Consider the following 236839-nt stretch of genomic DNA (forward strand, 5'->3'; position numbering starts at 1 on the left):
AATTTAAAAAAAAAAAAGAAGCAACACACACACACACACAAAAGGTACGGTTGGTTCTTTCTATAACTGATTGCCCAGTGGGATGGTGTGGAATACCAGTAACATGCTTTATATAGTAATATGCAAAGAATTGCTTCATCTTGTTGGATACATATTCAGAAACATTATCAGTTTTAATTCATGCAGGTATCCCCATAATTGCCATTATTTCCAATAAGCGTGTCATAGCACAGTCAGCTTCTTCAGAACTTAAAGCAGTTGCCCATTGGTTGCACTGTACTATGGTCCTCTGTGCAGGCCTGAATAAAAAGGAAAAACTGAGCCCAGGGTGCGAGATACCCACCTCGCTCTACTTCCTTACTGCTGATGCATGTGACCAGCTGCCGAACCTCCTCCTGCCATGGCTCCACCCACTGTGATGTACTGTACCCTGGAACTTCGGGCTAAAATCAGCCCATCCTTCCTTAAGTAGCTCCTTATCAGATATCTGGTGGCAACAATGAGAAAAGTAACTCATTGTCACCATTTCTGACAAAGAAAAAATAAACAATACATATTACATATGATTATATAAATTTAGAAAGTCTTCTAAATAAGTTGATTAGTGACACAGACTTCCACTTGCATAGGACGTCTTTATTCTATTATTATTGGGCTTGACACACACAAGGCTTTGCAGACACTGCAATAATTCAGTATCCTGATGACTGGTCCATCACCATGAAGGAACCTCAGTCTTAGAGCAGAAACACTTTGCCACAGTTTGGGTTATTGTCACTGCAGTGAGACACCATGTCCAGTGCAGCTCTGGGAGGAAAGGGTTTGTTTTGCTCACAGTTTCATATCAAAAGCAGTGAGGGCAGGAACTCACCAAGGCTGGAACCTGGAGCAGGAGCTGACGCAGAGGCTATGGAGGGGGTGCTGTTGCTTACTGGCTTGCTCCTGCCTTGCTCTGCCTGCCTTTTTATAGAGCACAGACCACCAGCCCAGGGCTGCCACCATCCACAATGGGCTGGGCCCTCCCCCATCAATCACTAATTAAGAAAATACCCTCCAGCTGGATTCTATAGAAATCTTTCCTCTCCACTAAGGCTCCCTCCTTTTAGATGACTCTAGCTTGTGTCAAGTTGACATTAAACTAGCTAGGGCACAAACAGAAAAAAAAAAAAAAAAAAAAAAGAAAGAAAGCAGAAAAGGGTCCTTGGCACATCTTTAACCTGTTTTGGGTGATTTAAGCAAAATGGGATTAAATGTTTTCCCCTCTGGTTGAAGCCTATGGTCCCAGCCATTTGGAAGATAGAAGCAAGAGGATTACTGGGGCTCAGGGGTTTAAGACCAAGCTGACCAATATAAGCAGCCTCCATCTAAAACTAATAATAAATATTTTAATTAAAAGAAAAAAATCTTTTCCCAGAACTTCTGAGTTCATGAAGTCGGTCTTGTCTGCACTTTGCTTCCTCTCTGTGTCCTTGGGAATCCCACACATGTTCCAGTTTTTCAGATCTCTATAACATATCACCAAATACTTACTGGATGATAGCGATCTTGCTCATAACCTCAATGGTATCTATACCTCAAATTAACTGCACTCATTGGATTGTCTTTGTGATAGTTTGATGATTTCCAGATGCAGATATGAATAGAAAGGGGGTGGAGACGCAGCACACTCATTCAAAATGGAACCAGAACCTCAGCTACCACATGTGTTTTAAATATATTATCCATACAATTAAGAATACAGTATTATAAACCAGCTCTACAGATCTTAGGATAAAACCAATGACAGCAAGTCTTCTAAGCCACAAAGAGGGTCTTAATAATAGAGATTCCATGGTGACACACTCTGAATATTCCTGAATATTACAAACCTTCCTTAAAAAAACAAACATGTTCCTTTCTGACATTTTTCCTTCATTCATATTCATATATATACATATATATATCCTTCCATGTATATATGAAAAAATATATATGTTCATTTTATTTTGGGAAATTTTAGAGAAATTTTTAAAAAGGTGACTTTTTGGGTCTTTTTTTTTTTTTTTTTTTTTAATTTGGTTTTTCGAGACAGGGTTTCGCTGTAGCCCTGGCTGTCCTGGAACTCACTCTGTAGACCAGGCTGGCCTCGAACTCAAAAATCCACCTGCTTCTGCCTCCCAAGTGCTAGGATTAAAGGCGTGTGCCTCCACTGCCTGGCCAAAAGGTGACTTTTAAAATACAAAATAAAGTCTAGATGTAATGACACACACCTTTATTTCCAGCACTCCATGGATAAACATCTTGACTTCCTCAAGTTCAAGGTCAGCCTGGTCCTCATAGCAAGTTCTAGGATAGCCACAACTATATACATATCATTTATATTCACTCTCTAACTCACCCAAAACCCCAAAATTAGATTATTTTAGTAACAGATAGCACAGGATTTCAGTGCAAATATTTTACTGTTTAAGAAATGAGAACTATATTTTAAATATAATCACAAACTTACCAATATTTAAATCAGCAACAATAATTCCTTAATGCTCTCTAAAGTATAATCAGTATTCCCTAAATGTATTTTTAAAAATATCAGATGTGCCTTCTCTTCCCTTTTTCTTCCTAAAAGTAGGTATAGGCTATATGTTGTGGTTGTGTGTATGAGTGGGTGTTGTGCACATGAATAAACAGGCATGTGTGCATACATGCGCATACGGAGACCAGCAGTTAATACTGGCTCTCCCCTTTAGTCTCTCTCCACTAGTTACACTCTGAGACAGGATCCCTCACTAACCATCTGGACAATAAGCTTCAGGAATACACCTTTCTCCACACCTCCCCTCAGCGTTGGAGTTACAGATTCAGACCTACTACACTCAATTTTATTTGTTTTGATTTTGAGGCAGGGTCTTACTGTGTAGCCCTATCTGGCCTTGAACTCATAGAGATCTGTCTGTCTCTGCGCCCCGAGTATTGCCTGGCCTGAACCCGTGTGCTGGTTGTCCAAACTCATGGCAAGCACTTCACTAACTGAGCCATCTCCCATACTTCATTCTCTTCCCCCTCTTTTGAGACAACTCATTTTGTAGTTCAGGCTATCCTGTAACTCAATGTATAATAAATTAGGCTAGCCTGGAACTTGTAGCTCCCCTCTTGCCTCTGCCTCCTGAGTGCCAGGATTACAGACATGTATCACCTTGTTCAACTTCTATCCTAAACATTGTTGTTGTTTTGCTTGTGAGTTGGTTGTGTTTTTCTTTTCTTTTTTAGAATTTATTAATCACATTGACAGATGAACAAACTAAAATTCAGTTTCTTTTTATTTTTAAAGATTTATTTATTACTGTATCTAAGTACATTTTAGTGGTCTTCAGATGCACCAGAAGGAGTCAGATCTCATTACAGATGGTTGTGAGCCACTATGTGATTGCTGGGATTTGAACTCAGGACCTATGGAAGTGCAGTCAGTGCTCTTAACTGCTGAGCCATCTCTCCAGCCCTTGTTTTGTTTTTCAAGACAGGGTTTCTTTGTGTAGCTCTGACTGTCCTGGAACTAGCTATGTAGAGCAGGCTGGCCTCAAACTCAGAGGATCCTCCTGCCTCTGCATCTATCTCTACCTCTGGAGTGCTGGGATTAAAGGTGTGCACCAACACCGCTGAGCTGAGCTCTCCCTTCAACTTTTACGGACAGTAGCTGGGTTTCTTGTGGTGGTGGTGGATTTTGTTTTGTTTTATATTTATTTTATTACTTTACGGGTATCAGTATTTTTGTCTGCATGGATATATGGGCACTATGTGCCCATGGGGGCCAGAAATAGGCATCAGATTCTCTGGAACTACAGTTCATACATACAGTTGCAAGGTGCCATGTGTCTGTTTTAAGGAACTCACAGAGCTGAAATCCCCTTGCAGTTCCTCTTAGGAACATTTCCTTAAATAAATGTTTAGTCATGGAATACTTTATCACAAATTCAACAATCCCCGCCTGCCGTCACTGAGATAGACCCACACTCTACACAGCAGTAGCAACAAGACTGCAGAGGGTCGTTCCTCAGGGCCTATTACCAAGGCAGCCCCTGAGAACAGAGAGCATGGTCAGGAGATCTTGATGCTAATCTCAAATAACCACTATTTAACTTTACATCCTAACTGAGCAAATTCTCCCCTGTATGCCAATGCAAAGGCTGCAAAGTGAATGAATAGGGTAGTCCAAACAACCTTGAAATTTCCTTCTGCCTTTTTGTTTTGTTTATTTGTTTGTTTTGTGAGACAGGGTTTCTCTGTGTAGCCTTGTCTGTCTTGGAACTTACTCTGTAGACCAGGATGGGCTTGAACTCACAGAGATCCACCTGCCTCTGCTTCCCAAGTGCTGGGATTAAAGGCATGCACCCCACTGCCCACTTCCTTTTTAAGATTCAATGTGTTTGATATTATATTTAACTTTGTTTTAAAAGTCTACCTTCTATATCTTCTATATCTTGTGCTCCCTGTCAACAAATTCAACCACCTGAGGGGGGGATCCCCAAATTAACAGAGCTGTACTTAATATGCAGAGACTGTTTTGCTAGTCCTTGTTTTCTAAACAATACTATGTAACAGCTTTTTAAATAGCATTTACATTGTTACAAGACACCTAGCCCAGACTGAAAGTACATAACAAAGGGCTGGGGGGGGAGCCCTGCTGGCAAAGTGCTTGCCCTGGGTTTGATCTCTAGCTCTGAAGGAAAAAAAAAGGGGGGGGGGAGTTTCCACTCCAGATCCCTGGAAGTGAAAACCAGGAGTCAAATTTCAACATCACCCTGCCCTGCATAGTTTAAAGATAGCCTGGCCTACAAGACTTGGACCAATCCTCTTTTGGTACTGACTGATGGATGCAGAGACAACTGGCTGGTTATACTGTATGTCATGGTGTTATTTGCAAAGATTAAAAACATATCTATTGCAGGAGACATTGTATCATTTGCAATCAAATAACCAAACCCTGTCCATGATGGTGCATGCCTTTGATCCCAGCACTGAGGAGGGAGCGGCCATCAGATCTGTGAGTTCAAAGCTAGCCTGGTCTACAGACTGAGGTCCAGAACAGCTAGGGTTACACACACACACACACACACACACACACACACACACACACTCAAACCTGCCTTGATAAATAAATAAGCAAATAAATAAGCAAACAAAACCAGCCCAATAGCACCCTTAAGTTGCTCATTGGCCTTTCTAAGCTTCACTATCTTAACTGAACTGCAATTCTTTGTTTTGGACAAGATCTTTCCTACAAGACAAACCTTTAAAGAGTCCTCTCTGTGATAAAATTCAGTGTCACCTCTGGAGACTGGTAGGTCCTCAAGCTATGCCTGTTACATAAATAAATGGTGGGGTCCGTAATCTGGGGCTTCATATCATTGTCCCATCTACCTTACAGAGGACCCTGCCCAGCAAAATGAGCCAATGCATGTAAACACACAATTTCTATTTCATAATTAAAATATAAAATATTACTTGCATGTGAAAACATTGCAAGTAGACAGAACCTTGCTGCTAATGTTTGGCAAGGAACGAGTGGTGGGCATTTTTCTTTTCTACTTGTAATTTCATCTCTCTTTGTAAGGTGTGTATCTCTCCATCCCTGTTTACTTTCTCTCCTCTCTCCAGTACCAGGGATCAGACCTAGCACCTAGCTCATGCTAGGAAAGTACTCTACCACTGAGCTATCTACACCAGCCCTCTTTTTACTTTTTTTTTTTTGGATACAAGATCTGAGTTTGAGATCCTCCTACCTCAGCATCCTGAATAGCTGAAGTTAAAGACCTTAAAGACTGGTGCCACAGGGTCTACTTGCTCTTAGGTTCTCTCTCTCTCTCTCTCTCTCTCTCTCTCTCTCTCTCTCTCTCTCTCTCTTTCTCCTCTCCTCTCCTATTCATTCACTACCATTTTTACACTTGTCTCTAACACTCTTTGGGGAAAATTTTGGACTCACAATATTTTTACTTACATTTTTTTTTTTTTTTACAGTGGTTTAATGGAGCAGTTGACATTCAGTAGAAGCTGTCCTTTGGGGACTGGTGGGATTCATAGGTGAAGGTGACTGGCACTCAAGCCTGGTGACCTGAGTTCAATCTCCAGAATCCATATACAGGTGAAAGGCAAGGGCAACATGGTCCTCAGACCTGTGGCCTACACACACACACACACACACACACACACACACACACACACACACACAAATGTAAGATAGGCCTGGTGTTAAGTGACTTGGCCCAATCCTAGTCTAAGGCTTGTGATACTAGGTAGGGTTGGTGTGCAAAGGGCATCTTTGAGGGACTGAAAAGATCTCACGGAACAAAGATGCCTGCTATCAAGTCTGAATGCCTGAGTGTAAGCTGGTCCTCGGATCTCCTCCCCGTTTTATTTGTTAAGATTTATTAATTGTATTATTTACATGTGTGAATGTTTTACCTGCATGTTTGTATATATGTATGGCCATCATATGCATGCCAGGTGTCCGCAGAGGTCAGAAGAGTGTGTCAGATCCCCTAAGACTAGAGGTACAGAGGGTTGTGAACCCAGGCCTCCTCAAGAGCAACAAGTGCTCCTGATTTCTAAGACAACTCTCCAGCCCTCTCCCATTAAAAAAAAAAAATGTAATAAAATTGATAAAGCATCTTTGAGGCCTGGGCAGCACTTGTCTAGCGTGTCCATATAAACTGCTTTTTAAGACTGGGTATGGTGGCATATGCTTTTAATCCCAGCACTTGGGAGGCAGAGGTAGGTGGATTTCTGTGAGTTCCATGACAGCCTGTTCTACAAACTAAGTCCAGTACATTTAGGGATATTACACAGAGAAACCCAGTCTCAAAAAAAAAAAAAAAAAAAAAAAAAAAAAAAAAAACCACCCAAACAACAAAAACAAAACAACTGCCTTTTTTTTTTTTCTTACTTAAGACTTTCAATTGGGCCGGGCGTGGTGGTGCACGCCTTTAATCCCAGCACTCGGGAGGCAGAGGCAGGCGGATTTCTGAGTTCGAGGCCAGCCTGGTCTACAATGTGAGTTCCAGGACAGCCAGGGCTATACAGAGAAACCCTGTCTCGAAAAAAAAAAGACTTTCAATTGACAATAGATTTTTTTGGCAACTAAGTCACTGCCATCTGTAAATAGCTTAGTGCCAATCTTTTTTTATTGGATTTGGGGAATCAATTCAGGCTAGATGTTTGCTAGACAGGCATTCTACCACCAACCCAAACTCTCAGTTCAATAAGCCAGTCAAATTTAAATAAAGCCATTTTCTCACCTTCTCTAAGTTAAAATCAGGCAAGAGGCAGGGTGGCATTGATTATAGGTTTGAGATACATGGAATTCCTGACCTACCGTCAACACTCACAGCTCCTAACAGACAACCCTGATGGGAACTGAATGGGAACAGTTGTTTGAATAGTTCTTTAAAAACTCATTTCCTTCCTACTTCTCTTTTACTATGACACTAAAATGATTTTTCATAATTCCTGATGGCACATAAGCATTCCTCTTCACTATGTTCAAATCTTGTAGGGGCTTAGAAGTGACAGTTCCTAAATGAATTATTAGCCCTAAACAATAACACACACACATGTGCACGCACACACACACACTTATACATGCACACACTCATACACATGTGTGCATTTATGTGTGCATACTCATAGACACACACACTTATAACCATACACATGCATACTCAAATGTGTGCACACCCATGAACACATACACATGCATGCACATGTGCACACAAGTTCCAATGCACACACACAAACAAATGAAGGCCTTTTTTTTTTTTTTACATCATAAAAAGTGCACATTCTAATTTCTACTGGGTGACTTGCAGGTCCCTTCCAGCATTGAAGATGGACAGGTCTTGTGATAAAGCTACTGTACTTTATAACAAATAAACTGGATTTAAACTGCCTAACTCAGCATTTATCAAACTTCCTCATTTTATGGACCAGTGGGAGGGAAAGCCAGTGAAATGAAAACTTAATGTCAGGATGTCAGCAAGCAGAAGCCATGGGAGATGTGCAGTTAAACCTAAGATGTTAAAACTAGTGCATTTGGAATGGATAAGATGTGGTATAATGACCTCTGACACGACCCACTCACCCACCCACCCTGTGAGTATCACTTATGGCATACTGAGGATCTTTGGGACAACTCTGGAAAGCCACACTCTGGTCCCAGGCTTTCAAAATTATTTCCAGGGGAAAAGTATAGAGGTATTTCCCAGTAGGAAATGAATTGACTGAGTTAAAGAGTAATTTCCAGGTATACATCAGAAGGAACTGTCCAGCTGGCCTCGGTGATCATGCACATCTCTTTAAATTAAGATGGCATGTAATTAAACCATTCAGCTTATTGACAAACCTCTCCATGAAGCAGTTTACTTTCACTTGAAATGACCCTTTTGCTTCCGAAGATTCCCCACACCCAGAGTGACTCAACTTCATAACACCACCATTAAATCTCTAGCTTTACAGGCAAGCGGCTGAGGCGTAGAGCGCCAGTTACTCTGCAGTGAGTCAGATCAAGTATGAGTGGCGGGTAGGAGACTTAGAAGCCAGCTTGGCTTCCAAGGCCTGGGTGTGGTTGATAACTTGGGCTCTTCCGGTGCCTTTGCTCAAGTGAGTGAATATGGTCCAGGCCTCCAGTTTACACCCTTCTTCCTCCTGGCTGGACCACCCCACCCCGACCTGGGGCGACCTCCCCTGGGGGCCTGACTTTAAGAACTTTAGGTATCATCCCAAACTGGCCCAGGATCTCTACACATCAGTGTAGCCCCCTCAGACATTTCTGATTTCATCTTCCTTGAAGCACCCCCCGTGGCTGATGGGACTAGAGGGTGCCTCATGCTGTCCTCTGAGCCCTTAACAAGCATCAGGTGACCAATGATCTCTTCACCTACACAGTAGCATCCGCCCCACAGACCGGATCACACCGCTGCCTCCTTCTTCACCTTGGTCTGTCTTTAGAAGAGGTGGGCGTGGAGGGTGGCGGTGATGGGGTCGGGTGGAGAACAATTTAACAATTTATGCGAGCTGGACCGCGGTTACCGAAGCACTGCCTCGGACTGCAAGATGCTCGCTGCTGGGGACCGCCTCGCGCGGTCCTCTCCCTAGTTATCCACCCTACACAGTTTCACAGGCTTTGCCGCCATCCTTCCTCCCTCTTCCTCCCTAGGAGCCTAGCAGTAACCGCCTGGCGGGCCGATGAGAGTACCGCGCGTTCTCCTCAAGGCCTCGGTGCGCGTAGGTGCTCCCTGTAATGTAACTACGATGAAGTTGTGTCATTTCCCATATCCCTTCCCCAATCGCCCGCATCCCTCGACCCTGGCAACGCGCAGCCCCCGCCAGGGCCTGGTGACGCGGGGGAGGGGCGCGCGGCGCAGGCAAAGTTGCTGAGTTGCGGGGCAGGCTCAGAAGTTGCAGCTGCGAAGGCTGCTTCCCTCCCCCTTCCTGGACTCGGCGGCTTGGATCGCACACCCAGTGGTCATCGCCCGCTACCTGCCCTCGCCAGAACCAGGCTGCATCCCCTCCCCGCGCCCACGAGAAACCCAGGTTTCCAGAGCAGTCCGGCTGGGGGGCGGGCGCACTCCATCTCTGCGTTCCGCCTGGGGGAGAGGGGGTGGGGGCGGGGTCCCCTTCACCCATGGGTCCCTGAGCCCTACGTAGGGAGGGAAGCGGGTATGCAAACGGGAGTCAATGGGCGTCCCCACACCCTCTCGTTAAGGGGCTTTACCCGGGGCGAGAGGGGGGCAAGGAGGGGGGATGGGGAGACGAGCGAAGAGGCTCGGCCTGGGACTGAAGTTGCCAACAGGTGCTCATGAGCTCATGTGACCGGGAGGAAGCACACGCAGGAGTAGAGGGTGAAGGGGGTGGGGAGCGGGCTTTCTCAGGGTCCCCCGCAGTGACAGCCACCCAGTGCACCCTCCAGCCGTGGTCCAGGGAGTGTTCGCGGGTGGCTCCTCCAAGCGCGGGCGCTCTCGCGGCCTGCCTGGGAGTAGGAGAAAGAGGAGGGGGAGGGAAGGGATGCGAAAGTGGGTCAGGAATGTGACTGGATGCACACCCCTCCCGTGGCCGCCCGAGGCAGCCAGCTTCCAGCCTTGGAAAGCGAGTCATTTGCTGTTGTGGCTCCCCAGTATTATAAGTGGACGGTTACCAGGGGATCCCGAGGGATGTGTTTCTCTGTGAGCCATTGGGAAGAAAAACTTAGTTGCCTCAGTAACCGGGTTTGGCTTGGATGAAATGATGCAGTGAACGTTGTAGGTGAGCCTGGCCGTGGAGAAGACTACAGTTGAGCTTAGGAGGCCAGAATGGAAAGCTGAGGAGGAGGTGGGGCTCTGCTGTGTTCCGTGTTTGCTTTTTCACTGCCTCAGAGGACATCAGTTTACCACAGTTCTTAGCAGTAGCTAAGTAGAGCAAAGGTTTGAAGTTGATACCCTCGAGTTGAAAGGAACAAGGGACAGTCACACTTTTGCTTTTGGGGAAAGCCTGAGAAACAAACATTAAAGGGCCTTTATTAAAGGGGGAAGACGGGGGCGGGGTGGTGTCCAGTCCTCTCAAAGCAGAAGCTGTTGAGTTCCCTCCTGGGCCCTGGAGCGGCTCACACCCCAAGCACGTGATGAGGAAGGGAGAACGGAGGTTTGAAAGTGATGGGCTTTGGGGTTGAAGGCAGAGGAGACAAGAAAAGAAAAAGGAAAGGAGGTGGGTTGCGGGGGGGGGGGCGGGGAGGAGGAGGAGAAGAAAGGCACGCTGTACCTGCAGAAGGGAGACTTATTGTTAGCTGAGTTTGTTAACTCAGACTTGTCTTGAATACTTCCTGGTTTCTGCCCCATTTTCCTTCCATCTGGCTTTGCCCAGTGGACCAGAGTCACAGGAGGAGGGACAGGAGTGAGGAACCCAAGTGCTGAGAAATCCATAGTAGCACCACCCTCAGAGTTAGGTCACCCAGGAACTTGGGAATTCGTGTCAAGTTCCATTTATTGCCAAAGAAGCCCACGTGGGTCAGGATGGAGCTTGCTTTGGAAGAGTATGCCTGGGAAGTTGAGCTGAATATGATAGCACATGCCTGGGAGGTGAACAAGGATCAGGAGTTCAAGGCCACCTCGTCTCAAGAAGCAAAAACAAACCGGGGGGAAAAATCGTTATAAATTGCATCATATTCTAAACATGTAAAAGGAGGTTGATTATTTTGTTGTGAAGACTTTTGTAGAGATTTTATTCACACACACACACCAAAATAGGGTTTAATTTTTACTGGCTGGAGAGTATAAGAAAGGGTTGAAGTAACCCTGGTTGGCCTGAAACTTTCAAAGTAGACCAGGCTAGCTTGTCACTTGTAGCAATCTTCTTAGCTCTGTTTTCCAAGCTCTGAGATTACAGATATGCCACCATGACATCCAGCTCTATTATTCACTTCTATTAATGCTGGAGATTAAATCCAGGGTCTTGCAGATCTCAGCACAGTCTGTCATTTAGCCATACTGCCAGCCCAGATTATTATTATTTTGCCTAGGTGACCTTGGCTGTATTGTCTCATGAGTAGAATGGCAATCTTGGTAGTCATTGGAATAGCCAGCCTCTATTCAAGTAAAAGGATTTTCTAAATTTAATTTTATGCATACGAGTGTGTTTGTCTACATGCATGTATGTGTACCACGTGTGTTCCTGAGACCCGAAGGAGTCTGAAGAGGGTGTCAGATGCTCTGGAACTGGAATAGTGGATGAGTGTAAGCAGACATGCAGGTCCACATGAATTAAACTTGGGTCCTCTCAAAAGTGTGGCAAGTGCTCTTAACCACTGAGCCATCTCTCCAGCCCCAAGACTGGGTGTTGAAATCTTCATTTCAGCATGCACACAGCATGTTTGCATGCTATATATGCACACAGCATGTTTGCATAAGCTATAGAAGGGCTTTATTTAAAGTTACATATGGCAGACCTTCTTATAGTCTGTAGGAAAATTATAGTTATTATTTTTAAGGGTTTCTGGAAACTTGAAAAAAAGCACTTAGAATTATTTCTACACAAGAGATAGTTTTCCTTTGAAAGCTTGGTTCATAGCAGAAGACTTTCCATAAAAACCGATAGGAACTTCAAGTAAAAGAAAGAGTTAGCAGTGGGACTCAAAACATATTTTTCTCTCATTTATTTGTGCTCGTGTACCTGTGTGGGTATGTGTGCTATGGTGTCTATGGGGTTCCCTCCTTCTCCCATGGGGATTCTAGAGGTCAAACTCAGGTTATTAGCCTTAGTGGCAGGCACTTTCCTTCACTGAGTCATCTCAGTGGCTCCAGCAGGTCTCATACCTGTACTTAGGGGATTCGTCCTAAAGAAACCACTTATGCAGTTGGATGTGGTAGCACTTTGATGCCAGCACTTGGGAGGCAGAGGCAGGTGGATCTCTGAGTTTGAGGCTAGACTGGTCTATAGAATGAGTTCTGAGAAAGAAAGAAAAAAGAAAGAAAGGAAGGAAGGAAGGAAGGAAGGAAGGAAGGAAGAAAGAAAGAAAGAGAGAGAGAGAAAGAGAGAGAGAGAAAGAAAGAGAGAGAAAAGACAGAAAGGGAAAGAAACAAAGAAAGAGAATGAAGAGGAGGAAGAAGAAATAATAATAACAATAATGATGATGATTTATGCAAATTTCGGATATGGCTCAGTGACAGAGTGCTCTATTGGTATTGGTGAGGCCCTGGGTTTGTTCTCCAGTAGTGGAAAAGATTTTTTTTTTAAGTTGTCACCAGGTCCCGTGGCACATGTCTCTACTCCTAGCTCTCAGGAGACAGAGGCAAGCAGATCTCTGAGTTTGAGACTGGCTTGATCTTCATAGCAAGTTCCCAGCCTGTCAGAACTATACAGTATACACAGTAAGCCAGCTACCCTTGGGGGGAGGGAAGGGTAAAAGTTTCCTATTCATTATATTAGATTTTCACATATGTTGGATAATGTGCTAGGAGCAATCTACTCACTGATACCTGTGTATGTATATAAAAGATATCGTACAATATATATGTGCATATATATTATATGTGTGTATATCCTACTCACACACTATATATATATGTGTGTGTGTGTGTGTGTGTGTGTGTTTGTGTATATATATATATATATATATATATATATATATATATATATATATATATACATATACATACCACCAGCTGGTGAATAGCTACCAGTGAGGGTGCTGGACAAAAATTACCACTGGAAATTCCAGAAGGGGTAGAGAGCACAGCATACTAGGTTGGGTAGGGGTGGGGCACTGTGACGTGCCAAGTGCCAAGCTCACCTTCTCAGAGGCGGCTGCTGAAGGTACCCGGAAGGGGATGGAGAAAGCCCACACCCTTGCTCGGGCTTGGTTGCTTTAGGGTGCTGGGAATGTTCTTGTGTGGTGGCTGACAGGTGGCACCTGTCAGGAAGTAGTTCTGAGGATGGTCTTATGACTGAAACTTGGGCTTTAAAGGATAGACATGACTTTTATAGCTAGAAAGGAAAAAGCATTCCTCGTGCTCTAAGCCTGGGAGTCAAGAGCCGGAAAGTTGCAGAGCGCACCCCAGGAATCTGAATTGAGCAGCTTTGCTGGAAGAGATAGATCGGATATGAAATTTGTCATTTCAGTGAAAAGATTAGGCCAGACCAACCAGGGACAAGGAATGGTTGGGTCCTGGGACTTTGTCTGCAGATAACAGAGGATTACGAGAGAGTTTAAAGCAGGGCAAATACAGGCATACCTCATTCTATGCTTGGTAGATACTGTTTTATGGAGGGTTTGTCCAACTCTGAATCAAACAAGTCCATTTTTCAACAGCTCAGATAACTGTTAGCAAGTTTTAGCCATAAAATAGATGTATGGCCTGGTAGTGGTGCATGCCCTTAGAGCCCCCCAAACAGGAAGGACTACGCAGAGAAACTCTCTCTCTCTCTCTCTCTCTCTCTCTCTCTCTCTGTGTGTGTGTGTGTGTGTGTGTGTATGTGTGTGTGTGTGTGACATGATGTTGCATACTTAATAGACTCCAGCACATTAAACATAGCCGAATGTGCAGAGGGAAACCCAAGGAATTCTGTGTGGCTCACTTTTTTATTCTGCTCATGTTATTGCAGTGGTCTGGAGTGGGCCCTGGTAGGCTATAGGAGATCAAAGTTAGATTTGGAGGAGATCAGCCTTGGGTGGCAGTAGGAGTTGAAGGACCATGAGTGGTGATGGCAGGGACCCAAGGGGACAATACTTTTGTTAAAGGAAACAGGAGTGGGGATGTAACTCACTGGGGTACTTGCTTAGAGTATGCAAGACCCTCACAAAATGATTTTTATAAAGATAAAAGAGGGGCTGGAGAAATGGCTCCTTGGCTAAGAGTGCTTCCTGCTCTCAGAGGACCTGGGTATGGGTCCCAGCATCCATACTGGGTAGCATACAACTGTGCATAATTTCAGCCCCAGGGGATCTGATACTCTCTTCTGGCCTCCACAGGCAACCCCCCCCCCACACACACACACATGCACACACATAAATAATATTAAAACAGAAAATGACTGTCTTTTATGGAAGGTTATGGGCAGGACTCAAAAGTCACGGTACCTGATGCTGTATCTCCAGATGCTTTGAGTGGTAGGATGATCCACAGGAAGCCTGCGTTCGAGGCAAACTGACAAATGTTCTTTTGAGAAAGTTGTGTCCGAGGTCATGTTAGAACCTGGGTGTAAGCGATTTAGGGGAATGGGTGACTCACGGGCCTGTGCATCACTCACTGGAAGTAATGGCACGTCCCAGGTGTAACCAAGCACCTGAGTTCGAACCAGTTGGCAGAAGACCAGTGTTAGGGGAGCGTTCTCAGTTAAAATGTGCCTCAGTACAATCTGGAAAATCTCCCTCCTCATAGACCACAAATTAGTCATTTCTGGGGCTTTTTCGCAGAGCCCAAATGATGGCTCAGCACTGTTCTAACCAAAGTGCTTGAGCTCAGTGGCTTCTAACCTGCCTCATCAGATTAAGGAGCCCCACCCCTTGGTGCAGCATCAAATCATCCCAAGATCAGCAGTCCATGCTTTCAGATGCCCTTTTAGGACATCCTGGTGTGGGTCCCTTGGAATAACTTCCATCTTTGCCAGTTTACGGTACAGCTGGAGATATCCCCAAGGGTCTTGTGACTCTCCTAAGGAGACCAAGAAAGTTCTAGCTTTCCATGCGTACATCTCAAACGTGTCCTCCGTTTGGGCATTGAATGGACAGCCCGTGACAGACAGCGCTCAGAGTTGTTTTTATCCCAGTGACCTGCCGCCTTCCAAATTTAGCAGTGGTCTGGAAGAGAGGATGGGATGTGTGCCTCAAGACCTCTGTCCGGCTGAGTTGGAAGGAGGTGGCGTTTCTGAGTCCGGTGTGGTAGGGAGTGACTCAAACTGTGTACATGGAAGCCGGTGGGAATGATGCAATAGCCCAGCTTGGGCAGACCACTTCCTGTACCCTTGGATTCACAGACCTAGGGTGTGGCAATTGGCAGTATCCTCGGGAGTAGACTGTTTGGCTGATGTCTCAAGGCAGCTCTGTCTGTCTAAGGTGAGGTGAGGCAAGCCACAGGCTGTAAGCACCAGCTTAAAGGCAGAGATACATTGCCAGAAGTTTGGAGAAAGATTCTAAAAGGCGATGGCCGTGGGTGTGAGAAATAACCTCCTACAGACAAGTCTATTTCTTATTGTCACAAAAGAAATGTGTGCTCTGCTGAACACCAGTCAGACATTTTGTCACAGCTAACTTTCAATCAGGCCAGTAGCCATTATCCAACTACAAACTGATCGCTGGCTCTTCTTTTGTTTATACAGTATAAAGAGAACAGCTCTGGTGTCTACAGTGTGGCATGCCTGGTGAGGGAGCAGACGAAAGCTCCTGTTTAAAACAGACAGTGAGGGTTGTAAGTGGCAGAATTGTCACCTCACACTCCACCCTGCTCTGTGTATGTAGGGCTTTGCTGTGTGCACATGAGTCTGGGTACCCGTGGAGGCTAGAGATATCAGGTCCCCTGGAGCTAGAGTTACAGGTAGTTATGAGCCGAATGGATCTCTGCTTCTCTGGGAGACCAGTAAGCACTCTTAACCACTAATCGATCTCTCCAGCCCAATAGCACATTTTTAAATGCCAGACTATTTTCATAATTACTTACTGTTTTCCCATAGCCGCAATCCATGATGCCCACAAAACAGATTCGAAGGCCATCCTTCCAACAGGTCAGCTTCAGGTCTAAAGAAGTTTTTGGTTTGTATTTCTCCAAAGGAGAAATGCCCTCCCACAGCTGTGGTAGCTGGCGGCGTGTATAGTTTATTCCATGCCTGTCCACCTCAATGTACTGCTGGACTTACGAAACTCATGGAATTGGCTGATTTTACTCAAAACTGCCTTTTGTTTATCAGCCTTAAAAAGATGTGTTAAAACCAGTTTGGCAGCTTTTTAAACCTAGCATGTTAGAAGGCCCAGAGAAGAGAATTTTTGAACAATATCAGTGTTGGAACTAAAACAGAACACTTCAAATAATATCTGCCGTATTCACGTCTCTAAATTCAGAGGACTCCACTTTACAAAGCCAGGATTTCCTGATGAGTTTGGATTAGCAATAGATTTTCTCTCTTTCTTTCTTCTTTTCTTTTTTCTTTTCTTTCTCTCTTTCTCTCTCTCTCTCTCTCTCTCTCTCTCTCTTTCTCTCTTTCTCTCTTTCTTTCTTTCTTTCTTTCTTTCTTTCTTTCTTTCTTTCTTTCTTTCTTTCTTTCTTTCTTTCTTTCTTTCTGATAGCATCCAAATCAGGCATAGATAATATACAGTGTCACCAAGAGCTTGGGACCAAGAGCTTTGGTGGGGATGTGTACCTGCATCCTCACAATCCTGGTTCCTTTCTACCCAAGTTTGACTTAGTAGAACCAGTTTAGAAACAGATGTAGCATCTCTTTCTAAATCCTCTATACTATAATAGTGTAGAAACATAGGACTTCAGATGGGTTTCATTCCTCCCAGCCATCTCTCAACTTGAAATTATCTCATTTATATGGTTACCTTGAACATTGGCTCCTCCTACCTCTGCCTCCTGAGTGCTAGGGTCAGAAGTGTGTACCAAAATATTGGGGAGCTGCAGAGCTGGGCATTGTTTGAAAGACATATGATATGATAGACATGTGATAGACAAGCACTCTGCCAACTGAGCTATATGTAAGGACAGAAGGCATAAACAGCTTTTTAAAGGACTAACTTGGGAGTCTCTGTTATTATGTGTAGTGTGTATGTGTGTGTCTCACACACACACACATATATGTATACATTTATATGTATATGCATATACATTTGTGTAAGTGTGTCCATGTATGTATACCTATACATTTAGTGGTGCTAGGTGTGAAACCAGGGATTTCACAGATACTAGACAATCCCACCATGTACCTGATGGGGTGTGTTGACCATTTCATACTGCATTTATATAATGTTTGCCTTTCTCGGTGCATGATAGTTATGGGTTTCAACAGGACTGCCAGAGTAAAGGGAAAAGCAGTTGCTCTGGTCACATTGCAGACCTCTAAAACGGGAGAGCTGAGACGGGCTTGGGAGCAGAGCGTTGTCTTAATGTTAGTTTTCCTTTTAGATCTGAGGGTGGATGGTTGGTTGGTTTCTGAATTAAAGAAGTCCTCCAGCTTTTAACCCCCAAACTGCAGCACTCCACACAGGCCTGTTTGCACAGTGAAACGGTGTGACTGAAAAGAAACCTTAGGAAATGTGAATGGAGAGCTTATGCTACTTTGCCCGGGTCCCAGAGCTGTGCCCCCTTGCTTTGCCAGTCGTGTCTTCAACAGGACTGCTGCAGACTCCTGAAATGTCAGCTTAGCCCTCAGACTCTGTGTGTCTTATTTCTGATTGCCTTGGTCCTTAGCCAGCCTCATATTTGACACTCTGGGCATGGGCAGTGTTGGTGCCACTTGGTCTTGAGCTGTTAATCGTTTTATTATTTCCTGTCATTTTATCTTGTGATGGATGCTCTTGAGCCTGGGGCAGAGGGGGTGATGAAAATGACTTTGAAAATAGCTTTGGAAAGGAGGAAGTTAAATTGGGACTTGAGTCTTGCTTGAGGACAACCACCAGAGCACACAGAATGTTTTAGGAGGCTACTGTGCCCTAGCATGGAAGAAGCAAATGCGTGCCTGAATTCCTTGCTGAAGTGAAGAGGACTTTTCTGGTGTTTTTTTTTTTTTTTTTTTTTTATCATACTTGCATAATTCAGATCTCCAATTCTGTGCTGCAAGGGACAAGACCACCTCCTTGGGGGTCTCTATCTGGCTCTGTAGAACGTTTACTGAAAAGGGTCCTCTTCTCCTTACATTAAAAATAAAATTTGTGGGTTGGGGATTTAGCTCAGTGATAGAGCGCTTGCCTAGCAAGCGCAAGGCCCTGGGTTCAGTCCTCAGCTCTGGGAAAAAAAAAAAATCCAACTTTTCTGCGATTTCCCAGGACTAACTCTCGGTATAAGAACCTAGTTAATTCTCCTCGGATCTTCAGTCTAGGCACAGTAAAAATAAAATTCGCTTTTAGCTGTAGTCCTAAATATCTTCCTGATATCCCCCCCTACCACACAGTCCACTCACGAGGAAGGCCAGGTTTTGCTTGGAAGCTGCCCACCCTGCAGCTTGCAGGAAGACCCACTGGGATGCCGGAAGAAAACAGAACATCAACTTGTGTATTTTTACCTTTCCTTCTGTAGTGTCGGCTTTTCAAGATAAACCATTTTATTGTGGTCAACTCTTGGTAGCATAAAATTTGCTGCTGTGGCTAATTCAAGTGCATAAGACTGTGGCATCTGTCACATCCAGAGTGTTTGTGAGTAGCTCTCCCTTCTACATCAACAGTTTTTAAAAGTCACACAAACACGAGTTCTGTGTCCATTAAGTAAGTATTAACCCCCTGTCACATCTTGCCCAAGATCACCGTAACTTCTAACGGACCTTCTATTCCCTGTGCACAGCCTGGATATTTCATACCAGTGGAATCATAGCTATATTCATCCTTCTGAGTCTTGCTGGTTTATCCAGCATATGTTTTTTTTTTTTTTTTTTTTCAAAATTCATCTCTGCCATAGCACGGCTCAATGCTCCATTCTTTTTTACGGCTGAATAATATCCCGCCCTCTGTGTATAGCACACTTTGTTTAGTCTTCACTTTTCCTAAGGTCTCCTTTTAAACGCTCGATTTCACTGTGTAAACAGGTGCACGTGTTGTTTGTGGCCCTTAGCTGATTTGAACGATGCTGCTAGGACTGGCTTTCAGGCATCAATGGAATTGTTGGGTCAGTTCCTTAACTTTGGGGAGAGCTACCAAGCTCTTTTCTGATCTGGGTACTCCATTTTACATTCTGTCCAGCGATGCACAGGCACGGATTTCTTCGTATCTTTGCTAGTCTTTCTTATTTTCTATTTTTTCAAAATTCTCTACCTCTGGGCTGTGCTGGGTGCTACACACTTTTAATCTAAGCATTAAAGAGGCAGAAGCAGGCAGAGAGTTCAAGGGATAGTAAGTGCCAGGCCAGGCAGGGCCATATGGCAAGACCCTGCCTGTCTCAAAGAACACACTCTCACCGTCCTATCAAAATTAAAGTGGTATCTCATTGGGATTTTTATTTCTCTGATGACATTGAGTTTGTTTCTGGGTTTGGTGTGGTTTGGTCTGGTTTGGCTTGGTTTGGTTTGGTTTGGTTTGGTTTCTCCCAATACTAGAGATTGAGCCCAGGGTCTTGCGCATGCTAACCATATATTCCACTAACTGAGCCACATACCCATTCCATTTTTTTTTACTCTTATTTTTTGATGATGGTGAGGAGGAGGAGGAAGAGGAATATGTGTGTGAGTGTGTGTGTGTGTGTGTGTGTGTGTGTGTGTGGTATGTGTGTGTGCAGGCATGAAGCAGGTGTGAATGTGCAAACCAGGGGACAGTTTTTGTAGCCACCTCATCAACTTTGTTATTTCTTATTGGTCATTGGTAGAACTTATTTCAAATAATGTCTCCTATGTCCTGTGTGTTGACCAATTTTGCATATTTTATAACATGTCTTAGCACATTATAAGTAAAAACATGGAAGACTTGGCTATATGCATTTTTTTAATATAGGAGAATATGCTTCATTGGGAAAGTCTTATTATGACCAATAATGATCTATTTTATTCCCTTAAAGCCTGATATTGTCAGGAGACTGATTGCTTGTTTGTTTGTTTGTTTGTTTGTTTGTTTGAGATCTCATTTGTTTGGGTCTCATCCAGTCCAGGCTGGCCTCAAATTCATTCTGTGACAGAGGCTGCCTTTGAGTTCCAGATCTTCCAGCCTCCACCACCAGAGTGCTGGAATTACTGCCATGCCTGGAAAAAGGAAACATTGATGAAATCCTTAAACCATAGGGGAATTTTATTTGGTCAAATATGATGTCTAAGACTAGAGCCTTCATATGAAATTAATCTCTGGGTACCATGGCTATCTTTTATGATGTTTCCTTTTGTTTCTTTAATTAAGTCCTAGATAGAGAATAATCCCAGCACTCAGAAGGCTGAGACTGGAGAATTGCCATAAGAGGCTGACCTGGGCTACATATCGAGTACCTGACTGACCATCCAGGGCTACATAGTGAGACTCTGCCTTAGAAAAAGAGAAAGGGAGAACGGGGTGGGAATTTACTTAAATGGGATTTAAGTTAAACGTGCCTTGAGCTTGGTACAACAGCCTGGTGAATCAGGGCATTTCAGGGTGCTTATGAATCCTACTAAGAGATGCCTTTGGGGGCTGGAGAGATGGCTCGGAGGGTAGAATGCTCCATGTACAAGCTTTGTATCCCCAGCATCTACATTAAAAAAATAAACAAATCTGGACATGGCAACCTGTAACCCCCTCCCCTCCCGGACCCTTCCCCCTCCCCCACCCCAAACCTGAACTAGGCAGTACAGGCAGGCAGGTGCTGAGGGCTTGCCTGGCCAGCAAGGCCTGAAAATGGGAACCTCATGTTCAGTAAGAGACTCTGTCTCAAAAACTACAGTAGAGAGTGACAGGGAAGACACCCAATGTTGTCTTTCCACACACATGCACTATACAACACACGTCCTGTCATATATGACAACCAGAGCTCACAACTCTAAAGCAACAGACCCAGTATAATGAGGTTATTTTTGAAAACTGTAAGGGGTTCTCTTGGGAAGGAAGCTGGTCTCGTTCGGGACACAGCCACAGCATTTTTGGTGTGGGATTGAGCTGTCAAGCATGTGACTTTCTTCTGTCTTATGAGAGCAAACCTGGTGCCAATTGCCCTAAGATGCCAGCCTCTCTCTATCAAGGGGTGATATTACCTTCCTGGTAATCCTGGTGTGTTTCTTGGAAAGCGACCACAGGAGCAGAGGTTTTCCAAATAAAACATTTATTTCAGTAAACAGGTATTTTACCCAGCCACTCAAGTGCAGAATTTTAAAACCAGTGTTTGCTTGGCCGGCAAACATTTTGTCTCAATCTTCGCAGCTTAACAAGTGGGGAAGATTTAAGTGGCTCCTAGGAAAGAAACGGATGCCAGGGCTGCCAGCAGGAACCCCTGGTTAAGCGCTCATCATTTGTTCTCTGAGAGTGACTTTAATCACACATCTGGAGAACCAGCTGGTGCTTTCTGGATAGCTCTGTGCTTGGTTTCCATCCAAATGGAGGGTCTCAGGTGTGTGCATGCCTTTGGTACCAGCACTGAAGAAGCAGAAGCAGGGAGAAGCTAGCCTGGTCTGCAGAGTGAGCTCCAGGCCAGTTAAGGCTACATTCATAATGAAACTCTGCTTCCCTAACTCCTGAACCCCCCTCCAAAAAAAAAAAGAAGGTTTTAGGTTTGGGAAGGTCTTTTAATTTTTACATTAGAAGATGAATAGAAAAGAATTGCTAAATTGGACATTGCTTTTGGGCTAGGGCTTTCGGCTCAGTGATCGAGTAGCTTTCCTGACATGTATGAGACCCTAGGTTCTATCCCTAGTTCTGAAAAAGAGAACTACTGCCTGTTCAATGACAGCCATGTCACCCTTCGTGTTGCTATGAACTGTCACAGCTTTCTGATGACTCCTGCCACCCAGGATGGTATAGGATGTCTCAGTGTCCTTGGCTTGCTGCCTTTCTCCATAAATGTTGAAAACATCTTTACTCCCCTAGCCGAAGTTTTTAGAATCTTTAGTGGGAGGATCCGGAATCTGTAGAGGAACTGGGGTAGAAATGATGTGTTTACAGTAGTCAGGCACATCAGAGGACAATGTGCAGAAACGTCAGTGTCCGACCTGGTTACCAACCATGCACTGAGTCTCAGTGACCTGAAGGATTTGTTTCACCTTGGCAAGTTTATGTGTTTGAACGCTAATTCTGTTTGTCACAGGGAGCCTCTTCAACGTCTAAGACAGTTTGATATGTTTTTCCTTGTTAAGCTACATCTAGGGTCTGGAAGAGCAGACATCTCAATAGTTAGGAGAACTTGCTGTTCTTCTAGAGCAATGGTTCTCAACCTTCTTACTACTGCGACCAGTTACTACAGTTCCTCGTGTTGTCGTGACCCCCCAACCATAAAATTATTTTCTGTTGCTACTTCATAACCATAATTTTGCTACTGTTATCATGTAAATTACAGTTTTTCCCATGGTCTCAGGTGATTCCTGTGAAAGGGTTGTTCAAACTACAAAGGGTCACAACCCACCAAAACTGTTGAGCATGTACACAGAAAGACATATAAACATATAAACATTTTAGTAAAGAAATAAAACTATCTATAATACATATTTCATTTTCCTATCCCAACATGTGTAGGAACACTAGCCCATGTATGTGGTATATATTACTTGGTATTAATATATAAATTTTTTTTTTGGTTTTTCGAGACATGGTTTCTCTGTGTAGCCCTGGCTGTCCTGGAACTCACTCTGTAGACCAGGCTGTCCTTGAACTTGGAAATCCACCTGCCTCTGCCTCCCAAGTGCTGGGATAAAAGGCATGTGCCACCACTGACCAGCTATATAATCTATTCTTACTTACTCATTATATACTATAAAACAAAATACATACACATACACACACATGTATGTTTATATCTATATTGATAGATATAGATATTTTAATGCATCAAATGGCACATCAAGCATCTCTGTGTCTATGATGTCCTTGTAACTATTTAGACTATTTTATGAGCTGAGTGTGATCATATTTGGATGGCACTAGTCAAATGTCGTGTTCCATGAGGCATTGCTTAGAACAACAACTATGGACAGCGTGACAACGCATCACAACCACTGCTCTGTCCTGAGAGGGCTGAACCTTTCTTCTATTTTACCTGATCTGACATTTTTACCCAATTCAAACCATTGTAGACTTCTGATTTCTGTTGTTGATGTTCATCTAAACATTTGGCAGCCTGCTTTATTTTTCTCTGCTACCTCAGGCTGCTTCCAATCTGTAATTTCTTTCTTACTAGCAGGATTATTTATTGTCAGACCACTGAGAGAGCACTGGAAATCTTCTTAGGGTATATTTCTAATACCCTGTGTTTTCCCGAATTTTGTATCAAAGGTACCATATCCTTTGAGATGATAGTCACTTTATATACTGACTAGCTTCCAGCATTTGGGTCCCCTTAGATAAAAGAGCAAATGTCATTCTTTTTTACTTGTTACTATCACAAAGGTATCTATGGAGCTATAAATTTTTTAAATGTCTGCTCATACAAAAAAAAAATTACATTGTTCACCAAGCAGTCCAAATAGCTATTAATTGGTGAAAGGATTTCACAGTAAACTGGGAGTCGAAATACTGATAGATGCTTCAACATGGAGGAACCTTGCAAGCATCTTGCTAAGCCAGACAAGACTCCACGTGATAACTCTAGGCTAGTACATTAGAACGGCAAAGTCACGTGGAAGATGTAGAATAATGGAAAGGAACAAATGGAAAGGAAAACATAGCATCGCTCCCCTCACCCAGGTCCCCTCTGGTTTTGGTTCTTCAGCACGGCTGCGTCATGTGGCTCTGATTCACATGGGAGGCTCAGACTAAAGCTGCCAGGCATTGTGTGATTTCACTTTGTTGGAAGACACAGAGACTCAAACTGAAACCAGCAAAGAAACCAATGTGTTCTTAATGGTTTTTACCCAAACCATAAAGCCCTCCCTTGGAGAGACCGGGGAAGCACCCAAACGTTGGCCCAGTTCCTTCAATATGCTATAAAACAGTATCTGTTGTGGTTTTTTTTTTTTTTCTTAGTTAATATTTGTCAATTCACTTAGGACCTGTGTTCGCCTCACTCGGGGAATTCACCTAAAACACAAATTCCTGGGCCCATTCTAGACCAAGGGAATTACTTAGACAGCATGGAAGGCAGAGACATTCCAGCCTATTGAAAGGTTCCTGGGCATAGTGTCCATCAATCAGGACTTGCTACTAATTATGAAGGTGGTGTGGGCTGGGGTTCCATTGATCACTACTTATCACTCAATGGAAAATGTCATCAGATGGAAAGTTAGGTGGCTGACACTCATTTAGCAGTGTGTGAGGTGAGCACCTTGGGTTTTCATAGAATGCAGTCTCTCGTTCGGGAACCATTGTACCGAAGGGCAGGCAGAGGCTCAGCAATGTTTGATTACATGCATAGCATCTAACCTTTAATGCATAGTTCTCACGTTCTTTATGAACCTCTTGGTTAATTGCAAAAGAAGATGGTTTAGCCAAAAGGGGACCAAGAGAGTCTACTTTGTTTTTTGTTTGTTTGAGACAGTGGTTCTTTGTGTAGCCTTGGCTGTCCTAGAATTAGCTCTGTAGACCAGGCTGGCCTCGAACTCACAGAGATCTGCCTACCTCTGTCTCTTGAGTGCTGGGATCAAACGTGGACACCACCACTGCCCAGAAAGAATCAACTTCTTTTTGCTTGGATTTTTCATGTTGCTGAGGATTGATTGATCCTAGCCCCTCCTGCATGCTAGGTTCTGCCAATGAGCTACATCTCTAAAGGGGCTGCATGGATCATGGTTGTAGCTTAAGAGTTCTGCTAAATGCTTTATGAATTATTCATTGTTTTAGAAAATCCTTACCAAGTGTTTAGAGTCCCTGTGGCTTAGAATAGGTATCTCACAAAAGAGAAGCATGCACCAAGGCTTGTGGCATATCAGACACACTGGAGACGTCTTTACCCGTGTCCATACATAGATTAGAGAGTTGGAGAACTCCGAGTCTCTATTGTTATGAGGCATTTGCCTTATCCTGTGCTATGTGCTGAGCATTTAAAGTAGCTCTTCATCTGTTTCTCGCCAAACTCTATTGATAATGTGTTTCACACTGTGATATGAAAATGGCACTCACTCAGGGCATGCCACTTGCTTACGTGTAGCCTGGGGAAAAAGATGGAAAATCAGACTGGCAAGATGGCTCAGCAGATCAAGGAGCTTGCTGCACAGGCCCAACAGTGTGAGTTAGACTTGTGGAACCCACAATGTGGAAAGAGAGAACTGCCTCTGTCCTCTGAATGCCAGATGTGTGCTGTGGTATGTTCAAACACCCCCCCCCCACACACACACACACACTCACATAAATGGAAAACCTTAAAACTTAAAAGAGAAAGTATGGGAGCTGGAGAGATGGCTCAGCAGTTAAGAGAACTTGTTGCTCTTGCAGAAGACCTAGGTTCAGTTTGCAACAACCATATGGGAGTCCACCATCATCCATGACCGCAATTCCAGGGCACCTGACACTTCTGACATCTGTAGACACCAGGGAGGCATGTGGTGTACAAGCTGAACACCCATATACCTAAAATAAAATAATGTTTTTTAAAAAGATGATTTCTAAAAGAGACGGGGAGAAAACGTACTCAAAAGATTAAAGAAGAAGAGGTATATATTGACATCATCATGATGATAATGTTGATGATGATGGTGGTAGTGATGGTGATGAAAGTGGTGGCAGTTATTTGTGACAGGATCTTGCTAGGTAGCCCTAGCTCACCTGGCACTCACTGTATCACTCAGGCAATGACAATCCTCTTGCCTTAACCTCCCAAGTACAGGGATTACAGGCCTGATCCACCTATATTATATGATAATTATTTTTAGATCTACTCTTACCAAGGCCTCAGATACATAAGCGTGGGTTCTAACCCATGCTATCTCTCTCTCTCTGACCCATGTTTTAGAAAATGGATATTAAATGGAAGAGATATAATAAATAACCCAGTATTTAAATTTACTAATTTATTTAAAATAAGCCTAAGTATATCATAAGTGTAGTGTTCTCCAAGTTTTCACAGAATGAACATACCCCATTTGAGCTTTTAAGCAACATAGGCCTGATTTCAAATCCTGGCTGTCACACTTCCCATCTATTAAATAACCTTAGAGAAATTATTTAACCTTGGAGCAGGGAGAGGCTCTGTTCTCTCACCTGCCCAACGGAGAAGAAATAATTGTCTTTCACAGGTATTTGTAGACACGAAAAGTGATACATTCATTTCCCTGGCATTCTTGTCTCTAATCCCAGGGGACCTTCTGCATGCAGACACCAGTGCGATGCCTTAGATGTGTAGCGAAATGTTTCTATTGTTAAGTAACCATCTAGAGAGATGATTAACATCCCACAGACTCCAGAAAACAAATAAGCTCGATGTGGAGGCTCACACCTGCAATCCCCACACTCTGGAGGCTGAGTCAGGAGTAGTGCTGTGGATTGGAAGGTCTACACAGTGAGATCTTCGGGTAAGAGGGAAACAGAGAAGCTGTCGGTACTCACTTCCTACATTCATTCATGTTTATACCATTCACTTCTGACATTCCTCTGAAACTTGGTTTGACTGAAGGAGATTAGCTGGCATCTAAGGCAGCAGGATCCTGACTATATACTGAGACCTTGTCTTTAAAACAAGGGGAGTGGGGGGCTGAGGAGAAGGCTCCATGGTTTAGAGCATTGGTTGCTTTTGCAGAGGACCTAGGTTCGATTCCTAGCACCCAGCATTCTGCTTGGTCCTAACACCGTCCCGCTGTGGGTCTTCATAAAAACAATTTGATAGGAATCAGTAAACTACCCTTCAGGAAAGAAAACCACCTGATTTGTTGCGACGGGCCCTGTGGTACTAACCAATAACACCTCACTAACGCTTTACTTTGTAAAAATAGTTTGGAAAATAATCATAACATCTCTTATGCTTTCTTTTCCAATATTGCTCCAATCTGAGGAGAGTGAGTGCAGACTGCTTATACCAACCCAGGCTTGTCATCTGTGAGGTCCTGCCAAGTCCTGGCCTGGGAAACGGGGCTTCTGGGTTTAGGCCACATAGAGAACGAACAACTTAACCCTGTCCTCCACAGATGGCCTTAGGGGGGGTGGGGATGGTTTTTGGTTTTCAGCAAGTTTTGACAAAGAGTCAGCTCACTCTGTATAACCCAGTTTGAAAGAAGATGCAGAATAGGCCATAAGAGACTGCTGGACTTAATTCTGAGGAGCTAAAAATTACGTTAAAAATAATAATAAAACATCCCAGTATTCCCACCAATGGAGAGCAAGTTTGAAGATGGAGCAGGGAGGTCAGTTTGAGATTGTCTGGGAAAGTGCACACACACGTGAACACATGGACTACATACCCTTGATAGCAGCTTAGCCGCTATATCTGGCTGGCCTTGAATTCATTATGTAGACCAGACTGGCCTTGAACTCACAGAGCTCTGCCTGCAACGACCTCCAGAGTGCTGGGATCAAAGGTATTTGCCACTACCCCTGGCAAAAGATGACATCATACGCTCATTTTTGATGACACAGCTGTTCTGGAACACTGGTTTGGCATTCCTTGGGAATTTCTGACATTTTTCAGGAGTTTTCATCATGACATTAAGATATTATTTGTATTATCCCTTTGCGTTCCCAGGCTTTTCCAGATGTGTGATGTGTGCTATTGCAACAGACTGAGCACAGCCAGCTAGCAATTCAGAGATTTTCAGAAAAAGTTAAATAAAGTCGGGCCATTCCTCTCATTAACTTTTTGTGGGAAAATAGTTATTTTTGTAAAAATAGATATTTATATTAACACACGATGAGTTACTATTTTTAGTTGAGTGAATAATTACTTATATTTCTAAGCTTTGCCTTTTAATACATTACCCATTTGTATAACATACAGGAGCTATTTGGAGTCCTGTTCAATAATCATAAATGTTCAAGAGTCTTGAGACCAACACATCTGATAATCCTGTGTCGGTCATGTGCTCACCATATACTATGTTGATCTGGGATATTAATTACAATATACAAAACAAAAGCTGGGTATATAGCCTAGTGGTAATGTACTGACTTAGCATGCCCGAGGGCAGGTTCGGTCCTGATTCAGCATTGCAGAATAGCAAAACTCAAAGCAAAATAGTCCACAATGCACAAAATGGCTGTGGTTCCTGAAAAGTGTGTGATACTGTGACCACCAACCAGCCCAAATCTGCAGGATTGCTTTCAACAGCTTGACATCTCTGCTTTGCCTATTGATATACCCATCTGATGGGCATTCATGTAACACAGTTACAGCATTTAACAAATGAGAGAAGGCGGCTCTGCCTTTATGGAACTTACAGCCTGTCGGTTTTATCAGGATCAGCACATACAGCTGGTATCTGTGTCTGTGGAACTGGTAGGTTGAGACTCTTCCCCATGGGCCACGCGCTGGGAGGAGTGTCCTCTGCAGTTTAACTTACTCAGCATGCCGACCCTATAGTAGGAGTAAGTGGTCATATGTCTGCTGGGTGAAGACATGGAAATAAGTAGGGACAGCTAATCGGGGATAGAGTACTTGCCTAGGTTGTGTGGGGCCCTGCCTTTCATCCTCAACACAGTGATGAGGAAATGGGAGGCAGAATCTGTGCATTTTTACAGCGCATTTGTTTTAGGTAGTCTGTTGGAGTTCCCATTTACCAGTTCCCACATCCTTTTTAGAGAAAGCATCACCCAGGTGGTAATGTTTGCGTCTCACAACATGGTATATTTCAACCATGTTCTGGCACGGATCAGAGAGAGCAAAGGAGGAGAAACCTCTGCCACAGCCAGGCTGGGAACCTTGCTCGGCAAAAGCGGCAGGTGCACCAGGGTAGCATTATCCAAAAGGACCAAATGCAGGAAAAGATGCAGGCAACCAAGAGTACCGCCCAAAGGGGCACTGCCCGAGGAGGCACGGCCCCATGTGATGCTAGGCTCCAGGAAACCCTCACAGCAAGGCCTGCATCTTAGGCCATCTTTACCTGCCTCGGCCAGGTCAGGTGTCAAATCACTTTGTCCTTTGTCAAGGCAATTGTTTAAAAGTGTCTGTTAGAGGTAACCTTCCTGGAGCTGTAACTGACTTTATTGATTTTCTTGAAATAGTGTCTAGCTCTAAACTCAAACTGGTCTGGAACTGGCTAGGTAGCCTGGGCTGGCCCCACACTCCCAGCCATCCTCCTACCTTAGCCTCCCAAGTGTAAAGATTATGGTAGAGAGGCCCACAAGCTGGGCCTGTAAGTGATTTTTATTTGTAAGGTTTATTTGTACGCAAGACCAGTAAGCTTTGCTCACTCGGACTTTTCCTAGTACTGTCCCATCGGTTTTTGTTTGTTTGTTTGTTTGTTTCTATTTGTTTCTTTCCGGTCCCACAGGAGCCTCCTCTGACCTGTTTCTCTACCATCTTCCTTCCTTCTACTTTCTCCCTGCTAGAGAACATTCTCCATCAGTGAAGGAAAGGCACAGTGACTTATGATCATGCCCAGTGTGGTGACTACTTTGTGTATTAACCCCAAATACAGTTGATATTTGCAACCGAAACCTATGTGACCTACACTCTTTCGGTGCCTTCCAGAAGTCTAAGGAACCAGGATAAGTCCTCAGTGGAAAGCTCACAGGTGCACACGTATTTGCAACAAGGCTCACTGGGGGGGTTGGAATCAGGGCATGCGCTTGCCTGAGTTAGTCAGAAACACCCTCTTCAGCTGGTATCTTTCTTTCATTTGAAACACTGGCAGCAGGTGCCGAAGGATGTAGCCAAGACCGTAACTGGCGGTAGTAGAACCATCCGATAAGAACCATTCCTCAGACCTCTAAGCTCCGAGAATACAGTTTCCTCTGGATGCTCACCTGGGCTGGTAGCTCCCTGGTAGAACATGGATGTTAGGCTGTGGAAATTCATCTCTGTACCCTCTCACCTCCCCCAAAAGACCAATTCCTGAACCGGGACTGGTGTACAAGCTACTCGGGAGACTGAGGCAGCACAAATTGCACATTGAAAGCCAGCTTGAGCTACTATAATGTGAGTTCCTGGCTAACTTGGGCAATATAATTAAGGCTGGGTCTCAAAAATGATACATAGTAACTAAAATGGGTTAGGGCTATAGTTGAGTGGTAGAACACTACTAGCATGCTCCAGGCAGACTCTGTTCAGAGCCCTATATCCTTATGTTTAAGGATAGAGAGACGAGGACACTCCTCAGACTGACGTAGTTCACCAACTAAGCCCCCCATGTACCCTCTCTCCAGTGGCTCCTCTTCTGAAAGTTCAGTGACTCTGGCAGCCGGGCACTCTCTGCCTCTCAGCGGCAGATCTGATGCCCAGCTTATCAGCTCTTCCCTAACCTTTGTCCTGCTGGCGTGGTAAAGTTTGGGTGCATTGAAGAGGCAGAAAAACAGTACACCCCTGTTCAAGCAGTCCTCCCTTGCCTTCCGCAGCCCTCTCCCGTTCTCTCCATCCCAGTTTAAATAAGAATCTGACCCCACGATTCCTGCATCTCATGTCCTGGAGAATACTTGTCAGGAGGAAGAACGGGAACACAGCCATGTGTGTTTGTAACTGGCAAGAGGTTGTGGCGACTTGACCCTCCCCCATCTCCCGTCCCCCCACCCCACCCCGCCCTGTCCCCGTTTCTACCACCTCAGCAAATTGATGTGAGCTTTTCCCTTACAGTTCGAATGTTGGCGGCAGCCTGCTCTCTTGCATTCTTCAGGGTCAGGTACTCACACAGAGAGAATGGTATTCAGCTGGCTTTTGTAGTTCAAGGTCATCTGAACAGAATAAGTTATACTTAGTATACTGACTTAGCGACGACCCCTTGTGAAAGGTTCAACATCACTATTTCAGATAGGGACTGTGTAGAGAGGTGGGCTATGGGGGGGGGGTGATTTCTGAACGGAATACTGTGTTGGTTCACACTTTAGAACAAGGTGATAAGAGCAGGGACTTTAGAATGTCACAGCCTCACTCTGTGACCTTGGTGACTTAATCTCTCTAAAACCTCTCTTCCATAAGTGGGGCATCCTGTGTACCTCAAAGGGTGATCTCAAGGGTTAAATGAGATCATGTAGGCTAATCACTTGGCTCAAATTTAAGCCAGGGTTTTTAGTACGCACGTGCACATTTATTCTTAATCAACTTCCTGATCCAAATCTGTGGATGGTGGTGCCCACGTGCATATGGCGAGGGCATGGAGGGATCTCACTATTTAGCCTGGGGTACACATGGCCACATTCCTAGCATGTGGCAGCGCAAAGCAGGAGGATCATAGGTTGCAGGCCATCCTAGGTTACAAAGCCAGATTTGCAGGAAGGGGGATCCTGGGGTCTGGGGCTCAGTAAAGCACTTGTCTAGCTGGCGGAAGAGCCTAGTTTCAAGGTTCAACATTATCAGTATCTTTGGATGCTTAGAAAATGGATGGGAAGCCGGGCAGTGGTGGCGCACGCCTTTAATCCCAGCACTTGGGAGGCAGAGGCAGGAGGATTTCTGAGTTTGAGGCCAGCCTGGTCTACAGAGTGAGTTCCAGGACAGCCAGGGATACACAAAGAAACCTTGTCTCAAAAAAAAAAAAAAAAAAAAAATCAACCCCCTCCAAAAAAATACATTAAAAAAAGAGAGAGAAAGAGAGAGAGAGAGAGAGAGAGAGAGAGAGAGAGAGAGAGAGAAAAGAAGGAAGGAAGGAAGGAAGGAAGGAAGGAAGGAAGGAAGGAAGGAAGGAAATGGATGGGAAACAGCCAGGGAAATAGAAGCAAAGCCTTAAGGAATGTGGTACCTCTGGAAAACTGCTGACACAGGCCGCCAGACAGGCCCTTCTAGGCACCTTGGTGGACGGTTTACACTTTCCTGCAACCCCAGAGCAGGCATCACCTCCTTTCCCCCCCTAACCTTTTAAACACTGTGTAGGATGCAACCAAAACCCACAGTACTTGGCAGAGCTCAGGGACTCTGTCCCATTGCTGTACCTCCTATGACCGAGAAGGCGAATCATTGCCAGCACAGAGCCACGAAGCCTTATCAGTCACTTACTGCCCCTATGTCATTGGATGCTTTCAGATTCAACACAGCGAGAAGACCTCTCAACCTCTGCAGTCAGGGCTTCCGTGTCTAAGTCTCTGTCTTGCCATTTGAAGGAGCTTCAGCAAGTGAGACCAGGTCTCAGAACGTGGAGTGCTCTGTTAGATGACTAAGGCTCATCACACACTGCAAGCTCTTTCTGTGTTTGAGAACATCTTTCTGAGTTTTTTTTTTTTTTTTTTTTTTTTTTTTTTAAAGTAGTGCTGAAGATGGAACACAGCCCCACCAACATTCTGGGCACAGGCCCTCTGCCACTGAGCGACACACCCAGCCCTCAATCCTTCTCCATCCAGATGGCAGCACCTCTGTCAGGCTGAATACCTAGGACACTGCCCTAAATTTACCATAATTCCCAGACTCAGGATTTTGTTGTTGGTGTTGTTGGTGTTGTTTTGGCTCTTCCTGCATGGAGCCACACCTATGTATTGTTCAGAAATGCAGCTTACTTTCCAGGATCCTTTACAGCCTGTCTGTGACACAGCTGCCCCTCAGCTCTGGTGGCTGCACCTGCTTGGCTCCCCTGCAATGTCAGAGACTGAGAACCCAGCATCAAGCCTCCTTTCGCTTCCGGTGTGCCTCTTCCTGAATGAGTCGGATCTTCTTCTTTAGTTCCCTCTCTCATCTCAAGGGCCACATCTAACAGAATGCTTTCTCTATGAATCAAAATGACTTTGGTTTAATTAAATGCCTTCCACAGAACTCAGGGCGGGGGGGGGGGGGTGTTGTTTTTGCCTTTTTTTTTTTTTTAACAAATTTGGAGCCTTCATTAGAAAGTGAAAGTAGATGTTAATCCTTTTAAAATATGAACCAGCAAGTCATTATCATTACACACACACACACACACAAGAGAAACTTAGTTCAAATGAGCAAAGATGCTTGAATCCTGTCACCTTTTCATCTTTGCCCAGGATAACGTTGTTATAGTGCCTTTACTTTACACTACATAACTCCTGCTAAACTCCTTAGGTAGGAGATATAATTGGCTTTTCCTTGAGAGAAGGGGAGTCACGAAGTGTGTCTGAGCAAGTCTCTGGCAAATCCCCTGGGTACTGAATAATGAAGCCTGTCTAGCTCCCAGAGTCCAGCTCTTCTCACTTTCCTTTGAACAAGGCCAGCCCATTGCTCTTTTTCAGCCCAGCTCTGGTGTTGGGGGTGGGGGTGGGAGTGGGAATCCAGTGGCCAGAGACTAAAGGGAGCTTCAAAGAGCCACGGAATCTGGTCTTCAAAAGAAAGCGTGCTCAAAGAGTTGAATGGTCCCCAGCTTGAGGACTGGTGAGTTCCTTAGGTGTGCCACAAGTGGAAGTGTGCATCTGTGGCTAATTGAAGTTCTCAGAATAATCCCTGCCCCAGGACACACACCCCACCCCCTGTGACTGGAGGGAGTGCTCAGATAAGAGCCCCCAGGCCTACATTTTACCCTTTGACTGGGATGGGCTATCATCCTTCACAGCTCACACACACAGCAAAGCCCCCTGTGCTCCCTGGCACAGGAAAGAAGTCTTTCCACATCACAGGAGCCAAACCCCAGGAGTTCTGAGGGCTGAGAACTTTGCCCTTGTAAACTGCTTTGGTAAAGAACTCAAAGGCAGGAGAGTGCGATAAGGAAACTGCTCCACATTGTTTTATAGTCTTAGCATTCACCCGGTTCCTGTAGTGTTCTGTATTCTTCTACTTGAACCATAGAAGCCAAGCGTATCCCTCCTCCCACCAGGCTGGAACATCCCATTTACCCAGTCTTGGGCTCTGTTGTGTGCCCGCAACATTCTGAAGTACAGTCTACATCTTTGAGTAAAATATCTGCTGAATCTGTCATTGGCTTCAACATTCACATTGGCAGGGGTTTTCTTTGAGGTTTTTTTTTTTTTTGGTTTTTGTTTTTTAATTGGGTGGAGGTGTGCGTTAGTACAACTTTTACCAGCTTAACTAGTTTTAAGTGTAGAGGTCACCATATGGAGAACACTCACACCTATTGTGAAACCATCACCAATATCCAGCCCCACAATCCTTTTCGTCTTCCCAATCTGAAACTGTCCTGAAATAATACTAACTTCCAATTTCTCCAACTGTAACCTCCCAGCAACCTCCGTTCTGCTTCCTCTTTCTAGGAGTCTGACTGCTCGAAGAACCTTCTGTAGGTAGAACCATACTGTATCTATTGTTAGCAGAATGTCCTCGGGGCTGATCGATTCAGAGTGTGTGTCAGAGTCAACCTCCCCAACCCTGTTTCTTTTGTGCTTTTGTGGTTTTGTGGTTGTGTGTGTGTGTTGCTAGTATCAAACACAAAACCTTGTGCTTACTAGACAACGTATTCCTTCAGTGAGCTACAACCCCAGCAACCTCCTTACTACCTAAAACCAAGCAGTCTCCCATGGAAGGAGAGGGTTTAGCAGTTAATAACACTTGCTGCTCTTCCTGAAGACATAGGTTCAATTCTCAGTGCCCACATGGCAGTCACAACCACCTGTAACTCCAGTTCCAACAGATCTGACACTCTATTCTGCCCTCCATTTGGCGTCAGGCGCACATGTGGTGTGCAAACATACACGCAAGGCGAAACACCCACACACATAAAATAGAAATAAATCTTTAGTGGTGCATACCTTTAATCCTAAAACTCAGGAGGGAGAGGCAGTGAGATCCTGTCTCAAAAAAGCAAGACAAATGAAAAAGTATTCTATAATTTGCATTTTTCAGTCTATTCATTCACCCATCAACAGAATTTTGGCTACTGTGCCCAATGCTGCTATCAGCATAACCGTACAGACAATTTTTCAACACCCTGTTTTCAGTTCTTCAGGGGATATACACAGAAGTGTCATTGCTAAATCATATGCCAGTTCTATTTTTAATCTTTCAAGGAACTACCAACCTTTTTCCATTCTGACCGGCACAGACGAGCAGTTTTTCCACGCCCTCGACACACTACCTCCTGATTGTTTGGACAGTAGGGCATCTGAAAGGTGTCAACTCCAGTATCATTTGTTTTTTTCTTGCCCAGTTCTTATTGTTTTAACTATAGATTTGTAGTCATTTTTACTAAAATTTTGATGCATTTGTTTATTGTAGTGTATGTGGGGGTGGTGGTGATGGGGGGGCCGTCAAAAGGACAACTTTCAGGAATCAGTTTTCAACTTTTAGCGTGATTCATATAGATCATGTTCCTTAGATCAAAATCAAGATGTCAAGCTTGGCAGCAAACACCTTGACCCGCTAAGCAATCTTGCCAGCAGGCTTCATAATGTCTTAATATCTAGTATCTCTTCTGTCTATATAGTTCTTTAGTAAAATTGTTTTTATTTACTTTTGTTGTTCTGTTGTTATTGTTTTTAACAGCATCTCTCTGTCTAGCCTTAAAACTTTTTATTTATTTATGCTTATGTATGTGTGGATGGGTGGGGGTCAAAAGACTGTGAGCTCATTCTTATCCTATGGGATCTGACGAACAAACTCAAGTCCTTAGATTTGATGGTGAGCACGTTTACCCACTGAGCTATCTCACTAGCTCCACCCAGCTGGCCTCAGAATCCCAGCTCTCCTGCCTCAGTCTTCCAAGGAGTATACTACCATGCCCCTCACCATGCCTAGCCCCTCATCAAAATATTATTTGCTATATCCTCATTTATTTGTTTCAGATGCACCCAAGAATTGTTTTTTACATCTCTATATTTTATAGGAATTTTGTCTATATACTTTTGAAGTTTTGGTTGGGATTACCTTTATCGTAACAATTTAGAATGCACATTTTAAAAAAATAAATTCTTTTTTTTTTATTTTTAGTTTTGTATATGGGTGTGGGTGTAGGTATATAGAGACCAGGTGTGGGTGTAGGCATATAGAGACCAGAGGCCAACGCTTGGCAGTTACTTTTCTCTGACCATGTGAGTCTTAGAGATCAAATGAAGGCCGTCATACACGGCTGGAAGTGCTTTGACCTGCTGAAGCATCTCTCCAGCCCTACGATGTACTTTCTTATTTTTTTTTAAAGACTTATTTTATTTATATAAGTACACTGTAGCTGTCTTCAGACACACCAGAAGAGGGCATTGAGTCCCATTATAGATGGTTGTGAGCCACCATGTGGTTGCTAAGAATTGAACTCAGGACCTCTGGAAGAGCAGTCAGTGCTCTTAACCACTGAGCCATCTCTCTAGCCCTATGATGTACAAAAAAAAAAAAAAAAAAAAAAAAGATAGGGTCTTACTCTGTAATCCTAGCAGGTCTGAATGAATATTTTAAAAACGCAATTCTAATTTTCCCCTCTCAATCTTCTGTTAACTCTCTGGACACATACATTTATGTTTCTTTTTTTTTTTATTTTCCTGGTTACACACAAACAATGCTAAAACTTTGTTGCTTTGTGCATGGGCTTTAAAAAATTGTGTATTTTATTTATTTATTTATTTGTTTGTTTGTTCGTTTGTTTGTTTGTTTGTTTGTTTAATGCATATGAGTATACTGTAGCTGTCTTCAGACACACCAGAAGAGGGCATCAGATCCCATTACAGATGGTTGTGAGCCACCATGTGGTTGCTGGGAATTGAACTCAGGACCTTTGCAAGAGCAGTCAGTGCTCTTAACCACTGAGCCATCTCTCCAGCCCAAAATTGTGTATTTTTTGACAGTCAGTGTTTTTAAGATGAAAACTCTATGTGGTGTGTATAAGAGAATGTTATAATTGTCCTCTCCTTTCTTTCTTCTGTCTGTCTGTCTGTCTGTCTGTCTGTCTTCCTTTTGTTTTTCCATCTGTATGCTTGTTGCGATAGAGTCTCTCTGCATAGGCTGGCTGTCCTGTAATCCAATATTTAGACCAGGCTGGCCTCAAACCCACAGAGATCCTCCTACTTCTGTCTCCCAAATACTAGAATTACGGATGGCTAATTGTCCACTTTGTAAAGCAAAACAATGCTATATTGAAAGGAAGATGATTTTTTGCAGGCAAGAAGACTCTGTGTGTGTGTGTGTGTGTGTGTGTGTGTGTGTGTGTTGATAATGATCTTGTCTTGCTCTGTAGCCAAGACTAATTTGGGCTTGTAATAAAAGTATTTTTTTCTTTTTTTTCTTTTCTTTTATTAGGTATTTTCCTCATTTACATTTTCAATGCTATCCCAAAAGTCCCCCATACCCACCTCCCCAATCCCATACCCACCCACTCCCCCTTTTTGGCCCTGGCGTTCCCTGTACTGGGGCATATAAAGTTTGCAAGTCCAATGGGCCTCTCTTTGCAGTGATGGTCGACTAGGCCATCTTTTGATACATATGCAGCTAGAGACAAGAGCTCCGGGGTACTGGTTAGTTCATATTGTTGTTCCACCTATAGGGTTGCAGTTCCCTTTAGCTCCTAAAAGTATTTTTCCAAGTACTTACATTACAGGTGTGTACTCCCAGGTCCAGTGAGAACTGGGTTTAAATCTCAGGTCTGCTACTCACCAGATGCATGACCTGAAGAAGACATGAGTCCATTGCTTGGTATGCTAGCCTCCAATAAATTGTGGCTACTACTGTTAGAGTTCTCTTTATTTCCATTATTTTGTTTTGTTTTGTAGTCACACAATGATATGACCAAGAATTAATGGTAACATTAACTTTTTCTTCCCAATATTTCTATCTCTTAATTCTGATTCATGTCTTCTTGAGTTAACCAGAAAAGCCAGCAGTGCGATGCTGTGGAGTTATGCTGACTTGGTCTTGTGAGGTATTCTATTTTGGAAAGAAATGCAGTAACTGTTCACTGTAAAGTATAAATAACATTGGTTGTACTGTGGATACTGTATGTTAGATAAGTAAGTATTTCAGTTCTTATGTTTTAAAATTTGAAATCAGTTACTTGGGAAGATATACCCAAGCTAGAAAATATTATTTGACAAGTTACGATGTTAATGTTATCCAAAAGAAAGGACAAAAATAAAAAATCATCTTGTCTTTTCCCTTCCTTCCATCCTTCCTTTTTCTTCCTTCCTCCCTTTTCCTTCTTCCCTTTTCCTTCCTTCCTTCCTTCCTTCCTTCCTTCCTCCCTTCCTCCCTCCCTTTTCCTTCCTTCTTTCCCCTTTTCCTTTCTTTTTTCTAGAGTCTCTTTATGTGGTCCTGTCTGCATTGGAACTTACTATGTAGCCCTGGATGGTTTTGAACTCACAAAGATCTGCCTGCCTCTGCCTCCCAAGTGCTAGGATTAAAGGCACGACATGCCATCCCAGGACCCATCCTATCTTGAAACAGAGGTTAGTATTTCATCCACAAATGGATCTCTGTGTGGAGTATTCATGAGCCTTCCTACAGATTTGAATACAGGAATGCTGTCAACTCCCTTAGAAGAAACATTTTCCTTCCTTTGGCCCTGTGACTGGCTTCTTTATGTGATAGAAATCTGTACCTTAAACCGGGCATGGTGGCGCACACCTTTGATCCCAGGCAGACGGATTTCTGTGTTCGAGGACAGCCTGGTCTACAGAGTGAGTTCCAGGACAGCCAGGGCTACACAGAGAAACCCTGTCTCGAAAAAAAAAAAAAAAAGAAAAGAAAAGAAAAGAAATCTGTACCTTAGTTTACATCTGATTCAAGTTCCACAACACATTTTTATCTTTTATTCCAATTATATTCTGAAGCTTGGAACATTTAACCACAAATCACGGGGAGTTAAATTCCATGTTCTTTTCTCAATACTTTGTGTGTGTTTGCGCGTGTGCGCGCGGGCACACACACATACCATGGCATGGTGTTGTGTAGAGGTTGGAGGGCCTCTTGCTGGCCTCAGTTCTCACTTTCTATCATGTGGATTTTATGGGTCAAACTTGGGTTTGTCAGGTTTGGTAGAAATCACCCTTATCTACAGAGCCATCTCACAGGGCATAAATTCTATATTCTTAAACTAGATGGTGTTATTCTGATTTAAGATTGCTTTTTTTTAAAAAATGACAATTGTTTTCTTGATGTGGATGAAATTTTCTCTTGTTTTGAATTTTTTTTTTTGTTATTTACTTTTGTTGTTTATTTTCCTCGAGGCAGGGTCTTACTTAGTGGTCTAGGCTAGCCTGGAACTCATTTTTGTTACTCAGGTTGGTCTTGAACTTGTGGCAGTCCTGTGTCGGCCTCTCTATGGGTCCTGAAAAGAGAGAGAAATTAAATCAGCTTCCACAGGTTATCCTCTGATCTCAATATATACAAACATGACAAATTCTTATGCTCAGAAATACATATGCACACTATATAAATATGTAAGTATAGTTTAGAAAAAAATTTAAGAGATATAATCTTTAAATTTCCAAGCTTCTACTCACAGTAATTGAAAATAGATAATTTCCACAACAGTGTATATGTATATCCTCTTTTCTGAGCTTTACTAAAACTAGACGTTTAATTTTTCAAGTAGGTTTTACTTGTTTGATGGGGAAAGAAATCTTACTGTGTGTTTTATTACTGTTGATGCAGAATATTATAGATTGTTCACCAAGTATTCATGTCTTCTTTTAATTGCTTCTTTTTGTCCTTTGTGTACTTTGAAGTCTGAAGTGTCCATTTCATTGATTAAGAGCATCACAATTAAGAGAAAAGCTTGGGGGCAGGGGTAGGTGGATCTCTGTGAGTTCAAGGTCGGCCTGGTGTACATTGAGAAGGCCAGGCCCACCACCACTCTGGAGTGAGACCTTGGAATTGATAACTGGTGAGGTGTTCTATTCCTCTAATCCTAGGAGAAGCAGAGACAGGAGGAACTCACTGATGCACAGAGCTACTTTGTGACCCTGACTCAAAACAAACAAACAAACAAACAAACAAAAACAAAGAAAAAGTGGAATTCAGATCAAGTCGCCTTCAGACTCTGTTCTGCTAGCTATACCCTGAGTCCATCCCTTCTTAACTGCTTAGTATGTCTGTTTGAAAGTGGAGCTAAATTTCTGGGAAAAAAGGCTAAGAGGTTAAGAGTGAGATCTGCTCTCACAGAAGACAGAACTTTCTCCCCCAAAATACCAACAACAAATTCAACCATCAAAACACTAAAAATCTGTCCAAAGAATTAAAATGTTTTGTCTTCTGCAGGACAGAATTTAGGCATCAGGTCAGAGAACTTGGATCCCAGTTCAGCCTTCACCATTCAGCAGCCTAAAGCTCTCTTTTAAAATAATAGTGTGTGTGGTGGTGGTGGGGGGTGGTGGTGAAAATCAACATGATGGCTCAGTGGGTAATGGTGCCGTACAAGCCTGACAGCCTGAGTTCAGTTCCCAGAACGGAGAGAACCAACAACTGAAAATTGTCCTCTGTTCTCCTCATGAATGCTGTGGCACATATGTGGAAGCATTCACATGCACATATCACACACACACATTTAAAAAATTAAATCAAAACTTACTCCAGATTCTCCCGAAATAATGAAGCCGGAATTGACCAATCATAGGATCTTCAGTTTTATATGCTTGTATATAAAATCATTTCAATGGCTCCAAAAATTTTATGACTTGGGGCTAGAGAAATGGCTCAGTGGCCAAGAGCAAATGCTACCGTTCCAGATGACCCAGCTTGAGTTGTTAGCACCTACATCAGACAGCTTGAAAGCGCCTAGAACTCTGGCTCCAGAAAATCAGACACTCACTGTCTTCAGGCCTTCATGGGCCTATACTCACAAGGGGGTGTTCTCTCTCTCTCTCTCTCTCTCTCTCTCTCTCTTACACACACACACACACACACACTTTTAAAAATAAGACAGATTTAAAAATTACATTTACAAAAATGTTATAACTCCTTTTGGTGATAACTTTTCTCATCTTAGCTGATATTAGTATATATACCTTTAATAATATCACTACAGATTATGAGAAATTTACCTATTTGTTTGTTTATTTTAAGACGGGGTCTTATTCTGTAGACCAGGCTGGCCTCAAACCCAAGAAATCCATTTGCTTCTGCTTCTGTAGCTCTAGGACTGAAGAGATGCCTGACCTGACCTGACCTGACCTGACCTGAGAACCTTATTTTATAAGAACCTTATAAACAGATATGCACCCACATATAAAGCCAGTGATCTACGTTTACTCCTAAGGGATGCTTAGTAGGCGGCAGTTTAGAAATGGTGATGTGCGTGCAACACTATTCTGTCTTTTAAGAAGAGATTGTCAAGGGAATTTGATTGTATCGAGTTAAGTATGTATGGTTGTGAAATGTAGCTATTAAGAGAATAATTTTAAGGGCTGCAAATATAACTTCTTAGGTAGAGTGCTATCTTAGTATGCACAGAGCCCTAGGTTTAATCCCAGCACCACCTAAAACTTGACAGCATAGTAGGAATTTATAAATTCTAGCACTTGGAACATGGGAGGATCAAGACTTTAAAACTATCCTTAAATACATAGTGACGTTGAACCCAGTCTGGACTACATGAGAGTGTCTCAGAAAATGAAAGGACACCACCAACAAAATCTAACTAAGTTTACTACAGTTTACTAAGCACCTGCCATAGGCCAGGAGCCTTACTCAAATGCTTTCTGCACATCATCTTCTTTAACCTTTATAGCAAGGCTGTGAGCAGTGCCTACAACTCTTCAGGGGGAAAGAACTGACTTCGCTATCCACAACAGAGCCTGTCAGTATCAGAGCCAGGGCTGCTCCATCCACGCTCTCTCCACTGCAGCCTCCCCTTCTAGTCTTCATTTTGTCTGATAAAATGCAATGCCTAAGAAATTGAAGAAGGGGGCTGGAGAGATGGCTCAGCGGTTAAGAGCACTGACTGCTCTTGCAGAGGTCCTGAGTTCAATTCCCAGCAACCACATGGTGACTCACAACCATCTGTAATGGGATCCAATGTCTTCTTCTGATGTGTCTGAAGACAGCTACAGTGTACTCACATACATAAAACAAATAAATCTTAAAAAAAAAAAAAAAGAAATTGAAGAAGGAAGACCTTTAGCTGGATCTAAAATTTGAATTTCAGTGTAGGTAGAAAGTACCATCTGTGATGAACTGATAGAAACCATATTATTTGGTTTTGGTTTTATCTGTTTATTGGTTTGTCTTAATTTTCTGAGATAAGGTTTCTCTGTGCAGCTCTGGCTGTCTTGGAACTCACTCTGTAGATTAACTACATTGGTCTCCAGTGCACAGAGATCAGCCTGCCTCTGCCTCCCGCATGCTGGGATTAAAGGCGTGCACCACACCCACCTAGTTTAGAAATCCTAAATTATGGAAGGGGTTCATAGTGAAGAGGGCCACTCACAGAGATCCACTTGACTCTCAGTGCTGCCGTCAAAGGCATGTGCCACCACATCTGGGTTTCACATTTATATATGAATATAGTTTTTCTGCTTATTATGTAAACAGAAATGAGTATGTATTTACAGCCAGGGTTTTGTTTGTTTGTTTGTTACTTAAAAACATCTCATGAAGGGACTGGAAAGAAGGCTCAGAGGTTAAGAACACTTGCTGCTCTTTCAGTGAACCAGAGTTCAGTTTCTATCACCCACATTAGGTAGCTAACAACTCCCTCTCATTACAGTTTTAAGGCACCTGACACCACACCACTTTGGGCTTCTCTGTAGACAACGCACACTTGAGGTACAAATACATTTACATACACACATGCACACACACACGCACTATCATCATCAACAACAACATCATCATCAACAACAACATAAACTAAGTGTATGTATTTCCATTGTTCTGGAGGTAGAAACATCAAGGTCAAAAGTTTAAGAACAAGGTGATCTTTGGGCTACATAGTGACAGCCTAAAATACATGAGACCCCACCTTCTATATATATAGTTACATTATATATAACAAAATAGATAACAATATATAATATAACAATATAGATAGTGTGTGTGTGTGTGTGTGTGTGTGTGTGTGTGTGTGTGTGTGTTTGCCATGGCAAGCATGCATACTGAGGTCAGAGGAGAACTTGTAGGCGTAGGTTGGGTCCTAGGAATCTGATGAGATTAGTTGTGTTCAGGATAATATGGTGGGTCTTAGGAATCAAACTCAGACCCTGAGCCATCTCAACAGTCCAGACTATGAACTTTGAAAGGGTAATGAGTATCTTCTCCAGGATCATTTCAGTGGAAGCAGAGTGTTTTGCTCAGAGCTCTAAGTAAGATCTTAAGAATCTTACTTAGGATTCTGATAAAAAACGGTTCCAGATTGCAGAATATCTCCCACACCATGAAACTTTGTTAGGTATGTTCATAAGTTAGGGCTGAAATGTCCAAGTACCATGGCCTGGTTTGCTTAAATAACAGAAACGTAATCTCTGCATAGTACCCCGGGTGCTAGAAGGTTAAGGGAATGAAGAAACGGCTCATGAGCTAGGAACACTTGTTACCCTTGCAGAGGACCAGGTTTGATTCCCAGCATCTCCATGGTGGCTCACAACCATCTATAATTCCAGTTCCAGGGGCTCTAATGACCTCTTCTGACCTCTTCAGACACCAGACAAACCCAAGCTACTCAGACATACATGTAGACAAAACACCCACATGAAATAAATAAATAAAATTACCTATAAAAGTAAATCTAAAACACACATCTGTAACTGTATATAGTTATGCGTACATGTATATATTAAAACGGTTATTTTCTTGAGGTCCTTCTGCTTGGTTTCTAGATGGGTTTCTCCCTGTGTCGTTACATTTTCTTCTTCTGTGCTTTTCCTATCTTAATCTCTTCCTTAGTCTTTTCAAAAGCTGGGATGGTACCCAGGACCTTGCACATGCTAAGTTAGGACTCTACAATGGTCCCTATCCCCAGCCCTCATTCCTTTCTACAAAGATACTCAGTGCGTTAAATTAGGGCCCACTGATGTGTCCTCAGTTTTCCTTAAAAACCTCTTCAAAGGGCGTGTCTCCAAATATGTCATATTTGATATTGGGGGTTAGTACTTGAGAATTTGAGCAGGGGATCCATCCTTAACAGTCATAGACTGGACTTCTCTGAAGATTTTAAATGTTTTCCTGGACTTGGTGACATTGGGCTTATAATACAGATGTTTTAGAGACCCAGGCAGGAAGATGACAAGTGTGGGGTCTGCTTAGACTGCTGAGTTCAAGGCTAGCTTGGGTAACTGAGTAGATTTAAGTGGATGGTAAAACATTTATTTCTCTAGTATGCATGAGGCTCTGGTTCAGTCTCCAGTTATGGGGAGAGGAAAAACTTTTACTGTACTTCTTTATTGCTTTGCTAAACGAGGGTTCCAATCGAAGACTTCTCACATGCTGGGCAAGTCTAGCACTGAGCTGTGTCTCCCCATTGCAGTAGTTTTCTTGGTTTGTTTTATTTTCGTGCTGAGGATAGAACCTAGGACCTCACATACTAGACAGATGCTCTGCTACTGATTTCTGCCCCAGTCTACTGACTTTATTTTAAGAGGTCTTGCTGAGGAAACATGGTCTTTAAAGGCTTTTGTTTGTTGGTTGTTTTATTTATTTATTTTGGTTGTTGTTGTTTGGTTTTTATTTTGTTTGTTTGTTTATGTTTTAGTCTTTTAAAATGGCATTTGTTGTCTTAAACATACTCCATCTTAAGCTCTCAGGAGCCACTGAATTACCCCCACTTAGCTTTCTGTCACAGAGAGCATGGCGCCACAACATACCCATCGGACGCTTCATCAATGCACGAAAAAAATGCATGTCAAGTTTCTTCGGGTTTGCAAAGACTTTATCTGTCCTCCATACTTTAAAATACCTTGCTGGGATGAGATATTTAACTTAGTTGGTAGAGTGCTTGCCAAACACGCACAGAGCCCTAGGCTCAATCTCCTGCAGTTTTATAAAGTGGGAGTGGTGACTCATGTCTGTAACCACAGTCCTTAGGAAGCCCAGACAGGTTCCAGGATAGCCTGGGCTACAGGGAAAACTTTTTCCCAAACAAACAAACCAAAACGACAGCACTGCCCCAAAGTGGGCACATAATAAAGTCATGGAGAACTAAGGCCACCACACCACCTATCCAAGTCAGACTCATTAGGATTCCATGTGTTCCAGTGTGAAATGACAACACCCAAGCTCTAGAACATGTCTCTGTTTGTTTCCTAAGAGGGGAAAGAGTCTTTGACCCAGGAAGACTCATATGTGGCTCTTTTCAGTGTTGATGGATGGACAGGGTTTTTTACAGCCATCTTGTAGGGTGATTTATTCTAACTTCTTCATCACTTTTTACAACTGAAAACCCTTGGTCTGATCCTTTGACGGATGAACACAAGAACCCAGTCTGTGAGTGGGATGAGTGATGGCCAGGCAGTGTGGGCAGAACCATCACAATAGTTGAGGGCTATCCATCTGTAGTAGTAAAGTGGCCTGCCGCTTACCAGCATCATTTGAAGCTGAAGCTAAAGAAGTTTTGTTTGGGCTCTGACCATCATTCAGTTAGACTTGTAAAGACACATACTCATGACAGGGAATGTAGCTCTGTGGTAAAGTCCTTGCTTGGCAAATGCAAGGCCCATGGTCAACCCATTGCACTGGGGAAAAAGCAAAAGAAAAAAAATGTGTGCACAATTTACTGAGAAAGTATGTGTTGTGTGTGGGGGAGGGGGCGGGGGGGTTGTTTGTTTGTTGGTTGGTTTGTTTAATCTGTACCTTGCCTAGTGAATGAAGAGCTTTGCCCTAGAGAGAAACATGGAATTTTAAGGGCAAGTCTTCTGGGCCAAGAAAGCTTTCCCTCTGAGAAGGAGGGCAGAGCTTAAAAACTTCTAGGAAGCGGTGAACTCCGAATTATGGAGGGAGGATGGGCTCAGAAGAGCCACGCAGTGAGCAGCTTGGCTCAGGACAGCCAAAGGAGTCCATCCTCCAGCTTACTTTTGACACATTTCTAACAACCCTGGTTATCCAGTTTCCTAACCGCTGCAGATTAGAGCAGATCAATTCAAGGGGAAGAGCAGGTTGCTGTTGGCAGGCACACGGAGTTCAGAAAGAAGTGACAAGGGTCAGCCAGATACTGGGAAGGAAAGACAACAAAGAGCAGACAAACACACTCCAGCTACAACCGACGAAGAAGACAACGACAGTGGAGTCTTAGGGAGTGCTGGCAAGCAGCTATTGGATGTCTAAAGATGCACAGTCTCTTCGGGATGTGACCATCTGCAGCCTGTGCTAAAATGCTTATAAACCGTTGGCATGGGCCTGGGAGCCCAGGCCACATGTGTGCCGTGTGCCTAGTATGCACAAGGCTTGGGTTTAGCCCTTGATACCAAATAACAAAAGCTACTGAGTGATAGCTGTTAGTAGAGATATTTATGATCTTATCATTCTGTTCATATGTTAGTGTTCAGGTGGTTTTGAAAATGAAGCAAGGGACAGGGGGTTGCGGGGGGGGGGGGGGAAGTAACTTCTACTTCAAATGGTAATAACCCTTCAGCCACTAGAAACAATGCACTGGTCTAGTCATCTTGGTAGCTAGAGGGACAGTGGAATGTGGATAACCAAAGTTGGATTCAGGTGCTTTTGGTATCCAACTCCTTCTGTCTTCTTTTTCCCTCCTCCTCCTCCTCCTCCTCCTCCTCCTCCTCCTCCTCCTCCTCCTCCTCCTCCTTTTTTGAGACAGAGTCTCACTGTGTAGATCTGGCTGGTCTGAGACTCAGAGATCCACTTGCCTCTACCTGTTGAGTTCTGAGGTTAAAGGTGTGCTTCACCTCTGCCAACTACTTTCTGCTACTTGTCTGAAACCCATTAAGGTAGTAGCATTGCTCGGGGAAAATTTGAAACTACAAATGACATCTCTCCGCTTGTCCTGTCTTCTGCTACCCTTGTTATTCCTAGGCAAACTATTCTTCCGACCACTTCCTCAGTGCCTTTACCCCTTTCTGACTCATTACCACCCTCCTCCAGGTTGGTCCCAGCTCTGTACACTTTGCCACATATATCTGCTTAGCGTACGTAAATCCCTGCTTCCAGGAAAGGCTTCATCCACCAATGCCATGGAACCCTTCGCTCAGAAATCAGTTCCTAGCCTTCCCCTCTCTTCATTACCCTGTTAAAAGAAATTTGGCTTGTCTTTAGAGATAGTATTTCCTCCAAAACCTTCCCTCATGACCGGCTCTCCCAGGTCACAGAGTGTGTGTGTTTCCCTTCTGTCCCTTGCACATAGAGACTCACCAGTCTCTTTGAGTCTCCTCTTCCTTGCCCTTCCCACTGCTGCTAACACAGCGCTATGTCCTCACATTTCTTCAGGTTACAAGTCTGAGATCAGGATGTTGGCAGGGTTGATGATGTTTCACACGGTCTCTGTCTTTGCTTTCTGTTTCTGTAGCTGAGTACCATAACCGAGGTCATTATTGCCTCTCTTCCTCCTCCTTCTCCTCCTCCTCTTCCTCCTTCGTCTTCATTTTCCTCTTCCTTGTCCTCCTCCTCCTTTGAGATAGAGTTTATTGTAACCCAGGCTAGCTTTGAACCCAACATAGAGCTGAGAATAACATTGGTTTCTTACCCTCCTGCCTCCATCTCCAAAATGTTGGGATTACACTTGTGCCACCTTCCCTGGGTCTCAAATTGGACAATTAATAAAGAATCGTTTATCTAGCTCATGGTTCTAGAAATCCAAGAACATAGTACAGGCATTGGCTCAGCATTTGGTGAGGCCCCTCTTGCAGCATCATAACACACTGAGCAGATGGGGTAGGCAGTCTCCCAAAGGACAGAGGCAACAGACTGGCTGATTCACTCCCTCAAACTCACGGATAGACAGGACGACCTGGAACTTCTGACTCTCCTGCTTCTAAATCCTGAGTGCAGGGATTACAGGTTACACCGACCCCACGCTTCCTGCATCCTAGGCAAGCATTCTACCAATGGAGCTACATCCCATGGCCCCTTTTCCTCTCTCCTCCCACTTTTTAAAAATTTTTAAGGAAAGGCATAATCCAGCCAGGCGTAGGGTGCTCCTCTGTTATTCCAGCACAAAAGAATCTGAGACAGGAGCATTGCAAGTCAGAGGCCAGCCTGGGCTGCATAGCTGAGACTCAATTGCAGAAAAACAAAACAAAACAAAACAAACAAATACCCACTAATTCCATCCCGGCCTTCATGACTTCTTTTAGTCCTATTTATCCCCAAAGACCCCATTTCCAAAATCTACCAATATTTGACTTTGGAGGTTAAGATTTAGCATAAATTTGGGAGGGGACAAATGACTAGATCATAGTGTCCTTTCTCCATGGCTTGAAGGAGTCTGCTATCTTATCTTCTTCCTGTATCATTAATATCTGCCCCCCCTCGCAAAATGACATCAGACAGATTGAATCAGGACCCACCCCTAATCTCTTAAAAGATCTGATGCAGTGACATTCTGAGGCCTTTGGATTTAAGGCTTACAAGTGTATTTTGGGAGAGACACAGTTGAGGCCACCATACTTCCTATGAGATTTATATATTTTTCTTCTCATCTCTGAGTGCTAAAACACAGTGTCCCATAACAGCCTAAGCAACTATTTTGCATGGTTCCTCTCAACCCCACCCCTTCCACACTTTCTGTGGTAGTTCCATCCCCACAATTGACCTACATTTGATTCTTTTATTTTTTTTATTTTATGTTTGTTTTATTTTATGTGTAGGGATATTTTGCCTACATGTATGTATGTACACATTTGTGCCTCATACTATCAGAGGTCAGAACTTGCCATCAAGTCCCTTAGAAGTTACAGATTGTCGTGAGTTATCATGTTGATGCTAGGACTCAACCTGGGTCCTCTGAAAGAACATTATATATAACACAGTGCTTTTTTTGTTGTTGTTGTTGTTTTTGTTTGTTTGCTTTTTGTTTGTTTGTTTGTTTGTTTTGTTTTTTCGAGATAGGGTGTCTCAATTCACTCTGTAGACCAAACTGGCCTCGAACTCAGAAATCCACCTGCCTCTGCCTCCGGAGTGCTGGTACTAAAGGCGTGTACCACCAATGCCCTGCTAGCACAGTGCTCTTAACCGCTGAGTTATCTCTGGTCCCCATCTCTCTGATGTTGCCCAGTTCCTCAACCCAGACTTCTCCATCTCACCAGTATCCTTGAATTCTCCTCCCCAGGGAGCCCCATGCCTTTCTCCCACCATCAGCTCCCGCCTGACCCCATCCTGCCTGCTTTCCTGAGTCACCCAGCTCTCACCACCTCAGCCTCACCCCTACCCTGCTAGTCACCTTTCCCTGTTGGTCTGGCCACGCCCACACCAGCATTTCATCCCCTGTAGAGATACGGAGGTCTTCAGACTCGATCAATCACACTTGGTCTGCCTTGCTCATTTACAGTCCCAGCTCTGCTTCCTCTGCTTCTACTCCCTTGGCTGATCTGTTTTAGAGCAAAGAGAGAGGCCCTCTTGTCGCTCTGCCCCCTTGGGGCATGAAGGCACAAGAGGGACACTCAAGAAGTGTTATGACCATGACCCGATATGGTCAGCCCGCGCCTCTTTCTTGCTGGTCTAGTAGGTACTGCTGTTTTACACACTCAGGGCCATCAGTTACTAACACTGCTTGCCCTTTTCCTGCCCCACCCCCATCAGTATTTTCTCTATGTCCCTACAATTCTTCCTTCCTTTCCTTTGTTAGAGAAAGGGTTATTGTGGGGCTAGAGAGATAGCTCAGCGGTTAAGAGCACTTGTTGCTCTTGTGGAGGACCCACATTTAAGTCCCAGAACCCACATGGTAGATCCCAAACATCTGTAACTGCAGGTTCAGTGGATCTGATGTTCTCTTCTGTAGGCACCGGGCACAAAGTCATTACTTCTCAGCCTCAGGGCCGGATCCCAAGGCTGATCTCTCCACTATGTGGAGACTCAGGTATTTGCTCCCTCCCTCCCTCCCTCCCTCCCTCCCTCCCTCCCTCCCTCCCTCCCTCTCTCCCTCCCTCCCTCTCTCCCTCCCTCCCTCCTTCCCTCCCTCCCTGCCTCCCCCCTCTCTTTCCCTCTATCTCTCTTCCTCTCTCTCTCTCCTCTCTCTCCTCTATCTCCTCTCTCTCTCTCTCTCTCTCTCTCTCTCTCTCTCTCCCTCCCTCTCTTCCTTCCTTCCTTTCTGTTGCTCCTTCCTTCCAAAGCTGCTGCTTTCTGCTTCAGATATCTGTATTTCCTTCCTCCCTGGGTCTAAATTTCTTTCCTTTTTGACCTCAGTTGTCCGAGTGGTTTATGCACGCCATAGCTCTTTCACACTGATCCTCTCGGAGATAATTTTGTGAGTGTCTCTGATCTGAACTCCGCCACCATGGCGCCATCAACACCTGGGGCCACAGAATTCTTCCCTGCGGAGCTTGTTCTGTGCAAGGTGATGTATTATGCAGCATCCCTGACCTGTATTTATCAGGGGCCTGGAGTACCTTTCCTCCAACTTGTGACAAGCCAGAATGTGGAGACTTTGGTAAATATCCCTGTAGAAGAGAACTGCCTGGTTAAAAACCGCTTGGGGTAGATGTTTAGGAATGTAGGTTCTGTGCTGGTGTTGGCAGATGCCTTTAATCTCAGCACTTGGGGGCAGAGGCAGGTGGATCTCTTAGTTTGAAGCCAGCCTGGTCTACAGAATGAGTTTCAGGTCAGCCAGGGCTATGCAGAGAAACCCTGTCTCAAAAACAAAACAAAATTAAAACGAAAGATAAAAGGAATGTGGGTTCTGTCAAGTGGTTGTTGCTAGTCTCTGTGCAGGGGTATTGAAGTCCACAGTTGTCCAACTAAGACTTCATTCAGCATTGCTGTGAGCATACAGAATACAATAGTTACAGAACAGAAAACGCTCTGTACCTTATGATTATATAAGGAAAGAACAATTATAAACAAAAATTCCCAAGACTACAAAACGTGCAGTCGCTTATCTTTCTGATTAAATTCTTTTTTAAAAAGAGGGTCTCATTGTGTAGCTCTGGCTGTCCTGAAACTCGCTATATAGACCAGGCTACCCTCTAATTCACAGAGATCTGCCTGCCTCTGCCTTAAGTGCTGGAATTAAAAATGTCTGCACCTTGTCTGCCTTCCCCAACCCCAATAAAATTCTTGTTTAAACAACTGCACACAAGTTAACAACCCTTATGCAAAACTCCAGTCAACAGTATTTTATTGAGATTATACAAGACGATCAGATGGCTTTTTAAAAAAAAATAGTAATCTATGTAGCTCTCAGTTGGCTAACAAAAGCAATCGTAATGAATATAGGGTCCCTTGGGTCTGATGTCTGGTTTGCATCTCAGTTCTCCCATCAGTTATATGCGATTGAGCAGTGGAACAATGCCACTGCTTAACCTGTAAAATAGGCACAGTGATAGTACCTATCTGACCAGGGCGCAGAGGGGATGAAGCAAGATCTTAGCTAGAAGCTCACCCTTGGACCAGCGTCTGGCACAGACTGAGTGTCCAGTAAGAGGTAGCTGCTGTCTTGAGGGTTGCCCTTTTCCTTTCTCTTCCTTCTCAGCAGAGCTTCGGGCCTTCACTTCCGTCTCTTCCTTAACCCCTTACTCCCTAGTCCTTGCTAAGATGATGCCCTAGTCAGTCTTGTTTTTCAGCGCTTGCCCTTTCCCAGTTACTAGCCTCAATGGCTCTCTGGTTTAGGGCTGACCACTGCTTCCCTTAGAGGAAAGGGGGAGGGCCTTCTTGTGGGCCCCACTCCCTTCTCCTGATTTCAGGCATATGGCCCCCTACTCCCTTCAGTCTGTTGGCCTTCTACTGTCTCTCTAGACCCGTGTGCTGAACCCAGCCCCCCATCCTTTCCCATGCATACCTTGCCCAAAATTCATGGCCCTAGTGAGCTGACTCCGAGTCTCCATTAGTCACAATCAAGGGACCAAAGCTACCAGATTCTGCCTGCTCCCCTCCTGTCTTTGTATTGTTTCTGCATAGACACAGGTGACCTTAACATGGCTGAAGTGACCTCCCTTCTTTAACATCACACTTCTTGGTCACTGCTTTACAATTTCTTTCACCTTCTTCTCTCCCATATTCAACTGGCCGGGTTCTCTTCATTCTATGGCCTATTTTTTTTCTTTTTTCTTGAGAGAGGGTCTCACTATATATCCCTCCCTTGTACTCAACAACCCTCATGCTGTGACCTCAGAGGGTTCCAAGAATGTACCAGTCAGTCACCATGCCCAGCTAGTGGCCTAATGTCTTGGATCAGTTTTCTCCCCTCTACCTCAGCAACAGTGGCTGAGTTTTTTACTCTCTTGCAGTTGAACTCTTCGACTAGCTCTTAATGAGTGTTCCTGTCTCATCTTGTCATCTTCCAGACCATTCTCCACAGTACCATGAGGGAAGCTGGCTGCCCTCCTCAGTATGCTCTTTCTTGGATGAAGTCCAAGTTTGCTTAGTGGTTTGCAGGGCCCCCTGGCTGCTGCTCCTGCCCTATCTCTTTCAGCCTCCCCCTCCCGCCTCCCCCCTCCCAAGCTGCTGTCACTGAGGGAGGTATTTGAAGTTCAGGAGACTAACCTTGTGTTGTGGCTCCATGCCCTTGTGCTGGCTGCTCCCAGACTTCTCTGTCTGGTGTGCCGGGCTCCTCCTCTCTGCCTGGGAGACACCTACAGGGCTCTTAAGAGTCCGGAGATCATTGACACCTCATCCAGGCAGCCTTCCCAATGCCACATCCTTTCCTTCATTATCCAACTCAGAAGGAAGGAAATATCCCATTCATTTCCACCTCAGGTCTCAGGGTCGCCTACTCTGTTACCTTCTGTCTCAAATAGGTTCCCACCTCTCCTCATTTTTTCTCTCTTATTTACCTCAGGCACATGCCTGGTCCTGATTTCTCTATCTCCATTTTCTCCATTTCCCCAAGTCTATCAGATCTTTTTCTGACAGTTTTTTTTTTTCTCTCTAAGAGATTCCCTTTGCTCCTCAACTTGGGTACTGATACTGAAAAATTCTATGTTGTAATCTCACTTAACTATGCCCCATCACCTTCAATTCCTGTCCCATGTTTTAATCCATTCATCCTAGAACCTTTACTATTTTATATATATATATATATATATATATATATATATATATATATATATATGTATATATCAACCAGTTGCTTTTTTTGTTGGTTTTTGATGTGTATGTGTGTCTATATGTATGTTTTATGCTGGTACCTCAGAAGCCACAAGAGGACATCAGAGCTCCTGGTGCCTGGTGCTAGAGTTATAAACAGTTGTGTGTGAGCTACCTGATGTGGGTGCTGGGAACTGAAATCTGGTCCTCTGGAAGAACAGCTGATGCTCTTAAACACTAAGCCATCTCTCAGTCCTTCTATTTTTGCTTGTTTGCTTTTGTTTTGAGATAGGCCTATATAGATAGTTCTAGCTGTCTTTGAACTTGTAATAATTCTGCCTCTGCTTTTGAGCACTGGGATTAAAAGGGTGTTCCATCATGGCTGGCTAAGTTCCACTTGTTTTGTGTGTGTGTGTATTCACATATGTGCGGGCATGGCTGCATGTACTTTGGTGCCCAGGTAGAGGCCAGAGGATAATTTTGTGTAGTGCTTTCTCTCCCTCCACTGTGGGGGTTTGGATCCATCTCAACAACCTTCATATTCTTATTTACCGTTTAAACTATGATGACTAATGCCAAAATAGATATTTGTGTACAAATTTGGCTGAACATATATTTTCATATTTTACTATATGACTTAGTAAAACTGCTGGGTCCTATGGTCACCACATATTGAAGAACTGCCACAATAGTTTTCAACATGGCTGTACCCTTTCCCATTCTTCAATTTCCTTGCCAACATTTATTCATTGGCTGACTTTTTGGCTAGTGCCATTTTAGTGGCTGTGCAATAGCATCTCTCCATGGTTTGATAACCTCATTCTTCCTTGTTTTTAATTAGGTATCTGGTAAATATTTGCTGTATAAAAGATATCAACATTTGAACAAACCTTTGAACAGGAGCTTTGACTTTCAAGTTTATTAATTAGCTAGGTATGAACAATCAATAGAATCTAATATTTTTTTTAGTAGCTTATTGTGTTTTATTGTGGTTTGGGATAGGTTTTTACACAATAGCCCAGGATGTCCTGGAACTCACTGGGATTGCAGGCATGAGCTACTAAGCCCCATTAGAATAAAATAAAATAAAATAAAATAAACCCTAAAGGTGACTTTTTTTGTTGCCAGAATTATCTACCGTATAAAAATGGTGATGATTTGCCGGGCAGTGGTGGCACATGCCTTTAATCCCAGCACTTGGGAGGCAGAGACAGGCAGATTTCTGAGTTCTAGGCCAGCCTGGTCTACATAGTTAGTTCCAGGACAGCCAAGGCTACACAGAGAAACCCTGTCGGGGGGGGGGGGGGGGAATGGTGGTGATTTACCGTGAGAATCCATGGAACTTTGGACATTTGAAAGTATTTTACAGAACAAACTAAACTGCAAGTAAAACTCCAACTTGGATATAGATGCTGCTTGTGGTCTAGCTTGGAAACCCAAGTTTATAATCTGAGCACTTGGGAACTGAAGACAGAAGGATGGGGAATAAGAGGCTAGCCTGGTCTACAAGAGAGAGTGTCAAGCAAAGTACCATGAAACAAACACCAAGAGACAAGTAAACAGGTAGTGGTTTTTGGAGTGCCCATCCCGACCCTCCTCGTTCAGACAGCTTATAAATTGGAAGCCCAAGAGTAAGAATTTCTGTGATGACCTTGTAAACTTTTGTTTTAAACTAGTCCATCACCTTCTCAGCAGACAAGTCCTCAAAACAATGTTTGATAGCACTTGGGAGACAGGATGGATGTGGCAGGAGGCATAGACAGTGAGTGGTGCACACACCTTTAATCCCAACACTTGGGAGGCAGAAGTAGGTAGATCTCTGTGTATTCTAGGCCAGCCTGGTCTACATAGTGAGTTCTAGGACAGCCAGAGCTACAGTGTGAGACCCTGTCTCAAAAAAACAAAACCAAAAAGAAAAGAAAAAAAAAAAAAGAAAAAGAAAAAGAAAGAAAGGTGGAGTTGCTAAGGCTATTAGTGCCTAGCACGAAGCCCATGCTAGCATGTCACAAATGGGGCACAATGATACTAGGGTCATAAGTTCAAGGTCATCCTCAGCTAATAAGTTCAAGGCCAGCCTGGGGACTTTGTGGGGAGAAAGGAAAAAAAAAATGTCACTGCTAAAAGTTTCACCAGATAGAGTTTTGCTCAGTAAACAGTAGACCCTGGGAAATGTAACAGGTTCTGAAAACTTATTTTTGATGACTGGAAGTCAAACAGTTCCCTCGCAGTCTGTGGTTTAGCCTACTTATCTCAAGTCAGGGGTAATGGTCCAACTGTTTTTCTTTAGTTCTAGAGAATTCTATCTTGGCCAGGCTTCATTTGTTCATTCTATCCTCAGATAGATACTTCTGTTGTCAGTTGCCACCTCTCCCCCACCCCTCAAACTTGAGTTCATTCGAAGGAAGACTTCAAATTAAAGCCCATAATAAGCTTTACAACTGTAGGGTGTTCAGGCATTCCAAGAGGAGCCCATGGGGTGGAGCTAGGGCAAAGGTCATAGCAAAGAGCATGTAGCAAGCTTTCTGCATGTATAACATCAACCAAGTAGTCCCAAGTGCATAACTCTATAGCCCTATTTTCTGTGCTTTTATCTTCAGAATTGGTGTGAGTGTGTGTGAAGGTAACTATTCTGAAGATGTATCCAAAACCGAGAACACGTCCCTTTTGGAACCTAAGTAGAAACTGGTTGGAGGTTGGAAACATGTCAGCTGCTTTATGGAGGAAGCACAGCTGAGGCCTGGTTTCCCTGGGCTCTGTGATAACTTGGGCCAAGGCAGTGTGGTGGCTTCAGGAGCCCCGGGGATGGAGAGAAATTCGCAGGAGGACCCATGCTTTTCACAGTTGAAACAGGAGCCCTCTGAGAGAAAGAGATATTTCAACGTGGCTTCCCTGACGCCTTGAAGGGAGCTGTGGATGACACAGCACCAGTCATTCCGTCGCGGGGTGGGGACAAGGTGGCGGTAGACGCCATCCTTAGGCCCCTCGCAGGCAGGCAGCCTCCGCTGAAGCATCGTGTATAGAGAGGGAGAGAAGGCAAAATGATAAAAATCCAGGGCCCTTGCGTTTGTTAGAGAAGAGAAGCACTCTCCTAAGTAGCTGCGCTGGTGGGAAGGACCAACCTGGGAGAGAAACTGCAAGAGGTTGGGGGCGGGGTGAAGCGCCTGCTCTTTAATCTCCGGCCCCATCCTCTAACTCGCCCCACCTGGATGCAGGGCGAGGACCGCGTACAGAAGGAACTGTGCGGCTGGGACATCACTTTCAGATTCAGGGGGAGCAGCGCTGGATCTGGGGTCCACCGTCACCACACTACCCTCTCTCGGGCCTCCTAGGCGTCCCCCCAAGCTCCTCTCTGCATCTCTACCTCTGTTAAAATAGTGAAACAAACCCTGTTGTAAAGTGATGGAAAGCCTCGGGCTGAGAGCCACTGGCAGTGAGGGGTTGGAGGGGAGGGGGCACGGTGGCTGGAGCTAGTGGCCACCAGTGAGCGCTGGGTGGGTCGGAATTGCGCTCAGCTGTAGCGGCCGAGACCCTTCCCCTCCGGCTGCCGGGCCCGCCCCTGGCCCCGGGCGCCTAGGGAGGGCGTGGGGCAAACTTGGGGCTGCTGTAGGGGGTGAGGTGGGAACTCCACCTCCACTCATCCCGGGATAGTGGCAACTGCGGTTGCCTAGCTAAAACTGGGGCGGGGGTGACGACAGGGACAGCCGGGTACCGCGGTCCTCCCGACTCCCCCAGCTCGTTCAGCCGCGGCTGCTGCGGCAGCTCTGTAACACGTCCCCAGGAGACTCGCAGGAGCAACACGTGATGTGTCTACTTATCAGGGTGAGAGGGGGAGAGCGAGTCTCCGAGTGTGCGGGTGAGGAAGCGGGGCGGGGGGCCGAGGCGGGGGCCGGGAAGACGGCTAGGGCAACGGGGTCGCCAGCTCCTCGCCCACCTCCCTCCCTATGGGAGAAGAGGAGGAGGGGAAGTGACTGCGGAGTTGATGAACTTTGCACATCCAGAAACGCCATTTTGATTCCTTTTCCGGAACAAGTTTGCATCTCTCCTCGTTCTCTCCCCGAAGCCCACCGGTCCTCACCGCATCATGCCTGGGAGCCCAGCACCCTGCCGGGCCGTAAGTACGCGTCCCGGGTCCCCCGCTTGCGGCACTCCGGTGGTTGCGAGATGCCCGGGGCATTGCCGGAGCGACCTTTTAAAGAACTTTTTGGGGATGGGGAGGGTGAAGTGTGCAGAGCGCGGTGTACTTCTGAAACTCGGCGTTTGGCAGAAAGGACCCGCGCACCCTGGCAGCATGCGCTCGGTTGGGGCTGTGGGGTAGGGGAGCCGGGATGAGCTGGGCAGCCCTCTCCCCTCGGGCTGCGCGCCCGGCCGCTCCTCCTCCTCCTCCTCCCCTTCCTCCGCTCCTTTCCCCTTCCCGAGCTGCCGGCTCTGCCAACCAGCTCCCAGCGCGAGCCGCCGCAGCGCCCCGCCAGCAGGACCTGATGCGCATCCATATTAGCCGTCCGAGCGCAGGAATCCGGCCCGACCCGCGCCGCCGAGTTTATTTTTAACCAGCCCTGCCGGGACTCGGATGGTGCGCGCACCGCGGGCCAGAAACATCTTCCCAGCGCTGCTCTCCATCTTCCGCCCTCTCTCCCCCGACATCCTCCCCCCCATGTGGGAGGGGAAACTTTTCTCCTACATACTTTCTAGTCCCTCTCGGGTCGGGAAGCACGGAGATGACGGAGCCAGCCCGCCGCCGCAAGGTATCCGGGGGTGCCCACCCGGGGTGCAGGCGCGGGGGCCGTGCGTTCGGGGCTGCTCGGTGGGAGCATCCGCCGCGCCCTGCTCTGCGGACTTTGATCCTCCCGGGCGGACGGCGCCGACCGGGAGGGGCGGCAGGCAGCCCCGAGCCCTCTGCGAGTTCCCGGCTGGCGGCGGGGCTGTGAGCGACCACCGTCGCTGGGAAGGAGGGGAGGCGGCGACCCGGGCCGCGCCGACGCGTATTGTTGGTGACTCCGAGGCTGGCTGGGTACGAGCTTTGGGGGAGCCCCCGACGTGGGGCGAGCCTGCATCGCGGAGGGGGGGCTCGCGCCCGGCGCCGTCACGAGCACAGGAAGGAGGCCGGGAGCATCCGAGGCGGGGCCGGCGCCCGCCCCACCGCCCAGCTGTGGAGCGCGCTCGGAAACTTTTGTCCGCCACCCGCTGGACCAATTTTTCTGGAGTTCTGAGGCTTCGCTTTTTCCTCACACCCCGGCCTGCCCAGCCGAAAGAGGGGGTTGGGGGAAGCCGGTGTCCCCCGGGGAGGGGGCACCGACGACTTCGAGAGGCACGGGCCCCCCCATCAGGCCCAGCTCCCCGCGCCCCCTCCCCGTTCGCGGTCTCTTAGGAAACTGCGACCTTAATGGTTGCTAAGGAGCAGGGGAGGTCCTTCCCGTCGCCGGCCCCCTCCCTGGGAGGCGGTGTGTTTTCTGTACAGGGCTAGGGTCGCATCGAGGATGTGACCCGCTCTCTGGCCCGGGGTGAGTGCGGGGCGCGGCTACGGTGCCTGCGGGCAGCCGGCCGAGGTCTAGGGGCGTGGGGACCCCACTGGGCTCGGGCTCGACCGCTTGACAGGCGCCGCGTGTTGCTAGCTGCCCTCGTCCGCGGTGCATCCGTGATGGGTTATAAAAGAGGAGGAAAGTTATTTTTCCTTGCTCAGCAGATTTGCCCTCCCTCGTTCCTTACTGGTTAAGAGATAGAACGTGAGCCCAGATCCGGACGAGCAGTTCACATTCCATTACGAAATTCTACACGGCTTCAGAGCCAGCAGCAGCACTCATTCGGGGCATTTCGGAGGAGATTTTCTTCTTTGGGGGATGCTGGTAGTGGTGGTGGTGGCGGAGACCGATACAGGGTGAATAAAAAGCAACTTTTGTCGGGGTGTCGAAAACCTTACCCTCAGGTTTCCATTGTTAGACTGCTCAACACTGGGTCTCGTTTTCGAGTTAGAGCTAAGCATATCCTTGTGAAAGCCTATGGGAAGAAAGTTGGTTAAATAAAGATGTTGGGAGTTGGCAAAGTATTCTTGCAAATGATTCTGCAAAGGCTCACTTGTTGCTTGTGCATCCCTTGGTTGTGAGATTCCTTTTTCAGATAATATGGTGGTCTGTGTCTGCGTGCGAGTTGTTGTGCAATAGATAATTGGAGTGGAAGGTGGAGAAATGAGAACAGCCATGAAAAGAATGTGTTGATGGCTTTTAACATCCTCTAGGTTTGATGCTTTCATGAGCAGGCAGGTATAGTTTGTAATTTAACCCGGAAGTCTGAGTTGGAGGCTAAGGTCTTGGTTAAAACTCTTAAGAAAATTCTGTACGTAAGCCCTAAAAGAATCCATAGTTTCTTCGGAAAGAGTTCAGTATACTCTTAAAACACGTGCAAGGGTGGACTCGTTTTAGAGGTTTAGAGTTGCTGTTTGTTTGTTTTTACCTCTGCCCATTGGGGTACCTACTGATGGGTCTTCCTTTGATGTATTTGGTTACAGTGAATTAAACATTTGAATGGCTCTAATCAAGTTTTAAATGTGTGAAAAAAAAACCCTCCCCAATTTTTACAAAAGAAAGGGAGAGAGGGGTACTTTGATTTAATTATTTTCCCGTTCTCCATTTATTTTTGGGTTAAGTTGCACTGTCTCCATCTTACAACATACTTTTACGGTAAGATGGCTGGCTGTCTTTTCAGCATGTTTTGTTTTTTAAGAAATGCTTTACTCACTTAAGAAATGCTGTTGATGCTCAGTGGTACATGGAATATTATTCTCGGCCGTTTCCCTGGATACCGCATTATTCCTCATCAGAAACTCAGACAGCATAACCCTTGCCGTGGACGTGATGGGGAACGTTTGCCTGACTCAGCTGGTTACAGGTGGTGCATTCATTCCTAACCATTTACATCATCAAGCAAGTGACCTTTTGATGGAAGGGGCCTTTATTTTAGATTTCTTCAGACAGAACCATCTGAGAGAGATTATTTGCATCCAGTACAGGTAGGAAGGGGAGGGGAATGCAGTGTGTTAGTCCTCATCTGATCAACAGCTGTTTATTGCTTTTCTGCCCCTAAGTCAGGCACTAGGTAGCAGCTGTTAGCAAACAGCTTCTGGGTTGCTTTTTGTTTGTTTGTTTGTTTGTTTGTTTCACTTTTCTGTTTTAACCTGCTGCTGTATTGGTTCACTTCCTAGGTCAGTTTGGAAGTCTGTCTTTCTATTGTGTGCCCACTCTAACATCTCTTAACAGCTTCAGCTAAGTAAATTTCCTGGTTAATGAAGTTGAAAAAAAAATTCTATCCTCTTAGGGTTTTGCGTGACATAGTTAATATAAACTTTTACAGAAATTGGTTAAACAGGCTCTCTAGAAGCAGCTAGAAGTGGGTTCTTTTGATGTTTTTATTCATTATCCTTCTGAAAAGTAGGTGGTGCTTAGAAGGTCATAGGATAAGGGTTGCTAAGCAGCTAAACAGAAGGATGCTAAAATTAACTGAAGCTTTTTTGAAAGGGAGTCCTTCCCTGTTTTACATTACCTACTAGGTTTAATTAATTTCTGAATCTTCCATGTTCTTTGATCTAGGAAGGTAGTATGTTAAAGTTGGTCTTTGTTTTTGTTATTATATTCAAATAATCTTCCTTTTGTAAGTGTCTTTAATTGAAGTTCAGTATTCTCTCAGTATTCTCTTGACTCCTTGCTGTGGTGTCAAATGGCAGCTTGTCTGGGGTGACTTTCTTGTCTGTGAAGAGGTAGAACTTCCCTTTTGTTATTCACGTATAACTTCACCTGCTTTTGCATTAATAAAGGATTTTTATGTTTATTTTGGAAATTCTACATAATCCACAAAGTGATGTTTTGCCATTGTATTTTTATTAAACGTTTGCATTCAAAAGATAGAAGTGCAATATAGTATCAATAGTAACTACAATATAGTCCCTCCTGATGAGAGGACAATGGCTTTCTTTCCTCCTAGATTAGATTGTGGATGTGGCTGTTCCTGGTCCATGTTACCCTACTTCCCTGGCTCTGTCTGTTCAACCCAGCTCATAGATAATCTTTTTTTTAAGTACTCTAGGTTTAGAATATATTTGGAAGGACTGAACAGATGTTAGAAGGCAAAAGTATTATGACTTGTGTATTGTCTTAGTGTTTCAAGGTTTTTGAAGTTTTTCATGATGAAAGATGCAAGCTGGTGGCTGGAAACCCTCCCTTCTGTTGGGTGGCAGGCCCGCTGCAAAGCCAGCAGCTTCCCTGCCTCAAGGTTATGCGTGTTTTCCTGACCTATCAAGCAGGCCTCCTTGAGTCATATTTTTATATTCAAGTGTAATTAAAAGATTGATAGGTTTTCTCTCTCTTCCCCCCACCCCCTCAATTTTTTTAGATTTAGATTGTGCTTCTAGGGTGGGAGCAATCAAGTACCTCTTTGAAATGCATGCAGGGGTCAGAGAGTGGTTTCCATGCCCAGGGGTGAGGGGTAGGGGGTGGGGGTAGATCCGAGGTAAAAGGTGTACCGTCTGAACCCGGAGGGAAGTATAAGATGTGCTTTCTGAAATGCATCATTTACTTTTAACTTCCCCCACTCCCACATGGCAAGCGGACCAAGGAAGGGAAACCTGGCTGCTGGTGTTTTCTTTACTGCAGAGGTAGAAGAATGAGGAAGATGGGGAGGAGCCTTCCCTAGTTAGCAGTTAGTCTCCTTGGGCTGTGTCATCAGCCCAGCTTTTCTCAAGGTCTCTCTTGTCACGTCCCTTGGGTGCCCAACAAGGTCTGAAGGGCAGCTGAGCATGCCTGGAGATTTCACCCTGCTTGTTGGCAGCTGAAGAAGAGGGGGAGGGAGGAGGGGAGGGAGGAGGGTCCAGGGAGCTGTGAGCTAGCATCCCTGGTTCGAGGAGCCTGCAGGCTGCAGGCTACCCAGTCTGTCTGCCCATCAGTAAAGGTGACTGCTTGTGAATAGGTGCCTCAGACAAAGCAGTGGGAGGGCGGAGACTGTTTGTTCTGTGTGAATCAGGCCACTAGTGCTGAGAGCATTTGAAAACCTCTGTGAAGGCCAGGGCCTAGGGACTGGCTGCTTCTGTGGCGAGTCACCTGCAGGCTCCTTGAGGAGAGGGACTCACCAGCTCACCTGGAGAGGGAGAATGAAATCCCCCACTGGTTTTGTCAGACAGCCAGACTGAAAGAGAAAAAGTCTCCGTGGGGGTAATTAGATAAAGCTTTTAAATGCTCTATTTGTTTTTCCCCTGAGCTTGCTTGGTATTTCATCCTTTTACCCCCCGCCCCCTTTTTCAAGACTGGGGAAGGATTGTTACAAAAGCAGTTGATAGGTAGTTGAGTTGCTTTTACACCCTCTCCCCCCCCCCACCCCCTTAGCTTTTTAGGCTAAGTGTCAGCCTCTGATTGTGAAGACTGTTAGCAAAACTTCTAAAGTTTACATTCAGAACAACAGGGATTTACAGCGAGGTCCATCCTGACCCCTGATTCCTAACTTCAGGCCAGCACTGAAAGCTGATGCTGGTTGGAGGAAGTTTGGCTTTGAGGACTTAGCATTTAATATTTACCGTGGGTGTCTCTTTCTGTGGTGGTGCTTTAAAATAAGGTCAGGCCCTTTTGGAAGTAATTCTCCGCTTGAATTTGGAGGCAGGAGGGAAGTAAACAAGCACAAAGCCCATTGGCTGCGCTGCTGCCGCTGCTGCTACCGATGGGGATTCGGTTATCCACGCACGCCTCTCCTACCTCCCATTGTAGGGAAGCATTGTAGGGAAGGATAAAATGAATGTTCCAGAAAGTCAAAAACCTATAAATGGAAGAGAGTGGTATATTTTGAGTTCAGGAAGCCTTGCGGGTATCCACTCCAGATTTCCTTTCCAGAACTTGGTTCCTTTACCTTTAGCTGAATTTACCTACAAGTTTCTCTCTCAGTGGGGGTGGGGTGGGGACTGCACCTTTTGCTTCCAGTGTGGGGAGCAGACAGGCAGGACAAGCAGATCCCTCTTAATGGGGTTCACTTGGGGATGGGCTTGAGGAGGAAGACAGGAGCCAAGCTCAGGGTTTACTTTTCAAAGGGATGGTCGTTATAGCCTTTAAGCAAGAGGGACAAGAGATGCCATTACACTTCCTATAGTGGTCAGGGCAGCCTCCTCCACCCCCATGCAATGGAGACTTGATTATCCATTCAGTCTCAGAAATCCAGGAGCCAAGGTAGAAAAAAAAATCTACTTTTCAATAGTAGGATTTAGGACCCAGCTCTGCCCTGAGTATGTCCAGAGCCCTCAAACAGATCACGAGTACCACCAAGAGGGGATGGGGTAGGGGGTTACACTCCATATCGCATGTATTCTGTGTGGAGAAATTCCATACAGCAGCAGGTAAGCTCTTTATTACATGCCCGTAAGGGAGCTCTGTTGGCAGGTTCAAAGTATCACAGACAGTTTGAGGGTGGAGCAATGGTTGCCTGCCGGACTGTTAAGTAGATTTGAAAAACCCTGTTACTAAGACAGTCCCAGGAGTCGTCTGCTTCTAAAACAACCTTGGTTCACTGACAGGAAGCTGCCCCTGTAGATGGCTCAACTCTGCCATCATGTTTTCAGCCACCCTTCTGTCAGGTTCCCTCATTTTGTAAGTTATGTGGAGTACATAACTTTTTTTTTTAAGTGTTTGAACTAGCCCCTACTTGCTTGATGCTTTTGGGCACTCACAGTCTTTCTCCGTTTTGTTTCTCAGATTTTTGTACAATTCTTACATAATCATCTATCTTTTATTCAAGGGCAGCTTTCCTGAGCCTTTGGCTCAGATGCCTCTAGAGAGAAAGGTGGGTTATCCCATGGCAAGACAGGATGGGGAGGGAACGAGGAGGGGGCCCAGGGATGGAGGGGAGAGAGGAAGTGCTTGTTTGTATGGGACCCCAGCTGGAAATGTCTAGAAGTGTCGGGGGACACAAGTACCACTTGCTTCCAGCCTTACCCTGGTTTTTCTCTTCCACTGCTCAGTGTGTCTCGCTCAGACCGGAGACAAGGCCCCGAGTCCTGGGGGGAGAGTAAGGGAGCCAGTGTTCCAGAACAGGGAGGACTGTGATGCTCTGAGCTTCCAGTTGTTGTGTTGTGTGCCTCTGGACCTTTTATCTCTCACACCAGTGGACCAGCTGTGCTAAGGGGACTCAGTGCCACGGCCGAGCAGACACCTTGCTCGGGGATGGGTCCTGTTGCATCCAGCACTTGGGTGTTTTCCTGCCCTCATCCTATGAACTGGCAACTCCCAGCTTTCTACTTTTACAACTTTTGCCAGTGCTGGGCCCTTCAGGCACCTCGCCCTGCAGGTACTTGTAAAAAATGAAAGCCAATCTAGAAAGGGGCCAGAAAGATCTGGTGTCCTCAGGCAGCCAGGCCAGGCACCCCACTGTCTTCCGTGGCTGGCCCCACATTGGGCAGAACCCCTTAAGGGTGTTGCAAATGCCTCTTTAGTTAATTTCCTGTGCCCAGTTCCTCCTTTCTGCTGTTCGCCCTGCCCTGTTGTCCACAGAGTGGCGTGCATTGTCTTGCGTGCCTCAAAACAGTCCTTGGCTCCTTGTGTCTACAGGAAGAGATCCAAGTGTCTCCACATGGCCCACAAGGGCCTTCCTCCATCAGCTGCTTCTACGTCTACGTATGTTCTGTAGCCTCTCCCCGCTTTAAACCACTGCCCTTCTGAGTAATGTCTCTCTTTCACCTGGGTTGTTCTTCCTGCTGTGTCTCCAGCTAAAATCCTTTCTTAATTTTTTTTTTCTCAAAACCTTGTCTTTTGGGGACTGTTAGGTCCTCCTTACAGCCTCCCCTCTCCCCCTAGTGTTTTCCCACCTCAGGAACATCACCCCCCCCCCCCCCCCCCACACACACCCCTGTCCCTAGCACCTACCCTGATTGTTGGTGCTTAGTTGGTGCTCATGCCTTAGCGTGTGCTGAGTTATGATACAAACCCCAAGTTTTTGGAGAAGAGCCATATGTAATTTGGAACTGAGGCCTAAACAGAGATGCAGATTCAGTGAAGGAAACAGACAGGCGTTTTGTTTCTTTTTCTGCACGCCCCTCATACCACAGTTCGGTTCTAGGTGCACATTGGTGGGGGGAAGACTTGGATGTTCAAAAATCCTAAAATAAAAGTTGTCTCAGTAGAGAGAGAGAGAGAGAGACTTTGAATGCTTGGTTGCTCTAAAAAACGGTCACACCAGGGGCTTTACTAATTATAGTACTTTTCATGGCTCTTGGTTTAAAGTTTACATTAAATAGGAGAGATGAGCATGCAGATCAAAGACCACATCATTTCAGAGCTCCAAGGAGTGGGCCCATTTTCTCTGCTTAGTTAGAGTTTTGCTTCATTAGTGGTATGAGTTAATAGTGTTGGTCTGTGTATAACTCAACTTCTCCCCACCCCCCCCCCCACTACTTCTTGGACCTAAAACAAAACACCAAACCAGAAACCCAGAGGATATGGCTGGCCCTTCATTCCTTCTTTATTTGCTTGTGTATGCATACACATGCTCCGTAGCTATTAGTTCTAGGCCATAGTAATGACCCGTCATGGTTTCAGGGGACTGTCCTTGATGCTGAAGGGAACTGCTACGAAACAAGATGCGTTTGAATATGAAAATCATCTCAAAATTGTCTTTAAAAGATGAGTACTCGGGCTGGTGAGATGGCTCAGCAGGTAAGAGCACCCGACTGCTCTTCCGAAGGTCCGGAGTTCAAATCCCAGCAACCACATGGTGGCTCACAACCATCCGCAACAAGATCTGACTCCCTCTTCTGGAGTGTCTGAAGACAGCTACAGTGTACTTACATATAATAAATAATAAATCTTTAAAAAAAAAAAAAGATGAGTACTCTCCAGGTATGGTGGCACACGCCTTTAATCCCAGCACTCGGGAGGCAGAGGCAGGTGGATTTCTGAGTTCAAGTCCAGCCTGGTCTACAGAGTGAGTTCCAAGACAGCCAGGGCTACACAGAGAAATCCTGTCTTGAAAAAAAAACAGAAAGAAAGAAAGAAAGAAAGAAAGAGAGAGAGAGAGAGAGAGAGAGAGAGAAGGAAAGAAAGAAAGAAAGAAAGAAAGAAAGAAAGAAAGAAAGGAAGAAAGAAAGAGGGGCACTCTGTTTAGCAATGGATGTTCTGGAATTAGGGGGGGGGGTATCAAAACCAGCATGAGGGATCAGTTTGTAGAGCATTTGCTTAGCTTCCATCCAGAAGCCCTGAATGGCATACTCAGAACTCAGAAACTGGAGCCGGGAGGATCAAAAGTTCAAGGTCACCCTCAGCTCCATAGCTAGTTTGTGGCAAGCTTGGAGTGTGAGAGCCTGTTTCAAAAAAACAAAACAAAACCCAAACCACAATACACAGAGAAAGAGAGAGAGAGAGAGAGAGAGAGAGAGAGAGAGAAAAAACACATCACCAAAAAGCCAAACATTTACAGCATCCTTTATGAGGATGAAGTCTGAAGTCTTGATTGCCTCAGGCATGGTAGCTTACTTATCTCAGTCATCCTAGATTTTGGGAGATAGAAGAAGGATCAGGAATTCAAGGTTATCCTCTGTAGGACGTTCAGGGTCAGCCTGGGTTACATGAGACTTGTAAACTCAGCATCCTTTCTTTTTTTCTTTCTTTCTTTTTTTTTTTTTTTTTTTGGTTTTTCGAGACAGGGTTTCTCTGTGCAGTCCTGGCTGTCCTGGAACTCACGTTGTAGACCAGGCTGGCCTCCAACTCAGAAATCCGCCTGCCTCTGCCTCCGGAGTGCGGGGGGGATTAAAGGCGTGTGACACCACGCCCATCGTGCATCCTTTCTTTAAATCCTACTTGGAATTCAGGTGTGGTACTCCATATCTGAGATCCCAGCACTTAGAATTAAGCAGGAGAAGCTCCCAGCCAGGACTATACATTAAAATCCTGAAGAAACAACCAAAAATTATTGTCATACTGCCAAATGTGTGCGAGGACATGGCTCTGTCCTCCTGTCATGTACATAAGTCATGAAGCCGTAGTTCAAACAGATCTGCTAGATGCAGTCAGAAAGTAAACGTTTTGTTTTTTGGGACAGGGTTTCCCTTCTGCAGCTCGGACTGTTCTGGACTGTTCTGGACTTACCTGTTTTTTTAAAAAATTATTAATTCTTATTTAGTATACATTGGTGTTTTTGTCTGCATGAGGGTGTCAGATCCCCTGGAACTGGAGCTACAGGCAGTTGCGAGCCACCATGTGGGTGCTAGGAGTTGAACCTGGATCCTCTGGAAGAGCAGCCAGGGCTCTACCTGCCAAGCCGTCTCTCCAGTAATGAGAGTAAAATTTTTGAAGAGCCATTTTCTCTTTTATAAGACATTTAGTTGTTTGGAGAATGGTTTTTATAGAAGTGTTTGGTGAACATCTCCAAATGGGCCCCATAGAGTGGTTAATTAAATCTGTGTATTTGGCTAAGCACTTGAAGTTTGAAATCTAGTATAACTTACCTTTGTAGTGCTGGGTAATGAATTTCAGGCGCTGCACATGCCAGGGAAGTACCCTCTGCCTCTGAGTTACAGCCTTACCCTGAAACGTGAGTGCATGCATGCATTCCATACTTATATGCATGTTACTATGTAATTCTATTTTTTGAGGCACAAAGCAGGATTTTACTGTATAGTCCTGGCTGGGAGCTTCTCCTGCTTAATTCTGAGTGCTAGAATCTCAGATATGGAGTACCACCCCTGAATTCCAAGTAGGATTTAAAGAAAGGATGCTAAGTTTACACTTGGGAGGGAGAAACAGGAGGATCTCTGAGTATGAGGCCAGCCTGGTGTACACAGAGATCTGTCTTAAGGACAACAAAACCAAATACTGTATCAGGGGTACAGTATCCATTCAGTCAGGTCACTCTTCATCAACTTATTACAAATCCCATGGTATTTGTTTACCATGTTACAAGACAGGGCTTAGTCCTCCAGGCTTTATTGTGGGGGAGAAAGACACCTACTCTAGCTTATAGCCTTGAAGCGGCTATACAGCATACTGCATACAGGCAGGCATGTCTGGCAACACACCATTGATAGCTGTGGTAGAAGTTAATATGACAAGAGGACTGTGGGTCAGTGGAGGATTCTGGGTGACAGGTCAGGATTAAAATCCTATGAAAAGGTGCCATTTGTGCAAGTACCTGATAAGACCATAGAAAGAGTGTACTTTGGGGAACAACTTTCTCAAAGGCCCTGGGGTTGGAAGAGGGAATGTCTCTAAGGAAGGAAAAAACAAAACAAAACAAGAATTCAAAGACTGCATGATAAAAGAGCTGCAGGCAGGGAAGGCTGCAGCATCAGCCTGAGGTACCTAAGAGCAAGTTGTAAAAGCCAGGCCAGGGAGTGGCATTTTGAAATTAGCATTTTGAAGGCCACGCCTACCTACCAAAGAGGAGATCATCACACAGATGGGTTTCACCTTGTGCCTGCAGAGCAGTTAGAGAGCTAGTTCCTGACAACTCTTCCTGTGGATGCAGAAATGGGCACATCCGTGGACTCAAGTGTGACAAAAGGTAGGAATGTCCCAGAGACCTCGAGACTTGGGTGGCTTCTGTCACCAGCTTTTCTAATTCTCTGAGACTGGAATGTGGGGCTAAGTAAAACTTAGGAAGGAAATTTTCTTTTAAAAATCAATTCTCTTTTTTTTTTTTCTTTAAAAAAAAATTTTTTTTGTTTACCTGTAATGTTTATTGGGTTAAGAAGTATGTGCCTGGCATAGATGAAGCATGGGAGGTCTCATGAGCGGGACTTGTTAAGTAGGATCTTTTCTTCTCTCTTCTCTTCTATCTCCTCTCTAATTTCCTCATCTTAAAGGGAGCAGGAACAATTTGTTGTCTGAGCTTCTGAGCAGTATTCAGAGGAGTTAAGTTGCATTTATTTTTGAGTGTGGCCTTCATGCTATAGCACATGTGTGAAGATCAGAGGACAGCATGGGAATCATTAGTTCTCTCTTAACGATGTGGGTCCCTAGGATGGAACCCAGGTTGTTTGGCTTGCTGGCAAGTACCATTACCCACTGAGCCATCTTACCAGCCCTTTACGCACAAGGCTGAAGAGCTGGTGGGTTTCCACTCATTTTAGTGATACTTGTTTCATTTATGAGCAAAGGGCTCAAGGGATGAAGATCCGAGCTGGGACCCTCTGGATTGCTCAAATCAGGGTTCCTTTCATGACCTGATTTTCCAACTTAGTACATCATTAGAACCACCCGAAGGCCCTTGGTCACGTGATGCTCTTGGTCACATGATACCTCCACCATCTTAGATGGTTGCATCAATATTTTCCCTGTCATTAAACTTGTGTGTCTTCTGTGTGTATCCTAGGCTTTCCCTTAGATCTTCAGATAGATACCAAAGACAAAGATTTAACAGAATTCCACAAGGGAGCAGGAGCTTGTTCCGGTGTAGTGGCTGTCTGTCTGGTATACACTCTGATGGCGGACGGGCCACCCATCAACCAGGCAGTCTTCGGGTTTTACACTGTTAACCTCTCTCCCTAGCTGACAGCAATCTTTTTGGAAGCAGACAGAGTGTTTTCCGCTGAGTTGGTACACACTGGAGGCTGGCACGCAGGCGTGTCCCCTGTGCTCTTGCCATGAAGGGAAGCGCTGCAATCTGACTCCCAGAAAGTTCCATGGGGTTCCAGGGCTGAGCAGCAAGTCGTCATCCTCGGGAGGACTCTTACTTCCTGGGGGAGGGAGTATCTGCCTCACTCGGCTGCATAGCCACCCCTGGTGCCTGAGTTGGGCCCACTCATCAGATGGCCTCTCGGAGATGGCTTACTAGCGCTCCAGATTTGGTTAGTGCTTGTCTCTGAGGCCACTCACCCCAGGTCAGCCCACAAAGCCCCAAGGATGTTGATGGCTTATTCACCATTACCAGCCTTGATTCTCCTGGACAGAGTTTATCTGTGTAGTCCTAGCTGTCCTTGGAATTAGCTTTATAGACACCCGGCTGGCCCTGAATTCCAAGATCTTTGCCTGCCTCTGCCTCCTGAGTGCTGGGATTAAAGACGTGCACCGCCACCGCCCAGATATTCTCAGTCTTGATTGGTGAAACCTGAACATTCCATGGGACACCCCCGACACGCCCAAGGCAGCTCTGGTCCCACATTGTGGGGAGTACACAGTTTTCCATCACTTGCTTGGGATCCTGTAAGTTTTTACATCATCGGTCCATAAATCCCATCACAGCTAAAACCACTTTTCCTCAAGCCTATATTTGATAAAGAACTGAACAGAGGATGTGGAGACCTTTTCTAGCCAAAGCCTATAATCCTATCTCACACTTTAAAGAGATGGAGGCAAGGAAAATCAAGAGTTCTGCTACATAATGGCAAGGTCAGCCTGGGCTTCACACACCCCCTTTTCTCAGAATAAACAGTAGCTTAGCAGATGCTCAGCAGGAATGAAAAAAAAATAATAAAATTTGAAATTTAAAACTGGGAAATTTAGATACTTTGTGAACAATGTTTGAGGGGCCTAGGAGAGGCCCACACCCCAGTATGACCTAGCCTCTGTGTGGATTTGGCATCTGAGCTGGTTGTAAGTGTTGTTCACTAGATAGTTGCCCTGTGATGGCTATCTGCGATTGTCAATAGTTCCTTCAGGAGCCAAGTTTTGGTGACAAACTCATGAAGCCACCACTTTTGGACAGTCTATGCATAAGCCCCTATTTTGATGTCCTTTAACAGACTCGGGGGCACGAGCACATCTGAGGTACATCTCCTCACCCTACCTGTTGCCTAGCAGTAAAGTGGAAGCTTTCTGTGGAAAAGCTCTTGAGACTGATAGAATATTGGGAGGGAGGGGAATGCTTTGGAATCCCAACAAGCTTTGCTCATAAGTTCCTCATGATACACATCCTGAGGCTATCTCTGTCCTTCTGTGAGCCCAGAGCCACCTTTATCTTGACTGACTGTGATCTTGGAGTATTTGCTAGCCTGGTAGGCATGGTGGTACGCATCTTTAAGGCAAGAAAGGCATGCTGATTCTAAGTTCAAGGACATCCTGGTCCATTAATTATTGGCTAGCCTGGGCTACATAGTGAGACCTTGCCTTTAAAAAAATTATATACAACAAAAAGACTTCTACTTTTTCCTCAGAAAAGTGTTTTGTACAGTACGGTGTTTGTTGTGTCCGGCAGTTAGAAGGGAAGACGGGGCTGGGTACTCTCTTGCTTCTTGGTTTTGGAATGCTGAGGAATGGAGCGGTTCACACCAGGCAAGTCCTCTGCTACCAAGCCACATCTCTAGCCCATGTGTCCTTAATGTCCAGTGAGTCAAAAGCAGATTTATTTTAGAATATATCCACAAAGCTCATTTGAAATACACATGGTCCTATGTATGGTTCAGTACGATAGGCCCAGCTTCAATGTTAATTCAGCTTTGATTTAACAAAACATACCTTAGTATATGCTTCATGGTTGGTTTCAAACATTGGAAATGACATGTAGTTTTTCTCTGATGGCTTTGCATACTTTTTTTCTTTTTTTGAGATAGTCTCACTATGGCCTTGAACTCAGATTTTCTTGCCTCTGCCTCCAGAACAGTAATTATTAAAGGTGTGTGCCATCACACCCGGCAGAAATTTCAAATCTTATTTTATCCTCTAAAGACAAGACATTTCTTTACCATTTCCAATGAAAAGTTGGCCAAAAGGTATTTTCGGAGTTTCAGAATAAGTTGTAACCAAGTTCATTATATAAGACTGTGAGTTTTGGTCTGCTTCCCATTTAGCTTTTAGTTTAAGGGATTTTCTTTGCAGTCATAAAGCAAAGCATCGAAAAGGATTAGTAAATAACTCGAATAGACAACTGGTACACACTTTTTTTCTTTTTTGAAGTGACGCTTGGTGCAGCTGTAGGTAAGGGTGGCATGTGCACGGTGACTGTCATCATGCTCTGCAGTGGAGGGGAGATGGTTTGTGATCACATGACCATAGCATCTTATACCCAAGAAGAGGAGGGAATGTTATATGTATGCCGGGGAGGCAGAGATTAGTACTGGTTGTGTTATGATTTTCAAGAGCAGTGGGGAGAAAGATGGCAGGATGGCTCAGTGGTTAAAGGTGTGGGCTGAGAAACGTGACAGCCTGGGTTTGAGCAATAGGCTGGCAGGAGTGGACTGATCTGGCCTTCACATATAACCTGTGGTCTGTGCATACCCAGACATCTACACATCCCGCCCCCCAGCCCTGCATACATACAATACATAAGTAAAATATAATTTGGAACAGCTAAGATTCACTTGGTCCTTGTTCTGGAAGGGCTGTTTGTGTAGGTTTGTCTCAGGAAGTCAGAGACAGTCAGCTCAGCTGCAGTGTTTCTGGTTTCTCGGCAGAAGATTGAAGACAGGAAAACCGGTCTTTTTTTTTTTTTTTGAGGGTTGAGGTGGGTGGGGAGTTCTCTAAGATAGCCTAGGATGGTCTGTTTCTCCTGGTCCTCCTCTGTGTCTACTTAAGAGTTCTAGGATAATACCTGTACCTCCACCACTGCAGCCAACTAGAAATCTGTTCTTAAACAGGAGAAACTACCACATGGTTCTTCTTACCATAAACGAGTCTGTCTAGATGACATTTGGAGAAGTACGGCAAATCGAGTTTGAGTTCTGGGTCACCTTTAGCGGAGAACATCACCCGCCGGCAAGGTGCGCTTGCCTGCATGTCCTTTGAAACAGACACAGCATAAATGAAGAAAGCCCCCTTTTCTCCTGTTCCTACCCTACTAAACCCATGGAACCCTACTCTACCACCACAGCCTAAAGTGATTACACTTTGCTTTCACCCACCCTTTTGGTGGTGGTAGTCTGTTGTGTGAAAACAACTCTCCGCACGATGGTAGGAGCAGCAGTCATAGCTATTGAGAACATACTAATTACCACCGTCCCACGTTCTTCACATGTGCCATTTCGTTCATGCTTTACAGTTCTGACACAGTGAGGTAGGTACAATTATTATCCCCATGATTCAGATGAAGAATTTGAGACCCAGAGAGGTAGCACACAGTCGATTCAGTGATGTGGGCTCCAGAGCCTTGGCTACTGCTGTGCCCAACCTGATACCTGAGGTATCGTTGACTCAAGATTTGCCAAATAACTCCTTGAAATTTTTCTTCATACAGATATGATGGTATGATGGTCAGTAAGGTGGTTGACAAACAAGAACAAGTAGGTTGTGACAGGGATTCTAGCTTCTGGAAACTTCTCACGCCATGAAACAGCTCATTCTGCTAGGAGTAGGGAGTTAGACCTACTACCTGCTTGATTTAGTGAATTAGACCTTCAGGAGGGAGGGGTGACTGGAGACTCTCAGAGTGCACAACTTGCCCAGACAGCAAAGCAGCTGTCTTCTAGGATGCTCCTAGAAAGGGGGTATAGGGAGACAGTAAAACAAAACATAGGGGCCCATGACTGTGGGAAAGACCTGGGGGGACTGGGAGGGGTGGTTGGGGGGGGGGGCTGGGCAGGCCTAAGGAAAACCTATGGACAAAGGGAATTTTCACCAGGTCATCACTCTGGAGAAGGTAACCTCAAAGGATAGGTGGTAGGAGGGAGGAAGTTGGTCTTCTGTCTGCCAGCTGGTAGGATGCTCTCCTGAATCACTCCCAAGACACCCATGCCAAGACACCCATGCCAATGTCATTGGCAGCTCCTGAGCTCTGCTTTAACTTTTGAGCACTTTTGAGCAGAGTAGAGACTGCATGCGCTCCACATGAGTTTGTTTGTATGTATGTATGTATGTATGTATGTATGTATTTATTTATTGCTTTGGGTTTCTGAAGGGGAAAAAAACCAGCCCATTGTTTTTGTTGTAAACTTGGTTTGTTTATTTGTTTTGGGTTTTTGAGACAGGGATTTTCTGTAGTTAATGGCTTACCTGGAACTATGTAGATGAATTCAAGGTGGGTCTTGAATTCAGAGATCCGTCTGCCTCTTCCTGGGGTCTAGGATTAAAGGCTAGGACCAAAGTCATGGGCCACCAAGCCCAGCTCCATAACCACTTGTTTATTTCCTTTAACATACGGAAAGAGTTTGCTCTCAGCTGCTGTTGTGGCGCGACCCTCAGCTCAGTGATCTGTAGTGTCAAGTATGACAACTGAATTCATCTCACACTTGTGTCTTCATATTTGCCTAGATCAGCTAAGAGAGCTTCCGTTTCTTTGTTGATTTTCTTGCTCTTTCATTTTGAACTCTCGTCCAAAGGTTGACCTGGGATTCTTGGTCCTCCAGCCTTAGCCTCCAAGTGCTGGGATCAGAGGCATGAAGTACCCTGTGGAGCTGTTTCATTTCATAAACAGGAGACAGCGTGGACTGGAGGATAGTCAGAGAGCATCCTACCTCCCTCCTTGTTTTGGGGGTGGGGCTCATCATAATGCTTTGCTCTCTTCAGGGGCCCTGGACGAGTTGTAGAGCTGGACCTGAATTGCTGTGAGCTTTGCCTTTTGCATCTGGAGGGTCTTTGAAAGGGGATTGCTTGGAAACTAGAAACAGAATCTAAGTTTTGCATGCTTACGGGCTCAGGTTATCACTGGCCCACAGGGTCTGTTATTATTTATAATCGGTGATTTTGCTCGAATGAGAAGCAAATCAGGTTAGGAGAGATCTGTGCTCTTTATTTCTCAACTATGGATTGCATGCCTGTGTCGGTCACTCTGCCTTGACACCTAGTCCAGGTACCAAGTGCCGGGGAGGCAAGGATAGGCATATGGTTCCTGGTGTAAGTCTCCACAGCAACTGGCAAATCGGCGAGGCCATACTGCAGAGATGCCAGTGTGCTGCAGCCGGGAAAGAGGAAGTGTGGTCCCAGCCAGCCGTGGAGGGCCTACCACGTGGAGGAGGAGGTGGGGAAGGAAAAGCAAGATGCACTTCTCAGCTAAAACAGCCATGCGCCCAATGAGGCAGGAAAATGGGAAGCTGATTTGGGGATAGAATAAGACAGTTGTGAAGGTCGGGTTTGTGGGTATTCTCTAGAGTGGAGATGTGGGAAGTGTTGCCTGGTTTTACAAGCCGCCATAGGCTTTGCTTTCAAGTAGAGTCATCCAGCCAGCGCTTGGGAGGAATGCAAGAGAGATGGCATCAAGTGTGTAGCACACACTCGAAATACCGTGTCTTCTTTTATGTAACTGGGCTGGCCTGCAGCTCACTGTATCGAGCTAGATTGGACCTTGTAGTAAGGCTCCCGCCTCTGCCTCCCGAATACTAAGGACTCAGGTATAGAAAGCCATGCTTAGCTTGGTATCCTCCTGAATAGAATAGTTTCTTTCTTTTGTGGAAGAATTTCCATTTCAGGGCTGTGGGTTATTTTTCCAAGCACTGTTAAGTAATAACTAAGGAGTGTGGGTAGAATGATCGTAGCACTACAAAGGTGCATGGTTTCTGTTGTTGTTGTTGTTGTTTTAGTTTGTTTGTTTTTTGTTTTGTTTTTGTTTTTGTTTTTTGAGACAGGGTTTCTCTGTATAGCCCTGGCTGTCCTGGAACTCACTTTGTACACCAGGCTGGCCTCGAACTCAGGAATCCGCCTGCCTCTGCCTCCCGAGTGCTGGGATTAAAGGCGTGTGCCACCATGCCTGGCTTTGTTGTTGTTTTATTTTGCTTTGCTTTAAAGAAGAAAAGGTCATTGAAAGGTGGGAGAATTTGTTTGCAACAAATAGAATTTAATCAGACACTGTTTAAACTTCCTTTATTGTATCCTGCTAATTGGCACTTTAAGTTCATTAGAGAGCTGAAGTCTTTAGTGGGCTAGAGACTCATCTTTCCTCCACTCAAGTGTTGCAAGGATTGGGCCTGGGCCGGGCACGGGGCTCAATATTAAGGTATTTGTCTGCACAAGGTTCTGGAGTTGATTCCCAGCAAAGGAGGTGAATGCCAGGAGTCTAGCAAGGACCATTTTATTTACTGTGACTCTTGCTTTGTCTGTCCTCATGGATCCAGTGCGCTCCAGGGCTGAGTGGACAGAGGGCTAGCAATTTCACAGTCTCGATAACAGGGGTAGACATCTTCAGGGGCTTAGCAGCTTCTGGTGGAAACAATCTGTTCATAAAACAGAATGCTGTCTCTACAGAGGTGTCAGCTCGGCTCCTCTATGTAACAGTTGCCCTCCCCCTAAGGGCTCCACCCCTTAGGTGCTCCAGGCCCTGCTCCTCCTTGCCTGTATGTAGATGGGATAGCCAGGGAAGGGGGCCATGCCCAGGGCTTTAAAGTATTTTGGTGGGTGTGAAAGCAGCCAGATGGGAGGCTCCACAGACAATTAGTGGTTTAATAATTATTGTAGACACAGTGTTCCCTTGGACTCTGAAGTTTTCTGAGTTCTCTGTCCTCTGGGGAGGAAATATTAAAATATTTTTTATTGGCCTGCCTTTACATTTCAAAGCCTATACTCACAGACTAAAGGAGCCGGCTGAGAAGGTTGGGGGAAATGTACGTAGGCCCCTGTAAAATTGGTGGGCCAAACAGCACAGAGACCTTCTAGTCACTCACTTAAAACCGATCGGTGAGACTTCCTGGTTTTTTTCCACATTGCTTAGTTTTGTCTTTAACGTTGGAGCTACAAGTGTGCAAGAGGAAGTGGGGTCCTCCTAAGCTGAATCAGGATTTTTTGGGGAACCAGGATATTGGGAGGCCTCTGAAAGTGCAGCTCAAGGCTTCCTTTGGTGTATGTGACCAGCGGGAGGGAGGCGCCTGTTGTGATCTGTGTGTAATGTCCATCACCGTCTGGTAGGATGTAGCTGTTTTTCTCTTCCTTTAACAAAAATATTGCTCTTAGGTTGATTTTATGTGGATGACTGCTTTGCCTCCATGTGTGTTTCTATTGTATGTGCATGTACACATGAAGGTATTGGATATTCTGGAGACGACTGTAGGCTGCCACATGGGTGACTAAGACTGTTCAGCTCTTAACTGCTGAGCTCCTGCCCCCCTGTCTTTCTTGTAAAGGAAGGAAACAGAGGCTTGGAGACGTTTGTTTAGCTAGCATCTTACAGCTAATGGTAGTTTTCCAGGAAGCTCAATGGCTCATTTTCCATAGCATTAGGGATAATCTTTTGTTGTTGTTGTTTGTTTTATTTTTCCTCTTACCTTTTCTTTTCTTTTTTTTTTTTTTTTTTTTTTTTTTTTTGTTATTTTGATTCTGGGTATGGAACTCGGAGTCTCACAGATGCTAATCGTGCGATCTTTTGATGAACTACACCCCCGCCCCGCGCATTTGGTCATTTTTGCTGTGGATGATCTTCACACCTGGGTACCTGAAGCTTTCTATTCCTTAAACTCCATTCTTGTGCCTTGACAAGTACCTCGTGAGAGTGTTGCATGCGATTTGATTGCCTCCACCTTCAGTCGGTAAATGGCCTTAATTGAGCAGCTGTAGTGTTGAGGGAATTGGGTTTAGGTTTTGGCAGGTGAAGCACGGTGGCTTTTGCCTCGGGGGAGTTTATGTTGTGAAAGGAACCCACAATGCCTAATGGTCCCCCAAGCCAAGTTCCCATGGGAAGGCCAGGGTTCAGAGAGGCTCACCGCACTGGGTCTGCACTTCCAGGAAAAAGTACAAGCAGGGGCCGAGGTCCCAGCAGGAGAGGACAGGCCGGTTTGGAAGTCCAGGGTATAATTTGCTGTTGAAGACGATGTACCAGGAGATAACAGGATTGACGGGTTACTTAGAGCCCGGGTCAGGTGGGGCAGAAGTTGACCTTTCCATCTTCTGGACATAGGGACCCTAAGATTTGAGCAGAGTAGTGACAGTCTGTCCTCCCAGGGTCTTGGCAGCATCCTTACAAGGGAGAAGGAGGTTTGAGCATTGGTGCTTTGGTGACCACCATGATCCAAAGCAGAGAACACATCCCAGGGCACCTGGTACAGGATGCACTAAGCTAAGTACTTAGGATGCTAATTGCCCCGAGCCACTGCACTGATGCACACACAAGGAAGTCTCGGTGAAAAGCTGAGTCACAATCTCTGGCTCCATAGCTGCCGATTCAGGCGAGCCACCTTTGAGAGGTGTAAGGAAGGTGCGGCCAGGTAGCAGGCGACTGAATTCTCGCTAGGCCTCTACTTGGAAGGCTTGGGTTCATTTCCCTTTGGTCTGGGAAGCTCTTTTAGGGTGCTTTGTGTTTCTAACGTTGGCAGCTGAGCCTGTGTATCTGTAAGGAAGACTTCTGCACATGTAGTGTGGAGACAGCTGCCAGTTGGGTCAGGACACCAGGTACTGTGGCTCTGCCCGGGGTCTCAGTGTTGTTTCCTGAGGCCTATCTCTTCTTGATTTCCTTTCTCCATCCTGGTTTTGGGGCTGCTGGCTTCTGCCTCTATCCACAAGGAGAAAAAGGTCTTCCTTACCTGGTGCTCAGCAGGGCAAGGCAAGTCTGAATTTATGACTGATAATAACCCCCAAATAATCATTTTGATCCTCTACAGCCAACTGGCCTTCCTCTAGAAACCTGCAAAGCAGTAGTAAATCCCTCTGTTACTGCACTGCTTTGCGCTCCTCAGCCCTCTGGTAAAGCTGGAAGTGCCTGAAAGAGAGGCAGCCAGAGCCAGGGCCAGGGCCCACATAATCCACACGCTCTGGACGTCACCCCGGGTGACTCAGATTCGGTTGCGCTTGCCGTTTCACAACCACCTGCATCTGATCTCCCTCCGGGCAAACTCTCTGCCTGGCGCCCTGGACTAGGAGCATCGTGCTCTTCCAGGGATGGCTTCTCCCAGTTTGTTTTTTTTAAAGGAGCAGGTATCGTGAGAGCTGAACAAGTCCTGCGCGCATTTTAACTGCTGCCTTCCTAACAATGCTGGCAAGTGTGTATACTTACTGTTTCAGACATTCGGGAGATCTGATCGCCATCCCTGTGACAGTCACCTCTGCATCCATCTTACGAGCAAAGAAGCTGCAGCTTAGAGAGGTGTGCCTTATTTAGGGATACTACAGCTAGTGGGGCAAAATTCAAACCCAGGCCAGGGTCCCACAGTGCTCTTAATTCTAGCCCTTCTGAGGTTGTTTTTTTTTTTTTTTTTTTTTTTTTTTTTTTTTTTTTTTTTTTTTAAAGATTTATTTATTTATTATGTGTAAGTACACTGTAGCTGTCTTCAGAAACACCAGAAGAGGGCATCAGATCTCATTACGGGTGGTTGTGAGCCACCATGTGGTTGCTGGGATTTGAACTTTGGACCTTCGGAAGAGCAGTCGGGTGCTCTTACCCGCTGAGCCATCTCACCAGCCCCTGAGGTTGTTTATTAAGTAAAATTATCTCCTTTGTGGCTGACATAGCCTCTGTTACTTTCATTGGGTTCTTTTTTTAATTTTTTTTTGTTTGTTTGCACCCCATCCCTCCAATTGTTAAAAGGCAGAAAGTGAGCTAATGCATATCAAGTGTCCAATAAATATCAGGCACTATTTTGTTTTGCCCCTAAAAAGAAGTGAAATCAGGTTTCTTCATACTGGAGTGTAAGCTCATAAGGCCTTTTGTCCTTTTATCTTTTTTTTTTTTTTTTTTTTTTTTTATGTATACTGGCTCATCCCTAGGTGCTCAGCCAATGGCCGCTGTAGACGGGTGAGATGGATAAGGCAGGGTTACTTTACCAGTTTGGCAGGTGTAGACAGAGAACCGGGGGCTTCGGATTCGGGTGTGCAGCTTCCGGCCCCATCTGAAACAGCCTTTGCTTTTGCTTCACACCGCAGGGTTCTGCTTTGTTTTGTTTTTGTTTATAAGAAGCAGATCCTTTTTACACATGTAAGCTGAGAGTGATCAGCTATGCCGTGGGATTACAGAGCATGATATAAAACACTATAAATACCCAATATCCAGCACGGTATAAACAGCGGATAAACTGAGCTGCGTTTGTCGTTGCTGCGCATGCGTCTTGTGTTTTGGGCAGGATTACCCCCACAAATTAGTGCAGCTGGAAGCGTGGTCGTCAGTGGAACTCTTGGAAGTATGTTCAAGTCTAACGTTCAGGCCTCTGCTTTTCAGGGGAGCGAACTTAGTGAAATCAGCTCAGCTGCACTGGGGCGGCGGGCAAGTAGTTAGAAATACCAGCCTTTGGTTAATCTCTTTTCTGATCTTCGTTTACAACCGTTGTGCTTAAAAACAATACCGTGGTTTACTTATTCTCCTTACACCTTAACTAGTGAGGAAAGATGAGGTCCTCCGAGGTGTCCAGGTGCGGACCATTGATCTTGCATGTTTGATTTCCGTAGACATCAGTATGTCCCTGCCTACCCAGGAGATCCAACAATGTGGTGGGTGGGGCCCCAGTTGCTCACATTATCCTGTTAGCAAGCAGTTTATATCAATAATCTGCTACCAGCTAGTAAATCAAAATCACACCATGGGGCTGGAGAGATGGCTCAGTGGTGAAGAGCACTGACTGCTTGCTTTGCCAGAGGTCCTGAGTTCAGTTCCTAGCAACCCACATGGTGGCTCACAACCATCTGTAATGGAATCCGATGCAATCTTCTAGGGTGTGTCTGAAGACAGCTGCAGTGTACTCATATAAATAGAAATAAATAAATAAATCTTTTAAAAAATCACACCATGACTGTAAAAATGTTTGTATTCATGGTAGATAATGAGCCATTTGAAGAAAAAGTGACTTGTCTTCCCTTTAAGAGTAACGAGGAGCCTGGCACCAGGTGTGGTGGTGCAGGGAGCCTTAATTCCAGCACTCCAGAGGCAGCAGGAGCAGGTGAATCTCCGAGTTTGAGGCCAGCATGGTCTACAGAGCTAGTTCCAGCCAGGACAGTCAGGGCTACACAGAGAAAACCTGACTCAAAACCAAACCAAACCAACAAAAAAGTGAGAAAGGAAATAGCCCTAAGGAGTTAATTTTTTTTCTATGAGATTTAAATATAACCTTTAAAGATTTATTTTATGTATGTGAGTGTTTTGCTCACTTAGATCTGCACCATATGCATGCCTCGTGCACAAAGTGGTCATAAGAAGCCATTGGATTCGCTGTAATTAGACTTCTGGACTGTGGGTCCTGGGAATCGAACCTAGGTCCTCTGCAAGAACAAGTCTTAACCGCCGAACCATCTCTCTAATCCCATTAGATTCTAAAATTATTTTCCTGCAATATGATTTCACCAAGGAAAATGAATTAAAAGAATAACGCCAGTGGGAAATAAAGTAGTTTTCCTGCAAACCTGCATGCAGCATGCAGGTGGGTCTGTGCTGTCCTGAAGCCAGTGCATGCCAGGCAAGCACTCTAACCACTGAGCCACACCTCCAGCTGAACACAATATAAAAGCAGGATTCATTTGTGGGTAAGAAACTCACTTATATACATTCCCCTTTAGGTTATACTGTATCTTTTTCAATTTAAGAATGTATGACCAGTCTTTTCTGGTCTAGTCAACCTTATATTGGCATAAAAATCACATTATTTTGATGTGGCATAATCTGGGTTCTCATTACGGGGAGGAGGAATGTTTCCTCATTTAAAAGAAGCCAGTCGGGCTGGAGAAGTGGCTCAGTGTTGGGAGCACTGGCTGCTCTTCCAAAGGTCCTGAGTTCAAATCCCAGCAACCACATGGTGGCTCACAACCATCCATAATGAGATCTAATGCCCTCCTTCTGGGGTGCCTGAAGACAGCTTCAGTGTACTTACATATAAAATAAATAAAAATTAAAAAAACAAAAAAGAAGAAGAAGCCAGTCTGGGATTTAAAAACAAAACAAAACAAAACAAAAAAAAACAATCCACAATCAGAAGTCGGTTAAACTTTATGTAAGAAAATACTAATGACAAAAGTGTTTGTTTTTGTTTAGAAAGTGACCTGTTAGTCTCAGTATCCCAAACAAGCTGGAGTCAACAATGAAAAACAAATCGAGCCATTCGAGGAGGCCCTCAAAGGGGCCAGACTCTAAGCTGGAGTTGTAGCAAGGTCCTGGGCTTGAGCTTTCAAAGGGAAAACAACAACAAAAAGTTTAACTTAGAATGAAGAGTTGAGTTAGGGAAGTAAGAAGAGGGGGCTGGGCTCTTTGTTTAGTGTCTTTAAAATGGGGGGGTGTCACATGTAGGAGCAAAAGTTCTTTTTTGTTTTTATTCTCAACATAGTACTGGATATGACATGCCATTTCCCAGAGGCTATGCCTCTGTAGGATATTTCATTTTAATCTGTCATATTTGGGTACTCTTTCATAATCTTCAATATAGGCTTTCTTATTGCTATTATTAAAACACACATACATGTACGTGTACACACACACACACACACACACACACGTACTTATTTGTAGGGCTATAGGCTTAAACCTAGGGCTATATAGGGATAGATCCTCAAACAACAAAGCAAGCTGGGAGTCGTGCCTTTAGTCCTAGCATTTCATGAAGCAGTGCCTTGCCTGCATAGAAAGTTCTAGGCTAGAAGGTTACATAGTGAGTCTTAAATCTTCAAGACCAAGTACGCTTTTATTCTTTTAGACTATATTGGAAGCTGTAATGACAAAGAAGCCATTAATAGCATTTTAGTGGCATTTATTTATTGTCATTAGTTGTAGGAGAGTCTTTATATACATGCAGACCAATAGTACTTACATGTGAATATACTTAGCTGGTAGATAACTTACTGAAGAGATAATTAAGTGGCCCCCTTGAAACAGTTCCCCAGAGGCTCCTGCCCAGAGACAGTTCCTGTGTATGAATCACGCTAAGGACTAACGTCAGGAGAAATAGCCATGAGGTCAGCTCTGAACTGTAAATGGGATCCCTCAACTCAGCCTAGGAATGGCCTCGGAGTGGTGCGCAGCTGAGGGCCATTCTCTGAGAAGTTAGGGGGATGGGTTCTGTTCACACAGGTGGGTCAGGAGAGTGACATTCCCTGAGCAATGTCCAGGACAGCCCTTAGATCACAGTCCTTCAGAACAAAGAATTGAGTCAGGGGAGTGAATTCAATCTGCCAGGTTGTCCAAGCATCCTTGCCTACCTTCATTCCTCCAAAAGGCCCTTTTAATTATCCACCATGGTCTGTTAACATGAACCCTGGGCTTGTGAGTTAGGAGCCCTTAACCCAAATTCATCTGCCTTAATTATGTTTAGCTTTAGTTTTTCTCATCCCTGAAGTGGACAGACTATATATCTTGAACCATATTGTTAGGCAACAAAACGATGCCCCTCACCACTCCTCCCCCGCCCCCACCTCACCCCCTGTCTAACAGTGCATATTAATCTGTGGGAGGAGAGAAATCATTATCTTTTCACATAAAGGAAAAGTGCCAGTTGCTTTAAGGTAGAGGAACAGAAGGAAGGAGCCCGTCCTTAGGAACCTCATCTCCACTCTCCTCTGGTTGTATTTTCCTCTTTTTACAATGGGATGCCTTCTGTCCTCACCATTGAGGGCCAAGTTACTGCGCTGATGAACTCGCCAAGGCGCAGGTAGAGGTGACGGCCATCTCAGGGAAATGTCCTTTGCTATCTGTAGGAAGACTATATTACATGGGCCCTATTCCACCATGTCCTATTTTCTAAGAGTCTGGGCCGGAAGCAGGTATGCTGTTTACATTTTAGGCGGGTCTGTATGTGCTCCAAAACATTTAATGTGTCTCTATTTCAAGCCTTTATAATCTTTCCATGTTGTTCTCGGAACTTTAGGTGGCAGCTTAGCAAAGTAAAATTGACAGTAAGAACTTATCAGATGAGCCTGAGAAAGTACCGGGTCCAGAAATGGTCAAATCCAGGCAGGGATAATTGGGGGAAGTGGATCTTGTAAAGGAGGTAGGTAGCAGGTGACCTGAGGGTCTGCCAGACCTCAGTTGAAGAACTTGTGACCGCCTACACAGTGCACCTGTGCTGGTAAACTCAGCTGTGAGGAAGGCTCCTCTGCCCAACTAGAGGCCTAGTCACTAGGGTGCACAGTGACCTCATGAAGGTCTCATGGGGAAACCCTCCAAACTTAGTTTAGAAATTCCAGAGCAAGTTTGGTTCTGGCTGAGGTTCAAGTGGGAGGGTATCTCCACAGCAGGACCTCCATCGCCTTTGTAGGTATAATTACAGTTGTTTTTTTTTTAAGATAGAAATGGGTTGTGATTGATATCTTAGGGTTTTAGTTTGTTTTGAAGTCTTAAACACCTAGGAATTCCTCTCCCCACCCCCTCCAGTAGCTTACTTTGGGTCTCAGTGATTAGAAATAGGCACATTGTTTGTAAGAGAGAAGTTATTGGAGAAAGGGGTTATGGAAACACACACACACACACACACACACACACACACACAAGCTTGAACAGGCCTACTTTCTTGAGAAGAAAGTGGTTTTTTTTTTTTAGGTGTAACAGATCATAAAATAAATAACATTCTCTAAAGACACGAATCTATAAACAAAGCATAAATATCTTTATTTAAAATGGATTAAGTTCTGAAGCCTAATGGCTTTGTTGTAGTACCATGTGGCTTGTTCAGGTCTGTCACTAAACGTGTGTTGCCCTCAGAATTACATTAGAAAGCAGGCATGCACTGGCTCACAGATTCTTAAGTGCAGTGCGGTGGTAGTGAAACAGAAACTAGATACAGATACTGAGGAGGCTAAAAAGATGAGGTCGCCACACACCTGGTCCTTTCCCTTCCCTTCTTCCCTTCCCTTCTTCCCTTCCCTTTCCTTCCCTTCCTCCCTTCCCTCCCCTTCCCTCCCCTCCCCTTCCCTCCCCTTCCCTCCCCTCCCCTCCCCTCCCCTCCCCTCCCCTCCCCCCTCTCCCCTCCCCCTTCCCCTCCCCTCCCTTCCCCTCCCCTCCCCTCCCCTCCAAGTCTGCTCTTTTGAGATGTTCTTGCAGAAGATGGAGGAAGCTCTGCCCTTAGGGTCATCTTTCCTGGATCTGGAGATGGGAGTGGCTGGGTACTGAGACTCCTTCCCCAACTGTGCTCAGCTGACCCTTTGCTTTATAGGCTGTCTGGAGGTGGGCAGTCCTGCCTGTCCCCAGGCTTTCCCAGAAGGGCTGGGAGGAGCCGGAGGAACAAGGAGAATGTTCTGCTCGCCTAGACACTTCCTCCCCACCCCCCGGGGTGCCGGGAGGACCTGGGTAGGGAGTTGGAATCCAAGGAGCCGGGCTGAAGGGTCTGAAGGCTGTAACTGCCGCTGTCTGTGCGGTCCAGAAGTTGCTTGGCTCTTGGTTCTGCACGGTAACTCGAGTAGGGTGCGCGTGCACGTGTGTTTAGATGCCCCAATGCATAGGCAAGTAAAACTTACGAAGCCAAATGCCGAGGGTTTGGTTGGTTTTTTTCTAAGGAATTGAAACTGGCTTTTCTGGCCCAACAATGGAGTCAGCTGCTCAAATTACTTCAGGTAGTCCTCGTCGTGGTAAAAATGACTGTGGGAAGATGCAGTTGTAAAGTGTGGTTCTGAAGCCCCCCCCCCTCTTGTGCCTTTTTTTTTTTTTTCTTTTTCTTTTTCTTTGCAGTGCTGGAAGAAGAGGATTGGAGAAGTCACTTGGCCCTGGCCTGACTCCTCCTCTTCCTCTCTCTGCCCAGAGCTGAAGCCACTGTGCTCAGGGTGACTGCCTGGTGCTCAGTGCTGTGGCCTATTTTAAAGTATCTTTAAGTTGTCGGCATGTCAGTCATTACATCCAGGGTTCCTTTTCGTTTTCGAGGGCACCCTGTCTAACCGTTTAGCCAACCCACCCCACCCCTTTTCCTTGTGCCTCCAGTCGGGGAGGGTGGTCATGTTAACTGATCGACTGGCTTCAGAAAAAGCGTTCATTAATTAGCGTTTTACATCCCAGTCAGTCAGAAGGCATTCGCACATTTGTATGAAAGGATGTCGAAGATCCAAATCTTTGAGGAGAAATACATGGGAAGGAAAAAAAAAACTGCATACACACAAAACCTGGCACTCTTTCCAGTTTAAGCTTCGTGCTGGTCCCTGTTGAGTGGGTATTTGTCCCTTAGTCTGGAGGTGATAGAAAATGCCAGTTACTGTGGTATTTAACTGACACCAAACTGCTGTCCAAATACTTCAGTTAGACCGAGGCTTCTTTCTTAATTGGTGGGAAGGAAAACCCACCCAGGAAAAGGAGGAACCTGCACTTTCATTGGACATTTAAAACATTTCAGGCTGGAGAGTCTGAAGAGCACACGACAGTGTTTCATTTTAATTCACAGCTCATTTGTGATTTAAAAAAAAAAAAGTAGTCAAATCTCTCCTAAAACTTGAGCCAGTCAAATGGTTCATTTATGTAAGGGTTCAGCAACTGAAAGCTCTGTACTCTCCCAAGGTCAAAAAAGTAATTATTGCTATCGAAAATTTTTCTGGAACTGGGGTATTTTAGGTCACTATAGGAAGGTTTACTAATACTAGAAATTACATAAGCCAGTTAAGGCACATTTGAAAAACGATTATGTTGGCATATTGAAGACTAATAAGATGCCTTGGTAGGAATAATTAGATGAAACATGGTTTTTTTTTTTTTTTTCCTCCCCTTAAGCAACTTCCTTGTTTTCTGGAGGGTGAGCCTCAGTAACAAGATGTGCTTTATATTTCTTACAGGTATCTAAAACAATTCTAAAGATAATGAAAAGTTTTTATTTTTGTCTCTTGTTTTTTTTTAAACTTTAAATCTCAGTTTCTGTATGGTGTCTAATCAAAGGCTCACATGATAGTGAGCACTTGAATTTTAGTAATGAACTACTTTTTGGTGCATTGAATGAATTTAATATGTTAATACTCCTGTAAGGCCCAGAACTGCCTGGCTGCCCCTTGCCCTGCCTGCCTGGTACTGGCTGAAAAGGTACCATTGTTTGTTCTACAAACACTGGGTGATGTTGGTTTCCAAGGTGACTGATTCTATTGCTGCTCTTTAAGCAAGGGGGATGGGGAAGAGAGAAAGTAACACCTGAGAGCATCCTATTTGTGACAGTCCATGTGTGTTAGATGTGTGTATATTGACATTTTATATTAACTGAGGTTATTTGAGAAAAGGGATTATGTAGAAATACAGTGTCAATTAACAGCAAGTTCAGATTTAATATGATATATAGTAAATATGATGGATGTTAAGGGATGCTAGAATAAAATCTACTTAGGCTGAAATAAACTGTTAACCTTGGACGATTAAAGAGCTAAGTGAGAGATATTTTAGACCATAACTTGAAATATTTTTCTTAACCTTTTCAGTTATAATAACCCAATTTACAAAAACTGTTCAGATAAATACTTAGCAGTATCATTAAAATTGGTTATTGATAAAGTATACAAGTCTTCAGAAAAATGAGAGTCCATGAAACATACATTTCTGGTTTGAGTTTTGTTATTTTTTTTTTTTTTTTCTGACAACCCTGTAAGATCGTGGAGGTGCATTTCTACCAGAAAACTTCCAGAGGCAACAAAATGGACCCAGAGCATTTATTCATGGCTGATAGATAATTGACATAATTCATCAGTTTGGACGTTTGTACTTTCTCACTGAGAAATTTCAGGTTCAAAACTTACAGAAGAATTTTCTTCCAGCCACCACCCCCCCGCACCCCCACCCAGTGCATGGATGCAGTTAACAGAACTTTGCCTTTTTACTCCCTATCTGGTTTAGTACAGTTCATGCTCAGGTTTCAATAAACATTAACCACTTTTATCAGAGCTTGCAGTGTGCTGAATGGTTAGTAAAGAGAGTGTACTGCAGGAGACAGATGAAAATGAGAGTCCAAGGTCAGAAGGCTGGTGGATTTTTTTTTTTTTTTTTTTGATTATTGAGAATTTAGGGAAAAAGCAAAGTCATTATGAGGCCTACTGGGAAACTAGCTCTTCTGCCCAGCATTTTATGTATCGAGACGAACACGATGGATTTGTTCAGATGCAGTGCGAGGCAAGGGTGTTCTTTCATGAGAAAGCATCCTTGAAGGATGCAATGTTCTCAAGGTCTCCGCAAAGAAATGAAGTGTGGCATTCATTAGGTACTTTTGAAGGTTGCAGGGATTTCTTTTATTCCTTTCAAAAAGATGTCTCGTGTCTGCTCCCTGATAGCCATTTGTATCAGTTAGTACAGTCCTACCGGTAAACCAAAGCGCTAGAATTCAATATCGCCAAATACAGCATAAAACATGGGAGCTCCACATATCATGTAATATTCTAGTAGAGCTCTGGCTGTCAGCTCTGAAAGTAAGAACCTGGTTCTCCCATAATTTTTTTTTTTAAGCAAAAATAAAATTTCAAACGCGGATAACTAAGCTGCCCTCTTCCTGCCCCTGCGACCCAGGGGTTTTAAAGCGGCGACGGCAGACCGGGTCGCCCACTCGCCTTGCTGTTTGCCCAGCGGTCGGTCGCTCCTGGGTCTGCTCCGACCACAGGGGCAGTAACCTTGAGGTTAAGGTTGCCGAAGAAACCCGAAGCCCTCAGTGTACGCTTTAAACGAGCCTGGGCGTCCTCAGGCCCGGGTCTGTCCTTGTCAGGACGCGCCGGGTGACCCCAGAGCTTCCAGGCCTGTGACCCCGCGGGGCATCTCTCCCGGGTTGGGTTCGGCTTCCCAGAGAAGGGCTTGAGGGAGACTGGAGGTGAGCAGCCATTATAGAGGCACGCGTAGGCGGGGACAGGAGGCGCCCGAGCCGCTAAGCCAGGCCCTCTAGGACCGGGGTCGGTGACCTCCTCCGGCCGAGGGGACTTGCGGTGCTTGGCCAGGCGCCGCGGGACCTGCTCGACGCTCCTCACCTCCGCTCCAGTGCTGGGCACTCCGCGAGCGGGCCGTGGAGCTGTCAGTCACGGCAGCGCCGCCGCCGATTGGCTGAGGCGGCAGCGGGGGGTGGGGCAGAGCGCTGGCATCCCCCGATGGGACCTTGAAGCTCTGCTCTCTCCCTTTCAGGATCTCTGGCTGGAGCAGCGGCTTTAAGTGGCAACTAGAGGTTTCCCCCCAGAGCCCGTCGAGGCATGAAGCCTTAGAAAGAATTCTCTCAGAGACGGCTTTAGAAAATGTGGGTGCTCTGAGCAGGACCCCCATCTTCCTCTTTACGCCTTCCTCCTCCTGGCTAGCTCGAGGGCTTTTCTTCAGCTCGTGACCACGTTTCCAGTTTTCGGAAGTTTTCAGAGGCCTGTGCTGGCGGGCTTGCTCGCATTCTGTAGTTTTCCCCTCAGAACCAAGTCCCTGTTCGGATCTTGGGTTTCCCTCGATGGGTGGCGGCGGGGGCTCACTGGAGGGTGGTGCTGGGCTGGCCCGCTGCAGAGCTGGAATCCCCGCAGGAGGCCCCGGGGAGCAGGAAGTCAGGGACTTCCATGTGGGGACAGCAGCGGAGTGGCAGCAGCCAGGTGGCCGAGCAAGGGAGCGAGCGAGCATTTTAGCACACACAGCTCAGCCTTGCCTTTCTGAATCCCCTGGTCAGAAGGGGCAACGGGTCTCTCTAAAGTGACTCTCCCCTGGAGAACAGAGGCAGGCCTGCAACTTTGCATCCTTCATGGGAAGCCCACACGTTGCAGTCACTGTGATGAAAGTGGGGCGCCCTTGTCTCATCTGAGGGCTGTTTCAAATTTCTCTTCTCAGAACCAGTTGTTAGAAAAAAAAGGGCCTGTTTAGCTATGGTGTGGTTTCCTTGCGTTCCGAACCCGGACATCACACTAGCAAGGAGAGTGTTGTCGCTGCTACTGATGGCCAAAGGTCTCTTGCCACAGAGCCGGCCTGTTAGGTGTGCTCAGTCTTATGCTAGGACAGTCCACAGGGTCAGCTTTGAAGCTCCCTGGCCAGTTCTCTAGAAACCTTTCAGAAATGTAACTCAGACAGGACTGGAGCCAGCGACCGGGATGCAGCCTCAGAGAAGTGACCCTCCCACATAGTACGTGACAGTCGCCTGGATCATTTCTTTGTCTTACAGTGTGATGCCTGGCCGACTGCACTTTGGGATTTGCCTCCTTTTTTGCTTTACTGTTTGGTGACCAGCTTTCTCAAAACGGATCCATCCGTCACCAGGGTGAGAACTCTTCCATGCTACAAAAACCCACCCCCAGAAGATTCTGATTGAACTAGTTGAGGTGAGGTCAAGGGTAGAAACAGGTCATTTAGAGCATCTGTGTCAAAAAATTTTTTTTGATGAGGTGGGCGTGGTGACATTCATCTTCCTCCTAAGCATCTCTCTGAGTTTAAGCCAGTCAGAGCTACATAGATCCAACACACACACACACACACAAACACACACACACACACCCCTGATGAGACAAATAGATGTGTGTGTGTGTAGCTTTCAAGAGCCAGTTCTTGGTGGATTTTGGGAAGAGCTACATAGATCCAACACACACACACACACACACACACACACACACCCTGATGAGACAAATAGATGTGTGTGTGTGTAGCTTTCAAGAGCCAGTTCTTGGTGGATTTTGGGAATGGAACTAAGGTCCCTAGACTTGTAGCAGGTGCCTTTACCCTCTGAGTCATTTTCACAAGCCCAGCAACTAGGGAAAAAAAATTTTTTTTAAACATGGATGTAAGGTAAGCCCCACATTCTCCTAGCTGATATTTGCTTGCTATAAAGCTCAGTTTGCTGTTAGATAGCGCACTGTGGCACTTGTGCTAGGACCATCAGGGCCTTCAGCACCGACAGGTGCAAATGCCACTAATTAATTTTTTAAGAACTCAGAGCTCCGAGAGTTATGCTGAGTAGCAGGCATCAGGTGCTTCTTTTGTTAAAGTCGTGGAGAAGCAGTGTTTCAGGGGATCAGGCTATGTTTAATCGCCTACTCTGACGTTATGGAGCTTGTTGTATTGAGTATTTTCTTTAAGGAGGAAGAAGAGGTGGTACGTTCTGGTTTCTAGTGTGCCTTTCCCTTCACAGTATTATCTTGGAGGGGTTGCCTCGATTATCATTAGGCCCAGGTCCTGTTAGAAGAGGGTTAAATGGTACTCGGGCCTCTTTATCTGAGCTGTTTTGCCACAGCCGAAGTTGACAGCCTGTGCCTCTAACTGAATTCAGTCCTTTTTCACTGGGAACAACAGTAAAGTCAGGGGCTCCTCATGCCGAGAAGACTTTACAGCCCCTGAACAGCCTTTGGCTTCCCAGTTCATGAATGCACCATTTGTTGTTTTGAGCACAACTGTTAGATACAACTGGTCTTGCGGCCCACTCTGCCCGTGGCCAGTGAGCATCAGTGTGTTTGGATTCCTCCCCCAACACTTGCCTTTATTTATTTATTTATTTATTTATTTAATTTTCTGGCATGGACCAAGATTTTATTCACACTAGAATTTCTTTGACCCAATTTATATTTTTTAAAAGTGCAAATTTCAGAAAATCAGGTTTTTGGTGTGCTAAAGCTGGCCTGAGAAATTTGAATAAGTAATTTTAGTTGATTAAAGAAAAATTTGGTGGGCGGTATGTGGTTTACTTTTATACACATATGCTGACTTTAAAATTGAATTTTAAATTGAAGTTACAAAGTTATTGTTACATCATCTCTTAATCAAATATTGCCTTCAATTCAGAATTTAAGATCCTAGATGCTTTCATAGCAAAAATAAGCATATGAGGTAGTGGGTTAATTTTGTTTAATTTAACCATTTTACAATGTATACGTCTATCAAAATGTTGTGTATATACTATAAGTAAATACAGCCCCCTATCCCTACCTGCTGCTCAGACTCAACCCAGAGTCTTTGCTGTGCTAGGCAGTGACTACTACTGAGATACATATCCAGTCTGACATGTTTTGTCAACCACACCGTAATAAAACTTATTAATTAAAAAAATAATTTAAGGGAGCTGTCAGTTAAAGTTTAACACGGTGTTCTCAAGCATTTCTAGAATATTCTGGATAACTTGGAGCAGGGCTGTACGCATGATAGTGCTTGTGCTAGCTTTTTCACTTCTGTTTTCTTTTCCTCTCACATGCTGGTTTGGGGCCCTGATTGGTTGCAGCAGGTGTTTACATTGAAGTTATTCCTTCTTTATAGTTTAAGGTATTCTAGCTAGAGAGTATTAGTTTCCCTTTCTGCTCTGGTTTGCATGTCCATACTGACCTTTCCAGCTATTGTTGGTCTTGGATGGGCCAAGGACACAAATTTCTGATTACTATGTTTTAAACATCCTGTAACAATGGATCCTACATGCATTGATATCCTCGGGCCTCTAATAACGGCACTGTTGGGCTGCTGGAAATGAAGAAGTTCTGCTTGTTGAATCTTTGATCTGGTTTGGTTTGGTTTGGTTTGTTCATTTTATTTTTCAGACCAAGGTCTCACTTTGGCTGGCCTGGAGCTTGCTTTGAACTCACACAGATCCACCTGCCTCTGCCCAAAGGCATGAAACACCACATCCCTAGCTATGTAGTTAAATCTTAAGTAAATTCTCTCCCTCTGTCTGTCTGTCTGCCTGTCTGCCTGTGTGTTTGGAGATAGTCTTGCTCTGTAGCCCAGGCTGGCCTCCTTCAGGCTCCTTTGTTCTGGGATGTTTATCTGTCTTTCAGAGAAGTTATGGAGACCCTGCATTATGTTTGTGTTTTTGTTAAAAATTGGCGTATTGAAACACGTACAGGAAGAAGGTACAGTCTGGTGTGGGATCTTTCTCCCTTCACTGTTCTTCTGTGAAGATGTCTCCTGAGTGGTAGGGAGGGGGAGGGAGGGGAAAGCAAGTTCATGTTTAAAGGTCCTGGGCAGCAGCTTTCTCAGCCCTGTCCTCAACTTTATGCTTGGTTTTGATATGTGCCTTTAAAATGCATAAAGTTGCATATGGCTCGCCTTCTACCACAGTTTGTGTGTGTTTAATTATGTGTGCCATTTGAAAAGGCAGCTAAAGCACCAGCAGGAATTATCAGCAGGTAGAAACTGCCTTTCCTATGTCAGAGCAGCCAGTGTGGCTTAGTTGATGCTTCTGTTGCTCTAAGCAGGTAGGTTTCTGGTCTGGAGGCTACCCATTAACCCTATAAGTGCCTAACTGCAGACTGGAAAGATAAAGAAAAACAACCCAGTGTTTTGTCCGACTGCAAGACAAGTGAAACAGGGCAGTTTAAGCTTGATATGCTCATGTAGAGGCCAAGGAGGAGACCTGGGAGGTGATGGGATGAAGGCTCCCATAGCTGATAGTGAAGGTCTCAGCAATATGATCAGAATTCCCGTGAGGAATGGGGTTAGCTCTTCTCTGTGGTATTTTCTCTGTAAGCCTGCCTTTAACTGCCCACATAGCTGTGAGGAGAGGAAGAAGGAAGAAAGGGGTTGCTGTTTGCATCCATTTGCCAGAAAGGAGTTAACAGAACATACCACAAAACAGGTTGGGCAAGACTGTTAAAGTCAGTGATGAAGCCTGCCTCCTCCCCTTCTCTTCTTCTTCCTCCCTCCTCCTCCTCCTCCTCTTCCCTCTCCTTCCCTTAACCATTTTCAGGACTTGAAAACGTCTTTGGACTATCGCCTACATCCCCCTCTCTCCCCCTGCACCCCCAACTCACTGCCTGGCTTCCCCTCTCCTAGTCAGAACACTTGATGTGAATAAAATACTTTGTGCGGATGAGGAGCTTGTCTGCGACAGGCAGGCAGCCTGGCCAGCTGTTTCTCAAGCAGTCGATGGTGCCCTCTGTCATGTAACATAGGCCCTATTCAGCAGCAGCATTCTTGAGTATGCATTTATGCCTCTGTGGGACTGTGGAGTGGACAGCTTGGGAGGGAGGGAGGGAGGGAGGGAGGGAGGGAGAATGTGGAGGCTGGAATGAAGAAGGAGTGTGTGCATTCACACAGACTCGGAGAGCAATGAGCTACCCAAATGCCACTAAGTCAGAAGACATTGTTTGAAGCATCTTTAGTGAGCTCTGACTTCTGGGGTGTCCTGGGGCCTAGGATGCAGGAGACCTGGTTTCATCGCAGGCCAGTTTGTGTTTGATATAAGTTGTCCATGGTGTTTGCATTCATTCATCCCATAAACATACCATATATAGTCACGCTTGAGCTCCCTATAACATCACAAGGGAAGCACTCCTAATGCACAGTTCCTTTCTTGCTCAGAGAAGCAGACTCACACGGGCTATTTCTGGTGTCTTGTGGCCTGCTGTCTTTGGGGAGGGGGAGAAAAAAAAAAGAGGCTCTTGCTTTTCATAGTTACACTGTTTGCAATGTTTCTGATTCTTGTTTGCCTGGCACTCTGAAAGTTAAAAGAATTTTACTGTCATGGGAGGAAAAACAGAATCCTCTGAGTGCATCTGTTTTAGAATAAAAGTCTGTTTTTGTTAGTGTCTTTAGTGTCACATACGTTTTGTTTTATGGGTCCTGATCTCCCACTGTTCAGAGAGCATCCTTTTATGTCGTTAGGGTGACATACCCTGGAACATGTAGCCGTTCTCGGTGGCTACAGAGAGGTTTTCCTTCTGTTTCCTCTCAGCCTTGCTGAGCTGTCCAGATTATTTACCACGTATCATATTAGATGGTCAAGGCAGGACATGTAGCTTCTGTGGGACTGATGGCAGCCTTCAGAACCTGACAGAGCAGGGTTGGCCGAGTCGAGGTGACAGTGAGAAACAAGTGCAGTCCCTTTGTCCCACACCTCGAATACTGTATATGAGCTTGGAGTGCCCATCAGAGCGTTTGTGGCTCAGATAAGAGATCCGTGCCCCCTGCCCCACCCCGCTTACACTCCTACTCCCCGGAGTGTTTTTTCCCTCAGGACTCATGTAAATAACTTGAGGGAAAAGATGGTTGCCAAGTTGGGACTTCTGTTTTGCTTTCTTTCATTGGCCTCATCAGAGCGGATCTGTATCTGACTGTGTGACAGTTAATTGTCCCATCCTCTCCTTTCCAAGGCTGATAAGACACTGCTTCTATCAAACCTCACTGAGGAGTTCTTAATGCAGTAGAACAAAGCTATCTTTTTCTTTCTTTCTTTCTTTCTTTCTTTCTTTCTTTCTTTCTTTCTTTCTTTCTTTCTTTCTTTTGTAATCTCATCCTTTTAACTTACATAATGGTGTTTCTCCAAGTAGTGCAAGCTAATAAGTTAAAAGTTTCTTCAAAAGCATCAGTAAGTTCATATTTAAAAAGTGGTTAACATTCTGGAGTCAGATGGGGCTCTGTGAGTTCAAAGCCAGACTGATGTACTTAGGGAGACCCTGTCTCAAAAATAAACAAAGTCCAAACAGATGTCTGAGGAGATGACTCAGCAGTCAAGAACACTGGCTACTCTGCCGAGGACTCAGATTCTGTTCCCAGCACCTACATGGCAGCTCAGAACTGGCTGCACCTCCAGCCCCAGGAGATCTGACGCCCTCTCCTGGCTTCCTTTTGCAAGCACGTGGTGCACTCTACATTTGTTTCTAGGTAATTGCTAATTATTAGTAGTAATTCATCAGTATTAGATGCTGCTTAGAAAATCCAGATGACCTGATGCCACTATGGAGACCACAGCAGCCTGGTTAACATGGGGTTGACTCACTTTTGGGGAGATAACTCACTTGGCACTCTCCAGTACAGACTGAGTGAGAGCTAGTGTGGTGAATAGTATATATGGTGGTGATTTATAGTTTTCAAAAGCCACGCAAGTGTTAAGAAATCCCGGCAGTAACTCCCTAACCTTGATTTGTGTAGTATGCTAGCAATATTTTTACTGTTTGTTTGTTGGAGACAGGGTTTCTCTGTGTAGCTCTCAAACAGGCCTTTAATCCCAGCACTCAGAATGCAGAGGCAGGTGGAGCTCTGAATTTGAGGCCAACTTGATCTACAAATCCAGACAGCCAGGGCCACCTCCACATACCCAAGTGACACAGTGCATGTGAGTCAGCTGACACTAACACCTGGCTTTGTTTATAGTCTTAATTATAGTTGTGTTTTTTTTTTTAAGGCTAAGAGGAGCTGATATCTCTCTCTCTCTCCCCCCCCTCTCTCCCTCCCTCTCTCCTTCCCTCCCTTCCTCCCTCCCTCTCCTTCCTTTCCTTCTTTATTTATTCTATGTATATGAGTACACTGTCACAGATGCACTTGAAGAGGGCATCGGATCCCATTACAGACAGTTGTGAGCCACCATGTAGTTGCTGGGAATTGAACTCAGGACCTCTGGAAGAGCAGTCAGTGCTCTTAACCACTGAGCCATCTCTCCATCCCAGTCTTAATTATGGTCTTAATGTGAATTGTCTTTTGTGTTCATAGCTAGAATGGTATGTTAGAAAAGATTTATTTTATGTGTATGAGTGTGTTGCTTGAAAGTTCGTCTATGCATCACATGTGGATGTCAGAAGAGGGCATCAGACCTTGTGAGCTGTTATATATGTGACCGCACATATATGAGAACCTGGGTCCTCTGTAAGAACACACACATGCTCTTAACTGTTGAGACATCAACCCAGCTCCAGGATGCCATTGAGGTTTTTTAAAATTATATATATTTTTAAAACTGTCTCTGGTATAAAGAAAAAAGATATCTCTATACCAGAGAGGTCATAGGTACCTGGAAGATACTCTTTATAGAAAAATAATTTTGGACTTGTGCTGTGAGTGTGTAAGGTTTATTTTATTATTCCGTAGATGTGTGTATATATGCACGTAAGTGCAGGTGCCTGAGAGAGTGTCAGATACCCCCGAGCTGAAGCTACAGTAGTTGTCAGCCACCCAGCATGGATGCTGGCAACCAAACTCAAGTCCTATGCAAGAGCAACCAGCCCTCTTAACTGAGCTAGCCCTAACCTCACTGGGTGTGCATGTTTCTTTTGTTTTAAAGAGACAGTACCCTACTTTGTAGCCCGGACATGCTTTAAAACTAATTCCTGTCCTTTTGCTTCAGCCTTCCATGTGCCAGGATGGAATTGTAGGCTCAGAAGGACCATGTTCTAATAATCTCATAGGTACATTTGAATACTCAATACTTCAATATATTAGCTTTCTTCTGTGCATTTAGGTTTGCTGTAGCACATTTCTAACACTGAGGAAAAGCATAAACTTTTATGTTCCTTTCCAAACAAGCCCTTGGTGTTTTTCATAAGTGAAACTGTTCATTTGAATATTTAACAAGAGTTAAAGTTGGGTCTTGCAGTATCCAGGGAAACTCTGACTGCAGATTGCCACACTAAAGGTTGAAAGTATTATCTTACATGGTAGTCACTGTTGACACTGTCCAGCAAAGGAAAATGCATTTGAACTACATATAAGAAATAGGAATTAGTTGTCTGCATGCTAGATGTTCAGAACAGCTGGAAAAGTAATTAAAAGCCCAGACTTCCCAAGAAGCAAGTAGCAGGTTTGAGAGCTGACTCTTTGAAGTGGGGTTAACACAGGGTACATGTGCAGAAGGGGTGTTGCTGAGGGGTTGCGATAGTTTGTCTTTGAAATCCGTTGCAACTGGCAGAAGTGACCTCTAGCAGGTTGTGATGGCTACTCTTGTTTTTAGATGGATCTTGTCATATCCGCTGGTGGGTGGAGCCTCAGGGACAACTGTTAGAGTGGAGTGGCAGAACTGGAGGTGCAGGTAGGGAAGTGTCCAGGCATGGAATAGAATAGCCTCTGGGTGCCAGGAGAACAGCCCTTGTGAATCATAGGCATCGAGAGCTTGCTCCCGTTGGAGCTAATGGGTAGAGAACAGGAAAGTGAGTGCAGTTACTATTCTGTCCCTGCAGAGCTCTGAATCTGAAGATACCACAGACATTGCTGGGCTGTTAGTGGATCCTCAGTCTGCCATAGCCACTACTTAAAAGCTCTTTCCTCTTTATAAAAGCCTTTAAAAAAAAAATTAAGCTAGATGCCACCAATCACCTTTAAAGCTAACGTTGCTCTTACAGATACCAAGTCGCTTATTAAGGGGGAAGAGGAGACTCAGATAGAAAAATTTGATCAATTGATTTAAGGTTGTTGGAGGATTAAAATGTTACTTGATTGCTGGCCTTATCTTGGATTTGGGAATTTCAAGGAAAAGGGGACAATGCTGGCTTTTGTCCAAGGATTTCAGCAGTCACATGATCTGTGTACCCAATCCCAGGGGCAGAGAGTGCTGGCAACTTGTGTGCCTCGCCTCATCCATTGAGAGGAGGAACTGCTGAGTGGGAAGGGTGTTCTGGCTTGGGAATCGTTTAGCTGAGAACTGACTTTGGTCCTGACCTTAATTTTATACAAAATCTGGCACATCCCAAAGTTATGACATGAATGGGCTATGCTATTTGGCTATAAGTTGGAGTTTAAGGGAGGCAATAGCAAGGAAACCAGTCGAGGCAGTCACTTCCAGTCCCCTGCTGCACGGGGAGAAGCAAGCCCAGCCAGGTTGGGGCAGAGCACAGGGATCATCGTGATAAACTATCTTGAATAATTTAGAGATATGGACAATTTATTCAAAGTCTGAAGCTGCAGATCTCTGAGCATAAGTAAATGGGGATCTGGGTTATATAAAGATAGCATTTATAAACCCCCAGGAATTTACTTACAGCTAGATTCCCTTGTGATGGGCATGTGTGTAGAGGTGAAGTGATCACGTTAGAGCAGGAGAGCCATGCGGGATTGCTTTATATGGCTTTGTTTTCTCAGGGTTGGATCCCCATATCTCTTCCTTTCACACAGAAGCATGCAAAGGACTGTGGTTTGATGAAACAGTACCAGTGTTATGAAGCCACTTGGCTGAATAATAAATCATTTAGGAACCTCGTGGGAAAGTCACTAGCAAGACATGATGCTGTTTCATATAATTTAATAAGATTCTTTTCTAACAGCACACAATTCCTGTTACTATTTTTTAATGGTCTGTAAGAGAATATTCAATGCTATTTCCTTAGGAAGAGTGAAGAAATTATCCCCCTTCAGGATTCAAATGAAGATTTATTGATCTTCATAACACAAATAGAATGACATTGTTTTTATGTATGGGAGTAATTTAAAACTAGGTTTTCAGGGCTGGGAATATAGCTTAGTGGTAGGGGGCTTGCCTAACAAGTGTGAAACAAGTTTGTTTTCTAGCATGGAATGGTGGTGGGGTGGGCACCTGGATAGGGCATTTTGCTGTGTCACTCAAACTTAGTGACTCAAGCAGTCCTCCCGCTTCAGCCTTCAGAGTAGCAAAGCTACAGGCATTTACCCCTGCACCCAACCTAGGTTTTCTCCTTTTCTTTTCTATTCTCTTCTTTCTCTCCTTTGGTTTGCTTGTTTTTATTTTTCGAGTCAGGGTTTCTCCATGTAGCCCTGGCTGTCTTCAAACTCACAGAAATCCACCTATCTCTTCCTCCCAAGTGTTGGGATTAAAGGCGTGGGCTATCACAATCACCTGGCAGTGAAAAGGCATGTGTGGTGGTGGGGTAGGGAAAGAATAGAGGCCTTTTGTTCTATATAGAAAGATGATGTGTTCCAGTAGAAAACTCTGCCTCCTTTGAAATGAGTTGTAGACTAGAGTCTCCAATGATAGCCTTCCAGGATGTGCAGTTCTGGCTCAATAGAGTGAAAGACTGTGTTTGATTCTGTTAAATATATTACTTTATTGTTTCTTTCCAATTCTTTCGATTTTATGTGTTTTGTTTTCTAGTTTAAATCTGGCATTTTGGTGCATGGCTAATCTTAGCACTTGGGGAAAATGAGGTCAGCCTGCCTGGGCAACTTCGCGAGATCTTGTCTTCCCTGCCCTTCAAAAGGAGTGAGATCCCCTCCCCCCTCTCTATAGGCAAAATAAGTTATCAGTCCACATACAATCAAATGGAACCTTTGTGCTTTTGGTCTGTCCCAAAGAAGCAGAATGAAAATCCTAAGGATTCCAGTGAGGAGAGAGAAAAGCAGTCACCCTTCTCATCTGCAGGCAATAGCTCCCAAGATCCCTTGCCACAGGATGCTAAACTTTAGTAATCTCTAGATTATTTTTAATATCTAACACAGTTCTTACGTGACTTCCCTTTGATTCAGTATAGCACTCCAGGTACAGCAGATCTATTTTCCTTTAGAAACTTCCAGACTTGGGCGGGGAGGTGTGCGGCTGGGTGGGAGTGAGGGGTAAGGTTATAGAAGCCATGGTACAGCAGGCTTCTGTGGATTCTTCATCTCATCCAGCTCATGTTCCAAGTCCTCCAGCGTATTTACGTTTCACCCTGGAAATACTTGTGAGCATACATAGTTTTCTCAGTGAGAGTTGCTTCATGAGCATACTGCAACGAGGGCTTTTTATAATTGGGCCAAAACAGACCTCAAATAAAAGAACATGAAAATTTGCTGATAAAACTTAATGAGGATAGGGTAGACATCCTGGCTGATTACACATTCACCCTTAGACACACATGAGTTTATTAGAAGCAGTTTGAGCACCTTTGTCATAAAGATGATAGGCATTGTTTTTGTTTGTTTTGTTTGTTTGTTTGATTGATTGATTGGCCGATTTGTTTGGTTTGGTTTGGTTTGGTTGGTTGAGACAGAGAGAAGATCTCATGGTTGTAGCCCTGGAACTCAATGTTGGTATGGAGCTCACTGCGATTCACCCGCATGAGCTACCATATCTGGTACAGATAGACATTGGTTAATTTAAGATATACTGAATGAAGTATCAAATAAGCCTTGAAACCTAAGACATTTAACTCATGCCTCATGGCTGACATAAAGTCTTCGGAAGAGTTATAACTTGTTGGTCTAGCTCCCTCCCAGGCTGCAGTGATGTACATGGCCCTAACCAGCAAGTGACCTGCCTGAATGTGAAGTTATTCTCTGACCAGTCAGTTATTGTCTAACTAGTGAGCTGCCTGCCTTGTCTTCCTTTATCATTTTATCTCCTGAAGGTTTACTTTGAACATAAATAAATGAAGACTTAGACCCAAAGCCTAAAACATGAACTGTTCACTTAACAGTAATTCTCAAAGTGTGATTCCCCAAGTAAGTCACACAAGCATCACTTGGTAATGAAGACTCTCTTATACTAGATACTAGAGGGCTGGCGGGTCCATGGTAGATTGTGTGTTTGTGTAAGGCCCTAGGTTCTTGGATTGATAATTAGCACCATAAGCAAAAGAAGAAACTGCAGTGGGCTTCTGCAAAACAGCTATAGTCAGTTATTGAGGTATCGGAAAGGTCAAGAGTGACTTAAGTTTTAGCACCAGTCGGATTCATGGTTGAAGAATTAAGCCTAAAGTTTTGATAAGCATTTACTACTGTGAATGTCTGGGAAACATACCTGGGATCACACATGAAACAGTAAGTGTTAGAGGGTTTGTACTGTGTGTCCCAGTCTACCCTCCTATCAAATGTCTTCATCTGCTGCCCACAGCAACCATACGATGTAGCTGTTTTTATTGACTTTGTCTTTTAGCTGAGAAAAACGAGACAGGGTGGTGTCACAGGGTCAGGATGCAAATGATAAATGTAAGAACTGAACCCAGGCACAAAGAGTGGCTCAGAAATCCACCCCCTACCCCCACCACAGACAGGGTGCTTGCGTGCGCTTGCTCATCTTTAGCTTGACAGTTTACTGGGCCCTATCGTTTTTTGTTTTGTTTTTTTAACATTTTTTTGAATGGAGACAATGTGAGAAATAGCAGGAAGTGTGGTGCGATGGCGACAGTTCATATTTTAAGTTAAGTCCCCTCACCACGAGCTCCATTCGTTGGTGGTTTACATGTGTGGTAGGCTACTGGCAGTATTGGCCAATCATGGAGGTGCATGGCTAGGTTGTAGTTGCTCAGCCATTTAAAACCGAACAATAAACAGAATGAGGCTGTTAGGGGTAGAACCAGGGAGTTAGTGGGAAGTGGTTTCTCAGAGTGAGGTGTAGCTCAGTCAACATTACAGTCTTCAGTTAACATATGTGCAATCTCTGGGCTTACTAGGGAGGCCCTGTTCTCATCGCCTTCCCTTTTGAGTCTCCTCCGACTTTTCATCTCTCTGCCCTTTCAGAGGTGTCTGTCTGTGTGAAGCTGGATTCCATCAGACACTTTAAAAGTTTCTGTTGAGTCTTCAGTGTAATAGAGAAAATGTGTTTTTCTTTCCAAGAGATGGGATAGAACAGTTGAGCCACTTGAGAAGGCTCTTGGAAGGAGTTAATGGAGGGGATCTAATCGTTAGCATTTGGAGCCAATGAAAATGCTTCCAAATGACATTAAGAATTGCTGATCCCCTTACATTCTTTTAACTTTAGTGACGGGCTGGAGAGATGGTTCAATGCTTAAGAGCAACAATGGCTGCTCTTCCAGAGGACCCAGGGTCGGTTCCCAGAACTCACATGGTAGCTTACGACCTTGTGAAACTCCAATTTGAGGAGATGCAATGCCTTCTTCTGGCCTTCTTAGGCACCAGACATGTATATAGTATACATACATGTGGGCATATATTTTATGTATGTATTATACATAATACACAAACATTGTGCACATATATGTGAACATCATATCATACACATTATAAAAATAAATACATCTTTTTAAAAAATAAAATGTGACGATCAAGTACATTTTCCAGACAGGTCTGAAATCTGTTGCTGTTCGTGGTCCTCTGCTGGCCCAGCAGGCTGCAGTTGAGATGGCTCCCTGGCAGCTCTGCAGGGGACAGTGTCTTGGCTGACTCTAGGTGGAGGATAAAGATAGAGCATCGTCCCTTTCACGCTTCGTATTGTCTGGAAACAACTGCTATGCTTTGTATGGCTCGAGCATATTTCATTTCCAAAGTGCTGACATTTTTAGTTTTCTGCAAGCAAAAGCTTAACCGAGGCTTTGACATTCCAACTTTAGCATAGGATTTTCCCTTGAAAAACAGTTGTTCACCTAGCAGTTGAATAGAGATGGGAAAGAGCAGAGGTAGGTAGGAGGAGAAATTGTTTTCAAGCTCCATCCATCTCTTTTCTTCTTGTCGGTGTAAGTGGTTTTATTTGCTTAATAATTTGATTTGGCCCAAATGATGGTATATATATATATATATATATATATATATATATATATATATATATATATATATATGTATGCATATGTATGTATGTATGTATGTAGTTTTATATATATATAAAACTAAAGAAAATCTTGAGTCAAATCTGAAGTGAAAGAAAGAACTAACCTGGAAAAGAATCCCTGGATTCACATTGATTGACTTTCAGAGTGGGCCACTGGGATTAACCTCTGAGAACTGAATCACAATGCTCTTGATGGGCCTTGTGCTTGTTTTTGCTGGGTTTGGTAGCCTGTGTATTTGATTCTAGCACTCTGAGGTCTAGGCAGGCAGATCTCTGAGTTTCAGGCCAGCCAGGACTACATAGTGAAACCCTGTCTTCTGTGACTTTCCAGCCTGCATTTTACACTGAGCCATATCTGAGTTAGAGCTACAAAGTTCAGCCCAGAAAGAAAAAGGTGGAAGTATTTTGGGATGAATGTTTGGAAGGTGTTTTTTTCTTCTCTGAAAGACCTGGTGCCCTTGGTATTTGTATGTGGAACCCTCTAGTTTATATTTAACTAGAGAATAGCTACATGACTGCATTGGATATCAGTTGGAAGAAAAGTAACAGGCTTGCCTTTAACTACTGGGGTATAAGATGTGCAGTGTTCAAAAGAATACATTTTTCTTTTCCTTTGCCAGCAATCAAGAGTAGGAACATGGTGCATGCCATAGACTCCTTGAGTAGGAGTGGGGCTTTCCAGAAGTACCACTTAACTGTCCCTGGAACCATTTAGTTATGTGGGTGCATGCGTGCATATATGTTTTGCACACCTGTCCGTGTATGGGTGTGTGTGTGCCTAGTGTGTGTTTTTTTGTTTTTTGTTTTTGTTTTTGTTTGTTTGTTTGTTTGTTTTTTAAAAGACAGTCCTATTGTAGTTCTGGCTGCCCTGGATTTACAATGAAGTCACGATGACCTTGAATTAGTCTTGTCTCGTCTCGGGCTCTTGAATGCTGCCAGGATTACAATTATAGATACATTTGGAGTGTATTTTGAGGTAGACTTCTGTAGCCTAGGCTGGCCTTGTATCCCTACTTGGTTGAGCATCCTTGAACTTTCTCCATCCTTTTGTTTCAACCTTGAAGTACTGGGGCTGTAGACATGAGGACTGAGAGAGCGCCTTGAGGTCATTTACCTGTAGAGACTTAAGAACCAACTGCTCCCCCTGTTCAGCTTCATTCTCTGAGGCTACTGGGCTGGTGGTAGGGGTTGGGGGTGGGGGTATCTTTTTATCTCTGGCAGCCACTGGGCTGTCTCCCTGCCTGCTCTTTGGGTTCCTTTGTTCACTACACCATCACTTGCCCCATTCTCTTCTTGGGACTTACAGCTAGGACCAACTGCCTGTTTTCTGGAGATTACCAGTCAGCCAAATATTTGAGTTCCTACTGTGTGCTACAGATTAAGACTCTCCAGCAAAGGGGCCTCCTTGAACCCTCTGGGATTCCACTCTACCATATTCAGATGAAAGGGCTCTGTCCACTGGCCTGTATGCCTGAGGGGGTGGGGTGTCACTTCTGTTCCCTATTTCAAGTTTCCTCCCTTACCACTTCTACACTGCCATCACCTTCTGGGCCTCTTTCCATTTGCTTCATACTCAGAGTCTTTAGAACAGAATTTAGCTCAGCTAATTCCATCAACCATGTGCAGCTTTTTGTTGGCCACTAGACTGTGGCTGTTCTTGTCCCTCCTGGCCTGCCCGCCTTTCTTTGAAAGTTGTTCTGTTTTACCTTCTCTATTTCCTTTGTTCCCCTTTCTAGTCACCCGCCCCTCCACCCCCAGTCACCATGTTCAAACACGTTTTCTGAACTCTTACATCATCTTCTCAGACTACCGTGCGCCTGTGCCCCTCACTACCCCAAACCCAGCTTTCCCAGTTCCCCATAATTTGCCCTGCACACCCTCTGTAATCATCCTCTGCCCTTCAGCAGCACCTGGCGCTTTCTGACGATCAGCTCCCCCGGCAGACTTCCCATCCCTTCCCCGTGCACACACCTGTCTGCTTCTGATGCACTTGAGCACCTAGTTAATTCCCTGCTGCTTCTGCTTCTTGCTTGTCCCTAGGTGACAAGCTCTTGAGGAGTCCCCTATCCCTTGGACCTGGTAATGGATCTTTTGGGGGGGTGTTTGTGGGTGGGAGGGTGGTTTTATCATAAATATTTGCCAGGTATAGTGGTATATTCCTTTAGTCCCAGCACTAGAGGAGCAGAGACAGGTGGATCACTATGAGTTCCAAGTTAACCAGGACTGACTATACAGTGGGACCCTATTTCAAAATGCATATATACATATACATGCATGTGTGTATATATGTATATGTATATGTATATATGTATATATATATAGTATATATGTGTGTGTATATGTATATGTGTATATATATATATATTTGATGCCTTGGGAGTATTTCCTCCCCATATCTTTGAAAGTGAGAGTGCAAGTCTTGTTGTTCTTAAGGAACTTTTTTTTGGGGGGGGGTGCTGTGTGAAACAGTCTCACTGTGTATCCCTGCCAGGACCTTGCCCAGTCTGGAACTTGCAAACCAGGCTGGCCTCAAACTCACACAGACCCACCTGCCTCTGCCTCCAAATGTTGGAATTAAAGGTGTATGCCACCATGCCAACTCAGGTTTCTTTTAAAAACTCCTTGACAGCCTGAAAGTAAGAGGAGAAAACATTAGTTTTATCTTCAAAGGATATGAGCAATAAGAAGGACCAGGCTAGCTCAGCACTAAGTACCTACTAAAGCACAGTCACACTCCCAGTTCCTCATGAGTCTGTTTTATTCGTCCATGTATTCCCCTGAGTAGGCTGTTTATGGATTGCAGTTTGGTGGGGGCACACACAACTTTAAGGGCATCTCAGCTTTTTATTGATGGTTTCCATTTAAAAGGCTCACTAAGACATCTGTAACCTTTTGTTACTTACAAAACATTTTCCCTAAGTCCACCTCCTAGTATGGTGACCTGAAATCCCCAGGAGTTGATAGTATGGGGTGTAGTTATACAACCCTAAGGCTCTCTTGCAGCCCCTTTAGAGAATGCCACGATCTACAGGCTGAATGTTTTCTTCTAGCGATCAGCAAACACTCTGGGATCTTAGAATACACGGGACGTGAACAAACCTGAGTAAAGGCAGTGACAGGGCTGAGGCTCACCAGTTCCTCTTCCTTTCTGGGAAAATGAGCCATCCTTGGGAATTCTCATGCTTGTATCATGCCTCAGGGGATTTTCAGAAGCTGATTTGGTTAATATGCATTGAGTTATTGTCATGTGTTCCTATGGAAGTTAGTTGTATGCTTTAACTCTTCACAAGAAAAAGGGAAGGGTAGAAGTTTAGGTGTTACACTATTCATTGTTAGCTATATCTGGGTGCTGGCCTGCCACTGGTGCTAAATGTGATGAAGAGCTGTAGGTGATGGTAGATGGAATCCAGTACCAGGTAGATGGAATCTATCCCTTGCACCGGGGAAAAAAACAAAACAAAAAGGTCTTGCTGTATAACATACATACCCCAGGCTAACAAGGAAATTACTGTGTATCCTAGGCTGGCTTTGAACTTGGGTTCCCAATGTCTCAGTACATGCCACCATGCCCCCCTGTATGTATAGTTTTAAAAATTCATTATATTCATTTAATTTTTAATTTTCATATTTCTGTACTTATGTTTATGGGCATGTGTGTGTCACACTGTGTGTGCAAATGGAACAACTTTTTAAACAATTTTTAGTTTTGTGGGTATGAATGTTTTACTTGTATGTGCACCTCATGTGTGCCTGTTATCCTTGGAGACCAGAAAAAGATGTTGGGTCCCTAGAACTGGAGTTAGGAATGGTTGCAAGGCACCATATGGACGGATGCTAGGGACCAAACCTGAGTCCTCTGCAAGAGAATCCAACACTCCTCTAACAGCTGAACTTCTCTACAGTCCCTAGATAGGACAACTTTTAGAAGCTGGATCTCTCCTCCTTGTGGGTCCTAGGAATCAAACTTGGGTCTTCAGGCTTGATGGCAAGCACCTTTGTTCACTGAGCCTCACTTCACTAGCCCTGGAAGTAATTCTAAATGCTACACAGTTAGCACGGTGTTATGCTCATTTTAGAGCAGCTTCGTCAATGCTCAAATGTGCTAGCTTGCTATTTTATGGTTGATTTGCTTTTGCAGACCTGAAGCTTAAGCCCAGGGCCTCAGGCAGGCTTGGCAAGCAGTCTTTAGCACCAGGCTACACCTCTGCTCCCATACTGCACTTGAAAGTGACCTAAATGTATAAGTTTCCCAGTGTTACATGGACTTTTGTGTTGGAGGCAGGACCCAGTTTGAGCAGGATCTGAGCAGATGGGTAGGGTGGAAATGATTGCCTGCTTAGGGGATGACCCTGTCCTGTTGGTTTCATGGGCTGTTTCCTCCATACTCTGAAACTCATACTTCTGAACTACCTCCCATCCCATGGCCACAGGGAAGGCCATACTGGACTTTTTTTATCCCTGCCTTGGGGTGTAAAAACAAAGGCCTACAATCTAGTAACCCAAGATTACCAGAGAAACAGCACTGGAGACCTACCCCGTCCAGATCGCAAGCCTCTGGTCATGACTAACCATTTAAAGTAGACTCATGTAAGAGAGCCTCTTGCCAAGCCTGAGACCTGGGACTTTCTTAATTTTGCTGTTCCATAATCAGTCATGATCCACTATATGGCCCATGCTCCTTCCTCCACGAGGAATTTCCTCCATCTTCTAACCACTTTATCATCCACTGTGTTACCAGATGCAGGCAGTCCAGGGTCATTCTGAACAATGCCCCGGCTGCAAGAGTTCTCCGTTTGTGATGCTCCACCTCCACCCCCACCCACCCCGCAGTCCCTCTTCATATCTGGCCTTCAAACTATCATAGTTGCCTCCTAACTGGGTTATGTGCCTCTAGTAATTTATTTTTTAAATTGCTGCCAAAAGATTTTTAAATATGGATATAATTAGTTCATTCCAGGCCAAAAAAATAAAAATAAAAAATAAAAAGCCCCATCAGTGGGTTTCCACAGTGGCAGGCTAAAGTTCACCCCTTTCCCGATGGAACCTTGACCTCCGAGTCACTCTGCCAGCCTCATCTTTGCCATTTCCCCTACTCCACTCTCCCTCCTTTCTCACAAAGTGCAGTATGCTCTGAGCACTCCCAGGGGAACGTTTTTCATGGGTCAGAAACAAAGCAAAAGGTTTGTAGTTAGATGTGGGGGGGAGGGGGGCGAGAGGGGGCTTGTTTCTTTTGCCAAGTAAGGAAGGGCATAAGAAAATAATCTCAGTCATTTTAAGGAGTGCTTTTTAACCTTAAAGCCCAAGCAATTTAAATGATTGAATGAATGAATGAATGAATGAATGAATACAAACCAATTAATTGTGGGTGTCAGCATTTCACCAGAGAAGGGTAAAATGGTAGGATTTGGGACCTCTTGCTTTCTCCACATGGTGTTCTTGTTGCCAACATCTGGTTTGCCTTTGCCCCACTGCCCTCGTGTTCCACACTTCTTACCTCTGGTGAGCCCCACAGCCTTTTGCGTTTGGCTCATGGTCCACTTTCCCTTGGGTTGGAATTTCACTCTTTGTATTTGCTCTGTCTTCCCATGAGGGGATCCATTCTCTTTCCCTACTGTTTAGTGCTGAGGATCCTTGGCGGCACCTTGCCTGCTGCCCTGGCTTTGGTTTTCTGAAAGTGCCAGAATTATACACATGCATGGTCCATTATACCAGCTATAGTTTTTGTTTTCTTTATTAAAAAAAAAATTGAATTCCCATTGTGATCGTGCCGGGATATCACCAGCTTCTAATATACTTGTGGAAGTGTGCGTACAACTGTGACTCAAAGCAACTGCTGTTCACTTGAATTGTATTTTGACTTACAAGTAAGCATGTGTGTGCCTGAGTTTAGTGGACTGTGTTTGTTTGTTTGTTTGTTTGTTTTCCCCCTTCTGGAATTGTAATGAAGCATCTTTCTTTAATAGCTTTTAAGTTTGTTGAATAAGCACTGTAAATACCATTGTTTTGCACATTTTCTATTATCTTTGTATAGGTTTTTTCTGACTTCATGGCCTGGGGGGAGTTGAGGGTATTGAAGGGTGCCTGCTGTTGAGCCGAACCAGTCCTTCTGGCTCCTAGTCCTTCACTGTCTCTGACTGGCCAGGTCCTGTGTCTGTGGGTCACAGGCCACGTGGATGGAGGTTCTATCTAGCCTGTGGATAGCATAGCATAGCATAGCTCCTTTGTATGTGCATACAAGCACTTGCTCTCAGTTCCAATACAAAGAATAGTAGCACATAGGAGTTACTTTAAGAATACTAATGTATGGACCAGGCGTGGTGGCGCATGCCTTTAATCCCAGCACTCAGGCAGAGGCAGGTGGATTTCTGAGTTCGAGGCCAGCCTGGTCTACAGAGTGAGTTCCAGGACAGCCAGGGCTACACAGAGAAACCCTGTCTCGAAAAACAAAACAAGACAAAACAAAGCAAACAAAGAATACTAACGTATGTAGATGGAATAATGACTTACATCTCTAATCCAGTATCCAAGAGGTTGAGACAAGAGGATCATGGGTTCAAGGACAACTTGGTCTTCATCGCAAGATCCTTTCATTTAAGAAAAAATGTATATATGTAAATGGTGCTTTATTCTAGTTAGTTTATCCAACTTAAAGACAGATATTGTGTTTTCTGAAGACACAGCAAATTCATAAGTGACCCCAGAAAGTATGTTAGGCATGTCAGGTCTCTCCCACACCAAGACTGCAGACGGTGAGATGATGGTTCAGTGGGTAAAGGCACGTGCCACCAAGCCTAATGGCCTGGGTTTTATCCCTCAGGACCCACACAGTGAAAGGAGAAAATCAACTCATATAAGATGTCCTCTGACCTCCACACATGTGCCCCGGGTACACTTACAGCACATGTGCACAGAAAATAAATGCAAAAACAGTTTTAAGTGGGCTACTTTATTGGACCGCAAGGTTGTTGACTTTGGAGCTAAAATGGGTGTTGGGTAGGTGTTGCTCAGACACTGTGACTGGCAGGAGAGGCAAGTATTTGGAACAAGTCAAACAGCCCCTCCAGGATAGCTACAGGAAGTCCAGCTCTTGGCTTTGAGTGGTCAGTGGGAGATAAGGTGTGGACTGTTAGAGACTTGGCCCCTCCTATCACTGGATGGCAAACTGTGAAAGGAAGATAAAGAGAGTGGGGGTGTTTTGAACAACAGGAGAGTGCCTTTATCACACGCTTGGTTTATGATTATATTTTTGGAGAACTCTGCTTGAGATGCAGGTCTGCGTTCCACAGACATGTGAAAGCAATTCCATGTCTTTTTGATTGAGAGTGTGCAAATCACTTCTTACCTATGTAAATAGGCATCAGCTTGGTCATCCAAATCTGTGTGCCAGGTATTATGCTAAAGTATCTGTCTCTCGGAATTGTCTAGCCATCCAGCCATGTCCAGATATCTAGGACCCTCCTTGGGTCTCTGAGTGGCACTGGGGCCAGGGCATCCCTTTCCTTTTAGCTGTGGGTCCAGTGTTAGCTAAGTGAATATTTATAGATGAGAGGGAGTTCAAGGAAGGGACCTGTCTCTCTAGGGTTATATTTCTTGCCCTGTCATTTTTTTTCTTTGTGTACTTTGTAACTCTTGGTGGGAATTCAGTTCTTTGTAAAAGAGGTATCTGTTTTGGGTGGGGCCTGTAAGATGTGAACTGCCGTTTAGAAGCCTGGGCATGTTCGGCACCTGGTAGGGTAGGAGATCAACCTAAAGCAAATGAGCCTGTGTACTTTGGCGACATAGGCTTCTTTCAGTGGAGCACAGCCCTTCTCAGCAGCAAGACCAAACCTAATCCTGCAAGCCCCACCCCTGGGAGTACAGTTGCCATGAACTAATCATCCTTCCAACGGTCAAGGCCAGGGCAGGACCAGAGCCTCAGACTTCCTTCAGTACTGCATTAAAAATAAATCTCCCCAAACCTGGACTTCGGCTGGGCCACAGTAGCCTCTTGGTACTCAGTATACGCCACGATTTCCTGACATGCAGTGTCTTGGGAGGGGGCAAGTCTTGCTCCATTGTTACATTTGCTTGCAAGTCATCTTTGGTTTGTTAGTGTATATAATCAATACTAACCAACCACTTGTATATCAGAGTATTTGTTTGCCTTCACACATATGGTGGTGAGTTCTTTTTCAGAGGGAAAATTGGGGAGATGGGGGGAGGAAAGACCATCTGTTCTGTGCACAGAGGGTAGCCCATCAGGTCCTTGGGAGCTCAGACACGTCACTTCCCCTGGCACAGTCATTCTCAGCTGACAGTTGGTAATGTCTGATTACCCACTGTAAAATCTTGACCACAGCTGACCACTTTTCCAATGGGCAATTGAAAGATGTGACTCTTTCTGTTCCAATGCCTTCTAGAAGAGGCCAGGGAAGGAGCAATCCAAACAGTGGTTTTTAATCTTTCCCCAAATCATTTTCTTTTTCCAAGGAGTGTTGCCCTGCAACTGCCCTGAATTCTGGGAATGTGCAGCCCCTTCTGATCTGAGGTTAACCATCTGCCCTGGAGTTACTTAGCTTGCACTCCTGCAGGGAAGACTGGAGAATCCTGATTCGTGTGCACCCTTTCCCCAGTATATCAGAAAGGCCTGAGTGAGACCTCAGGGCTCATGAAAGAGTTGCAGGATATTGCCCAAAACTCTACAAACTGCTACTGAACTTTACCCCAGCTTTTCTCCCAAGCTGTAAATGTAACAGGATACTTAGTTCTATTTCAGAGAAGTACCCAGAACAGCCAGATCACTGCAGTCCAGTTGCAGACCAGGCACGTAGCTGGGTGTCAGCTGCTGTTCAGGTGCTGCAGTTGAAAGAGAAAGGCTGAGTTGGGGGATACGAGGGAGAACCAGCTATGCCCTATGCTGCCCTTGTGGTGTGAGTTCTTTCGTGGTTTAGCAAGTGTGGAGCTGAGCGGGATTTGTTTCATCGGCAGTGCACAAAGCCGGATGGGTTTTATTTCCTGTTTGCTGTGCAGCGCCTGGAGAATCAACAGCTGTTCTGCTCCTTGCTATCAGTGGAACTGCATTTGTGATAAGCCAACTTACGTATTTTTAACTGTCTCACTGGTGGGATAAGGTGGGATTTTTTTTTTTTTTTTAAACAGCGATCATCACACTGGGCTGCTGTCAGAGCTTTGCCAATATAATAAGAGAAGCTGGTAGGCAAGTAGAGGTAGACTGACTCACACCAGAAGGAAAGGGGCAGGGGTAACCAGAATGAATGTTGGGCAAAGAAATTTAATATAGTTAGCTCAGACTGGGGGTGCCACACTGTTTCCCATATGCTTTGATGACTCCATGTCACTCTCAGATAGGAGAACTGAGGCTCAGAAGTATGTAATTCATCAGCCAGAAGAATCATAATCTGATCAGACTTTTAAAAATTATTTTTTTAATATTTATGTGCCTATTTTGGTTATTCCCTCTATTTGAATATACCCAGGTGAAGCGAGCTTATGACTGACCTCATGGGCCTTATTCCATTCAAAGGCTGTTGTCTTTCAAAGCCTTGGTTTAAGGCTGGCGAGATGGCTCAACAAAGGTGCTTGCCTCTAAGCATGAAAGCCTGAGTCTGGTTGACAGAGAGCCAGCTGCCTTCTGACCTCCATACACAATAAATACATGATTGTTTGGTTTTTGTAAATCCCAAACCAGAGCTAGCCAGTAACCAGCATCTGTGCACTGCTCAGCTCTCCTCCCTGCTTTCGGGTTCCTGCCCTACTATCCCTCAGTGATGAACTGTTACCCAAACTATAAGATGAAGTGCCCTCTACCTAGCAAACAAGCAGAAAGCCCTGGCCTTCCTCCATTCGTCATGTTTGTCCTAGTGGGCCTGTGGGATGAACACATGGGCCTTCCAGTCCTGCCGCGTTTGCAGCCAGCTCTGTGTGTTTCAGGAAGTACTCTTCATTCTCAACCTCTCTAGCTTCAGGCTCTTCTTGTTTTTCTACTGACTTGGTTTCCCAGGCCTTTAGCTTTCTCATGTCCTCTACCTGAAAGGGGTTTCAGTGGTCTTTCTGGTGACTTGATAGGCACAAGAGCGTTGAAGCCACAGAATTCAGATGGAGACCTGTTGCCATCCCACAAGAGCAGTGGAACATTCAGCAGATAACAGTCATTACTATATAGGATTTACAGGAGGATTAAACACATATAAACTGCTTACTGCATTTCTGACATAGAACTTTTGCCTCAGGATATGTCCCCAGCTGTTCTCTGGAAAGATCATACATGAATACAAGCAGGCTTCTGGTATACTCTTAAGTTGAATTCTGTTTTCTGTAGTCGTAGTCTTGTCTTTTCCAGTTTTAAATTCTAGAACAGGTATACTGTAGAGCACCCGCCTCCCCTTGCTCTGGAGGTAGGGTAGAGTGGGAGTTAAGGTCAGTTCCCACCCTAAACCAGGTGACCACCATGCACTACAGGTAGACAAGGGCATTTGCTTCTCTCTTGCTCTCTGTCCACACAGGCACCTTGACCACTTACGCCGGCTTTCCCTAGGCTGTTTGGTATAGAGTGATACAGGCTTCTGCTAAGCTAGGCAAGAAAGTGATGGAATACAGGACCTGGTAGCCAAGCAGAAAAACAATGTTTAGGAAAAGTCTGGCCTGCCTGGGGAAAAGGCCAGGGACTCGCTCTTCTCACAGCCCAGTGCCAAGGGCCACCCGTGTTCCCCTCCCAGGGGAGGAGGGTGCTGGGTGACAAATGGCTGCCAGGTGGCAGCTGCATCTTGGCCTTGTGAATTTGGCAGTTGTTAGATACTGTCTGTAATATGTGCTTCCTGGAGAAGAGCCGCAAGGAGCGGACTCAGCTTCCTCCGTGCAGTGTGCTTATAGGAGAGCCTGTGATGCGGGAAGGTGCTGCCTGCCTCCTTCCCGTGAAGAAGCAAGGAGGCATTAGAGGAAGAGTCATGACTGTGAAGTGGTTCAGTCCGGTGGGCACCTACCAGAAAACTCTCTTCCCAGCAGTTCCCATTTTGTTTTGTTTTCATCTTTATGGTGCTAGGGATAGAACCCAGGGCCTGGAAGATGCTGACCAGGGACTGAGCTGTGGAAGGAGTGTTCTCCACTCGCTCTTCCTCCCCCTCCCTCCTTCTCTGAGTCCAAGAGGAGGCGTGCCTCAGTAGATCCTGAGCTAACACTAAAGCTGTAGGAAGCAGTAGCCATGCTCCCTAACTCTTCTCCCCCCCTCTGCCCTTTGTCACACATTCCTTATTGCCCAGGAGTGGCAGAGAGGAAGGCACAGGGAGGTTGCCCAGGTCCACAGAAATCCTGGCCAAAGGGCTCCACTCTCAATGTGAATTTCCAAGGAGTAGCATGGGCTTGGAGAACAGCATTTGCTGGAGACGAGGCATGTAGGGTCCAGGACTACGTGGTCTACCCATGTGTTGCAGTCCAGCCCTACCCGGTCTGGTGCTTATATCCAAAATGTTTCTCCAAAGGGACCCAGGAAACAGGCCTTGTGTAGATGGCTTCCTTTTTCTCTTCTCATATTTAGTTGTAGTAAGTAAACACAAAGCTAGAACTAGATTCTGAGTCTCTACTTCAGTGCCTCCGTGTTTGTTCAGAGCTTTGCTAGGCCAGTGGCTCTCAGAAAGGTTGGTGGTGGAAATCCTGGGGTGTTTGACCTTGTTGACCTTCACGAGCTGGTTCTCAGGGCTGACTAAATACACTCTCCCAGAGAACTGTGAGGAAGGGCTACCAGGTCTTCCCACAGAGGCGTCCGTTTGAAGTTGAAGCCATGAGTTTTCATTTCTGGTGATAGGCTAGGCTATATAGGTAATTGCCAACTTAAAGCTTTCAACTTGTACAGTTTGAAAAATAGCTTATGATGAAGTTATTACACATTTGGTAGAATGCATTCTTGGGATTTTGGGTTTGGATCTTCTCTCCCATTAGCAGTGGTCTGATCCTTTCTCTTGATGCTGACCAGATCGCCACAGTTTTATTGCAGTCTACAGTTGGGTCTGGAGACAACTGATGCTCTGTGATGCACTATGTATGTTACTAAGCTTGGGGGGTAAGGTGGACTTAGATTGAGGAGCACCTGTGCACTTTGAGGTAGGTAACAGTGTTCACACGTCAGCTTCAGTTAAGCTTCTCACTGTCTAGATAAAATCATTAGTAAGAGTTCCTTTAAATTATATTTGTCTAGTTAATCTATACTACCTAACTACTGCCCTTTGTCTCCTACTTTTTTAAAGAGACATTTGTTTTATGAGCAAGTGTGTGAATGTATTATATATACTGCCATGCAGATGCCCTTAGAGCCCACAAAAGGGTATTGAACCCCTCTGAACTGGAGTTCCAGGTAGTTGTAAGCCCTGCTATGTGGGCACGGGGAACTGAACCAGGATCCTCTGCAAAGAGCAGTGAGTGCTGTTAGCCATTGGGCTATCTCTCCGGCCCATCCCCTACTTCTGATATACATACCTGGTTGGTTTGTTAATTTGTCACGACTGTCTGCCCTATAACCCAGGAGTGTGGACTCCTCTTATCCAAGCCCACGTACAGTTTGTGTGGAAGTAGACATAACCTGGAAAACATGGGTTCTCCTGTTGATGGATACGTTGGAATCAGCCATTCCACAGGACCGGGCCATTAAACAATTGAAGTTGACCTGTGGGACTTCCTTTTAGCCTCCCTGAACTTCATTTGAAGGCCAGGGTCCCATTGCACAGCCAGAGAGTTGTGTCTCCTTTGAGCCAGACCTGCCTTGTTCCTTTGACCAAGGAAGAGATGAGGAGGAAGGGGAGCACTCCTTTTTTTTTCCTTGCCCAGATACAGATGAGAAATGAAAGACCAGGCCTTGGGTAATTGAAAGACCTCGTGCTAAGATTGTTGAGCAATCAGGAGAGCACCTACACTCCCAAACGCTACACCAGAGAGTCACACATTTTGTCCAAAAGAAACTTAACAGAGTTCAGAAACTTTACATCAATTTGTTCTCCCAGATAAATCACCCAGTATTCCAGGGGCAAATGATGTCACTCCTCTAAGTAATGGCTTCATCTGCATAGCAAGGTTAATCCTCAGAGATATCACTTGATGGTGATGCTGCTTTAAAAAAATTATCATTAAATATGATAGCAGAGTTAGATATGTCTTCTTGCTTGGAATGAAAAGGCCTGAGTCCATGAGAGTTAAAGAGGTGTCATGCACACTTATGGGCAAGAAACAGTAGAGTGGTAGCCATGGGTACTGGTGAGTGCTGTGAGTGCACTAGACCAGAGAACAAACTTGGGCTGAAGCCTGGGGGGCTGTTGAGTGATGGGTTAAAGACTTCTCATTTCCTGTAGTTTATTGAAAGAAGTAGAGAAGACAACTAGAGAGGAAGATCATGCATCTTTCTTCCATCCCTGGATGCCCCTCTCACCCATTACCATCATGCTTGTCTCTCAAATACACTTGAACTGTGCAAAACTAGGCAAAAATACACGCCCAATCTCTTAGCAACCCATCTTTACTCAAAAGGAAGCAATACAGAGTTGACTATAGCACCCCACAGTGCTCAGTTAAGTGGGGGTTGCTGCTGCTGCATGATGCTTGGGCTTCCTTCATTATACCAACGCCTGTGCCATTGGGGTGGGGCTTGGTGACTTTCATGGGTTATCACCCTATCCAAGGCATAGCCTAGCCCCTAAGCCAAGAAACACATCAACTTCCTGGAACTCAGAGAGAGAGCTACCATCTCTGCTCTCTCTGCCTTCAGAGTGCACACAAGGCCATCCTGGTTAGCAGACACAGGTTTGCCTTAGACTTGGGGGTTGGCAGTCTTGGATTTGGTGGAACATCTGGTCAGGTTAGGTTCTGTCTCCAGCCTAGACCATCCTTTAGATGTTTTTTGTGGCTTGTCAAGTGCTACAGCCATTCTCATATCTGAGCTTCTACTCTTTTTAGCTTGCATCTTGTTCTGGATTGGCCTGATCTGGTTAGGTCAGCGCTCTCCTCACACATCCCTGACAAACCATCCCTTGTATTTGTGCATATTATAGGGGCTTGCGCTGTAGCCTTTTCAGTCAAGTATTATAAAAGGCCAAGGCATCTCAACTTACTCCGTATTTCATGGGAGCCCGAGGACAGATTTTTTAGATTTCCTCTTCAGAAGCTGGGGTACCACCCTTTACTTCTAGACCATCCTTGCTTTTACCTTTCAGCTCTGTGGCTATCTCCGTAGACCTGGAGACAGGCTCCTTAATCTTCTCTTTCTGGCTTTACATAGCATTGTCCCTTATCTAGGGGGGTCGGAGGTGGGGCTGGCCTCCCCCTGCCCTTCCTCCTCCCGCAGAGACCTCTGCCTTCTGTAAGATATCTCGCCTCTGACTTTGCACAAGACTTCTGGGAAGGAACATCCAGTATTCAGCATCTCAGACCCACCCCCAAATGCTATAGAAAGTCTTTGTCACATTTTTCTCTTATAGGACATAACTAGAAATAACCCCACCATCCCTCCATTCTTCTGAGGTAGTGGTGATGGAGGTAAGAAAGAGGTATCTTGAAGTTCCTTTTGAAAGACCGCCTTGTATATTTCTATCCTGTAAGCTTTGTGGCTCCGATAGACCTAGTGGAACTCACCTAGGGAGGTGGCTCTTGTGATCCAGCTCACCCAAGTCACTCCCATCCAGCGCTAGAGATGCAGCTTTCAGAGCCACTCTCAGCCTGACCCTGTGCTGGGAGCGCGTCCTTCCCCCTCAGTCCTTTCTGCTTATGGGGAAGCTACCTGGGCCTGCTTGCGTCCTTGAGTGTCTAATGGAAAGAGAAGGAACTGGGTCTAAAATAATTTTAATGCGATTTTTAGGTTCTGGAAATTTTTAATTCCGATACTTGTCTCCCACTCAAGCATACTTATAGTTGACTCCATGTATTTGGAGATCTTGACAGTTCAAAAAAAAAAAAAAGAAGCTGCTCCTTTCTAAGACTATGCTACTAAACTTATTATATTTTAAAAATTGCTTGCACTCTTACTGTCATTATTTTTTTCTTCAGTGGTAAGCATTGAACCCAGGGCCTCAACTTTATAAACAAATACCCTACCATGGGAGTTAAACCCACAACCTCCAATTATTTTAAAAATGAATGCAATCAAGGGAAGTTTGTCCTTACCCCCACCTCCCACACACACACACAGTGATATAAGTGGAAGGGATGAATCTAAGACCTCAAGAATACTAGGCCGATGCTTTGCCACTGAGCTATGTACTTTTTTTTAAATGTTTAATTTCTTTATAAGTATTAATAAGTTGAGATAGGTAGGGATGATCTACAGGGGTATTTTGTTTGTACAATTCTGAAAACTGGATAGGCATTCTAAGTTGATATTATGTATGTATTTGAGACAGGGTCTTACTGTACAGCCTATCTGATCCGCCCACCTCTGTGTACGCTACTATGTCCAGCCCCTGATTCATATTTTAAAGGATGCTGGGCAAATAGTTAACCATGGAGCTTTTCTTTAACGTGTGTCATATAGCAGTGAAGCAATGATCCTGACCCAGTGGTCCCTGGGTAGGCGTCTCCCATCACTTGTTTTAACAGTGAACAAAAATGTTGAGTATATGACTTTCTGTGGCAGCATTTATGCTTTTCTTACCTGGAGAATAACTGGGTTGTGTCAGGGGCCTCCAGATATGAGGGTCTCCCTGGCTCATTCAGAGCCTTCCCTGTAAGTTGCTCCTGTACTCTAAAGTCCAAAGAACTTTTTAAAGAGAATAACATAAAGGAATAGAGAATGGAGTCACTGAAGTATGAAAACAGAAAAACTTCTGGAAGAATCTTGGTGTCACTACCCACCCAGGAACTGCTTGTGAGAGTAAAGGGTGGTGGAGCGTTCTCTTCCACACAGATCAGTCCTGCCCCACGTGCTTGGGAGCTGTTTGTGGAGGACTCCCCGTGAGATGCTCAAGGATAGCTATGTGGTACACTTACGCACCTTGTTTGTTTCCAGATGCTCTGAGAAAGGAAGAAGTGAGAAACTGCAGGACAGCTGCACCTCAGCATCCTTGCTTATGTGGGACCTTTCTTTCTCCTCTTTCTGTGGTGCCGTTGGGGAACCTGGAGCTCACTTCTGTGCGTGCCAGGCAGATGCTGGCTCTCCGAGCTATGTGCCAGCCCTTCAGCTTCTTAAGTCCTGTCCCTGTATTGCAACCTTCGTTGCTGTGTTGTGGCTCCAGAACATGCTGCATGCCCCCTTCTTCTGGGCTTTCAGGGTCCGTGGACCCCCAGAGCAGACATTCTCAGACTCCCGAGGGACATGCGCGAAGATGTTTTCTGTATCTTCTACAGAAAGAACAGGGCATGCATTTGGTCCTAGTTGTTCAGCGATGTCCCCGTATTTGTAGGAATCTCTACCTCAAGGCATTGTTAGTTGTACATTTCTTACTCTCTTCAGCTCTTTTTCCTCTCCTCTGTTTCTGCTTGCACCAAGTGCTGTTTCTCTTTTCCTCCTTTATGCTGGAGAATCAGCTGGGTCTGTTCAGCCATTTTTGTCTCTCTTTGGTGTTTATGGTGCCGAAGTTGAAACCTGGGGCCTCACATGCTAGGCAGGTGCTTTGCCACTGAGTGGTCCGTGCATTCCAGTACTATTACCACGCCACTGGGATGCTCAAAGCTCCACCTAGAGCTAGCATTCTGAGCATTCTCCTGTGTCGTTAACAAGCCCTCAGCATCTCGGGAATGGAGGGTGTACTTGGGCAGAGGTAATGGGGGTCCTAGCTGTTGAAGGCACACTTGTATGTTCTGGTGGAATCAGCTAACAGCTTGCTTACAGGTGCAGATGCAGGGTGGGAACTGTCCTCACCATGGACACTGAGTAGAGGAAACTAGACAGAAGCAGAATTTTTCCTTCTTTTAAACATCTTTTAATGTTATCTTCTTTTAATTTTTCAGGTTGTTGCAATCCTGTGCTCCAGAAGTGGTGGCTTTGAGGTGTGACCCTGCCCACATTTGGGCCCAGTCCTCACCAGCTCCTCGGCAGAACGAAGAAAACAGGTCAGTTACCCTGCGTAGGCTTCCTTGAGTCCAAGCAGTCTCACGTGAGTGAGTCTTCAGGCACTCCCTTGCCTGGACTTGAATTGTCTGCTGCTTTCACAGGCCCTCTGTCCTGTCTGTCCCTTTGTATCTTCCTCCTCATACCTCATCCATTCTTTCTCCCCAAGGCATAGAGCGAAATCCTGTTAAAATCATAACTGCATCTTGCTGGTTCTTGAGCTATTGAGTCTCTGGTGTGTGGGATGAGGCGTCTCAGAAGAGGATGCGCAGGGCACCTCACAGGAAGCAAAACCTCAGGCAACCCTCCTTCTCCTTCCTCTTTTCTTCTTTCTTCCCAACTCCCAGTTCCAAAGTGCAGGTTCAAAACTAGAGCAACTAAAACGGAAGCAATCAGTGGTATCAATCGTTCACATCTGTGACTTGAGAGCTTCATTTGGGGTCCTTGTCTGATTCCAGCTGGACATGTTTAGTAAAACAGGGCCAGTGTTTTTTATTTGAAAGATTTTAGTGTGGTGGGTGTGTGTGTGTGAGAGAAACCTATCGGGTCTCTCTCCTTTTGACATGTGGATCTTAGGGACTGAATTCAGGTTGTCAAGCTTGGCACCAAGCGCTATTACCACAGAGCAAGTTTATCATTTTTATTTTTGTTTTAAAAATGAGCTTAGTTGCAGTACCTAGGACAATACGGGGAAGAAGCAATTGCGTGGAAGAGAGAATGAGGCATTTCTAGGTTTGTGAATATTAGGTTAAACAAACACACACTACACAAGAACCTTAAACTATTAAAACTATATTAGCCTAGTAGGTAGGAGTCCTAACAGCTTAACCCCACAAGGTAGGGGATTTCAGCCCCTCTGGTACAAGCACAGAATTCTCTCTGAGACTTGGAACATATGTTAAAGAGTGAGTATTAGTATCCTCTTTAAAGCATGCACAGGAAATGGCATTGTATCAAAGGGAAAAATTGTCTTTCCTAACACAGATTGAGTATCAGCAGGCTTAAATGTTTTCATTTGGATGGTTGTTTCATTTCATTATTGCTGGATAGTTACAGAGGATCAACTAGAACTAGCCAGCTTGTTTCTGGTTAAATAAATTATCCTTTACCTCAGCATTAATGTAAAGATAAATGTTGTTTTTAATGTTTTTCTAAAGCTGAACAGTTAACAGTGTTGAGTTTGCACTAGGCTTTTCCTTCTGCCCTGTTCCATGACCCCAAAGGAAAATTCCCAAGCCAGACTCAGCCAAGACTTAGCAGACTGGCGTGAAGCTGTAGCCCAGCTCTGAGGACAGCGTGTTGGTGCTTCTGAAACATCCTCTCAGCATGTGTTCAGGCCCCTCTCCTTTTGTTAACTGCATTCTCATCAGAAATCATAGTTCCCCTTTAAAACCTTGCTGCTGTTTACTTAACATTTCAAATATGGAAAGGAAGTAAACAAACGGGTTCCTAGTGCCACACTTTACACTTTATCCCCTAGAAGGAAATAGATGTAGCCAGCGTCTTCCTGTCCAGACAGCAGGGAACATGATTGCAAGGCTTCTCTCCTTTTCAGGTAGGAAAAAATGCTAGGTAGTTAGCACACATTTATATAGCTAGCTATATGTGCTCTTGCTGGATTGACATGTGGGGCAGGGATTATTGGTAATTTGCCTCTATGGAGGGAATATATGTTTTGTCACTTCCTATTGAGCTGGACATGATGGAACATAACCCTAATATGTGGCTGGGCATGGTGGTGCACACATTTAATCCCAGCTCGCGCGCGCACGCACACACACACACACACACACACACACGATTTCACTTCCTAACTACTGCTTACAATTACTGCTTACTGTTCACTTCAGCCTCAGGTGGCAGTGGGAGACATCTTCATAGAAGAGTAGAGACAGAAAGAGTCATGCCAGGCTGTATTCCTGTATGTGTCTATTTGCCAGTTTTCAACAGAAATATCAAAGTAATCGAGAGTCTACATAATTTCTTTGAAAAGGCTATAAATATTCCAGTATGAGGATATCTGAAGGAGGCCAGCCTGGGTTACAATAGAAAGACTGTCTCTTAAAATAAACAAACAAACAAAGACAATAGATAAATATGTTTACTTTTTAGATTCATCTATATAAGCGTGGTTGTACATGTCTTTAATCCTAGCACTCCTGAGATGGGAACATTGGGAATTTCTGTGTGTTAGAGGCTGGCCTGGTCTACATAGAGGATTGCAGGGAAGCCAGGACTAGATAGATAGACCCTGTCTACAACAAAGAAAAAGAGAACTGTATAGATAAACCCTGTCTCAAAGTGGGGAAAATGGTAATGGTACGACCAAAGACCAGCATCTAAACTTGATATAAATTGGTAGAAAGATATGTTTTCTCTTTACCAACATAATAGAATTATAGTGACCATTTCTAGTCACCTATCTTAAACTTTTCTGTACATTAAAAATACATAGAAGAGCGTTTAAAAGAGGTGAGTTCATTTAGGAATAAAATGGGTATGTATACATGCTGGTTGGTTCCAGCAGGAACTGATGGCGTGCTTGTTATCAATGTATTAAAAAAGAAGTAAGTGTGTGCTCTCTTCTGGGTGTGCACTCCTGCCTTTATGGTTTTTTCCAAAGAAAGGAGAGAAACCAAGCATGCAGACACCTTACTAATTTGAAATGGTCTGCTGGCCAGTGGGGAGACTTCAAGCAGCATTCAGGCTTGAGTTTTGTTTCTTTCCTTGGAGAGGCAGGTTAAGTCTGCTGGCTCCTCCTCCTGCTGCTGCTCCCCTCGTTGGATCTCACTAACCTTCTAAAAGACCCCACCCCCAAAGACACTCATCAGCCTATGAACTTGAGAATTAAGTTTCTAATGCCAAGTTTCGAGGGAACGCATCAGATTGTAACAGCATGAGGCATGTTTTGCGCAGGGAGGTGCTGGGGATCAAAGTTCCGTATGTGCCGAACAAACTCCCTGCTCCCATATATATTTTATCTTTTGGTTTAGGAATAAGGTCAATTTTGATGTGGCTTGAGTTATGAATTTCCTTTTGGCTGTTTGTTTCCTATCACCCAGTGTCTTCTAGATGTGGCTTAATATTTATTGTTAGGCTCTGAGCTCTTAGGAAATGAGAAATGGAGTGAGTCAAGTGGAGATCTGTGAAAAAATGGGGTGCAGTATAAGCGAAAATTTGTGTGAAATGGTAGCTGAGAAAGAGTAAAATACTGTAAGAATTCCTCAGCTGTTGAGTGTCTGTGAGACAGCAGGAGACGATAGGTTGAAAACCCACATACAGTTTTATAAGAAAAAGGTGACTTACTTTGTCCTCCTTGTATTTCATGAGCATGATCTGAGATTACAGCAAGTTAATGGTTCCACAGTTTCCTTCTAAGCAAAGAGACTGAATCTGTTTCTTTTCCTTTTTTGAGATACAAGTTTCTAAGCGTAGCCCAGCTTAGCATTGAACTCAGATTCTCTCACTTCTGTGTCTCGGCTCAGAGGGTCAAAGGCGTGTGCCCTTCACTCCCCACCAACAGTACTGAGTCGCCTTCCTTGATGAATCAACTAATGCAGTGTCTCCTGTTTGTCTTCCAGCATAAAGGAGTGATATCCAGAGAATAAAAGGGCTCCCCAGAGTCATTTCCTACTCCATGTGGATGACAGCAGGAGCAAGGGACTATCATTTGGGGCAGAAAATGGAGGTAATTTGCAATGGAGACAGTTCTTTTATGAGGTATAGGTAACTTTTTTTTTGGAAACATGCTTTTTAGTGTTGGTTTTAAATTTGGTTGTAATTACAGCAGTGTTGGTATCTATAGAATCAGCACACACATCCTCTTAAAACTGCATCCAGTTAGAGGAAACCTGAAGTTTCCTATCAGCTAGTTCTTAAGTCTAGAACTTTTAATTAGAAGAAAGCAAGTACAGGGTACGTGGGAGGTGCTGGCCAAACGGGAGCTCTGTTTCCTCTTGGAAAGGCTCAGGCCTTTCCAAACTCTGCTCACGAAGATTAGGGAAAGCTTGGGCTCAGGAGATGGCACACTGGATAAACTGCTTGCTATAGAAGTGCAAGGATCAAAGTCTGAATCCCCCACACCCACATTAAAAACCTAGGTGTGTATGGCACACCACACACACACCACACACACCCCACCCCACCCCACCCACCCTGTAACCCAGTGCTCAGGAGGCAGGGACAGGATACTTAGGTAGACCAGCCAAATCAGCAAGTTCTGGGTTCTGTGTGAGCACTTCCTCTGGGTTTTGTATGAGACACTTCCTTGTGCATAAAGAAGGCAACGATCAAGGAAACGACACAATAAGCACACATGGGCCCACTTACGTGCAAACACAAAACATGCCACAGTACATGTGGGATAAACAAGAAAGGGGAAAGGAAGATGCTTCAGAAGGCTTGAATTGCACTGGTGCTAAGCACTTGGAACAGAAAAGCCTTCCATCAGTATAAAAAAGCTTAAGCTGCTTTGGAACTGGGTGTGGTGGCTCACACCTGTAATCGCAGTACTTGAGAGCCTGAAGCAGGAGGATTGGGGAGTTCTGGTCATTCATGGCTACATAGTGTGGCCAGCCTGGGCTACATTGCAAGCTCCTGTCTCAATAAACACAATGAACAAACTGAAATAATAATTAATAATAATAATAATAATTTTGAGCTCTCTTCTGGGTTTGGGTTGAACTAGGGCAAGGGTGTTGGGCATTTCTGTCTCTTTTACCATGGTAGCTATGATTAGCACCACATGACTATGATAATCCTACACTTTCTCACAAGGACATCGCTGACTTCTCTTTTTCAGTTCTATAGCAGAGACTTCTTAGAAGCATAAAACCCTGTCCCGATGACGTCGAATTCGCCCATTGGTTTAGAAGGCTCAGACCTGTCTTCCATCAACACCATGATGTCAGCAGTAATGAGCGTAGCGAGTGTCACAGAGAATGGTGGGAGCCCCCAGGGCATCAAGTCCCCCATGAAACCTCCAGGACCAAATCGGATTGGCAGAAGGAACCAGGTGAGGGTGTGTGGCTTTGGCGGGAGCAGCTAATAGATTTCATCTTGGGAGAATGTAGAGTAGAAGTTCCCACACTGCCTAAAGGGACACCCTGGATACATCCTGAATTAAAGGTAGACCTAAAGGCTGTCATCATTTTTCAGGAGCAAATATTTTCATGATTTATATCCTTGCATGGAGAAAACCCTTTGTGCCATGGTATCTTTCAGGGAGTGCACCCTTATTCTTTGCCTGTGATTTGACTTCAGCACAAGCTTCTGTTTAATAGAGTGAACTTGGCTGCCTCTGCTATGATGCAGAGGAAAGCCCTTGACACAGCTGATTAATTTGTTTGTTTGTTTGTTTTCTTTCTAAGCCAGCTCCTTGTGGAAAGAAAGAAAGAAAAATCTTCAAATAAGTTCCTGTTTGTTCAGGGTTCAGCTTCCCTATTTTGCCTTTTGGCTTCAGAGAATCCCAATTAAGATCCATCGAATGGAAAAGGCTTGTGCTCGGTTGCTTCATAGCAGTGCAAAGCCCTGAGTTCAGTCGGCTTAATCCTCTTGAATTTTCACTGGTCACAGGATCAGGAGAGATTGGAAAGAGTAATTGCATCAACAGAAATTGGGAGGAATGAATGTTGTGAGAAAAGCCCCTGTCTCCTCTACTGGGAACAAGGCATTGTCTTTTTCAGTTAATGAACAAACAGGGCACTTTTTTAACAAGATAGATAAGGGGGCAGAGGGCACATAATTCTCAGTTCATCTGTGAGATCATGTAGTGTACAGTGACTTCCCCGCCAGTTTCTTGTTGGTATAATGTAGTCACACTACTCCTTGTTTGGAGACAAGGTGGTGGTCTCAGAGCATCTGTGAGCGGCATGGACAGGACAAACCGGTGGGGCTTTGGTGAACTAATGGCTGTTCTTATGCAGACTACTCTCTGAGAACATCTATGATGACCTTTGACAAACGCTCAGGTTTTTAGCTCAATGTGCCCTCTAGGAGGTGGAGTAACAGTTCTACGTTCCCTGCAGCATGTAAGTGTGCATGCCTCCGTTCCTCACCTCAAGCCTGAGGCCTCGACAGAGCTCAGGAATGTTTTATAGGCTTGGAGCATTGATAACTCTCTTTCTCTCTCTCTCTCTCCCCCCTGCCTTCGTGTGCCTCTCTTCCTGTGGGTGCCTGAGAAAATACTCAGCCTGAGCACAGAAGGAACACTAGCCCTGGGAAGAAAAGGTTTATTTCCACTCTCATATGCCTGTCTGTCCATCTCTCCATCTGTCTCACTGTCTATCAACTCATTTAACAATAGGCCTAGCTTCTATTTCCATTAGCTACTCTGCCAACTATGAGATGTCAGGTCATTCGTTGTCTTCCTCATCCTTCTCTGCTTTACCAAGAATGAATGGAACATGGGCAAGAACTTTTCCTTAAATAGCACAGCGCGGCATAGCTGCCCCAAGTCCAGGCTCTGGTTCCTTCCCCTACGGAGACAGTTAGGGTCATTCCTTCTGCCTCTGGATCTGGAGGTGAAGAAATGAGTGTGCAGTGTAAGCAAGTGAGCCACTTTCTACCTACCCCTTTCTCCTCAGGGATCCAATAGAGTTGGATCTTTGTGTTTAGAAGGGAGGCCTAGGCCAGAGGTAGCCTGCTAAATACAGCACCAAATTCAAGAAAACAAAACACAGTGCATAGACAGCTCAGGATGTGAAGAAGTGGCCTTCTTACCTGACAACTGGACAGGGAGAGTAGAATGGAGGGAGCCTTGGGGAAGGTTGCATCCATGTGACCATAGCATTCCAGGAGAGATTAGCCACAGCCGGATGCTGACAAGGGTGCCAGATTGTTTCATTATGGACTGGTAAGTTATCACATTAGCTGCTAATTTTATCTCTCAGCTCAGGAAGTTTGTTTCTCTCACCAGCGTGACTGTAATAACTGGGCTCAGAAGCCTTTAGCCTGAGCCGTTTCCATCATCACAATGCTCTTTTGCTATTCTGTTCACCTTTAAAAGTTAGTAAATCTGCTTCCACAGACCACCACGGTTTGTGAACTTACATTACAGCCTACACGACAGCGCTGCCAGCTTCAAGCTTGGCAGAGGTTAATGATCAACCCCAGAGTCAATATCAGTCAGCCCTGTGTGCCTCCACACAATGTGTGCCTGGTGTCTACTTCAAGGTGACCACAAGATGATTTCATTAAAATATGTCTCCTCAAGTGACTGGCCACTTGGATGTCTAGAGGTTATTTTGAGACAAGGTCTCACAGTTTTGCCAGACTAACATGAACCTTGAAGGCTCAAGCAATCCCCTGCCTCAGTCTTCTCAGGGACTAAAGCCAGTATCTGGCTGAGGTTTTTTTCTCTTCTTTTTTTAAATGCACACTAATACAATGTACTGTTGAATCTTTTCCTTATATAAAAAAATCTACATAGTATTGTTAGTCTGATGAATGGATTAAAATACCTCAGAGCTTGACTTTTCACTGGAAGTCTTGACCTGTGAGGCATCCTCTTATTGTGCCTGGGAGAGAACTAGAAGTGTACTAGAAGATAACTGGGTGAAGCCAGATTCCTTTTTTTTTTTTTTTTTTTTTTATGTCTCTGGGATCTTCCTTAGAATCTGAGACAGAATGCTTGACTGGCCTAGTTCTCTGACCCACTTCCACAACCAGAAAGGTGCTTACACTGAGACTCGAGAGAGCTTCAAACAAGACATCCCCACACATACATCCATCTGGTTCATGGTGCCATTTGTTTTCACAGTCTTTAGGATACCTTATTCTCATAACCTCTCATGAACATCACAAGGGTATTGCTTTTCTGTGCCTCAGGGTCAGACTTATAACTGTATCATGGTTTGGGTGTGGGCCTTTGAACAGTTAGTCTGAGGATTAAGCTGGTGTCAATACTTCATTGTTCTCTGTTTGGAGCAAGTCCCTTGTCCCTCTGCACTCTAAAGTTTCCTTTTCCAGAAAATGGGATCCCTAATAAGTGGCCATCTCCTAGGGATTACGGAGGGAAAAAAAACAAGCCTGATGTTGCTATAAATTGACTGATCAACATGTGATCAACAATTAGTCTTAACAGTGGAGAGGCAAAAACACAGTCAAATGAGTTCAGATGAGAAGAATCTCCTCAGAGATATCCAAGACCAGAAAAGGATGTGGAGGTTGGCCAGAGCATCCAGCCACTCTTCCTCCCTGGCCTCTGACTTTATTTAGCACTAACATCTCCCCTAAATGCTTTCTCTTGACTGGACTTGCCACAGTGTGAGCTCTGCATCCAGGTCTACATGAGTGCTCACGACCGTCTGGTCTAGCCATCAGTGTCTTCCGCGGAGATTTTAAGACAAACAGATCTCAAGAGTTCCCCCCAGTCCTGGTCTAGCATGTTGAGAGTCTAGCAGTTGGTATTGTACAGAGCTCCTGGATGATCCTGCTGGTTTTGAAAGCCTGGTGACATAATATTCAGCCATCATAATTCCTGATCGCTTCCCAGGGATGAGTCCAGTGCATTTTAGGAACAGAGACTCATGTCAAAACTCGTGTCTGAGTTTTGTGTGAGTTAGGAGGTAATATTGGTCATTCCTTGTGATTTCCCAGGAATTAGTTGGCAGGAGGAACTTTTAACAAGTGTCAGTGAAAGAAGTTTGCCTTTTTTGTAGGAAGGTAAGAATATATTGCTTGAAGGAAGCTTGTCCTGTATGTTTTGAAGAAAAATAAAGTGAGCCACCTAACCAAACAGTGAGCTGGGTTTTTGTTCTGGTTTTTGGTTTTTTTGTCACCTCGTGTAGAATCTTGAGTCTGGGCTGTCATGCTGACTGGCTTTGCTGAGGTCAGAGCTCTTCTTGTTCTCTATTTATGGGCACTGCCAAAAAGATGCTAGCTTTATGGGCAGAGCCTTGTTAGACCCCTGAGAGTTACTGCTGGGGCACCAAGGAAGCCTTCCACTGGTGGGATTGACTTTCCTGTTGTATCTCTTTCCCTCTATTATGTTTCTGAGGGTGCTTGAGACCTGTGATCCTAGCACATGGAAGGTCATGGCAAGAAAATGGAGATAAGGAAAGCCTAGGCTACTGAAAGGGTTTCAGGCCAACCTGGGCTGCATGGGGCAGCAACAAACACATACAACAAAAGACAATGGTATTGGAGCTGGGGTATAAGTGATAAACACCTGGTGCCCCATCTGTGCAGAGCACCATGGCTCTGTCTCCTCTTCACCCATCAATGTGGTCTTAGCACAGTATAGCCAGTGTCGATTTTCCCACTTATAAACAAGGAAACTGAGGGCAGATTGGGGAGTGACCTGCACAAACACCTGGACAGGCTCCAGTGTAATGACTGCAGCTGCTTAGACCCAGCTCTAATTCATGGGCTTATGACAGAAGTGGAAGACACCAGTTCAGTGTGATGGGAAAATCATCCCCTGTTTTATCCTTGTTTTAGGAAACGAAAGAGGAGAAGTCTTCCTACAACTGTCCCCTATGTGAAAAGATTTGCACCACCCAGCACCAGCTGACCATGCACATCCGTCAGGTTTGCCCCTACTTTTGTATTGTTTTTCACTAACAGGATGATTTTATTTTAATTAAATTGAATTGTCTAGTAAATTATAAGCTATGTTTAAAATTTAGTGTTTTAGCAATCTTGGGTAATTATGGAGTGATTTTTGCATAGTCACGTTTCTATGATAGTCTAAGACAGAATGTCCAGGTAACTTATCACTTATCTTGATATAATGCTTTTTACTGTTTGTAACCATATTGACTAACCCTCATAATGAAAGACTATAGTATGGTTCTATATATGTGTGTGTGTGGAGGAAGAGGAACAGTCATGGGGGCCTTTACACATAATCTCACACCATGATGACGCTGAGTTCTGTCTGTAGCTTCTGTCCCAGAAGCTACATTGCAGGCATCTGTCACCACACCTGACTTTCCCCCCTTGCCATGTAGTCAGCTGGCTGAAGCCCAAAGTCCTCGTGTCCATTCCTGCCCTTTATTTAAATGGTACCAGTGTACTTCCTGCAGCCGAGGAGTTCCTGGACTTGGGATTGTTTTTCCCTTATCATAGGATGTATCCTTGTCCTCTTATGGCATTGCTGGTTTATGGCAGACTGCTGGTGACAGAGGGAACAGTGGGGAATGATGATGCATTAAAGTCTTAAGAAGCTACTAAATAGTAACGACACCTAGTCACCGAGGAAACTTGGATGTGGATAGAGATTTTCCTTGTCATTTTCAAAAGCAGGAACTACCTCATTCAGGTTTCTGTTATCTAACAACCAGCCTAAGTCTTCAAACTGGAGGAGGGACTGCAGCCTCCCAGTGTGTAAACACACTATTTGTTTCTCATATTGGCTGTATAGTTAAGACTCCTCCTGTCCAGAGGAGTTCATAATATATGTTAGTTTAAACCATGGACCTGCAGACTAGTTCTGAGTTTTGCATCAGAGTGGAAAATAATAGAACAAAAACAATCATATGCCCATCTTCTAATGCCTTTGGCTCTTTCGAAGACACTGGAAAAGAAACCTGGAGGGTGGGGGTCGGGGGTTGGGAGATGGAGAAACTTCACTGTTTTTTCTCACAGATCTCCAGATCTGTATTCCCAGTGCCATCTTCTCAGTGACCGTTGTCCCGATTGCTTCTGCAGCACAACACAGACACGGGAGGAGCTGACCACGCATGCAGTATCTGTGGGAAGTCGCTGAGCTCGGCCAGCTCCCTGGATCGTCACATGCTGGTGCACTCTGGCGAGAGGCCTTACAAGTGTACAGTGTGTGGCCAGTCTTTCACCACCAATGGGAACATGCACAGGTGGGTGTTGTTCCTTGCTTGGGTGGCTGACTGCACCATTGAGCCATTAGTAGACTTGCCTAAAAGCTTCAGAGGGTTTTTGTTGAGTGTTTGTTTGTTTGTTTGTTTTTTCTATTTCCCATAGAGAAAAATCTGAGATGATTGTATTCACTTACTCGCACCATCTCAGGGTATCAGAGGCATTGCCTAGGCTAAACCTTGGCCCTTGAGTTCTTTGGGGTGGAACAATCTTATTTCTTTCCCCTGTGCCACTACGAGTTTTCCTTTGTTAGAGAGGTAGAGGTGGGCAGCTCGTTACAACAAAGCACCCTTAGGACAAGGCAGCATCACAGATACAACTTTTCAGTGTAAACATGTCCCCATATGCCTACCAGATCTGCCACAGATTTTTCTTTGCGGAGTGGGGAATTCTGGAGCCTTTGATAGTTAAGTGGCCTGGTTCTGAAGCTTTAGAAAGGAGATAAAGCAGGGTGTAAGAACATCTAATAAGTGACAGGAGGTGACTTCCGGGAATGATGCGCTCTCAGGAGTGAGACAGGAAATAGAGGCAGGTTTACGCCGAGAAGAGAAGCCATGGGATATGTGTTATGGAGGTAGCATGGGTTTCAATCAGAGCAGAAACAGCTTTTAAATGTTCTCTCGCTCTCTTTCAAACACAAACGTCTTAAGAACATTTTGGGGATGAAGAAGAGACTCAGATTGTCACATTCTCATGGTCAGTGACACAGCAGAATCCAGGTCTCCTCAGGTGTTTGTAAATTTCTGAATCCAGTCCACTTAGTCGGTTTAGGATGAGGATTGGAAAGTATGAATTTAGCAAATAGTTCCCAGCCCATGGTAAGCACTCAGTAAATAGTACCTACTGTTATTGGGTGTCTAAGTAAGGCTGCAATCATTTACCACTGGCGAATCTCTTGTCTAAGCGTCCAGAAGTGAGGTATGCTTCATGAAAGGCCTCCGTATATTATAATTTTATTTATTTTATGTTATGTGTGTAGGTATTTACTTGTGTAGTACAGACCTCAATAGTGTAAAGTGTCCTGCTATACTTCCACCTCTGTTGCCATTGGGTATCAAAGCACGACGAGGACCCTTGCATGTGTTTCTACCTTCTGGTTGTTTCTCTTCATAGCTAGGAATGAAACCCTAGGGACTCGGTCCATCGCTGAGCCCCATGCCAGCACTGTCACTGTCACCTTAACAACTGTTTCCTGCACCCTTTCTAGGCTTCCTTCTTCACCCTCAGAGTTATTTATTATTTAGTAGATTCCTTAAGATTTTCTGTTCCCAAGATTATGGGATTTACTGTAGAGATGGCTCCGTTCTTCTTTCCATTCTAGGCGTCACTAATTTCCTGGGTTATCTCTTGAGGTGCACCAGGAGTATAGTTCTAAATGGAAGTAAAGTGTGTCGACATTATTGTCTTGTTCTGATCATAGGAAGAAAGCATTCACCTTGAAGCCCTACCCCTGCTGCTTGTTGTGGGTCTGATATCTTAAATGAAATTTACCTGCTGAAGGAAGTTCCTAACTATTCCACATCTGCTATGGTTTTTATCAGGGACGTTAGATTTTGTTAATGATCTCTGTGCTTGTTTTCTGTCGTTGTTTTCTGTCATTCAATCCTGTCCTGTGCTATAGGTCGAATGAGCCTCTTGGATACAAGCATTTCTAATGGTGACAGGCTTGGTTGACTGGTATTTTGATAAATGGTTAGGGCTGTGATCATAATAGATGCCAGTGTGTAGTTTTCTTACGCTGTGTGCTTTTCATGTCAGACTTACTATCAGAAAATGAACTGTGGAACATTCTTTTCTCTTTTGGAAAATACTCTGGCAAGTTGATTTTTGTTGTTGCTGATGGTGGTGGGTACTTTGGTTGATTGGTTTGGTTTGGTTTGGTTTTTTTATAAGTTCATTAGTGACCACACCTGAGTTTTTCTCTTTTTTTTTTTGCAGTTTTTTTTTCAGATTAGCAGCCAACCTCTTAGATTTCCTATTGGCTACATTCTTGAAGAATTCTGGCCATTTCATCTCACTAGTCAAAGTATTTGCCACACAGGCTTCCCTTTTAATGATTTTAACTTGTGAGGTCCAAAACTTTAATAACTACACTGTTTTCATTTTTTGTTATTGTTTGTGCTTTTATTTGTTACTTCATGTGTTGGTGAGTGTGTGTACGGCATGAGTTTTATGTGTACCATGTTTGTGGAGGCCAGGAGGAGTTTGGATCCCCGTGTAATTGTAGTCACAGGCCCCGTGAGCCAGTGTATGGATGCTGAGAACTGGACCTGGAGTCCTGCAAGGGCAGCAAGCTCTCTGAACCCAGAGCCATCTCTCTAGCCCTAATTATGGGATTTACTGTAGAGAGGGCTTTGTTCTAGTTCTACTGACGTTTTCCTCTTTATTTTTTTTTCTATTTCCACAGTTTGGGCCTAAGCATCATTTCACCCTTCCTCTCGCTCCAGGCTCTCTTCTTCCTTTTTCAGGTGTTGTCAAGTATGGGATTAGATTGTAGACTTGAAGATATTTTGAATACAGGCAGTAATAACTGCATTTCCATACTTTGGGGCTGGAGGAGTGAAGAGGGGATTCTTGTTGTCTAGAACTGTGTAGGGCAGGCTGGTCTTGAACTCACAGAGATCTGACTGTCTCTGCCTAGGATTAAAGGTGTGTGCCACCATGTCAGGTGGATCCATAAGTTTTGTATACTATATTTTTTTGCCATTTACCTCCATGTATTTTCTAATTTATCTCATGATTTCTTCTTTAATGTATTGGTTATTTAGGAATATGCTGTTTTAGCCCACAAATATGTCTTCCCAGATTTCTCCCTATGACTGATTTAAGGTCATAATGCTACATTTATTTTGTCTTTCCTGCCAAAACTTGTAAATGCTGGGTTAAAAGAATATTTGACTTTTGCTAATCAATCACAAAGTCATTACCACCTTCATTTGTTGGCAGAGCTGTATTTTGGGGGAAAAATGTGAAAATATTCACAAAAATGTGTCAGAGTGGAGTTAGATGTATTTGCATGGGTCGATCTATTCCAGGATCTGAGACTTTGGTGGTGAGCTGGGACCTCTCGTAAGCACAGATCCGAGCTACATTGATCAGGAGCCACAACTGCGCTGGGATGTGTGAGGGATTTAGAACAGGGGTGATACCGAGGTTCTTATGATAAACATGGTTAGAGGAAAGCAGTCAACTGAGAAGCTGTATTTGAGACCAGAGTGCTGTCCTGCATTTCTCCTGGAATGGTTTTCTGTATTTCAGTTGCTGTTGTCATTACATGGACTTAGCAGACTGTTCCATGTAGCATTCCGTTTCTCCGAGGAAGAGAGAGAAGGATACAGTGTCACTGAGGACACTGCCTTCCCCTCCTGCTCTGAAGGCTGTGTGTGTGATGTGCCTCCATGAATACATTGGCCTTGCAGGTGAACTCTGACCTCCCGGCAGTTGCCTGTGAGAGGGGTCTAGGCTCCATTCCAGTTTTTTTTTTTTTTTTTTTTTTTTTTTCCTTTTTGCTAACACCTGGGGTGGGGGTGGGAGGTTGACAAATCTCACAACACAAACTCTAAGGATCCAGAGTTCAGGGTATTCTTAGCAGCTATCCAGGTGCCTTCAATGGAATACTTCTCTCTTCCTTGGTCACTAGCTATTTTGGAATGTGTTGGTTAACCTTGATTTTAAGGCTGCTCAGTCCCTTCTCTGTATGATTGTTACATTAGTAAAATAAACACAGTGAGCTAGCATACTAAATACTAAACTGTTATGGGTAGTCACATCGACAGTTGCTTCGCAGCAACCATAGAGCCTGTATTTCTTAGACTTTGATTACACTGAGTAAATTGACATGGTTTGTTTTGTGTATGGATGTGTGTGGGTCAGTTACTCATTGACTATCCAGTATGCTGTCCAGGACTCTAGGGCTCATGCCATCTTCCTGGCACCTCCCAGGTACTAATACTACGTATGCATAACAGGACGCCCAACATAGTATGCTATCTTAAAACTAAAGGTAGATAGAGTAAAGAAATTATGAGAAAGCTTAGGGAAAAGAGGGATTTTTTTGTTTTGTTTTTTTGTTTGTTTGGTTGGTTGGTTTTTTGAGACAGGGTGTCTGTGTATAGCCCTGGCTGTCCTGGAACTCACTCTGTAGACCAGGCTGGCCTCGAACTCAGAAATCCGCCTGCCTCTGCCTCCCAAGTGCTGGGATTAAAGGTGTGTGTCACCACGCCAGAGGGAAAAGAGTTTTTGAATAAAGTATTATCATATGTTGTTCCTATCCTGTAAGTGCTCATGCTGTTTAGGTTGGAAAATGTGTGTGTGTGTGTGTGTGTGTGTGTGGTGCTTATATTCTTATGGATTTTTACATAAGCTGGTGGAGGCCTGAAATTGTCTGGTACCTTCTTCAGGACCTGACTTGCTCTTTACCTTACTTTTTGACACAGGTCTCCAGGAACCTGGAGCTCACCGATCCAACTAGGCTATCTGGCCCAGCCAGCGAGCTCCAGGGACCTGCCTGTCTCTTCCTCCTCAGTACTGGACCTGCCAGTGTGCGCTGCCAGACTCGGCTCTGTCTGTGGATGCTGGGGATCCAAACTCAGCTCCTATTCTTGTCCAGCAAGCAGTTATCAGCTAGATCTTCTCCCCAGCTCCCTAGAACTACCCTATTCCAAACCTATAGCTTGGTTTGTGAGGAGAATAAGAGTCTCCCGTCAAGTACGGAAAATAATTTACAGAACCCTCACTATGGCTCCAGCTTCTGGCTTTCCCAAATGCTTTATCAGATGCTCTCATGTTGAAAATTTGGATTAAACAGTGCATGCCTTCCAAATCAAACTTGGGAAAGCAAGCCAGAACACACCCTCCAGGTGAGGCGAATGTAGGGGAAAGGGCATCAAGCTCTGGCACTTGCAAAAGCTGTTCCAGAAGCCCTCAGTGGCCGAGCCGTGAAGGAATGGGTGCCTTTAGTGGAGCACTTCTCTCCTTTGGCCACTCGCTGTTTTATGAAGGTCTTGGTTATCCTAGTTTCAAAGGCTGCTCACTCAGTCCCTTCTCTGTATGACTGTTATGTTAGTGAAATAGACACAGTGAGCTAGCGTACTAAACTCTTATGGGTAGTCTCTTGAAAGAGGAGATGGGGACAGACCTTGTATGAAATGTCTATAAAATGACTACTTTTTTTGAAAGATTGTAAAAGTAAAACCCTGCAGACCATAATCGCCTTTGCAGAGAGGGAAACCCAATTCCATTTTGCTCCTCGTGTCCCATACTTTAAGCTATAAAGAATTGCATATATTGATTAGGCTTAAGGAGTTGCTGGAGCCTGATGAGTGCTCTCGAGGCAGCCTTCCTATTTACTCTGAAAAACAGGGATGTATCCTCACTTGACGGTCATAGAACGGGGAAAAGGGAAATCCCAGAGCATCGCCTACTTGCCATGAACTGATGGGATGTGCATTGACCCTGAGGATGCTGATGGATAGGAACAGAGGCTTATGTGTTCCCATTATACTTAAAGAAAACCTGAGCCCCACAGAAATGTGACCACGGGAGCTCTGGATTCAGCATGCTTCTCTCCTATGCTTGAGCGGAGCCTGCCGATGGCTATCTGGAACAGGGGCCAGCACTAATCCAGAAAAGGAGCAGAGGTGAGCCACTGTCTACAGAGGACAACCACTTCTTCACTCTCCATCCCCACCAAGAGGAAGAGCCTCATGAAATTCTCCCACAGTCATATCGAGTTTCTTAGGACACCCTGTAACGAATCCTGAGACTTGCTGCTCTCAAGTGTGGAGGAAACCATGCAAAGGTTCAGCCAGTCCCATCTCCAAATTACCTGTTCACTCTGCCACCATGTTCCTCTGTGGGAAGGAAGGTGTCAGGCAAGAAATTAGTTCCAGGACAAAAACCTGTGGGTCATTCCACCAAGAACAGATTGTAAAGTCTTGTTTCCCTAGAAATATCCCCTGCCTGTTCTTGTTTGTTTGAGATATGGTTTTTCATGGCCACCCAGGCTGGCCCCAAACATCAAGGCTCTTAGTTATCCCTCCACCTTTCCCTCCCAAGTAGCTAGAACTAAGTAAGACACCTGACCTTGACCTTGACATAGTTCTAAAGAAGAAAAAAAAAAAAAAACATTTCAGAAGTCATTTACAATGAAGGAACCTATTTTGAGGAAACAAGATCAGTTAAAAGGGAATTGCTTCAGGAACTGGACACCTTAATACCTTTAATTCCACATAGAAGAGGGCACATCAATAGTTGGGCACGTGGTGTGCACCTCTAAGCCTAGCAGCGGAGTCTAAATCAGAGGATCTCAGAGATGCGTGCGCATCAGCCTAGGCTAAGGAGTGGGACCCTGTCTCAACATAAAACAGACAAAAAGAGAACATACCTGAATATTCTGTTGCTTTATATGTAGTGCTTTACTGAGGTTCCCAAGGATTTCCTGTGGGGCTTTAATTATGTATACACAACAATATTAGCAGCACTGAATATATGTAAATACATACCATCACACACACATATGTGTGTGCGGTGTGTGTATATGTATTATAATATATACACACACACACACACATATAAAATGTGTTGAGTATTTGAGTGTTAGTTTTATGGTGATAGTATTAAGCGTTGTCAGCATATCTAATATTTTATATTCAAGTAAACACACCTCTGGTATAGTTTAGAGGGCTTTTTTAAAGATGGAAACTTCTAACCAGGGGAGAAAAAATCAAACAAAAATATTTGTGCATTCTAGTCCTTGCTTCCTCCCCTTAATATGCTTTGTGTCCTATTGAGAGTCCATGTGACTCTGTGGCCTGTTGCTTTCCCTGGACAGTGACATTTATGAATGTGTTCACCATAGAAGAATGTCTTTAAGTTATCAATTTCTCCCTAATTATATTATTAAACTTTCAACAGAGAGCTTTCTTATTAGGTTGTATATAAAACTTTCCTGTTTGATCCTATTTAAACCTTTTCCTCCTTTGCTGACATCTCTGTGACGGACCATGTCTGAGACTCGAGGGCTTTCATAAACGTGGCATTTGGTGGACTGACTACTTACTTCTGTAGCCTCTCATCAGGCTTCCTTCCATTCCTTTCTGTTCGAGGGGCTCCATGGTCTGGATAGTTAGCCTACTGCTTAAGAACTTGTCCCCATATTCTTCCTCTTAAGTATTTAGTCCAGCAGCCTCTTCTGCATGCCGGATCAGCTCACGGTTTTGCGAAAAGAAGAAACCGACCTGTGCCTTTTAAAATGGGGTATATTCTAAGAGCCTAAGTGTAGAGTGGTGTTTTGCTGGGAAGCTAAGTGCTAGCTGCCTAAGTCTCCATCTTAGATCATGCAAATCCCCATTGCCATCTCAAGGCATCTTTCTGCCTCTTCTGAAATGTGTTTATGTTTAGTGTGGGGTGTGGATCTGCACTGAGCTCTTACATGATATTCTCTGGCTCCTTTCAGCGCTTGCACTTGGTAGTTCAGAATTCTGCAAGTTGTTGAACACTACTATTATTCTCCGAAAAAGAGTAGGCGAGAGTGGCCTATTGCTTGATTTTAATATTCAAATAAGATCAAATGCAGGAGAATGCATCAAAGCAGATGCTAGCTCGTGTCAATTGAGTCTCTTGAGTAGGAGTTTAGAGATTGTGTTTTCTCTTTTAGTGTGGTTTTTCCCTCTCTATTATACTTTTAAAGGTTCACTACAGTTTCATTTTCAAGAGAATAATTTAAAAGTGTACTTGTGCCTGGTGCTTATTTTTTATTTCTTTCTAAAAGACCAGTTTGAGTTCAGTGAGTTGGAAGGGAAGGAAAGATCTCATAAAACTGTCCGTGCACGGGGTGTTAAATAGCAGTCCGGCCTCTTCTCCTAGTGCCGCTTCTCAAATTCATGATTTGGTTCGTGATCCTTTATCACTTGGCTGGCTGGATGCTAATATTTTTAACAACCTTTCTTCTCTTCTGGCAGTGGGAACGTTTATCTATTCATCTTCTTTTGGAGATGAAATAAATACCAAAGTTTTCTCTGAGATGCAGGCAGTGTGATGTTTTTGACATATTTTGTTAAAATATTTCAAAAGCTTAATCATACTGGGTGAAACTAGTGGAAGGCATCAAAACCCAGAGCATCATGCTTGCCCACACTTGAACAGCCCAGTGGTTATGAGAGCTAAGAACTAGGTCACAGCAAAGAAGGGATAGGTGTGTTGGGAGCAGGATGAGAAATGGAGAGTCTAGCATCATCTCTTCTACTGGGTCATTGGCCCAGACATGGGTGTGTGTCCTGTCCAGTGTTATAACAGGAAATTAGCAACGTGAAGTAGGATTCTGATTTCCAGCTCTAGATCACAGATCGAGACCCGCAAGTGTGCCGGCTGCACTTCCCTGGGCTTTCTGCCTCACTGTTTTCTACCTTTGTGTAAATATCCAGCCTGTCCGACCAGTTTGGGCTGCACAAGCTGGTGCTAGCAAACACTGAAGCGTGCCCACTCGGCAGCCAGCCTTTCTCTGACTTGTTAAGGAAGGCAACGTCTGTTCCCCTCACCCCCTTCAATGAGGAAATGAGCTAGCAGCAAGGAAACCTTTGCCTGTGTGTGTGGCACGGAATCACCATCTCTCCTTTGGTGCCCATGTGCCCCCCTTGAACTGTTCTTTACTGCTCTGAGGGTTTGGGGTCCTGCACAGTGAGGGTATTGGTCTTTGGGGAGATTTTCTATTTTCCTCTGGCCAGATTCTGTTTCATAACGGGCTCAGAGGGAGTCAGCAGTACATTCTTAGGTTCCGGGTTTATGTAACCCAGCCTCACTCTGGGGGAGCTGCAGCCAGCTCTACAGGTGAGAAAACTGAGGGCCAAGATTAGAACCTGCTCTTCCAAGGCCCCCTCCCTGCCCCGCTGGCCGAATTAGAACAGCGAGGCTCTTCCCTCAAAGCACTTGATTGTGTCATCTGTGGAAAGCACAGGCCATCTGTGCTGCACACCTGCCCCATTTAAGATAAAAGGCAGCCGTGAGTGCTGCAGTCATGGAGAAGGAGCTCTGGTGGTTTGGTTGGGTGATGAGTCTCTCAGCTCATTTGTCTTCTTCCTCCAGGTCCAGATTCCTCCTACTTCCTCTGATGTTTCTCATGGTCCTGAACGGTACAAGGTGTCCCCAGATGGTGGAGACCTCTCTACTAACATTGTCTTCCCCTCCACCCACAATAGTGCTCTCTGCTTTTTCCTTTGGGCATGAGGTGACCATCTTGAAAGGCCCAACCTAAGTGTTTCTTGTTCCTCTTCTGGAAGGGCTAGGGAGTGGCAAGCATTGATTCATCATTGGCTTACTATGAAGATGGTTATCTTTTCCTCCCCCACAAAAGGAAGATGAGTGAATGAGGAGGTTCTGACATCTTTCAGAAACCTAAGAAGAACCTCCTGCCAGGCTGAGGTGACAAATGGTCTCAGTGACTTGAGCATTCCATTCTACCATGAAACGTAGGTTTGGGCTTGGTTTGACACTGTTATTTTAGCCCTTGCTGCAGACAGTCTTTCTCTGTGGTGAAGCTGGCAGTGAATTCCCACAGAGGTAATGGCTCTGAGCCAGTGAGGCCACTTTGAGAGTAGTGACTTCATTTGGGGCCCCATCACCTGAGTCTCATTTTCAAGTCAAGACTGCCTATAGGTGTGTACTTTGGACTGCAGGCTACAGGGAGAAGTTAAGGAAAATGGGGCAGTTTAGCTTATCGAAGAAACTGCCTGAAGTAGAGACTGTTGGGTGGAATTTGATGAATAATATTGCTTGACTAGTAAAAAGAGCCTCTGGTGTCTTTGTTTCTCAAGAATAAGTTATTTTTGTTTGTGGGTTTTTTTTTTTCTTTTTTTTAGACAGGGTTTACCTCCCAGGCTGGCCTTAAACTCCTGGCCTCAGCATCCCTGGTAGCTAGAACAAAAGGCGTTGACCTCAACTGGACAAGTGTGCAGAAAGAATGTATACAAAAGGTAGTAACTGAGAAGTTACTTTAGGGGAAAAGTATAGGCAATAGGGGATTAAGTAGTATATGGAGTCAAAGGTCTAGCTGTTAGAACCCTGTCTAGAGTGAAGATTGACATGTCCTGATTATGAGTCAGGACAGCAAGGAGAGCTACCTGTTGCAGCCACTCAGTGCAGGGTGAGGGAGCTGTACTTTCTAAGGCAACAGATGACAGCCAGAGGATGCCATCCACCTCTCTATGAAAGCCACTGCAGGAAGGGGAAGGAGAAGAATGTAAGAGCCAAAGTCATTTGTGTCCCCAAAGGATAACTGGAACTTGGAGGAAAAAAAAATACCTCTCAAGTATTGGAATCGCAGCTCATTTCTTCAGTGAGGAAGTTTTGTTTTGGGGTCTTACACAGAGCCAAGAAAGAAAAGAAATTGTCGCTCAGTGGATAGATGAGGATAGAATGCCTTTTCTAATCTCTTGAAGAAACATGACACAGGAGACCAGAAATTAGTGGTCCAGCCTGCTGGGATGAAACTCTGAATTTAGGATGAGAGATTGGCCCTGAGCTGACGATGTAGTTCCTGGAAATATATATTAATAAGGAATGTGAAAGCAGTGCATGCCTACTTTGAAGTAAGATTCTCCATCCTAAATAAAGTTGATCTTTCCTTCTATACTGGCACCATCAGAGTACCCTCGACTTTGGGGTCATGTTACCTGAGTATTGTGGGGAAAGTGAGTCTCAGGAAAGTAGCCTGCGATCATGGAAGATGTGGTCTCTGCAGGGGATGTCGGAATGAATACATTTCAATCTTAGGACTAAGGGTCAGTTTCACCTTGTTATAGCCTCCACGGGGCCACACAGTCCTATGAAAGGACTTGGACTTACCTGGTGGGTAGGTTTACTATGTGCAGGGCATTTTACCCAAGCACCAGAGATGCCCTGGGAGCAGCCAGCCAAGACATTCCCACAGAGAGCCTGCAGACAGAAAGAAGGTTTTTGCCTCATGCCCTGCTGACTCCTAGACGTTTCTGAGAATGCTGCTGTTGGGTCAGTCAGCAAGGCGGCTTACACATCATCAGATCTTCCTCCACACCCTGACATGGCTGATGTGACCTGCCTCTGGACAAGCATGACTGAACATGAACAACACCTTCTAGTAAGGCGGCAGCATTGCCGTAACGGGTGGGGCACCCTGAGACCGTCTTGCCATTCCTCTTCCAGCTGTCTTCTCCTCTGTCTTCATGCTCCAGCCCCCTCTTCCGCGCACAGAACTTGACTGACTGACATCGCAAGCATCACTCGCAGCATTCCTCCCTAAACTCCTTCCCTAGGCATTTGTTACAAAAGCAAACACAAGTCTTTGTAGAGGCATGCTCTTCTACAGTCAGAAATGCAGGCTCTAGCTGAGATGCTCCTTAGCTCTAGTCACCCCTTCTTGGCTTATCACAACAAGGTGCTGTGCGGAGGGCAAGAAAAGCTAGCACCGGGTAGATGGCGTATCTATCACCAGATTGCCAGAAACCTGTTTGAACCAGTTAACTTGAGTAGTGAAGAGGTGACTCTAGAGGTCTGTGTAGTGATGGGGTGACCTTTCTTGTAATGTCATTTGTTCAGAGTATCAAATGCTTCAGCCCCTCCACTAATACACCTATGAGGAAATTAAGTCTTGAAAGCTAACAAACACTGGAAATATCTAGCTCTCTCTTGAGCACTATCCTTCTGATGTAAATTAGATATGGGAGGCTTAATGAACGCCACTTAACTGGGTGTGTGTGTATGTGATGGGGGTGGGGGGTGGGGGCTGGGACAGAGAAAGAATGGGTTCTTTCCTGTGAGTTCCCAGATCAAACTCAGGCTGTTATCCTTTTAAAACACGTCTTCCCATCATGTGTCTACCAGAACATAGGCAAAGACAGCAGAACCTCTAGAAGCTCGCAGGTTAGCAGGTCAGGCAGATACAGCAGTGAGCAAGAAGAGATCTTGCTTTGAATGCCGGGGAAGGTGAGGACCGATTTTCAAGGTCCTCCTCTGACTATGACGCGTGTTGTCACGCCTGCGCCTCCACACTCTCGTGGACTCACACATTCTCAACCAGAACAAGTCTGTGCAGTTAGGGTCATGGATGTATGTGTATTTAAAATTCCTATCTGTGATACTCAGCTCAAAAAGATGATTATCAGTTTTCTCGTCAACTAGCACTGTATTATAAGACCATCATTTTTGTCAATCAAGAAAATGAAAAACTATCAGTGACGTTGCTCAAGGGAAGAGCAGAGAAGGCTTGTTATGAAGCTGATTGAAGGACTCTGGAGTACCTTAGTTCACAACACACTGGGAATGAGTGTGTTAGCTGAGCACTGGCTCAGCAGAAACAAATCCGCCTACTTTCCTGTCATCTTCACTGGGCCATGTGTGGCGGTCACGTGCTCTGCCCTCTTAAGAACGTGTTTGTTTAAATGTGTGTTTGCTGAGTCCAGTGTGGGATGGTTGTTGCTTAGCACACATTCTTGAGATCAGCTAGGGACCTATATGATTTCTCAGACTTGTGTGCAGTATTTGGTGGGCTACAGTGTTTTAGTTATGGAGAGAGAGCTTGGAAAAATGGCGTGCTATAATCCTCCTGTGCTGTTTGAAGAGCTGTCCTGTGGGAAATAGTGTAAACCGTCACTGTGTTGCCTCTGAGGACAAACGGCCACTTAAAGCAAAGGAGGAACCTCACAGTGGTGTGGTGGGGACAGAGCTTTCCACTGAGAACAGCAGGTGAAGTTAGCTTTCCTTGTGGCTGGGAGCACACGGGTGAAACTGGGGGATGCACACTGTGATCCCCTTAGCTGGAGAGAGACTTCATATGCTGCGTGTGCAGCTGTGGAATGTATCAGTGGGCTTCAGCCTCACTGGCCTTCACTGGTTTGAGGGACATGGACGTTAGATAAAATCAAGGAAGAGGACAGACTCTGGCCTTTTAAGGACAGGGAATAAGAGTTTTGTCTTCCCCACCCCTCCTTGCTGCCATGCCAAGCTGATAGGAAAAGGCCATTACTGGCTCATTGGATTGGCCCATCCATGTCCTATGAACCTTTGGAAGGATGTGTATAGGTGGAGTTGTCATTCCTGTCTCTGGAGGCTAGGGAAGGAGGTTGGGTGAGACTTTTCTAAAGCTCTTTGGCTAGTAACTGACATGAAATCTCCAGTCCTCCTGCCACTATTGTCAATGTGGGGCTAGCAGGACAGATTGGGAGCTCTGCCATCCTGTGGCCGGCAACCAGAGGTCTCACCCTAGATGGAAAGTGTAATCGCATTTTGAATCCAGCGTCCCAGCAGGACTTCGAGAGTAGGATGAACTGCTTTGTCTGTCCACCCTTTATGTGCCCCAGAGCGCCAGCTCTGACCTGCCACCCCTGCCTGCTCTTTGCCCTTAGCACTCCTGCAGTTACAGGCGTGAGACCAGTGAGAAGGTTCTGCAGTCCTTCATTGAGACTGAACATCGGGAGTATTCTGTGCATGAGGCCCCTCCCCGTCCTCCCTGTCTCCTGTTGGAATTTGCCACCTGTTGGATATCTGCTATTCTGCATTGCACCACAGGAACCCGATAAGGAAGTGCCTGGGGTCAGGTTACGGTCCTGAGTTTCCAGCAGGGGAACTCACTGCCTCATGTGGCCTTTAGAAGCTGTCTTGCTTAGTAGGAAGACCATGAAGTCCTGTTGGTTCGACTGTAGCTCATTCTGACTGGGAAGCCATGGCTCATCTGCACCAGAACTGTTCCATCTGTAGAATGGACACAGTCAGTTAAAAATAGCGTTCTCATGAAGTCACTAGATGCTGGTTCCAGACCCTCCTTCTTGTCTGCTGTGAAAACAGTTTCTGTCATGAAGCCCAAGAGCAAAATAATACAACATTGCCTGCATTTCCGTGTGTTCTGTTTCAGGACTGGCAATATACAGCCTAAAATGCTCCAGTGCTTACAGCCATCTTTCTCAAATTAATTTCTAGTACTTTTACCATTGTTGGGTATAAGATCAGACTGATATCCCTTACAAATAAGTTTTTCAAATGCTAGTTTGTTTTTTTACCCCAAACTTAACATCTCTTAAATTGAGGTGAATCATGCAACAAACATCAAAAAGGAATATATCTATTTGCCCTTCTTACCTATAAATGTTGATATTAAAAAGAGATGGTTTAGCCAGGCATAATGGTCCAAAAACCCAGTGTAGTGTGCATCTCTGATTTTGAGGCTAACCTGTTCTACATGATTAAGTCTGGGCCAGCCATAGCCACAGAAGTGTGACCCCCGTCTCAAAAGCAACAAAAGGGGAAGATAGTCTCTTAGAATCGCAATCAGTGCAGCACTTAGAACAGAGCTATTCTTTTCGCTTTCTTGTGGTTTAAGGCAGCCAAGGACTGATAAAGCTTCCTTCCTTAGAATCTAAGCAAGGGATTATGGGGCCATGGCCTGGTTGTAATTCTTTGCCTATTTCCTCCCACTAGGTGATTTAGATCTTTCTGCCCCATCACACCAATTCCTACAAAAAGAATAGAATTTTAGCTTGAGCCCTCTTTTCCCAAGGCCTCTGCTCTCTGACCTCTCTCTCTGACATCTCCCCCTGCCCCCCACTCCTGGCAGCCTTTCAGCAGATGTCTATGGTAGCTATAGTCTAGACAGGACGTTCTAATTCTAGAGCATAAGTATGAGGCGAAAAGAGTGATCCCTGACACTCTGCAGCATCCCTCGGCCACAGCCTTGTAGGAAAGGGGTCTGAGTGTAAGGAAAGGAAGCGTGTCCTCTCCACCTCACATCTTTGGCTTGTTCACCCTCTATATGTGTCCTGCCACTGAGTCACAAGACAGCCTCCGAGAAGCATGAGCTAAGCTGCTTTTCAGAGTGAGGGGGACAGAACATGAGAACTGCTCCCCTCCCCACACTCATATTCTTATGAACTTCTTGGAACTGGGCCTAATGGTGCCAGCATGTAATCCCAGCTAACTTTGGAGACTGAAGCAGAAGGATCACAAATTCAAGGGCTGTGTGGACTGTGTGAAAGAACAGCTGGAGACAGGGAGACCCTGTCTCAAAAAAAAAAGAAAATATTATTGAACAGATGTGGATAAAGGTCCACTGTAGAGCACTTGCTGTCATGTGCGAGCTCCTACCTTCAACTCGAGCTCCATGAAAATGAACTATGGGGACAACTGCTTGTCGTCTGGGTAGTTCTCGGTGGTAGAGAGTTCCTACCTAGTACCCACAAAAGCCCGGTTCTCTCTTCAGCCCTGGTAGCCAGGATGAGGAAGGATTTGGACATCTCAAGTAAAATCATCCTTTAACATAATTATTTGTGAAAACCTACGTCTGTATTCCTACATTCTGCACAGTTTGGACTCTATCCTGATAGTAGTGGTGGTGGTCATTAGCATAGTGAAACCCTTTTAATTTGTCTATATGTCTTAGGACCTTTCCTGAGAGTGTTGCTTTAAAACTTGATAAAGTAAAGCCATATACATAGGTCGTCACCCATCAGGTACCCTTTCAGAACTGACTCATACATACTACTTATAGTGCTTCTTGTGTGTACCCTAGTTCTGTAGATAACAAGAGTTACAACATATAATGCACTCGTTGAATTGTCTGGATGGTTTCATGGTCTGTTATTAATCCACATTGGTCTTAAGCACTCTGGTCATGTGATCTGTCTGTCAGTATACTTCCAGTTTGACAACCCCAGATGCTTCCACAGGCAGGGAGAAAATGACAATACAACCGTTAGCTGGAAGGTAGTTCCTGGGGGCTAGTTCAGAACTGAGGCTTGGTATATGATCTAATGCAATGATTTAAGAATGCGGGGGTTCTTCTAATATATATTTGCATGACTAAAGTAAGTTTTTTATTCAAGTACATCGGATTGCCTGATAGTTTGTTTCTATCTTATTAATGCCAGTCAAGTTTGTGAATGTTTTCTAACACAAAGCAGGACATCAATGGGCTGTGCTTGCAAGAGCTTGAAAGAATTCAAGGAGATGCTAAAGTTTTACCAAGACCAAAGGCACTATAGAAATGATGCTCTTAACTAGCAAAGTGTTGGAGTGTGGTGGTGTTCAGGGATTCAAGGTAGTGGGCTCCACCCCCACACTTGAGAAGGATAGTGATGACTGATGGGAACATTCGGGTAACCCTGTCTGTGTGTAATATATTGAGGGAAAATAAAAAAGACTGGGGTTTGTGTTGTCATTGCCAGATCACATTTTCTGTGTGTGTCTTCCTTCTAGACATATGAAGATTCATGAGAAGGATACCAACAGTACTACAGCTGCAGCCCCTCCATCCCCTCTGAAGCGCAGGCGGTTGTCCTCCAAAAGGAAGCTGAGTCACGATGCCGAGTCAGAAGACCCAGGACCAGCTAAAAAGGTCCTCTGAGTTTATGACACAGACATGCTCCATTGTGTGGCGCTTGGCAGAAATGCCTCTAGCCTTTATTATCACAGTGTGGGACTTGGAAGAGATCAATCCGGGACCTTTTGACCTGGATGGAGGGGTGGGTGGAGGGGTCGGTGAATGGATGGATGAGTGGATGAGTGGGTAGTCAGACCTTGGTACTGAGTGAAAACCATACTTTTTAGCACTTCCTAGACTAACGTTAGGCTTCCTTCTAAAGCAACCTGTGTGGGAGCCCCCTTGGTGATGCCAGTCTCTGCTTTTTCCTAAGATGGTAGAAGACGGGCAGTCAGGCGATTTGGACAAGATGAGCGATGAAATCTTTCACTGCCCAGTGTGTTTCAAGGAGTTTGTTTGCAAGTATGAACTGGAGACCCACATGGAGACCCACTCAGATAACCCACTAAGGTAGGGGAATGTGAACAGAACCTGTGGTCTGGGAAATTACTGTCTCATATCCCATATGTCACTCCATCATGGGCTCCAGCAACTGAGTTAGTTCACAAGGACATTGGTTGGTAAGGCACTTAGGAAACACGTGGTTTGGAACAAAGGTGAGATGGTAAGCAAGGATGGCTGTTCACTTTACTCCCTTGTTCTTCCTGGGGTCCCTTGAGTAGTCACTGTGTCTCCAAGCATTGGCGATCGCCTGTCACAGGGTATGTCGTATATCAGACATATTTCCTTTGCAGAAGGTTTTGGCCGCCCAAATGATTGCTTGCTATACACGGATAAGTGGTGTATATGAAGACAGTGCATGCATTTCATGTTCGCAACACAGCACTGACATGTATGTACTAAGTGCTTAAACTGAATTAGATGTACAGTGCCGAAACCTGAAGCACTGTAGGTGAGAGTTGCTGGCATGCAAACGGGAAAGCTGGCTACACAGTGTGAGTTCTCAGTGCTTGCTCTGCTTCTTTGGCCTCTGTTGGTCCTTAACAACCCTAATCTGATCCTCAGCTTCAAGGCGCTGAAAGTGTGCATGGTGGTACGATTTTTTTTCCTAGCCGTGGTAGAGAGAGGAACACTCCTCTGTCTTTGTCTAACTTCTCTTGTAACTCACCAGTATTCTTGGTGTACAAATGGAGTTAGAAAATTTCCCTACAGAATTGCTGCAGTTTATATGTTCCGTCTATTTTCAGCATTATAAAGGACAGAGGGCCACATGGGACCCTCAGCTCAAGCATGTAGCTGAAGGTTCATCTAGCTACAGAGGACATCTTGGGAGTACAGGATATGGGTGTCTGTTTGCCTGAATTCCCTTCTGTTAGTTTTATGACAGGGTTTCACTGGAATGGGAGGAAGAACTTTTGTAGAGGTTAAAGTGTCAAGCCCTGAGGATGCTATAAAGCACCTGGATGAAACTTTCCAGGCTGGGCTGGCCAGTGTCCCATGGGATTCCACCTCCACTCTCTGTGAGGGGAAAAAGGGCCCAATCCAGAGAGATGCCAGGAATGTTCTAACTGTCCTACCCCAAGCCCGCCTCTACTCCCATGTAGCTCCCATCAGCTGCATCTGTATCTCTGGTTTCCCAGTTCTCGTTGACATAGAATAAGGTCACTAATGCCTGTATTCTCTCCCACTCTTCTCCAATTCTAAAATATTTCTTTTAACTTTTATCTACTACGAAATCGCTCTTCCTCTTGTCACCGACCACTGATTCTGAGAAACTCAGAAATCATTTGTTTTGTTGAGATGAGATACCTCAGCTGTCCTGGAACTCACTATGTCGACTAGGCTGGCCCTGAATACACAGAAATCTGCCCCCTTTGCTCCTAGAGTACCTAGGATTAAAGGCATGCACCACCATGCCTGGCCAAGAACCTAGCTTCATACTCTCATCCGCACAGCATCCTCGAGTGTGGAGCCATGGTGAACAGTGAGCAGTAAGTGACGTAAGCCTCTCACTGTGTGGCGAGGGATTAGAACAGCACAGAGGACCTTGATTCCTCCAGCCACGCAGCCATTAATTTAATGCCCCCGTGTCTGTTTTACCTCACTTCATATTTTATTTTGTGATCAGATTTTATTGTTGGACCAACCTGCTTTTGCTTTTCCTGGTAATCCCATCATATAGGAAAGTAACCTGGCTCTTGTGAGTGATTTCTAGGCAACCTGAGTCTGTGTGGTGAGGAGGGAAGACTGGGTGTCTCTTTACTGAGTTGGAAATCCTTCTCGTGCAGAGAAAATGGGGGTGGGAATCCCATTAGACATGGGTCCATCATGAGCAGAGCTATCTTGGCCATGGTGTACATGGCTTTGAAGTTGAACCTTTGCTGTCCTGTCCTGTTAACCAAGTAGGTTTCCTCACCTACTTGATGATGACACCATTTGGGGAGGGGTTGGCTGAAGAGGTTGCTTAGCACCAGATGGACTTAGTCCTTTTAGGCAGTATTCATTCCACCAACCCCACAGCAGCTTGCCATGGATGGCTCCTAAGAAGCGGTGGCTTGATGGCTTGTGTGCCCAGAGAACAGACCAGCTCCAGCTTCGTGGCTTTATCTAGTAACTCTTATGAGGCCAGATGGGGCTGACTTTTAAAAAGCGAAAGGAGTTGATTATAGAACATAGTTAATTCCCCTTTTCTCCTCTCTGCTCAGCTTCCACATAATAACCTACTACCAGAGGAAGCCTTGGGGCCAGGCATGGGCCAGTAGGGGCCTAGCCCGGGTGGTACATTGTGACAGTAGCTGATGGGAGAGACTGCTTGTTAACCCAGAACTAAAATAGACACCAACTCCATTTTCAAATCCCAGAGGCGCAGAGCCACAGTGGGATGCTACCAGTTTAGAACCAGAGTCCGTAACTTAAAACAGCTGTTGGTTTCTTTCCTCTGCCCTCGTCCCACTCCCTCCCCTCCGACCCAAGTTGGCGAGGTGCCCGTGTTCCTTAAGAAAGTGTTGGCAATCCAAAGTAGTATATATGCTGAGTCTTTTCTCCTGCACTCTGCCGAGTTTCAAAATCGTGAAATTCTGGCATTGAACAAAAGGAAGACACAGCACCACCGCTGCCACTGGTAGATTCCTGTTCTTAAGATCGGGTATTGCTTACCACCCCTTCTGGCCAGCTCCTGGGTGAGGGGTGATAGGGCAGAGAAGAGAGCCGAATAGAGACATCCCTGGCAGTGAGTGGCCTTCAGAGATGAAGGTAGGGGACAGTGCACAGGGCAAGTGTGCAGGGAGGGAAGAGCGGCAGGCGCTGAATGTCTTGCTTTGTTGTTGGGGCAGAACACTGTGACAGACAGACTGCACCACTGGGAACAAAGTGAGGTGGAGCAATGTGCAGGCCGCTGATGTTCAGCAGAACGGCGTGACTCATGTGTCGCTCGACGTCTACTTGCACATTTTAAAGTGAAAAGTGGATTAGTAGTGTCATCTTAAGGGTGGGACACACAGATGCTCAGTGTCTGTGAGGCCTAGGATTCAATCTGCACCTCCCCAAGGAAAAAGTAAACTAAGTGCTGATTAAATTCATTTAAGTCAAAATAGAATGTATAACATTCTATACTTACAATCAGCATACAATTATTAGTGGTACATTTTTACTTTCTCGCTATCTTATGTTTAGTAATTGAAATCTATGCTTATTGAACAGTCATACCCCGTCTTAATGGAAACCAGTCCCACACCAGGTACCTATCAGCCCACAGAGCAGGTTAAAAGACAAGCCAGAAGGCAGTGAAGCCTTCCCCAAGACTGAGCTGTGTAGCTGGATAGTCACTGTGTTGATGAAGGAGCTGCCAAAAGCAAACTTGCTCCAAGTTATTGTATAATCTTAGGTGGTTCCTTGATTAAAGGAGATTGGGTAATAAGTAATTTTAACATCATTTTAGTTAAAATATATCCAACAAATAATGGAGGCCTCATTGTGACAATGTGAGGCATTTGACCAGTCTTGACTAAAACAGGAATGTCTGAGGTGGGACCCAGGGACTGGTTAGAAAAAAAGGAGGCAAGTTCAGAGCCAAGAAAGAAAGACTCAGTAACTAAGAGCTTTGGATCTGACATTGGATATTGTGGCACTCTTTGTTCCTTCTACGTTATGGCCATCATTATGGTCACAGCATTGATCTTTAAATTACCCCAAGTTTAAGGCAGTGTCCTTGGGTTAGTCAGGAAATAGGCTATGGGAAGCTAGCAGGGTCTTTGGCAGGCACCCAGGGCTCTGAAGGGACACCAGAGCTTGTTGCAGGCCCGCCAGTCCCTTACTGTGCATCCTGGCAATGGGGCCATTGGGTGAGACATCCCAGGACGTTCTTGTCTCTGTTTCTTGGGTATTCTGAGGAACATTCAGCTCCCTTCACTGCTCGCCAACACCTGCTGAGAGACGCTGAGACTCTTAGTGTGTCAGCGACCCCATCTATTCTCAAAACACTAAACACCAAGCAAAGGTGAATAGAATACTGGAATCTTTATTAAGACTCCAGGGGTCCAAGGATCAGCCCAGTGGGAGCTGGGAGTGGAGGACAGAGACTTGGAGGGGGAGGTACCTCCCTAGCCCGGCAATTGGAGGTGTCTCAGTCGGACTTTCACAGCCTCCTCACCACCCAAGGGCAGGAGCAAGGACCAGTTTCACCTGGCTTTAGGGGCTTCTCTTCCTGTCCCCTATGAGCCCCTTAGATACTCCCTGCTTCACGACATGCTGGCTTAACTGAACAGACCTAGTGAGGTGCCTGTCTGTGCTGGACAGCCTGGGTATGTTCCTAGGATGTGGCAAGGGGAAGCTACCCAGCCAGGCCTCTGTCACAAGCCAGCATTGCTGCTCACAACAACTGGGAGAGATTACTGCAGCTGTGGGTGTCAGTTCTCTCCACAGGATGGGCCTGGGAGGGTAGGCTGAGGGAAGAGGGATGTCTGGGTGAGGTGGGGCTCTCTTAGAGAGGGATTGTTTGCACTTAGTCCTTTCGGTCTCTGGAGACAAAGCAAGAAAAATGAAGCATGAAATCCCCCTTTAAAAAGAATGCCATCAAAACTCTGTAACAAGCACAGAATTAGGCGTCTCAGGGAATCCGGCTGGGTCCCCCTTCCAGCAGGGAGTCATAGGTTCTGCTCACTGCATTTGCAGGGAACACGGAGTTGTCAGGATCAGGAAAAGTGCCCAGGCATTGAGGATGTGACCTGGGCCAACAAGGAGCCTAGACACATCTGTAAATGACAATCCTCTGAGCAAACGGGGTTACAGACAGCACTGTCCCAGCACTGCCTGGCACCTCTGTGACCTCAGGCAAGTGGAGGCTCGGTTTCCCCATCTGGAAAATAGATTTGGCGACTTGTGAGTATGAAGAGAGTGATCTTAGGCCTGAAACTATAACGAATACTGAGTTTTTTGTTCTGATACTGTTACTTAGGATGTCTTTTTGTTTGTTTGTTTGTTTGTTTACTGTGGAGGTGAGGGCAATGTGCTTTCATGTTTGAAAATTGTTGTCACACCCAGCTTTTATGTAGGTGCTGGAGGGGGTTCATCATACATTACTGAACCGTCTCCCTAGCCCACCGTGTCTTCCTAGCATCTCAAGTCCTCCAACAGAACAGTTAACATTTTGCCGTGGTCTTTCTTGGCTATCCCATTCCAGTGACACCGAGGAGTCAAATTCCAGAACAACCTCTCCCAAGTACTATGTACTTGACAGAGCATGAAAGCATTTGTCCTTTGCTCTCTATTGTCATAGAGAGCCATTTTTATCTTGCGTTGCCTTTGTAAAGTTTAGGACATTAAAGAGCTATTTAAATGGAGTCTGAGGCCTGCGTTCTGAGTGCCGTCACCTTTACAGACTATGCCAAACAGGCAGGATTAGCAGCTTGGAGGGCCTGGATGCCTACAAATAAGAGAACGACACTTCTTTTGGTAGGATGTTGGAGAAATCTACAATTGTAAAAAAGTTCCTTAATTTTGATATTTCCCCTGTAGTCTTTTGAAAATATATTTTGGGTCGTTATTTTTTTAAAGTTAGCTCGTTAGGCTTAAGAGGAGGGAGAGCATCTGTCTATCCCTCCACTCCGCCAGCTTCCCTTTGTTTGTTTATTGAGGCAGGTTCTTCCTATTTCACCCTGCCTATCATAGAACTTGCTATACAGACCAAACTTATTATACAGGCCTAGAGCTTTCTCCTGCCTCTGCCTCGGGAGTTATAGGGTTAAAAGCATGGACTACTATGCCCAAGTTGCTTGTTTTTTGTTTTTTCAGGATTTATTTTATTCATGGTTATGTGTATGTACATGTGTGTGTGTACCTACAGCGAGTAAAGGTGTTGGCTCCCTGGAACTAGACTTAGCTGCCTGGATGGGTTCTGATCATTGAACTTAGTTCCTCTATACGAAGAGTACCACCTCCTATCCATTGAGGCATCTCTGCGGCCCTCTGTTTTCTTGGAGGGAGGTGGTGTTTGTTTGGGGTGTCACTGTTTTGTTTTGAGACAGGCTCTTGCTCTATAGCCCATACTGGTGTCAAGTTCCCCAGAGTCTTCTTGCTACAGCCTCCTGAATGCTGCTATTCCGGGCACACAGACTAGCACCCAGTTCCCACTGCCCCAGAAGCGTGCTTGCTGGGACTGCACAAGAGGCCTTGGGGGACATCTGAGTGCCTGCCTCTTTAGGTTACTTTTTTGAAACACTCCTGCTGACTTCAGGATTTTTATCTTTAGAACATTACGGTCACCAGACAAATAAATAATACTGCTGTAGCAGATGCTGAAGGAGCACATCCCAGTGCCACTCAGCTACGAAGCTGACAGAGAAGACACCTGTCCTTTTTATTTTTATTTTTTAACTACTTTGGACTGGATCATTGGGTCCCTGTAATGGATGGACATGCACACCATAATGCACACCATGATACCACTCCATTTCCACCTTTGCCTCGGTGTTTTCTTGTTTGTTTGTTTGTTTTTTCCGAGACAAGGTCTCTGTGTAGCAATGTTTTCTTTTAAAAAAAAGAAAAAAGTAAATGAAAGAAAGATGCCTTTTAACAGGGATGCTTGCCATCCAAGGGATAGATATCTCAGTTCCCTTCCTAGTTAGGCACGTGGCATGCAGCAGTTAGCAATTTCCTTTCAGGTGGCTTGGCTTCTAACTTGGTCTGCAGCTGCAGCCCGCTTTGAGCTCTTGGTCCTCCTGCCCTCACCCCTGCCTATAAGGTCTTGGGGTTGCAAGTGTGTAGCACCATACTCAGTTTTGATGCTTTTTGAATCTTTGACTGGATTTGAGTATGAACTCCAGCACTGCTTGTTGCACTAAGATGTCTTTTAAGAGCTGGAAGGGCAAAACCTCAGCTCGTGTTCCCTTGACTCGGTGGATCTGGGTGGCCCACTCCTTTCCGAAGTGAGCGGGTTGCGTGCTAGTTGTCAGGGTCTTCTCTTCTGTGGCTTGCTGGTTTGAGGCTGCAGTGGAGATGAGTTCCTGTGGAGCCAGACACATTAGCAATAACATCTCTCCAACCTGGCAAAAGTCACAGCTGGGATGCGATGGCACGTGCAAGAAAAGGGATGGCGAGTATGCAAATAGGGGTTCAGAATTTTTTTTTTCTATGACTGGGAATTGAGCCCAGGACTTTACACATGGCAAACAACTGCTTTATACTCAGCTATGCTCCCAGCTTATGGAACTAGTGCTCACTGTAACAGTGTGTCCCCGTGACCTTGACAACTGAAAAACACTTCTCTAAGCACACATTGTGGGTTGTCTGTGACCATGGTTTTCCAGCACCCCATTCAACCTCTATGACTTCACATACTCACAGCTACAGTCAGAACTTTGCTCATTTATCCTGCCTGCTGCTAGGGGGAGCTTGCAGTCAGTCTATGGAACCCCCCCTCCAGCTCCTCCAGACCTCCCCTGTCTGTGCTTCACACCTACCCAGTACCAGGGTGACAATGACACTACAAGTGGTACTAAGGGAGGCTAGGAGAGAAGAGATAAGCTGCCTCCCACCATTAAGAACTTCTGTTAGAGCCCCGCCTCTCCTTTCCACTAAGGTAGGACCCCAGATTCAGAGACTGGGGAGGATGCTGGGCTCTGCCCTAACATGCCAAATTCAAAAATCTCACCGTCTTAACTATACCGTAGGCTAATGTGGTGCTGCTCATTCCAGTGCTTTCTAAGTGAGTCAGTACCATGTTCTGCCTTGGGGTACAATAGGCTACTTCTTTAACCACCATGCTTTGACAGTCAGTATAGTGAGGACGCCTATAGAGACTGAGGTCAGGCAAATGTCTGTCTCTGTGTTCATCGATGTGTTCCATGTGTCTCCTTAAACTGTTAGCAGTTTTTCCACGAAATCCCCTTCCCCCAACCCGGTGGGAATAACCTATTTCAATGTGATTTTGAAAAGGCAGTTCTGTTTTTGGAAGGAAGTGTGAGTTCGTATAGTTTCCTTGAGTTTCACAAGAAAGATTCACTTTCCCCAAATACATTTATTTTATTGACAGCAATGTTGGTTTCCAACATAGGGCCTTTTCTGTTGCCAGGAAATCAGAAGACAGCCAGTCTGGTGTGTAACAGTTCTCTCTGGCAGGTCATCAGGATCTGTTACAAAATGAAAACCCTTCAGCTCCCCCTCTGTGCTGTGACTCTTGAGTGTGTCTGCGTCTTCTCAGAATTTTGCAATCATTCTCCTGGTAGGGCTGAGATGTCCCCACAAACCCGGTTGAGGATGACAGAGTCCTGGGGACCACCCAGCCAATGGCTGTAACCTTAATGAAGAGTGACCAACTGGAGCCAGGTCTATGGGTACCCTGAGAATAGCTCCTGGTGCAGGCTCTGCCTGCTGCCACAGACTCCACAGTTACAGCGACCTCCCTTGTCCTTCAAGCACTTGGAAACAAGGTTGCAAAGCCCTCATCCCTGATAAAGGGCCGACTTACTGATGGTTCTCCTCCTCAGCTTTATTTTATTTAAGGTCTATCCACAGGTGCAGAGTGTGAGGCAAAGCAGCCGGAGATTCTGAGAGCATCCCTTTACCCAGCCTCACAATGCATGCATGGTTTCAAGGCAGATAAGGCTTTCAGCTCCAGTTTATTTATTTAGGAGGGTGTGTTTTGTTTAGGTGGCTGGAGCTTTGGTTTATTGGGAGTATCGCATTTGTGGAATACAGTGGGGGTTTGTTTATTTGGAGGGTTACGTTTGGGGGCTGTGTGGAGGATGGGTTTGTTTGTTTGTTTGTTTTTTAATCTGCCATGTCAAGCTACTTGCTAGCTATGCTAAACCAGTGATTCTCAGCCTTCCTAATGCTGCGACCCTTTAATGCAGTTCCTCATGCTGTGGTGACTTCCAACCATACAATTATCTTGTTGTAACTTGGGAATTGTAATGTAAATATCTGATTTGCAGGATAGCTGATATTTGATTCCCAAAGGGGTCCTCAGGTCCCTCAGGTTGAGAACTGCTGCTCTAAACATTTTCAGACGGTGCCTGTTGTCTCAGCAACTTGGTGTCTCAGGGATCCTTTTAAAACAAACAGCCAGGTGTGGTGGCACATGCCTTTAATCCCAGCACTCAGGAAGCAGAAGCAGGCGGATTTCTGAGTTCCAGGACAGCCAGAGCTATACAGAGAAACCCTGTCTCGAAAAACCAAAAACAAACAAACAAATCCAGTACTTAGAAGACAGAGGAAGTGGATCCCTGCAAGTTTGAGAGCAGAATGATCTACAGAGAGACTTCTAAGCCACCCAAGATGACATACTTGGGACTCTTAAGAAAGAGAAAGATCTGTAAAATGAAAGAGTGGTGTTAGTGACAGGCAAGTGGCAGTGCCTACAGGAGACACCAGCGAGAGGTCTCCTGCTACCTGCCATTGATCTTACCTTTCAGGAAAGGTCTTCTTCGTCCCTTAACTTAGCTCTGGTTTCTAGAGACAGCAGCCGTGGGACAGTCTGAGCCCTGGGTTTAATACTTCCCTCCATTCCCAAACCCTCCCCACCCTTCCAGAAGTTCTCATCGTCTCATACGTGTGCAGGCAGAAAAAAACATGAAAGGGAGCCCCTTCTTATTACATGTCCCAAACCCAAAGAGGTTAGCTTCTGTCAGCTGAGACCCCACTGCACACTCAACGGTGGCTGGAGACCTTCATTGTTGAAACTTGAAGTGATAAAATATCACCTCGGTAGTTGAGGTAAAGGACATTTCACCCATTCTTATACATGTGTTAAGGAACATTTAGCATATGCAGAAAACTTAACATCAATTTCTTAATATCTAGTCAGAGGTCAGTTTATGTAATTCTGATATTTCTCATCTTTTTAAACCAGAATATTGTAAGGAGGTGGGCTGGTAACCATGTTCTATTAACTTGAACGTAGAAAGTCTAAAAGCAAGAGTCCTGTCTCCAGACAGAGGCCTGATCTCCTCAGCCTCAGAGGTCAGCATCACGAGTGTGCTCTCAGACCTCAAACCTGTTCCAGCCAAAAATAGACCCTGGCCGAAAGTGCCAGCATCTGTGCCACTGTCCCATTTAACCTGTGCCTCAGCCTTCTTTGTATTCTGACAAGGGAGGGATCCTGTAGTATAAAGTCTCCCCAAGGATATGCCCCACTCACAAGGTGGGAGCTACACCAGGAGAAGGTTGTCTGAGCCCAACTTCTGTAAGAACTGTTGGAAGCTCAGTAGACTCCCCTCAAAAAAGAGCCTCGTGTCTCCAGTGGCCAATGGGAACCTGGTCGTCTAAATCTTGTTTAGGGGATGTTTCCAGATTAACAGAGGAGAGGCAGGAGGGCATTGTGCCTCTGCTGCTAGGGAGTGATGACCAAGGCTGCACAGGCCGCTTCAGCCCCAGCTCAGTTGCAACATGAGTGATTTTCATTGTCATTCTTTCCAGAAAAGAACGAGCAACAAAGTTTCTATTAGTGAGTATGTAGTGTAAAGGGGAGCAAGTTGCTTTGCTCTGTAGAAACAGTGGCAACACGCCCCTCCTCTTGAGGGTTCATCCCAGTGAGATGTAGTAACACAAGTAAATGGAACTCTGTCATCATCTAAGTATGCACACCCGCCCTGCCTCACACCAGTGAGATCTGTGAATGAGGGATTGTGAGGAGGAGCCCCAGTGACTGTAGTGAGTTCGGCCTGGGGGATGCTTCCAATACCATTGCCGCAGCATTGACTTCACTCTCAGTGAAGACCATGGTGCCCACCACCTGTTGGCCTTCATCCACTTCCCACGAGGGGCTTTGCATTTGTGTGAGCTCAGTGTGTGCTTATTTTTCAGGTAATAGTGGTAGTGAAACAAGAATTTAACATAGTTTCTACCAATAAACTATAATCAGTTTATCTCTGTTAAATACCAGGAGTGCTGTGTGGTTTGACTACTGCCATCTAGGCATGTGGTGTTTGTTTCTGAAACGGGGTTTTGCCTTTGTATCTCTCAAGTGCCATGTGCCACTGTGCCCAGCAACATGGGCATCTTGTGTCTTGTTGCATTTCTTTCCTTGGTGGTGGTGGTGGTGGTGAAGGTGGAGGAGGAGGAGGAGGAGGATGAGGAGGAGGAGGAGGAGGAGGAGGAGAAACTTGGAGACAGGCTCCTGCTATGGCAACTTCCAGGATCCCAGCTGCTTTCTCTTTGTGCACAAACTTTAGATGATGGTATCATGCATACATCTGTACCACCTGCAAAGATTCGGTATCCAGAATTATTAGAATTTATCCTAAAAAAAAAAAAATCAAAAGGGACCCAGGCATGGTGCTGCCCGCCTTTAGTCCCAGCACCGGGGAGGCAGGGTTAGGGGAATCAGAGTTCAGAGCCAGCCTGGTCAGTACATTCAAGAACAGCCAGGGCTGTTACACAGAGAAGTCTTGTTTTTAAAAACCAAGCGGAGAGTGGAGCACACTGGTAACGTGACTTCTTTATGCCTTATTTTTATTTTATTCAGCTAAAATGAAGCAATAAAGCTAACAGACCATTGGAGACGCTGAGCCGTCTCCTCATGGTTGTTACTCTCTTCTCCTAGATGTGACATTTGCTGCGTCACCTTCCGCACACATCGAGGACTGCTGCGCCACAATGCACTTGTCCACAAGCAGCTTCCCAGAGATGCCATGGGAAGACCTTTTATCCAGAACAACCCTTCGATTCCTGCTGGCTTCCATGATTTAGGGTTTACTGACTTCTCCTGTAGGAAGTTTCCTCGAATCTCTCAGGTATGGTGCTAGACCTAGTCAGCCAGGATGGGAGTTGGGGTGTTGTTTTTGTATAATACCATTTCACTAAAATTCAGCCTGGCTCTTGGGTTTCTTGGGCTAAGGAGTTGATGGTCTTTTATTTTAGTTGAGTTTTCATGTGAATCTACCTCATCAGGACCTTTTGCCCATACTTCACGCTTTGAGATTGAAAGTTGAGTACTTACTACTCCTGTCACTACTACCCTGTTATAATATTTAGTACATAGATCACAACTAGGTATTTGTAGCAGTTTCTGTTAAAATGGTTTGGATTTTTTTCAAATCCAAGTGTGTGTGTGGGGGGGGGGGGGGGGATGGATGATTGTGAAGGCCAGAAAAGGGCATTGGATCCCTAGAGCTGAAGTTGTAAAGTGGTTGTGGTCAGATATAGGTGCTGGAAACCACACTTAGGCTCTCCTAACTACTGACCTGTGTCTGCAGCTCCTTGGACCTTTACGAATTTGAACAACTAATGCACTGATTAGTTCCCTGCCTATGCAAAAACTACCAGAACTACTTTTTAGTATTCTCAGGTGTAAATTTGAGATAGGAAGTATCCACATATAAGTTCTTGACATAAATAAGTCTCAAGTGCAGTGGACTTGATACATCTGTACATGCACAGCTGTCCCAGGAGATTGATCCCTCCTCCCCCAGTCATGGAAGCAGCCATTTTGTGAAGAAGGCATCCTAGTTTGTCCTCTTAGCTTGTTTGGTACTGCTTGAGCTGGCAATCCTCCTGCCTCAGTCTGCTGGGTGCTGGCTTGTGCTGTGTCCCCCAGTGTCAGCACTCCCCCATTTCCAAAGGCTTACTTCAAATTCCATCATGATGTTATTTCACTCTGCTTGTGTCTATCCTAGAGGGTGTCCTTGAGCAAACAAGCAGGTTTCTTTCAGGTGTGCCCAACCTTTGACACTGCTAGCTACTGAGCTCACCCTTGTGAACTGTGCAGTTGAGTGACAGGAGAAAAGTATCTCTTCATAGTTTAAGCCACTTTACAGTTTGGTGTTGGAGTACATCCATGGCTGTCCTTAGCCTGCTGTAGGCCAGGGCCGCCCTCCCTCGCTTTTCCCGAATTCAGTCTCAGATCTGCACTCCGAAAAGTTGACTCTGTGTTAATGGAAGCGGCTGCTGCTAACAGCAGGCACCTCTCACATCTCCTTCACGGTCGTGTTTCAATCCTCACCTTTCTTCCCTTGCTTTTGCTTGTGGGTCCCACTTAGGCCTGGTGTGAGACAAACCTACGGCGGTGCATCAGCGAGCAGCACCGGTTTGTGTGTGACACCTGCGACAAGGCGTTCCCCATGCTGTCGTCACTCATCCTGCACAGGCAGAGCCACATCCCTGCCGATCAGGGACGGGAGAAGCTCCAGACCAAGACCCTGGCTGCCGAGTCCTTGGAACAGAAGGCCTTCCTGGCCTTGCTGGGCCTGCAGCACACCAAAGACGTCAAGCCTGCCCCGGCGGAGGAGCTCCTGCCGGACGACAACCAAGCAATACAGCTCCAGACACTTAAGTACCAGCTACCTCAGGAGCCTGGCTGCCCCACCGTGCTGAGTGTGTCTCCTCTTGACGCTGCTTCTTTAGGTGGCTCTCTGACAGTCCTCCCAGCTACCAAGGAGAATATGAAGCATCTGTCCCTGCAGCCCTTCCAGAAGGGCTTCATCATCCAGCCAGACAGTAGCATTGTGGTTAAGCCTATTTCAGGAGAGTCGGCCATTGAGCTGGCAGATATCCAACAGATTCTAAAGATGGCAGCTTCCGCTCCTCCGCAGATCAGTCTTCCGCCACTTTCCAAGGCCCCTGCCACCCCGCTGCAGGCGATTTTCAAGCACATGCCTCCTTTGAAGCCAAAGCCCTTGGTCACACCCCGGACAGTGGTAGCCGCCTCCACGCCCCCACCTCTCATCAACGCCCAGCAGGCATCTCCCGGTTGTATCAGCCCCAGCCTTCCTCCACAGTCCCTGAAGTTCCTCAAGGGGTCGGTGGAGGCAGTGTCCAATGTTCATCTGCTTCAGTCCAAGTCTGGGATCCAGCCAAGCACCACCACACAGCTCTTCCTGCAGCAAGCTGGAGTGGAGTTGCCGGGCCAGCCCGAGATGAAGACACAGCTGGAACAAGAGAGTATCATTGAGGCCCTGCTGCCCCTCAACATGGAGGCGAAGATCAAGCAGGAGATAACAGAAGGTGACCTCAAGGCCATCATGACAGGCCCCAGTGGCAAGAAGACCCCCGCCATGCGCAAGGTGCTCTACCCCTGCCGCTTTTGCAACCAGGTGTTTGCTTTCTCTGGAGTCCTGCGAGCCCACGTTCGCTCCCACCTGGGCATCTCACCCTACCAATGCAACATCTGTGACTATATTGCTGCAGACAAAGCCGCCCTGATCCGTCACATCCGCACACACAGCGGGGAACGGCCTTACATCTGCAAGATCTGCCACTACCCATTCACGGTCAAAGCCAACTGTGAGCGGCACCTGCGCAAGAAGCACCTCAAGGCCACCAGGAAGGACATTGAGAAGAACATAGAGTACGTGAGCAGCCCCACCGCAGAGCTGGTGGACGCCTTCTGCGCCCCAGAGACCGTGTGCAGACTGTGCGGGGAGGATCTGAAGCACTACCGAGCTCTACGCATCCACATGCGCACACACTGCAGCCGGGGCCTGGGCGGCTGCCACAAAGGCCGGAAACCCTTCGAGTGCAAGGAATGCAACGCTCCCTTCGTGGCCAAGCGCAACTGCATCCATCACATCCTCAAGCAGCACCTGCACGTGCCCGAGAAGGACATCGAGAGCTACGTGCTTGCCACCAACAGTGGCCTCGGCCCCGCGGACACGCCCACGGATGCCGCTTCCAGAGGAGAAGAGGGCAGCTGTGTCACTTTCGCGGAGTGCAAGCCCCTCGCCACTTTCCTGGAGCCCCAAAATGGCTTTCTTCACTCGAGCCCCACCCAGCCCCTGCCTTCCCACATCTCTGTCAAGCTGGAGCCAGCCAGCAGCTTTGCCATGGACTTCAACGAACCCCTTGACTTTTCGCAGAAAGGCCTGGCACTGGTCCAAGTGAAGCAGGAAAATGTTTCCTCCTTGCTGACGTCTTCCTCCTCCTCTGCCCTCTATGACTGCTCCATGGAGCCCATTGACCTGTCCATCCCCAAGAGCGTCAAGAAAGGAGACAAGGACACAGTTGTTCCCAGTGACGCCAAGAAACCGGAACCGGAAGCTGGGCAAGCCGAGCCGCTCTCACCCCGCCCACCACCCTGCCCTACCTTGTCAGTGACTGTGGAGCCCAAGGGGAGCCTGGAAACCCCCACAGGCACGGTGGTGGCCGTCACCACAGCTGCCAAGCTAGAGCCCCACACTCAGCCCCTCCAGGGCTCCGTGCAGCTGGCTGTCCCCATCTACTCCCCCGCGCTCGTCAGCAATACTCCCCTCTTGGGCAATTCTGCTGCCCTCTTGAACAACCCAGCCTTGCTTCGGCCCTTACGGCCAAAGCCCCCCCTCCTCTTGCCAAAGCCCTCGATGACAGAGGAGCTGCCGCCACTGGCCTCCATCGCCCAGATCATTTCTTCCGTGTCCTCGGCCCCTACTCTGCTGAAAACGAAGGTAGCTGACCCTGGACCATCGATCACCAGCAGTAACACTGTGGCCACAGACAGCCCAGGAAGCTCCATCCCCAAAGCTGCCGCCACCCCCACTGACACCACAAGCTCTAAAGAATCCAGTGAGCCACCCCCTGCAGCCAGCAGCCCTGAGGAAGCCTTGCCTACTGAACAAGGGCCGGCTGCCACTTCCTCGTCGAGGAAGAGGGGCAGGAAAAGGGGACTGAGAAACCGGCCCCTCCCCAACAGCAGTGCTGTGGACCTGGACTCCAGTGGGGAGTTTGCTAGCATCGAGAAGATGCTGGCCACCACAGATACCAACAAGTTCAGTCCCTTTCTGCAGACTGCAGAGGATGACACTCAGGAAGAGGTGGCTGGAGCCCCTGCCGACCAGCATGGGCCCGCTGATGAGGAGCAAGGTAGCCCCGCAGAAGACAGGCTGCTGAGAGCAAAGCGGAACTCCTATGCCAACTGCCTGCAAAAGATCAACTGTCCCCACTGTCCCCGGGTCTTCCCTTGGGCCAGCTCCCTGCAGCGGCACATGCTTACACACACTGGTAAGAAGGCCCTCACGGCTCACCAGGCGGTGAGTCTTGAAAGGAAAGAGTAATGGGTAGGGATAGGAGTAGGCCTAAAGTTTGGGGCCTTTGTCTCATGCTCCATTCTTTGTCTCAGAAGTCACAGGCTGTTACTTTCCATATAATCTGTGCCTGTGGTCTGAGCCACCAAGGCTTATCTGTAAATAAATGTATCAGACACAGTGACAGTGGTCATAGGCTCCTTCACTTCCCTCCCCATAACCTTTGCCTGACAAGTTCCAAGAGTTTCTAAGTATGGAGGCCATTCCGGAGAAGTGGGACTTTGCATTAAGGTAACAGTGATGTAATGAGCTTGGTGCTTTGACATGATAATCTTCAGTGCCGTCTTTTTTTTTTTTTTTTGAACATTCTATGGAGTTCTTTAGCTACCACACATGTAATACAGAAAAGTGGGATTGGATATTTTTTCCCCTTCACTGAGGTAGCTCCAGCGTCCCTTACTTATTTTGACTTTTTTTCCTATTTGGAATACTTAGATGATTGATAGTAGTAATTTTTCTAAAGTTCTATTTATCCTAAAATTGTCAACTGTTGAGGAAAACATTCTGCGTATCATTTGAATGTTTTAATTAACAAAGCTAGATTACCAAAACAACATCCCGGAAATAGTTTTCAGATGTCAGTTTCTAGAAGTTGAAGTGTAGAACAGAGACTTATCTATTAAATTACTTTATGCCTAGTGCTTCTAATATTTCAATAGCCATCTAGAAAGGTATAATTATAATTTTCTGAATAGTATCACAGGATTTGTATCATCGATCGATTGGGCGATTGTTGTACATTCAGTGAAGTCCTTACCCTTTTGGAGTTTACAGTTTAAAATATGGATCACTGGCAAGATTTGACTTTTCAGACCAACAAGTATTTTGTAGTATTTGGGACAGACGGAAACATTACTTATTGATCAGAATGATGCTCAAATTTTACTGCAGATCTTTTTGCAGTAGATCTTGCTAGAAACACTCCAGGAAGGAATGCTGTGATTTCCACCCACCCACCCCCGCCCACTGAAGATTTGTGTAGATAGGCCATCTCTCAGCAAACTGACAGGCTTCCTGGGAGCCAAAGTGTCCATTTCTTTTCCATTTGTGATGGCATCTGCAGATACCAGAGACGTGTCCCCTCTTTCCCTGGGGTTTGATCACTGTTGGTGTAGGAGCATCTGAACCTGTTCGGTCCCCAGGGCCCACAGAGTAGAAAAAAGAGCCAACTCCTACAAGTTGTTCTCTTGCTTCTACACGCAAGCCATGGCACAAGTGTGCTTACGTGTGCACGCACACACAAACAGAGAGAGAGAGAGAGAGAGAGAGAGAGAGAGAGAGAGAGAGAGAGAGAGCGCAGCCAACAGCATTGAGCAAAACCCAATTTCAACTGTAGTTAAGCAAACTGCCTCCATCATGAGAGAGGGTCTCTTTCCATCCTCTCAGCTACTTTGTTGAATTATCCCAGCATCTGTACTTGGTCTCAACCCATTTCTCCATTCTACCCACTCCCTACCACGGAACAAAGAGGTCAGCTGCTGAATGTCCAACTAGGGGTCCACCTGCTGGCTGCCAGCACAAACATGGCTTTAGCTCTTTACCCTGCTTAGTTAGGTTCCAAGAATGTACTCTGAGGAGGAAGCTGTCATCTTTCATGTCCTCTTGGGCAGTTTCTACACACTCGATTTCCTCCCTCCTCCAGCTCTCCAACCTGTGGCTCACTGCGCTCCCTCTGGACATGTTGTACCTCGTGAGACAACAATGCACTGTCTCTGCCAGTTCCCCTCACAGCATCTCGGCCTGTGTCTTTAGGCCACAGGAGGACAAAGTGCCAGCAAACACAACCAGTCCCTTTCAGCAGTATCTGTCCTCACCTTTTCCTCCTTCCCTTTGCTCTGGTTCCTTGTTCACAGTGCTGGGTCAGGATGGTGCAATCTCTGAGAACCCCTCCAGCTGTGGCATCTGGGATCCCCTAGCTCCCTCTCATTCTCATGGGTGCTTGGAGCTCCTTTGCCAGCTCCTGGGCTCTTCCATCTCACCTTCTGCCCCACTGCTAATGGGTAACAAGCACTGACGTTTAAATTTGGGAGATGTCCTCACAGTATAGAAAGCAACTTGAGCTACTTGTACCTAGCTGCCTTTTACTAAGGTTTAATCCATGTTTTTGTATGTGGGTTTGTGTCTGCACATACGTGTGCAGGTAACTGCCCAGGCTAGAAGAAAGAGTTGGATCCCCTGGAGCCAAGGTTACAGGTGCTTGTGAGCTACCAGATGTAGGTGCTGAGAACCAAAGGGTCTTCAAGAGCAGCACTTTCTTTACCACTGAGCCATCTCTCCAGCCCAAGTACTTTATTAAGTGGTAGCTTTGACTGCAAAAGAAGAAAAGTACCAAGAAACCCTGGGCCCCGAGGGTAAAGTATGTGGGAAGTCCAAAGATGCTTAGCTCCTACAGTCTTGTCAGCACAAAAACTCCATGTGTGTCCCAGGCTAGTTCTAACCTTGATTCTCTTCAGAGAACATTTGCAGCTCGTCCATTTAGGACTTGACAAACAAGGTCCCGTTGTCCTCAGCAAACTCTTGTTCCTTCTGCCTGGCTTTGTTCCCAGTGCCCTTCAGATAATGCCTCTCTTCCTTTTCTGACTGCTCTGCATGAATGAATTTGGATGACTGGTGGCTTTAATGTTCACATTGGGGTGGGAGACATACAGGCCCCGGATACAAAAGTATGGTCACAGCTGCTCTTACACACACATATACACTCGCGCACGCGCGCACACACACAGTCTACCAGATTGGTAAAGTGCACTAGTGACTTTCAGACATACACTAAACAGGCTCACCATTTTTACATCCCTGCAAGGCAAAAAGCATATTACTATTTTAAAAGTAATTTTCTGCTTTGTATAAGCTTTAAATGATTGTGTTACTTGTCAGTTTGAGGTCCTTCAGTGGCACTAATGTGACTGTTCATGGAATACAGCAAAAGCATGTGAAAATTAAAAAGTAAATTATTTCATACCAAAAAAAAAAAAACCAACCCTACCATTTTCTTAAAATCTGGAATCCCAGCCTAGTGGAGTCGGGAAGATGGCTGGATTAAATACAGAGTTCAGTTGCCCGCATCCATGTGTAAGTTGTACATCTTACAAATGCTTGTAACTCCATCTCGAAGAGATTCCACACCCTCTCTTGCCTCCCACACATGGTGTACATGTATTCATGCACACAGAGGCACCAATAAAAAATAATTAATTAAAGGAATCCCAGTATAGTAGCCTTTGGCCCTTAAGTCTTTTTTTTTTAACCCCTTTTGGTGCTGGTACTTGAACCAGTGCTTCAGCATTCTCCATAGCTCCCTGCCAGCTCCTTGTTTCTCCGTTCTCTTCCTCCCTATCTGACCAGACCTGAAGAAGCTGCCATCTTTCTTTTAGACAAAGGAAATTTAAGATATTCTGTTGTTATTAATGAAAAGCAAAAGAGCCACTTGAAAAATACATGGGGAAATGTTTTATACCCGGTCACTTCAAGATTTAAAAAAAAATGAGGGTGTTGGGGCTGGAGAGATTGCTCAGAGGTTAAGAGCACTGACTGCTCTTCCAGAGGCCCTGAGTTCAATTCCCAGCAACCACATTACAGGTGGCTCACAACCATCTGTAATGGGGATCTGATGCCCTCTTCTGGTGTGTCTGAAATAAATAAATAAATCTTAAAAAAAAATAATTGAGGGTGTTTTCAGTGCTTCAAGCATTTGGTAGGTCCTCTACTAGTGTGCAAGGGTCCTTGTCTATACACATAGTGGGATTTTTATGAGGCCTTTCCAAGGTCTCTAAGTATGCTTGGATTGATGCAAATATTCCTGTCTGTTTGGTCACCCCATCCTTATACATCTCTTGTATGCCTTTCTACTCCATTGCTCATTGCTGGGGTTGGGGTCGTTGGTTGGTTTCATGGGTGGTGGTTGTTGCTGCTGCTGCTTTTTTCAGTGCTGTAGTTTGTTGTGGGTGGCTCTGGGCTGCTTGCTTTCCTGGAAGAGGCTGTCTGGAATGAGTAATGAGTCACACACACAAGTGGATTCCTGTGAACCAATCGCCTAATGAATAAAGGAGCCAATCACTAGGCGAGTAGACAGGGCTTCCAGGTTGGAGAGAGGAGAGCAAGCAGCACAGAGCCATTCACAACATTTCCCCCTTTCTGTTCTAATAAAAAAACAAAACCTTTCTCACAGTATAGAGTACAACAAGATTAGACCTAACACCCAGTCCATCATCTATCCTAAATTAAAAGGCTGGAGAGATGGCTCAGCAGTTAAGAGCACTGACTGCACTTCCAGAGGTCCTGAGTTCAATTCCCAGCAACTACATGGTGGCTCACAACCATCTGTAATGGGATCTGATGCCTTCTTCTGGTGGTCTGAAGACAGCGACAGTATACTCATATAAATAAAAAAAATAATAAATCTGAATGATAAGTCTTTTTTTTTTTTAAATCATTCTATACCTGACTCATGTCCTGGCTTTAGACTGTAAGCCATCTGAAAACCATCCTCTCAAAGTAAATAGCCTGGGTTGGCTATGAATCTGCAACACCATCAGAGACCCAAGAATGACTGATATTAACTGAAAGTATATAGGAAGCCTAACACCGTTTCCAAAACTTAGCCAATTTATAGAGACCGCTGATCACTTGGACAATCCCTTACTTCAAAACATTGAAGCATTGGTCTTCAGCCTTCTGGCCAGGATCATCTAACAAACCTTAGAAAAACAGGATATTAAGGACTAGCCTATTCTGTCTCTGCACAACCAAGCCGTCCTAAACCTGTAATTGTGTCCTTTCTCTGGACAGTGTATGTAGATGAAATGAGAATTCTTGCCTAGTGTCTATCTTGCCACAACTGGAGCAACTCATAGATGCTCCAGTTTCTTCTTTGAATCCAAGACAGGGAAAGCTAGCAGACTAGTCTCAATAACACGTGAATAAATAACATTAAATGTCACATTCTGTGGATTGCTGACGTTTTTGAAAACCAGCTATGTATGTAAAGTAATCTGGACTGTCTTCCCTTAACTACTATTTCTAATTAAAATCTTTGAAAACACTCTAACAGTAAACTCAGAGCCATGACTTTGCTATTTGGCCCTTAACTCACAGGCGTAATCATCTCAGATCAGTTTATAATAACAGTTATAGAAGATGATTAAACAGGCAATGATTATCACTGCGCTTTCTATTCTAGAGTCAGTGATTGATATTCTATCCTGGTTCAAATTAAAACAATCCAAAACAAATGAAGTAATCTAAAAAACTTATACTTAGGCCTTTTCTCTGGTGCCAAGAGAATATAAAACCCAATATTTCCATGGAGTCCATGTTAGACAGAATATGAGTATTCTATAACCATCAATAGAGGAGGTTTGTACCAATGAAAACCTTGATGTTGCATCAAAATAAATTCTGTATCAAAATAAGTTATGACTTCAACTTAGTAACAATTAAAATGATTTCTACCAAATGAGATTATGCCTATACAATCAATTCTAGCTATTTCCTCCCTGTTCCAATTATGACCATTTCTAAATTCCCTAGAAAGACAACCTATAATAACCACTTCCAGCCCCAAAGCCCAGGAACTGGGGCGATGACTCTTTGTAACTTATTCAGGCTGAATATGGGCATTGAGATATTTTGAATCGGTGCGGGTGGGGAGATAGGGGAGTTGTTGGCCTTTAAAAGGCCACACCAAAGATTGATTTAGTCTCTGATGCCTGTGTCCTGGCTGTATCTGGTTGAAAGTCCAAGACATCAGGAGTTCAAGCAGGTCAGTTCAGCATGTCTGACGAAGAAACTCACCAAGGCTGTATATTCTGTAATGTATAAATGTCAAAGCAAAATGTTAGTATCATCAAGATAACATTTTTGTTCAATTCTCTGAAATCTAGTTCTTCAGGGGGGGGGGGGTCTCCCTCTGTCAAGTCTGATCCATATAACTCTGGATCTTAATCACCTTTTCCAAAACCACAAAGACAAAACCTTTTTCCCAAATCAGCCAAATTTGAGACGTAACCAAAAAAACCTTTATTTTGCCTTTCTCCCAGAGGAATAACCACAAAACTCAACATCACACCCATTTTGAAAATTAAAACAATATAAAACAAATGAAATAAGCTAAGACACTGTATGTGCCTATACTAGGCCTTTCCTATCTTTTCAAGCAGGAAAAGATACTCAAGATTTCTGTGGAGCCCACGTTAGCAGAATATGAGCTTTCTGTGGCTGGTTAAGCAGTCTATACCATCTTTCCGTTTGGCTCAGAGCCACAGACATATTTTATTAATACCCGTATAATGGCTGGCTGAACTCTCTACCTGGAGCCACAGAAATAGATAATTAATACTTGTTCAAGGCAGGCAATGATTATCACTGTGATCTCTACTCTGGAGTCAGTGACTAATATTCCCTATCCTAGTTCAAATTAAAACAATCCAAAACAACTGAAGTAAACTAAAATACTGTTTGTGCTTATTCTTAAGACTTTCCTATGTTACCAAGAGGATACAAAACCCAACCAATATTCCCCTGGAGCCCATGTTAGACAGAATATGAGTATCCTGTAAGACAAGTAAAGCAATCTTATACCATCTTATGGTTCAGCTCTCTGCCTAGAGCAGCCATCTCATTATACCATCTATCTGTTCGGCTCTTTGCCTGGAGCCACAGACATTTATTAATACCTGTTCACTGCCATTTCTACTTGATGTCACTGACTAATTTTCCCTATACTCCTATGGTTGAGAACCATAGGCAAAATTCCCCATGTGATTCAGACAAATATCTGTATATAAATCTATACTAAAAGCAAGTAATCCCAATTTAATAAATTCATAATTCAATCAATCTCTGCTCCAAGAAATAGGCAACTTTCATTCTACAGCTCTCACTCAGAGCAGCCTGCATTCCCCACAGCAGCAGGCCTCCTAGCCCGCCAGCAGTTTTCTTTGTTTCAATTCCTGTGCTTGAGTCCAAGCTACTTGTTTCAGCACTACCGAAGTTACTCACTGAAAAAAAGAAAAGAAATAAAATAAAACTCTTAACTCTCAGGCTAATAATCTTAATTTTCTAGTGGATTCTTGCCCACCATGTTCTTCACCACCTGTAAATCTCAAAGAAGACAAAATTTTAGTATTGCCAAGATATACCAATTTTCTGTTTGGCCCTCTGTCTAGAGCAGCCATCTTGTTATACCATCTATCTGTTCGGCTCTCTTCCTGGAGCCACAGACACTTACTTTATTAATACCTGTTCACTGCCCTCTCTACTTGAAGTCAGTGAATAATTTTCACTATCCTAGTTCAGAACCGCAGGCAAGATTCCCCACGTGATTTGGACAAAATCTGATATAAATCTATCCTAAAAGCAAATAATCCCAATTTTAAAGAACAGTAGTTTCAAGCTCAGAGCCTCATCAGAGATGAGCTGTGTCTTTGAGCTGTACACATCCCTGGCCCATCTGCACCGTCAGACAACTCCGGAGGCTTGGGAGTGTCATCTTAAAGGATGTGTGCTCTCAGGAGGGAATTAATGATTTCCTTTGATCGATTATTCCTGATAACGGTGAGGGTTGCATCGTCATAGCCACTCTGGGCCTTCCATCCCATGGAAAACAAGAAACCCTTCTTTCTGGCTTATCTTAGCAGCAAGGCCCAGGAGCCTGTGCAGGGTCCTGCACACTGCACTAGTTCAAGCTTTGTCTGTCTCTTAAGCATTAATCTAAAAGGATGGTCCCTGGTTTGTGTTTCCTGGGAGCTGTGCCACGTGACTCTTCATGTTAGTTATTGAGTACCTGCAGGTTCAAGGTTCCAAGATAGCAGCACTGGGCAGCAACTTGAAGGTGCTTTTAGTCCCCAATAGAGTCAGGAACTGGGACCTGGATTCTGGCAACTGGGGCAGGAGTGCGGGGGCAGAGGGCAAACCAGTGACACTGAACAGTCCAACATCTCCTACAGCTCAGGATGCTGCCCTTTCCCCTTCCTGTCTTCCTGGTCCCTTCTGTCTCTCCTTCCCCTTTTTTCTTCTTCTCTTTCCCTCCTTTCTCTTTTCCCTTCTTTCTTCTTTACCTCTGTCCTTTCCCGTCCTCCTCTCCTACTTTCTCGTATATGCTCTCTCCCTGAGTCTTTGCCCTTTCCCCTCCACCGTTAATCCACACAAACCCAGGACTAGCCACAGGGGAGCTTCCAATGCATTTTGAAACACAATGTTTACAATGCAAATAAATGAAGGATATAAGCAGGCCAAAGCAGAAACCTCCCCTGGGACAGAAAGAGGGCTTCTCCTGCCAACGCATCATCACCGTGTTTGTAGTGCTGGCCTAGGGTTTGGGCTGGCCTTGCTCGTGCCTCTGTGGAGCAGAGTACATAGCCTGATGCACACTTGCCTGTGTTGGTCACTCCCTTAGCCCATACAAAGGAAGAATGAAAACCTGGGAACCATGAATCTTGTTGCTTGCCACACTAGAGGGAGGCTCACTCTGACTTCTCAATATGGGCCTTGAAGGTTGCCTCCCATTGGGAGACTTGAGCCTGCTCCCCCCCTCCCCCGCCCTCCCCCCTCCCCCCTACACACACGCCCAGGTCCATCTCCTCACCCTCTCAGTTCTACCTGCCAGGCTATCCAGTAGTGCTTTTTCTCTGGTTCATTTAGGTATTGCTTGCTGTGCCTTAGAAATGTTGTGGTGTTAACAGTTTTTATTGTCTTGCTTCAAACACATGTATCTTGGTTTCATTGTTAACTTATTTTTAGTCTCTTGATGACAACTCCTTCCATTACATGAAGGCTAAGGGAAAATGATTATTTTAGTCATTGTCTCTCAGTTTCTGTTTCTTTTTGTTAAGTATGTTTCTCTTATTTTCTTAAAAGGAAAGGGTGGAGGGTTGAACAAATGCCAGCAATCCCAGAAGAGTAAATCAAAAGCAACTTTTCTTTTTCATTGCAGTAGAAAGCCAGATAAATGCGTATTTTTTTTTCCTGCTTCAGGTCAGAAACCCTTCCCTTGTCAAAAATGCGATGCCTTCTTTTCTACCAAATCTAACTGTGAGCGGCACCAGTTGCGCAAACACGGAGTTACCACCTGCTCCCTGAGAAGAAACGGGCTTATTCCCCCAAAAGAGAGTGATGTTGGATCCCATGATAGCACAGGTAGAAACTCTAGGTGATGGAGAACCAGAGAGAGGAGGGTGCTCCCCAGAACTCGGTTAAGGCTGTGTAAGCTGGGGCGGAGCACTGAGCAGCTACAGCTCAGGGGGCCTAGCCCCTGCCGAGACTGTGTGAGCTGGGGAAACAGTGTCAGTGCCCCAGGGGACTTTGCAGCTGCCAGGGGGGGATCCAGCACCTTCCTTCCTAAAATTGCCATTGCTCTGATCCTGGAAGATAGGATGAGCCGGATATTGTGCGCTTTCGGCTCCTGACTTAAACCCCTGAAGGAAACACGAAGCTCTGAAGTCTGGGGGACCCAGATCCTGCAGCTTTCGTGAGCAGCCCTTGCCCAGTGGACTCAGTACTGCAAGAACTGTGGCCCTCCAAGCTTTTAGTTGGGAGGCGGGTTGAGGCGGGGCAAGGCGGGGCTTTTCTTCTCAATAACTCCTCCCTGTATAAATCTGTCCTTGTTTGAGACAGCACTGTGCATGTCCTTCTTAATCACAACTCTGCTTGACCTGTCCGGGTATTATGCTCCTGTGCTGATGTGTGCCTCCTCCCTCGGCCCTTACAGAGTAATTAACGCTGCTCCGTTCCTTTTCTGCCCGCTGCCCCCATCACCTTCTGTATTTACTCAAGTCCTCTATTTAATACACTTCCATGGTCTAACTGCTAGAGTTTGCTAGCCCTACCAAAACACACCGTACAAAAAAGTAAGCTGCCTCAGGCCACTTGGTAGCAGTAGCAGGGAGGGCATTGCACACACAGGCTTCAGGCTCCGTGGGTGTTGAAAGTTAGCGTTTGCCCATTTCTGGGATCCAAGCCAGCCTCTAATGTGTTCATCTAGGGTTGCAGTTGTCTCTCGTGACTTCTCAAACTTTGGTGGGATGGAGTGCTGTGTAGTTTGGAGAGTGGCACCCTGAACCTAGGAGTCAGTGTGGATAGAGTGACAGTCATTGATTCCAACCCCTGACCCCCTTGTCCTGACCTCAGTGTTGACACATCACAGTGGACTGGCTATCTGGGAGAGCTGACCCCAGTGGGTAAGACACCTTTACCCTTCCCACCACACTGCTTATTCAGACCAGTGAGAGCAATGGAATGCCTTGGGCTTGCTGGGTCCTTCTGCCCAGGTTAGACCCTCTTGTTCGGGCAAGAATGCCACAGCTGGTTTGCTAACCACACTGCACCCCCAACCCCCAACTTCTATTTCCACACAATTCCCTAGGATCTGGGAGTGAGGACAGGTAGCCTGCAATGGTTGAGTCCCTGTGAGCTAAGCCTGATCCGCTTCCCAAGCGGCTGGAAGCCCAAGGCACTGCAGCAGCTGTCTTTGCCACAGACCATCCTGATAATGTTTAACCATCATTGCCACAGTACCCATTAGACTGGAACATTTTCTTACAGCCTGCTTTACAGAAAGGTCCTGTGATTCTCCCCAAACCAGTTCAAAAGGGAAGGCAGCTGACAGGGGGGGGGGTGCTTTGGGGTGGGAACCCATGTCCTCAGAAGAGTCTCAGGCACTGTACCCTGCTCATCCAGGAGGCTGTTCACAGGAACTCTGCTGACGCCAGAGCTCGGTCAGAATTTATGGTTTGAGCTTAGCTTTGGCACAAGTGTTAGCCTGTGGGCGTATTTATTTTTTAAGTTTACAATTACAGGTTTTCTTTTTCCAAGGCCCTGCCCCAGAAGTTATATAGATTTTCTTAAAGGCACAAAGCCTCTTAGAAAAGAACTATCAAAGAGAGAAGTGTTTGGTTTAATTGTAGATACAGCCCATGGTGAGAGAGAGAGAGGACAGGCTGAGGTGGGAGAAAAAAAAAAACAGAACAGGAGACCTAGGAATTGAGGGAGGGGTTTGAGAAATTTACAACCCAAGGCAGTGCGATACTGGCTGGGGGTAGAGGAACAGGTTTTTTTTGGTTTGGTTTGGTTTTCTGGTTTTAGCCTAGGACTGTGGTTAAACTCAGGATGACCTTGAACTTGTGAACCTCCTGCTCATAGCTCTGGAGTGCTCACAGGAGAATGTCACCCCAACTCCAAGTCCATCAGCTTGGGGTGACGAGCACTCTACCAACTGAACTATCTTCTCCATCCCAAACAGACTTTGTTTTAAAGAGACGGGAAATGACCAGAAGTACTGAAGCTTTAGAGGTTCAGTTTATATGCAAAGATTGAATTCCTTTTAAATCCCTAAACATGTTTTATAATGTCAGTGTCACTTTTCCAACCACATGAGGTCTTCCATGAAAATGTACCCCAGATTTCCTCCTGTACCCGATGCTAAAAATACTAAGGCGGGGACAGTTTTCCCTTCTAGGGTTGTATTAAATATTCAGTTTTACACTGAGACGCTTTCCTCTGCGTGGCAGATGTGGCCTACTCTACTCTTGAATGTTCTTGGTTCTTATTCAGGGGATGCGTGGAGGAGCCATTCCATTGGTAGGCACCTGGACCAGACCTTTTACAATATAAACATGAATTTTTTTTATGTATTTTATATGTGTGAGTGCTCTGTCTGCATGTACACCTACCTGCATGACAGAAGAGAGCATCAAATACCATTACAGATGATTGTGAGCCATTGTGTGGTTGCTGAGAATTGAACTCTGACCAGGCAGCCAGTGATCTTAAACTACATTTCATTTGTAGGAAGGAAGCGATCCTTAACTGTGGAGATGACCAACAAAATATGTGGGGTTTTTTGAGGACAAGCCATAATAGGACCTGCCCATTCAAGTTGACTAGTCACTCTCTTGTATGAGAGGAGGTTAAGTCTATTGTTCCCAAGAATCATAAACCAGGTCACAGGCTATCCTGCTAAAACACTCCCCCCTAGTGGAAGTCTGGAGTGCAACCAAGCTACCTTTGTTCTTTGTACACAGAAAGACCTTATCCACCCACCCTCAGAATGGAATTGTGAATGGGACAGTTCAGACTGGGGGCATGCACTTGGCTTTGGTTTCAGAATTCATTTTTATTTTCATAAGTCTATCATTTTAAATACATTCTCTCCAGTTCAAACAGCCTATGTGCTGGGTTAGTCCAGGGCTGAAATGGAAGAAACACAAATTTGAGAGACTAGTCTAGGATGCATAGCAAGCTCCATTTTCAAAAGCAGAAGATGTTTTTGCTGAGAACCCAATAATAGGAACAGCCAGGGTAAAAAGTAGGAAAAAAGTAGAATTAACCACAAAGTAACCTTATTTTTAAACTGGACTTGGCTTATTCTGAAAAATACTTGCCACACAAACTTGAGGACCTGAGTTCAATCCCTAACCTAACAACCGTTAAAAACAGAAAGGAAGGAAGGAAGGAAGGAAGACAGACAGACAGACATGTGTTAGCTCACGCCGAAAATCCCACCACTGTGGGAACAAGATGAAAGAGGACTGAAGCTTGCTGGCCATCCATTCTGTCCAATCAGCAAGTTTCAGGTTAGTTGAGAGACTCTGTCTCAATAAATAAGTAAATAAATAAATAAATAGAAAGTAATTGAGGAAGACCCAAGGTAGATAGTGACCTCTGATTTCCAAACACACGTGCACACAAGACACATCCATGCACACACAGAATTGCTCACAAAGTAAGCAATCTGAGCATCCTGTGTGTCAGTTGTAGTCTAAAGTAAATCGAAATCCATCCCATAGACACTCACTGTGATTCCAGAAAAAGAGCAGAGATGTTTTCCTCTGAGCATAAACGGGTGATGTGGGTGGGAATGTCCCCACTTGATTGCAGGGATGCCCTAAGCAGGTGTGAGGTATAAGTGTCATGTCTGAGGCGGCTCCTTTTCCCCATCTGAGACCTGCCTTGATGGCACATGACAGAGTGAGCACGTGACACTAAGGAGGAATGACAGGCATGTGAGTGGCCTTCTGGCTTATTCTACCACAGCCCGGAAAAGTCTCAGATTAGCTGCATGCATTTCAGCTGCCTCGGGCAGTGGTGAGAGATGTGGCGCTCCTAGGGCACACCTGTGCTTGCCTTGAAGCGGTGACTCTTCTCTGTGGAGCTCAGAGGAAGCACTGAGCACCCTTAGAAAACCGGACATTAAGTCCTCAGCCAGCTTCCATTTCATTGTTAAAATCATTAAGTCTTTGTTCAACCCTGTTAAAGAAAGGGTAATGTTCCTGGTACTGTTTGTGGGGTTTTTCCCATGTGGGCTTGTTCTCCTTCCTTCCTTCCTTCCTTCCTTCCTTCCTTCCTTGCTTCTTCCCTCCCTCCCTCCCTCCCTCCCTTCCTTCCTTCCTCATAGCCTGGGCTAGCCTTGAACTTACTGTGGAGCCCAGCCTGGCTTCAAACTCCTACCTACTTTAGTTTCTGAAGGTCTGAGATCGCAGGTGTGCACCAATATGCCTGGCCTTGGTGTCATCGATGTTGGCCATGGTTCCCTCTTTTTAAGGTCACTGAAAGCTGGTGGACTTCCCATGTCTGTTTCGCTATGGGGGGTGGGGGGGGTGTAGACAAGTGAGATCAAGAAATCACTGTCCTCAAAAGATCACTCACCCTATAGATCCCAGTCCCCATGCTCACCCACAGCCCCTCAGAGCCGCTCACCATCCCTCCCCACGTGCCCCTGGCCAGGTTTGTGTTCAAGGTCCTCCCCATGTGTTGCCTACAGGTGCAGGAGCATGTTTGGTTTCTGGCCTCTACCTGGAGATGTGCCTGTGGACCATTCACACAGAATCTGCATGTGGGCTCATTTTCTGTGAAACTCTTTGAGGACCACATTTGGAAGATGGGGGGGGGGTGTTCTTGTGTATGTTGCATGTTTGTAAAAAGCTCTTTGCACTGGAAAGATAACCCTTACAACTTGGCTTCCTCAACCTCCCTAGTGCTGCGAGTCTCTGGAATGCACGCCCTCTCTGTCTGCACTGCCTGAGTCACTCACACCTTCCTGGGGGTGGGGGCAGCTGAGTGTACGTGGGCGTGATGGTGGAAGTCAGGAGTTCTGAGGCACGAGAGCCCATCTGCCTTCCTTGGGAGTGTGAAGGCTGGTTTGGCCTTTATAACTCCAGATTCAAAAACTCCTCATTAGGTTTAGTATCCAGGATTCAAGGGTGGGTCTGGCCAAGTTCCATTAGAGCCCTTGAGAAGGGCTTGCCTAGTGTCACCTCGTCTGAACCTCTCTCCTGTCTGCTTGCTTACACAGACAGCCAGTCAGACACAGACACGTTGACCACCCCAGGTGAGGTGCTGGATCTCACAGCACAGGCTAAAGAGCAGCCGCCAGCAGAGGGAGCCAGTGAGATCAGTCCGGCTTCACAGGACCTTGCTATCAAAGAGGCCAAAGCAGCAGCAGCTCCCTCTGAGGAGGAGGAAGAAAAGGAGACAGAGGAGAACCCAGAGCCAGAGGAAGAGTGTCGTGTGGAAGAGAGCACTGGGGCTGCAGATGCCCCCGAGGAAGACACAGCCAGCAACCAGAGCCTGGATCTTGACTTCGCCACCAAGCTGATGGACTTCAAGCTGGCAGAGAGTGAGGCAGGCTCTGTGGACAGCCAAGGCCCAGCCCAGCAGGAGCCAAAGCATGCCTGCGATACCTGTGGAAAGAACTTCAAGTTCCTGGGCACCCTGAGTCGCCACAAGAAGGCACACAGCTGCCAGGAGCCGAAGGAGGAGGAAGCAGCGGCACCTTCGCTGGAGAATGAGGGCGTTGGCAGAGCGGTTGAGGGGCCCTCGCCTTCCCCTGAGCCTGAAGAGAAACCAGCCGAATCCCTAGCAATCGATCCAACACCAGGAACCAGGGAGGCCTCAGTGGCGAAACAGAATGAAGAAACAGAGGGTCCCACTGATGGGGAAGGTACGGCTGAGAAGAGGGGTGACGGTGACAAAAGACCAAAGACAGACTCCCCCAAAAGCATGGCCAGTAAGGCAGACAAGAGGAAGAAGGTTTGCAGTGTATGCAACAAGCGGTTCTGGTCCCTGCAGGACCTCACCCGGCACATGAGGTCACACACAGGTATGAGAGACCAGAGCCAGCCTGCCAGAAGAGGTGGCCTGCAGTGGCCATTGGGAGTCTCCCTGGAAGTCAGGTCCAGGGGCCACTGAGAGAACTGGCTAGGTTGCAGGGTTATCCTCTGACCTGGGAAGGCTGGGGGTCCTAAGGAGGTGTCTCCATGGCCTTGGAATGCCACAAGCCTTCTACAGGGCAGTGGTCCCTCTGCAGTAGTACTTTGGAAAGCATTTTTCTTCAGCCACTCAGCCCCAGTTTTGTCCTCTATAGATAGGGAAGGTGGCCGCCCTGTGCACAGGTTTCTAAGAACAGGAAGAATAGGCGGATGTCCATCTGGTGTAAGACTCAGCCAGATCCTGAGAAAGACAGGGATATGCCAGGGAAGGCAGGTACTGGCCTACACATATAGGGAAGGCCCCAAAGGGTCTGTTATTTTAGTGGGGGGCAGGGGTGGGGGACCTGGGTAGAACCATGAAGCCAAAAGGCAGAGACACCCTTCCTCGGCCATCCCTCCAAAGAGAGCACCTCCACCCCCTGACCACATCTCACCGTCATGGCCTCCCGTGCACAGTGGCCGTGCCACAGCCACTGAGGTGTAGCGTGCTGGCACTTGTTCTGGCCAGAGACATTGTCAGCTGTTGAGAGACTTGGTCCGTAAGCTGTCGGGAACATCCAAATGCATCCTCCTCATGCCTTGCTTTAGGTGGCTGTCCATGGCCTTGCAGAGCCCAGGGGAATCATTTCTCCTAAGGACGCTTTGCTTCTGGGCTTCTCTTACGATCAGTTTGTAGAAAAGCTAGGCTGAGAGGTACAGGAAGAAGAATGTGACACCCCCACCCCCCCCAGCCTTGCCAGTTTGGACAAATAAGAGAGTCCTGTCCCTGTGTATTTAGTTCTGGATGCTGCATTCATATAGAGTGTGGGAGGTGGGAACCAGTGGCCTTTGTGTTAATGGACGTCTCCCTTTCATTCTTTCATTGTTCAGGAGAAAGGCCATACAAGTGTCAGACCTGTGAGCGAACCTTCACCTTAAAGCACAGCCTGGTTCGACACCAGAGGATCCACCAGAAAGCCAGGCACAGCAAGCACCACGGGAAAGACAGCGACAAGGATGAGCGGGCTGAGGAGGACAGTGAGGACGAGTCCACCCACAGTGCTACCAACCCTGCCTCTGAGAATGAGGCCGAGTCAGCTCCCAGCACCAGCAACCACGTAGCTGTCACCAGGAGCCGGAAAGAGAGCTTGTCCACTTCTGGGAAGGAATGTAGCCCAGAGGAGAGAGCCGCAGCTGAGCAGGCAGCTGAGCCCAGTGCCCCCAAAGAGCAGGCGTCTCCAGGTGAAACAGACCCCCAGAGCCCGGCAGCCATCGTGCAAGACTTGCTGGAGCTGTGCGGCAAGAGGCCTGCCCCAATCCTGGCGGCCACCGACGGGGCCTCACAGCTCCTGGGCATGGAGTGACAGCCCGCCCTGTCTCCATCAGCTCAGAGACAAAGCTAGCGGAGCATCCCAAATGTAGATTTTACAAGGTTTTCTCAGCTTCCTTCAGTTGTCTGGAGAGAGAGGAAAAAGAGGGCAAGAGAGAGACAAGCAAGCCTGTGGCCAACCAGCTCGTGCCATAGCCTTACCCAGTACACATGCACCCGGCCCCAGTACAGCCGGCTTCAGTGCCTTAACTACTTATGGGTCCTCCCATGTCGTTGTGGGTGTCCCCCTTCCAAAAAAAAAAGACATTTTAACAAAACAAATATTTTAATGAATTTTTCGGAGGACCTTTTCATTTAAGCATTAACATTACCTTTTGTATTTGTGTGTTTGAGCTTGTTTTTGTGAGTCTGTGATAGTACTGTTTTTGTTCTGTGAGCTGGAAGCAGAAAACCTTCCCCTTGGATCCTGTAGCCAATAACTGGAAGAAAATGATGTGAATTTCATGTACATGACCCGAGGGAAGAGGGTGTGAGGCTAATTTCTAAGCTAGACCTGTATTCTCTGGTTCACGTCGGGGAGGAGCCGCGGCCTGGCCTCTGTCATTAGTAGATGTGGTTGACGCAGGGTTCCTGTGTGGTGTGAGCCAAAGCCAGGAAAGAGTCTAGCTTCAACCTCGCGAGTGTTTCCACCCTCTCCGTGTTAGAAATGGCTAGTGTTCCCATTCTTAATTTACAGAGAAAAGTGGCCTCCCCAGCACCCTAGCCTACAGAGGACACGGCTGGAGGTCATATAGCCACTTTCCCTTCTTCCCATTCGGTATATGTTATTAATATTATTATTATTATTTTTATTTTTACTTCTTCAGTTCGCTGGGCTCTGCATTCAGCAGAAACAAATGGGCAATATTTGTCCTGGGTGACCTGTACTGCTCCCTGGTCCCCCCTTATTGTGTGCCTGAAGCTTCTGGTGGCACGCCAGTGATGGCTCTTCTACTGTACTCAGACAAACCTTTCTTCCATGACTGTAGAATCCAGCAGGGGCCAGGAGTGGTCCTCCAAGCGTGGCCAAGGAGTGGCTCAGAGGGGAGAGCAAGGATGCACAAGTGGTGGGGAGCAGGCATCCGAGACACCAGGCCATACCTGGGGCACCTCAGAGTCAGTTTGCAAGGCACCCCAGTCTTCCTGCTAAGCTGGGTCAGCGCCTTCCCCCAGCCGTGCTACTACCGTCATTTGGGAAGCATTGAGATACTACTGCCAGTGATGAACTGAAGTGCATGCGCAAGGTCTAGATGCGAGAGTTGTCTTCACCTTTCTGCAGTGTGGGGTTGCTGCTTGGAGAGAGGAGTGCTTTTAAATCCCTAACTGGCCCAAGCCCCTGGTGCACAGAGACAGGGTTCCTTTAGTTCCTGGGTGTTCTGTACAAACAGTAGACCTCGCTCATCAGCAAAAAGAAACTCTTCCTACTGTAGCTGAGCTCGGTTCAGCACCCTGTCCTTTAGCCGAGACCCGAGGATGCCTGAGCCACACTGCTACTAGAGCCCTGTTTGTCCCTTGCCTTCAGGGCCTCAAGATTTCCCCAAGAGAGGCCCTCCACTGCTTCACCCCCTCCCTTATCCTGTGGCTCTATATGCTCCTCCGCAAAGATGTGCAACCCGAGGCGTGCGTACCCCTTTGTCCACCAGTATCTAGTGGCTAAAATCCAACCACCCTGACTTCAATGGAAGATAGATATTCTAGAGATAATGAAAAGTGATATATGTATGAAAAAAACATTGAGGTATATATGATTTTTAATTGTATTAGGGATGTGTGGACCCATTTAAAGTTGAGATTTTATTTACTGTAGAGAGAGAAAAATCAGAACCATTGATCCCATGATCTTCTAAGTCAAACCCAGCTCCTACATCCCTTAGGTGTTTTTATTATTATTATTATTATTATTATTATTACAATTGTTATTGTTTTCATTGTTATTATTTGGGGTTTCTTGTGTTTTGGTTTTCTTTGCAACTCTCCACACTAAACTCATGATACTGTGGGGAGAGGCCATGACTGAACCCTACGCTGCGGTAAGATGTAGCAGGGGTTGCTCCCAGCAGCGGCCGCCGCCAGGGCTGCAACTGGCAATAATCACTATTGATTTAAAGCTTTATTTAGTCTCATCTGTTCCTTCATAGTTAATAAGGTCTTGCCACATTTTATTAGTGAGATTGAGAGATGAATTATTTGTCTGTTGTCCTCCCCGCCTTCCCTCCCCCAATATTAAACTGTGAAGTTTGTGATTTTGTTTAAACGCTGGGTGAATCATAGTGTTAGTTTGCATGTCCAGCTAATTTGTTTCTATACATTTTGTTTGATTCTCTTTCTCCTCAGGGCTTTTACAAATATATATATATTATATATGTATATATATATGGATCTTCTGAAAAAAATTGAGGTGCAAATTTTCTCTTTTTTGTTGTTTTTTGTTTTCTCTTTAATGGACACAATGCTGATATTCAATCACTACATAAAATATCTGGCTGTGAAACAAACCAGAGAGGCCCCACGGGGCGTTATCCAAGCAGCTCTGCAGAAGCTCCGTGAATCGGATACCGATTTCAGACAGATCATCCTGCGTTCGTCTCTTTCCTCTCTTCTCTTTCTTCAAGAAAAAAAAGTTGATCCTAATGATTTCAGCCCATGCATTAAACAGAAAACAATAATAACTGTAGAATTCATATTTTTCTAAAGGGAACTTAAAAACTGCTGCTACATGTATGTACAAAACTGGTCTCTGCTACATGAACAGAATCACAGGTTTGGTTTTGGTACTTTTGTTTCTCTTTGTACTCAGTTGTGTAGAACTTCCAAATTCAGAGTGAAAAGAAAGCTGTTCTGCATCAAACCATCTAAGCAATAAATGTTATATTTAAAAAACGGCACACGACCAACCTGTGAGTTCCTCCAAGCCCATCTCCAAGCCTGCAGTCCACTCAAGGCAGGTCTTAGGATCAAGGGCTGACCCGAAATCAGTAACGGCCTTAGAATCCTGGGCACCCAGGCAGCATCTTTGAAAGACAGTTGGGGTTGGAGATGTGGCCCAGTCAGCAAAGTGCCTGTCCCAACAGCATGAGGACCCGAGTTCGGGTTCTGAGAACCCACGCTGATTGTGCAGCAGCATGGGTGACTGGGGATAGGGGGCCTGGGGGGGACAGGGACTGGGAGGAGGGGGCGGCAGGCAAAGGCAAGCAGACCCCTGGAACTCCTGGACGGCTAGTCCAGCCAGATTGTTTATCACAGGTTCACTGAGAGTTCAAGAAATAAGACAGGAGGCTGGCATTGTTGGCTCAGTGGGTAAAGGCACTTACATCAAACCTGAGGGCCCGAGCAATCCTTAGGACTGACTTAGGAGGTAGAAAGAGAAAGGACTCTCAGACAAAAGAACAAGTGGGAGGCAAGCACTTGCATACATAAGACGAATGATTTTTTTTTTAAAAATCAGAAAAACTTTGATAAATAATAAAAAAGCCAATTGGCTGCAGTTAGATGTTCAGTCTTGGGAGTGTGGACAGGGGACATAAGAAGCTGTGGTGAATTTCATGAGGCTAGAGGGACAGACTGAAGGGGCAGCAGCACAGACAGTCGCTTTTGTCTCTTATTTAGCTGCAGCTTAACTGGTAATGCTGGTCCTGTGCACTAGTGACTCCAAAGGAGAATGCTGGGCCTGCCTTCCCCGGGGAAGGTGGAACAGATTTAGTTGGCCTGGTGGAGAGCAGTGGGTTTCAACCTGGGGGGGTCACAGGACCCTTTCGAGCCATCTGTCATTGTGAGGAGCCTTGTACCCTTCTCGCTGGGGAGTAGCCCTCAGAAGGTGACCACAGAAGAAACTCGTGGGAAGTTAATTATGGCAATGCTACAAAGTCATTGGCCAGCCTATTTTCAGTGCCAGGTCACAGCATGGCAAGAGGTAGGGGGTCCCTAAGACTCCTTAGGCTCCTCTCTTGGCCCCCACAACTGGCTTGGATGAAGTATCAGTGAGGATCTTAGAATGTCCCACAGAGCTAGACAGACGGCTCAGTGGTTAAGATTCTGGTGATGGCCACAACCAAGTGACTCATAAGCACGGCCCCCAGCCTTTCCAGCTCGGTGGAAGGGAGCTGTCGATCACTGAGTGACGTTTAAAGCACCTGTAAGCATGACTCCTTGCCTGGATGACCTTGGACTACAGCTGGCATTGTAGTTTGCTTTCTATTGCTGGGACAAACACCATGAGCAAAAGCAACCTGCGGGAGCAAAGGGTTTACTTCATCTTAGCTCTTAGTCACGGCCCATCACTGAGGAAAGTCAGGGCAGGAAGTGTAAGCCATAAAGGAATGCTCTTTGCTGGCTTGCTCCCCATGGCTTGCTCATCCTGCTTTCTTATGTACCCAGGACCAACTGCCCAGGGATGGCACCACCCACAATGGCCTGGACTATCTCACATCAATCAATAATAAAGAAAATGTTCAGGGGTTGGTAAGATGGCTCAGTGCGTAAGAGCACTGACTGCTCTTCCAAAGGTCCAGAGTTCAAATCCCAGCAACCACATGGTGGCTCACAACCACCCAAAATGAGATCTGACACCCTCTTCTGGTGTGTCTGAAGACAGCTACAGTGTACGTATTTATAGTAATAAATATTTGGCCATGCGGTGGTGGCGCACGCCTTTAATCCCAGCACTTGAGAGGCAGAGGCAGGCAGATTTCTGAGTTCGAGGCCAGCCTGGTCTACAGAGTGTGTTCCAGGACAGCCAGAGCTACACAGAGAAACCCTGTCTCAAAAAACAAAAACAAAACAAAAAAATATTTGGGCTAGAGCAAGCAGGGACTGAGCGAGCAGAGCTGACAGGAGTGAGCGGGGTTGACTGGAATGAGTGGGGTTGACTGGAGTGAGCAGAGGTCCTAAATTCAATTCCCAACAACCACATGAAGGTTCACAACCATCTGTACAGCTACAGTGTACTCACATACATAAAATAAATAAATCTTACCAAAAAAAAAAAAGAAAGAAAGAAAGAAAAAAGAAAATGTTCTAACACGCCAGGCCTAGTCCACACAAAGACCTATCTCAAAACCAGGAAGGAAGGAAGGAAGGAAGGAAGGAAGGGAGGGAGGGAGGGAGGGAGGGAGGGAGGGAGGGAGGAGTTGCTCCTTCCTTCCCCAGGATCCACACTTAAAGTCACAGCAGGCACTGACCAGGGCAGTAAGAGATCTGCATAGAAGAAACCTGATATCTTTGCAATATTTTAGTTCTAACAGGGAAACTGATAAGAAAAGAAGTAGATGAGGAAGATACAGAAGATGTGAGGTGGGGGTGAGGGGAAGAAGAAGCCAGGATGGGACAGGGATGGTCAGCCCTGAGGAAGTCACCCTTGCAAATGCCTGGGGGTGGGGACAGATGGCCCAGAGGAAGGACCTTGAGCCACAAGCCAGCCCTGCAGGAAGCTGGGGAGACAGCTGGAATGAACACAATGTAGACTTTATAGTAGACTGGAGTAGGTGGGTGGGATTCTGGTTTCAGGTTGACCCCGGGGTGACAAAGATGGCCACTGGGAAACTACCAAGAGGTCACATTATGTATACCAGGCTGGCCTCAAACTCAGAGATCTGCCTGTCTACTCCTCCTGAGTGCTGGGATTAAAGAAGTGTGAGCCCTACCTGGGGCTTGAGTAGTTTAAGAGAAGCCCCAGGATTGGGTGATAAGCCAGATGCAGTGTGAGAGTGTAGAGCAGCCAAGGACAGACATAATGATCTGCTAGACACATATGACCACCCAAAGATCCTACCTTCCCCTTGATGGCAGTTGCCCAGGACATGGATGTCTGCACGAAAGGAGCCAGTTGTGAGCACCAAGCCCAGTATAGTAATCATCTGTGCTGATGAGCCACACTTGGCCCTCAGCAATTCTGAAGTACAGACTTGTTAATCCAATGACCATGATAGCTCATGCCTTTAATCCCAGCACTCTAGAGGCAGGTGGAACTGTGTGTTCAAGACCAGCCTGGTCTGAAGAGCAATCCTATCTTGGGGGAGCGGGGGGGGGGGGGGGGGGAATTGTTAATCCCAAATTTAAAGATAAAAACCTGACTTGAAGGAAGAACTGTGATTAATCAATGGTAGGCCCATGCCCAACCTTGACTTGGTTGCTTTCAAGGCTGGTGCTTGTTAGTGAGCTTCCTGAGGCTAACAGCTTATAAGGAGGGCTTGCAGAGGTACTGGTCCACAGTTGCTTAGTCCCTGTCGTCGTTTGATTTCTGTCTCTATGATAAACACCATGCCCAAAAACGTAGGAAAGGAAAATCTATTCATCTCACAGACTACAGGCCAGCCTTAAGAGAAGCCAGGGCAGTAACTCACAGCAGGAACTGAGGTAGAAATCATGGAGAAATACCACTGACTTGCTCCAGACTTATGTTCAACTACCCTTCTTATATAGCACAGGACTACCTGGCTTGGGGTAATACTGACTGCAGCAGACTGAGTCCTCCCACATTAACCAACAATCAAGAAAACACCCCGTACCCGCAGGCCAATCTGATGGAAACAAGTCCTCAACTGAGGATCCCTCTCTTTAAACATGTAAAGTTGGCACCTGAGGTTAGCCATCACAGCCTTGTGTGCCTTTGGACCTGTGGTAAGGCCAAGCATCGTGGCAGAGGCTTCTAAAGGCTCCTCCTACTCACTGCTAGCTGCGAGGAAGCAAGGAAAGAGCTGGGAAGATGTTTGGCTTTCCCAGTCTCCCTTTAGCGTATACCCACAAAGACCTAACAGGTCCCACCCTTTAGAGATCCCACTTCCTCCGGAACATACTGTAGGCTCACAACCAAGCTTTCGAAGCACGAGCCTACGAGAGATATTTACCCAAAGCACAGCAAGCAATGCCCTTAACCCACAAGGTGGCCATCATTAGCTTCTCTATGTTCTGAGAACTTGGACCCAATCTGAACTGTCCTGAAGCGCCCATCAGTTGCATTTCCTGTCCTTTCTGGAATCAGCTTTAAGGGACAATCACCTCTTGCCACTAATCAAGATATAGAGGCAGTGCTCAATGATAGAACAGTTACCCAGCATTCCCCAAATAGGTGTAAAATAATGAGTTTTGTGCATGATAAAAATGTATCAAATACATTCTTCCAACCTTAAATTCCTCTCCTCCATGCCAAGAGGGTTTCTCTGGGTAGTTCTGGCTGTTCTGGTCTTGAACTCAGAGATCTGCCTGCTTCTGTCTCCCAAGTGCTGGGATTAAAGGCATGCACCACCACTGCCCAGCCAACCTTGCTATTTTTAAGGGTACAACTCAATGGCATCAAATCTACCACACTGTTGTGCACCCAGCAAAGCCCTATTAACACTACCTCCCTGTTTCCCTCCCTTTCAGAGCCTCCTCCCCTCTGCATCCTGTTTCTATGAAGATGACTCCTTGGGTAACTCACACAAGTGAAACAGCACGGTTTAAAGACAACATTTACCGAGAGCTTGCTTTGTGGGAGGTCAGGCGAGGGACCTGCCTCTCGAAATTTGTGTCCGGACAGCAGGGTGTGGATTAAACATTGCTGTGTACAGGGACACAAAGCCTCAGGTCTTCCTGGTGAAGACACAGCCTTCTGCCTGCCCCTGCTGGTTGAGGTGGTGTGGGGGGTTGATATTCATGGCCAACTTGGCCTGGCCGGATGTAGAGTCACCTAGGAGACAAAGCTTGGGGTATGTCTGTGAGAGAGGTTCTAGATCCCATTGAGTGAGATGAACCACCCCCTAACTGTGGACAGCATCGTTCCATGGGCTGGGTCCCTGTCCCAATAAAAGAGAAAAGATCATCTCTCTTTGCCTCCTGACTGTGGCTGCAGTGTGACCTGCTCACTGCCTCAAGCTTCTGCCATGACTTCTCCATCTACCATGATGGACTGTCCCTTAAGGTGTGAACCCAAATAAACCCACCCTTAACTTCTTACTGTCAGTGCAACGAGAAAGGTGACCAATACAAATGGGTGGAGAAACAGCAAACAGCTGGATCTATAGGGACAAACATGTAGGTCCCAGCTCGGCCTCGGATGAGTGGCTTTGTGCCTTGGGCTCTTCTTCCTAAGAAGGCAAGAGTAGTATCTGCCTCCTGGGATCGTCCTGTGGATTATAAGTGTGTGTGTGTGTGTGTGTTTATATATATAGAGAGAGGGAGAATATCCACAGCTCTTGTTGACATTGCTGTGGTAACCCTGAAGGGAGTGGGCAGGACTTCCAGGCTGTACATTCACTCCACAGATATTGGAGGAGAGCAGGAGGAGGACCTTACAGGAGACGCCTGCCCTGCCTTCCAACTCAAGGCTCCTCTACCTTTCTCGGAGATCTGCGATCCTGGCACCTTCTAGTTCAAAGCTCCAACATGCCCAAAACTCTTCTCTGGACTTGATGCTTATCACATAATCTCACTCTGGAAGTTGGGAGAGAGATACGGTCTTACCCTCATCCACACCACCAGTCCTGCATCAGAGCCTCATCCATGGGAGAGCTGCCCTGTGTAGATCAACACCCAGGACAAAGCCTTGTCCTGGCTGATTCCCCAGGGTGTGACTGAGGACTGATAGTGGCCATATTCCTTATGAGCTGGTTAGAATGAGAAAGTCAGGCTTGCCCAGATGTGCTGATTCAATAGCCCTATCTTAACAAAACCCCGGGGGATTCATAAGTATATTAAAATTAGTGAGGCTCAGGCCTAGAGCCTCAAGTTTGGTTCAGATATGAATCCAGCAGCCAGCTGAATAGAGCTCTTAATAGACTCCATCTGTGTTAGCTAGTTTCCCATTACTGTAACAAAATACCCAGTTTTATAAAGTTATAAGTTATAAGACTTTATAACCAACTTACAAAGACGAAAGGGGCTGGAGAGACGGCTCAGCAGTTGGGAGCAGCTGTTGTGCTTGCAATGGATCAGGTTCCATTCCCAGCACCCGCATGGTGGCTCACAACCATCTGTAACTCTAGTTCCAGGGGATCTGGTGCCCTCTTCTAAACTCCGTGGGCACCAGGCATGCACGTGTTGTACAGACATACATGCAGACAAAAACTCTGACAAACAAAATAAAGTAAATACATCTAAAACAAGGCAAAAATCTTTAGGAAGGGGGAGGGGGAGGGGGAGAGGAGGGAAGGTAGACAGAGGGGGACTAGCTAGGAATGATATAGTAGGCCTGTAATCCCAGTGTCTGGGAGGCTGAGGTGGGAAGGTCTCAAATTCAAGGCCAGCCTGGGCTTACTGCATAGCAAGAAGCTCTCTCAAGCTGGGCGTGGTGGCACAAGCCTTTAATCCTAGCACTCGGGCGGCAGAAGCAGGCAGATCTCTGAGTTCGAGGCCAGCCTGGTCTACAGCGTGAGTTCCAGGACAGCCAGGGCTACACAGAGAAACCCTGTCTCAAAAAACAAACAAACAAACTAACAAAATAAGAAGCTCTCTCAACAAAAACAAGTGGCGTTTGCTTCCGTTTATAGCTTCGGAGGCTTCCAGCCACGGTCAGTAGTCTCACTGCCAACTGTAACCGTGGAAGCTGCTTATCTCACAGCAACCAGGAAGCAACGAGATAGAAGGCAGAACCAGCCTCCCTAGGGCCTCTTGAAGGGCACAGTCCAACAATCTCACTTCCTCCTACTGGCCCTGCCCCTTAAAAATAAATCCCTCTATCTTCCAGTAGCATAATGTGCAAGGAACTGAGTCTTTACCTCAGAAGCTGTGGGGAGGAACTCCAGAGCCAGATGATGTCAGCCTTTGGGGTGGAGGAGTATAAAATCGGGAGGGACAAAGACTCAAGAGTGACGCTCTGAGCTGCACTCGTGCCTCAGTTGCTGGCAGACCTAGTAGGCAATAGCTTCATCGTGCTTGTTCCAGGCTTGCATTCGTTACTTGTCTGCGGCTCTGATAAAACACCATGACCAAGGTAAACTCGTGGGTGAAAAAGAAAAGTTGATTTGGGCTAACGATTCCAGAAGGATGCGGAGTTCATCGTGGCAGAAAGGTGGAAGCACTCAGCAGGCTTAGCAGCTGAGAGCTCGCATCCTGAACCACAAGCTTGAAGCAGGGAAGCCTGCCCCCAATGACATACTTCCTCCAGCGAAGTCCTACCTCCTAAACCTCCCCAAACTGCCAAGTGTTCAAATGCCAGCGCCTATGGGGGACATTCTCTGTCCATCCGCTCTAGGGTTCCTGACGTTTGCCACGCCCAGCGGCTGCCTGCCCGCTCCCAAGGAGGCGGGGGAGGGAGGGGTGAGCAGGGAGAACCGCTGGGTTTATTTTAAACCTATAATTGAAGGTTGCTCGTTAACAACAACAAACCAGTGCTCTCCAAGCCAAAGCTGCCAAAGTCAGTGTCCTAAATAAGGAACACAGCAGTCGCTTCTTTCAGGGGAAGGAAGCTGGAGCCAAATAGGGAAGTGACCTGCCTGGCTTTGACTGTGGGCTGTCCTGAGTCCTGCCTGCCTCTCACAGGAATTGACAACATGGTGAGGGCTGGACCCCAGGCTCTCAGATGAGTGGGGTGGGGAATGTATAGCTGCTCATTAGCCCCGCCTTCCCACAAAGACACCACACAACTCTCTCACATAAATGGTAGTCCTACTATGCATGAAAAAGTTAGGGGCGTCAGGGAAATGGGAAGGGGGATAAAACAAGCAATGAAAACTGAATGCAGCCCCGGATATTGCTTCCGTGGCTCTAATTGTACTACTGGCTAGGCAGAGAGAGGTAGCAGCTCTCTGTGAGTTCAGGACCAGCCTGGTCTACGTAGAGAATTCCAGAACAGTTAGTGCTGTATATAGAGACCCTGTCTCAAAAAAAAGCAAAACCAAACAAAGAAAGAAGCAGCGAAACCCAAAGGCAGTTATCTTACTTTCCATCCAGTTTGCTCACCCTGCAGAGTGCAAGTCTTAGGTTGCCAGTCCAGTGAGCTGAGGAGGAATAAAACCCTTTCCTGTCAGAGCAGGGGTGGAGGAAAGTGACAGGATCTGCCTTGTGAGGGTGAAACTGCCTATCGCACACACAGCCCAGCACGTGCACGGGGTCAGGTGTCTATGACTGGAGGATGTGTGCCCACCAAAAGGACAGTGACTGCATAAAACGAGGACACATGGCTCCGGTCAACTCTGGAGGCAGATGTGGTGTGGTGTGCCCTCCTACCCCAGGTGGCTGGTGAGGCCCCCATTCTCCTGATGCATCACAAGTGCCATTCGACAGATGTTTTTTTTTAAAGCTCTGCAGTGATGGCTCACACCTGCTATGTCAAGATGGAACATCAGAAGTGTGTCTTTGGAGCTGGTGAGATGGCTCAGTGGTTAAGAGCACTGACTGCTCTTCCGAAGGTCATGAGTTCAAATCCCAGCAACCACAGGGTGGCTCACAACCATCCATAATGAGAAACACATTTAAAAGACCAATGGGCCCAAGGGAGCAGGGGTGGGGGTGGGGGCAGAGAATGTTTAAAGAAAGAAAGAAAGAAAGAAAGAAAGAAATGTGTCTCTGCCTTCCACACCCTCATCCAGACATTGTAAGACAAGTCCCTCGGTTGCTTGTTGGAAATCCCATTTCAGACCTGCTGATCCAGGATTTCAGGCAGCCAGGTTAAACATTCCAGGTTCTGGAGCTTGGGAAGGTCTACCGGCCACAATTCCAGAAGCTGGACACTGTCCAGGATTTTGCCCTCTCTCCGCAGACATCTCTCTGTATCACTGGGAAGATGATCAAGGCTTCTCTACAAAATGCTATCATAGAGACAGACAGGAATGATTGGTTAAGAACACTAGCTGCTCTTTCAGAAGACCCGGGTTCAATTCCCAGCATCCACATGGTACCTCAACAACCAAATGTAAGTCTAGTCCAAGGGGGGGGGTGTCAGAGAACCTCATCTAGCATCCTTATCTGACCTCCAAAGGCACCAAGCATGCATTGACGCACAGATACACATGCAGGGAAATACTCATATGCTAACAGTAGTTTTCTGTGAGGAGCGGGTGTGGCAGCAGTCCCAAGTTGGCGCCCAGGACTGCAGCTAAGTCTTATGACTTGCACCTGACTTCCTCATACACCTGAAAATAAGCCACGACCATCGTGAGAGCTGCACAGGTGCACCATGATGCTGGCGGTTTAAACAAGTCCATATTTGGTGGAGACATGCCCCTGCTGCCCTGATTGGCTGAAGCTGCATGCCTGGTGAGGTGACATGGCCTGCCGTGAGTGAATGAGGGCTGAGAGTATATAAGAGTGAGAGGCCCGGGTTAAAGAGAGAGATAAAGTTGAGAGAGATAAAATTGAAGCGAGAGAGATGAAGACGGAAGTTTGCTGAATAAACTGCTGTTAGAAGGACTGATGGTCATGTCGTTCTTGCTGGTCGAGAATAGGTGCGACAGTTTTCATTATTATCTAAACAGTATCATGTTTGCATGGACCTTGAGCACCTCTTCCCATAATTTCTATGTTTTCATTTATTTAATGTGTGTGCACACAGAGGTCAGAGGACAACCTGTGGGAGTCAATTTCATCAAGTTGAAATCTCAGTAGGAGGCCCCTCTACCTGCTCGGAATACAAAGTAGCAGCTGCTGTGGGAATGGTTGTTTAGTTACATTGTTTAAGGACTAATGACAGGGAAATCATCCACTATATCTTCACACAATTTTTTTTTCAATTTTTTTTTCTGAGACAGGGTTTCTCTGTATAGCCCTGGCTGTCCTGGAACTCACTCTGTAGACCAGGCTGGCCTCAAACTCAGAAATCCGCCTGCCTCTGCCTCCTGAGTGCTGGGATTAAAGGTGTGTGCCATCACTGCCCGGCTTTAATACATGTTTTTCCATCCACTGCTGCTTATATCTGCAGATGTGGACCACAGGGACTCAGGACAATGCTAACGCAGATTCTATGCTAACCTTCGACTTTGGGGCATTGCTTTGACTGGAAGAGCTCTCTGAGATCTGGTGACACCACCAGCTCTTCCATAATGTCTAGCCTCTTCCCCAGCCTGTTCTCACACTCTCTGTGTCAGTACAGTGAGGTGACCCCACCCCACCCGCTCCTTATCCTTCTGAAGAAATGTTCTCAGCAACTGTGGCGGGGTTCAACCTTGGTACTCACTCGGACAGCTGGGTCCTCCAGAATACTACCATGGCTCTCCCATCCGCCTGAAACTTTGGGCCTCCCTGTCTCCTGACACCCACATGTCCTTCAGTCAGAGCTGGTGATGTAATGTATGGAACTTTGTTCAAACAGTGGGGAGAGAATTTTCCCCTCTCTCTTCTCTAGAGACCTAGTTTTCAGCCAGGTGCGATCTCAGCTATGCAGGGATCTAAGGCAGGAGGATGGCTGTCCTTCCATGTCCTATCTGTGTGCGGCCATCAGAAGGCGCTACCTGCAGTTAGGGTGAGCCTTTCCACTTCAAGCAATCAAGGAAATCTCACTGTGGATCCCACCCCCAGCAGCTTGCCTTCTGGTTGATCGTACGTCCAGTTAAATTGACAGCCATTGGCTTAGGCAAGAGGGACTGAAGTTGGAATGGGGCAGTGCTCAGAGGAGCAAGGGCAAGCTCAAACTCATCGCTGCGTGGCTGAAAAACACAAGAGGGCTAAGTCAACACATCAGTGGTGTAATTTGGGGCCTGGGAGAGATGAGGCTGTGATAAGCCGAAGAAGCCTACGGAGGACCTAGGTTGATGGATCACGAGATTGCACGTCCTGTCTTGTCAGAGGTTCCTAAATGAGCCTTGGTTAGCAACTGAGGAAAATCCAAACCAGACCAGCTCTGACACAAATGAGAACATGTCAGCCTGGCTCACGGGAGTCCAGACAGTGGCCTTATGTGCAGGCAGATCCAGCTACTCTGGGGCTAGCTCAGGAACCTAGCCTGTGCTGCTAGTCGCCCTTCCTCCTCTTTTCTTCCCCAGCAGATCCCCAGGTAAGGCACTGATAGTGGCCCCACTAGGTCACTGAATGAGCTGAGCAAACCTAGAAGCTTGTCCTGCTAAGAGACCAGGGTCTCTTCTTCCTGGCCAGCCTGCACCCAGTCCCCATGTCAGGCCACAAGCTATTCATGTAGCAAATGAGCCAGATGTCCCTCACTGCCTGGAAAGACCATAAAAGGTGGGCAGAAGAGTCACCTCTCCCAGTCCCTGAAACTATCACATTGGTATATCACCAACCCTTATCCTTAATAGTCTTTCTATTAAGAGAAGGTTCCTGGGCCTTGATCCTCAGAAGAACGGACCCAGGTCATGTTCCTAGCACTGGTCCACAGGAGGTGGATCCCAGGAGGGTGGAAACAGGAGGTGGTCTCTGGGAACTGGGGCCCAGGAAAGTGATCCTCAAGAGGAAGCCACCACCCAGAAGGTGGTCCCCAGGAAAGTTGTCATCAGGAGGGTGATCCCCATGAAAACTTGGCGGTGTAACAAGAAAGGGGATGGCTGTTCACAGAAAGTCCTCTAGGTGGCGCAACGGAAACCTAGGGAGCTCTTGAGAGCCACAGCCGGGAGTGAGTCATGCAGGCGAACTAGTTAAAAGCCGATGTGGAGAGAGTTGAAAAGGAGGGAAGAGAAGGAAGAGGAAGAAGGAAGGGTCAAAGAGGAGGAAGGGAGAAACAGAAAGTGGGGGAGGGAGAAGACCTAGAAAGAGTAAAGACCTGGTAACGGAGCAGCGGGGGCGGGGTGGGGAGGAGGGAGGAGTGGAGTTCAGAGAAACTGCCCGAGGAAAGGGGGGCAGTGTGTGTGGTCCTTGTGCCAGCCTCCCAGGGTAGAGGCTGACACCAGGAGCCGGGAGGGGATGGAGGTGAAGAAATGAAGCGGGAGAGTTTGACAAGAAAAGGAGAGATTAGACTGTCATCTGAGGGGGAGGGGTGCAGGGGACTGGGGAGTCTTTGGGGACTAAAGGGGGCAGATACAAGAGAACCAGAGAGGAGAGAATTGTTACTAAGGCAAGAGAGAAAGGGCTTTCAGCTGCTAAAGAGGAGAGGGAGGGAGAACTTTGCAGAGTCGGTGGGAAGGAGAGTGGGCGACTGATTCCCTGAGGTGGGGACCTGGGAAGAAAATAGGGGAGCACGGAGGTCAGTGGTGATAGAAAGGACGGTGGAGAAGTTCCGTTTGGTTCAGTGATGTGGGTGGTTATTTGCAAAGAGCCAGCTGGTGGCAAGGACTGGTTTAGGAACGAGCACAGGACAGTGTGGTGCCAGGGAGGCCCTTGTACAGCTGGAGGGACAGCAGATCTGGAGGTGAGTATGAAAACCAGCTCAGCCTTGAGAAAGGAAATGCAGATGTTTGCTACCTGTGCCAGGCACGGATCCTGTGTCCGGGGTGTAAGGGAAGGATAGAAGCATGGAGACTGGGGCGCGATGTGCCAGGAAGGAATGAGGAGAGTGCCGAGCAGTGGCAGGAGAGACAGGAGGCTGGCAGAGGCAGTGGCAGGAGAGACAGGAGGCTGGCGGAGGCAGTGGCAGGAGAGACAGGAGGCTGGCGGAGGCAGTGGGGTCGAGCAGGTTCTTACGAAGCAAAACAAGAAGTAGACTAAGTAAAAATATCTCAAGTCCAAATCCAAAGGCACCATCTGCAGGTCCCTCTTGGCAGCAGCACAGCCAGGGACTCTGGGGCCGTCCCACCACATGACAAGTCCTCATCTGATCAGCTGTAGCAGTCAGGGACAATGGCTGTGAAAATCCCAAGTAGGCTGGCTGCCTTGCAAAGGGGTGGCCAACCAGCCTCGAACTCTGAGAAGCTGCTGTGTGGGCCTCACCCCGGCCTTCCCTCAGAGGACCTGAAAGAGGCGTCCTCACTCGGGGTTACTCTGTGGCAGGAGGCCAACACAGGGCCATTTCTTGCCTGCAGAAAGCAGCTGCATAAGCTTACTCTCCTGTCTTTGGGAAGTCATGGAGGTCTCTCTCTCTCTCTCTCTCTCTCTCTCTCTCTCTCTCTCTCTCTCTCCACCTCTAGAGTGCTGGGATCAAAGGTGCGTGCCACCACAACCAGCTACGGAGGAGGCCTTGGGGGGAGTGGGAGTGGAGGTGGGGGACTAAAAGACACCTGTCTCCTTCCCCGCCACCACTTGTCACTGTGAAAGAACACCTGACTACCAGGACCCTACAGAGTGGGGCACCCGGACAAAATGAGGCTGGTTCACATCCAAAGAATCGAACGCAATCTCCATCAGGCAGGCCTCACTCCCATGTCCTCGGTGTCTGGCCTCTTCAGGGGAGCCTGACTGACAGTTTAACTCTTCTTCCCAAACCTGGCCCCACCCACCCTGCTTTCTGATTGGATGACCTGGGAGGCCCTAATCAATGATCAGTGTGGGGCCCACAGAGCGCCTGTCTGTAGCTCTGGCCTTCCTTCCCAAGTCCTTTCCTCCAAGGTTGGTGATTCTCTGTCTATCTGTGACCACACATTCGTCACCCGAGGAGCATCCAGATGCCCTGGAACAGTGATGGTGTGACCTCCCTCCCTCAGGCCAACTGAATCAGCAAGGTCAATTTAAGGTCATCCTGGACCGCAACAATGAGAGCGTGTTTGTTTCAAAAAATAAAAATAACAAAAAGGTAGTTACTGCAAGAGTGATGTCGTCTCTCTCTGGGACATGTCGGCTGTCGCTTTTTCTTTTTCTAAAAGAGAACTGGGCATTGAGGAAGCCAGCATTGTCACTTGTGGTGGGGCTGCTGCTGTGACCCTGGATGCTGACGTCCTCTGTCGGCTGTTCTTGGAACTGCACCCCATCCAATAGATCACAAGTCAAACTCCAAGGGAAGGTACCCAACAGGTGTCCACGGATCACTGGCCAGTGGGAGTCTGTTTTGTCTCCCCTCGATCCTCTACATCCTCACACCATCTGCTGGGTCCTGAGTCTGGACTCAAGTATTTATTTGTCCATATATCTGAGTTGGGTCTCGCTGTGTTGCCTCCTTTGACCTCTAACTCCTGAGATCAAGCATTACCTGGGACTTCCGGGGGCCCCACCCTGGCTTCTGAGTTTGATCTAGAGAAAGAGTTCAGAATCGTAAAAAAAAGAACGGAAGGGCTTTCTATGTGCTCGAGAGCATGGAAGGCGCAAAGTGTCGATTCGAATCTATGATAAAGTGAACCATGAAGTTAGGAAAAGTGGGGTGCTGGCCACCCTGCTGAGATGCAGCAGCACCCCACCTCCCCAGGGGTTCTTTCAGACTTTTTTTTTAAGCAGGCTCTTAAGCCAGCCCCCTGAGATTCCAGAGTCTGCCTTAGACAGGAGTGGGATGAACGTGGGGGTGTGGGAAGCGCTCGTGGCTCACTGGAGAGGTTGTTGATTTACCCGGTATGTGACTGTGTATGACCAGGGTGAGCCAATGTCGGGTGCAAGGCTGCTTCCTGTGGCCAGTCTCCTGCCTCCACCCAAAGCTCCAAATGTGCCCTTTCCATGAGTCCCGCAGCACCGTCACTGCACACACCTGTGAAGATGGAGCAAACGATTGCCTTCACCTTTGACCTCCCGAGGCCTGGCACCCAGCGCGGTTCAGATGTGTCTGTAAGCCTTTCACATCAGTTTATTTCCATGCAATTTGATTCAAAGCAATTCTATTCAAGTCACATCAGCAGAGTTCAAGTTCTCAGTGAGCACACACACATACACACACACACACACACACACACACACACACACACACGCACACACACACACACAGAAGCCAGCATCTGAAAGCCAGCTGGGGGAATCCACCTGCCTCCGGATAACTCCCATTTGCATGAAGCATTACTCAGTTTGGGGCCTGGCTCACCTCCCCCGCCCCCAGGGTCTATGGACTGTGAAAAGGTGGAGTCACTCAACCCTTTATGAGGCCTCTTGTAAGCCCAGCCTGTAGACACTCATCAGTGAATATTTCTTCAAATGGTCATGGAAGCTGCTGAGTTATGTTCAGTCAAAGAGGTACGGGCTAGCTTACTTCACACAGAATCCTGTCTCCTGCCATCTTTGTCATGAAGCCATAGATGAGGAGGGGACATGAGAGCCCGCTGACCCAAGTGGCCCTAGAGCTGGGCCTGAGGTTTCCCCATTCCTGGCTGCTGGGGCTCCTCCCCTTCTACACACGAGCTGTAAGAGATGCCGGGTTTCCTGGGAACACTCCAGCCAGACACAAAACACAACAGCTGTTATTCATCAGCCAGAACGCCCTAGTGACACAGCCATTTCCAGCGGCGACTTCATAGAGGGCCCACGTGAGGGGTCTAGTCAAGCGGTTGGTGCTGTCCTAAATTTCATAAGCAGCAAGCTGGTGCAGAGAAGACATCCAGGCCGCAGGGGCCGCTGGTCTAAGCAACTTCCGGAAGCAGCTGAAGCAGACACATCTTGCACCTGAGACCACCGGATGGCTGAGCTGCAGGGTCTCCTCAGCGCGCCTCTCTCTTTCTGCGCCTGAAAGAGCAAACAAAGGGAGATGACCTGAGACACCGCTAGATGTGTCCGCAGCCACTTCCCCGGGGTCTGAAGCTGGTGAGACAGGGCGATGGGGCCTCGGGCCATCTTATTATAAAGGCGCCTTTATGCTGTGATGTAGCCAAACACTTCACCCATCAAAGAGACCGGGATTCTCCCCCGCCACGCTCTTCCTCCTAAGGAGAGTCAGATAAAAGGCTAAGCTGGGAGTTCAAAGTTATTAAAATTGGCCCCAGATTCTGAGTCCCTCCCAGAAAGAAGGCCTAACAAGCAGGCCTCTTCACTGAGATTTCATCAGAGCTTCCTGCTTCAAGAGGGACACGGTGTGAGAAACAAATGTTTTGCCATGCTGCGAGTAAAGCAGACAGACACAGAGCACTCATACCGAGAGGGAAGGAGCTTTGCTCCACAAACCAAATCAGCGCCATTTTCATTCCTGAGTTCCTTCAGCATGTTTTGAGCGCCCGCTGTTTGCATGATTTGAGCGCCCACTGTTTGCATGTTTTGAGCGCCTGCTGTTTGCCAGACTCCAGACGGGGAGCTGTCGTCGTTGTTGTCTAAGGAAACAAGGCATGGACATGACCTCCACTGTCAATGGCAGCGTACACACCTTCAGAACTCCGTGTGAATGAACCTGTGCCTGGGAGAGACACCTACCTTCATTATGAGGGAGGGAGTCCAAGACAGCTCCCTTGCAAAGTGACGAGAGGGGCTTGGGAGATGGCTCAGTACATAAAAGGCTTGCCACGCAAGTGTGAGGACTAAGATTTGCATCCCCAGAACCCACATAATGCTGGGTGGATTCAGAAGGGGCGAGAATAGCCATTAGGAGAGTGGGTCAAGTCTCTGACAGTGCCATGACCGGACCCCACCATCACCACTGAAGAACACTGGCCTCTGGCACATACTTTATAAGCATGCAGGAGCCCGGTGCAACCATGCACATTTGTGAGTATCCAGCAGCAGGCAGTGTGGCTGGCTGCATACACAAGAGCAAGACCCGAAGATAGCATGCCTGGAGATAGATGGAGCAAGGGAGGATGAGAGGAGCAAGCCTTTTAAATAGGACATGATATGTATAAAAAAACATGCCAAAGTGCTTTCAGTGACAGACACACAATCCCTGCTTATACTGGGAAGAAACAAAGTTACTGTGGGTCAGGCACTCAGATCAGATTTTTTTTGATCATGCTGCATTTTTTTTATTATTATTTGTTATATGTAAGTACACTGTAGCTGCCTTCAGACACACCAGAAGAGGATGCCAGATCTCATTACGGATAGTTGTGAGCCACCATGTGGCTGCTGGGATTTGAACTCAGGACCTTCAGAAGAGCAGTGCTCTTAACCTCTGAGCCATCTCTCCAGCCCATGCTGCATTTTTTTTTTAAAAGTGAGATAAGCTAAGAGATTTAGAAATCTCCATTTGATTAACTAGTAACCCTAGATGCTATTATCTGTCGTTGAAGGGTAAAGAGATAGGCAAGCCAAGTGAGGGGATCAGAGGAAGGTTGCGCAGGCAGTTAAGTGCGTGAATAGATTCAGGTAAGGCTTCATCCTGTGTGCTGAGCCATTCTATGGTACTGTCAACCAAGGAGTGGAAAGGACTGTTCTGCTCATTGCACGCCATCAGGACATAAAATAAGGCCCCCGTGTCAGGCAATGCGGAGGAGAGGCCAGCTTTCTTTGCTAAGCTTGCTGCTGTTGGGGGAGACAAAACGAGTCTAGAGAGTATTCGCTGAGTGTGGCTGGTTGCTCAATGTGCCCATGTGGGAGCACATTTATTACAGCGTTCATCTTCCTACTGACAATCCGTCCAAGAGCATTTCACGGATGTCTCGGTAAAGAAGTACTTTCCATTCTGCTGCGATGTGTAACTTGAAGTGGGGCCGTTATAGACACGCTGCGCCAAGGATCAACCCGAGTAAATAGGTGTGTTTAGGAGTGATGTCTTCCCAGGCTTCTCTGGCTTTCAGGCAATACCAAGGGGCTGGGAGGGAGGCTCCGAGAATGGGTGGTTCGGTCACCGCCATACCCTCCACGACCAGCAGAGGGCAGCAAAAACACACCCGTGCAGACTGGCTTCAAGGGAGTTTAGGGTAACTCCAAAAATGCTTTTAAATTATTTAACTTTATTATTACTACTGTGTGTGCATCGTAGTGTGTATACGATCAGAGGACAACGTTGTGAGGTCAGCTTTTCCTTCCACATCCAGTTCAGGTTGTCAGGCTTGGTGGCAAATGCCTTTACCTACTGAGCTATTCTGCCTGCCCGGCTATATTTATCAATCATTAGGAAGATCCTTGCAGTGGGGGATATAATCTCTTTAAAGTTACGAAGAAATCAAACAAACAAAATTCTCCACAGGTGAAAGTAAATATCTCCAATAAGAAAATTTTATATGCATTTGAAATGTATTCATCTTCTTCATGATTTTCAAAATTCACTTAATTATTAGTAACATCAGCTGATGGCTCTCAGTGGCAGCGATTGATCTGGTTGAAGGGGCTAACCTTCTACAGAGACTTTTCCAGGTCTCTTCTCTCTCCTTCTAATGCAGTCATAGCTGGTGAGCAGCTTGTGTTGTCTGTGAGAGGCAAATGGTTTTGCTTGGCACCATTTGGTAACGCCTGGTCATTATGCATGCAAGAAAGTATCTGTGCTTACAAGTCAGTCTCCGAACAAGTCTTTCATATCCAAGCTACAGCTGTCATGTTTTCACGCCTTTTACAGATCCACGTGATAATCTCGCAGGAAACGATTTCCAGCAACACTGTGCACTTGGCTGCCATTCTGTCTTGCTTGCTTGTCCCTCACAAACGTCAGCTGAGCAGCAGTCTTCAATTCCAGATGCCACTGGCTCTTTGCACAGACTCAAGGTGAGGCAGCCTGAGGTGTAGCCTGTGAACCTACAAACACCTCCTTGTGTTTTCAGTAGATAGTGACCAGGAGGTAATTTTGTTCTGGAGGGGCCAGGGGAGAAGAGCCTCAATACTGTGTGGAAGGCAGCAAAGTCACATGACTGCTTGGGACACACACACACACAAACCTGTGTTCCAATTGCAGTTTTTTGTAGCTTAAGAGTGGAAGGTTTTTTTTGCTTTTTTTTTTTATATCATGTTATCTTGTACTTATTAATTTCCTTATTTGCAAATGTATCACAGTGTGACTGTGTAAAGAATTCCTATCATCCGACACCTACTATTCAGGAACTGTTTCAAGACTCAGTCTGGTGACTTGGTTTTGGCTGGGCTAGGTGTACGATGTAGGGCCATGTGTGTTTGAGGCAACTGATCTACCACTGACCCACATCCCTCGTCTTTCAGCAGTTCTGATCCTAAAGCTCACATTTATTTCATAAGAGTGAAACAACATAAGGAACAGGGGATAAGAAGCCGACAAGGTTGTGTGACGCAAACGGCCAGGGAAGCATCCCGAGGTCAACTGCTAAGGCCCTGCTGCTGGAGTTGAGTGTTGGGGCTGGAAGATGGGGAGAGGCTGGAGAGGATGTGAGAGCAAGGCAGGGATGCTCTAACCTAGGCCCTGGTGCACCCTGCAGGCCACAGTGCAGCACCACATCCTCATGAGTGCCAGTGGAAAGGAAGTCCTCAGATATTCAGCAGGGCAGAGACAATGTCCTGACTTGGGTGGGACAGGAACGCACGCAGCACTGAACATGGAGGCTGGACCTCATGCTCTGAGCTCAGAGCAGAGGGGAGAACGGGGCGTTCAAAGTTCACAGTGAGGAAGCTGGGCCCTATAAAAATACCTGTAGAGCCTTCTGTAAATGGTTATCTGTCCTTCCAACAGGAAATACGATAACACAGTGTAAGCATTGCTTTTTTTTTTTAAACAGGAAAGCTTTCAGGATCACACTCATCTTTGGAGGCCCAGATAAATTCAACATTCATATTTATTGCTTTCATTATAAAATATAAGCACTTTACAAACATTTTGGAAAGGGGAAAAAAAACCCACCACCCTTGCTCAAAGACTGCGTCCACATTTTGGTTATATGTCGCTTTAGATTTAGCATTTAAAGGTTAATCTGAAATTTAACACTGTTCTAAGTGTTTGGTAAAAAAACATAGAAATACTGGTTCTTACAGACCTCTGTTTTTCTAATTCTCCAGAGCATGTTTTTCTTTCACAGAGAAGACCGAAAGCATTAGTGATAAAGCCACATTCTCCAAGCTTGCAGCCTCAAGATGAGTGGCCTTTCTGCGAGGCACATCAACAGCGTGACTTCGAAGAGCAGAGCTTGGATAGAGATCTAGGTTCAACGGCCTCAGCTGACAGAACAGTCAACTGGCTGGACCGTGTTTTGTGTGTGTGTGTGTGTGTGTGTGTGTGTGTGTGTGTGTGTGTGTGATTATTGGAAACCCAAACTCTTATTATCAGTGGGAACGGGAGGAGGGAAGGTCTTTGAAGCCTCATGTGTCTTTTGTGACCATGACCCGCAAAGTCAGCAGCCCAGCAGCACATGTGTGTTGGGGGACGGGGATGGAGCCCAGGGCCACACACATCCTGAACAAGCTCTCTACGTCTGAGCTCCATCCCTGGCTCTTTGAACAGTCTCATTTCATTGCCCAGGCTGGTCTTGAAATTCATTCTGCAGCTCAAGCAGGTCTACTAGTCACGACGCTCCTGCCTCAGCCTCCCAAGTCGCTGGGATTATCAAGTTTAGAATGAAATTCTTTTGTTAGTCGCCTTGATTCTATGACGTGTCTTTGTTATCTGAAATGGCAATATTTTTGTAAGTAGAGTATGCTACCTTTTAAAAACATAATTCTGAGCAAAATGATGATCGAATCTGCACTTCCTTTTTAGACAGGATCTCACTACATAGACCAGATCTCTCAAGAGATCTGCCCACCTCTACCTCCCAAGTGCTGGGGTTAAAGGCAGGCACCATCATACCTGGACTAGTTTTTTGTTTTTCTTTTTTTTTTCTGTTTAGTATTTTTAAGATGTCTTTGTGCGTCTCATCTCTCAGGACCCACCAGTCACACGGCTGGTACTCGAGAAAGTTCGTATATAGCCGAGATGCCTTCCCCATCAGCTGTTAACAGTGGGATGCACCTTGAGAACAGGGAGGAGTGTCAGGCTCACCAGATTTAGCACGGTCATCTTGACACTCGCGTGGAATGTGTATCAACGTTGCATGAGAACTACTGGTTCATTCCCTCTATTTTCACTGAAGAGACACACAAGATACCCAAACAACACCTTCAGACACATCACCGTGAAGACCCTCACACTGTAAGGCTCTCTAATAAATGAACCTGCCTGAGCCACCCTGCGTGAAACCACACATGGGGGAAGTGCTAAGTTAGAATAGCAGCTCCAGCTGAAGGGAACCGAGAAGAAAGTAGAGAGACCCAAAATTTAATGTTAAGTTGAAGCAGAACTAAGACCAGCTGTCACTCATTAATAGCGGCGGGATAAAAGGAAGTCGGGTGTCAATAAGCGACACCAGAGCTGGACAGAGGCCTCAGAGGACAGTAAACTTGCTATTGGCCCAGGGAAAAGAAAGACTAACGTGACACAGGCAGTTAGAATGGTCATGAAGGAAATAATTTACATCAGAGAACCAAGGACTGGAGTAAGCAAGCCCAGCACGGCAGAGTGGTGAGAAGAGCTGGAGCTAGCCCGGGCCAGCATCACCATCTCTGGCATGGACTTAGGGTTCATGGAAGCCAAAGAACTAAGTGAAGGTGGCCACACAATCCTAGGAGAGCAGGCTTGGCCAGCCAGGGAGAAATCAAAAGAAACATGAAAGACCACGAGCCTTGCGAGGGGAACGGAGGCAGCCAGAAGCACAGAGGACACTCTGACAAAAGAGAAGCTGACACAGAGAAGGATCTGTAGGACTTAAGTCCAGGCTTTCAAGAAGCAGACCAAGTGCCAGTGATGGAGAGGATGGGGGAGAGGAAGGGTTCAGCCACAAGGCTCAGCAGCTACGTGTTGTGCACTGGTGTTGGTCGGGACAAGTGCTCGGTCAGGAGCAAGAGCTTGATAATCCTACTCTGACTGACACCTTTATTTCTTGGTGCTGAGAACTGAACGCAGTCTTGTACGCTACGGCTAGTGCTCTAAACTCTGTATAGGCCATTCTTCAGTACTTCTCAGTCTCCTGTCTAAAATGCCTTCAGACTTCAAGAACCTCCTTCAACAAATTTAAGCTCTGGCTGGCTGGTTAGTTTAGTTTGATTTCTGAAAAGTCTCCTGTTTTTTTTTGTGGGTTTTTTTTTTTTTTTTTGAGACAGGGTTTCTCTGTGTAGCCCTAGCTATCTTGGAACTCACTCTGTAGACCAGGTTGGCCTCAAACTCACATAGACCAACCTGCCTTGCCTCCTAAGTGCCAGGATTAAAGGCATGTGCCACTGCCAGGTGCTGAAAGGAATTCTGAGAGGTAAGTTCATGGTTTTCTGAAGGCCAACAACTTCACTGGAAATATAACCGCTTTAAACATGCTGACAAAGAGCCACCAGCTTGTAAGCTGACTGTAAGACCTGCCCTGCCAGCCTTCTCCCTCTGGTTCATCACTAACCCACCAGACTAGGCACACTACATGCCCTTCCTACCTTTTCCCTTCTGTACTGGGGACTGAGCCTAGCGCACCCACGCTAGTCACCCACACACACTTAGCACTTTTACTCTTCTTCCAAGAAAGAACTGTCCTTGCATAGTTAGTGGACTGTATTCCTTCTCATCTACATCCACGAAGCACCCTGTCGCCCCTCCCTGTACTTCATGGGCAGTGCAACAGTACCACACATTCACAGGAGGAGCCACCAGTCACGGGTGGTTGTGTAAAAGACACACTGCATGCATCTGACTCCAGAAACACCTAACCACCCAGGGGGCAGAAGGCAACCCATCAGAGAAGAAACCAAAGTTGCCTCTAACTGCGACCCTGGAATCTGAACTCTGGTGCTATGTGGCCTCCCCCTCCCCTTTTCTAAGTACACAGTATTTTGAAACACCTCTTGATATTGCTGTACTGACTAGTGGTCTGTAGTTAACAGAACAAATAAAAAAGCAGAATTTCACATTCTCACTCAGCATATGAAGAACCTGATTGTGGATAAACTTTTCATTAGTGGTCATAGCTTTAGACCTAGGTGCCTTCTAGTTTCCACGGGGACAGATCACACCTCAACAGCTTTTCATTCAGCTTCATGGCTAATGAGTTCAATACTAGGAATTTTTATTCATCTTACAAGGAATTATTTCAACCATATATATATGAAGTGCTGTTCTGAACCACCCAATATGGGTGTTAGGAACTGACTCGGGTCCTCTTCAAGAGCACTAAACGCTCTCTGAGCCCTCTTTCCAGCCCCACCTAAGTATTTATGAACCATGCCAGTCCCCTGGCAAAAAATGACAAGTGAAAACGAGCCTGCATTTTCTAATGAGGGTATGTGAAAGCCAGAGGACAACCTTGGGTGACTGCCACCTTTGAGGCAGGGCTGGCCAACAAGTCCAGGGAGGCTCCTGGCCCCTCTACTTCCCCAGAACATGGTACACCTGGCATTTGCACATGGGTTCTGGAGACCAGCCCCAAATCCTCATGCTTGCAAGGACATTGTCAACCGAGCTACTACGCTCCCAGTCCTTGTCTTTTTTATTATATTTTATTTTGTCATGCTTAGTTGTTATCTTTTAAGGATTTATTTATTTATATGAGTACATTGTAGCTGTCTTCAGATACACCAGAAGAGGGCATCAGATTCTTTTATAGACAGTTGTGAGCCACCATGTGGTTGCTGGCAATTAAACTCAGGACCTTTGGAAGAGCAGTCAGTGCTCTTAACCACTGAGCCATCTCTCCAGCCTTCTGCCCCCCTCCCAAGTTCTTGTCTTGAACTCACTATATTCCAGGGTCTCACTATGTAGTTCTGGCTGGTCTAGAACACACCAAGTAGAGCAGGCTGACCTCAAACTAAGACTCACCTTGCCCTGTTGCTTCTTTAGGTAGGAACAGGTTTCAACCTAAGTGTGACAAGACCGTACACAAGACTCAGGGCTCACAATGGGGCAGAGGGAGATATGCTAATGGGAGGACAAACTGTCACGACCACCTACAGAAGTCCATCTAGGGGAAAACACAGGCACGAATTACCTGTGCCTTCAACACCAGAGAGCTATCCTCTGGGCTTTCCAGATGCACTGGAGTTTCTTTGTGATGTCTTACTGTGCCTAAAGAAAACCCAAACTGAATAGAAACTAAATCAGAAGTCTTGTAACCCCAGACCTGAACCAACCCCAACCTGCCTGTATAATACACTCCATCTCTAACATGAATATGGGTATTTCAGCTTAAACACAAAATCCAATCAAACAATCCAAACATACTGGTTTCTGTTTTTGAAACGGGAACTTATGATGTTGCCAGGCATCTGTCTCCGTGTTCCCTCTACCTCAACCTTCCCAGGGCTGGGATTACAGGCATGAACCACCACACACTGCCACATGTTTGTAAAGAACATGGCTGTTTTAATAGGGAGACATATAACATATATTATTTAATGAAGATTTAATGGGGTGTTGTGGTTAACGAATAAAAATTAAATCTCCTATTCAAGTAATTCTACACATACACACACACACACACACAGAGCTAAGTACAGAGATGCACAATGCATTTCCCACAGTGCCCATGAGCTAGGTGGTAAGCGTGTTCAATGTGTGCATGGTACAAGCACATCTGTATATTCAATACCAATACCATCTCTACTTTATAGCTGCTGGATTCTAGAAAATAAAGATTTGTAAGCTGCCTAAATGCTTGGTTTTGTAAAATTTCTGAAATGATGTATGCGTGAAAGGAAAACACACTAAGGTTTTTTGTTTGTTTGTTTGTTTGTTTGTTTAAAAGCCACTTCTGAAGCCACATTTAACAGTTAGGCTCCAAGTCACTTCAATTCAGTGGCTCTTTTCCATGTACAGAGGACAACGCGCCTGCCCCAGGGAGCTGTTGTAAGGAGTCATAAATAGGAGGACACCGCAGAACACAGCTCAGGACTCACGTTTAACAAACCAGCTTCCCTTCCCACTTTCTTACAACGGCGACTGACTGCAGGGTCCCCAGCCTCAGTGTGTGTGTTCCCACCCAATTCTAAAATCCAGAAAGACTCCCAGCACTTCAGAGAGAATCAGTCTAGTTTTGTGTAAAGGAAAAAGGGACAGAACCAAGCAGACATCAATACAATTAATGCCCTGAACCAACTATTGCTCAGCTACCTGCAACTGCTGAGTCCTGTGCACCCTAGCAAGTACTTTGCAGAGGCGAAACCTCGCATCTATCATCCATCACAAGCATACAAGCACACCGCTAACAAGAAATGAGAACCAGCTGCTCCTCTCTGAACCGAGTAAGGATTTACTTAGGAAACACAGGCCAAGTTCACGGACTCGTTACATGGCTGCCGATGCTACCCAACACCACGGAAGTAAAGTACCTCAACTCTACCTAATTTAACTCTACTTCATTTAAGCTAACAATTTTGGAGCTCAAAGAAAAATCAAGGATCTAGTCTATCACAGTCTTGATGAGGGCATATACACTGTTCTGAGTTAAACTGTAATGATTTCACACCATACTGAAGGAATTCAAGGTTGTAAGACCCCAAATAAACACAAACAAAAGTCGTGGGTCAAATGCACCCTCAAGCTCACCGTCCTTTCTATCAAGAGCAGGAAGGCCTCTGCACACTGCAGGAAGGGCGTAACCACACCTCCACCTCCACTCTCAGTGTTCTAGTGCTCACTGCTCTAATGATGATGCCAGGCTGATGCCTACCAAGTTCCACTTTCTGACGTCACTGCTACGTCTCATTTCTACCTGATTCTTCCCCCGTAGCCTTTTATACTGAGCCTCACTCACTTCTCCTTTCCAAACCTCTCAGGCCAAGCTTTGGCGGACAGCTCCCTTACTACACACAGCACATGATCCAAATGATGAAGCCATACAACCTGAGCTAGCGGGTCCGCGCTTTAGTCCACTCTTCTCAATGTCCAGTGACAGAGTTTGATACTCGTGATCCTTACATTCACTTGACAGATTCTAAAGCCAACTTGTTCAAAAGATAAATTCTGAAAACAATGTTCATGATGTAAATGACTATATTGAAACAAAGAAAAGCTTCATCCAAGTATTTACATTTTTAAAAAAAGACATTTAAAAGTAGACTACTTATTAAGTGTGCTTGAACAAACCATGTGTGGAATTGAATTCCATTCATTATGGAGTTAGTTTCTGCTAAATACTTACTGATGCTATAGTAGACGCCTGGCACCTGAAGACTCAAGTTGTCAACTGTTCCCAGTCTACACTAAGAAGTAATACATCCTACACTCCCAAGGCTCTAATTCGGACCTCAGACACACAGAGCTGGACTATAAGGCAGTTACTCAGGGATGACGACGTGGCAGCTTTTAAGTGTAGTAGTCCCTCCACCTCCCCATGTTTTATCAGGTTTTTAGTTAAACACTATGGGCCATTTAAAGGTTTTAATTACTTATACCTTACTGTAGTATGTTACAGTAGCTTACCAAATTTAGATATTCAGAGGTTTTGGAAAATGTTTTTTTGAGAATGAGAAGGGTCCCCTATATTACATTAAGTAAAAAAACCATACAGTTCTGTAGGCCTCAAAATAAACAGATTATACAGCTCAATTAAAAACCACACACATTATATTACATACAAAGTTTACAGTCCAGAAATGCAAATACAGGCAATTTGACATTTCACCCCCTTTTGCAAAGTGATTAACAATTACAGAAGACACAGAAAACCTTCAATCATTATTGGCTTTGGCTTACACGTTAAACAGCTTATAAGTTTGTTTCTGTGTGTGTTTTATTTTGTAGCTTTCCTTTAGCTGTGTGTGGAAGGGATTGGACCACAAGAAAACAAGAATGAAAAAGGTCAGGAATAGAAAAGCTACTGAAATTACCACTTCCTTATAATACACGCAGGCAGAATATGGCTTCAAAGACAGAGGGAAGGAAGCCTCTTACAAGTCCCATTCAACATTACTGTAACTTCTTGTAAGTGTGACAACAATGCCAAGTGAAGTCGCTAGGTCAGGCAGGGATGACTCAAGTCAACTTATCAAACCCAACTTAATTTTGGTCTTGAAATCTTAAGTGCTTGAAGTTTGGGAATTTTTCATATTAATAAAGGCAAAAAAGTAGGTCAGCATTCAAAACTCCCCAGAGATGGGGTCAAAGGATAAACCTTGTAGCCGCTTTAAAGCTTTCCAATTAAGATCTCTGGAGATCAGGGTTAATTAAAATGTATTCCTGCTCCTAAAATGTGATCCCTTGGATTATAGACCGTGACAATTTTTTTCTTAAAATTCTATCTACTAAGAACAAATGTCTGTTTAAAGCCAACAACAAACAAGCAAAGCAAAGAGGCCACCCCAGAGGCTCCAGGCCACCCCGAGGCTCCCAGGCCACGTGGACAATGGACAACCCAACAGTCCAGTCTGCACAGACAGACAATTCTTTGTTAAAAACCAAACAAAAACAGGCATAGAATTAAGATTTATATACTAGTGTCAGTAGAATTGTCAGGCTTCACTATTTTGTTGCTAGTGATTCCAAAATTCCTTGACTCCATTGTTAAGTTCCTGAAGGGTGCACACAGCAGACAGCAGAAACTACCCAGCATGCCTCTGATGCTCACAGCAGCCACCCCTGCTGTGCAGTTAGATACAAGCTGGGACAGACAGCAAGCAGAAGGCCGGCTTGTGCCCTCAGTTTGGATTTGATCGATTCCAAGAAATAAACAAATTATTCCCTCAAAACAATTCACCTAAAACCACACTGGGAAAAAAATATTAATTGAACTTGGGGTCAAAACAGGAAACTAGCATAAGGGAAGTGGCGAGAGCGTTTTGCTGAGTATGCTAAAGGTGTGTTTCAGGTAGTTTAACATTGATTCTGGTAAGACAACTGCTCACAGACATCCACACCCACACAGTTTAATGGTTTTTTAAAAAAAAAAAAAAAAAAAAAACCCCAAATTTGTTACTTTAGAAAAGCAATGCAGTGCATTTTCAGCAATCGTATGGCCACAGACTCCGACTGCTCAGTCCACACATAAGCAGCAGTTGGCGTCTATGGTGGCGTGGCCTCTCTGCACTCATTCCCAGGAGGCCGAGAACACGAGGGCAGGGCAAGCACAGGCTGCACTGCGGCACACACAACATTTACTCATCAGATCCCACCGATCGCTTCTGCGCCCGCTTCCGGGGCTGCCTTCTGGGAGAAGCTTTATCTGCAAAAAAAAAAAAAAGGAGCAAGTTAAAGCAAGAGAGGTTTGCCTCTCAGGCAGCTCTAAACTCAACACACCCACCCACCCACCCACCCACCTCTCACACACCCACACCCCATAACAAATGCCTTTTACCTAGCTCTTGGTTTTTTAAAAGAACTTTAAAGATATCCTTCTAGGGTAATACCAATTAAAATAACATTTGCATATCTAACATAGGAAATGATTGGACAATGGTTGCTGTATTGCTGCAGACACCACACACATTCAATAACATGCTCACAAGTGCACAAGTAAGAATTCTGAAATGCTTTAAAAGACCCAGGCATAGAGGTCTACATCCCAGCACGTGGGAGATGGAAGCAGGAGGATTAGGACTTCTGCAAGGCTCTTCTTCAAAAACACACACAATATTTAAAAGATACAATTGGAGCATATTTATGTTCAGCACAAACACAAAATTTAGTCTTTGCGGGTGCATTAAGTTTTGGCAACTATACAAACTTAACTGGAGAAGCAAACAAAGGCCATTAGTACCTCAATGCTAAAACCACTCCAGTACACAGCACACAGCACACAGTACACAGCTTTTCTTTACAAGTTAACAGACATATATGTGCTGCTGAGTTTCTTCTATCTTATAAAGGAGATAATCTCTATGTTTCTTTTAGAAACAGAGGGCCGAGACGGGCATGGTGGTACACGCTTGTACTCTTGGCCCTGGGGAAGCGGAGTCCGAGGGCAGCCGGGGCTGTAGCTAGCAAAACTGTTTCAGAAGTAGGACGAGTGAAGATCTGACACACCCTCTCGTTACGTTCTAAGTATACTCTACACACTAGGTACAACAGCTCACTGCCAAGTAAGCTCTTATTTTTCAAAAATAAAAATAATACAGAAAACATATACAGCCTGGTGTCGTGTGCTAACTGCTGAGGCAGTAGGATCATCTGAACCCACGTACAAGGCCAGGTTGGGCACCATATAAGGTTCTGTCATCCCCTGTCATCACCAAATGATTTCTGCATATTAAAAAAGGTAAAAACTGGAAAAAGATACTTTCACCAAGGTGTGAGGTTTATTTATAAGCATTTTATGAAATGGAAGTGAATATGCCAAAAAAAGAAGGAAAATGAATATGCCTAACATTCCTTTTCCTAAAAAATTAATCAGTATGTGTTTTATAGTAAACATTTATCAACAATACTTAAAGACTAAGGATGCTCTTATGTCTGCATACATGTCTCTAGTTGAACAATTTCCAAAAAAATTGTTTTAAATAAGTAAGCTAAATCTATAACCTCTGAAGATTCAGGAAGCACCCCCCAATCTACCACTGAGCCATCACTGTGAGCAGTAGGGATGCTGTGACTACCAAACCCCAGTACTCCAACCACCGGCAGCACGGTGCTTTCATGAAGGGTCTCCTTCTGAAGACTTCTCATGCCTGGCTCAATTCCACTCAGAAGAGCCACTTCAGCTAACCTTCTCAACAGTGGCTCGGGTTAGGCAGCAGGCAGGCGAGAGCAGTCTTTAAGACTCTACAGACATTTGTTTTGGGGGAAAATAGTTTCAAAACTACCTTAACAGCAGAAAAAAGCATGGTGTTTAAACAAAAAGTAATCACATATATGTGTCACGACTTTCTCAGCTATGGAAGACGAACATTTACCATTACTGCCTATTCAGGGTGGGCGAAAACCTAAGGAAGAAATGTAACTCAAACTACCTAAGTCAAAATGCTTTATTTTTCCAGAGAAAACTTTAAACTCTAGGTGGAGAAAAAGAATCATGAATGAAAAATACCCCTCATATCATATACCAGAAAACAAGACAGAGTGCCTCCACCACCCATTTACAACCTGCTAAGCAACCAAGCCATCTCACCTCGGGAAAACTGCAACAGTGGGATTCTCCTGGTGTTTAGTGTTACCAACACTCAGATCCATCTTCCTTCCCTGCCTCAGACAACATCACAGGCTACCCCTCACCTAGGAGTTCATGGAAGCTAACTTCAGCTCACTATTGTTTGGTTTTGGAGAGCCCAGGAGGGCTCCCAAAATGTGATTCCTCTGCCTCAGCCTTTTTAGTCCTGAAATTAGGGCATTTACCATCACACCTGACCTGAATTCTTTGTTAAATTATTGAGACACACAGTGCGTGACCCTGTGTGCACATGAAGGGTGTGTGTTTAGATTTATGAAGAGGTCAGAAGACAACTCTGGGTGTTGTTCCTGAGGAGCCAGGCATCTTGTTTTTAGAGAGACTCTCACGGGCTCATCAGTAGGCTGGGCTGACCAGCAAACCCCAGCCAGCTGCTTGGTTCTGCCTCCAGTACTGAGGGTACAACGTATCCCACTGTCCTTGGCTTATTCTGCTGGGGCTCTGGGATCACAGCAGTCGTCTTCATGACTTAGCAACACGCTTCACCAACTGAACTACCCTCCCACCCACTTAACGGCATTTACGTGACAAGTTTTTTTTGTATTTGTGGAAAGCATTATTAAGGGATGACTCTAATTCTTTTCTATTAAAAAAAATAATCAGCAGAACTGTGAGTCTATATGGTAAAAAAATACTTAAGGAAAGTAGACCCATTCCACCTTAAAATGTAAAATGCTTATCAGAAAAATCTCATTAGTCAAAGCTCAAAATGCCTCCACGTGTCCTATACTGTGTTGAGGGAAAATGTTCTGAACACATATGTACAGAAAATCATTTTATATGTAAGTACAGATTAGTTGTAGAAAATAGTGTTAGTGATGTCAAGGAGAGAATTTTATATTCTTGTACAATTTAAGTTCTCTACAATGATGCTAACCTGAATGCTTTCTCTCTCTTAATGTGAATGACTGAGTGTTCTGCCTGCACGAATGTCTGTGCACCACAGTATATGTGGAGGCCAGAAAAGGGATTGGATCCTCTAGAACTGGAGGTCCAAATAGCTGTGAGCTGCCATGTGGGCGCTTGGGAATGGACCCTGCCCCTCTTGGAAGAGCAGCCAAGTGCTCTTAACCATTGAGCAAGCTTTCCAGACCCACAAGTGCTTTTTAAAGTCACTCACCAAATGGGGAATTTTTTTCTATATTCCTTCATAAAAATTAGTATAATAAACTGTTCATTAACAAAAAGCACACTATATTAAGTAATATTTTAGATTCATTCTTTCAAAAGTAGTTTGTAGCAGTTTTCCCACAAAAATACAGTTCTATTCATTAAACTTGCTGTATTCATGCACTATGCAAGAACCCCCAAAACTGTAGCAAAGCCTACTGAAGAAGTTAATCACCTCACCTCTTCTACTCTGCACTGAAGCAACAGGAAGGAAAAAAAGGAAATAAATTAGAAAGAAGTCAGACATTTACAAATAAGCTGCATGTTTAAAAAACACTTCCAAGTTAAACCATAAAACACTATAAACAGAACACATCATTAAGTGTGTCACTAATTATTGTGCTAGAGTCAACAAGCAATGGAAAAGATCAGTGTAAAATAGTACTGACCAAACATTTTTGGCTGAATTGAAACTAATTTCCATTTAAAGAGAAAATGTTCTCCAAGTTTGTTTCTCCAAGTTTGTAAGGCTACTTACTGATCTGATTCAAAGTCTCCTGAGGAATCCAGCTCATGTCAACATCATTCTGACTTGAGGTACCCATTTCTACTTTCTGTATGGGTCTCTTGCGCTACAAGAACATAAAAGACGGATTTTTAAGAAGACATATCACAGCATTGTTTATTCTAAAAAGTTTTTCTGTTTTGAAGCAGTGTTTCTCTTTATAGCTCTGGTGTTCTGGAACTCTGTAGACCATGCTGGCCTCAAACTCAGAGATACACCTGCCTCTGCCTCCTGAGTCCTAGGATTAAAGTTGTGCTCCACCACTGTCTGTCTGTGTATTCTAATTTTAAAAACATTGATTAACATGTATAATTTGCATATCTTAGCAGACAAATTTCATTCTTTTCTTGTTTTAAAACCCTAATACACATTTTGTCTGCCAGGAAGATGAAAACATGCTTGAGGATACACAGTCAGCCCTGGGCTAGCAAGATGGCTTCTTATTGAGAAAAGATGCTTGCAACGAAGCCTGATGACCTGGAATTGATTCCCAGGGTCCCAAATGGTAGAAGGAAAGAAATCAACTCCAACTTGACCTTTGACCTCCTTACATGTGCCTAAACACACACACGTGAATGCACATGTACACGCCGTAAGAGGAAAGTGTTTTCAAAGAATACATCTTCTTGACCATTTGCAGCCTATACAGATCCTTACCCTTGTTACAGAACTTAATTTGTTGCTATATCACTGATTTTCTTTCCAAAGAATAAATGTATAGCCAATGAAATTACTGAAATGCTGTAAGCGGGCAATCTTGTACTGTTTGCGAAATGATTAAAGAACAGGTACAGATACAAAACACATAAAGTCCCATATAGGCCAACAACATTGAATTCATCTAAAAGTGTGAAAATTTCAAGGCACAGTGTGTCCATGCAATCCCATACACTGTAGGGGGATGCAGGAGGAATTCAAAGCCTGCCTTTGCAGCACAGTAAGTTCAAGGCCAGGTTAGGCTACATGAAATCCTGTCTCAAAAACAAACAACAAAACCAAAAAACCCCAAGAGAGTGGGAGAGACTTTCTTTGTAGCCCATCTCCTGAAATACTGCAAATAAAACTCATTTAACTCCATTTTCTTTAGCTCTGCTTTGCAATTTAAAAGCCACAATCTGTGCAGGAAGCTGGGCATGGTGACGCACACCTTTAATCCCAGCACTCAGGAGGCAGAAGCAGGTGCATCTTTTTAAGTTGAGTCCAGCCTAGTGTCACGGTAAGCTCTAGGCCAGCCAGTCTACATGGCAAGACTGTCTCAAATCTAAGGGGAAGGTTGGTGCAAGTTTGTAATCCCAGCACCTGGGAGGACACAGGAGGACCACGAGAGGCCAGACTGAGCTACATTGGACTCAACAGCCAGCCTTAAAGACTATACAGGAAAATCCTGTCTCAAAAACCAAGGGCTATAGTTATAGCTCAGTGTAAAGCGCTTGCCTATCAGGTAGAAACTCCAACATCTAACTAACCAGTTTTACATAGCCCATAAATTCTGAATACATAAAAAAAGAACCCCCCCACTAAGAATTCTAAGCCAAATAAATTGGTTGATTACAGATAACCCAACCCATCCATGAGAAAAATGTATTAAGTAGAACAAAATCTTTCTGAACTCAAGGAACATTATTACATTAACTGTAAAGATCACTTTAGAGAGAGCAATCAGTACACTAACTGGATATGTACATACATATCAAGAAATTCAAGTCACGTATGGAAAGTCTTGTCTGGGTACTGTTTTAAAAAGGACCAACAAAGCTACAGTAAAGTGAGAAGCCGAGGGAACGCCAGGGCAGTCAGTACTCTAACTCTGAATGTGGTTTTCAGGGTTGCTCACTCATAATTACCTTTCTAGATTCCAGGAGCTGATGAAGGCCAACAACAACCAGAAGCCCAAGACCAGCAAGGAACATATACATAAAAATTCTGGCACAGGAAAAAGAAAATATAGCCGATGTTAGTTCATAAATACCATATCTAACTAAAATCAAAATCCTAATACATGCTTCAATAGCTTTTCAAGTATGGAAGAAAAAGAAATTCACCATGTTAAATAATTCCAGCCTACAAGCTTTACAAATTTCCTTTTATTAAGTTAAGAACACTCTGTCAATAAAAAAAATTCTACCATCTAAAATGTGTTTTACTTTAAACTCAGTTTAAGACCATTTCAATAGTTTTTCCTCACATTTACATCATTTTTCATAATTGGGTTTATAAATCCCTTCAAGTGAGTCCCACTTATGTTCACAGATAATTCTTCACTCAGAACAAAACATTTTTAAGAAAAAAACTTTCTACTTTTGTAATTATCTCAGAGGCACGAAGTTACATACGCTAAGGCTCAACTTAAAGACTGGGGCAGAAAAGACTTTGGGAAAAGGAAACCACCAGCCACTGGCTTTGTAGAAGCAGTGCTCAGGCTCCACTCTTGCCTGACTTGTTCACAGTATGGACTTGCCCACCCTCACTCTGTAGGGTCACCACAGTCTGACCATTTAAGGAGCCTGCAATCCGAGCACAGCACCTTCCAGAGCTACAGGTGCAGTTTTACTCACGTTTCTCCATCTAACCCGTCCTCTCTTTCAATAACTGTGACCGTCTGATTGAAGACAGCATCCTGGAATACATTGCCCTGTTTAAGAAACAGATGTTAAAATTCACATGAGAGATGTGCTCAAAGAATAAAACTTACAAGTGTTCTCAGAACTGTTATCCTAACAGACTCGCCTTTCCCGCCATTGGCTGGAAGAGACAACAAAGCCATAATTGTACTATTCAATGCCTGGTCTAATTCTCCGACAGAATAGAAACGCCTAGAAGCTTTCCAAAGTCTCCCTGTACTTTTTGCAGGGATCAGGGACGGCAGAGGTGGCCACAGCACACTGGCAGACAGCAGCAGAGCCCAAAGCTCGCTCCTCAGCAGCTCCAGCCTCCACCTGCAGTAGGCAAACACGGAGCGCAGCTGCAGGGGCATAGCAGAGACAGACGTCAGGTCCATGCGCTAACGGAAAGCAGACTGGAAACCAATTCCACTTTAAGGAACAAGCCAGTGACTTCCAGGACCAAAGTATTGTCTTTCCATTATCATCTTAAAATAATTTTGACGGGCTACAGCTCTTCCAGAGGTCCTGAGTTCAATTCCCAGTAACTGCATGGTACAGCCATCTGTAATGGGATCCAATGTCCTCATCTGCTGTGTCTGAAGACAGCAATAGTGTACTTATATAAATTAAATAAATAAATCTTTTTTAAAAAAAGTATTTTTGACGATTTAACCAAACTTCAGTTTTCCAACATAGGAATCCACTGGGATGCACACGGCTGCTCTTCCACAAAGGAAGCACTACAAAACCAAAACCAAACTCAGCTCAACCCTGTTTAAAAACCATGACATGGTAAGACACAAGGAAATGAATAACCCGAACTATTTAAATGTCTCATTCAAGACAGAATGAAAAGCTTTTCCTCTGCACTAACTTACAGGAAAGCACACCACAATGCAGGGCCTGGCTGAAGATACAGGGTTAGGCACTGACCTGTGGTAAGGGAGGTGTGAACCCACTGCTTGCAGGGAGCTCTTGGGAAAGGAAGGGTAAACACACCTTCACCTAGAGCTGTCTGTCACTCGGGGTCTATTCCTGCAGCAGTACATCCCTCTCAGACATATGTGAGATTAACACATAAAGCTGATAAAACTGTTATTTTAAACTGGGTTGTATTTTACTTCTGAGTATACAAAAGACCAAAGCAGTAAAAAATCTTTAGAATCACTTAAATGACCAGGTCTACAACTGGGACAGAACAATGTCTGACCGAGTAGGAGCAGACTCTACTACTGCACACTTCCTTGCCCTTGTCAAGACCCCGCTCAAGTCACTTCCCACACAGTGACCCCGCACACAGCTCAGGCACGCCCCTCACCATTACGCTAGTGCTTTTTTGGGGGCCATCTCTCTCACCATCTCATAAATATAGATAGAGACAGACAGGCAATTCCTTTTGTATTCCTGTTGCCTATTACAGTTTGAATCACAAAATATGCACTTAAACAGACGGGACAATCTCTAACAAACAAAATACAACTCAAAAGGTCTTACGTTCAAATCTTTGTAGTTCAGATTGATAACCAGACCAAAGGGTCGTCCTCCCATCGGCTCTGCAGGGATGAAGGAATACTCAAAAGTTGCCTGCCGCTGGGGTGGCACTACAGTGTTTAGAGGAAGAGCTGTGAAATTCTGGATGTAAAACTGGTAGTCCTGAGGATAACGGAACGAGGCATCTAGCGATTCAACAATAAAATCTTCTGTCCCCTTGTTTGTAAAGCCAACCAGGAACTTCACGATGTTGTTTGCCGGAAAATCTAAAACACAGAATAGGAGGGGTGGGGTTAGGCTTAAAGTGGAACACAGACATGGACATGGGTGCAGACCACTCCTCAGCAGAGCACTCCAGTGACTGCACACCAGCTCTGAGAACCCAGGGCTGTAGTCTAAACGCAGTCTTTCCTGTCTGTTCTCTGGGATTCCAATTTAGGACATAAACTGGGTATTACAGCCAAATAGCATCCAGATTAAGAGGCTAAGAAAATCATGGTAACAAGATTATCACCCAAGGTTTATACAATTCAATATATTACTACAAAATAAAATGAGGAGGAGTCACAAACTCAAATTCCCCTTTCTAAAGTGTTGAGAACAGAATGGGGCTTTGTACATCTTAGGCATGTGAAGAACTACAGAGCACACCCACAGCAATCCAATCACTTTCTGTGGGCATGAAATTGGAATACATAGAAAACAGAATACTTAAGACCAAGAAAACTAACGCTTTCTGATGTTAAGTCTTCTATAACACTGTAGTCAGTCTAATGGGCTGATTCACCTCGTATAACACAGGCCATAGAACAGGCATATCTGGACTTGAATCCTGTCTCCACAATTGATTTTATGCTCTGGGTAACCTTAGTTCAAGTTTCTTAACCTCTCTAAACCTAAAATCAACACTAACTATACCCTCAGGGTTTGCTGGGATTAAATACTGTATGTATTAAGTATTAAGAACAATGCTATCTACAAAGCTCTCAATAAATAAACATACTCAAGAATTTGAGGAGCCCTAACCAGAAGATTGGAAATGCTCCAAAGTCTAACCCTTTGTAAGCCAACAGGATGCTACACGTGGAAGATACAAGTCTCAAGTGATGAGACTGTACGTGAAATAAACTCCATCATCCAAATAGCTCCTTACTCTAAAGCCCCAAACAGAGCAATACAAACAAAGAAAAAACCACTTCTGGTCCCACGTATTTGGAGCAAGAAATATGCAAATATAAGTTTCTTGTTTCGTTTTCAAATTAATGTTATGCTATAACCAAGGCCTAACTGTAGACATTTAGTATTTTCCTGACCTTTAAACATTCAAATATATTCCCAAATTCCAGACAGGCCCGATAATGCATGTCTGTAATCCCAACACTTGGGGGGCTGAGACAGGATGATCTTGAATTCAATGACAACAGAATAAATTCCTTTTGGAAGCGTGTGTGCGTGTGTGTGTGCGTGTGTGTGTGTGCGCGTGTCAGAGTAGAGGACTGTTCTGGGAATCAGTTCACACCTTCACTTGCTGAGGAAGAGCTCTCTTTCTGCAGTGCTAACCCACCCAGGCTAGCTGCCTCACGTTCTCCATGAACCCGAACTGGCTTTTTCATGTGATTGCTGGCTCTTTAACAGTGTTCTAGGGATTAAGCTCAAGTCCTCAGAACAAAACAAAATGGTATTACTGACACAGCTTAGAAGACATTTCAAGAATGGTGGCTTTGGGGCTGGTAAGATGGCTTAGTGGGTAAAAGTGCTGGCATGCAAGCCCGGCAACCTGAGTTTGGCCCCCGGCAAGCTGTCAGCATGCTCCCAGGGGCACATGTGCACCCACAGACACACAGCACGGGTTTAAAAGTATGTTTGAGAAGAATGTTTCATTTCTAGTAAACCAAATAGTATTTATTTTTCCCTTTAAAAGTCAGCATTACTATACACATCAGTAATCACACGTCTAAGACTGGAATTAGAACGGACAATTTTGCATTACCTTCTCCTTTTACAAACAGAATAGTTGTGTCTGCACTGGGTGAAGCTTCTGGTTCACTGGATACATCCTCCTCTTCTTTATCTTCTGCCTAAGGGAAGCATCATTAAAAACAGATTGCTGAGAAAGGGCTGGAAAACCACTGAGTTCCCTAGACCGGGATGAAATGCTGCTCTGTGGGTTCTAGTCTGTCAGTTCTCTCTTCCCCTTCTGCTAACTGGAGAGCATGAAGAACATGGAGAACACTCTCCTAGTATCACACTTTACAGTGTCGTTTACAGTGTCGTAACTGGGGAACATGAACACACTCTCCTAGTATCACACTTTACAGTGTCGTTCCTGTGCTGGCAAGTTGAGCAGTCAGGACATCCTGAATGTGATGCATGAGCCTTTCCTTGGGAAAGCCACCTCCTGGATCACCGTGTCCCTCCACCTTAACCTCCAGCTCTGGGAAGTGTGACCAAGGGTGCATGTACGTATGAATCTCAAGACAACTCAGGCCTCTGCCATAATCTCCCAATTCGCCCATGTCTTCACTGCTGAGTGTAAGTCGCTAATAAGAAACCTGGAGAGGAGTTACAACCAAAGCCGAGGTCACTGTCCCAGAGGTAACTTCTGGAAGGACAGAAGCTCTACGAGGTCATCTTTCTTCCACAAACTCCATACATCGAGGGTACTTCTGCTTCCTCTTTCAGCTCATCCTGACCATTTATTTTTGTGATAAGAAAAATTCAGACCACCTTCTTAAAAAGACCTAATTCCTCCCCTTTGGATCGCCTTTCTCCACAGTAAGTACATTCCAGTGCCAGAAAGTTCAAGTAATCCAGAAAAATGATACAATCCATTACTATCATGTAGGCTCAAATTTCAAAGCCCTAAACATCATCTTTAATCCTAAATTAAATTCCAATATACTCTAAATTATCTTACCCAAAGCACTACTTTGGTCAAATATTTACAACTATGAAACAGGAATGTATTGATCTGATCAAGGCTGTTCATGTAATGAGACAGGTTGAAGATGCAAAGCCTCAGAACGGAAAACTTGGCACAGATCGACAGAAAGCACACACATTAACGGTCTTCTACTCAGAGGAGACACTACGCACCTACATAGCAAATCACTAACAACAACAACAAAAATTAATAGAAGAGCAAAGCACCGATTGAGTGGCTGGCATGTCCATACAAATGAAAACAAAAAATCTACGAAGGACTGATGCAGGAAATAAAATTAGCAAATTAGCAGGAAGCATGTTGCAATTGAGCTCCTTTTTAAAAAAAAAAAGCTTTCTGTGTACGGGTGTTTTGCCTTCGTGTATATCTACGGACCATATGCAAGCAGCATCCACAGAAGCCAGGACAGGGCACCAGATCCCCTGGAACTAGACTTACAGATGTTTGTGAGTAGCTATGTGGGTGCAGGGGAAGAGAACCCAGGTCCTCTGGAAGAATAGTCAGCACCTTACCTGCTGAGCCATCTCTCCAACTGAGCCAGTTATTCTTACTGTCATTAGGAGAGCACAAATTTCAGAGCTAGCTTCTAAGCCATCTTCTCTAACCCTTACTTACATAGAGGTATTTTATCTCCTGCTCTTCAACCCTTGCTCCCTAAACACACACACACAACCCCCCAAAAATATCAACTTTAAGAAAGAAAAAAAAAAAAAAAGCCGGGGCAGTGGTGGCACACGTCTTTAATCCCAGCACTTGGGAGGCAGAGACAGGTGGATTTCTGAGTTCCAGGACAGCCAGGGCTATACAGAGAAACCCTGTCTCGGGAAAAACAAACAAACAAACAAACAAACAAACAAGCAAGCAAACAAAAACCTCTGTTCAATCTAGTACCCAGAACAGTACTTGGCTATATGGATGGTAGAGTCTCCCCATAGGAGTCAATGGCAGGTTACAAGCACAGAAAAGGACAGACCTAGGAAGCGAAGCACATGATCTTGATTTGTTCAGTGTACCCTGTCTCCCCACTACTCCAGAAGGCCCTTGCGCTCATGCTCAGTGACTTGCCCTTAGACCAATTCCAACCCTGGGGAGACAGCTCAGAGGCTCAGAGCAGTACTGCTTTTGCAGGGGACCCATGTCTGAAAGGTCACAACTGTTTGCAACTTCAGCTCCCTGTGATCCAACGCCCCTGGACTCCCCAGTATTTGCTCTCACATCCAAGTACCATACAAAACCATACACATAAAACTGAAGAGGTAATTGGCAAACTTGCCTATAAAAAGAGTACATTCTTAGTTGGAATCTCTACTCAGAATATATCATATATATTCTATTATTATTTTTTTTCCTTTTTTTGTTTTTGTTTTGTTTTTTTGAGACAGGGTTTCTCTGTGTAGCCCTGGCTGTCCCAGAACTCACTCTGTAGACCAGGCTGGCCTCGAACTCAGAAATCCACCTGCCTCTGCCTCCCGAGTGCTGGGATTAAAGGCAAGCTCCACCACACCCAGCTATATTCTAAATATGGTATAGAGAACTTACCAAATCTGTGGGTTCATCTTCTTCTACTTCAGCTTCATCATCTTCATCTTCAATTATTGAATCTTCCACTATTTCTTCATCTTCTGTAGGATCTTGAGCCAAAGCTAATGACCCTGAAAATAAAAAAAAAATAAAAAAATAAAAAAGAGCAGTTAACCTTTATCTTTGTCTTTAAACATGAGGTCTAGACAAGAAAATGTTCCACCTATTGTAATATAGTCTCCCTGGTCAGTTGAGCAATGCCACTGCACAAAAAATATTTACATTTTTTACTAGTAGTCTTAACTACTACATTATAATTTTAATGGGAATCTTTTTAATATAAAAAGGCAAAACAACAACAACAACAAAAAAAAAACAAAAAAACAAAAAAACGGGGCAAGCCAAATGGCTCAGTGGTTAAAGGCACTTGCTGCCAAGCCTGACCATGTGAGTTTGATTCTTGGTATGCACCCTGCAAATTGTCTCCTAGCTTCTGGATATATATTACAAGGCAGACAGGCAGACACACACTAAATATAATAAAAAATTAAAATAAATAGTGGCAGCTTCGTGGTTAGTAGCAAAGAAAAAAAATCCAACTATTTTTGCACATGACTTCAAGCATAGTTTCAGACATTTAAAATATCAAAAAAAATAAGGGCTAATCATAATGCTAATTTATAAATCAGAGACTTGTTGACAAAGCTTTCTCAAAAACCACACAACATCACTTTCAGGCAAAACTCTACAAAGCCCTTTAAAGTTCAAGCAGTTCTTATTACCACTTCTCGGGGAGCGATGATGTGGCAATCCAGCAGCGAGGGAAAATGTGGGAACAGCCACATGTGCAAAGCCCAAGAGAAAACACTATCTTTAAAACCATGATTTTTTTAAGTCTTTTTACTTTCCCGAGTTAAAACAGTTCATTCATAGTTTACAGGTAATTTATCAAAAGCCAGATTTAAAGAAAGAAAGAAAACCCCAATGGTCTAAGGTTGTAGTGTGCATATGTGCCTTGCATGCCTGGCACGATGGAAGCCCTGGGTTCATCCCCACCACTTCATCCACGGGGTGTGGTGACACCCTGAAACCCAGCACCCCAGAGGTACAGGCACAAGGATCATAAGTTCAAGGACGTGCTAGCTAGGGCACCAACTTACAACGCAGCCAGGGTTACCTACATGAGACTCGGTCTCAACATCTGTCTTATGTCCCCACCACCACACTCCCAAGCCAAAATCCCTAACAGCTATAATTCAAAGTCATACTAGTTACTAAGTAGAAGCCAAGCACTTCTGTGTGCTTGGCCAAAGAGTTCATAACATGGCTCGTTATTTCTCATGCCCTGGGCCACAGAAACTTAGAGAAAGAAAAGGAATTCTTTCTGGTGACCACTCAAACTAGTTGTTTTTATAAACTAGCAAAATTAATGGACATGGCGGGCAAGGGGGAACAAGTTTCTACGTTTTTACATTCTGCCAAGTTTTTAGCCCAGGTCAATCGTTGGAAAGAATAAACTTACAAAGCTCGAAATAACTTTTTCGCAGCATATTTTCAACCAGCAAAAACTGGCTGGAAAAGGGAGGGGAGGGGAGAGAAATTAGAAAAGGAAGGAGGAGGCCATCCGGCCATACTCTACGGTAGCGGCTGACAAGCAGCCGGAGGAAGGGGACGGATTTGGACACCGAGCCTCGCGGTCCACACAGACCGCGATGGGCGAGCGAGGGGGCCGGGCGAACACGATCCACGCGCCGAGGAGAAGAATCTACAGTGGGCGAATGAATGGAGGCGCGCCGGCGTGTGGCTAGCGACACGTCAGCGCAGAGCTTGGGGACGGGCGGCCCGCGGCGAGCGCGGGCGGAGAAGCGAGGCCGACCCTGGCGTGGGTCCTGCGGACCGCGGGCTTCGGGCCCGCGCTCGCTGAGGACGCCGAGCTGCGGGGGGTCCCGGGGCGGGGGATAGCATGGCCCACGAGAGCCGGGCCGGGGGTCGGCCGCGGTCCCCAACCCAGCCCCGCGTCTCTCACCTCCGGGGCCGCCTCGGAGCAGCACGGCGGCGGGAAAGGCCAGCAGGAACAGCAGCAGCAGGCGGGGGAGGAGTCTCATGGTACGGCCGGTCAGCGTCCGGTGCGGGTCCGCTAGGGCTCTCGGAGGCTCTGGCGGTAATGGCGTTACTCTTCATCCGGGCCGCGGTGGAGGGGCGGGGCACGCACGCACGCGCGCCATCCGTCGCCCCTCCCCGCCACCGTCGACGTGGCCTCTAAGCGCCCAGGGGCGGGGCCTGCGGGCCGGGAGATCACGTGGCCGGCGGTGGCGGGGACCAGGGGAGCCTACGGGCTCCCGCGAGAGCCTAGCTGAGCAGGCTTATCTCTTCCAGATGCTTAGCATCGCTTTGTCCCCCGTTGCTTTGAGGGGCCAAGGAGTGGAAACTTCCCGCATGTGTGGCAGTTGAAAGACAGAAAGTAAAGGATATGGATAACGACAAAATAAATAAATAAAAATAAAAAGCCGAAAGTGATGTCTCACATTGTAACCCCAGAGTTTGAGAGATGGAGGCAGGAGGATTGCAGCGAGCTGGAGACCAGCCTGGGCTATGTAGCGAGTTCGGGGCAAGACTGGGCTACAGAGTTAATACCTTGTCACAAAATTCTACCCCCCCTGCAATAAACAATCGGAGTTCTGGAGTTTTATTCTTTTAAATTTGACTGTCTCTCTGGTGTATAATTGCCAGTGCACAGATAGATGTAAAGGTCAGTCAAAGGACAACTTCTAGGGAACTGATTCTCTCCACATTTTAGATGGGTTCTGGGCTTGAACTCTGATCATTAGAGGTTCAGTTCTGTAATTTTTCTTAACAACCCAAACTTAGCAATTACCTAGCCTTTCTGCAGTTTCTACGCCAAAGATCTCACTTCTGGCATATTTCTGGCAACTTCAGCTGGTCAGTGTGAAACACTCGGGATGTAGTGGCTGCGCTGAGAACCTCCAGCCACAATCCTGATTCAGGGACTGTCTTGGTTACTTTTCTGTTGCTGTGAAGAGATACCATTACCAAGGCAACTTATAAAAGAAAGTGTTTGATTTGTAGGCTTGTTTACAGTCTCAGAGGGTGAGTTCCTGACCATCGCATCAGAGAGAATGGGAGCAGGCAGGCAGTGCTAACGTGGAAGCTGAGAGCTTATATGTTCAGCCCCAAAGGACAAGGCAGAGAGGTAAGTCCAATGGTACGGACTTTTGAAACCTCAAAGCCCACACCCAACAATGCACCTCCTCACATAAGTCCTTACCAAACAGTTCCACCAACTGGGATGTAACATTCAAACACAAGCCTACTGGGGCAGTTCTCATTCAAACCACTACACAGGTTAAGCAGCCACCAGGATCATTGGAGCCTCTGAGCCACAGAGGGACAAATAAACTCCCCTCAGAATTGTTGAAGATGACTGAAGTGGAAGTCACAGACCATATCTCAACTTAATTAACCCCAGTAGGTTCAGATCAGATGAACACATGTCTGACCTGAACAGGGGAAAGAGACTGTCTATAAATTCTATGAACATTAAGGAGTCAGAAGTGCCACCACCTGAAGTCAGACCTCAGAAAGGGAGACAGTGAGATCTTCGGTACAAGGACAGTGTCTCTGTACCATCCCCTCAGTTACAGTCCTTGTCAGTTTCTTGTGCCAGGAGACACTCCCGGGTTAAATACGAGGATCTTGGATATTTGATGGGGTTGAAGACTAATTATAGTCTCACAAGCAAACTTAAGTTGTTTAGCATTGAAAGAGATGATATAGATTTGAAAGGATGTTTTTCAGATGGTAATGTGTACTGGCTGGTTTTGGGTGTCAACTTGACACAAGCTGGAGTTATCACAGAGAAAGGAGCTTCAGTTTGGGAAATGCCTCCTAGAGATCAGGCTGTGGGGCATTTTCTCAGTTGGTGATCAAGGGGGTAGGACCCATTGTGGGTGATGCCATCCCTGAGCTGGTAGTCTTGGGACTTGCTTGTAAGAGAGCAAGCCAGGGGAAGCAAGCCAGTAAGTAACATCCCTCCATGGCCTCTGCATCAGCTCCTGCTTCCTAACCTGCTTGAGTTTCAGTCCTGACTTTCTTGAGAGATGAACAGCAATGTAGAAATGTAAGCTGAATAAACCCTTTCTTCCCCAACTTGCTTTTAGGTCATGATGTTTGTGCAGGAATAGAAACCCTGACTAAGACATAATACAAGCTAAAATCAGAACATAATTCAGGTATAGAATGGTAAGCTCTTTAAGTTAGGGTAAAAGGTAAAATACTGTATATAGTTAATAAATATGATGGACTGGATGTTAATTGTATATCATACTTTGTAATTTACGTGTTATGGTTATGCTCAAATTATGTCTAAGAGTTTTTTTTTTAATTTGGACAGAAAGGATGAAATTTGGGAATTGGTTTTAATGCTTTGAATTAATCCAGTCTCCCAAGTCGGGAATATGCTGAAGGTCCTTGTCCCCAACTGGTTTCTGATGGATCAATAAAGAGCCAACAGCCAATGGCTAGGCAGACAGACTGAAATGAGACTTTGAGATTGGCACAGGGTTGGAAACAAAACAGAGAAAAGAAGCAGAGATTGGCATGAGAAGAAGAAAGAAGAACGATCAGACCTAAAGGCCCACTGACACAGGCCACTTCCCCAATTGTGTTTGGGGTAGCAGAGATGAAATATAGATTTTAAAAGATCTTAATTGAGGAGTACCGGAGGGGAGTGTTTGCTAGCAGTGAGACTAGAAACACCCAGCCGTTAAGACACATTAAAATTAACTGGAGTGTGTGTGTGTGTGTGTGTGTGTGTGTGTGTGTGTGTGTGTGTGTGTGTGTATCTTTCATTCAAGAATCCCGATACCTCTTGGGCAGGTGTGGGTGTGCAACCTGTTGGGAGCACAGAGTGGTTAACTAACTACTGCTACACAAGGACAAGTTTGTTGAAACCGCAAAAACAAACAAAAAGCTGTGGTGGCCTGAATAAGATTGGCCCCCAGAGGCTCATATATTGAAATGCTTAGTAGCATTATTGGAGAAAGATTAGGAGGTGGGGCCTTGTTGGGGTGGGTGTGGCCTTGTTGGGGAAAGTATGTCACTGCGGGTGGGCTTTGGGGTTTAAAAAGCTTCCCAGGACCAGTTCTCTCTTCCTGCCGGTGGATCAGGATGTAGCACCTCTCCATCTTTATTCTGCCTGTGTATAGCCATGCTCTCTGCCTTGATGAGAGTGGACTCAGTTTCTGAAACTGTAAACAAACCTGAACAACATGCTTTCTTTTGTGTGAGCTGTCTTGGGTCATGGTGTCTCTTCACAGCAACAGAACATTCTGACATGAGCAGCTCAGAGCAGGTTGAGTTATCACGACACAGCCTTTATTGCAAAGTCCCATCTACTAATTTCAGCCTCCTCAGGACCCCTGTCTCCCCGCAACCTCTGACCCATCTTTTGGAAGGTATCTTGTTTTCTAGAAACATGGGACATCCAGGGTGATCACACTGGCACTGTTGAGACAGATCTCTGCTTTGGTCATTTGATTCCTTTATAATTTGTGGGAGCAGACAATCACTTCCCTTTATACTTATGTTTGCCTCAGCACCATGAAAAGGCCATGAGCCTCTGTACCCTCCAGGTGACTGCATGTCCTTCAGAACTTCTCTCATCCCTCACCTTCTGCCCTTAACCCTGACCTGCTTTAAAATTACAACCCTTGGGTTGGAGAGAGGGCTGTTCTTCCAGACCACCCAAGTTTGGTTCCTAGCATCCATCCTCCCAACCCCTCCCCCCCAATTCCTCTTCCTCTCAAGTCACCCCTCATAGCATTTCCTGTCTTCTCACACAATCCGTAGCTCTTGGGTCTCCTGGATGTCAATATACCATGACACAGAAAACAGTCTGACATGAGAGAACTTCATTTTGTTTTGAGGCAGGGCCATCTTGTATAGCCCCAGGTTGGCCTTAAGCCTTGAACTCTCCTGCCTCAGCCTCCCGGGCGCCAGTACTATAGGAGAATATCCTCAAGCCCAGCTCAGAAATACTTGGTGAATCAATGGGATAATGATTTTGATGTTCTTACATCTTTTCTCCTTAAATTTATAGTCTGCTTTTTAGGATATGCCCAATAATATATCAGTTGAAACAATTGTGTTTACTGCGTATGAACAAATACTTAAGTTCTTTCATGTGGCAAAGAGCTGAGGAGAATTAAATTTTTCTGCTGTATACTCTCAGGAGGGGGAAATGTCCGTGGGAAAAGGGAACAGAAAATGAGGCTGTCCTGGCAGCTCCGCAATTAGCAGCAGAGCCTCCATTCCTTCCCTAGCCCACACTTCAAAAAGAGCATGGGCAATCCAGCCACCAGACTGATCACCACAAAACCCACCACTTAACCTGCCTCTGTCCCCTCAGGCTCTGCCCTCCTTTCTCTTGCAATAAAATGTTTATAGGCCAATCGAAAGCCAGTCATCCTTTGCAGTCTAGATGGCAGCCCCTGTGTAGAGACGTGGTTTTAGAGCATCCCTCTCTACACCACAGTGAAGGCTGCTCAGTATCATCACCCCGTCAACATCCACTTCCCTCTAATACCACCTTTCAAAACTGACGGCTCGGAGGCCTCTCCTCTCAGTCTCATGTCTCATTTTGCAGTTTTCTTCTCAATGTAGTCCAAGTAGGCTTGGATTTTAACTGTGCCATTAAATCCAGTGACGCTCCTATAAGGCTTCCCTCTCCCTCCAGCTGCATAATATCTTGTACTGTATGGAAGAATCACTTGTCAATAAAAAAATGCTGTTGTCCTATTAGCTTAGGCAGGAAACAGGGAGGTGGAAGTTCTGGTACAGAGAGAGGATTCTGGGGGAGAGACAGGCATAAGGGAAGAGAGATTCGGCCCCAGACACAGAGGAAGACGGTCGCATGTAACTGAGGACCAGGTAACCAGCCACATGGCAGAACTTATAACAGGATGATTAACTTATAAGCTAGTCTTGGAACGATCCAGAGCACTTGGCCAAGGCATTTGTAAATATATTTAAGTCTCCGAGTCATTATTCTGGGACCTGGGACCAGGCAGAAAAACAGAAGCTCACAGAAAACACCGTCCAACATCCAGCACTCATTTTTCCAGGCTCTAGACTCAAACCTCTGTGCAGGACTACTACTAATACTACTACTACTACTCTCTGCAGGACTACTAAGTACTGACCACTAAGCTTCGGATACACTACCTACGGTGTCAGTCCTATCTGCTTTGGGTCTCTATGAGGGCTCGCAGGACACTTCCCTTACAGAATGGGAAGGAAGGCCCTGGTGAGAGGGAAGAGAGTGGTCAGGTGCAGTTTGAAGGCCAGGGCTAAGTGCAAGAAACCCTGGGCAGAACTGAGAGGAGGAGGAGGAGGAGGAGGAGGAGGAGTAAGAGGAGGAGGAGGAGGAAGATAGAGGCCAGAGAGGAAAAGCCTGGGAACACAAGAATGCACTTCTGGATCAGACTTCGAGCAGTGAGGGGGATGGGCAGAGAGAGAACAGGGGGACACATGTCCTAGTTTCTTTTAAGATTGCTGTGATAAAATGCTCTGTCAAAAGCAACTTAGGGGAGACAGTTCCAGCCCTTCGTTTTGGGAATTCAGAGACAGCAGGCAGGAATCAGACAGCAAAGGTTGTTACGTTCACCTCTGTCTTAGTTAGGGTTTTACTGCTGGGAGCAGACACCATGACCAAGGCAACTCTTATAAAGGACAGCATTTAAATGGGGGTGGCTTGCAGTTTCAGGGGTTCAGTCCATTATCATCAAGGTAGGAGCATGGCAGCATCCAGGTAGGCATGGTCCAGCAGGAGCTGAGAGCTCTACATCTTCATCTGAAGTCTGCTAGTGGAAGATTTGCTTCCAGGAAGCTAGGAGGAGGCTCTTAAAGTGCACAGTCACAGTGACACACCTGCTCTAACAGGGCCACACCTACTCTAATAGGGCCATACCTTCTAATAGTGCTAGTCCCTGGGCCAAGCATATACAAACCATAACAGCCCCCCTCTTCCCTTTTTATTCAGCTTCGGACCCAGTCCAGAAAATAGTTCCAACCGGGTCAGGGTCGGGGAATTTCATGGGCATTTAAAATCTCAAAGCTCACCCCTAGTGACACATTTCCTTCAACAAGGCCACAGCTACTCTAACAAGGTCACAACCCTATAATCCTTCTAACTCCTGTCAAAGAGTTTCACTTCATAGTGACAATGTATTCAAATATATGAGCCTATGGGACCATTCTTATTCAAACCACCACACACAGGAACCATGCTTTGGAGAAAGGAAACCCCAAAATTTCTAAGGATCAATACACGCAGATCTGAACTGACATAGCCAGGATGCACCATGCCCGGGTCTCCCTTTTATGGAAGGTATATATGAGTCGGATGACAGTGGCCCATCAAGATCTATACCTGGCTCCTGAAAGTATACATGGAGTGAATAGACATGGTTGCTTAGTTACTGACAGAGCCTTCATATCAGTTCCCAGCATGTCGGGTAGGTGAAACGCCAAAACTTCAAGCAGTACCCTCGGTACCTTGAGTGATCCCAAGATTTGAACCCAAGTCTTAGGATTTACGTTAAGTGCTCTTTTTGCTGTTCCTGATATCTTTTGTTCTCTACTTTTAACAAAGACTGTACTAAGTGCCACTAAAGTCAGATAAACGGGGTGAGATGGTGTGTGGCTATAATCCTAGCGCATGAGGGGCAGAGGCAGGAAGACTATAAATTCAAGGACAGTGTGGGCTACACAGTGAGCCTTAAAAATAAGAAGGAAAGAGGTTTACTTTCATATATTTAAACTGAACCTTGAAGGGTGTGTGTTTTAAGTCAGAGGAATTAACGGGGTGTGTGTTTTAAGTCTGAGAAATTAACGGGGTGCTAACGGGGTAAAGAAAGAATGTTTGACAGAAAGAAATGGCGTTTTAGGAAAAGAAAATCATGTGGACACAGAACTATCTATCTATCTATCTATCTATCTATCTATCTATCTATCTATCTATCTATATCACCTGGAGGTGGAGAATTTAAGGCAGTAGATGCTGGATTATGGATCAAGGACTTGAAACACCTGTCCACAAAAATAGAATTCAGTAAATAAAACATGCACATATGTGTTCTGGGGAATATTGTAGAGCTTCAGATTGAGTTATAGAGACTGGCAGACAGTAGCCAGTACATAGCCTACTCAATTATGACAATATCAAAGTGCTGTGTGGCTGCAACAGTCTCTCTGAAGGCCTAATGGGGAGTCAGGGAAAAGGATGCTTGCATGAAGAGTGTTTCAGAGGAGGGGTAAGTATTCAGTAGCTATAATGTCGATGTGAGAGACAGCGAAAGCGGTGGAGTAAGTCATGAAAGACGTAAAGAGTCAGACTCAGGGGACAGGAGACAGCACAGTGATCACACAGGAATGGCTGTGGTGCAGCCAAAGCTTGGCGTGGAGAAAGAAGCAGCAGGGGCCACAGGCAACCTCTGTCTTGTCCCAAGCCCCTAAGAAGAGACCCTAGGCGAGAAGCAAACCTTCAGGCTCTGGCTCCTGTTCAGTTGGCAGCCTGGATTTCCCGTCCTCTGTCTGGTCCTTAGGCTATGCTGGTCACTCTTCTCCAAGGCCATGTCCCATCAAGCATCCCATGCTTCCCTTCAGCTCTGCTCCTAGCACACGCCTTCTCAGCACATACTATGCTGATCTTCAACCACCTATGCGAGCTCCTCTTACTGTTTTGTTTTGAGACAGGATTTCACTGTGTATCCCAATCTGGCCTCAAACTCACTATGTAGCCCAGGTTAGCCTCAAACTCATGGCAGTCCTCCTGCCCCAACCATTAGAGTACTGAAATTAAAGGCATGTAAAAGGTGACCACCATGCATTCAGAACAACTCTGCTCCACATCTGGAAGCCTTCTCTTAGTGTTCACAGCTCACAAGTTACCACATGCTCTCCACTTCACCCAGGAGATCACTGCACAGCTTCATTCCCCCTTAATGGCCACAGTCACTGTCTGTCACAGTTTCTCTTGCCTGAGTAGCTTCACAGTATTCCCAATTCTAGTGTCACCTCCATCAGTACTCCTGTGAAAGACCCTAAGAGCAAGTTCCACATCACTCCCTGACTGGAGTCCCTCCGGGAGCTCTTGGGGATCAAGTTTAAGTTTGCTAGGGTGGTGGTTATTGTTCTTCGTGACCATCCTCATCTCTTGCCACGGGAAGTGCTTGGCTTTCAAACCTGACTTATGGGTCCAGGATCGACAGGCATCTCAGACCTGTATGTGTTGGGCATGCTTGGCTTTCCTCTTTCAACCTGGAACTACCCAGTCGGTGGTGGAGATCCTCGCTCAGAGCCAGACTTTCTGTAAAGCCTTCCCAGAGTCCTCTCTGCCCTTCGGGGCCACTTCCTAGCAGCTCCTCTAGCCGCAGGACCATCACCCTGTGCAGGGGCTCTGAACCATTCCTCATCTCACTTCCACACAGGAGTATCCTTGTGATCTCTACCTCTTCTTCTTCACCTCCTCAGCATCTTACTCACAGCCTGCCACACAGTTTGTCAAAGACATCTAATGATTCTTTTTAAAAACATGTTTATTATGTACAGTGTTCTGCCTGCATATATGCCTTCATGCCAGAAGAGGGCACCAGATACCATCATAAATGGTTGTGAGCCATCACGTGGTTGCTGGGAATTGAACTCAGGACCTCTGGAGGAGCAGTCAGTGCTCTCAACCTCTGAGCCATCTCTCCAGCCCCATCTAATCATTCTTTCTCCCTTTAAGCAGTTTCACTATATAATTAGTTAATTAATTAAGATGTGGTCTCTCTAGTGTAGTTCTGGCTGTATGGATCTCACTGTGTAGACTAACGTGGCCTCAAACTCACAGAGATCCACCCACATCTGCCTCCTCAGGGCTGGGATTAAAGGTGTGCACCACCACACCTAGCTTCCCCCTCCCACTTAACTAAGGATGTCTGTCTGTCTGTCTGTCTTTGTCTATCTGTCTGTCTGTGGATATAGATATATGAAGAAGCAAGAACTCCTGAGAGTGGGATGGTCTCCAAGGGAGAAATGTCCCACCTCATGTTTCTTAAAGGATTGGCTTATAAGCGACCACCTCCTTGAGCCATGTACCAAGGGAAGCCATGTACCATGTCTGCATTCTGAGATACCCTCCATCAGGGAGGCAGGGAGATGCCTGAGCTCAGAGCTTCTGCACAAGACCCTGCTTTTGGATAGCCGGTGCAGGCTTCCTTTCACCTGCGTCATCCCAACTGCGTACAGAGTCTAGAGGCAGCTATCTCTTTAATAGTCGCCTTCCCCCAGCATGTTCGGTTTTCCTAGAGGATCCCAGGATGCCAGGGGCATGAATTATAATGAAGGTATCTCCTTGCACTGGGTCACACCACAGCTCTCATGAAATCCTCACTGAATGGAGACACTGCTAGGGGCTGCGGCTCTTTTAGCTGGTCATAAGCTAGGCTCGATGCTTTTATGTGATTTTAAAAAGTATTCTGATTTTTATCATTCTTACTGTTCATAAAGGGTTTTAATGCTGTGAAGAGACACCATGACCAAGGCAACTCTTATAAAGACAACATTTAATTGGGGCTGGCTTACAGTTTCAGAGGTTCAGCCCATTATCATCATGGTAGGAGGCATGGTGGCAGCAGGCAGACATGGTCCCGGAGAAGGAGCTAAGAGTTCTACCTCTTGGTCCAAAGGAAATAGGAAAGAAACTGTGTGCCACACTGGGCATAGGTTGAGCATAAGAGACCACAAAGTCTGTCTTTATCAGGATATACTTTCTTCATCAAGGCCACATCTCCTTATGGCCAAGCATTCAAACAAGTAAGTCCATCGGGCAGGGAATTTGTATTTAAATCACCACAACCACACTCCTATTTCTCTTTAAAATGAATTAGTTGGATTGCTGAGCTGTCAATCTCAGCTGACCCAGTGCTGGCTGGGCCTCCCCTGCACTTTGTTCCTCATCCATCCAGAGCCCTCCAGGTCATCCACCCAAACAGGTCATAAGACCCCTTCCCCAAAGACAGGGCTGTCTGAACCCCGTGGGGGTTCTGGTGGACCACTATGTCCATGTGTTCAGAGACTTGAGCAAACAACATACTTTCTGTTTCCAAATTCATAGGGGATCTGCTGGATAGAGTTCTCCACAGACACAAGTGTTAGAGGCTCTGCTGGATAGAGTTCTCCACAGACACAAGTGTTAGAGGCTGTGCTGGATAGAGTTCTCCCACAGACACAAGTGTTAGAGGCTGTGCTGGATAGAGTTCTCCACAGACACAAGTGTTAGAGGCTCTGCTGGATAGAGTTCTCCCACAGACACAAGTGTTAGAGGCTGTGCTGGATAGAGTTCTCCCGCAGACACAAGTGTTAGAGGCTCTGCTGGATAGAGTTCTCCCACAGACACAAGTGTTAGAGGCTGTGCTGGATAGAGTTCTCCCACAGACACAAGTGTTAGAGGCTCTGCTGGATAGAGTTCTCCCACAGACACAAGTGTTAGAGGCTCTGCTGGATAGAGTTCTCCCACAGACACAAGTGTTAGAGGCTGTGCTGGATAGAGTTCTCCACAGACACAAGTGTTAGAGGCTCTGCTGGATAGAGTTCTCCCACAGACACAAGTGTTAGAGGCTCTGCTGGATAGAGTTCTCCCACAGACACAAGTGTTAGAGGCTCTGCTGGATAGAGTTCTCCACAGACACAAGTGTTAGAGGTTCTGCTGGATAGAGTTCTCCCACAGACACAAGTGTTAGAGGCTCTGCTGGATAGAGTTCTCCCGCAGACACAAGTGTTAGAGGCTCTGCTGGATAGAGTTCTCCACAGACACAAGTGTTAGAGGCTCTGCTGGATAGAGTTCTCCCGCAGACACAAGTGTTAGAGGCTCTGCTGGATAGAGTTCTCCCACAGACACAAGTGTTAGAGGCTCTGCTGGATAGAGTTCTCCCACAGACACAAGTGTTAGAGGCTCTGCTGGATAGAGTTCTCCACAGACACAAGTGTTAGAGACTCTGCTGGATAGAGTTCTCCCACAGACACAAGTGTTAGAGGCTCTGCTGGATAGAGTTCTCCACAGACACAAGTGTTAGAGGCTCTGCTGGATAGAGTTCTCCCACAGACACAAGTGTTAGAGACTCTGCTGGATAGAGTTCTCCCACAGACACAAGTGTTAGAGGCTCTGCTGGATAGAGTTCTCCACAGACACAAGTGTTAGAGGCTCTGCTGGATAGAGTTCTCCACAGACACAAGTGTTAGAGGCTGTGCTGGATAGAGTTCTCCCACAGACACAAGTGTTAGAGGCTCTGCTGGATAGAGTTCTCCCGCAGATAGAAGTGTGATCATATGACTAGTTCAGCATGTCCTTCGGAATACACACCACACATACTCCCTCTTGTACCTGACTAAATTTTTTTTTTCGAGACAGGGTTTCTCTGTGTAGCCCTGGCTGTCCTGGAACTCTGTAGACCATGCTTGCCTCAAACTCAGAAATCCACCTGCCTCTGCCTCCCAAGTGCTGGGATTAAAGACGTGTGCCACCACTGCCCGGTGAACCTGACTGATTTAACGATCTCTGTATATCCGTGGACAGAATGTGTTGATTAACAGCTACACTTCCAGCCTAGTTTGGGGATTTGACAAAGGGATGGAATGGGGCAAACAGGAGACCAAGCAGGAAATAACTTCAATAGGTCACATGTTTGGAGAGCAAGCGTGAGGACCTGATTCACATTTCTAAATCCCACATTTTGAAAGCGCTGGAAAGTGCTTCACACTGGCAGTCTTAGCACTATGGAGATGGAGACAGGAGGA

General features: G+C 45.6%; 2 protein-coding genes and 2 long non-coding RNA genes across 26 annotated transcripts; 2 read left to right on the forward strand and 2 right to left on the reverse strand.

The window, feature by feature from the left end:
• The first annotated feature begins 9385 nt into the window (after positions 1–9385).
• On the forward strand, positions 9386–183009 carry Rreb1 (ras responsive element binding protein 1). Of its 22 annotated transcripts, none has more exons than XM_006516757.4 (13): positions 9386–9561; positions 119875–119976; positions 123556–123662; positions 124776–124988; positions 129416–129505; positions 130628–130791; positions 147026–147164; positions 147463–147599; positions 159127–159316; positions 160562–163493; positions 172547–172708; positions 177861–178667; positions 179647–183009. In XM_006516757.4, exons 4-13 carry the CDS (start codon positions 124818–124820, stop codon positions 180117–180119), a joined length of 5265 nt encoding a protein of 1754 aa, XP_006516820.1. In that variant the 5' UTR covers positions 9386–9561; positions 119875–119976; positions 123556–123662; positions 124776–124817; the 3' UTR covers positions 180120–183009. The 22 variants fall into 22 exon arrangements, 20 of the variants coding, with proteins under 20 accessions (XP_006516820.1, XP_030103257.1, XP_030103254.1 ...); XM_030247397.1 differs by having other exon boundaries at positions 9387–9561; positions 124776–126202; XM_006516754.4 differs by lacking the exon at positions 9386–9561 and adding an exon at positions 56765–57056.
• Positions 25638–30581, reverse strand: Gm46411. Its single transcript, XR_003950624.1, has 3 exons — positions 30510–30581; positions 28595–28730; positions 25638–25798 (listed from the first exon to the last, which is right to left on the reverse strand). It is a non-coding gene; the product is annotated as a predicted gene, 46411 (long non-coding RNA).
• A 14272-nt stretch (positions 183010–197281) lies between the features above and the next one.
• Positions 197282–205546, forward strand: Gm52041. The gene is made up of 2 exons (XR_003950625.1): positions 197282–200440; positions 201243–205546. It is a non-coding gene; the product is annotated as a predicted gene, 52041 (long non-coding RNA).
• Ssr1 (signal sequence receptor, alpha) lies at positions 202405–225212 on the reverse strand. Of its 2 annotated transcripts, NM_001360842.1 has the most exons (9): positions 225009–225212; positions 223001–223113; positions 220508–220595; positions 218521–218783; positions 216979–217055; positions 216268–216346; positions 214397–214490; positions 214099–214113; positions 206994–210810 (listed from the first exon to the last, which is right to left on the reverse strand). In NM_001360842.1, the coding sequence occupies exons 1-9, from the start codon at positions 225085–225087 to the stop codon at positions 210743–210745; spliced, it is 876 nt and encodes a 291-aa protein (NP_001347771.1). In that variant the 5' UTR covers positions 225088–225212; the 3' UTR covers positions 206994–210742. The 2 variants fall into 2 exon arrangements, with proteins under 2 accessions (NP_080241.3, NP_001347771.1); NM_025965.4 differs by lacking the exon at positions 214099–214113 and having other exon boundaries at positions 202405–210810.
• Positions 225213–236839: the final 11627 nt, after the last annotated feature.

This window comes from Mus musculus, chromosome 13 (assembly GCF_000001635.26).
Source record: "Mus musculus strain C57BL/6J chromosome 13, GRCm38.p6 C57BL/6J".
NCBI classification, from domain to species: Eukaryota; Metazoa; Chordata; class Mammalia; order Rodentia; family Muridae; genus Mus; species Mus musculus.

Coding starts and splice junctions, on each gene's coding strand:
- Rreb1 (XM_006516757.4), top strand. CDS start 124,818: ATGACGTCGAATTCGCCCATTGGTTTAGAAGGCTCAGACCTGTCTTCC. Junction 147,600..159,126: donor CACTCAGATAACCCACTAAG/GTAGGGGAATGT, acceptor CTCTTCTCCTAG/ATGTGACATTTGCTGCGTCA. Junction 172,709..177,860: donor TGGATCCCATGATAGCACAG/GTAGAAACTCTA, acceptor TTGCTTACACAG/ACAGCCAGTCAGACACAGAC.
- Ssr1 (NM_001360842.1), bottom strand. CDS start 225,087: ATGAGACTCCTCCCCCGCCTGCTGCTGCTGTTCCTGCTGGCCTTTCCC. Junction 223,114..225,008: donor GCTCCGAGGCGGCCCCGGAG/GTGAGAGACGCG, acceptor TTTTATTTTCAG/GGTCATTAGCTTTGGCTCAA. Junction 220,596..223,000: donor AAGATGAACCCACAGATTTG/GTAAGTTCTCTA, acceptor TGCTTCCCTTAG/GCAGAAGATAAAGAAGAGGA.